This window comes from Megascapheus bottae, chromosome 6 (genome assembly GCF_031878675.1).
Source record: "Megascapheus bottae isolate mThoBot1 chromosome 6, mThoBot2.hap1, whole genome shotgun sequence".
NCBI lineage: Eukaryota > Metazoa > Chordata > Mammalia > Rodentia > Geomyidae > Megascapheus > Megascapheus bottae.
Genome location: NC_143514.1, coordinates 76,246,483 through 76,460,069, shown reverse-complemented (window position 1 = coordinate 76,460,069; position 213,587 = coordinate 76,246,483). Strand labels below are relative to the sequence as shown.

Sequence of the window (213,587 nt, the reverse complement as noted above, 5' to 3'; positions counted from 1 at the left end):
GGTGCTGTCCTTGTGTGTGGGGGGGGTCGAGGCCTGAACTCAGCCTGGGCGCTGTCCCTGTGTGTGTGGGGGGGGCGGGTCGAGGCCTGAACTCAGCCTGGGCGCTGTCCCTGTGTGTGTGGGGTGGGGGGGAGGGTCGAGGCCTGAACTCAGCCTGGGCGCTGTCCCCGTGTGTGTGTGTGGGGGGGGGGGGTCGAGGCCTGAACTCAGCCTGGGCGCTGTCCCCGTGTGTGTGTGTGGGGGGGGGGGGGTCGAGGCCTGAACTCAGCCTGGGCGCTGTCCCTGTGTGTGTGTGGGGGGGTCGAGGCCTGAACTCAGCCTGGGCGCTGTCCCTGTGTGTGTGTGGGGGGGGGGGGGGGTCGAGGCCTGAACTCAGCCTGGGCGCTGTCCCTGTGTGTGTGTGGGGGGGTCGAGGCCTGAACTCAGCCTGGGCGCTGTCCCTGTGTGTGTGTGGGGGGGTCGAGGCCTGAACTCAGCCTGGGCGCTGTCCCTGTGTGTTTGTGGGGGGGGGGGGGAGGGGTCGAGGCCTGAACTCAGCCTGGGTGCTGTCCCTGAGCGCCTCAGGTCGAGGCTGCCGCCCTGCCCTGGAGCCAAGCCGCACGGCCCGTTTTCCAGGGGTGGACGGCAGAGTCTCCCCGTGGCCAGCTGGGGCCTCGGGTCTCCCATCTCCGGGCCCCTCCACCGCCGAGGCTGGCGCGGCTTCCTCCCTCCCCTGCCCCGCCCTCCATGTGAACGAGCTCCTGGCCCTCCCCATCCACACTCGGAACGGCTGAGCGCTGGGGATTCTGCCGCATTCTCTGACTTCCGCTCGGACTGCGGCCTCGCGCCCCGCACAGCGGGACTGCGGCTCAACATGGCGGCGGTGCAGGAGGCTCACACAGAAGCTTCTAGAACAGGGCAGCCGTGACTTCAGCCTGAGGGCGGCGTGCACGGCGTCCTCCCTGACACCGAGGTGCACCTGCGGACCGCGGTCCGACTGGGGAGGTTGTGAGGGGGCCTCAGCTCTCCTGACCAGACCCCCCCCGGGCCCCAGGTCCCGACCTCAGCCAGCAGGAGGCGCCCCGCCCCTCAGGCTCGCTCTCCCCTGCACGAGGTTCCGGTCCCTGCTGCTGCCCTCCCCAGCCTCCTCTGCACACATGCCAACCTGAACCCACGCGAGCGCATGCGCGAGCGCTCGCCGGCGGCGGCGGGGCGGGCTGCGGAGCGCGCATGCGTGCATGCGCGCGCATGCGCAGGAGGGCAGCAGAGGCGGCGGCAGCTGGCGAGCCGCGCCTTCGTGGCCTACTTCTCCTCAGCGCTGTCGGAGGCGGGGCCTGAGGGAAGGAACCTTCTAGAATGAGAGGCGCGAACAAGGGGGTGTCGAGTAGGTAACACGCCCTCTTTGGACCCCAGCACCTCCGTCAGGATGGACAGGGTAAGGTCTCCTCAGGCGTCCCGGGAGTAGGTGGGAAGGGAGAGCGCTGAGGCCCCGGGCCCCGCCGAGGCATAAACAAGTAGCTGCGTGGTAACGATTCACACAGGATAAAGCAGGTGAAGGAGCCGGGTGCGGGCGGCCCGGCCTCGAAGCCCGCCCCAGCAGGGACTCCCCGCCTCCCCTTCACCGCCGGGAGGGCCGGAAGTGGGCCGTGGCTCGGGTGGTGGTGCGCCAGCCCGGAGCCAGGCGGCTCCGGGACAGGGCGGGGCCCCGCGGTCCAGCCCGAGGAACGGCTGGAGACGTGGAGAAAGGGCCACGCCAGGGCCTCGGGCAGAGCCGTGGAAAACGAGAACGGCTGGAACGCGGTGACTGTGCCTGGAATCTCAGCAAGCTGCTGCGGGACCCACAGCGACAGGAGAGAATCCTGTCAGGCCGGCCAGCCCGAGCTGGGCACGGTGGCTCGCACCTGTCACCCTCGCTGCTCAGGAGGCTGAGATCCGAGGATCGCGGTTCAAAGCCAGCCCAAGCACGAAAGTCCCTGAGACTCCACCTCCGGGAAGTGACGCTGTGGCTCCAGGGGTAAGGGTGGTAGCCTTGAGCAGAAGAGCTCAGGGACAACGCCCAGGCCCAGAGTTCAAGCTTCCTGCCAGAAATAAATACAATAACAAGCCAGCGTGCCTTTCTGTCTACAGCAAAAAGACCTGCAATATCGTCTGTGCATCACACATGAGCAGCTGAGTTCCAACCCCAGTCCAGCTAAATCTGTGAAAACGTTGGGTTAGGGGTGGGGAGCTTGGCCTAGTGGTAGAATGCTTGCTTAGCATGCACAGAGATCTGGGTGTGATTCCTTGCTACCACGCAGAAAAGCCGGAAGTGGTGCTGTGGCTCAAGTGGTGGAGCTCTAGCCTTGAGAAAGCCCAACAAGAGTGCTCAGGCCCTCAGTTCGAGCCCCAGGAATGGCAAGAAAAGAAAAAAAAGATTGATGGGGCCGGGAGTTTGGCCTAGTGGTAGAATGCTTGCCTAGCATGCACGAAAACCCGGGTTCAATTCCTTGGTACCACATACATAGAAAAAAGCTGGAAGTGGTGCTGAGGCTCAAGTGGTAGAGCTCTAGCCTTGAGAAAGTCCAAGGACAGTGCTCAGGCCCTGAGCCCAAGCCCAGGACTGGCAAAAAAAAGAAAAAAAAGATTGGATTCATAGACACATCAGAAGGACAGTGGCAGCAGGTTTTCAGGGGAAGAGTTAATTGGGGAGCTCTATATCCCAGAATTGCCAAAAAGGGAGCAGGCCCCCAAACATTTTTGTGCCTTTGGAAATCACAACCTTTAAGCTTTCAACCTGTTGCTTTCCTTTTCTTTTTCTTTCTTTTTTTTTTTGTGGGTCATGGGGCTTGTACTGGCCTGGGCACTGTCCCTGAGCTCTTCAGCTCAAGGCTACCACCCTACCCTTGAGCCAAGCCCCATTTCCTATTTTCTAGAAGTTAATTGGAGATAAGTGTCTTAGATATTTTTGTGCCTCGCTTTGAACCTTGATTCTTAGATCAGCCTCCTGAGTAGCTAAGATTATAGGCATAAACCACTGCCAGGGCTTGCCTCCCTTTTCTGAAGCACAGCCTCCATCCTCCTTTTCCTTCACTTTCCCCTTCAGCCCACCTGTACCAGCCAGGGCACCCACATGCTTTCATGCACCCTGATGGTTCAGGTTTTATTTTCAGTGCTAATACTTAAACTCAGAACCACAGGCTTCTATCAAGCACTCTAATACCACTTAAGCCCTGTATGTTTCACTTCAGCTTTTATCTATTTTTGTTTTTCAGATAGCAGCTGACTTTTTCTTCTGCAACATGGAGAGGTTCCGATTATGGTCCTCCCTTCTGCAGTCCTCCAGGTAACTTCACAAGTGATCACCTTGCACTCTTCCCAGTTGATTCACATAGGAGTTTTCCTTTCATTTGCCTGTGCTGGCCTTGATCTCATGTTCTTCTCATCTCTCCCCCCCCACCCCTTGGCTGGGACCCACCCCACTCACCCAGATGGTTCTTGACCTGTAAGTCCCAGGGCCTGTTGCGGAGACTGGTAGATTTCATCCCACCTAGTACCTGTGCCTTCCTGACCAGGTGGCTGTGTGAGGCAGGGCACAAGGGTGGGGAAGATGCAGGGACCTGGCTGTGGTCTAGGAGTAGAGACTATATGAAACAAACATGAATGACCTTAATTTATCCCAACCAGATTGAGGCTGGTGCTCTTCTTTTAAGCTACAGCTTCATTTCTGGCATATTGTTGGTTAATAATTATAAAAATCTCACAGCCTGGTGTCCGATAGCTCATGCCTATAATCCTAGCTGCTCAGGAGGCTGAAATCTGAGGATCATGATTCAAAACTAGCCCAGGCACAAAAGTCTGTGAAATTCTTATCTCCAATTAACCACCAAAAAAACCCCTTGGAAGTTGTGCTGTGGCTCAAAGAGGTAGAGCACTATCCCTAAGCTGAAGAGCTCAGGGACAATGCCCAGGCCCAGAATTCAAGCCCCATGACCAACAAAAAGAAAAAAGAAATATCAGACTTTTCTGCTTGGGCTGGCTTTGAATCGTGGCCCTCAGGTCTCAGCCTCCTGGGTAGCTACAATTACAGGTAGGAGCCCCCAGTTCCCAGCTAATGGTGGGAAGGTTTTCCCCTGAGAAAGTGGATGTGAACTGACAGGTTCTGCCATAGCTGTTGTAGTGGGTCCAGAGCTCGGTGACCCAGTGCCTGCTGGGGTCACCTGGATGGGTAAATGGAGCCTTCCTACATTGGTTCTTCATTCCTCAGCTGGTTCTTTATTTGGGAGGGGACAAGTTTGGGATTGCTAACTTTCAGGGTACAAGAAAGCCACTTCGTGGATGCTGTCCCAAGATCCTTTACCTCCAGGTTCATCAAGATGTACCATCAGGCCCCACCCACACTGGTGCAGCTGGCGGCCCGAAGCCTGCTAAGGAACCAGGCCTTGGCCATCTCTGCTCTGGAGGACCTGCCCGTGGAGCTCTTCCCTCCACTCTTCAAGGAGGCCTTTGCCAAGAGATGCACAGAGGCACTGAAGGCCCTGATCCAGGCCTGGCCCTTCCCCTGCCTCCCACTGGGAGCGCTGATGGAGGCATCAGACTTGGAGGCCTTACAGGTTGCCTTGGATGGGCTGGACAGGCTGCTTGCCCTAAAGGTTTGGTCCCGGTAAGTGGGAACCAGGTAGATGGGAAAAGAGAGCTCTACAGATAAGGGAAGAGACATCCTAGGTCAGGGAGATGAGTGGCCTAGAGTATTCTTTCCACACAACGCAGCAGGACAAAGGAGGTCTAGGCAATGGCTGAGCACACCCAGAAACATCTTTCAGGTGGGAGGACTCCTTAGAATGGAATCACGGAGGACAGAAGATCCTCCCTGCTTCTGGCCACAGGCCCTTGAGATGGACCAGCCTGGAGTCCAGGGGAGAGTCAGACAAGGGAGAAGATGCTGTCTGGGATGAGGGGGAAAAGTATGGATGGAGGCCAGGCCTGGAGGCTCATATCCTACAGTCCAGCACTTTGGAGGTTAAGGGAGGAGGATCTGAAACCCAGGGGCGGGGCGAGGGGGGAGGAGGGGAGGAGGGGGTGGAATCTGAGCCTGGTGGTGGCTCACCTGTAATCCTAGCTACATTGGAGGCTGAAATATGAGGATTACGGTACAAAGTCAGCCCAACGTTAAAATGTCTATGAGACTTATCTCCAATTAACTACCCGAAAACCAGAAGTGGTGCGGTGGCTCAAGGGCACTAGCCTTGAGCTGAAGAGCTCAGAGACAATGGCCAAGCCTAGAGTTCAAGTCCACACCAACAAAAAAAAATAGGAGGAGGGTCTTGAGTTGAAGGCCTGAGTGGACTGAATCTGATCTCCCTCTGCCTCTCTCTTTCTCTCTCTCTCTCTGTGTCTCTCTCTCCCCCGCTCTCTCCCCCCTCCCCTCTCTCTCTGTCTCTCTGTCACTAGTCCTGGGGCTTGAACTCAGACTCAGGGCCTGAGCCCTATCCTTGGGCTTTCTCAATGAGAGAGCCATACCACTTGAACCAGAGCACCACTTCCAACTGTTTCCTATGTATGTGGTACCAAGGAATAGAACCCAGGTCTTCATGCATGCTAGGCAAGCACTCTTCCACTAGGCCAAACTCCTGGTCCTGATTACTTTATCTTTGGGGAAAGAGCTAGGCACCCATGTGTGCATGTCTGACAGACTGCAAGGACTGAGGGAGTACTGAGGACTTGAACTGAGGGTCTGGGCACTGTCACTGAGTTTGGTCCTGCAAATTTAATCTTTCCTACTTTAGCCACTGCTCCCCTTCTGGCTTTTGATTCATACCTATAACCCAAGCTACACAGTAGGCTTACATCTGAGGATTGTGGTTTGAAGCCAGCCAAGAAAGAAAAGTTTTTGACACTCTTGTGTCCAGTTAACTATCAAAAAAGCTGGAAGTGGAGCTGTGACTCAAAGGGTAGAGCACTAGCTGTGAGCAAAAAAACACTCCGAAAAAATAGCCAGTCCCCAAGTTCAAGCCCCAAGACAAAGAACTGGGGCAGGGAGAATGCAGGCGGAAGGTGGGTTCTGCCTACATTCTGAGGCTCCTGTTTCCCCACAGACGGTGGAAACTGCAAGTACTGGATCTGAGGAACCTTCACCACAACTTCTGGAAGCTTTGGGCTGGAGACGAGCCCTATATCTGCCCCTCACAGGCCAAGACGAAGAGGCAGACGAGTCCAGCAGAGGAGAATGGGGCAGGGATGGAGGCAAAGCCACCCTTGAAGGTGCTTGTAGACCTGAGCCTCAGGCAGACAACCCTGGACCCATTCTTCTCCTACCTGCTCCTGTGGGTGGAGCAGAGAAAGGCCTTAGTGCAGCTGAGCTGTAAGAAGGTGAAGATCATCACCCCACACATCCACAGGGTCAAGAGCATCCTGGAAAAGCTGCAGCTGGGCTGTGTGGAGGAAGTGGAAGTGAACTGCAACTGGACCCTGTCCAGCCTGGCCACTTTTGCCACTTACCTGAGCAGGATGGGAAATCTCCGCAGCCTCCTCCTCTCCCACGTCCACCGGGCTTCCTCCATTGCCCCAGAGGAGCAGGAGCGGCTGGTCCTGCAGTTCACCTCTCAGTTTGCCCACCTGGCCTGCCTCCAGGAGCTGTCCATGGACTCTATGTGCTTCCTGGAGGGCCGCCTGCACCAGGTGCTCAGGTGAGGAGGACACGGGGCTTCCCTGCATGCTTGAGGGAGCCTTTACTGTCCCAAGAAGTGCAGTGAGCACCTACTGTGTGCCAGTCAGCCGAGCTGTCTCAGAGATCCAGACAACAGAACATCAGTGATGTCTACTTCTGTCCTGTAGCAAGGTCTCATCATACTACAAGGGTGAAGGCAGAGGTCACAGTGGGGGTGCATGCAAAGAAGTACAGAGGGCTAAACGAGGGTTCATGTGAGATAGAAAATTTTGCCCGAGTGCATGGCCTGGAAAGGACCACCATGCCAGGAAGCCAGTTGTGGAAGCTCAGATTCCCCAAGGGTTGCTGTGACTACAGCCAGGCTCCTCACCACACAGCGCGCTGGCTGTGGTCACAACAGCCTGCATCCTGTATACCAAATGGTCCTCTCCTTTGAGGCCGTCCCCACCCCACCAGCAGCCCCCAGAGCTCAGACCTAACCATTTGCTCTCTCCTAGGTGCCTGAGGACCCCCTTGCAGTCCCTCTCAATAACGGACTCTCGGCTTTCAGAATCAGACTTGGCATGTCTGTCCCAGAGCCCGAGCATCCGTCAGCTAAGTGACCTGAATCTGAGCGGTGTCAGAATGACCCGCTTCAGCCCCGAGCCCCTCCGCGTTCTGCTGGAGAGCGTGGCAGCCACCGTGAAGACCCTGGACCTGGAGGACTGCGGGATCCAGGACGCCCAGCTCACTGCCATCCTGCCTGCCCTGAGCCGCTGCTCCAGCCTCACCACCTTCAACTACCTGAGGAACCCGGTGTCTGTGACCACCCTGGAGGCCCTGCTGGTCCACACTGTGCACCTGAGCCACTTAAGCCTGGAGATGTATTCTACTCCTCTGGAGGTCTACGGCCCCCAGGGTGCCCAGGAGCAGTGGAGACTCAACCAGCTTCGTGATGAGCTGATGATGATGGTAGAGTCAGTTAGACAGTCCAGAACAATCTGGTTCAGTACCATTCCTTGTCCTCCCCCAGGCAACCAGCCCCAGTTTGAAGCCCAGGCTAATCTATGCTCTGGGTGTCAGACTGTCTAGTTAGGCACAGGCATTACCACCCTGCTTCTGGGCCATTAGAGGAGAACATAGGTGCATCCTAGAGGTTCCCAGAACCCATGGAGTCATGTGTGGGGAAAGGACAGAGCCAGCAGGAGGGCAGCCTTGGATGGGAGGTGTTGGCCTGGAGAGACATATGTTCTAAAATGGTTCAGAAAAGGAATTTTGAGTTTCTGGGTTAAAATTCATGTTTGGGGAGGGATTTGATGTTGTTACTTCTTTATAGATGGTTGTAAAGAAACAAATAAAGAAAATCGCAGTGCAAACCACCTCGTCTCCTCTAATCAGTTTCCTCCTTTACAGTTAAATCCACAAATTTCTAGAGTCATCTGACATACCACGGGGTTTCGGCCCCAAGAACCCCCTGCTTCCAGTGCAGTGGTGCCATTTTGATTATAACCTCCACTTCTCTACTTTGCTCTGGGTACTTCCTTCCATGCTCTGTGGCTGTTTGGTTTGTACTACACAGGTGGTTCACCTGGAATGTACAGCAGGTACCACCATCCAAACTCTAGGGTCACCTTGTAGGCAAATTGCTGTGAGACTAAGATGGTGCTTGTGTAGGAAGCACCTTATTGGAAGATCCTTGAGTATGTGCATAGGATCTTATAGCTGCAAATACAATTTGACTTCCGCTTTTAAAAAACTATTGTCGGTCATGGGGCTTGAACTCAGGGGCCTGGGCACTGTCCTTGAGCTCTCTCACTCTATCCTCGAGTCATAGCACCACTTCTTGCTTTTTCTGTGTTTGTGGTACCAAGGAATCAAACCCAGACCTGGGGCTTTGTGCATGCTAAGTAAGCACTCTACGGCTAAGCCCAACTTCTGCCTTATTTGTTCTATCTCTTTGATCTCCTTACCTTATTTCTGTGGTTAAGGAAACAGCACTATGGTGAATGAGTGAAAACTTTAAGGCTAGCTGGAGAGGAAAGGAAGCTTACCACATTATTCAAGCAGAAAAGAGTTAATTTTGGGGAGAGTAAACTGCAGGCCTACACACGATGGAGGTATGTGGAAACAGGGGAAGGAAAAAGGGAAAAAGGAAAAGGGAGAACTCATGTTGAGATGGTTTATACAGGGGAAAGCAGAAGGCAGGACCACAACGGATGTGAAGAAAGTGCTCTCAGCCTGGGGAACTGTCACTGTCCAAGGGAAGTGTGACCAGGGCAGTTTAGGAAGTGACCTCAGAGCCTGGGATCCTTTGCTGACTCACAGTCATGTGATTTCCAGGTGATTAATGGGACTAGGCAGATATAAAGGAAGGGGGAGGAAGGCTGTGCTCCAGGGAGAACCTAACAAAAATGAGTTATAAAACTTGGAAAACCTGAGTCATTTCTGTTAAAAACAAGTATTCTTTTCCATCTGTAACTTTCTGCAGGAGTTTCTAAAAATCCTTTCATTTTCATTCTGGATAAGGAATGTCTTTTTTTTGGGGGGGGTCAGTTGTGGGACTTGAACTCTGTGCCTGGACATTGTCCCTGAGCTCTCCAGCTCAAGGCTACCACCCTCCCCCTTGAGCTACAATACCACTTCTGGTTTTGGGTGGTTAATTGGAGATAAGAGTCTCATGGATTTTAGGACTTGGATACTCAGACTGGCTTTGAACCATGATCCCCAGATCTCAGCCTCCTGAACAGCTAGACATGTGCTACCAGTGCCCAGACATGAATGTCTTTTGGTTTATATGGTTTCTAAGAGTTCCATGTTTAGAGTGCTTTGGACCTTTTGTGTACATGTATGCCAGTCCTGAGACTTGAACTCAGGGCCTGGGCTCTCCTTGAGCCATGGCTTTTTTGATAGATAGTTAGAAATGAAAGTCATAAAGACTTTCCTGCCCGGGTTGTCTTCAAGCCACAACCCTCAGATTTTAGCATCCTGAGTAGCTAGTAGCTGGGATTATAGGTGTGAGCCACTGGCTCTGGGCTTCAAATTAGGTTTCTATCTAGCACCCTATGATTTTTATTTCTGGGTGCCAGTACTGGGTTCTGTCCCTGAGCTTTTGTGTTCAAGGATAGCTCTAATCTATGACTTGAGCTTTGGCTCCATTTCTGACTTTTTGGTCATAGAGTCGAGCTATCCTTGAACACAAAAGCATTTTTTTAAATTTACAACTACGGATAAGTAGCAATTAGCCAGGTCTCAGAGAATTCAGAGAACCTAAAAGACTAGGATTACAACATTTCTGATGAGTAGCATTCTGAGAAGGCCACAGAGGTCATTCAATGTCACAACATGGGTTCTTAGGCTTTTGTATTCCACCCACCTAAAGATTGGCTGCAGGCTTTATTCCAGGCTAGTTTAAAAGGAATTGTTTCAAAATAATAGATTTTAACCCACCTAGTCCAGTAAAATCCTGGCTCAGAGGTCAAATGTTAATGCAGCAAAACTCTGCAGCCCGCAGACAGCTACTGTCCCTCCGGCTACTCTTGCAGTGAGATTTAATGCTCTGATGCATACTCTCCTATCTTAGAATCCAGAAAAATCAGCACCACCTGCCAGATTCCCAAGGCGCTTATCCTAAGGCCCAACAAAACCAATCCAGACTAGGGACTTTGGAATTCTTGGACCACCTTCTGGGAAGGGACAGTTTCACTGTTCCATAACTTCCTATCCCCTGCGTCAAAATGGCAGAAAATGGATGAAGATGGGCTCAGGTGCTTTCTCCTTTAGGCATGTTTGTGCTAGGCCTTCTTGTTCTTTGCCATATTTCTTCCCTAATAAACTCACTCACCACTTTTCCTGTGTTTGAATCTTGCTTGAATTCCCTCTAGGTAGGATGAAAGACTCAAGGTTGATTAGCTGCACTAACTTTACAGTAAAACGACCCCATGACCAAATTCTACATTAAGTCTCTAGATCTTAAACTTATGGTAGGATGTTCCAAAGGGTTCCTGAACTCCTCAAGAAAATTATGAGAGAGAGAGAGAGAGAGAGAGGCACTAAGGGAATTAACTTCCCTTAGTATGATGGGCATTGCTGTCAATGGATGTTACCTGAGGCTGGTAGTACACACACATAATCTCAGCACTAAGGAAGAGCACTGGTGGCTCACCCCCATAATTCCACACACTCAGGAGATCGGAGATCTGCAGATTGAAATATGAAGCCAGCCTGAGCAGGAAAGTCCATGGGACTCTCATCTTCAGTTAACTAGCAAAAGAGCTGGAAGTAGAGCTATGATTCAAGTGGTTCAAGGATAACACCCAGACCTTATTTCAAAACCAACAATCTCCCCCTTCTCTCCCCCCCCCAAAAGGGTAGAAAAAAAAAAGAACTCCACTTAGAGGTCAACCTGTGCAGAACTAAAGAGTAGGCACAAGGTAAACAAATAGAGCAGTGGCCAAAGCATAGTATGGGCCAGAAATTGTAGTCCATGCATCTCCATCCCTCAGGAGGTAGCCATGACAACCACAGGGGCCCACAGGGATGGATTAAATGGAACCTCAAGGGGTAGAGCACAGGAAGGAGATACCTATGGCACCCACAAGCCCTTTGACAAGGGAGCTGAGGATGGGCACAGGGTCCCCCAGCCAAAGTCCTGGTGGCCCAGTCCAACAGGCCAGCCTCAGCTTCCTTGCAGGCAGTGAGAAATATAGCCCTTCTCAGCCTGACTTCAGATCTGCTCCCAAACCCAGATGTCATCTATTCCCCTAAACCCCTGAGCCAGCTGGAGAGCTTGCTGGGCCAGGTGCACAACTAAGACCAAAATGTCACCCCACATAAGACCCCCCCCCACCTCGCTATCCCTCCTTCCCCCGCTCCTTTTTTTTTTTTTTTGACAGTCCTGGGGCTGGAATGCAGGGCCTGAGCACTGCCCTTGGGTATTCTCAAGGCTAGAGCTCTACAATATAATCCACGGCAACACTTTCAGCTTTTACTATGTAAGTGGCACCAAGGAATCAAACCCGGGTCTTTGTGCATGGTGGGCAAGCACTCTACCACTAGGCCAAACTCCCAGCCCTCCTTCCAGAATTTTCTGACCCTGTTCATTCATGCATGCACACAGAAGCCTCTAGTTTTGTCTCCTTTTCTAGATTGGAAGTTAATCGGAGACCTAAGGTCTCCCTGTGATGTTTATTATGTGCTTTGAAAGTGGCAGAGCAAGTGTTACAGAGCCCTCACCCCCGCCCCCAAGTGTCTTAGTGTATCCCACAGAGTAAGGACAACCCAGATGAGGGCATGGCCCATCAAGGCCCATTGATGCACATTTAGGCTCTTGCCAGACATCTCTGTCACCTAGTCCATGCCTGAAGATCTGATACACAGCCAGTTTTTTTCTTTTCTTTTTTTGTGGCTTCCTCATTTTACTCCAGTGTTTCTGAACATTCAGGTTTATTTATTTATTTATTTGCCAGTCCTGGGCTTGAGCTCAGGGCCTGAGCACCGTCCTGGCGTTTTCTCAAGGCTAGAACACTCCACTTGAGCCACAGAACCACTTCTTTTTTTTTTTTCTATGTGTGTGGTACGGAGGACTCAAACCCTGGTCTTTGTGCATGCTAGGCAAGCACTTTAACACTAGACCAAACTCCCATCCCCTGATTATTCAGTTTATATTGCTCTGCTAGATCATTCTATCAGTTTAGGAACAAATGCTCCACAATCTTCACATTGAATTCTGCTCTCTTCCATATTAAAAACATTTTTTTTTGCGTGTGTGTGAATTTTGGGGCTTGAACTCAGCCTGGGTGCTATCACTGAACTCTACAGCTCAAGGCTAGCGCCCTACCTAGAGCCAAGCCCCACTTCCTGTTTTCTACAATGTAATTGGAGATAAGAGCCTTAAGTTCTTTTGTGCCCCACTGACTTGAACTTTGATCCTAAGATCTCAGCCTCCAGAGTAGCTAAGATTACAGGCATGAGACGTTGTAGCGCCCGCCGGCTTAAGAATGTTTTTAATGTGTTGCTGGGTGGTGGCTCAAGCTTGTAATCTTAGCTACACTGGAGGCTGAGATCTGAGGATCAATGTCCAAAGCCCGCCCATGCACAAAGGACCTGAGACTCTTATCTCCAATCTGCCTCTAGAAAACGGGAAGTGGGGCTTGGTTCTAGGGTTTAGTGGTAGCCTAGAGCTGAAGAGCTCAGGGACTACACCCAGGCCCAGAGGTAGGGCAGTAGCCTTGAGCTGAAGAACTCTGGGACAGGGCCCACAAAAAACAACAACAACAAAACATTCTTAAGTAGACAGGCACTGCTGGCTCATGTCGGTAATCCTTCCTACAAAGGAGGCTGAGATCTAAGAGCCATAGTTAGAAGCCAGCCTCGGGGGCGCTGGGAGTTTGGCCTAGCAATAAAGTGCTTGCCTTGCACGAACGAAGACCAGAGTTTTATTTCTCAGTACCACACATATAGAAAAAGCTGGAAGTGGTGCTGTGGTTCAATTGGTAGAGCACTAGCCTTGAGGAAGCCCAAGGATAGTGCTCAGGCCCCGAGTTCAAGCCCAATGACTGGCAAAACAAAACAAGAAAACAGCCTGGGCAGGAAAGTTTTTAAGATTCTATCTCCAGTTAACCACCAAAAAGCTGGAAGTAAGAGTCTCACAGACCCAGGCTGGCTTCTCCCCTGGATTGTCAGATCTCAGACTCCTGAGTAAAGGAACCAGTGTCCATAGTAACTGAATTTTTTGAAGTATTCTGGAGTTTGTGTCGGCAATCATTCCAGTGATGGGGTGGTTTGTACTGTTTCTTTTCAAACATTAAACCAAATTTGAATCCCAGTATAATTTTTTTTTGGGGGGGGGTGGTGTTGCCTATGAGGCTTGAACTCAGAGCCAGAGCACTATCTCTGAACTCTTTTGCTCAAGGCTAGCACTCTACTACTTTGAGCCACAGGTCCACTTCTGGTTTTCTGGGAGTTAATTGGAAATAAGAGTCTCCTGGACTTTGGTGCCTGGGCTGGCTTCAAACCAGCGTCCTCAGATCGCAGCCCCTGGAGGAACTAGGGTTAAAGGAGTGAGCCACTACTGCCCAACTTCCAAGGTAATTTCAGATCTCGAAACCATTCGTGCATTCCTGATGAATCCATCCAGCCCTGCAGCCAGTCAGGCTCCTCTTTGTATAGCAATTCTCTTGTCAGGAAAGAAGTGGGGCTGCCCTTAGCAGGATCCTGGACTCATCCTCCACTTAGAACAAAATGCAGACTTGAAAGGCGGAGGTTACTCAAAGGTGTAGGTTTGCCCAACAAGGGCAAGCTGGTGAGTTTGATATGCAGCATCACCAAGCATAGAAAGTGAAATTATAGCTGGGTGTCAGTGGCTCGAACCTGCGATTCTAGCTCCTGGGGAGGCTGAGATCTGAGGACTGTGGCTCCAAGTCATCCAATGCAGACAAATCTGAGAGACTCCAACAAGCAAAAAGCTAGAAGTGGAGCTATGGCTCAAGTGGTAGAGCACCAGCCTTGAGCAAAAGAGCTAAACTTGTATCTGCTGCCTAGAATCCTAGTAATCCCCGGGCTGTGGGTTCACATTAAACAAGAAAACCACAAAAAAAGAAAGAACAAAAGAAGGGAGGAAAGAAAGGAAGGAACGAGGCCCAGGAGTGTGGCCTAGTGGTGGAGTGCTCGCCTAGCATGCATGAAGCCCTGAGTTCAATTCCTCGGTTCCATGTACTCAGAAAAAGCCAGATGTGGTGTTGTGGCTTAAGTGGCAGAGCACTAGCCTTGAGCAAAACATGTCCAAGGACAGTGCCCAGGCCCTCAGTTCATGCCCAAGGACTGGCAAGAAAGAAAGAAAGAAAGAAAGAGAGAAAGGAAGAAAGAAAGAAAGAAAGAAAGAAAGAAAGAAAGAAAGAAAGGAAGGAAGGAAGGAAGGAAGGAAGGAAGGAAGAAAGAAAGAAAGAAAGAAAGAAAGAAAGAAAGAAAGAAGGGAAGATACGAAAGAAGGAAAAGAGAGTGGAAGGGAAGGAGGGAAGGAGGGGAAAGAAAGATGTGGAGGGATGTGGCACTGTGCTTCAGGGAATAGGGCAGTAGCCATGAGCTAAAGAGCTCAGGGACAATGCTTAGGCCCAGAGTTCAAGACCCAAAACTGAACAAAAGAAAGAAAAAAAGAAAGAGAGAGAGAGAGGGAGAGAGGGAGAGAGGGGGGGGAGGGAGAGAAATGGAGGAAAGAAGGGTGAGTAAGAGGGAGGGAGCAAAGAAAGAAGGAAAAGAAGGACAAAGCTAAAAAGTAGGTGTAAGAGGATTATTTGAGCCCAGGAGTTCTAGGCCACCTTAGGAAGGTACAGAACTGTCTCTCAAGAAATAATTAGGGCTGGGAGTGTAACATAGTGGTAGACTACTTGCCTAGCTGCATGAAGCCCTGGGTTCCATTCCTTGGTACCACATACCTGGAGAAGGCCAGCAGTGGTGCTGTGGGTCTTGTGGCAGGGCACTAACTTTGAGTAAAAAGTGTTCAAGGACAGTGCCCAGGCACTGATTTCAAGCTCCAGGACTAGCAGAAGGAAGAAAGTAAGGAAGGATTAGAGGGGCTGGGAATGTGGCTTAGTGGTAGAGTGCTTGCCTAACATGCATGAAGCTCACATAAACAGAAAAAGCCCGAAGTAGCCTCAAGTGGTAGAGTGTTATCCTGGAGTAAAGGAAGTTCAGGGACAGTGCCAAGGCACTGAATTTAAGCTCCTGGACTAGAAAATAAACAAGCATTTATTTTCTGCATGAAAATACTTCCCCATCCCTCAGGAGTTACAAAGGTAGAGCTATGGAAATGAGTGATTAGGTTATTTCAGACAACTTTGACTGGGACTACAGGGTTCAGGCTTTTTTTTTTTTTTTGTAGGTCCTGGGGTTTGAACTCTGGGCCTGGGTGTTGTCCTGAGCTCTTCGGCTCAAGGCTACCAGCCTATCCTGAGATTAATTGGAGATAAGGGTCTCAAATTCTTTTTTTTTTTTTTTCTGGGTCCTGGGGCTTGAGCTTGGCCTTGGTGATGTCCCTGAGCTCTTCAACTCAAGGCTACCACCTTAGCCTAGAGTCAAGCCCCACTTCCACATTTTCTGATGGTTAGATGAAGATAAGAGTCTCAGGTCTTTTTGTGCCTGGGCTGGCTTTGAACCTTGATCCTCAGATCTCAGCCTCCTGTGAGTAGCTAGGATTATAAGGCCTGAGACACTGCACCTGGCTTTTGAGAAAAGGAATATTTTTTTCTCCCCTTTGATCTTAGGGCCTGGGCACAGTATCTGAGCTCTTTTACTCAAGGCTAGCAATCTATCACTTTCAGCCACAAAGCCACTTCTGATTTTCTAGTGGTTAATTGGAGATAAGAGTCTCTCAGACTTTCTTGCTCAGGCTGACTTTGAACTACAATCCTCAGATCTTAGCCTCCTGAGTAGCTATGATTACTGAGAGATACCAGCCCCCGGTGTGGGGGGGGAGAAAACTAATCTAGTTGACATATTTAATAAGCCCACTGGGGGGACAGGAATGTGGCTTAGTGGTACAGTATTTGCCTAGCATGCACGAAGCCCTGGGTTCAGTTCTTTGGTGCCACATACATAGAAAAAGCCAGGAGTGGTAGTGCAGCTGAAGTAGTAGAGCACTAGCCTTAAGAAAAGCCCAAGGACTCTCCTAGCAGAGATTTACAATAGAACAAAATCTAGAGACATTAGGCCAAATAGTATGACACTAAATGTAAGGACCTCCAGGATAAGGAAACAAAAGCCATATAATGAGTGACTGATGTCCTTAATGTACTATGTTATCTCTCATCTCTTTTGCTGTCCCTTGGTTATCTCAAATTGTTACAGTATTTCACTTTGTTTTTTTTCATATATTTTTTATTGTAATTAATAGAAGGGTTACATGATATTTGCCAGATAGATGTTTGTTATCTGATATATTGGATATATGCATATTTGGTTATTTGAAATTGGATAGGGAAGGGGAGCAAACAAGATGAGGGGTGGGGGTGGGGGGGAGGGAAATGGGGACCAAGACATGAGAAAGGGTGTCAATGTATATGAAGTAATGTACCCTTCTATCTGGCGAAATCATGTAACCCTTCTATTAATTACAATAAAAAAATATATGAAAAAAAAGTCCAAGGACAGTATCTAGGCCCTGAGCACAAGCCCCAGGACTGGCAAAAGAAAGCCCATTTAAGCAAAACATTAAAAAGACACATAGGAGCTGGGCACGGTAGCTCACACCTGTAATCCTAGCTACTCAGGAGGCTGAGATCTGAGGATCAAGGTTCAAAACCAGCCCAGGCACAAAAGGACCAGAGACTCTTTTTTTACTTTTTTTTTATTGTAATTAGTAAAAGGGTTACATGATATTTGCCAGATAGAAGGTGCATTAATTCACATACATTGATTCCCTTTCACATGTCTTGGTACCCATTACCCTCCCCCCCACACCCCCCACCCGTCTTGGTTTTCCCCCCTTCCCTATCAAATTTCAAATAACCAAATACAAATAAATTCAATATATCAGATAACAAAGTGAGATACTATAACAATATGAGATAACCACGGGACAGCAAAGGAGATGAGAGACAACATAGTACATTAAGGGACTCTTATCTACAATTAACCACTAGAAAATGGGAAGTGGCTTGGCTCAAGGGTAGGGCAGTAGCCTAGAGCTGAAAAGCTCAGGGACAGCACCCAGGCTGAGTTTAAGCCCCATGACCTACTAAAAAAAAAAGGCAAGGAGTTTGTCCTGGTGGTAGAGTGCTTGCCAGCATGCGCAAAGACCAGGGTTTGATTCCTCAGCACCACATGCATGGAAAAGCCAGAAGTGGTGCTGTGGCTCAAGTGGCAGAGCACTAGCCCTCAAGAAAAAGCCTAAGGACAGTGCTCAGGCCCTGATTTCAAGCTCCAGAACTGGCAAAAAAAAGAAAAAAAAAAGCCAAGCTGAGCACTGGTGGCTAACTACATAGGTTGCTGAGATCTAAGGATCAAAGCCAGCCCAGCCAGGAAAGTCCCAGAGACTCTTATCTCAAATTAACCACCAGAAAACAAAGTAGCACTGTGGCTCAACATGGTAGAGTAGTAGCTTTGACCTGAAGAGCTCAGGGACAGTGCTGAGACTGAGTTCAAGCCCCACAACCGACCAAAAAAAAAGCCAGACGTGGATGTATGGCTCAAGTGGTAGAGGGCCAGCCTTGAGCAGAAGCAGCTCAGGGTCAGTGCCTAGGCCTTGAATTCCAATCCCAAGTAGCCCCTCCCTCCCCAAATCAATCAGAATCACATCTTCAGGCTGTCACAGGTCCAGATGAAACTCTTCTGTATCAAATCTTGAACATGAAGGAATAAAATCCCGTGGAGTATACAGAATTATTATTATGTTTTTTTTTTGCCAGTCCTGGTGTTTGAACACATGGCCTGGGCACTGTCCTTGGGCTTTCTCAAGGCTCTAGCTCTACCCTTCAGCCACAGCACCATGTCCAGCTTTTTCTGTGTATATGGTACCAAGGAATCAAGCCCAGGACTTTGCCCATGCTAGGAAAACACTCTACCACCAGGCCGGGCTCCTGGCCAGATAATGAATTTCTTCCTCTCCCTAACTTCTTCCCCTTTCTCTCAAGAGCTTCTCCAGCCATAAGGTAAGCCTCAAGAAAGCTTACAAAATATCGAATCAGGACGAAGGGGGTGGAGCTGGAGGACCTTAAGGAAATATTGCTTTCTAATTGGCTACCAGGAGTTAAAAGGGGAAGTGAAGTGGTAGAGATAAAACAAAAAAATCTCCTAGAAGTCCAAGAGGAACAGACTTGGAGTCACTGCTTGACCTTCCTGAATTCGGAGAGCCTCCACCACCTGGACCATATCTGGTAAGTTTGTTTCCTCCGAGTGAATTCTCTAGCATGCTTTCCAACTTCTTAGGTGACATTAAGAAGCCCAGATTACAGATTTAAAATTCTTGATTGGGACTCTGGTAAAATGAGGCACTTTTTTCTTTTTTAAAGCAAGCTTATTTATTTGAATTGATTCTTTTCAAATCCTTTCAGAACTGTAATTTTGATTATTTGGGTTTTATTTTGCAGTACTAGGATTTTCTGAACTCAAGATCTTACACTGAATAGATGAGCGTTTTTTACACTCAGTTGTTTGGGATTGAGGTTTCATGGTTAGGCCTGAGGTTAGCGCTCAGTACTGAGATCCTCCCTAGTACCTGGAAGGAACGAAAGGTTGGGCCACCGTACTTGGTTAGTATGTTGAGTTTGTTTTTGCCCTGGTGCTCCTCAACCTTCAGGGTTCTTCTGTCCTGGAGTAACTAAGATGGAGGATGTGACCAATGAGACCAGGCCTGTATTTTGGCAAGTCAAAATTTTCATTTATTACCTTCAGTGATAGTTGAGGAATTTGGGAGTCCTATAATCTTAAAAGTTCAACTTTCAAGATTCTGCTGTTGCTGCTGCTGTTAGGTTTTTTGAGATAATATTTCAAAAGTTCCACCCAGAACTGGTCTTGTCTTTCTGAGAGCTATAGTGATCACCATTCATTACCACACCCAGCCCTCAGCTTCCCATTAATGAGAGCTTAACAGCTGGGCTGGGAGAAATGGAGCCCACCTGTCCATCCACCTCTCTGGGCCAAGTGAGGGGCTCCAGGTCAGCCTAAACTGGACCACAGAAACAAAGCCAGAAATGGCACTGTGGCTCCAGTGTTAGCCTTGAGCACAAGAAACTCAGAGACAGTGCATATACCCGAAAGTCAAGCCCCAGTACTGACAAAAAACAAAAAAACCCAAACAAAAAAACCAATAATAGCCTGGTGCTAGTGGCTCACACCTGTAATCCTAGCTACTCTGAGTGTGTGTTGGGGGGGTGGAGTATACCTGTCCTAGAGCTTAAGCCTGGGGTATGGGTGCTGTCTACTTGAGCTGCGGTGCCACTTATGGCTTTTTTCTGTTTACAGAGAATTGAACCCAGTGCTTCACACATGCTAGGCAAGCACTCTACCACTAAGCCACATTCCCAGACTGAGTCCAAGAGACTTATTTCTAATAACCACCAAAAGTCAGAAATGGAACTGTGGCCTAAGTGGTAGAGTTCAAGGGTTCAGGCCTTGAGTTCAAGCCCCAGGACCAGCAAAACATTAAAAAGACACATAGGAGCTGGGCACGGTAGCTCACACCTGTAATCCTAGCTACTCAGGAGGCTGAGATCTGAGGATCAAGGTTGAAAGCCAGCCCAGGCACAAAAGGATCTGAGACTCTTATTTCCAATTAATCTCTAGAAAACCAGAATTGGGGCTTGGCTCAAGATGTAGGGCAGTAGCCTAGAGTTGAAGAGCTCAGGGACAGCACCCAGGCCTTGTTCAAGCCCCATGACTCCCCCCCCATAAAAAAAAAAGAAAGAAGAAAAGAGACACATAGGCATGCATTGCTTAGCACAATTCCTTTCCTGCAGTGCAAGACCAGTAGATGAACATATTCTGCACAATGTTTTGCTCAAGGTTATGTTGGGGTTTCTGGTTTCTACGGTAGTTTTGTTTGCTTGCTTGCTTGTTTGCAGTGCGGGCCTGTGCATGGTAATCTACCCTCTAGCATTGAGCTCTACCCTAAGGCCCTGTGCATATCTTGTAGGCGGAACCTCCCTCTGGCGTGAGGAAAATCCCTAAATGGAAGAGCTCCCCTGTGAGTCTCCATCTCAGAGTTTTCCAAATGTCACACTGGAAAATCAAAAGGCTCCATTACCTGTCCCAGTGCCATGGTTTTAGGCCACTCAAGTAAGGATCAGATGTTAGGGCAAAGTCATGGTGTGAGCTTTCTGACTTCTCAATTCTCATCACCATGCCTAGAACTCAGGAGGAAATGGAGTGAGTGCTGTTCAATTGACTGTTCCGGTGCCCAGAGCTGTGGCTTGGAAGTGACAGGATGCTGAAGGGAAATGGGGTAAACTGAGGACTCTTCAACCAAAGCCCGAGTGATGACTGCATCCTTGGGTGGGGTAGAAGGGGATTTCCTAGCCTTGTCCTAAAGAATACATCTTCCTAGATGATGTTCCGGGATCCTTTCCTTGCAGCTTCGTCAGGATGGGCGATCAGGCCTTGCCCACACTCGTGCAGCTCTCAATATGGAAATTGCTGGGGAACCAAGACATGACTATCTCTGCTCTGGAGGACCTGCCCCACCTTCTCTTCCCCAAGCTGTTCTTGGAGGCCTTCAAGAAGAAATGCATGAGGGTGCTGAAGGCCATGGTGCAGGCCTGGCCCTTCTCCTACCTCCCTCTTGGGGCCCTGATGAACATACAGAAAGATCGGGAGCTTCTAAAAATTGCCCTGGAGGGGCTCGATGTGCTGCTTGCTCAAGAGGATCGGCCCAGGTGAGTGGGGGCCAGCCAGAGAACTGGGGGGGGGATAAAAGGGGGAGCTGAGGGGCCAGAAGTTTGGCCTAGTGGTAGAGTGCTTGCCTAGCATGCATGAAGACTCAGGTTCAATTCCTCCATACCACATATATATAGGAAAAGCCAGAAATGGTGCTGTGGCTCAAGTGGTAGAGCTCTAGCCTTGAGAAAGCCCAAGGACAGTGCTCAGTCCCTGAGTTCAAGCCCTAGGACTGGTTAAAAAAAAGTGAGAGCTGAGAACATAGCCTAATAGTGCAGTACTTAGGCTCAATTCCTTGGTACCACATACACAGAAAAGGCTGGAAGTGGTGTTATGGCTCAAGTACAGTGCCTAGGCCTTGAGTTCAAGCCCCAGGACTAGCAAAAAAAATCAGGTGGGGTGGCTCACTCCTGTAATCCTGGCTACTCTGGAGGCTGAGATCTGAGGATCAAGGTTCAAAGCCAGCCCAGACACAAAAAGACCTGAGACTCTTATCTCCAAGTAACCTCTAGAAAAATGGGAAGTGGGACTTGGTTCAAGGGTTGGGCAGTAGCCTTGAGCTGAAGAGCTCATGCACAGCACCCAGGCTGAGTTCAAACCCCATGACACCCTCCCCCGCCAAAAAAAAATCCCAACCCACAAGGTGTTGGACCACTGATATGATTTTTTTCCACACGTGCTAGGTAAGCACTTGACCACTAAGCCACATTCCCAGCCCTCTACCATCATGACCTCTTACTTTCCTCCTCCCCATGGTTTCTCAATCATAGGAAGTACAAGCTGCAAGTGTTAGACTTGAGAAAAGAACACCAGAGCTTCTGGGATGTGTGGCCTCAAGCGGATAGCACAGATTGTGAGCCACCTCCACCAAAGAAAAGGAGGACTGAATTAACAGAATCAGTTCCCAAGCCAGGGGAGAAGCAGGTCTTTCAGGTAACAGTGAACCTGCGCTTGGAGCTCTGTGATATAGATGAAACTCAAACCCACTTGCTTGAGTGGGCTAAGAAGATGCAGGAGAAAGGCATGGTGCAGCTGTGCTGTAAGAAGCTGCAGATATGGGATTGGTGTGACTGTGCTGTCAGAGAATCGCACCCATACCATCTCCTGGACATGATGGAGCTGCAGCAATTGGAAGAGTTGGAGCTTTATTATAACTGGAGCCTGTCCAGCCTGGCCATATTTGCTTTTCAACTGGGTGAGATGAGAAATCTGCACAAGCTCTTTCTCTCTCACATTTACATCCCTGAGAAGATGACGCCAAGAGAACAGACACAACGGATCCGGGTGTTTACTACTCACCTGGGCAAACTGAACCGCCTCCAAACGCTGCACATGGAAGGCGTAGCTTTCCTTCAAGGAAACCTGCACAAGGTGCTCGGGTAAGGAAGGACAAACGCACCCAGTCAGGTCTGCAGCCCCAGCTGGGACAGGTGGGGTGAACTTGGAGGGAAAGGGAAGATAGTTGGTTTATGGTATTAGGAACCCAATGAAGGCTTAGTGCTTGCTAGGGTGGTAACTCTGCCACCTGGCCATGCCTATAGCCCATGGGCTGACTGACCTGCAACATCTTTGCTATCAGATGGGCAGAGCCATCTGGGATTGGGTGAGAAAGTTCATGATCTGTATGTATGTATGTTGAGATTCTTCCTCCTCCAGTCTACCATCCATTTGGCAGAACTGACCTCTTGGTTTCTCTCCTCAGGACTTTGAAGACCTCACTGGAGTCCCTGTTAATAATGGAGTGCCCGCTTTCAGACCCAGACTTTCAGTACCTGCCTGTATGCCCGAATATCGAGCAGCTGAAACACCTGGAGCTGAATGACGTAACCCTGTCCTGTCCTAATGCCCTCCAGAACCTTCTGGACAAAGTCTCCTCCACTCTGGAGATCCTGTATTTGGAATACTGCAGGATGTTAGACTCGATGATCTCTGTCATCCTGCCTGCCCTGAGCAAGTGCACACAGCTCACCAAGTTCTCTTTCTTTGGCAATCATTTCTCCATGCCTGTCCTGAAGAAACTCATACAGCACACTGCCCAGATGAGCCAGTTAAAAGAAGAGTTGTACCCAGTCCCTCTGGAGAGCTATGATGAACCAGATGCTGTCCGTGCAGAGTCAGGCTCCCAGTATTGCGCCGAGCTTATGACTTTGATAAGGAGGTTTAGGCAGCCCAGGATGGTATTGTTCGGTGTTGAAAATTGCCCTGAATGTGACCAATGCTGCTCCTATGACATGGATTGTCTTCTTGCCTGTCAGACTGACAGTGACAGTGACCAGGAATAGCACATGATTTCTTCTTGCTTGGACATTGGGTAATAAAAGCCAAAGTATGGGACTTCTGGTCAATTATACAGAACTTGACCTTCACACCATTGCCCAGTGGGAAGAGAAGCTCAAAGTGGGAGGGGAACAGAGACTGGGCTTTAGTCAGAAAAGGAGTTTGGTGCATTGTGTGATTTGAGAAGCCTGTATTATCTACCATCTATAGCTGAATTAAAAGACAACCATTATTACTGCTTGCCTTGGGTCTTGTTTTTTTTTTTTTTTTAAATGAGCTGTATGTGTGTGTGCACACGCGTGCGCATGCCTGCACCCACCGTGCCCCCCCCCCCCGCCGGCTTTGAGCCTTGATCTTCAAATCTCAGCCTCCTGAATTGGTAGGATTACAAGCATGAGCTCTTGTATGGGGTGTGGGTGTGTCTCCAATGAAACACCTGAAGATAACCTGGTGACCAGAAAGGGCGATATAGCCCACAGAATGAGTAGCTGGATGTCCCAACACTTGCTCACTTGGCTCTGGTGAGGGTATAAAGTCCATGGAAAGGAAATATAAGCCAGGAGACTGAGACTATAGGGTTCCCTCCAAATCCTTTCTAGGGCACCAGCACAATGAACTCAGGGCCTATTACTGGACCCCATTTCATCCTCCAGCAAGCTCTTGAGTAAGGAAACCATAAACTCTTGTACACAGCAGTTACCCTGGGAACTTCTAGAAATGTGTCCCTGAGAGTTCAGGGATGAAAAATGCCTGGCTTTTTGGTGAGGCCTTGAGTTCCCATGGCTAGCACAACAACAAAGTGACAAAGCCCGGTTCATGCCAGTAATCCTAGATACTCAGGAGTCCGAGATCTGAGGATCAAGGTTCAAAGCCAGCCCAAGCACAAAAGGACCTGAGATTCTTATCTCCAAATAACCTCTAAAAAACAAACGGGGTTTGGCTCAAGGGTAGAGTGGTAGCCTTGAGCCGAAGAGCTCTGGGACTGCACTCAGGTTGAGTTCAAGCCCCATGACCCACAAAAAAAAGACAGGTGCCTGGAGTGCCAGAAATCATTTCCCTAAGAGCTGACTGAAAAGGTCAAAGTTAGAAGAAAAACCCAGAGGAGATCATTAATTACCACTGAAGTAGAGGTGGGGGTGGGTATAGAAGAGAGAAGAGCTAAGAAGCTATTCTGTTGACAATTTTATTTTTTTGTGGGACTTGGGGCTTAAACTCACCCTATCTGGGTACTGTCCCTGAGCTCTTCAGCTCAAGGCCACCACCCTACCCTTGAGCCAAGCCCACTTCCCATTTTCTAGAGGTTAACTGGAGATAAGAGCCTAAGGCCTTTTGTGCTTGGGCTGGCTTTGAACCTTGATTCTCAGGTCTCAGCCTCCTGTATAGCTAGGATTACTGGCATGAGCCACTGCGTCCAGCTAATGTTTTATTTTATTTTATTTTTTTGCTGGTTCTGGGCTTTCAACTCAGGGCCTGGGAATTGTCCCTGAGCTTTTGCTCAAGGGTAGGACTTGAACCACATTTCCACTTCTGGCTCTTTCTGTATATGTGGTACCAAGAAATTGAACCCAGGGCTTTGCCTGCTAAGCAAGTACTCTACCACTAAGCCATATTCCTAGCCACTATTGACAATTTTCTGTTAGATCTCCCTGGGCACCAGTGACTGGCCTTTAGTCCTCTCAGGAGGCTGAGATCTGAAGATTGTCTTCTAAGCCAGCCTGGGCAGAAAAGTCCCCAGGAGATTCTTGCCTCCAATTAACCACTCAAAAATGGAAGGGGAGAGGCTGGGACTTGTGCCTAGTGGTAGAGTGCTTGCCTAACATCCACGAAGACCTGGGTTCAAGTCCTCAGTACCACACAAATAGGAAAAAGCCAGAAGTGGTGCTGTGGCTCAAGTGGTAGAGCTCTAACCTTGAGAAAACCCAAGAACAGTGCTCAGGCCCTGAGCCCAAGCCCAGGACTGGCCAAAAAAAAAAAAATGGAAGTGAAGTTTTGGCTAAAAGTGATAACCTTGAGAGCTAACCTTAAGCAAAAGAGCTTAAAGACAGTGCCCAAGCCCGGAATTCAAGCCCCAAGACTGACAAAACAAAGCAAACAAATCTTCATCTCCCAACTGACATGGAAGCCCTGGAAAACAACTTGCAAAGCGAATTTTTTTTCCTTTTTCTATTTTAACTTATTGAATTTGCTAGTTCTTCTGCTTGAACTCAGGGTCTGTGTTCTGTTATTTAGCTTCTTTGTTCAACGCTGGTACTCTACTACTTGAGCCATCCATCTCTTCCAGCTTTTTGCTGGTTAATTGAAGGTAAGTGTTTCATGGATTTTTTTGCTCAAGCTGGCTTTGAACCTTGATCCTTACATCTCAGCCTCCTGAATAGCACCAAAAACCAAGGTGGAAACATTGAAAATCCATAGTCTGCTGCTTGCTACACAAAGGCTGCACCTCTGTTTTCCTTTAGAAATATCTATGGTCTTCATGCAACTTCAGGCCAGGTGCAGTGGCTTACGTCTATAATCCTAGCAACTCAGGAGATTGAGATCTGAGGACTGAGGTTCAAAGCCGGCCTGGGCACTAAAGTCCGAGATACCCTTATCTCCAATTAACCACTAGAAAACGGGAAGTAGGGCTGTAGCCCAAGGGTAAGACAGTAGCCTTGAGCTGTATAGTTCAGGGGCAGCACCCAGGCCCAGAGTTAAAGCCCCATGACCACCAACAACAAAAAAAATCTACTAAAGCCTGGGTGCTGGGAGTTTGACCTAGTGGTAGAGTACTTGAACCACAGTGCCATTTCTGGTTTTCTGGTGGCTAACTGAAGTTAAGAGTCTCACAGACTTTTTAGTGCTTGGGCTGGCTTTGACCCGCAATCCTCAAATCTCAGTCTCCTGAGTAGCTGGGATTACAGGCGTGAGCCACCACGCCCAGCTTTGGATCTTGGATTCTTATCCTCAACTCAAATTAAGGGGACTGAGACAGCTCAAAACTCTAGGCTTGCAAGGCATGAAGAAAGTCCTGGATTCAATGCCCAGCACTGCAAACATCTAAAACCAGCACCAGTGGCTCATTCCTCAATTCAAGCAACTTAAGAGACTGAGATCTGATGATTGAAGGTTTAAAACCACCAGGGCAGAAAAAAAAATCGTTATCTCCAATTAACAACAATCTGGACTAGAGAAAGTTTGTTGCTGTTTGTTTTTGTTTTTCCAGTCATGGGACTTGAACTCAGGGCCTGAACTAATTGGAGCTAGAAGTCTTACAGAAAGGCTGGGAGTTTGGCCTAGTTGGTAGAGTGCTTTCCTAGCATGCACAAAGATCTGGGTTCACCACATACATAGAAAAAAAGCTGAAAGTGATTTTCAAGTGGTAGAGCTCTAGCCTTGAGAAAGCCCAAGGACAGTGCCAAGGCCCTGAGTTCAAGCCCCAGGATTGGCAAAAAAAAAAAAAAGTCTCATAGACTTTCCTGCTCAGGCTGGTTTCAAACAGTGATCCTCAGATATCTGCCTCCTGAGTAGCTAGAATAACAGGTGTGAGCCACTGGCACCTGGCTTTAGAGATGTAATTTAAGTGGTAGATTTCTAGGCATGCCAAAAAAACCCACAAAAAACTCAAGGGCCCTGATATATAGTCCCTGGGGCACACACACACAGACACACATTAAAATAAAGTTGTGGGCCAGGAGTTTGGCCTAGTGGTAGAGTGCTTGCCTAGCATGCAGGAAGACCTGGGTTCGATTCCTCAGTACCACATACATAGAAAAAAGCCAGAGTGGTGCTGCGGCTCAAGTGGTAGAGTTCTAACCTGGAGAAAGTCCAAGGACAGTGCTCAGGCCTTGAGTTCAAGCCCCGGGATAGGCAACAACAACAAGCCCCAACAACACTCAGCAATGTTTGAGAAATATTTTATAATGGGTTGGGGTGTGTCGCAAGTTGATAAAGCACCTTTCTGGCAAGCCCTAAATTCAAGACCCCAGGACCAGTAATACACAGGCCTTGTGCATCTGTCATCTCCCACTGAGCCGTATCTTTAGGGTATCAGCCACAGAGTGAACTTTCAGACTTGGAACATGAAGGTCCTAGAAGAGTAAAGAACAACCAACAGAGTGCAGAGAAGCCACAAATGAATCCTGGACTTTTCAGTTTTCCTAAGCCTTTCCCGATGCTCTAGGAGCCTCCGATTCAGTTCATCTAGAGGAGGATGGAGAGCCAATAAGGAATTGCTAGGTGGAGCAAAGGAGATCAATTCAGATGCTGCTGTCTGGACACTAGGAATGGAAAGGGGAAGGCTGCGTAGAAAGATGAAATAAGCTTCCAGAAAGCCAAAGGAGCTGGGACTCTGAGAGGCCTGAGACACCTCAGGTAAGTCTCACGCCTCTGGAAGAGACACCTATCCTTTCTTTGATCTCATGCCTGTCCTTCTGCAGATGAACAGGATTTGGTTCAGAACGCAGCCTCATGAATAGCTAGGATTACAGGCTTGCGCTACCAGGGTAGCTTGGACATGCTTTTTTTTTTTTTTTACCACTACTTCTGTTTATGTGAGACTGAGGCACGGAACTCAGGGCTTTAAGCATGCTAGGCAAGCACTCTACCACTAAGCCACATTCTCAGTCCAAGATAAAGATTTAAAACCAACCCAAGGAGACAAAACCGTGAAATTCTTATCTCCAGTTAACTAGAGAAAAGCCAGAACTGAAAGCACTGCTCAAGTGGTAGTGTACAGATCTTTTAATTTTTAAATTACTTCATTAATTAATTTTTGCCAGTCCTGGGGAATGAACTCCGAGCCTAGCATTTTCCTTTGACACTTTTTGCTCAAGGCTTGTACCCTGGCACTTGAGCCACAACACCACTTCCAGCCTTTTCTGTGTTTATGTTACCAAGGAATCAAACCCAGGGCTTTTGGCATGCTAGGCTAGCTCTCTACCACCAGGCCAAATTCCTGGCTCTTAATGTTTTTTTTTTTTTAATAGAGCTGAACTTATGGCAAAAGTGTAAGCAAGACTGGAAGTCCCTGATTTCAAGCCCCAGAAGCAGCTCAAATGTTAGAGAGGGGGAGAGGGAGAAGAAGAAGAAGAAGAAGAAGAAGAAGAAGAAGAAGAAGAAGAAGAAGAAGAAGAAGAAGAAGAAGAAGAAGAAGAGGAGGAGGAGGAGGAGGAGGAGGAGGAGGAGGAGGAGGAGGAGGAGGAGGAGGAACACCCACTGGGTGCTGGCTCTCTACATATGATTTCACAATCCTCCCCTACTCCCGTTTCTCCACAGGAAATGCAAGTTGCAAGTCTTAGACTTGCCTAAAGTACATCAAAGCTTCTGGAATGTGTGGTCTGGAGCCATAGATACTGACTGCTTACAACCACCACCAAAGAGAAGGAAGAATCAATTAATGGAGGTCCTTCCAGGGCCAGGGGAAAAGCTGCCCTTAAGGATGTCAGTAGACCTGTCCTTGAAGCGATGTGACCTAAATGAACCTCAAAACTACTTGTTTGAGTGGGCCAATCAGAAAAAATGTTTGGTCCAGCTGTACTGTAGGAAGCTGGAGCTCTGAGAACATTGTTACTGTAATGTCATTGACTTTCACCCATTCTCTTTCTTGGACCTGTGGGAGGAGGTAGAAGTGTATTGTCCTTTGAGCCTGACCACCCTGGCTATGTTTGCTCCTTACCTGGGCAGGATGAGAAATCTGCAGAAACTCTTCCTCTCACACATCCATGTGCCTGAATGTATGTCTTTGAAGAAAGAGTTGGAACGTGTCGCCATATTTATTTCTCAGTTCTGCAACTTTGCCTGTCTCCAGCAGCTCTATATGAATCGTGCCTCTTTTCTCCAAGGCAACCTGCACCAGATACTCTGGTAAGGAAGAATGGGCAGCTCTCAGCTGAGCAGAGCCCAGCTTTTTCCTTGTTACCTATACCATGGGTGGACACCTGCTGACTGCCAGCCAGGGTGATAGACATAGTATACATGGTGGATTTGTGTGTGTGTGTGTGTGTGTGTGTGTGTGTGTGTGTGTGTGTGTGTGTGTGTGCCAGTCCTGTGGCTTGAACTCAGGGGCCTGAGCACTGTCCTTGAGCTTTCTCAAGGCTAGAGCTCCACCACTTTTGCCACAGCATCACTTCCAGATTTTTCTATGTATGTGGTACTGAGGAATTGAACCTGAGTCTTCAAGCATGTTTGGCAATCATTCTACCACTAGGCCTAACACCTGGCCCACATGGTAGATTTTATTCTTCGTGTGTGTGTGTGTGTGTGTGTGTGTGTGTGTGTGTGTGTGTGTGTTGGGGGGGGTCGTGGGGCTTGAACTCAGCCTGGGCGCTGTCCCTGAGCTCTTCAGCTCAAGGCTACCACCTAGCTTGAGCCAAGCCCCACTTCTCGCTTTCTAGAGGTTAATTGGAGATAAGAGTCTCAGGTCCTTTTGTGCCAGCTGGCTTTGAACCTTGATCTTCAAATCTTAGCCTTCTGAGCAGCTAGGATTTCAGGCATAAGCCAACACAGATTTTTTTTTTTGCCAGTCCTGGGCTTGAGCTCAGGGCCTGAGCACTATCCTTGGACTTTCTCAAGGCTAGAGCTCTACCACTTGAGCCTCAGCACCACTTCCGGCTTTTTTTGTATGTATGTGGTACTAAGGAATCGAACCCGGGTCTTCGTGCATGCTAGGCAAGCACTTTAACCACTAGGCCAAACTCCCGGCCCTGCCAACACAGATTTTATACTTTTTTTTTTTGGTCAGTCCTGGGGCTTGAACTCAGGGTTTGGGTACTGTCCCCTGAGCTTCTTTTGCTCAAGGCCAGTACTCTACCACTTGAGCCACAGTGCCACCACCATATTTTATCTCAATCTATCCTGTTATGTGGTCTCTCAAAGCCTTTCTAAATCCAAAGACCAATCATAGTAAATGGCTTTGGAAAGTGTCACTATGCCTGCAAACCATCGGTGGGTCATCAGGTTGAGGTCTCAAGCTTTCAGGATGAGGCTGCAGGAAGGAACCTTACAGATGTTGCCAGACTTGGCCTGGATTTGTCCTTCCTGCATGTGGCCACTGGCCTTGTATGGTCAGCACTGAGGCATGGGCTTGACAGTGAAGAATGGGAGCTGCAGCGTTGAGTGACTGAGCTACTCAAAGTCCTCAACCTCCAGTGGGGTGAACACACTCTTTGCTCTTCTTCTTATCTTGGTGGCCTGGCACTTGCTAGGGAGGCACTATGCCATTTAATCATACTCAGATTGTCAGATCCACCTTGAGTTAGGTTAAAAAAAAAATGGTTCCAGTCTGCAATCCAGTTGTCAGAACTGCATCCCTGCTTTCTCCTCAGGTCTCTGAAGACCCCATGGGAGACCCTATCAATAACACACTGCAGGCTTGGAAGATCAGACTTGAAGTGTCTGCCCAGGTGCTTGAGTACTCACCAGCTAAAATATCTGAATCTAAAAGGTGTCAGCCTGATCCCTGTACTTCCTGGGATGCTCCAAGTTCTACTAGAGCAACTTGCAGCCAGCCTGGAGATCCTGAACTTGGAGGACTGTGGCATCGAGGACTCCCATCTCACTGCCATCCTGCCGGCCCTGAGCCACTGCTCCAAGCTCACCAAACTCTGTTTCTATGGGAACCACATCTCCTTGGCTGTCCTGAAAAACTTGCTGTGCCACACCGTTAGCCTGAACTACCTGGAGCTGTACCCTGTCCCTCTGGAGACCTACGATGGCCCGGATGCTGTCTGCACACAGAGGGGTTCCCTGTACTGTGCTGAGCTCATGGCCACCCTGAGGATAGTAAGGCAGCCCAATACAGTGTCCTTCAGTGTGGAACCCTGCCCGAAATGTGGACATCGCTGCTTCTGTCATATGGACTCCATTCTGTACTGTTCCAGGTATCCTGCCTAGCTGGGTGCTGATGTCACCAGCTTTTTTCATGGACACTGGGAAGTGAAAAATGTAAAGTCCTTGGTAGGCCGGGTATAGCCTCTACCCCTTGGTTGAGTCTCCACCCAGTACCTTCATTACCTAGTAACTGGCATATGTGAAGACAATCACCTTCCCCTTCTCTGAGCTCTTATCCTGGGGTCCCCATCCCCACAGTACCCATTGCTTAGACTGTAGGTGGGTTCCAGGCTCTGAAATCACATCCACATCTGGTGTGGCCACACCTCCCTCTCATCTGGCCACACCTTCCCCCCCCTCCTTCCATAGAGAAGCTGGAGCTAAGCAGCTCTGCACCCCTTGGGCCTTGCATCTGCACCTGCCCAATGCAGGTGTAGATGGGGAAAATAAACTTCCTGCCTGAATACCATCTGGTGTTTTCTGTATGGTTTACCTATTTTTTTATTTGTGGATTGTGAGACTTGAACTGGACCTGAACACTGTCCCTGAACTCTTCAGTTCAAGGTTAGCATTCTACCACTTGAGCCACAGTGCCATTTCCGCTTTTCTGGTAGTTAGTTGGAGGTAAGAGTCTTATTGACTTTCATGCCCAGGCTGGCTTTGAACTGCAATCCTCAGATCTCAGACTCCTGAATAGCTAGGATTACAGGTGTGAACCACCAGGGCCTGGCTTTACCTAACTTTAAACTTTACCAAAACCAAAGCAGAGGGCCAGGAGTGTGGCCTACTGGTGAGTGCTTGCCTAGCATGCACAAAACCCTGGCTTTGATTCCTTGGTACCACATAGAAAAAGCCGGAAGTGGTGTTGTGGCTCAAATGGTGGCATGCTAGCCTTGAGAAAGCTCAAGGACAGTGCCCAGGCCCTGAGCTTAAGTCCTAGAACTGGCACCCAAAAAACAAAAATAAACAAAAACCAGAGGGGTCTGGACAGGGAAAACACAAAGAGAAAGTTGAGCTGGGTTGAGAGTAGGAGCATGCAGGCTGGGGGAAGCAGTACAACCTTGACATGTGTGTCTTACACAATCTGGGAAGTGAACTGGGATATTGATCCTGCATGGCTGATCCATGGAATGATTAGTAACAGAGGGAACCCTGAAGTAAATGCTGCTGCATTCCAATGTAAACTTCAGCAAAGTTTTATGAATGTAGGGAAAGCAATGAAAGTGAGTCGTGGGAGCCAGGCTGAAGCCTATCTCTCCTCTCAAACAGGCTTTCCTTATTCTAATTGGATGAAGAGACACCCCACTATTGTTACTGTGTTGTCTGTTTCCTGTAACTAGTGAAACACTGATGGAAAGAAAAAGGGTGATCTAGCTCACAGAATAAGGGGCTGCAGCCCAAGATCAGGTGGTCCTGTCACTTTCTGGATTTGGGCTCTGGTGAGGGTGCTGGGGAAGGGGGGAGACGTAGCCAGAAGACCTACAGACTCCTCCTCCCCCTGACTTTTTAGGGTCGCACCCACAGTAAGTTCAAGACACCCTTTGTACATCAATATTTGTGTTGAGATTTATGTAAGTAGGCCTTTAAAGGACATTAGGAAAGGACATTCATTGAAGGCCCAGGTTAGGGACAGTCCTCATAGTGGGTCGCAGGCAACCAGGGGTAGAGACTCCCTGTGGAAATGGGAGCCTCCAGCAGCCCGCCCTGCGGGGGCTGCTCGGGTCTTCAGCTCAGCGGCCTTCTAGGCGGCGACTTCACGGTAGGACCTTGGGACCTGGGTAGGGCTCTTCTTCTCCCCAGAAGTCATCAGCCCTTGGAGTCTCCTGGAGCCAAACAGCCTGAGGTGGGTCGTGGGTGGAGCCTTCTTGCGCCTCTGCTGCCCCGAGGGGAAGGCGCTCCAGCACGCGGTAATAGCGGCATTCCCGGCCCTGGGTGGGGTCGTAGGGCGGAGCCAGGATGTCCAGGAAGGCAGCGGGGCCCCGAACTGCCAGGATCTGATGCAGGTTGTCCCGGCTGGGGCTGAGGACGCAGGGGGCGCTGGCCTCGGTGTACTCCGCCGTGGAGCGCAGGACGCCAGGCCGGGGCGGGGCCCCCTCGAGGTTCCCCGGCGCCCCCGGCCCCCACGCCCCGCCGGGCTCCAGCTTGTCCAGGCAGCAGACGCGCACGGTGCCGTAGAGCACCCGCAGCAGGCCGTGCATGCCCGGGTGGTCGTGCAGCGGGATGCGGGCGCCGGCCCGCAGCAGGAACACGCCCAGGCTGAAGCCCGGGGTCTCGCAGATGCGCATGTAGGTGACCGGCGGCCGGCGGGGCGCCAGCGGGGAGGCCCGGCGCGGGGCCAGGCGCAGGTCCCGGGCCCGCACCTGGCCCAGCAGGCTCTGCAGCCGGCCCAGGTTATCGTGGAAGCCAGAGGTCGCCTCAAGGTCGCCGGAGACCCCCGGGCTAGGAAAGGTGAGGCTGGCCTGGCTGGCGATCCTCTGGATCAGATGAGCCCCACCTTCGAGGGGCTTGCTTGGCTCTTCAGCTGAGCGCCACAGGCGCCTCCATCCCGACTTCCACCTCCTGAAACCCCATCCAGTCCACCCATTGTGGTCCCCAGCCGCTGCCATGAGTCCCCCGGAGTGGTCTAGGTGGCCTAGCAACTACCGTCCTGCGCACGCGCAAGGCCTCTCCACCTGCAGCATCCACGTGGGCTGCAACCGCCCAGTTCGCTCACCAGCTTGCTTGCTTGCTGCTTGCTTGCTTGCTTCCTTCCTTCCTCCTTTTCTTCTCCCCTCCCCCCTCCTCTCCCTCTCCCCTACTCAGCCACCTTCCCCTTCCTCTCTTCCTCCTCTTCCTTCTACTTTTGCTAGTCCTGGGGCTCGAACTGGGTGCCTGGGCAGTGCCCTTGAGCCAAAGGACCACTTTCAGTTTTTATCTTTTTTCTGTGCATGTGGTACTGAGGATGCAAAGCCAGGGCTGGCTGTGTGGCATGCTGGGCAAGCAATCTACCTACCATTAGGCCACACTACTGGCCCTTCTTTTTATTTTTTATTTTTTGTCAGTCATGGCAAAACTCAGGGCCTGAGCGCTGTCCCTGGGCTTTCCTCAAGGCTAGAGCTCTACCACTTGAGCCACAGCACCATTTCCAGCTTTTTCTATGTATGTGGTACCAAGGAATTGAACCCAGGTCTTTGTGAATGCTAGGCAAGCACTCTACCATTATTTATTTATTTATGATCTTGAGGCTTGGGTGTTATCCCTGAGCTTTTTCCACTCAAGGATAGTGCTCTTCAACTTTGAGCCACAGTGTCATTTCCAGTTTTCTGGTGGTTAATTGGAGGTAAAGAGTCTCACTGGCTTTCCTGCTCTAGTTAGCTTTGAACTGTGATCCTAAAATCTTAGCCTCCTGAGTGGGAATATAGGCCTGAGCCACCGGTGGTTGGCCTTCCTTTTCTTTCTACTCTCCAACTGAACACCTTTTCTCACTCACCCCTCCTCCTTTAATTGTCTCTCCCTCCTAGTAGAATTTGAACTCTGGGCCTGGCCACTATCCCTTAACTTTTGGAGATAAGAGTCTCATTCTTTAGTGTCTGGACTGGCTTTGAACCTCTATCCTCTGCCCTCAGCCCTCAGCCTCCTGAGTAGCTAGGATTAGAAGTGTGAGCCACCTCGCCCTGCTCCATTTATATTTTTGTGCTGATCTCTGGGCTTGAATTCAGGACCTGGTCACAATCACCTAGCCCAAGGGCAAATGGTCAACTGGGGCTCATTCAGATCAAGGGGGAGGCTAGAAGATATAATGCAGTCTTAGGCCTGTAACCCAGACTCTGGGAAGTTCCTCAGAGCTACCATGCTGCAGCTACAGCCTAACTCAAGGACATTGACCTAGCATCAGCAGTCTGCATCAGTGGACACACACTCTTGCATGAACCCCTATGACCTGTCCTGTTTCAGTACACCTGTGCACAGCTTCAGTATGGCTTCTTGCCTTAAAATGCTTCTCGGCCGTTGTGAGCACTTGTGTCTGCTACAGCTAACCATTTCCTCTTCTCCAGATAACCGTGACTTTGGACAGGCTGTCTCTGCATCACATTCCAGGTGTGTGTGTGAACCAAACCACAAAGAAGGAAGTAAGGTGCCCAGAGAGAAGAGAATGGAATCAAATGATGAAAATGGCAGCACTGCAGGCTGGGACTTCCTGAAGCCAAAACCATACTGAGACAACAGCATGGGTCCAATGCCACCATCAGTTCACTGGAGATGTGTGAATTTAAGTGGTAAACTGATCAAGGAGGAAGCCAGATGATTGACACTTTAAAAAAAAAGAGGTCCTCTTTATTTCCAACAATTTCTTTACAACTCTGTGTAAAGCAGTAATGTCCTCCAGTCTCCAACATCATCTAGAACTCAACACCCCTGGTGAATCTAGGACACATGTTCCTGAGGTTCTTCAAATCCCCAGATGAACATCTCCCATCTAAGGCTGCCCCCTGCCGGCCCTGTCCTTTCCCCCTCCCATGACTCCACAGGTTCTGAGAACCTCTAGGATGCACCTGTGTTCTCCTCTAATGGCCCAGAAGCAGGGTGGTAATGCCTGTGCCCAACTACAGAAGGTAACAGCCAGGGCACAGGTGAGCTTCTTCATCTAGCAGTACCTGATTGCCAGGGAGAGGACAGGGAATGGTACTGAACCAGACTGTTCTGGACTGTCTTAACGGCTCGGCCATCACCATCAGTTCATCACGAAGCTGGTTGAGTCTCCACTGGTGCAGGGCGCCCTGGGGGCCGTAGACCTCCAGAGGAGTAGAATACATCTCCAGGCTTAAGTGGCTCAGGTGCACAGTGTGGACCAGCAGGGCCTCCAGGGCGGTCACAGACACCGGGTTCCTCAGGTAGTTGAAGGTGGTGAGGCTGGAGCAGCGGCTCAGGGCAGGCAGGATGGCAGTGAGCTGGGCGTCCTGGATCCCGCAGTCCTCCAGGTCCAGGGTCTTCACGGTGGCTGCCACGCTCTCCAGCAGAACGCGGAGGGGCTCGGGGCTGAAGCGGGTCATTCTGACACCGCTCAGATTCAGGTCACTTAGCTGACGGATGCTCGGGCTCTGGGACAGACATGCCAAGTCTGATTCTGAAAGCCGAGAGTCCGTTATTGAGAGGGACTGCAAGGGGGTCCTCAGGCACCTAGGAGAGAGCAAATGGTTAGGTCTGAGCTCTGGGGGCTGCTGGTGGGGTGGGGACGGCCTCAAAGGAGAGGACCATTTGGTATACAGGATGCAGGCTGTTGTGACCACAGCCAGGGCGCTGTGTGGTGAGGAGCCTGGCTGTAGTCACAGCAACCCTTGGGGAATCTGAGCTTCCACAACTGGCTTCCTGGCATGGTGGTCCTTTCCAGGCCATGCACTCGGGCAAAATTTTCTATCTCACATGAACCCTCGTTTAGCCCTCTGTACTTCTTTGCGTGCACCCCCACTGTGACCTCTGCCTTTACCCTTGTGGTATGATGAGACCTTGCTACAGGACAGAAGTAGACATCACTGATGTTCTGTTGTCTGGATCTCTGAGACAGCTCGGCTGACTGGCACACAGTAGGTGCTCACTGCACTTCCTGGGACAGTAAAGGCTCCCTCAAGCATGCAGGGAAGCCCCGTGTCCTCCTCACCTGAGCACCTGGTGCAGGCGGCCCTCCAGGAAGCACATAGAGTCCATGGACAGCTCCTGGAGGCAGGCCAGGTGGGCAAACTGAGAGGTGAACTGCAGGACCAGCCGCTCCTGCTCCTCTGGGGCAATGGAGGAAGCCCGGTGGACGTGGGAGAGGAGGAGGCTGCGGAGATTTCCCATCCTGCTCAGGTAAGTGGCAAAAGTGGCCAGGCTGGACAGGGTCCAGTTGCAGTTCACTTCCACTTCCTCCACACAGCCCAGCTGCAGCTTTTCCAGGATGCTCTTGACCCTGTGGATGTGTGGGGTAATGATCTTCACCTTCTTACAGCTCAGCTGCACTAAGGCCTTTCTCTGCTCCACCCACAGGAGCAGGTAGGAGAAGAATGGGTCCAGGGTCGTCTGCCTGAGGCTCAGGTCTACAAGCACCTTCAAGGATGGCTTTGCCTCCATCCCTGCCCCATTCTCCTCTGCTGGACTCGTCTGCCTCTTCGTCTGGGCCTGTGCAGGGCAGATATAGGGCTCATTTCCAGCCCAAACCTTCCAGAAGTTGTGGTGAAGGTTCCTCAGATCCAGCACTTGCAGTTTCCACCGTCTGTGGGGATACAGGAGCCTCGGAATGTAGGCAAAACCCACCTTCTTCCACCTGAGATCCCCTCTTCCCTTTTTCTTTTGTGCTAGTCCTTGGGCTTGAACTCAAAACCTGGGCTGAAGCTATTTTGTTCAAAGCCAGCACTCTTCACTTAAGCTACAGCTCCAATCCCAGCTTTGGGGTGATTAATTAGAGACAGGAATCTCACAAACTTTCCAATCTGGACTGGCTTTGACTGGATTACTCAGATGTCATGAGCAGCTAGGATTACAGGCATGAGGTATCAGCGCTTAACCACTTCATTTTTCCTCTTTTAATACACACACACACACACACACACACACACACACACACACACACACACACTTATATAATTAAAAAACTCAGGGGAAAAAAAAGCTCAGACATAACCAGCTCAGTTTTTTTAAACACCATCATTCTGCCTAAGGTGCTTGGCTGTGTGATATGAGTCCCCAGGCCTGGCCTCCATCCATACTCTTCCCCTCATCTCAGACAGCATCTTCTCCCTTGTCTGACTTCCTGTCTTCTACTCTTCCCTGGACTCCAGGCTGGTCCCTACCTCAAGTGCCTGTGGCCAGAAGCAGGGAGGATCTTCTGCCCTCCCACCTGGAAGATGTTTCTGGATATGCTCAGGTCAGGCCTCTCTGGTCCTGCTGCATTGGGTCAGAAGAACAGCCTAGACCACTCATCTCCCTGACCTCATCTCCCTGACCGCCAAGCTCTTCCAGTCTACTTGGATTCCTCTCACCTTGAGCGAACTTTCTGGGCAAGAAGCATCTCCAGCCCTTCCAGGCAGATTTGTAAGTACTCTAGATCTGCCCTCCTCAGCAGCGCCCCCACGGGGAGGCAGCGGAAGGGCCAGGCCTGCACCAGCGCCTTCAGTGCCTCTGTGCATCTCTTGGCAAAGGCCTCCTTGAAGAGTGGAGGGAAGAGCTCCACAGGCAGGTCCTCCAGAGCAGAGATGGCCAAGGCCTGGTTCCGCAGCAGGCTCCGAGTTGCCTGCTGTACCAGTGTGGGTGGGGCCTGATCATACATCCTGACGACCTACAGGGAAAGGATCCTAGGACAGCATCCAGGAAAAGGTTTTATTTTGGTGCCATTACTGGGGTTTGAGCTCAGGGTCTGGGGACTGTCCCTGAGCCTCTTCTGTTTGAGGCTAGCATTCCATCACTTGAGCCACAGTTCCATTTCTGGCTTTCTGGTTGTTTATTGGAAATAAGAATCTCATTGGCTTTCCTCTGGGACCCCAATCCTGGGATCTGGGCCTCCTGAGCAGCTAGGATCACAGGCATGAGGTATGGGTACCTGGCCAACAGGCTTTTTTGTCCCATGTAAGCGAGCAACCCTGACTTGTCCCCTCATGAATTTCTAGACACTATATCAATGAATTCTGGACCCATTACTACAACAATGGCAGAACTCGTCAGCTCACACCAACCCTCTCCAGGGAAAATGTTCCCATCACCATTCAATAGCCCTAAACCAAGAGATCAGAAAGAAAGAAAAAAAAAAAAGGTGTGTGGTCTCAACATTTTCTATACCTGCAGTCTCCTCAGTTAACCTGGCTAGCAAAAATTAATGACACTAATTTCTTTTTAATTTTTGTTATTATTTGGGGCTTGAACGCAAGGGTCTGGGTGCTGTCCCAGCCTCTTTTTGCTCAAGGCTCGAGCTCTATCATTTGAACCACAGATTCACTTCTGTGTGTTTTTTGTTTTGTTTTGCTTTTTTGCCAGTCCTGGGGTTTGAACTCAGGGCTTGACCACTTGCGTCACAGCACCACTTCTGGCCTTTCTTCATGCATGCTAGGTAAGCATTCTACCACTAGGCCAAACTCCTGGCCCTCACTTCTGGTTTTTGAGTGAACTGGAGAGAAGAGTCTCATATAGTCTTTTCTGCTTGGGTTGGCTTCAAACTGTGGTCCTCAGATCTCAGCTTCCTAAGTGGCTAGGATTAAAGGTGGGAGTCACTGGTGCAAGGCAAGGACATTAATTTTTATTTGGAAACCTTGTGGAATACTGGTCTTTCTTCCTGCATCCCCAAGGTCAAGTACAGGGGGAGGTGTGTCTTCCTAGATCCTGGACCCTGCCTCTCAAAGCCACTTACTTGGTCGGGAAGACACAGACACTAAGCAGGGTAAAAATGTTCCAGTGCCAACCACGGGCTTTCATATTATCATAAATTAAGAACTATCTGAATTAACTAGCTGTGTATGCCTGTAGTCCTAGCTACTCAGGAGGCTGAGATCTGAAGAAACCAACAGTGCAGGAAAGTCTGTGATATTCTTATCTTCAATTAACTACCAAAAAGATGGAAGTGGTGCTGTGGCTCAAGTGGCAAAGCACTAGCCTTGAGAAAAAGAATATCAGGGACAATGCCCAAGCCCTGAGTTCAAGCCCCAGGAACTGTGTGCATGCATGTGCACATGTGTGTGACCTTGCACACACACACACAGGCTCACATCCGTACACCCATGCACACATGCATACAGCACAGGTTATACCACGAGTCTATAAACCAAGAATAGTGGATCATACCTGATTTCAATTATGAGGAAGGCTGATGCAGACAGGAGGACTGAAGTTTGAGGTTGTCTCTACCCTCAGATAAAAATAGGAGACCCTATGAAGGGTAAAATAAAAAATAACTGAATGAAATCAATTCAAATGGTAGAATGCTTTCCTAGAGTGTTTTCCTGAGTTCAAACAGTGGTACTATCAAGACAGAGGAGAGAGAAAGGAGAAGGGAAAGAGGGAAGGGAAAAGAGGGAGAGGGAGAAAGAGAGGGAGAGGGAAGAGAGGGAGAGAGCACACCATTAGAGTATATCAAAGTATGTGGAACTGGGAGAGAGGAAGGAAGGGATGACATTGCCCAAAAAGAAATGTACTCTTACCTGACTTGTGTAACTGTAACCTCACTTTACGTCACCTTTATATTATAATATATAATAAATAAAAATTTAAAAAGTATGTGGGTGGCAGAGGGGGAAGGTGGAGGACAAGAAGGGTGGAGCCTGTATTTTAGAAGAGGGAGGCAACAGGGCTGAAAGCTTAAAGGTTGCAATTTCTGGAGGCACAGGGGAATGTTTGGGGGTGAAGATGCAGGGGTAGGCTCTACCCCTTGGGAACTTTGGGGCACTGGAATTTTCCTGATCAATTCTTCCCCTGAAAACCTTCTGCCATTGTCCTGTGTGTCTGTGGGCAAATCTGTAGTTTCTTTAACTGGACTGGAGTTTGCACTCAGCTGCTCATGCATGCTGCTCTGGTGCAATTCCAGGTCTTGCTGTGGATGAGTTTCAGAACAGCACTTACGCAGTTGTTTGGACAGTTATTTGGGAGGAGGATTCTCCTATCTCAACCCCAGAGCTTCTTGCTGGGATTCCAGACACAGCCATGTCTTCCAACCTCTCTCCATTTTTTTTTTGTCAGTCTTGGGGCTTGAACTCTGGGCCTCGGCACTGTCCCACCAGAGCTCTTCAGCTCAAGGCTACTGCCCTACCCCTTGAGCCACAGCGCCACTTTGATTTTCTAGCAGTTAATTGAAGGTAAGCGTCTCAATAGACTTTCCACCCAGGCTGGCTTTGAACCCTGATCCTCAGAGCTCAGCCTCCTGAGTAGCTAGAATTACGGTCTGAGCCACTAGTGCCCACCTGTGCCAGGCTCTTTTTTTTTTTATTTTTTAAATGGTGCAGATACGATAGCTTGAATTCAGGGCCTTGTCCAGCTTTACCTACTCAAGACTGGTATTATTATTATTATTATTATTATTATTTGCCAATCCTGGGATTAAATGCAGGGCCTGAACTCTGTCCTTGGGCTTTCTCGAAGCTAGAGCTCTACCACTTGAGCCACAGCACCACTTCTGGCTATTTCTATGTATATGGTACAGAGGAATCGAACTTGGGTCTTTGTGCATGCTAGGCAAGCACTCTACCGCTAGGCCACACTCCCGGCTCCTCCAGACTGGTATTCTTAACACCTGGGCCACACCTCCTCTTGCAGCTTTCTGCTAAGTCTCGAGTACTTTCCTGGGCAGGCTGGCTTGGAACCCCAGGAACCAGGCTCCTCCTATCTCAGCCTCCCAGGTGGGAGCCAGCAGCCCCCAGGAGTGGGGGGTTGAAGAAGTTGGCATTATCTGTCCGGGACCACCATGCCCCCGCCCCTCCTTCTGGAAGGTTCCCTGGTGCCCCTCCCCCCTCCACGTGGCCTTTCCTGTCGCGGTTAACCGGGGGTCTCCGAGAGGCTCCGGAGCCCGAGCAGCTTGGGACGCAGGGCGGCCGATTTCCCAGGGCGTCCACGAGCCCGCGGCGGTCGGAGGGCTCGCCCCGTCCATCCCGGCGCGCGGAACTGAGGTCCGGCAGGGCGCATCCCTGCCCGACATGCCCACGTTCGCGCCCCTGGTTCTGGAAGGTTCCTTCCCATCCTCCTCGGTTCACACCCTCCCCGCTTCTCTCTCTGCACCTGTGGTCTCCGCTGCTCGAACCTATCTACCGCCCCCACCCCCTGTGCACCCCCTACCACGGTCGGCTCTGGGGCTCGGGAGAAGCCGCACAGGACCAAGACGACGACCAAACTCCGAAGCCGCCTCGTGTCCGCTGGGCCTGCGCCTGGCAGCCCTCGTGCGCACGCGCACGCCCCGCCCCGCCCCGCCACCAGGGGGCGCCGCACAAGGGCTGGGGCTGAGCTCGGGCAGGGGCGGGGTGGGGCGGGAACACGGAATGGGGGGGCGGTGAGAGCCAGCGGGGCGGCGGGGGGGGGGGCAGCAGGCTTCCCTCCCTGTGGCTGGCCCCGTTCTAGAAGCTTCTGCCTGGCCCTGAACGCCCCTCCCCCTCCGCCCGCCCCTCCCCCTGCCCTGCGCAGTGACATCATCCACACCGCCATCTTGAGCGAAACCCAGGTGCTGCGCAGGTGCGCGTGGCCGGCGGAGACGACGCGGCAGAGGGAGCCCGGGATCCGCCTGAGGCCCTGGGCCGCCGCCACGCGGCCCCGCCTGTACGCATGCGCGTGCACACCTGCCATGCGGCGGGAGGCTGGTGACACCGCGGCAGGACTGGGGGCCTGGCGCAGGTGAGCCCCGCGTCTCCTCCCGAGGGCGGGCAGGGCGGGAGGACACGTGGGGTGGCTCGGTGTGGCGCGCTGGCGGGGGATGCACGGGCCTGAGCCCTGGGAGGGAAAGGACGGGAAGGAAGTCACCAGACGGGGTAGAGGAGGCGGCGGCCGGGGTGGAAACCCGGAGAAGCGGTGGCCCGGGGCCCGAGGCCTGCCGTCCTGCCGTCCTGCCGTCCTGCCGTCCTGCCGTCCTGCCGTCCTGCCGTCCTGCCGTCCTCCCGCCCTCCCGTCCTCCCGTCCTGCCGTCCTCCCGTCCTGCCGTCCTCCCCTCCTGCCGTCCTCCCCTCCTGCCGTCCTCCCGTCCTCCCGTCCTGCCGTCCTCCCGTCCTGCCGTCCTGCCGTCCTGCCGTCCTCCCCTCCTGCCGTCCTCCCGTCCGGCTGGGCTGGGCCGGGCCGGGCCCGGGGTCTGCTCGCTCTTGCTTGGTTGATTTGCTCTTCTTCTGTTTTCCTTCCAGGACTGGGCCTTGTGCTCCTGGGGGTTGGTGGGCTTTTTTGTGTTGTGTTGACTCAGGGCTGTGGAGGCCTTTTGTGGGTTAATGGCGGTGGGTTGTGGGGGTTTCTTTGATTCCTTTTCTGTCTTGATCCTCAGATCTCATCCTCTTGAATAGCGAGGAGGATTTCAGATGTGAGCTACCTACCGTTGGTTGCTAGCTAGCTTTCTTGCTCTTGTGACACTGTTGCAGCCTGGCCTCCAACAAAGTGTTTTCCCCATTAATAGAGACAGAGTTCCCTGGAGTTTCCGCTTGGTTGGCCTGCAACTGTGGTACTCTTATGTCTCGAGCCCCTTGAGTTGTCGGGGTTCCATGTGGGTGCGGCAGGGTGCCACTTCATGAGGTGCCCTCCTGGGGATGGTGATTTCCCACGTGTGGACATGGATGCCAGGGACTCAGGCTTCTAGAAAGCCTGGCACTGACCAGGGCTCCACATTTGAGGAATCCTTCTAATCACATCCCCCCTTCTGAATTCCAAGCTTCTGATTCCAGGCAGTATGGTTTCCCTTCTAGATCTACAACCTGTCTCTGCTATACCATTCAATGTGGAACCAACCTGATAATAACCTGCCCTACGAAATATTCTGCTGTAAAGTGACCATAAAAAAAGCCAATCACTGCTTGAGTTCTGTAGACATTCCAGAAGCAGTGATGTATTGATGTCTCACTCTGAGGAGAGAGGCCTTGAAATATCCCTCAGTGTTTGGCACCACCTACTGCTGTACTGTAAGCAATTTTTTTTTGCCAGTCCTTGGATTTTTAACTCAGAATCAGGGTCTGGGTTATTGTCCCTGAGCTTCTTTTGCTTAAGGCTAGCACTCTACCACTTGAGCCACAGTGCCATGTCTAGCTCTTTTTTTTGCCAGTCCCAGGGCTTGAATTCAAGGTCTGAGCACTGTCCTTGGTCTTTCTCAAGGCTAGAGTTCTACCACTTGAGCCACAGCACCATTTCCGTCTTTTTCTGTGCATGTGGGACCGAGGACTCAAGCCTAGGTCTTCAAGCATGCTAGGCAAGCACTCTACCACTAGGTCAAACTCCCAGCCAGCTTTTTTGTTTATATGGTACTGAGGAATCCAACCCAGGGCTTCATGCATGCTAGGCAAGCACTTTACCACTAAGCCACATTCCCAGTCTGCTGTCAACAATTCTTTTCAAAATTTATACTTAACAGAGCACACTGCAACAGAATTCCTGTCCTCCTTAAATAAGGAGAGACAGAAGTGCCTGGAAGCTTACCCCTCACCCTGGACACCCCTCAAACCTTTTTGGAAAAGTGGGAGATGGAATATGGAGGAATATTCATTCTAGCTTGTGGGTCAGGCTAGATGTCAAAGCTCTCTCTCCCATCTCACAGAGCTGGAACCACCATTTACTACACTGCCTGCCCTTTTTTTTTTTTTTTTTTGTCAGTTGTGGGGCTTGAGCTCTGGGCCTGGGCATTGTCCCTGACCTCTTTGCACTCTACCACTTGTGCCACAGCACCACTTCTGGTGGTTAATTGGAGCCAAGAGTCTCAGGGACTTTTGTGCCTGGGCTGGCTTTGAACTATATTCCTCGGATCTCACCTCCTAAGTAGCTAGGATTATAGTAGTAAATCACTGTCGGCTGGCTTAACAATGCCTGCTTCTGTGGCAGGTTTTCTTTAAGTGAGGACAGCATGGTGCCTTCCTTCCTGTGATCTAAGCTCATAGCTCACACAACCCTGGAAACCTCCTGTCTAGAACTTCTTAAGCTCTTTTTCTGATGGAGAAGACATGTCTCAGCAAGACTGTAAAGTCTAAGTTAGTTCATCCTAAAAGGCACGAATGACACTGCCTTCACAAAACAAAATCATGAAAGTTAGACAGGGAGTGAAATCTGAGCATTGCAGTTCAAAGACATCTTTGTCGTGGGGGGGGGGGGACTGGAAATCCGTGGGGCTTTTAGCTCTAAATTCACCAGCAAAATTTGGAAGTAGACATGTAGCTTGAGTGGTAGAGTGCTATCCTGGAGCAAAAAAACAAAACAAAACAAAACTAACAGAAGCTGGGAGCATGGCTTAGTGGTAGAGTGCTTACCTAGCATGTGCAAAACCCTGGGTTCAATTCTTCAGTACCACATACACAGAAAAAGCTGGAAGTAGTGCTGTGGCTCATGTGGTAGAGCTCTAACCTTAAGAAAGCCCAGGCCCTGAGTTCAAGAGGTAGAACTGGGGGACAAAAAATCAGAAGGAAACCCGGTCTGGGATTCAAGTTTCAGTAGTGTGCTCATATGCATGTACACACACACCAAAACCACAGAGAATTAAGGAGACCCTGGAAGCCGTGAGTTAGCATCCTAGAGCACTGGGAGGGAAGAAGTGAAAACAGGAACTCTTCCCTTGCCAGCTGGTACCCTCACCAGAGCCCAAGTGATAAAGTATGGGACCATCACCACTTTAGCCCAGGTGTTTTCCTCAGTCACAGAAAACAGACAACACAGTAACCCTGGTGGAATGTCTTTTAGTCCAATTCTGGGCAAAAAAGGTGGTAGAGAAATTGTTGAAGCTCATGTCAGACACAACTCCAGAAACATCCTATCTAGAATTTCTTACTTTAAAACACATGTCTGAAAGTTCCATCATCCCCCTTTAGCCTTTAACCCCTACTCCCCCCATCACCTTCTTCTTCCTATTGGGCATTGCTCAGACCCTTCTGTTCCTACATGTGTTTCATTGACTCAGGATGCCTTAGCTTGCACTTGAGTGTCTAGGAGAATGTACTATCTGTGGTCTAGACAGGCGTGGGACTCGTGTTACAAATAGATAGTATTTTACAAAAATGACAGTAGTTATCACCAAATAAGACCTTCTTGGGTTGTCTTATGTCTTTGAGGGTGTCCATGAGTTCAGCAGAAAGCCGGGAAAATCTCTTTGGATGTATTGTTCCTGTGCTCTTTTCATAGCTTTCCAGAGGGATTGGGTACATCTCTTTACTTAACTTGCTCATTTGGGTGGTGTGCTCCATCAGGCTCTTCAGAACAGGCATGGAGATATGGTTCCCATAGAAACAGAACTTGGTGAGCTGGGTGCACTGGCTCAGGGAAGACAGGATAGCAGTGAGCAGGGAGTCTGAAATATCACAATTTTCCAAGTCTAGTTCCTGTACAGTAGATGTAATTCTCTTCAGAAGACGTTGGAGGAATGTAGGATGACAAGTACTTAGTTTAACACCTCCCAGACTCAGGTATTTCAGCTGGTGGACAACGGGGGAACTAGATAGACTCATGAAGTCTGCTTCTGTAAGCTGGCACTCAGTTATTGACAGGGACTTCAGTGGGGTCTTCAGAGACCTAAGGAGAGACCAAGAAGTCAGTTCTGCCAAATGGGTGGTAGACTGGAGAAGGATGAGGAAGAACCTCAGTTTCAGTCTCTGGGTCATGACCTTTCTTTTTTATTGCCAGTCCTGGGGCTTGAACTCAGGGCCTAGATACTGTCCCTTAGGTTCTTTTGCTCAAGGCTAGCACTCTGCCACTTGAGCTACAGTGCCACTTCTGGCTTTCAGTTCATGTGGTACTGAGGAATTGAACCCAGAGCTTCATGCATGCTAGATAAGCACTCTACTACTAAGCCACATTCCCAGCCCCACCTGGACAGAAAGGCTTGGCTCTGCACTGAAGTGAACCCTATCTCCTGCCTTACCTGATTATCTGGTGTAGGTGGTCTTGGAGAATGGTGACTCTGTTCAAGTAGACTTCTTGGAGAAAGTTCAAGTTGCCAAACTGACTTACGAATATTCTGGTGAGATACTCTTTCTTTACTTCACAATTCAGGCCCACAGATGTGAGAGAGAAGGAATTTCTGCAGATTTGTCATCTGGCCTAGAAAATGAGAAAAATGGGCCAGTGTGTTGAGGCTCCAGGGACAATTCACTTCCAACGTCTTTACATGCCTCAGCTCCAACATGCCCATAAACTTGTGGAGTTGCAGTTTATTATTGTCACAGTAACAGGGTTCCCAAATCTGCAGACTGTCACAGCACAGCTCTATCTTGCCTAACCTTGCTCTAGCCCACTCAGGCAAGTAATTCTGAGGATATTCCATGAGGCAGCCATCCAAGGAAATCTCTGCTATCACCATTAAAGGTCCCTTGGTCCTCAGATGGACCATCACAGATGGAATCTGTCTTCTATAGGGTGGAGGTGAGCAGTCAGCAGGGACAGCTCCAGATCCTACCTTCCAGAAACTATAGTGCTCTTTCTTCAACTCCAAAGTTTGCAGTCGCCATCTCCTATGGGATGAATAGTAGAGAGTGTGAGCTCATGGGTACAGACTCAGTAACTGTCCTTTGTGGGGCTTGAACTCTGGGCTTGGGTGCTGTCCCTGAGTTCTTCAGCTCAAGGCTACCACCCTACTAAGCCCTACAGCCACAAGGCCACATCCAGTTTTCTAGTGATTAATTGGAGATAAGACATTCTTTAGTGCCCATGCTAGCTTTGAACTGTGATCCTCAGATCCCAGCCTCCTCAGTAGCTAGGATTATAGGTGTGAGTCACTGTGCCCGGCCACTTCTGGCTGTGGTACTGAAAACGGAACACAGGGCTTCCTACATGCTAGGTGAGCCCTCTGCCACCAGACAAAACTCCTGGGCTTTCCATATATAACTTTAAGTAGTTGTACAAAGGGGTTTCAGTTCAACAAAAATTATTTAATAAGTACAATGCAACTTGATCAGTATCATTTCTTCCATTACTCTCTCCCATTCTCCCTTCTTTTCAAATTTCTTCCTGCCTTTTCTTCTCTGGAAATACTGTGGGATGTACCCAGCCTTCTTTTTCAGTAGTCTGTTTTCTCTCCATACCACTACATGAATGCAGCCTGGTGCCACGGGCAGAGCTTGGAGAAGGAGGCAGATACTCCTGCTTCAACAGCTTCAGCCATCCCTGCTTCCATGACTGTGCTCCACTCTCAGAAGATCTTTTCCACACAGAGCCAGGCAAAGGCCCAGGCCTCTCCAATCTGCCAGCATCGCCTGATGCTTGTCTCTCCATTCTCCTAGCTCTCAACTCAGTCTTTGCTGGGCTCCCCAGCTCTCACTTCCAGTTCTCTGGCTGGCCTCCTCTCACCTGGGCCTATCCTCCTGAGCAAGCAGCACATCGAGCCCCTCCAGGGCGATTTTTAGAAGCTCCTGGTCTTCCTGTCTGTTCATCAGGGCCCCAAGAGGGAGGTAGGGGAAGGGCCAGGCCTGCACCATGGCCTTCAGCACCCTCGTGCATTTCTTCTTGAAGGCCTCCTAGAACAGCAGAGGGAAGAGATTTCTGGGCAGGTCCTCCAGAGCAGAGCTGGCCAAGGCCTGGTTCTCCAGCAGCCTATGAGCAGCCAGCTGCAGGAGGCTGGGTAGGGTAGCTGTCATCTTGACGGACCTGCAGGGAGAAGAACATGCAACAGCATCCAGGAAGAGGCTCTGCTTCAGTCATGGCTCACAGGGACCCAGAGACCACGCTGAGGTCCCAGCCATTGCTGTGGCCGTGTAGAGGAGGCCTCAGTTTACTCCATGTCCACTCAGGACCTGATGCCGCCAAGCACAGCTCTGACACAGTGGGCACTGGGACAGTCATCTGGTCAGCACTCACTTGGGCATAAGTTCTCCATTTTCCTATCCGTTTCCTCCTCTGAGAATTGAAGAGCCTGAACCCTCACCCCAAGGTTTTGCTTGACCACCACTTAAGTGCTCTAAAAAGCACAGCCACAGAAATGCCACGTACCTCCTTCCATGTCTCTCTCTTAGATGGCCTTGCTGGGATGGGTGGAGGAGAGACACCAGGGCTCAAGTGCAATCCGGTTTCATTTCCAATCCCTTTACTAAGCAAAGCTACCAGTGTGGTGCAGCCTGTGGAAAGAAAGCAGGACCTGAGATGGAACTTCACCCAAGGCTGACTTCCAAGAGGGAGACTCACAGGGCTGCTCTTCCACCCAGGAAGAGCCACCCACTGCCAGGGAGCTGAGGGAAGAGACAGATCAGCCCACAGGAGTGTGTGCATGTACACACACACACACCTCCCAGTGACCTTGAATAGTATAGAATGTTAATCTGCCTGTCTGCACTACTGGAAAGGAATCTCCTGCTCTACCACTCAGTACACCTCCATGTCTTTTTGTTTCCTGTGCTGGGGATGGGGATGGGGGAGGGGAGGGCTGAACTCAATGCCTGATAACAGATTGGCTTTTTGCTCAAGGCTGGTTCTCTACCACTTGAGCCACAACTTCACACCTGGATTTTGGCTGGTTAATTGGAAATAAGAGTCTCACTGACTTTCCTTCTCTCATAGACTTTACCTCCTGGGCTGTCTTTGAACCCTGATCCTTAGATCTGTGCCTCCTGAGTAGCTGGGATTACAGACATGAGCGACTGGTGCCAGGCTTTGTTGTTGATTTTGCAGTGTCTGTGTCCATGCTGGCATAGAAGTGGAGATCCTCCTCCAGCAGCCTGCAGCAGTGTGATTTCAAGTGGCATCTACTCCCCAGCCCAAATGCTACCCAGCAGTTAAAGGGAAAGAGGAGTGCTATGTACTGTGAATGTCTATAATTCCACTCTATCCAGAGACAAGACATGTAAGGCAGGGGAATGCTTGAGTGGGAGATTTTTGAAGCAAAACCTATTTTAACTCTAAGTAGTGAAGCTTTGCTCTGTGATCCTAGCTGCTCAGGAGGCTGAGAACTGAGGGTCACAGTTTCCAGTCAGCCTGGGCAATAAAGTCTGTGAAACTCTTTGATCACCCACCAAAATAGAAGTGGCTTTGCTTCTCAAAATAGTAGCCAGGAGCATAAAAGCTTAGGTACAGTGACCAGGCCCTGAATTCAAGCCCTAAGACTGATGACAACAACAACAACAACAAGAACAAAAGTAGTGGCTCAAGTGGTGTAGTATTAGCCATATAGCCATAAGTGAAAAAACTTGAGAAAGTAGGGAAAGCTCAAGTTCAAGCCCCAGTATCATCACACACACACACACAAAATATTACATCACCAACTTTTCAAAGTATCCCCAGGAATAAAACTAAGTATTTCCCTTGTAGAAACAGAGACCTGTTTAGATATGTCAGACTTTTGATCACAGATATTCCAGATCAGAGATATGAAGAAATCAAGTTCAAGGGTAGTTCAACCATCCTGGTGAGGCAGTTCTAACCTTTAATTCAGGCAGAGACAGCTATCAAACCCATGTTGGACTCTAACCAAAAGAAGAGACTCACCGTTCCTTGCTAAAGATAACAAAGCAAATGTTCTGAGAGTGTGGCTCGGCAGGGAGAAAACACCAAGCCTAAAGCAAGGCCTAAAATTAAGAAAACTTGTGGTCCAAGTTCAGCGCCTAAGGTTCAATTGAAGCTATTAAAGAATAGCCCAGCCAGGTGGGGTGGTTCATGCTTGTAATCCTAGCTACTCAGGAGGCTGAGATCTGGGGATCAAGGTAGAAAGCCAGTTCAGGCACTGACGAAACTGAGACTCTTATCTCCAGTTGGCCTGTAGAATATGGGAAGTGTGGCTTGGCTCAAGAGTAGGGTGGTAGCCTTGAGCTGAAGAGCTCAGGGACAGTGCACAGGCTAAGTTCAAACCACAGGATGGGGACACACACGGGGACACACACACACACACACACACACACACACACACACACACACACACAAATACACAAATCAGAGCCAAGGGAGATGGCTCTTGCCTGTAATCCTAGCTACTCAGGGGGCTAAGAACTGAGGATCACGGTTCAGAGCCAGCCAGGGGTCTTTGGGGCTGGCTAAAATCCTTGAGACTGGTCTCTCCAATTAGCCACTAGAAAATGGGAATTTGGACAATGTCTTCAAGGCAGGGGATAGCCTTGAGCAGAGGAGCTCAAGAACAATACCCAGGCCCAGGGGTAGAGTGGTAGCCTTGAGCTGAAGAGCTCAGGGACAGGCCCAGGCCCAGATTTCAAGCCCCGGGACCCCCCAAAATAAATAAATAAAAAAAAAAAAACTAGGGCTGGATGTGGCTTAGTGGTAGCATTCTTTCCTAGCATGCATGAAGCCTTGGCTTCAGTTCCCCAGTACCACATAAACAGAGAAAGCCAGAAGTGGTGCTGTGGTATCGTGCTAGCCTTCAGCAAAAGAAGTTCAGGGACAATACCCTGGCCCTTAGTTCAAGACCCAGGAGTGCCAGAATATAAAAATCTGGACACATCTTGTTCAGATCTGTAATCTTAGCTAATCAGGAGGCTTGAGGTCTAGGACTGAGGTTTGAAGCCAGCTCTGGCCGGAAAGTTCTTGTGACTAATCTCTATGGAAGTGGAGCTGTAACTCCAGAATCAGCACAGAAAGGAAAAAGAACAAACAGTTTTAGGTATAAACAATTTTTCAATCAAATAATAAGTTTTATTTTATTTTAAGTATTTTCATAAATACTGAATTTAATATAAAGTGGGATGGCATTGACTAATGCCTATAATTAATTCTGGCTATGCCAGATTCTGGCTATGAGATCTGAGTGTTGTGGTTCAATCCCAGACAGGAAAGGCTATCTCTTTTATCTTCAATTAAGTCACAGAAAAAGCTGGATGTAGTGATGTGGATCAAGTGATAGAATGCTAGCCTTGAGCAAAAGAAGCTAATGGACAACTCCTGGACCTAGCCTGCAAACCTCAGGACTGGCAAAAAGGAAAAAAAATTAAAGTTTAAATTGAGAGAAATCTGAACACAAACCATAACAATTGGGATGAGGGCAAAGTTGCATTTAGAGTTAAAAACCAATGTGTTAGCCAGGTACCTGTAGCTTATGTCTGTAATCTTAGTGACTCAGGATGCTGATTATCTAAGGATCACAGTTTGAATCCAACCTGGCCAAGAAAGTCTGTGAGACTCTTATCTAAAAAAAAAAAAAAGAAAAAAACTACCTAGAAAAAGCTGACATTGGTGCTGTGGCTCAAGTAGTAGAACACTAACCCTGAGCATCAAGAAGCTCAGGGACAGTACCCAGGCCCAGAGTTCAAGCACCAGGACCAGCAAAAACAACAACAACAAAAAAGTATCTTCATCTAAAGAGGTAAGTTCTCTGTTGTATTCTGAACTACTTGTACTTCTAGCTGAGGTAGGATTAGGATCTGTTGAAGAAATTAGGGACTTACCAGAGCTAGATCAGGCAGACAAGTTCTCTAAATCCCAGCAGGCCAGGCAACAGACTCAACTCCAGGATTTAGACCCTGTCCTCTGTTCCCCTTTCTGCTCACCCCTCCCCTTTCATATCCTAGAGTTCAATCAGAAAGCAGCACTGATCAGATGTCTGAAGCTCCACCCAGTTAATCCTGGCTTTTCAGCATTCTCTGGATGTAATTGCATGAATGAAAAGTTTAGACAAGTAGTAAAACTCCAGGGCCCCATTCCTAGATCTCCTGCCCATCGATGGGGTTTTATTTTGCTCTGCTGGTCCCAGAACTAGTAGAGCAGTAGCTTTGAGGAAAGCCCAAGGATAGTGTTCATGCCCTGAGTTCAGCCTCCAGGAGTGGCAAAAAGAAAGAAAAAGAACTTTCTTTCAGCTTTTTCTGTTTAAGTGGTACTGAGGAATCGAATCTAAGGCTTCATGCACTCTACCACTAGCCTAATTCTTAGTCCCAGTTTATTTGTTCCTTGAGAGTAGGTTCTCTCTGTTGCCTAAGCCTAGAACTCCTGGACTCAAGTGATTCTACCCCAGACTCCATGTCCAAGTTTCTTTTGCTTTTTTGCCAGTCCTACGTTAAGAAAAAACCAGAAGTGGCACTGTGGCTCAAGAAGTAGAATTCTGTTAACCTTGAGTAAATGAAGTTCAGGGGCAGTGCCAAGGCCCTGTGTTCAAGCCCCAGGACTGGCAAAAATAAGAAAAAATAAATAAAATAAAGTAGGAAGGCTGGGACTTCGGCCTGGTGGTAAAGTGCTTGCTTAGCATGCATGAAGACCTGGATTTGATTCCTCAGTATCACATAATAAGTTAGGCATCCTTTATTGTTTTATTTATTTACTTTTTTGGCTAGGCTTGAGGCCTGGGTGCTATTACTGAACTCAAAGCTAGCATTCTATCACTTGAGCCACAGTGCTATTTCTAGTTTTTGCTGGTTTCTTTCTTTCTTTTTTCTTTTTCTTTTTTTGTTGTTGTTGTGGGGCTTGAACTCAGACCTGACCACTGTCTTTGGACCTTCCTCAAGGCTAGCACTCTACCATATAAGCCATAGTACCACTTCAGGCTGGTACCGAGGAACTGAAACTGGGTCTTTGTGCATGCTAGGCAAGCACCACTAGACCAAACTCCCATCCACAACTGTTATTTTTGTTGCTCCGAGGATCCAGCTTTGAAACCAGCCCTGGTAGGAAAGTCCATGAGACGCTTATCTCCAATGAACCCCCAAAATCTACAAGTAGACATGTGGCTGAACTGATAGGGAACCAGTCTTCAGAGAAAAAGCTGAAAGCATCCAGGGCATGAGTTTAAGCCCAAGTATTATTCTCTCTCACACACACACATGTAAGAAATGTTTAAAGAGGGTCCAAGTGCCATGGCTCACGCCTGTAATCCTAGCTACTCAGGTGGCTAAGATCCAAGGATCAAGGTTCAAAGCCAGCCTGGACACTAAAGAACATGACTCTTATCTCCAATTAATCACTAGAAAATGGGAAGTGGGGCTGAGGCTCAAGGGATAGGACAGTGCCCAGGCCTAGGGTTCAAGCTCCATGACGCCCCTCAAAAAAAGAAAAAAAAAAAGAAATGTTTTAAAAGGGGATAATGCATGACTGAAATAGCAAAGGAAATACTCAACAAATAAATCTGAGACACCCAATTCAGTCTAGTATGGCCCTCTATTACCAAAGAGTACTCTATATCTTGTTTTTAGGTGGGCATGGCTTAAAGGGAAGTATTCTTTGTGTGTGAGTGTGTGTGTGTGTGTGTGTGTACCAATATATGGGTTTGAACTCAGGGCCTGGGCTTACTTAGCTTTTTTTTCATTGATGCAGTAACACTTATACTACATCTCCATTGCAGGCTTTTTTATTGTGTAATTAGAGAAAAGTCTGTCGTGAGCAGGTGAAAGTAATTCAGCAACAGGCAGTTATGATGATGTCTGACTTTGAATTGTGATGCTAAATCTCAACTGTTTGTTTACTTGTTTGAAGTGTTAGATTCAGAAGGCTTGGAGTATAAAGAAATAGCTCAACACAAGCAAAGGTTTATTCAGAAAAAAAAAAACCAGGGGAGGAGAATCTGCAGCCAGAAACTGCTTCCAGGCCGTTCCCTGTGACGTAAGTAAGTCGTGTGCCGGGAGGGAGTAGGAGGTTCCCCTGGCTCTGAGCTTTTCACTGTGGCGGCACCTCCTTTCCATCCTTTGCTGTGGCCACATCTCCTCCCCACTCTTTCCTTATATAATCAATCCCTATCATTAATTCCCCCCCTCCATCTCTACCAGTACTCCTCCATCTCTAGCCAGGCCTGCAAGTTTGGATTTCCTAATAAACCATTCCGCCTGAACAACTATGTGGAGATGTACCTTCACGATCCTTACAACTGCATTTCTTTCTTTTTTGCCAGTCATGGGACTTGAACTCTGGGCCTAAGTGTTGTACCTGAGCTCTTTAGCTCGAGACTACCCCTTGAGCCAGCACCACTTCCTGCTTTCTGGTGGTTAATTGGAGATGGATTTTTTTTTTTTGCCAGTCCTGGGGCTTGAACTCACGGCCTGAGCACTGTCCTTGGGCTTTCTCAAGGCTAGAGCTCTACCACTTAAGCCATAGCACTACTTCTAGCTTTTTCTATGTATATGGTACCAAGAAATTACACCCACGTCTTCATGCATGCTAAGCAAGTGCTCCACCACTAGGCCAAACTTCCGGCCCTCATGGGCTTTTTTTTATTGCCCCACTGGCTTTGAACCTCGATCCTTAGATCTCAGCCTCCAAAGTAGCTAGGATTACAGTCTTGAGCCATGGGCACCTAGCTTTTTTTGTGGGGGGAGGGGTTTGGGTCCGTTCTGGGGCTGAAATTGTGGGCCTCAGTGCTGTCCCTGAGCTCTTTCTTTAGCTCAAGGGTAGTGCTCTAACACACCTCCACTTTGAGCCAGTGTCACTTCCAATTTTCTTGAGGTTAATTGGATATGAGTCTGAAGTTCAATAGAAAACCAGAAGTGGGATGTAGCTCAAGTGGTAGAGCTAACCTTGAACTGAAGAGCCCAGGAACAACTCCCAGACTCAGAGCTCAAGCCCCACAATCAATAACAACATCAATAAAGCGTCTCTGCCTTTAATCCTAGCTACTCTGGTGGCTGAGGTCTGAGGATCAATTTGAAAGCCAGCTGGCACAAAAGGACCTGAGACTCTTATCTCTAATTAACCTCTAGAAAATGGGAAGTGGGGCTTAGCTCTAGGGTAGGGTGATTGCCTTGAGCTGAAGAGCTCAGGGACAGCTCCCAGGCTGAGTTCAAGCCCCATGACCCACACACAAAAAAAGTGTTTCATGGACTTTCTTGCTGGGTTGGCTTTGAACCACTATCCTCAGATCTCAGCCTCTTGAATAGCTAGGATTACAGATGTGAGCGATTGGCACCCAGCTACAAGCACATTTCTTTATGGACAATGTCGCTCCTTCCCCTGCTCTCCCAGATTTTCCCTCTTGTTCCCACCCATAGGTTGTACAGTTGATTTTCAACAGTGTCCAGTGAGCACCACTGCTGCATTTGGTCACCCTTTGTCCCTCCATTTTTGAGCCTCCCCAAGCACAGATCTTGAATGGAAGATGAAGCAGCTCTTCAACCTCCTCCTCAGTGAGTGGAGTAGCAGATCAGAGATACAGAGAGGTAGCCTGGAATGTTGGCCAGGCCTGGGATCCAATCTACTCGGGAAGCAGAGAGCTGGAAGAGCTTGGTTCCAAGTCAGGTCTGACAAAACTGTAGCCAGACTGATATCTCAAGTAACAAATAAGACATTGTAGCTAAACATCGGTAGCTCAACACCTGTAATTCTAGATGCACAGTGTTAGCAGTATCTCTGGCCCCAGCTGCATCAGCAGAATGCCCTTCACCCAGACTTGAATTTGACCCTGCCTTTCGCAAACAAGTGGATAAATACTAGATGACAAAACAAAACAAAACAAAACACCTTTGGGACAGGGTTATCATAATCCTGAGTTCAAACTGAGTTCAAACCCCAGAACCAGCACACACACACACACACACACACACACACACACACACACACACACACACACACACACACACACACACACACACACACACACACACACTATTGTGGTTCCCAACTGAAGTTAATTTCCTGGAGGTTCAGATGGAAGAATAGAGGCTAGAAACTGCACTACAGAAAAAGATAGAACTGTAAATTACAGTGCTGGGAATGTGACTTAGTGGTTCCTGGGTTCCATTCCTCAGACCACATAAACAGAAAAAGCCGGCAGTGGTGCTATGGCTCAAGTGGCAGAGCACTAGCCTTGAGCAGAAGAAGTTCAAAGGCAATACTCAGGCCCTGAGTTCAAACCCCAGCACTGGTGGGGAAAAAAGTTATAAACTAAAGAGTTGAAAGCAAGCCAGGCATAGTGACCTACACCTGTAATCCTCGCTAATCAGGAGGCTGAGATCTGAGTATCAAAGTTCAAAGCCAGCCCAGGCACACAAGGACCTGAGACTCTAATCCCCAAATAACCTCTAGAGAATGAGAAGTAGGGCTTGGCTCAAGGGTGGGGTGGTAACCTTGAGCTGAAGAGCTCAGGGATAGCGCCCAGGCCCAGAGAGAAAGGGGAGGAAAGAAAGGGAAAGGGAAGGGATGCTAGGAGGCCAGGAGCAAAGCCAGGGGAAGAGCTGAAGATGGAGGCTGAGAGCTGGGAGCACAGCCTAGTGCTAGAGTGCTTACCTAGCATGCATAAAGCACTGGGTTCAATTCCCCAGTACCACATACATAGAAAAAAGCCAGAAGTGGTGCTGTGGCTCAAGTGGTAGAGCTCTAGTTTTCTAATTTTGAGAAAGCCCAAGGACAATGCCCAGGCTCTGAGTTCAAGCCCCATGACTGGCAAAAAAGCCGGGGTGGGGAGAAGAAAACTAGTTCTGAGACATACAAACAGATATTTTAGACTTCTAGGATGCATGGCAAGAGAACAAGGAAATGTCCATTTCTCCACACAGACCTAACACCCATGAAACATTCATAGAAAACTAGTCCTGTACCAATCCAGACCCATGGATGCCTTCCTGCTGAGCCAAGACTACAGGAAGCCTTGGACCTGTGGACTGAGGGGCTGTACGTGCAGTTACAGTGGAGTCCGCTGACCCACTTTGGGCCAGGCTGCTTCACCCTAGGCTCTGGGTGGCCTTGCACAACTTGCTGGAGCCCTGTGTGCCAGCTCACCACACTAGATGCGTTGAGGCTGATGTCAACCTCAGAATCACTGCATTCATTCCTTAACCTACTCAGACATCTTGTCTTTCCCCAAAGTGAAGACAGTCATCTTTCTTTTCCACAACCTGTTGAGTACAAGAGGGGCTGGAAGCCACCAGGATGGCGGGCAGTGTGGAGAGGTGGGGCATCAAGTTTTCACTAATGTTCTGAAGAGATTGAGAACGAGAGGGAGGAAAAAAGGAAAAAAGTTTGTATTTGGAAACATTGTTCAGTGTGGAGCTCCTTTTTTTTTTTTTGCCAGTCCTGGGCTTGAGCTCAGGGCCTGAGCGCTGTCCTTGGACTTTCTCAAGGCTAGCGCTCTACCACTTGAGCCACAGCACCACTTCCAGCTTTTTCTATGTATGTGGTACTGAGGAATGGAACCCGGTTCTTTGTGCATGCTAGGCACGCACTCTACCACTAGGTCAAAATCCTGGCCTCCACTTGCAGCTTTTTTGAGTAGTATGTTAGAAACAAGAGTCTCACAGAGTTTTCTGTGCAGGCTGGCTTCAAGTGGTGATCCTCAAATTTCACCCTCCAGAGTCTCTAGGATTACAGGCATGAGTCACTGGTGCCTGGCTGGCTGATTACTGTCATTTTAAACTTAGGAAACACATTTTTTTTCTAGCCTAGATCTTAAACTCAAGGCCTAGGCACTATGTCTTACTTTCCTTTGCTCAAATATAAGGCTGTACTTTGTTTTTAAATGTTTTATTTTTAAATTTATTTCGTAATTCTTAGGCGTGAACTTGGGGACTGGACACTGTCCTTGAGCTTTCACAAGGCTAGTGCTCTGCTACTTGAATCACAGCACCACTTCCTACTTTTTTGGTGTATGTTGTACCAAGCAATCAAACCCAGGGCTTTATGAATAGTAGATAAGCACTTTATCACTAGCCACACTCCCAGCCCTCATTCTATTTTTAATAAATATAAAAAGAGCCAAAAGGGGCTAGGAATGTGGCTTAGTGGTGAAGTGCTTGCCACCCATGCATGAAGTCCTAGGTTCCGTTCCTCAGTGTCAAATACACAGAAAAATCTGCAAGTGGCACTATGACTCAGGTGGTGTAAGTGCTAGCTTTGAGAAAGGCTAAGGACAATGCCCAGGCCCTGAGTTCAAGCCCCAGGACTGGCCAAAAAAAAAAAAGATCATTTATCTGAATTGAAGCAGTTTTGTAGTTGTTTTCTGGTTTTCAAGGTTTTTTTTTATTAGCTTTTGGGGGGGGGGCTTGAACTCAGAGCCTGGGAACTGTCCTGAGCTTTTTTTTCCCTTCTCACTTAAGGGCCTAAAGTCAGGGCTTGAGTGGTGTCCCTGAGCCTCTTTGTACTAAAGGCTAGTACGCTACCACTTGAGCCCAAAAGTGCACCACTGCTGTTTTTGTTTTTGTTTTCTGAGTACTTTATTGGCGGTAAGACTCAGACTTACCTGCCTGTGCTGGCTTCAAACCATAATCCTCAGATCTCAGCCTCTTGTGTATAACTAGGACTATAGTGTGAGCCACCTGCACCAGGCATAATTTTTTTTATTGTTTTGGTTGGTGTTGGGGCTTGAACTCTTGGCCTGGGCACTATCCCTGAGCTCTTCAGCTCAAGGTTAGCCTTCTACCGCTTAGAGCCACAGTTCCACTTCCAGTTCTGGAAGTTAATTGGAAATTAGAGTCTCATGCACTCTTGTGTCCAGGTTGGCTTTGAACTGTGATTCTCAGATCTCATCCTCCTGTTTAGCTAGGATTATAGACATGAGCCTCTGACACCCAGCTCTGGCTTAATTTTTAAATTTTTCTTTTTCCTTTTCCTTTTTTTTGTTGGTTATGGGGCTTGAACTCTGGGCCTGGGCACTGTCCCTGAGCACTTCAGCTCAAGGCTACCCCTTGAACCACAGCCCCACTTCCTGTTTTCTAGTGATTAATTGGAGATAAGAGTCTCATGTTCTTTAGTACCCTTTAGTGCCCGGGTAGGCTGTGAACCATGATCCACAGATCTCAGCCTGAGTGGCTAGGATTACAGGCATGAGCCACCTCGCCCGGCTCTTCTTTTTTTAATTAGTCATGATGCTTGATTCTTAAATCAAAACCTGGACACTATTTTTACCCTTGAGCTCTTTTTGCTCAAAACTTATGCTCTACCACTTTGAGCCACTGCACCACTTCCAGTTTTCTGGTGATTTATTGAAGATGAGAGTCTCACAGACTTTCTGCCCACGCTGGCTATGAAGCTTTGATCCTCAGATCCCACTCTTGAGTAATTAGGATTACAGGCATGAACCTTCAGCCCACTTAACCAGGCCTTTTAATACGGAATTAGCAAAACGAACCCCAACCTCAGTTGATTGGTAACTGATTGGAGAATTCAATTCTGTCAGTCTCTACTCTGGAGTAAAAGATTTCCGGTGTGAACCAGTAGGCCAATACTAAATTTTGACAAGTTATATACTTAGTTCAAAGCCAGATGCCAGCGGCTCATATTTGTAACCCTAGAAACTTGAGACGCTGAGACTGGAAGAATCAGTTAGAGGCTAGTCTGGGCAGAAACATTCTTCACCTTTTATCTCAAAAATAAATGGACTAAAATGGAGATGTGCCTTGGCATTGCCTAACATGGTGGAAAGTCCTGGTTCAATTCCTCAGTACCACATAAACAGAAAAAGGCAGAAGGGGTGCTGTGGCTCAAGTGGTAGAGCTACTCAAGCAAAAGAAGCTCAGGGACAGTACCCAGACCCTGAGTTTAAGCTCCAGGACTGGCAAAAAGTAAGCTTAAGTGGAGCTGTGCCTCAGGTGGTAGAGTACTAGCCTTGAGAATAAAATCTCAGGGCTGGGCACAGTAGCTCATGCCTGTAATCCTAATTACTCATGAGGCTGAGATCTAAGGACCAAGGTTTAAAGGCAGCCAAGGCACTAAAGTCTGTGAGACTCTTATCTCCAGTTAACCACCAGAAAGCCAGAAGTGGCAAAGTGGCTCCAGGAGTAGGGTGGTAACATTGAGCTGAAGAGCTCAGAGACAAGAGCTCAAGCCTCATGATCAACACAAAAAAAAGATCTCAGGGACAGCACCCAAGCCTTAAGGTTGATCCTCAGTACAGTGTGTGTATACATACTCTCTCTTTCTCTCTCTCTCTCTCAAAAGGAATCAGTAAAATCAGCCAGATACCAGTGGCTTATATCTGTAATCCTTACTCAAGGGCTCCAATCTGATCATTGTGGTTCAGAGCCAGCCCAGTCAGAGAAATATTCCACTTAATCAGCAAAATCTGAGACCTGGATGTGTGGCTCAAGTGATAGACTGCCAACCTTGAGTAGAAGAATTAACTAAACAAGAGACACTGAGTTCGAGCCTCATACTCAAGTGCCTGTGTGTGTTCCCATCTCTCCCCCCCGCCCCCACCATAGTATTTTTATTTCACAGGTTAGGGGAGTGGGTATGGGAGGAGTTCTTTGGATTTTGCAGATTCCTCTCTCTCTCTCTCTCCCTCCCTCTCCCCTCCCCCTCTCTCTCTCCCTCCTTCCCCCCTACTCTCGGGTTATGGGGCTTGAACTTAGACTGGGTGCTCTCCCAGAGCTCTTCAGCTCAAGGCTACCACCCTACCCTTGAGCCAAGCCCCACTTCCCATTTTCTAGAGGTTAATTGGAGATAAGAGTTAAGAGTTTCAGGTCCTTTTGTGCCAGGACTGGCTTTGAACCTTGATCTCAGCCTCCAGAGTAGATAGGATTGCAGGTGTGCTCAGATTCTCTTTCTTGGAGGTGACCCTGAGATGTAACCCAGGGCCTCCTGAAGGCTGGGCAAACCTCCACACAAGCTCCACCTCCATGCAGAGCAGTTCCTTAAAGGAGGATGGAGCCTTGTCCTGCTCTGTCTGCTCCCCCTGCTCCTCTGGCAGTGGCAAGGGCTCCCGAGTGGAAGGGCTGCCTGGGAGCCTCCCTCTCAGTCCTTCAGTGAGGCTCCATGTCAGAGGTGGTGCTGTGCACAGGACACCCCACACGGTGCCTGGCCTGGCTGCTGCTCAGCAAAAGCATAGACACGGAACGCTGTGGCTCCTATTGCCTGCGGTCTTCAGCAGTCCACGTGGAGGTGTCTGAGGAAGAGAAGAGCAGAAAGGCTGGGCGCATGACTCTCCTGTGGCCTTTGTTGTAGGGCTGAGAGTGCTGGCAGGGCTTAAGGCAAAAGCCTAGGCTGTGCCCAGTGCCTGTGGCTAACTCCTGTTACCCTAGCTACTCAGAAGGATGAGATCTGAGGGTCAGGGTTGGAAGTTAGCCCAGGCTCAACATGAAAAATGGAGCTGTGACTCTGGCAAAGGACTAGCTAGCCTTGAAGACTTGAGCTAAACTTTTGCTTTAGGTCAATAACAGTGCCCAGCCCCCAAGTTCATGTCCCAGGAGACATCCACACACCCGCACAATCGTGGCTGTAGTGGTGATGGTGACTTTGAGATGAGTTCTCTCCAAAAAGGGGCTTCTCAGCTTGTGCCCGTACAGATTTGTATTGCTGGCCGCTACCCCAGGATCTTTCTCCTGCAGGTTCACCCCATTGACCATCATGTGCCCACCCACACTGCGGCAGCTGGCAGTGGAGAGCCTGCTGAAGGACCAGGCCTTGGCCATTTCTGCTCTGGAGTTCCTTCCCTGGAATCTCTTCTCCACACTGTTCATAGAGGTTGTTGTCAAGAGACACATGGAGGTGCTGAAGGCCATGGTGCCGGCCTGGCCCTTTCCCTGCCTCCCCCTGGGGGCCCTGATGAGCAGAGCAGACCTGGCCACCTTGCAAGTCATCCTGGAGACACTTGACATGCTGCTGGAGCAGGAAGTGTGGCCCAGGTAAGGGAAACCCAGGTTGCCGGCAAGGGAGGATCCTGGAGTCCAGGATGGGACACACCAGAGTCAGGAAGAGTGGGGTAGATGCATGAAAGTCGTGAGGGGCTGGGGGATCACAGGGCTCTCTGCTGAGCTCTTGTGGAAGAGGGTTTTGGATGTGTGGAGGGTTGCTGGGGATGGCTGCAGGCATGGCTGTGGATCCCCACCTACCTCACCCCAAAGGCGATGCGAGTGGGAAAAGGCTTGAAAAAGCTGCAGGATACCAAGTAGCTCAGTCCTGTACTCCTAACTACTTAAAGGGCTGGGATACTGAGACTCTCTGTTCAAAGCCATTCTGGCAGGAAAGTGCTCAATGTTCTTATCTCCAGTTGGCTAAAAACCCAGAGTGGAGGTGTGGTTCAAGTGGTAGAGCAGCTAGTCTTGATTAGAATAACCTAAGAGACAGTGTGCAGGCCCTGCCTTCAGGCCCCATTACTAGTACACGATAAAAAGAAACCCAAAGAAGTAAAAGAAATGTGGGATGCTAGGTGAGCTAGATGGAATAAAAAAGCCCTGAGTGGAGCTCGTGCCATGTCTGTTCTGAGTCTGCCCTGTGTCCCCTAATAGATGCAAACTGCGGGTGATAGATCTACGGGATATGTCCCCAAACATCTGGACCTTGGGCTACATAGCCATGTCTCGAGTCTGCTCCGCAGTGAATCACTGTGCAGAGATGACAGAGGAGCCGCCCTTCAGCGTAGTCATAGATGTTGTCATCGATGATGGCCCTCAGGACAATGCTCTAGCCCACCTGCTCCAGTGGGCCGAGGCAAGAAAGGGCCAGGTTCAGCTATGCTCTAGGAAGATGAAGATTCTGTTAGGCTCCACCTCTAAAATACAAAGCATTCTGCGCGTGCTTCATCTGGACTCCATCCTGGAGCTGGTTGTGGATGACTTGTGGAATCAAAGAACAGTGGAAAACACGATTGCTTACCTGGGCCGGATGAAGAACCTTCGCATCCTTTCCCTCTCCAAGATGAATGCGGAGTATTGGAATTCTGGGCTGAATTCCTTCTTCATGCAACTGCTGCAGCAGAAAAGCCTCCAGCAGATATATATGCATCAGTTCTTTGTCTATGGGAAGCTGCACAAGGTCTTGAGGTGAGCCTGGGGCGCAGCACCAGCCTTGGATTCGGTGGATAGGAGCAGGCTTCACGTCTGTGTGGTGAGCATAATGGTGAGGTGACAGAGACGCAGGAAGAAGTGCATTCTCCATGTTAATGTCATTTTTCACCTGATTTCTCAATCACGTGAGAAAGCAGGATGCATGCTGGGAGTGTGCTATAGGGAGAAAACCCACTGTGGTCTATGTAGGGGTGAGTGGCTGTTAGTTACTCTGTAAGAAGCAAGTATAAGCTCATAGGATGGGAACTGGAAAGGTAATAGGACCCGAAAGCAAGGAAAGGATGATTTGCTGAAATGCTGAGATACAGGGGTGATGGGCCCTGCGGGCAGGAATCCAGATGTGAGGAGGGGGGCTGCATGGGAGTGGGTCATGAGCCAGGCTAGGGGGCACTGACAGGCCTCAGCCTGGGGTGGTGGAGTGACAGGTCTCAGTCGGCATTCTCTGTGGGTGGACTCCATCGGTGCATCAGGACCGCCTCTGAGGACCATGTCCTACCTGAGTCTGCTCTGCTCAGCACCATTCACCCAGTCTCTCTGCTCTCTCTTAGGATCCTGAAGCCCTTGACGACTCTGTCTTTGAGTTGTTGTGCACTAAAGGAAGCAGACTTGAGGCATCTGTCCCAGTGTCCCTGCACCAGTCAGCTCAAGCACCTGTATCTCAGGAATTTGTTCATGGGTCACTTCAGTCCAGAGCCCCTTCGAGCTCTGCTGGAGAAAGTAACCGACACCCTGGAGACCCTGGTCTTAGAGCACTGTGAGATCACTGAAGCCCAGCTCTCTGCCATCCTGCCCACCTTGAGCCAGTGCTCCCATCTCAAGTTGTTCAGTTTCTATGGAAACCCTATGTCCTTGGCCACCCTGCAGAATCTGCTGAGCCACACAGCCAGGCTGAGCCACTTAAGTGGAGGGCTGTATCCCGCTCCTCTGGAGAGCTATCGCCACCGATGTTTATGTCAACCCAAAGTCAACAAGGAGAGATTTGCCCAGGTCTGCCAGAGCTTGGTGCAGATTCTGAGGGACATAAAGCCATCCCATAAGGTCCAGATCTGTACCTACTCCTGTATTTGGTGTGAGAAATGCCAATTCTACAGCCTGGCACCCAGTGGCAACTGGGTAGTCACGGAGAAATATCCCTTTCCAAGTGAGTTTAGATACTATGGGGTTTGTGTACTTCACTAGATTGTGCTGTATACTTGGGGGACCTTGGAAATGAACATGAGTGCCCTCTTTGGGACACTACTACATCCTACATTCTGTAGTAACCCCATGCCATTTCTTAGTGACTTAAAAAAAAAAAGGAGAGGACAAGTTCCTCTGCTTTCCAGTTTTAGTGGCAGGAATGTGATGCGGGGCTTTCTGGGCACTGTGGGATCCTGTGTCCTGTGTTCTCAGCAAAGGAATCGGAGTGGAGTGGATTCAACATGGGAGAAATTGCTGTTTTCTTGAATGGTTCTATGGAATGGCCACATGCTGAAAAATCTCCTTACTCTGTTCATTTTACTTTATAACAATAAATTATTGTAAACCAGGTACCAATGGCTCATGCCTATAATTCTAACTACTCAGAAGGCTTAAACATTGGGATGGAGGTTCATTGCCAGCCCAGAGCATGAAAATCTGTGAGACTCTTATCTCCAGCTAAGCACCCCAAAAAGCCTGAAGTGGGGCTGTGGTTCAAGTGACAGAGTGTAAACCTTGAACAAAACTGCTTGGACAGCATTCAGTCTCTGATTTCAAGCCATAGGACTGGGACATGCACACACACACATACACTACTGTAAAACAAGTACGCAGAAACTGTCTATGTTTGTACATGTCTATAATCCTGGAGACACACATGGTTTAGGACCCCGTTGGCGTCATAATCAGACACCAAAAGGAATAAAAAATTAAAATGGGCTGGGAGTTTTTCCTGGTGGTAGGAGTGCTTGCTTAGCATGCACAAAGACCCTGGTTCAATTCCTCAGTACCACATACCAAGAAAAAGCCAGAAGTGGTGCTGTGGCTTAAGTGGTAGAGCTCTAGTCTTGAGAAATCCCAAGGACAGTGCTCAGGCCCTGAGTTCAAGGTCCAGGACTGGCAAAAAAATTAAAATGGGCACTGCTACCTTACACATAATCATAGCCACTCAGGAGGCTGAGATCTGAAGATCAAGGTTCAATGCCAACACCAGGCAGGAAATTCCATGAGACTATTATCTCAGTAAATTACTCAGAAAACCCAGAAATAGCCTTCTGGTTCAAGTAGGAGAAATCTATCCTTGGAATCTCAGTTACATTGCTCAGGTCACTCAGGCCCCAGGACTGCCACAAAAAGCAAGTGAGGCAGGGAGAGAGGACGAAAGCAGAAAAAAACAGCCTATGGTTCACAACTGTAATCCCAGCCACTCAGGTGGGTGAGACCTGGTGTGGCTTAAGGGATAGAGTGCCAGCACTGAGCAAACAAGGCAATCAAGACTGTCACTGCTAAACGTAACAAAAACCCAACTTGTGTTTGGTGGCAATTTAGTCTTGCTAGGTCTCCAAAGGGAGAGATAAAAACAGTTTAAGAGCATGCTGAGCTAGCATGTGCTCTTGGTTCTCACTTGTAATCCTAGCTAAGCAGGGAATATAAAAATTATGGAATTACAGTGTAGGTACCAATCAACCTGAGCTAGGAACTTGAGGTGCTTTTTGTGTGTGTGCATGTGTGTGGGGGGGGGTGGTCATGGAGCTTGAACTCTAGGCAGGGGTGTTGTCCTTGAGCTCTTCAGCTCAAGGGTACTGCCTTACCCCTTGAGCCAGAGTGCCACTTATGGTTTTCTGGTGGTTAACTGGAGCTAAGAGTTTCATGGACTTTTTAATGTCTGGGCTGGCTTTGAACCTCAATCGTTAGATCTCAGCCTCCTGAGTAGCTAGGATTACAGGCCTGAGCCACCATGCCTAGCTAAACTTGAAACTCTTATCTCCAATTATCCACCAGAAAACCTGAAGTGTCAGCAGAGTCAGTGATACAGTACTTGCTTTCAGTGAAAAGACTAAGGAATAGCACCTGAGTCCTGAGTTCAAACCTCAGTACTGGCACCAAAGAAAAAGATTTTATAAAGAGTTATATAAAGGGCTGGCAGCATAGCCTAGTGGTAAAGTGAGCACCTAGCATGTACAAAGCCCTAGGATGGATTCCTTGGTACCACATAGACAGAAAAGGCAGGACAGAGCACTGTAGCTCAAGTGGCAGAGCACTAGCATTGAGAAAAAAGTGATCAAGGATAGTGCCCAGGCCCTGAGTCAAGACCCAGGGTTAGGGAAAAAAAAAGTTGGATAAAAGGTTGGGAGTGTGGCCAGGTGGTAGAGTGCTAACCTAGCACGCCTGAAGCCGTGCGTTGGATTCCTTGTTACCACATACATAGAAAAATCCAGAAGTGGTAATGCGCGCTAGCCTTCCAAAAGCTCAAGGACAATGCTGAGGCCCTGAGTTCAAGCCCCAGGACTGGAAACAAAAGTTGGGTGAAAACCTAATTTTAAGGCTAGCACCAGTGTTTCATAATTACAGAGGAGGCTGAGTTCTGAGGGTCCCAGTTCAAAGCTAGCCAGGGCAGGAAAGTATAAGATTTTTATTTTACGATTATTTGCATTTTTTTTTGCCAGAAACAGGAAGTGAAGCTGTGGCTCCAAATGATAGTTTGCTAGACTTGAGCAAAAAAGCTCAGGAATAGTTCCAAAGTCCAATGTTCAAGCCCTAGGCTTAGAAAAAAAATTACTGGGGCTGTGAAGGTGGCTTAATGGTTGATTGCTTGTCTAGCATGCAGGAAGCCCTGGGTTCAATTCCTCAGTACCACATGAACAGAAAAAACCAGAAGTGGCTCTGTGGCTAGCCTTGAGGACAGGGAGGCTCAGAGATAGTGCACAGGCCCAGAGTTCAAGCCCTGGGACTGGCAAAAAAATGACTAATGAATCTAGGTACCAGTGACTAAACACCTGTAAACCCTAGCTACCAAGGAAAATGAGTTCTGAGTAGAGCAGTTCCAAGCCAGCTCAGGCAAGAAAATACTTAAGACTCACCTTTCATTATCTTTTGTTAGGACAGACGAAGCCCCAGACTTGGAGCTGTGTCATGTGGCAGAGTGCCAGCCAAGAGCAGAAAAAGCTAAGGCTCTAAGTTCAAGCCTCAGTACTTGCAAGAGGCAGACAGACTGATACTTGGACTTCCAGGATGCACGGAGAGAGAACAAGGAAATGTCCATTTCTCCACACAGACCTAACACCCATGAAACATTCATAGAAAACTAGTCCTGTACCAATCCAGAGGCAATGCCAGACCCATGGATGCCTTCCTGCTGAGCCAAGACTACAGGAAGCCCCGGACCTGTGGACTGAGGGGCTGTACGTGCAGTTACAATGGAGTCCACTGACCCACTTGGGGCCAGGCTGCTTCACCCTAGGCTCTGGGTGGCCTTGCACAACTTGCTGGAGCCCTGTGTGCCAGCTCACCACACTAGATGCGTTGAGGCTGATGTCAACCTCAGAATCACTGCATTCATTCCTTAACCTACTCAGACATCTTGTCTTTCCCCAAAGTGAAGACAGTCATCTTTCTTTTCCACAACCTGTTGAGTACAAGAGGGGCTGGAAGCCACCAGGATGGCGGGCAGTGTGGAGAGGTGGGGGCAGAGCTATGGCATAGTCCATCCAGCAGGGGGAAGGAGAGGCCGGCCAGTGCAGAGAAGCCTCTGGTCAGCAGACACAAAGCCTGAGACTCCTGACCCAACTATTGGTAGTGGCAGGGCCTTAGCATCTTGCCAGCAGGGATGGACCCAGGGAAGGAGGGCCTTTGCTCCAGTAACAGGAGGAGCTCATGGCCACCTAAAGTCTTCTTTTTCCTCCTCCTCCTTCTCCTTCTCCTCCTCCTCTTCTCCCTCCCCCCACCCCATCCTGGGGCTTGAATTCAGGGTCTAGGCCCTGCCCTTGAGCCTCTGTGCTCAAGACTAGTGCTCTACCACCTGAGCCACAGCACCACTTCCAGCTTTTTCTGAGTAGTTTATTAGAGATAAGAATCTCATAGGATTTCCCACCCCAGCAGGCTTTGAGCCATGATCCTCAGATCTCAGCCTCCTGAGTAGCTAGGATTATAGGCCTGAGCCATCACCACCCAGCTTTTAAATCCTAAAGTCTTCCAGACCTCACACCTTACTAGTTGGAGAGCAAACAGTCAACCAGAATTCCCTTCAGTCAGAGTGGAGGCAGGAAGATAAGATGCAGAGTCTTAGGCCTGTGCCCCAGGCTCTGGGGAGTTTCTCAGAGCCACCATGCTGCATCTAAGGCCCAGTAACCTAGCATCAGAGTTCTCCTCAAGTGACAGACACACAGTCCTGCATGAAGCAGGATCAGGATGCAGGCTGTTGTGACCACAGCCACGATGCTGACAGAAGTTACAGCAACTGCCTTGGGATCTGCATTTAGGCAGAAATGGCCTCAGAAGTACAAAGTGAACAAGACATCACTGATGTTCTAGTGAGGGAGATCGAATAGAAGAAACAAAGGTAAGGAGGAAGGGATGGATGAAGGGAGGGAGGAAGGGAGGCAGGCAGGCAGGCAGGCAGCAGGTAGACAAGTCTGTATAGTAGCTTAGCTTGGAGTTGCAGCACTGTGGAAATTGGGACAGGAGGTTCACTGGAGCCCAGGAATTCAGGCCTGCCTAGCTATCAAAGTGGATCTCATCTCAAAACACAAAACAGCAGTCATTCACAGGTTTTACTGTTGTAATCCCAGCTACTGAGGAGGCTGAGATCTGATGATTCTGGTTCAAAGCCAGCTTGGGAAGAATAGTCCCTGCAAGATTCTTATCTTCAGTTAACCACCAAAACACCTGAAGAGGAGCTGTGCCCCAAAGGTAGAGCCCTATCTATAAGCAAAAGAGGTAGGGACAGCCCTTATGCCCCACACCCCACAAAAACAAAGTAACAATACAGCAGGGCTGGGAATGTGGCTTAGTGGTAGAGTGTTCCCCTAGCTGCATGAAGCCCTGGGTTCAATTCCTCAGTACCATATAAACAGAAAAAGCCAGATGTGATGCTGTGGTTCAAGTCATGGAGTGCTAGACTTGAGCAAATGAAGCTCAGGGACAGTGCCTTGGCCCTGAGTTCAAGCCGCAAGACTGGCAAAACAAAGCAAAACAAAAACACAGCCAGTCACGTATGGCTCATTTTTGTAATCCTGTAATCCTAGCTATTCAGGAAACTGAGATCAGACAATTGAGTTTCAAAGCCAGCTTGAGCATGAAAGCTTGAGCATGGGTTCCTTATTTCCAATTAACTTCACAAAAGCCAGAAGTGGAGCTATGGCTCAAGTGGTAGAGTACAAACAATTAGCAAAAAGCCTTGTTGTATGGTAGCTTGTACAGGGATCCCAGTCGAAGATTTCAGTTCCAAGAGGGGAATTTGGGGTCCTTGTTCCGGGGAAGCCCAGAACTCCAGCAAGTGGTGGAATCTAGATGCAGACACAGACCAGGCATGGACAGCACAGACCTTGGCAAGACCAGAGGGGAGGCGAATGACCCTCCCACACCCCGGAGCAGCTCACAGCCAAACCCCAACGAGTCAGTAGCCCATGGGGTTCCCCCAAACCCATTGGGAAAGCAGAGCTGGAGACAAGCTACAGAACTTAACCCAGACCCCACTCAACCCCGCCCAAGAAAGACTGGCAAGGAATTCAGAATCCTGTCCTTTCTCCCAACAGCCCCCTCCCCCAGTCCATTGACAGGAGACTGACAGGTAGGCAGGTGGGCGCTAAGACCCAGCACCCAACAAAGGTGTCCCTGCTCCCACCTGCCCAACAGCCTCCTCTCTGAGGCCACTGAAACTGGAGACTGAGGGGTGCTAAGACCCTGCCTTCCAACAGCGGGTAGGGGTGTGGGGGTGCATGCACGTGTGTCGGCATCTGAGTGATCCAAAACTCAGTGGGGCGCCCTCCTGCTGGGAGTCTCTGGCAAGCCAGCACCAAGGGGCCTTCCAACCCAGGCACACAAAGACAGCCGCAAGCGGCCCAGTACTTCTAGCAGAAATCAGGGGTGCACTCTGCTCTAGTATGGAAAAACAGAAAGAGAAGGGATAAAAACCAAAACAACAGGAAACTGGAGGGCCGGCCAGCAAGGGCTGAGCTCCCTCTCTGAGAACCAGAAAGGCGTTGCTCCACCCTCAGAGCCCACGTCCTCAGCTGGGCCCTGCCCCTGGGAACAGGGCTGGCAAACCAGCAGTTGGGCTAGCTGAGACCTAGGTGTGCAGCTCCACACAGCCCTTGGGAACTTTGGGTCACTCCAATAAAAGCAGCAAGCTCAGACCCAGTCAGTAACAGAATTCTTCTGGCTAAGAACCACACATATATACAAATACCCAGAATCATCAGCCCGAAACCAAGTAAACACCACCGTCTATTGACCACAGAGCCAACCTACAACAGTCTCAACTTCCCCAAATGCAGCGGAAATCACAGGGACAAATCACGAAATACATAAATAATCCAAGTCCCACAGCAATCCCAAAAGGAAACAAGAGTCAAGGGATGAGAGAGAAGTCACCATCCAAAGAAATGACACCTGAAGAGACTCCAGACATGACTCTGTTCGAGACGATGATTGCAGCCATGACTAAAGAGATTAAAGCAGAACTCCAAGAACAATTCTAGGGGTATAAGCAGGAAATCACCAAGGAGGTCCTTGATTTCAAGAGAAATGGAGAAGACGAAAATAGACAAAGCTTATACTTCCCTAGATGGAAAGATGAATACTCTCAGAGCAGACACGATGGGCTCAATGTCCACAATGCAAACTGAAATGGAAGTGCTAAGCAACGGATTGACTGAAACGGAGAATAGGACATCAGGAAAAGATAAAACACAGAGCTGGAACAGAGTCATCAGTCTGGAGAAATCAGTCAGAATTCACCAGAAAAGTCCAAGAACTGGCAGATGCAGCCAAGAAATCTAATCTTCATATAATAGGAATTGATGAAGGGGAGGAGTTTCAAACAAAGGGATGCAATACTTATTCACCAAGATTATAGCAGAGAACTTCCCCAACCAAAAAAGGAAAAGTCTTACTCACATTACTGAAGCCTTCAGGGCCCCAAACAAGCAGGACCCCAGAAGGAACTCCTCCAGACACATCATAGTAAAAACATTAGACCTGAATACTAATGAGCTGATCTTATTTATTTATTTTTTTTGTGGGTCATGGGGCTTGTACTCAGCCTGGAAGCTGTCCCTGAGCTCCTCAACTCAAAGCTACTGCCCTACCCTTGAGCCAAGCCCAACCTTCCATTTTCTAGAGGTTAATTGGAGATAAGAGTCGCAGGTCCTTTTATGCCAGGGCTAGATTTGAATCTTGATCCTCAGATCTCATCCTTCTGAGTAGCTAGGATTATAGGTGTGAGTAAGTGCACCTGGCAGGAGCTGATCTTAAATGCGGCAAAAGCAAAGAAAGAGCTATACTACAATGGAAAAAAAATTAGAATCACTGCAGACCTCTCCATGCAAACTCTAAATGCAAGAAAAGCTTAGAAAAATATCATTTATGCCCTGAAGACCAACAACTGCCAACCCAGACTGATATATCCAGTGAAATTAGAATTTGCATTTGAGGGAGAAACAATAATATTTCATTCCAAAGAGAAGCTATGTGAATATAAGCACACTAAACCAGCATTACAAAAACAATTAAACAATCAAGAGCAAATTGCAAAACAACAAGAATTCCCATCAAGAAGCTATCACCTCTAAATCAATAAACACAAGGGGGAAAAAAGAGAGAGAGAAAGAAACACAGAAGGAAAAATAACTAATGACAAAAATATGACAAAAGATGCTAACCACTTCTCCATAATTTCCCTAAATGTGAATGGGCTGAACAACCCAATCAAAAGACACAGAATAGCAGATTGGATTAAGAAACAAGACCCATCAATAAGCTGTCTCCAAGAGACCCACCTCACTGACAAAAAAAGAAACAAACTCCAAGTGAAAGGACTGGAAGAATTTTCCACTTCAACGCACCATGCAAAAAAGCAGGAGTAGCAATCTTAATCTCTGACAAAATGAACTTCTCTTTAAAATCAGTACATAAAGATAAAGGTGGTCACTACATATTTGTAAAGGGGACAATTCATAACCAGAATATTACAGTTATCAAACATTTACTCCCCAACATGGGAGCACCTAAGTACATCAAGCAAACTCTCTTACAGTTACAGAACAAGATAGATTCAAGCACAGTCATAGTGGGATTCTTCAATAAACCACTCTCACCAAAAGACAGGTCAACTCAACAAAAAATAAGCAAAGATATCTTTGACTTAAAAGACACCATAGCTTAGGTAGGCTTAACAGATATACAAAGCGTCTTCCACCCAATCTAAACATGTTATACATTTTTCTTAGCAGCACATGGAACACACTCCAAAGTAGATCATATAGTTCATACAGAAAACTTAAGCAGATACAAGAGCACTGATATAATCCCCTGTATTCTATTTAATCACAGTGGAATCAGAATAGTTCTGAACAACATAGTAAGGGGTAAAAAACATTCAAACACTTGGAAGCTGAACAACACACTTCTGAATAAATCCTGGATTACAGAACAAATCAAAGAAGAAATTCAAAACTTTCTTGAATGTAATGACAATCAAGATACATCACAAAGCAACTTATGGGACACAGCAAAGGCAGTTCTAAGGGGAAATTTATCACACTAGGAGCCCATATTAAAAAGACAGAAGCACATGTAAATAATCTAAAGAAGAAATTGGAGCATGTAGAGGAGTAAGAAAAAGTTAATTCTAAAACAACTAGAAGGACAGAAGTAACAAAAATAAAATCGGAATATCAGAGATTGAAATAAGATCTACTATACATAAAATTAATAAATAAAAAAGTTGGTGCTCTGAAAGAGTCAACAAAACTGACAGTCCCATGGCAAGATTAATAAAAAAAAATAAAAGGAAAGGGGAGACTCAAGTTTAGAGGTCCTATGGGAACAATCACAACTGATATTCAAGAAATTGAAAATAAGGGAATGCAACCTTTATTCACCAAGATAATAGCAGAGAACTTCTTCAACCTCAAAAGGGAAAATACTCACGTGATTGAAGGCTTCAGAACTCCAAGCAGGCAAGATTCTAGAAGGAATTGTCTAGATACATCATAGTAAAAACATTAGACCCGAATACTAAGGAGCTGATCTTAAATACCACAAAAACAAAGAAAGAGCTATATTACAATGGAAAAAAATTAGAATACCTGCAGACCTCTCTATGCAAAACCTAAATGCACGAAACGCTTGGAAAAATATCATTCATGTCACGACGACCAACAACTGCCAACCCAGACTGATATAGCCAGTGAAACTAACATTTGCATTTGAGGGAGAAACAAGAATATTTCATTTCAAAGAGAAATTATATGACACACTAAACCAGCATTACAAAAACAAATAATCAAGAACAAGTTGCAGAAGAGCAAGAACTACCATCAAGAAGCTATCACCTATAAATCACTAAACACAAAGGGAGAAATGGATGATTTCTTAAATAAATATAGTCTATCCACATTGAACCAAGAAGAGATAAGCAAACTGAACAAACCAATCTCATACAATGAGATAGCAGAAGCAATCAGGGAAATGCCAACCAAAAAGAGCCCAGGACCACATGCTTTCACTGTGGAATTCTACAAGACTTTTAAAGATGAATGAATAACCATACTCTTGAAACTCTGTTGAGAAATAGAAACAGAAGGAGCCATACCAAGCTCATTTTATGAAGCTAATATTACACTCATCCCCAAACCAAGGAAAGACTCAACAAAAAAAGAGAACTACAAACCTATCTCTCTAATGAACACAAACACACCGCTCCTCAAAAAGTACTAGCCAACAGAATCCAGAAACAAATTTTAAAAATTATACACTACAATTAAGTAGGCTTAATCCTACAGATGCAAGGCTGGTTTAACATTCACAAATTAATTAATGTAATACATCATATCAATGGAGCTAAGGATAAGAATCATTTGATAATTTCTCTGGACACGGAGAAGGCACTTGACAAAATACACCACCCATTTGTGTTGAAAGCACTAGAGAAAATAGGAATAGTGAGTACATTCCTTAAAATAATTAAAGCCACATATGACAAATCTATAGCCAGTATTATACTAAAAGGAGAAATGCTGGAACCATTTACCTTAAAATCAGGAACTAGAGAGGGATGCCCACTCTCTCTGTTATGCCCAGCGGAGGAGTCCCCCATTGAAGACCACCGAGATTGAGGAATCCGAAATGCAACAGCAAGGGTTTATTGCAGGATACCAGCCTGGCTGGGAACTCACCCTCTAGCTCGGAGGAGGGAGAGTTCCCGGTTACATTTTGCAGTCCTTTTGAAGGCAAAACCCACAAACCGACTGCTAGGGCAAGCAGAAATGACACTTTTAGGTGCAAACCACAGGCATGTCTTGCACGTACAGTTCTTCCTTATTCTTATTCCATTTATAATTTTTTATGCAATTATTTAGCAAAAATCATTTAGCAAGCATTCTTACAGAATTGTTTAGCAAGCATCTTTTACAAGCCATTTTTATAACCTAACGAAAGGGCCTCATGAAATACAGAACTGAACACTTACTTGTTGAGAAGTTAATTTTCACTGAAGGGTTTTATTAAGAGTATCTGAGGGGGACTAAGGGGGATTTCTGGTCCCTCATCTCCACTTCTCTTCAATATAGTGCTGGAACCCTTAGCCAGAGCAATAAGGAAAGAGAAGGACATCAAAGGGATCCACATAGGGAAAGAAGAAATTAAACTATCCCTTTTCGCAGCTGACATGATCATCTACCTGAGTGACCCAATAAGCTCCACTCCCAAATTCCTAGAACTAATAAACCACTTTAGCAAAGTGGCAGGATATAAAATTAACCTGCAAAAATCAGTAGCCTTTCTATATGCCAACAATAGGCAAACAGGTTGAAGAGAGATCTGTCACAGGTCTACCCCACTCTCCCTGACTGTGGTGTGCCTCATCCTGGACTCCGGGTCCTCCCTTGCCTGCAACCTGGGTCCCTCTTACCTGGGCCACACTTTCTGCTCCAGCAGCATATCAAGCCCCTCCAGAGTGACTTGCAACATCTCCAGGTCTCCTTGGTTCATCAGGGCCCCCAGCGGGAGGCAGGCAAAGGGCCAGGCCTGCACCACAGCCTTCAGCACCTCCATGCGTCTCTTGACAATGGCCTCTCGGAGCAGTGCTGGGAAGAGGTTCCAGGGAAGGACCTCCAGAGCAGACATGGCCAGGGCCAGGTCCTCCAGCAGCCTCTCCACTCCCAGCTGTCCCAGTGTGGGAAAGCTCATGGTCGTCAGTGGGATGAACCTGCAGGGGAAAGAGCAAGTCAGACCCAAGGTGACAAGGCCCTTCTTCAAGAGACCTCATGTCACATCACTGTCACCACTGCAGCCATGGGGGGAGAAGTCAGTTGGTGCCCTTTCCACTCAGCCCAATGCCCACACAGGCACAGCACTGGACACCAGGCAGCAGGAAGACCCCAACACAGGCACACACAGCTCATCATGGTCACACCCAGTTCCAGGCAGGACTCTGATCTCAGAACCCGCTGGTCAGGAACAATGAGGAGACTGAAAGTCACCCCAACATTTTGGTCCCTGGAGCTTGCTAGCTTGCTTGCTTGCTTGCTTTCTCTCTCTCTCTCTCTCTCTCTCTCTCTCTCTCTCTCTCTCTCTCTCTCTCTCTCTCTCTCTCTCTCTCTCTCTTTCTTCCTTTTTTTTTTTTGGCCAGTCCCAGGCTTGGGACTGAGCACTGTCCTTGGACTTTCTCAAGGCTAGAACTCTATTACTTGAGTCTCAGCACCATTTCTGGCTTTTTTCTTTGTATGTGGAACCAAGGAATTGAACCGGGGACTTCGTTCATGGTAGGCAAGCTAGAAACTACCACTAGGTCAAACTCATGGCCACACTGGAGCTTTGTTCATGGCTAATGCTGGCATTCTAACACCTGGACCAAAGCTCACTCTTTTTGTGATTTTCATGTTTCATTGGACATCTAAGCATCACACTCTCCTGTCTGGGTTGGTTTGGAATCCTCAGATCTTGGCCTTCTGATTACCTAGGCTAACAGGAGTTAGTCAAGATGGTGATTCTCATCTCTAATCCCATATCAGAGACCTGGTGGTTCAAGCCTCTAATCCTAGCTACTCAGGAAGCTGAGAGGAGTTCAAGCTCAAGGCCAGGAGGAAAGGAAAATACACATTTAGTTTTATAAATTTGAAGGTACAGCAATCAAAACACAAATCCAGCTATTCTGCCTGAGGAAAAGATCCATTTGGAATCTAAACTAATGTCTTAAATCAATTTATCAATAGAGGACACATTCCTTCTGGATGCCAGTGGCTCACATGTGTAATCCTGGATGAAATCTAAGTTTCATGGTAGAAAGACAACCTGGACAGTCAACTCTGTGACCCTCATCTCCAATCAATCACCAGACAACCCAAAAGAGGAGCTGTGGCTCCAATGGTAGAGTACCAGCCTTGAGGAAACACAGCTCAGGGACAGCACACAGGTACTGAGTTTAAAAGCCCCAGCATGGGCACAAAGAAGAGCTCCAAATCACAGTCCTCTCAGTGGCATCCCTGGGAGGGGCTGAGAGGAATATTTGCTTTTCCCTAGGGAGGCTGGATACTTACCAGATGTGGAGCAGGTAGCCAGGTCTCTCTGAAGGCAAAAGGAGCAGGCAGTGATTCAACTTGTCTGAAGCTTTTATCCCTTGGCTACTGGCTTTACCATTGGCTAGGTACTAGTATCCAATCAGAAAGCAGCTCTGCTGGAGAACTGAAGGACTGCCTACTTGATCCTGCCCCCCCCCCTACTCTAGGGCCAATGCCCCATTTTCGGTTTTCTAGAGGCTAATTGGAGATAAGAGTCTTAGGTCCTTTTGTGTCCAGGTTGGCTTTGAACCTTGATCCTCGCATCTCAGCCTCCTGAGTAGCTAGGGTTACAGGCGGGAGCCCCCACCCAGCCCCTATCCTAGCTAAAGAAAATGAAGGTTTTAATACTCAGTTGTGGCTTCTGTGCATCCAGATGCTTGTGTTTCACACACTCTCCTGTGACTTTCAAGTTCATGTGTGTGATAGAAAGACTTGCTCTGCTCTTCAATATGTGTTGTAGATGTTCTACCTTGGAGGTAATAGGCCCAGTCACTGAAAAAGTTAATGAGAGAGGGAGAGAGAGGGGGGGGGGCGGGGCGGGGGGTGTTGAATTTAAATTAACATCCCCTTCTCCTCAGTTTTCCAGATCAAGGTATGAGCTCTACCACTTTGGGCACCCCTCCATTTCAGGCTTTTTGGTCATTAAAATAGGAGATTAACTCTCTCTTTCTTTCTTTGCTTCTGTCGTTCTCTCTGTTATGTTTTGGTGGGTAGTGGAGCTTGAACTCTAAGCTGGGCATTGTACCTGAGCTCTTCAGCTCAAGGCTATCACCCTACCACTTGAGCCAGATTGCCACTTCCTACTTTCTGGTGGTTAATTGTAAATAAGGGTCTCTCGGACTTTTGTGCCCAGACTGGCTTTGAACCGAGATCCATAGAAGTCAGCCTCCTGATTAGGCAGGATTATAGGTATGAGCCACTGCAACTGGTGCTTTATTATTTATTTATTACTTATTTTTTGTTTGGTGTGTCATGGGACTTGAACTCTGTACTTGGGCTCTGTCTCTGAGTTTATCAGCACAAGTCTACCACCTTACCCCTTGAGCTACCACCAAACTCCATGATTTCTAGTGGTTGATTGGAGATAAGAGTCTAATGTTCTTTAGTGCCCAGGCTGGCTTTGAATCTTGATCCTCAGTTCTCAGCCTTCTGAGTAGCTAGGATTACAGGTGTGAGCCACCACACCCAGCTTTATTTTTATCTTGGTGCTCAAATGTATTCTCTGTTGTTTCATGGAATATTGTACCCAGAAGTGTATAGTTATGTGGTTGCCCAGCACAGACTATTCTTTTATGCCAGTTCTGGGACTAGAACCCTGGGCCAGGGTGTTCTCCCTTAGGCTTTGTGCTCAAGGCTGGCATTCTATCACATGAGTCACAGGTCCACTTCCGAGGTTTTGGAGGTTAAGGTAGGAAAGAGAGAAAAGAATGTAAGATTACAGGCATGAACCACAGGCACCTGGCTTAGAATTTTCTTTTAGTTTTTTTTATTTTTGAGTCCTGGGGTTGGACTCTGTCCTGAGCGCTGTCCCTGTGCTCTTCAGCTCAAGGCTCTACCCTTGAACCACAAAGCCACTTTCTGTTTTATAGTGATTAATTGGAGATGAGAGTCTCTCGGACTTTAGCGCCCCGGCTGGCTTTGAACTGTGATCCTCAGATCGCAGCCTCTTGTGTACCTAGGATCACATGTGTGAGCCACCACGCCTGGCTGTTTTTTCTTTCTTGAGAATTGGTGCCAAAAATAAGGACACCAAAACGGCTTATGAGGTCCCCCTGAAGATCCTGGCCCACAGTAACTTCGTGGGGCGGCTCATTGGCAAGGAAGGGTGCAACCTCAAGAAGGTGGAACTGAATAAGGAGCTGAAAATCACCATCTCCTCCTTGTAGGACCTCACCCTCTACAATCCAGAAAGGACCATCACTGTGAAGGGGGCCATCTAGGACTGCTGTAGGGCTGAGCAGGAGATCATGAAGAAAGTTTGGGAGGCCTACAAGAACGATGTGGCTACCACGACCCTGCACTCTCACCTGATCCCTGCCCTCAACCTGGCTATTGTTGGTCTTTCCCCAGCCTCGTCCACCGTGGTGCCACCCCTCCCAGAAGCCTTACTGGGACTGCTCCCTACAGCTCCTTTATGGCTGCGGAGCAGGAGATGGTGCAGGTGTTCATTTCTGCCCTGGCAGTGGGTGCCATCATTGGCAAGGAGGGACAGCACATCAAGCAGCTTCTTGGTTTCCAGCGCCTCCATCAAGATTGCTCCACCTGAATCACCTGATTCCAAAGTTCGAATGGTTATCATCACTGGACCCCCAGAAGCCCAATTTAAGGCTCAGGGAAGAATCTATGGGCAACTCAAAGAAGAAAACTTCTTCGGTCCCAAGGAGGAAGTAAAACTGGAGACCCACATCCGGGTCCCAGCCTCGGCAGCTGGCTAGGTCATTGGCAAAGGTGGCAAAATGGTGAACGAACTGCAGAGCTTAACAGCTCCTGAAGTGGGAGTGCCAGGAGACCAGACCCCGGATGAGAATGACCAGGTCATTGTGAAGATCATTGGGCACTTCTACACCAGCCAGATGGCCAAGGGGAAGATTTGAGACTTTCTGGTTCAGGTTAAGCAGCAGCACCAGAAGGGACAGAGCAACCAGGCCCAGGCACGGAGGAAGTGACCAGCCCCTTCCCGTCCTATTGACTCCAGAACAATGGGCAGATTGGAGAACGTGCTCTCCCAGCAGGCCTGAGAATGAGTGGGAATCAGAGTCCCCCTGGCCCAGGCTGGAGATCAGGTTTGCCCACTGTCTTGAACTAGATGTCTCAGTGAGGAATTGTGATCTCCCAGCCACAAACACCAGGCCAATTAATTAACCGTACAGCCACCCCTCAGAACCTCCTCATTACATTGAATTCTAGCTCAGGGTGCTTTTAAACGTGGATTGTTTAAGGAAGCTGTCCACCCTCCACCTAGAGGGTGGGACAGACCCTAGTGGGGAAAAGAAATAAAATTTTCTTCAGATTTTTAAAAAAACCTCAAAGGATGGCTGTTTTGTAACCTTAAAAATGTCATCTTTCCTGTTCCCAGGGGTGGGGCCCAGCCTGGGGTCTGGGATTTGGGAATTTCTGGTAGCTCTCAGCTAAACCAGCCCGACTGGTTTCCGCCTTGTTCCCAGAGGCAGGGCCCAGCCTAGGACATGGGCTCCGAGGGCAGAGCCATGCCTTTCTGGCTCTCAGAGGGTGAGCTCGGCCCCTGCTAGTCTGTCCTTCAGTTCCCTGCTGTATTTCAGCTGCTTTGGCTGAGAGTCTTTCCGTGACTTGGTGGGGGCCCCTTGGTGCTGTTTTGGTGGAGACTCCCTGCAGGTGGGCTCCCCGCTTAGGTTTGGGTCAGTCAGATGCTGGCTTGAAGACTCCTGCACACCCCCACCCGCTGTTGGAAGGCAGGGTCTGAGTGCCCCTCAGTCTCCAGTTTCAGTGGTCTGGGAGAGGAGGCTGTTGGGCAGATGGGAGCAGGGACACCTCTGCCCCCTTTGGTGGGATGCTGGGTCTTAGCGCCTGCCCGCCTGTCAGTCTCCTGTCAATGGCCTGGGGGAGGGGGTAGTTGGGGAAAGGGACAGGATTCTGAATTCCTTGTCCCCCTGCACTTGCCAGTCTTTCTTGGGCATGGTGGGAGGGGTCTTGGTTAAGTTATGTAGCTCGCCACCAGCTCTGCTTTCCCGATGGGTCTCAGCTAGCCATCTGCTGGGCGAGCTGAGATTGAAGTACACAACTCCATCCTATGGCCCACTGTGGGGCCACTGGTTGGGCTGAGAGCTAGCTGTGCAGTGGCACACAGCCTCTGGGAACAGGCTGAACACCTGTAAAGCTGCAAACTCTGACCTAGTCACCGGTGGAACCAATTTAGCTGAGAAGCACAGGTATACACAGATTTCCAGAAGCACCAGTCCCAAGCCAAGTAAAGACTGGCACCAACTGACCACAGAGCAAACCTACAACAGTCCTTGATGCCTCGGAAAGTGCAATGACAAATTACGACATACATAAATTATCAAAGACCCACAAAAGCCCAAAAGGAAACAACAGTGAAGGGATACCATCCCAAGAAATGACACATGAAGAGACCTAAAATATGACTCTATTCAAGGAGATGATTGTGGACATGATTTAAGAGATTAAAGCAGAATTCTAAAAACAATTCCAGGAGTATAAGCAGGAAATTACCAAGGAGCTCCTCGAATTCAAAAGAGAAATGGAAGTAAAGATTAATACCCTCTCAGCAGACATGAGCAGCTGTTTCCACAATTCAAGCAAAAATAGATGCATTAAGCGACGGATTGACTGAGATGAAGAATAGGACAGCAGGAACGGAGGATAGAAAGCAAGAGCTGAAACAGAGAATCATCAGTTTGGAGAAAGCAGTTAGAATTCACCAAAGAGAACTCCAGGACCTGGCAGATGCAGCCAAGAAATCTAATAGTCGTATAACAGGGATCGATGAGGGGGCAGAGTACCAGGACAAAGGAATGAAACCCTTATCAACAAAATCATAGCAGAGAACTTCCCCAACCTCAAAAGGGAAAATACTCACATTATTGAAGGTTTCAGGACTCCAAATAGGCAAGATCCTAGAGAGAACTCGTCTAGACATATCATAGTGAAAAACACAAGAAGCGAATACCAAGAAGCTGATCTTAAATGCTGCAAAAACAAAGAAAGAGCTATACTACAACAGGAAAAAAAAATCGATTTACAGCAGATCTCTCCACCCAAATCCTAAATGCTAGAAAAGCTTGAAAAAACATCATTCATGTCCTGAAGACCAACAACTGCCAACCCAGACTGATATATTGAGCAAAATTAGCATTTACATTTGAGGGAGAAACAAGAATATTTCACTCCAAAGAGAAGCTTTATGAACACATGCACAATAAACCAGCATTACAAAAAATATTAATTAATCGAGAACAAATTGTAGAACATCAAGAACCCCCCCATCAAGAAGCAACTATCTATAATTCACTAAACACAAAAGGGGGAAAAAAGAGAGAGAAAGAAACTTAGAAGTAAAACTAAATAATGACTATGGACACTGACCACTTTTCCATAATTTCCCTAAAAGCGAATGGGCTGAACAATCCAATCAAAAGACACAGAGCAGCAGACTGTATTAAGAAAAAAGACACATCCATATGTTGCCTCTCACTGCCAAAGACAGAAACAAACTCCAATTGAAAGGATGGAAAAGAATTGTCCACTCCAATGCACCAGGCAAAAAAGCAGGAGTAGCAATCTTAATCTCCGACAAAATTAACTTCTCAGTAAAATCAGTACATAAAGAAAAAGATGGCCATTACCTATCAGTAAAGGGTACAATCCACACCCGCAATATTACAGTTATAAACATTTACTCCCCCACCATGGGAGCACCCAAATTCGCCAAGTAAACACTCTTAGAATTACAGAACAAGATAGACTCAAACACAAACATAGTGGGAGATTTTAATACACTACTCTCACCAAATGATAGGTCAACTCAACAAAAGTTAAGCAAAGACATGGTCGACTTAAACAACACCATAGCCCAGCTGGGCTTAACAGATATACACAGAATCTTCCATCCAATGGTGAAACTTTATACATTTTTCTCAGCAGCACTATGGGCATAGTAATGGAAATATAAACATAACTATATAGACATAAAATCCTATAACTCTATAGACATAATGTTTTATTTCATAAATTAATATGTTTCTATGACATACAAACCTTTAGCCTAATTTTGATTAAGTTCTAAATACTAAGTCCCAGTGATTGTAAATAGATATTCCCTCCTTGAACACTTGTTTGTTAAACTTGTCATTTAAAATATGATGTAAAAATCAACGTTAATAAATTCTTTAATAAAAAAAACTATAGACATAATGTTTTATTACATAGATTAATATGTATCTCTGATATACAAATCCTTCGCCTAATTTTGATTATGTTCTGAAAACTAAGTGCCAGTGATTGTATGTAGAGTTTCCCTTCTTGAATACTTGTTTGTTAAACAGGTCATTTGAAATATGATGTAAAAATCAATGTTAATAAATTCTTTAATAAAAAAGAAATAACAAATGTTGTCAGGGATGTGACCAGAAGGAAATGCTACTACACTGCCAGTGGAAATGCAAACTTGTTCAACCACTCTGTAATGCAGTGTGCAGATTCCTCAGAAGAATAAACATAGAACTCTCCTAGAGCAATCCCACTCCTGGGCATTTACCCAAATGACCACAAACAAGGCCATACTAAACCTACCAGCATTATTTAACATTTCAGCATTTATCCTTGCAGGATTATTTACCACAGCTAAGATGTGGAGCCAACCCAGATGCCCCTTAGTATATCAATGGCTCAAGAAGATGTGGCATATATATATATATGTATTATGTGTGTATACAGTAGTGCTCTATACCTCCATCAGAAAGTATAGCATTGCCTTATTAGTAAGAAAATGTAAAGACTTGGAAAAATTTGTATTAAGTGAAGCAAGCCAGGCTCCAAAAAAATGTAACTTATATATTTTCATTTATTTTAACAACTAGAATACATCTGTGATATTCTTAGCAAGGGATCACAATAACCCAATTGCTAAATATATATATATATATAATGGTATCAAAACGAACTGCAAGCATTGAGTTAAGAAAACAATAGTGCAATAGCTATGTGCATATGGCCACAAAGGATGAGGCTAAGCAAATGAACTCCAGGATATGGAAACAAGATATATATATATATATATATGTATATATATATATATATATGTATATATATATATGTGTGTGTGTGTGTGTGTATCTTAATGTACCATGTGAAGTTATTTCTTCTCTCTCTCCCTCTCTCTCTCTTTTCTCCTTATGGCTTATCTCATGTTGTTACTGTTATCTGACTTTTGTACCTGGTATATTGCATTTGTTTGCTTATTTGAAATAGGGACAGGAAGGAAAAAACAAAATGAATGGGAGGAATGGGGGAGGAGGGAAATTGGGAGAAAAACATGGGTAGGGAATGTTCAAAAAATGGGAATGTTCTGAGGTAACGTGCCCCCTACCTGACAAATGTAACTGTAACCCCATCATCCTGACAATGAAGTACAATTTTTAAAATAAAAATTAAAAAAAGGAGTAAACCTTTGGGCTGAGAATGGACCTCAGTGGTAGAGTGTTTGCCTAGAAGGTGTTTGGGGCCCTGGGTTCAATCCTCAGTACCTCATGCATATATATACACACACACCAAAAGAAAGAAGAAAGAAAGAAAGAAAGAAAGAAAGAAAGAAAGAAAGAAACAAAGAAAGAAACAAAGAAAGAAACAAAGAAAAGAAAAGAAAGAACTCTCCCCCCCTAAAAAAAAAAGAATTGGTGCCACAACAATTTGGAGAGAGGCTTCACAAATGGGACTACCTAAAAATAAAAAGCTTCTACATAGACAAGGCATAGCTAATAAAGTAGAAGGTCAGCCAACCAACTGGGAAAAATATATACCAATACTACATCAGGCAAATGCTTAATATCAAATATCTACAGGAAACTCAAGAAACAAATCCTCCTCGAAACCCAACAAACCAATCACTAAATGGGCAAGGGAAATAAAGAGAGACTTATCAAAGAAGAGGTAAAAATGGCAAAGGAAAAAAAATGAGAAAATGCTCATCATCCATGCTCATAAAGGAAATGCAATTAAAAACCACCCTAAGATACCAGCTAGGATGACAGGCACGAGAACTGACCCCTTGATTACAGACGTCCTTATTCATGAGAGAGCGACCGGATGTCCAAGAAAAATACACTCACTTGCTTCCGTATAGAACTCTAACCCTCTGCACATGACCCCGATAATAAAGCAAAAGAAGCCATAAAGCAAAACATCTCTTTATTGTTATGAAGTCAAATGAACAGAGTAAATGTGCCCATTCCATGGGGCCAGACAGGAAAACCACAATTCCCTCTCGTTCCTCCCAGGTAGAATCCACCCCACCAGCACACACAGCACACAGGGCCCACGGTGCCCACAACACCAACACCACATTTTTTACAGTTAAAGTGGAAGGGAGAGGAAATTGTCCTCTTCTTTCTTCTGCTCTTTTCCTATTTTATTTTTGTGTGTGTGTCATGGGGCTTGAATCCTCCTGGGCACTGCCCCTGAGCCCAATCGCTCCAGAGTACCACCCTACCCTTGAGCCCAGTTCCACTTCCTGTTTTTTAGAGGTTAATTGGAGATAAGAGTCTCAGGTCCTTTTGTCCCCAGGCTGGCTTTGATCCTTGGTCCTCAGGTCTCAGCCTCGTGAGTAGCTAGGATGACAGGCATTAGTCACGGCTCCTGACTCTCTTTTCTGTATCCTTCAGGAATGGTCTGGGATTTGTGACCACTTTAGGATGTAGCAGTGTCTTGAGTGGGTAACTCATCATTCTTTCGAAGAGAGGCCAAGAAAATAGCTTAAACTAGTGACGTGTACAAAAGATACACTCTGTAAATGTCCTTGGAAAGGAATATTTCTGTGCAACTACGCAGTTGCCACTTAGTGCCAAGCTGCAGAATTCGCGCTTTTTACACCTCGTACAGGAGGAAGTACAGATCTGGATCTGATGGGCTGGCTGAATGTCCCTCAGGACCTGCACCAAGCTCTCCCAGAGCTGGGAAAATCTCTCCTGGTTGACTTCACACCAGAGCAGACATTGGTGGTAACAACTCTCCAGAGGGGCTGGATACAGTCCATGGCTCAACTGGCCCAGCCTGGCTGTGTGCCTCAGCAGGTTCTGCAGGGTGGCCATGGAGATGGGGTTCCCATAGAAGCTGAACAAGCTGAGCTGGGAGCACTGGCTCAGGGTGGGCAGCATGGCAGAGAGCTGGGCATCATCGATCCCACAGTGTTCTAAGGCCAGGGTCTCCAGGGTGCCAGCCACTTTCTCCAGCAGAGCTCCAAGCGGCCCAGGGCTGAAGTGACCCAAATACATATTCGAGAGATACAGGTGTTTCAGCTGATTGGTGCAGGGACACTGGGACAGATGTGTCAAGTCTGCTGTCCAACATGATAGTGAACTCAAGGACAGAGTCGTCAAGGGCCTCAGGGAGCTGAAGAGAGCAGAGAGACTGGGTGAATGGTGGTGAGCAGAGCAGACTTGGGTACACGGTCCTCACAGGTTGTCCTCATGCATCAATGGAGACCAATCGCAGGAGAATGCTGGCTGAGCCCTGTGGCCCTCCATCGCCCAGGCTGCTTCCTGTCAGTGTCCCTGAGTCTGACCCATGCTGCCTATCTTCCAGCCCCCTCTCCTCACATCTGGCTTCCTGACCTTGGGCTCATTATCCCCCAAACCTCAGCAAAATCATCCTTTCCTATTCCCCTAACAGTACGGTCTTCTTGGCCTTCCACTTCCCATCCTGTGAGCTCAGACGCCCTTCCTACAGAGGAACTCACAGCCACACACCCTTACCGAGTCCACAGTGGGCTTTCTTGCCTGAGCATGCTCCCAGTATGCACCGTGAGGATTTGTGCCATGGAGAGGCCAGGTGAAATCTCAGCCCTATGCTCAGGAGAGCACAACTCTTCCTGTGTCCTCTCACCATCACCCCACACACCCGAGGCCGGCTCATATCCACTCAAGCCAAGGCCAGCTCAGCTCTGCATGCTGGCTGAGCTATTTTGCTCAATCAAGAATTCTACCAACCTGACGCCCTGGGTCACCTCCCCTTGGTGGGAAGAAATGCAGATGATTGTAGATGAAAGCTTCCCAGCCTTTCCTGCCCCAGCTACCTTTGAATTGGGATCCTCACCTGAAGACCTTGTCTAGCTTCTCGTAACGGATTCTGGATCCAGTAATGAGATCTTTCCGGTTTTCTGGATGCAGAAGTTGGAACAAGTATGCATGCAAATTGAGTGCACTCGAAGTACACCGTTCCATGGTCGTTTTGGAGAGAGAAAGGATGTGAGGATTCTTCATCTGGACCAGATAAGGAACAATATTTGCCATGATTTTATGATTCCATAAATCCTCCACAACCAGCTCCTGGATGGAGTCCAGATGAAGCACGTTCAGAATGCTTTGTACTTTAGAGGTCGAATCTGAGGTGGACTCTGAAAGAATCTGCAGCTTCTTACAGCACAGCTGAACCTGGCCTTTTCTTGTCTCAGCCCACTGGAGCAAGTGGGAGAGGCCACAATCCAGGGAGCCAATGCTGACAAACACATTGATGACTATGCGGAAGGGTGGTTGCTCTGCCATCTCTGGATGCTGATTGGCTGCTGGGTTGTCAGTCAGGGCCACTGCAGAGCAGGCTCGATGTAAGGCTAAGTCGCTGGCAGTCCAGTTGTTGGGGAACACATTCCGCAGGTCTATCACCCGCAGTCTGCATCTCCTGGGGGACACACAGGATATTCTCAGAGCAGACACCAGACCATCTCCATTCCCGGCTTTGATTTGACTTAGCTCCCCTAGCGTCCACATTTGCTCTTGCTCTTTTTTTCTGGGTTCTTAGTTTTTAATTGGGCAATAGTAATGGAACTTGAAGGCAGGACCTGGACGCCGCCCCTTAGGATTGTCCCCTCAAGACTGGTTGATGTGGCACTAGAGCCCCACTGCCACTCTGACTTTCTTTCTTGGTTGATTGGGGCAGAGAATCTCAGGGACTTTCTAATCCAGGTTGAAGAATCTTCCACGTAGCTGCCCTCCAAGAGGCTAAGCTGAAAGGAGTGAGCCACTGGTCTCCTGCAGTTTTGTCCACTTTTACACCACTCTTCTCACCTGTGGGATGAGGTAGGTGGGGATCCTGCTGCCATGCCTGCAGCTATCCCTGTGATCCTCCACGCCCAGAAGCCCTGTTCCACCACAGCTCAGCAGAGAGCCTGTGATCCTCTGGCTCTTTGCTGTCTCACGGGTCTACCCCACTCTCCCTGACTGTGGTGTGCCTCATCCTGGACTCCGGGTCCTCCCTTGCCTGCAACCTGGGTCCCTCTTACCTGGGCCACACTTTCTGCTCCAGCAGCATATCAAGCCCCTCCAGAGTGACTTGCAACATCTCCAGGTCTCCTTGGTTCATCAGGGCCCCCAGCGGGAGGCAGGCAAAGGGCCAGGCCTGCACCACAGCCTTCAGCACCTCCACACGTCTCTTGACAATGGCCTCTCGGAGCAGTGCTGGGAAGAGGTTCCAGGGAAGGACCTCCAGAGCAGACATGGCCAGGGCCGGGTCCTCCAGCAGCCTCTCCACTGCCAGCTGCCCCAGTGGGGGAAAGCTCTTGGTCGTCAGTGGGATGAACCTGCAGGGGAAAGAGCAAGTCAGACCCAAGCTGACAAGGCCCTTCTTGAAGAGACCTCATGTCACATCACTGTCACCACTGCAGCCATGGGGAGAGAAGTCAGTTGGTGCCCTTTCCACTCAGCCCGATGCCCACCCAGGCACAGCACTGGACACAAGGCAGCAGGAAGACCCCAACACAGCCACACTCAAGCCAATCATGATTGCACCCAGTTCCAGGCAGGACTCTGATCTCAGAATCCGTTGGTCTGGCACAATGAGACTGAAAGTTACTCCGATTTTTGGGGCATATCATGGGACTTGAAGTCAGGTCTGAGGAGCTTTCTTGATGGCTAACGTTGCCATTCTACCACCTGAACCAAAGCTCACTGTCCTTTTTGTGATTCTCATGTTTTATGGGACATCCAAGCATCACACTCTCCTGTCTGAGTTGGTTTTGAATCCTCAACCGTGGTCTCCCGAATAAGCTATAATAATGAGTTAGTCAAGATGGTGATTCTCATCTCTGATCCCATATCAGAAGCCTGGAGTTAGAAGGGACTGGTTGTTGAAGCCTCTAATCCTAGCTAATCAGGATGCTGACAGGAGTTCAAACTCAATACCAAGAGCAAAAGTAAGCACACCTTTGGTTTTATAAATTTGAAATGAGAATAATCAAAACACAAATCCAGCTATTCTGGCTGAGGAAAAGATCCATTTGGAATCCAAACTAATGTCTTAAATCAATTTATCCAAAGAGGACAAATTCCTACTAGATGCCGGTGGCTCACATCTGCAATCCCAGTTGCAACCTAAGGTTCAGGGTGCAAAGACCATCTGGACAGTCAACTCTGTGACCCTCATGCCCAACCAATCACCAAACAACTCAAAAGAAGAGCTGTGGCTCCAATGGTAGAGTACCAGCTTTGAGGAAACATAAGTCAGAGACATTATATAGATATGGAGTTTAAAAGCCCCAGGATTGGCACAAAGAAGAGCCCCAAATCACCATCTTCTCAGTGGGAGAAGGCTGAGAGGAATATTTGTGTATCCCTAGGGAGGCTGGGGACTTACCAGATGTGGGTCAGGTCGCCTGGTCTCCCAGGAGGCAGCAGCAGCAGGCAGTGATTCCACCTGGCTCTTCTGAAGCTTTTATTCCTTGGCTACTGGCTTTCCCATTGGCTAGGTAGTAGTGTCCAATCAGAAAGCAGCTCTGCTGGACACCTGAAGGACTACCTACTTGACCCTGGTTGCTTTCTTTGCCTTCTCCAAAGGGTTCTTGGGTGAGGGATAAGGTCAGGGAAGGTAAAGAGTTTCATTTTTTTCCCTAGTGGGTCAGGGGCCTGAACCCTGTGTGGGCACTGTCCCTGAGCTCTTCAGCTCCAGGTTACCACCCTAGCCCTGGGCTAGGGCGTTGTCCCAGTGCACTTCAGCTCAAGGTTACCACCCTACACTTGAGCCAAGCCCTGCCCTAACCATGGGCCTGGGCTCTGTCCCTGAGCTCTTGGCTCAAGGCTGCCCACCTACCACTAATCCAACACTACTTTTGGTTTTCTAGAGGTGAATTGCAGATAAGAATCTCAGGTCATTTTGGCCCAGGCTGGTCTGAACCTTGATCCTCCCATCTCAGCCTTCTCAGTACCTAGAATTACAGGTGGGAGCCACCCTGCCCAGCTAAGGAAACTGAAGGTTTTCATACTCAGTTGTGGCTTCTGTCCACCCAGATGCCTGTGTTTCACTCACTCTCCTGTGACTTTGAAGTTCCTGTGTGAGAGAAAGACTTGCTCTGCTCTTCAGTATGTGTTGTAGATGTTCTTCATTGGAGGTAATAGGCCCAGTCACTGAGTGTGTGTGTGTGGTGTGTGTGTGTGTGTGTGTGTGTGTGTGTGTGTGTGTGTGTGTGTGTGTTGGGTTATTTCTAGGAATGGAATTTAAATTAACATCCTCTTCTCTTCAGTTCTCCAGATCAAGGCATGAGCTCTTCCATGTTAGCCACACCTCCACTTCATGCTTTTGGGTCATTAAAATAGGAGATCTTTCTTTCTTTCTTTCTTTCTTTCTTTCTTTCTTTTTTTCTTTCTCACTCTCTCTTTCTCTCTCTCTTTCTCTTTCTTTCTTTCTTTCTCTCTCTCTCTTTCTTTCTTTCTCTCTCTCTTTCATTTTTTGTTCTTTCTCTCGCTCTTTTTCGCTGTCTTTCTTTCTTTCTTTCTCTCTCACTCTTTCTCTCTCTTTCTTTCTTTCTTTCTTTCTTTCTTTCTTTCTTTCTTTCTTTCTTTCTCTCTTTGCTTCTGTCTGTCTCTCTTTTGTGTTTTGGTGGGTAGTGGGGCTTGAACTCTAGGCCGGGCATTGTACCTGAGCTCTTCAACTCAATACTATCACCCTACCACTGGAGCCAGATTGCTACTTCTGACTCTCTGGAAGTTAATTGGAAATAAGAGTCTGTTGCACTCTTGTTACTAGACTGGGTTGAAGCGCGATGTATACAACAAGTCAGCCTACTGAGGAGGCAGGATTATAAGAATGAGCCACTGCCACTGCTGCCCTACTTTATTTATTATTTGCTTAGTTTTTCTTTGGTAAGTCAGGGGGCTTGCATTCTGGATCTGGGCTCTATCCCTGAGCTCTTCAGCTCAAGGCTACTGCCCTACCCCTGAGCCTGGGCATTGTCCTTGAGCTCATCATCTCAAGACCACCACCCCACTCCTTGAGCTACATCCCAGCTACCTGATTTCTAGGGGTTAACTGGAGATAAGAGTCTCATATTCTTTACTGCTGAGGCTGGCCATGAATCTCGATCCTCACAGCTCAGCCTCCTGAATAGGTAGGATTATGGTGTGAGCCACCGTGCCCAGCTTTATTTTTATCTTAGTGTCCAAATGTATTTTCTCTTGTTTCATGGAATGTAGTACACAAAAGTGTATAGTTATGTGGTTGACCAGAGCAGACTATTCTTTTAAGCCAGTCCTGGAACTCCAAATCCCTTAGGCTTTGTGCTCAAGGCTGGCATTCTTCCCGTGAGTCACAGGTCTGCTACTGAGGTTTTGGAGGTTAATGCAGGAAAGAGAGAAAAGTGTGTAAGATACAGGCATGGACCATAGACACCTGGCTTAGAATTTTCTTTTTCTTTCTTTTTCGGTGGTCAGAGGGGTTGAACTCTGGCCTGAAACCCTGTCTCTGTGCCTGCAGCTCAAGGCTACCACTTTAGTCCTTGAGCCACAAAGCCACTTTTTGGTTTTGGTGATTAATTGGAGAAAAGAGTCTCTTGCACTTTGGTGCCAGACTGGCTTTGAACTGTGATGTTCAGATCTCAGGCTCTTGAGTAGCTAGGATTATAGAGGTGAGCCAACAGGCCTGGTTGTTTTTCTGTTTGTTAAGAATTGGTGCCACAACAGATTGGAGAGAGTCTTAACAAATGGGACTGCGTGGACACAGGAAATCTACTAAAGTAGAAAGACAGCCAACCAACTGGGAGAAGATATTTACCAATAATACACAAGACAAATGCTTAATATCCAATTTACACAGGAAACTCAAGAAACAAATCCTCCTCCATATCCAACCAACCAATCACTAAATGGGCAAGTGAGCTAAAGAGAGACTTATTCAAAGAATGGTTCAAAAGGCATACAAACAAACAAACAAACAAACAAACAGAGAAACTGCTCATCATCCCTCCATGGTCATAAAGGAAATGTAAAAAAATGCAACCCTAAGATAGCACCTTACCACAATCAGAATGGCCAATAATCTGAACTCAGACAACGGCAAATGCTGGCAGGGATGTGGAGACAGAGGAACCCTACTGCATTGCCGATGGGAATGGAAACTAGTGCAGCCACTCTGGAAAGCAGTTTGGCGGCTTGTCAAAAATCTAGAAATAGGCCTTCCCTATGACCCAGCCATACCACTCCTGGCCATCTACCCTGAGCATCATAACCCAGGATATGATAAGGACACCTGCTCAGCCATGTTCATCTCTGCATGATTCACAATAACCGAGAGATGGAGGCAACTCAGATGCCCTACTGCAGAAGAATGGATACAGAACACGCGGTACATATGTACAATGTAATTCCACAGGGTCAACAGACAAGACAAAAGAAAGGCATTCACCGGGAAGTGGATACAACTAGGGCAAATCATGTTGAGTGAGATAAGTCAAGGACAAAGGAACAAAAGGCACATGGTCTCCTTGCTATGTGGATATTAGATCAAAACAGTACAGAAGCGATGACTCAATATTCGGGTACCCAATGTTATTGACACTGAGTTGGAGATATAAATTTAAGTACACAGACATAGAAATCTATGCTGGGATATGTACTCTATTGACGTACTATTATATTATATAGATTGGTATGTGTCTATGACGTACAAAGTCTCAGCTTCATTTTAATGATGTTCTAAAATGTATGTACCAGTGATTATATATATTCCCTTCGTGAATATTTGTTTCTTAAACGTGGCATTTGAAAAATGATGCAAAAAATCAGTGTTAATAAAATGTTTTGTTTTGTTTTTAAAGAATTGGTGCCAGAGCCCAGGAGTTAGCCCTAGTGGTAGATTGCTTCTAGCATGCACCAAGACCTGGGATTGATTCTTCAGTACCACATACATAGAAAAGCTGGAAGTGGTGCTGTGGCTCAAGTGGCAGAGCTCTATCCTTGAGGAAAGCCTAAGGACAGTGCTCAGGCCCTGAGGTCAAGCCCAGCATTTGAAAAGGAAAAGCAGGCCCAACAAACTTTATATCTTGGCATGGTGTCTCACGCCAGTTATCCTTCCTACTCTTGAGCCTGAGATGTAAGGACTGCAGGTCAAACCCAGGTAATAAAGAATGTGAGTCTCTTAACTCCAATTAACCAGGAGAAAACCAAAAATGGTGCTGTAGCTCAAGGGGGTGGGCTGGTAACCTTGAGCTGAAGAAAAGGCCCAGGCCCAGAGTTCAAATCCCACGATCATCAACAACAACAACAACAAAAATAAGTCTCATGTCCCTAGCTCAGGTTGATTTGTTAATGAAACTGTTAAAAAGTAAATAAATAAAAGGAATTGGTGCCAGATTGTCAAACAGCTCCTTCTTTTCCTCTGGTGTAGTTCTATATCTAGAGACCTCTGTTGGATGATAATGTTCAGTACAAATCGAGAGACCTCTGTTGGATGATATTGTTCAGTACTTTAAAGCCTTAACAACACCTAACACCATTCATTCCATCCTGAATTATGGCCTTCCTTTTCTCTCTTGTTTTGGGTGTAGTTGTTTTCCATCTCACCCATAGGGAAAACTAAAGTTCCTCTTATAACCACCTAAAGTCGATTGGATATTTCTATATTTGATCATTTTAAGTTAGGATTTTCAGATCATAATTACAGGACCCAGATTTTGAAATATTTTTCTTTTGCCAGGGCCTGAGCCATGTCCTGGAGCTTTCTCAAGGCTGGAGCTCACCAGCTGAGCTACAGCTCCACTTCTGGCCTTTTCTATTTATGTTTTTCCATATATGTTTTATTGTAATTAATAGAAGGTTCCATTATATTCACCGGATAGAAGGTGCATTACTTCACAAACATTGATACCCTTTCTCATGTCTTGGTCCCCATTTCCCTCCCCCTACCCCACCCCTCATCTTGTTTTCCCCCTTCCCAATCCGATTTCAAATAACCAAATAAGCATATATACAATATATCAGATGACAGGTGAAATACTGTAACAATGTGAGATAAGCAAGGGACAGCAAAAGAGATGAGAGATAACATAGTACATTAAGGACAGCAATCACTCATGATAGCTGGCCTTTTCTATTTTTGTGGTATGGAGGGATCAAACCAAGGTCTTGCTGCAGGCTATGCAAACACTCTCTCACTAAGGCAAATTCTCATCCATTGAAATCTATCTTTTTTTTCTTTTGTTTTTCTTTTTGGCCAGTCCTGGGGATTGAACTCAGCGCTTGGGCACTAACTTGAGCTTTCTCAAGGTTATACCACTTGAGCCGCAGCACCACATCCAGCTTCTTCTGTGTATGTGATACGAAGGAATTGAACCTAGGGCTTTGTGCATTCTAGGCAAGCACTCTACTGCTAGGTAGAACCCAGGGCTCTGTGCATGCTAGGCAAGCACTCTACGGCTAGGCCACAATCCAGGCCAGGTGCAGTCTTATTTTTCCCACCCACCAGCCAACATGTGATAATTTGCCATCAGTTCCTGGCAATTCTCTTTTCCTTTGAAGACAGAATCTGTGGTACTGAGGGCCTTTCTGCAGGCTAGGTAAGCACTCCACCAGTAGGCCAACTTCCAGCCCCTTTCTTTCCTTTATTGATGGGGGTACTGAGACATGAACTTAGGGCCTTGGCTTTGCCCCTTAGCCTTTTCCCCATTTGGCTGTCACGATGCCCCTTGACAAAGCTGAGACTCTGGCCTAATGAAAGTCTACTGGGAGATACGTTTTTGAAGGATTTTCTTGCCTGTTCTACTTTACAACTGCTGTCCTCAGAACTGTCTCCAGGGGAGCTAGGATAGCAGCTGTTTAGCCACTGGTGCCTAAGCTTCATTAGTCATTTTTTCTTTTCCTTTTGGAAGTACTAGGGATGAACTCAAGGCCTGGGCACTACCCCTGAGCTCTTATGCTTAAGAGTAGATTTGTACCAATTTAAACTACGGGTTCACTTCAGGTTTGGGGTAGGAAATTAAGATCACGGTAGACTTTTGTCTTACAGACTCTCTGGCCCCAGCTGGGATCCACAAAACTCAGCCTCCTGCGTAGCTAGGATGACAGGCACAGCACTGACCTCTTGATTACAGACATCTTTACTCAGGAGACAGCGACCGGATGTCCAAGAAGAAATACATTCAATTGCTTCCATATAGAACTCTAACCCTCTGCACATCACCCCAATAATAAAAGTAAATACAAAAGAAGCCATAAAGCAAAATATCTCCTTTATTTTTATGAGGTCAACTGAGCAGAGTAAATGTGTCCATTCCATGGGGCCAGCCAGGGAAACCACAATTTCCTCTTGTTCCTCCGAGGTAGAATCCATCCCACCAGCACATAGGACACAGAGACCACAGTGCCCACAACCCCGACACCACGTTTTTGAGAGTTAAACTGGAAGACAGAGGAAATTGTCCTCTCTTTCTTCTGTCCTTTTTTCCGTTTCTCTCTCTCTCTGTGTGTGTGTGTGTGTGTGTGTGTGTGTGTGTGTGTGTGTGTGTGTGTGTGTGTTGGGGATTGAACTCTGCCTGGGCACTGTCCCTGACCTCCATGGATCCAGGCTACCACTGATCCCTTGAGCCCAGCTCCACTTCCAATTTTCTTGAGGTTAATTGGAGAAAAGGTCCTTTTGTGTCCAGGCTGGTTTTGATCCTGGATCCTCAGATCTCAACCTTGTGAGAGGGTGACAGGCATGAGCCAATGCTGCTCTCTTTTCTTTATCCTTTGGGAATGGTCTGGGATTTGTGATCACTTTAGGATGTAGCAGTGTCCTGAATGGGTCACTCATGTTGCTTTCGAAGAAAGGCCAAGAAAATAGCTTAAACTAGTGATGTGTACAAAAGCTACACGCTGTAAATGTTCTTGGAAAGTGATATTCCTGGACGACAACGCAGTGGCCACTGGGTGCCAGGCTGCAGAATTGGCGCTTTTTACACCTCGTACAGGAGGAAATACAGATCTGGATCTGATGGGCTGGCTGAATGTCCCTCAGGACCTGCACCAAGCTCTCCCAGAGCTGGGAAAATCTCTCCTGGTTGACTTCACACCGGAGCAGACATTGGTGGTAACAACTCTCCAGAGGGGCTGGATACAGTCCATGGCTCAACTGGCCCAGCCTGGCTGTGTGCCTCAGCAGGTTCTGCAGGGTGGCCATGGAGATGGGGTTCCCATAGAAGCTGAACAAGCTGAGCTGGGAGCACTGGCTCAGGGTGGGCAGCATGGCAGAGAGCTGGGCATCATCGATCCCACAGTGTTCTAAGGCCAGGGTCTCCAGGGTGCCAGCCACTTTCTCCAGCAGAGCTCCAAGCGGCCCAGGATTGAAGTGATCCAAATACATATTCGAGAGATGCAGGTGTTTCAGCTGATTGGTGCAGGGACACTGGGACAGATGTGTCAAGTCTGCTGTCCAACATGATAGTGAACTCAAGGACAGAGTCTTCAAGGGCCTCAGGGAGCTGAAGAGAGCAGAGAGACTGGGTGAATGGTGGGGAGCAGAGCAGACTTGGGGACACGGTCCTCACAGGTTGTCCTCATGCATCAATGGAGACCAATCGCAGGAGAATGCTGGCTGAGCCCTGTGTCCCTCCATCGCCCAGGCTGCTTCCTTTCAGTGTCCCTGAGTCTGACCCATGCTGCCTATCTCTACAGCCCCCTCTCCTCACATCTGGCTTCCTGACCTTGGGCTCATTATCCCCCAAACCTCAGCAAAATCATCCTTTCCTATTCCCCTCACAGTACGGTCTTCTTGGCCTTCCACTTCCCATCCTGTGAGCTCAGACGCCCTTCCTACAGAGGAACTCACAGCCACACACCCTTACCGAGTCCACAGTGGGCTTTCTTGCCTGAGCATGCTCCCAGTATGCACCGTGAGGATTTGTGCCATGGAGAGGCCAGGTGAAATCTCAGCCCTATGCTCAGGAGAGCACAACTCTTCCTGTGTCCTCTCACCATCACCCCACACACTCGAGGCTGGCTCATATCCACTCAAGCCAAGGCCAGTTCTTCTCTGTGTGCTGGCTGATCTTTTTTGCTGAAGTCAAGAATTCTACCAACTTGATGCCCTGGGTCACCTCCCCTTGGTGGGAAGAAATGCAGATGATTGTAGATGAAAGCTTCCCAGCCTTTCCTGCCCCAGCTACCTTTGAATTGGGATCCTCACCTGAAGACCTTGTCTAGCTTCTCGTAACGGATTCTGGATCCAGTAATGAGATCTTTCCGGTTTTCTGGATGCAGAAGTTGGAACAAGTATGCATGCAAATTGAGTGCACTCGAAGTACACCGTTCCATGGTCGTTTTGGAGAGAGAAAGGATGTGAAGATTCTTCATCTGGACCAGATAAGGAACAATATTTGCCATGATTTTATGATTCCATAAATCCTCCACAACCAGCTCCTGGATGGAGTCCAGATGAAGCACGTTCAGAATGCTTTGTACTTTAGAGGTCGAATCTGAGGTGGACTCTGAAAGAATCTGCAGCTTCTTACAGCACAGCTGAACCTGGCCTTTTCTTGTCTCAGCCCACTGGAGCAAGTGGGAGAGGCCACAATCCAGGGAGCCAATGCTGACAAACACATTGATGACTATGCGGAAGGGTGGTTGCTCTGCCATCTCTGGATGCTGATTGGCTGCTGGGTTGTCAGTCAGGGCCACTGCAGAGCAGGCTCGATGTAAGGCTAAGTCGCTGGCAGTCCAGTTGTTGGGGAACACATTCCGCAGGTCTATCACCCGCAGTCTGCATCTCCTGGGGGACACACAGGATATTCTCAGAGCAGACACCAGACCATCTCCATTCCCGGCTTTGATTTGACTTAGCTCCCCTAGCGTCCACATTTGCTCTTGCTCTTTTTTTCTGGGTTCTTAGTTTTTAATTGGGCAATAGTAATGGAACTTGAAGGCAGGACCTGGACGCCGCCCCTTAGGATTGTCCCCTCAAGACTGGTTGATGTGGCACTAGAGCCCCACTGCCACTCTGACTTTCTTTCTTGGTTGATTGGGGCAGAGAATCTCAGGGACTTTCTAATCCAGGTTGAAGAATCTTCCACGTAGCTGCCCTCCAAGAGGCTAAGCTGAAAGGAGTGAGCCACTGGTCTCCTGCAGTTTTGTCCACTTTTACCCCACTCTTCTCACCTGTGGGATGAGGTAGGTGGGGATCCTGCTGCCATGCCTGCAGCCATCCCTGTGACCCTCCACACCCAGAAGCCCTGTTCCACCACAGCTCAGCAGAGAGCCTGTGATCCTCTGGCTCTTTGCTGTCTCACGGGTCTACCCCACTCTCCCTGACTGTGGTGTGCCTCATCCTGGACTCCGGGTCCTCCCTTGCCTGCAACCTGGCTCCCTCTTACCTGGGCCACACTTTCTGCTCCAGCAGCATATCAAGCCCCTCCAGGGTGACTTGCAACATCTCCAGGTCTCCTTGGTTCATCAGGGCCCCCAGCGGGAGGCAGGCAAAGGGCCAGGCCTGCACCACAGCCTTCAGCACCTCCATACGTCTCTTGACAATGGCCTCTCGGAGCAGTGCTGGAAAGAGGTTCCAGGGAAGGACCTCCAGAGCAGACATGGCCAGGGCCGGGTCCTCCAGCAGCCTCTCCACTGCCAGCTGCCCCAGTGTGGGAAAGCTCTTGGTCGTCAGTGGGATGAAACTGCAGGGGAAAAGCAAGTCAGACCCAAGGTGACAAGGCCCTTCTTGAAGAGACCTCATGTCACATCACTGTCACCACTGCAGCCATGGGGAGAGAAGTCAGTTGGTGCCCTTTCCAATCAGCCCGATGCCCACCCAGGCACAGCACCAGGCAGCAGGAAGACCCCAACAGAGACACACTCAAGCCAATCATGATCGCACCCAGTTCCAGGCAGGACTCTGATCTCAGAATCCGTTGGTCTGGCACAATGAGGAGACTGAAATTCACTCCGATTTTTGGGGCATATCATGGGACTTGAAGTCAGGTCTGAGGAGCTTTCTTGATGGCTAACGTTGCCATTCTACCACCTGAACCAAAGCTCACTGTCCTTTTTGTGATTCTCATGTTTTATTGGACTTCCAAACATCACACTCTCCTGTCTGAGTTGGTCGGAATCCTCAGATCTCGGCCTTCTGAATAGCTAGGAAAACTGGAATTAGTCAAGATGGTGGTTCTCATCTCTAATCCCATGTTAGAAGGCTGGCGTTAGAGGGGACTGGTTGTTCAAGCCTCTAATCCTAGCTACTCAGGATGCTGAGAGGAGATCAAACTTAATACCAAGAGGAAAAGAAAGCACACCTTTGGTTTTATAAATTTGAAGTGACAATAATCAAAACACAAATCCAATTATTCTGGTGAGGAAAAAATGCATTTAGACCGAAACTAACGTCTTAAATCGATTTATCAATAGAGGACAAATTCCTGCTAGATGCCAGTGGCTCATATCTGTAATCCCAGTTGCATCCTAAGGTTCATAGTGCAAAGACCATCTGGACAGTCAACTCTGTGACCCTCATGTCCAATCAATCACCAAACAACTCAAAAGAAGAGCTGTGGCTCCAATGGAAGAAGAAACATAGGTCAGAGACATCACATAGATACCAAGTTTAACAGCCCCAGGATTGGCACAAAAAAGAGCCCCAAATCACCATCTTCTCAGTGGCATCCCTGGGAGAGGCTGAGAGGAGTATTTCCTTGTCCCTAAGGAGGCTGGAGAGTTTCCAGATGTGGAGCAGGTCGCCAGGTCTCTCTGAAGGCAGCAGCAGCAGGCAGTGATTCCACCTGGCTCTTCTGAAGCTTTTATTCCCTGGCTACTGGCTTTCCCATTGGCTAGGTACTAGTGTCCAATCAGAAAGCAGCTCTGCTGGAGACCTGAAGGACTACCTACTTGACCCTGGTTGCTTTCTTTGCCTTCTCCAGAGGGTTCTTGGGTGAGGGATAAGGTTAGGGAAGGTAAAGAGTTTCATTTTTTTCCCTAGTGGGTCAGGGGCCTGAACCCTGTGTGGGCACTGTCCCTGAGCTCTTCAGCTCCAGGTTACCACCCTAGCCCTGGGCTAGGGCGTTGTCCCAGTGCACTTCAGCTCAAGGTTACCACCCTACACTTGAGCCAACCGTGCCCTAACCATGGGCCTGGGCTCTGTCCCTGAGCTCTTGGCTCAAGGCTGCCCACCTACCACTAATCCAACACTACTTTTGGTTTTCTAGAGGTGAATTGCAGATAAGAATCTCAGGTCACTTTGGCCCAGGCTGACTCTGAACCTTGATCCTCACTCTCAGTGTCCTCAGTACCTAGAATTACAGGTGGGAGCCACCCTGCCCAGCTAAGGAAACTGAAGGTTTTCATACTGAGTTGTGGCTTCTGTCCACCCAGATGCCTGTGTTTCACTCACTCTCCTGTGACTTTCAAGTTCCTGTGTGAGAGAAAGACTTGTTCTGCTCTCCAATATGTATTGTAGATGTTCTTTATTGGAGGTAATAGGCTGAGTCACCGAGTATGTGTGTGTGTGTGTGTGCGTTTGTGTGCATTTGCTCGTGTGTGTTTTCCGGGTAATTCTAGGGCTTGAGTTAAACTTCACATCCTCTTCTCTTCAGTTTTCCAGATCAAGGCATGAGCTCTACCACCTTGGCCACACCTCCTCTTCAGGCTTTTGGGTCATTAAAATAGGAGATCTTTCTTTCTTTTTTTCTTTCTTTTTCTTTCTGTCTTTTTCTTTCTGTCTTTCTCTCTTTTATGTTTTGGTGTGTAGTGTGGCTTGAACTCTAAGCTGGGCATTGTACCTGAGCTCTTCAGCTCAAGTCTATCACCCTACCTCTTGGGACAGATTGTCACTTCTGTCTCTCTGGAGGTTAATTGGAAATATGAGTCTCTCGGACTTTTGTTAATAGTCTGGGTTTGAAGCAGGATGTATACAAGTCAGCCTCCTGAGTCGGCAGGATTATAAGTACAAGCCACTGCCACTGGTGCTTTATTTTATTATTTACTTATTTTTTCTTTGGTAGGTCAGGGGGCTTGCATTCTGGATCTGGGCTCTATCCCTGACCTCTTCAGCTGAAGTCTACTGCTCTACTCCTGAGCTACAGAAAAGTTATCATTTGCATTAGGTTTTAATCAATTTTGATTTAAAAATAGAAGAAAAATTCTTAAATATTGTGGCGTACTATAGAGCACAGGCTAAGTGGGGTGGCATCTTCATTCCACTCCTAGCTTATATTTATATTTTTGTTTTTCATTTTTTGTTTTGTAGGTCATTTGGGTTGAACTCAACCTGGGAGCTGCCCATGAGCTCTTCAGCTCAAGGCCACTGCCCTACCCCTGGGCCTGGGCCCTGTCCCTGAGCTCTTCAGCTCAATGCTTCACCCTACCTTTAGCCCCACTTCCATTTTCTAGAGGTTACTTGGAGTTAATAGTCTCAGGTCCTTTCTTGGCAGGGATGGCTTTGAACCTGGATCCTCATATGTCAGTAGTTAGGATTACAAGTGTGGGCCATGGGGCCCAGCTTTAGCTCATATTTGAAAGAAAATTACTGACACAACTTTATCATAGGTTCTTTGGCTACAGCCCAGAGCCCCTTCCTCACAAGCTCTTACCCTGGACCTGAGGATGAGAGGAAAATCAGGGCCCTGCCCTTGGCCTCACTCAAAAGGAAGACCTAGGCCCCTCCAAGTTCTGAAAAGCCTCTGGAGGAGACAATTGAGCCACACAAGCCCCTGGCTTTTGTCTCCTTTCAAACCTAGGTGCAAGGCATGATGGGAGTGGGGCAGTGGTGCAGGAGCCCCTGCTAACTCTCCACACACCAGGAATAAGTGATGATGTTTCTAGACTTGTTGTGCCCGAATTCCTAGGACCCCGAAAGAACCACCAGAGGCCATAGTCAATGTTAAAAGCAAAGGTCGTTTATTATGAGTTCGAAGTTGGATAGAGTTGGAACTGGGACCTCCCCGTATCCGTAGCTGGCAATGCTAAGAGGTTCCGAACAATGGTTTTACACAGATTTTATACAAACAAGTTTTAAGGGAATTAGTTAAAATAACCTGATTGGTGTTTGGTAACTTCGAACCACTGGTCGCCTCAAGACTGATCAGAGCTCAGGTGTTTACTGAGCATTGAGCTGTTGCCACCTGGGGTTCAAGTCCGGACTAGTTAGTACATGGGCCCTGAGCAAGGGGGGTGGGGGGGGTGTCATTCTGACAAGTCTGTGGGGAGAACACAACGAGGCCTAGCAGGAGAAAGTCTCATTGCAGAAAACCAAGCAGACACACAGCTAAAACTCCTAAGGACTTTCTTGTCTGGCAGGGCTTCTCTCCCAGATAATCAGATCTCAGCCTGCTGAGTAGACAGGATTGCAGTTCTGAACCACAGATACCCGGCTAATAGGTTTTTTTTTTATTTGTTTGCCAGTCTTGAGACTTGAACTCAGGACCTAGGCAATGTCCTTGAGCTTCTTTTGCTCAAGGCTAGCACTCTACCACTTGAGCAGCAGCACTACTTCTGCCTTTTTTGTGTATGTAATCCTAAGCACTGAAGAGGGTGAGACTTTTTGTGACTTAAGATACAGAGTGCTAGCCAGGCATGGTGGCTCATATCTGTAATCCTAACTCCTCAGGAGGCTGATATCCGAAGATCATAGTTCAAAGCCAGTGTGGCCTCCAGAACTTGAGACTCTTCTCTTCAATTAATTACTGGAAAATGGGAAATGGGACCGTGGCTCCAGGGGTAGAGTCGGAGCCTTGAGCTGAAGAGCTCACACAAAACGCCCAAGCCAGGGGTAGGGCGGTAGCCTTAGGCTGAAGTTCTCAGAGACAGTGCTCAGGCTCATAGTTCAAGCCCCATGACCCACAAAAAATAATTTTAAAAAATGACACGGAGTGCTACTTCTGAACAAGCAAGGCAATCAAGATTGAGTTTATGGCCTCATAAGGCTAAGGCAAATCTGGCTCCTGTGGGCAAGGAGTGTGGCCTAATGGTAGAGTGCTTGCCTAGTGTGCACAGAGCACTGGGTTTCATTCCTTGGTACCACATACCCAGAAAAGGCTTGGGTAGTCATGTGACTCAAGTAGTAGAGCACTAATCTTAGGGAACCTCAAGGACAGTGCTCAGGCCCTGAGTTCCAGCCCTAGTACTGGACAAAGGAAAGAAAAAAGGAAAATCATCTGGCTTGTTTTTGTTTGTAATTCAGTATTTCCAGGTCTCAACATGAGAAGATAAATAATAGTTGAAGAGTATGCTGAACTAGCCCATACTGTAGAATGATGCCTGTATTCCTCTACTCAGAAAGCAGAGCTCCAAGGATTGAGGTTCAGGACTGGCTGAAGCAAGTTTAGTAGACTCGCAGCTACAGTTATCTGCACTTCTGTCCCAACCAGAAGTGGAACTGTGGCTCAAATGGCAAAACCCTAGATTTGAGCCAAATAAGCTCAGGACACTGCCTATGAGCTGATTTCCAGCCCCTGTACGATCCCCAAATAATTAACAAGCAACCTACCTGTATTTAGGAAGAACTTGCATGCTGGGCCCTGGTAACTCCCACCTGCAATCCTTCTCAGGAGGCTCAGTTATGAGAATCACAGGTAAAAGCCAGCCTGGCCAGGCAAGTCTGTGAGACTCTTATCTCCAATTATGTGTATTTCTTTCCCCATACCATGGCTGGGGCTGTGGCTCAAAGTGGTTGACGGTTAACCTTAAGTGAGAAAGGCTATGGACAGTGCCCAGGGCACAGCAGACCCCTCCCCTCTAACAGGAGAGAAACAATAGGCTGGAGCCTTATGAGCTTGAACAGGTCAAAGTTACTTTAAACAAGTGATTTTATTATTTTTATTTTTATGGTTCTTAGAGTTTAGATTCACACGTCTCCAGTGACTGATGGTGGTAAAGGGCCTGTGTTGTCTGTTGGATGAGGCTTGTGTTCCAGAACCTCCCAGCATGCAGTGGTGCCACTCTCATCATTCCCTCCCCTGTCTCTTGTCAGGCACACGTTACCCTTGCTTTCTGTTGTATGTGGGTTTCGTTCCCACTCCATGGCGGTTCATCAAGGTGAGCAGTGGAGACCACAGTCTTGGCAGTCTGAAGTAGCGGGAATTGAGACAGGAGACACTGTGGCTGGCAGGCACACACTAGTAGGAGAAGGGACACGCCCCAAGTGGCGCACATTGATACTTCTGGCTCTGCAGGAGGCTGAGATAGATCCAAGGATCACCATTCAAAACCAGCCCGGGCAGGAAGGTCTGTGAGATTTTGTGTGTGTGTGTGTGTGTGTGTGTGTGTGTGTGTGTGTGATGAGGCTCGAACTCTGGGCTGGGCCCTGGCCCTGAGCTCTTCAATTCTAGGCTACTGCCTTGCCCTGGAGCCACAGCCCCACTTCCTATTTTGTAGTGATTAGTTGGAGATAAGAGTCTCACAGCTTTAAAAAAAAAAAAAAAAAGAGTCTCACAGCTTTGTATTGCCGAGGATGGCTTTGAACCTTGATCCTCAGATCTCAGCCTCCTTAGTAGCTAGGATTACAGGTGTGAGCCACCACGCCCGGCTTGTGACACTCTTATTTTCAACTAACTACCAGAAAAATCTCAAAGCAGAACTGTGGCTTAAATGATAGCGTGTTACCCTTGGGCAAAGAAACTCAGGGACAATGTACAAAAACAATAAATCTCCATCAGAAACTAGAGTTGTCATCTGATCTTGCAGAAATCTGGAAAAAAGCACATCCCAATAGCATTTTTTTTAAATCTTTTGATTGTGGGACTTGACCTCAGGGCTTGGGTGTGGTCCCTGAGCCTGTCTGTGCTCAGGGCTAGCACTACTAATGGAGCTACGGTGCTACTTGGGGCTTGTTTGTTTATGTGCTATTGAGGAATGGAACCCAGAGCTTCATGCATGCTAGGCAAGCACTGTATCACTAAGCCACCTTCCCAGCCCTTGTTCCTGAGCTTTTTCTCTGGTGAAAACCTGAAGCCAGCTCAGTCTGGCTGTGAACTTCGATTCTCAAATCTCAGCTTGGTATTACAGGCATGAGCCACTGACACCTGGCCAATGGCAGTATTTTTTACATTCGCAGAAAATTAGGGCCAAGAATGTGGCCTATTGGTAGAGTGCTTGCCTAGCATGCATGAAGCCCTGGGTTCAATTTCCCAGAACCATATACACAGAAAAAGCTAGAAGTGGCACTGTGGCTCAACGCTAGCTTTGAGCAAAAAGTGTCCAAGGACAGTGCCTAGGCCCCTCGTTTCAGCCCCGGGATTGGCAAAAAAAAAAAAAAGAAAAAAAGAAAAAAAAAAAGAACAAGAAGAAGAAGTGCCAGATGCCCTGGCTCAGGCCTTTAATCCTAGCTACTCAAGAGGCTAACTTTCAACTACAGTGAAGCTAGGATTACAGGTAAGACCTACCAACTCCTGGCTCTTACCTGCTTTTAACCAACACAAGGACCTGAAAGTAGAGCTATGGCTTAAGTGGCAGAGCTCTAGCATTGAAAAAAAAAAGCTCAGGATCATTGCCTAGGACCTGAGTTCAAGCCCCAAGAGCAGCACCAATATTAATGACTATTTTTTCATTTGGTGCCAATATTGGGGCTTGAACTTGGCCTTACACTCACCTGACTTTTCACTTAAGATTGGAACTCTATCACTTGAGCCATACCTCTGCTTCTGGTTTTGGTTCGTTAATTGAAGAAAACTATCTCAGGCCTATTCTGCCCAGACTGACTTTGAACTGCACTTCTCAGATCTCAGGCTCCTGAATAGCTAGGGTTACAAGCTGGGCTTACCGCAATGTCTTTGTGAGTATCACAGGTCACAGAGTTCCAACTCTATCAAAATCTGTTCTTAGCTATTTTGTTGCCCAAACCCAGGAGAGTAGCAGTCCCCCTTCCCCACCAGTCCTGAAAACCACAGCAAGAACAAACCCACCTCCAACACTGTCAGGGGCTACTGCATTTGTGAAACTCAGTTTTTAACCTCTAGGCCCAAAGTTCAGGAGTCCTAGGTTAGGTCAGGGCACTCACTGCCATAAGCCATGGGAAGACAGAACCTGCAATCCTAGCTATTCAAAAGACTGAGATCTGAGGATTGCGGTTCAAAGCCAGCCCAGGCTTGAAAGACCCTGGGACTCTTATCTTTAATTATCCACCAGAAAACTGGGAATCTTCCAGTGATGTTTCCATATCGTTCTAGGTTTTCCCTTCCTATGTGTCTCCACCAGCCTTGACAAGCCTGAATGCATGGCAAGAAGGGAAAGGAAGGGAAGGGAAGGGAAAGAGCTGTCAAGATGATGGACCTAGCCAGTGACAAAGGGACAGCAAATGACCTCAGACTTGAATAAGCCTGATCTTTTAGGGGGTTGTTTTGGGGACTGTTCGGCTTTGTTGGGGGGATGCGGGCCTTGAGCTTACTCAGCCGGGGATTCTCCCTATTGGTGCCACTCAGCCGGAACACACTATTTCACAGCATGCCCCCGCCCCATCATACCTTGTCCTAAGGGAGGCAAAAGGCCTGGGATCATGGGGGCAAGGTTTTTCTCCCTATAGGCTTTTCTTCAAGGGCCTGAATTTTCCTTGAGAGCTCAGGTCTTGGGAGCTGGGGTTTAGGATAAGCATGAGTGTGTGTGTGTGGGGGGGAGTGGTACCTTCTTGGGATTGAGCTGAAGAACCTGTAGTCTCAGATTGTAGTTATAAGCCAGTCTCCAAGCAATTCTAGCCTTGACCTCCCAATTAGCTGAGTCTATAGTCAGGATCTGAAGAAGAGAAGAGAGAGTGCGATGCTCAGTTCAAGTCCCAGTATTGCCCCCCCCCCAAACACAGTCAGATTATCTTTGTCTGTGACTATGGTGGCCCTTCTACCTAGAAGGCAGAACACCTACCATACCCTGGCAAGATAAGAGCAAGCCTTTCTGCCTCACACACTTGGAACTTGAAGGTCCCAGAAGAGTGAGTAAAGCACTCACAGAAGAAAGAAAGTTTTAACGGGGTGTTAAAACTTTCAGTCTCCCTCACCCTTCCCCTTTCCTCAGGACTCTCTGGAGAAGGCAGAGAAACCAATCAGGATGAAGTGGGTGGAGTCTCAGGGGCCTTGAGCAGAGGCTGCTTTCTGATTGGGTACTAGTAGTTGGCCAAGGGAGGGGCAAGTAAACTAGGGGAATAAAGCTTCAGAGGAGCCAGGGGAGAAGAGAATCCTGGTAAGAGGAGTCACTTCCTGAGCCTGCTGCCTTCAGAGAGCCCCACTGACCTGGGCCACATCTGGTAAGTCCCCAGCCTCCCTAGGGAAAAGGCAGGAGTCCTCTCAGCCAGTCACAGCGGTGACAGCAGGTCCAGGATGCCATAGAGAATATTGTGATTTGGGCTGCTTCTTCTTTGTGCCTGTCCTGGGCCTTGAACTCAAGGCCTGTGTGCTGTTCCTGAGATGCTTTGGCTCAAGGCTGATGCTCTACCATTTGAGCCACAGCTCCACTTGTGGGATTTTGGTGGTTGATTAGAGATGAGGGTCACAGGTTTTTACCATCCAGGGTGACTTCAGGCCATGATCCTCAGATCTCAGGGTGAGTTACAGATGTGAGCCACTGACACCCAGCAGAAATTGGTCGTCTGTTGATGAACATATTTCAGACATTAGCTTTGATTCTAAATGCACCCTCACCGTCAGCCAAAATACTTTGATTTGTTCTGGTCACTGTCACTTTAAACTTATAAAACAAAATACTGTTTTTTAAATACATTTATTTGAATTGAAGTGGGTTTTTGCTGTTGTTGTTTAGTATGGGGGGGGGTCGTGTGTTTAGTTCCAGTACTGGGGCTTTAACTCAGCCTGCTGTTGTCCTCAAGATTTTTTTGCTCAACAATACTCCACCACTTGAATCATAGATCCATTGCAGGTTTTTGGTGGTTTACTGAGAAACATCCTTGAGCCAAAAGTGTCCAAAGACAGTGCCTAGGCCCTGAGTTCAAGCCCCAGGACTGGCAAAAAAAAATCTCAAACTTTCTTGCCAGAGATGGCTTTGACCTGTGATGCTCACTTCCTAGCCTCTTGAGTAGCAAGGATTATAAGTATGGGACACTGGGGCTTGGTTCAAAATTATTTTCAGTATATACATATTTTAAATTTTATTGTATTTTGTACCAGTACTGGGGCTTGCAATCAGAGTTTTGGCACTGTTCCTTAAATATTCTTTATATTTGTAGGCTAGGTGGGGCTTTGACTCTATCCCTGAGGGTGTGTACACTATCCCTAACTATTTACTCAAGGCTAGTTTTCCACCATTTTGAGGCACAGCTCCACTTCTTGTTTTCTGGAGGTTAAGTGGAGATAAGAGTTTCAAGGAATTTTCCCTATGGGCAGTCTATCCTCAAATCCCAGTCCCAAGCCCCTGAGGGGGAGGGTGGAGAGGAACAAACAAGTAAATAAATCTTTTCTTTTTTTGGTCAGTCAAGTGACTTGTACTCTGTACTTGGGCATTGTCTCTGAGCTCTGTCACTCAAGGCTACCACCCTACCCTTTAGTCACTGTGCCATTTCCCTTTTTCTGGTGGTTAATTGGAGGTAAGAGTCTTGCACATGGTGGGAGTTTGGCCTAGTGGTAGGGTGCTTTCCTAGCAGGCCTGGAGACATGGATTCGATTCCTCAGTACTACCTACATAGAAAAGCCTGAAGTGCTGCTGTGGCTCAAGTGGTAGATAGAGCTCTAGCCTCGAGGAAAGCCCAAGGACAATACTCACGGACTTCTTAGTGCCTAGGCTGGGTTTGAACTGAGATCCTCAGATCTCAGCCTTCTGAGTAGCTAGGATTACAGGAGTGAGCCACCCTGCCCAGCCTAAGTGAAACTGTAACTCAAGTTATCCTTGAGCACTGAGATACAAGGGCAGTGGTCAGGGCCTGAATTCAAGGCCCAGGACACACACACACACACACACGCACACGCACACGCACACGCACACACACACCCCATTGGGGTGACTTAGATCAGAGTCCTGGCTGGAATTGGTTGTGACCATGATGAGCTGTGTGTGTCTGTGTTGGGGTCTTCCTGCTGCCTGGTGTCCAGTGCTGTGCCTGTGTGGGCATTGGGCTGAGTGGAAAGGGCACCCACTGACTTCTCTCCCCATGGCTGCAGTGGTGACAGTGATGTGACATGAGGTCTCTTCAAGAAGGGCCTTGTCAGCTTGGGTCTGACTTGCTCTTTCCCCTGCAGGTTCATCCCACTGACGACCATGAGCTTTCCCCCACTGGGGCAGCTGGCAGTGGAGAGGCTGCTGGAGGACCCTGCTCTGGCCATGTCTGCTCTGGAGGTCCTGCCCTGCAACCTCTTTGTCCCATTTCTGGAGGAGGTGGTTGTCAAGAGCCTTTTGGAGGTGCAGAAAGGCACGGACGGGTGGAAAGGCATGAAGGAGGTGCTGAGGGCCACGGTGCAGGCCTGGCCCTTTCCCCGCCTCCCCCTGGGGGACCTGCTGTGCAGAACAGACCAAGATATCATGGCAGTCATCCTGGAGACACTTGACATGCTGCTGGAGCAGGAAGTGTGGCCCAGGTAAGGGAAACCCAGGTTGCCACCAAGGGAGGATCCTGGGGTCCAGGATGAGACACACCACAGTCAGGGAGAGTGGGGTAGATGCATGAAAATCGTGAGGGGCTGGGGGATCACAAGGCTCTCTGCTGAGCTCTTGTGGAAGAGGGCGTCTTCTGGGTGCGCAGGGTTCCCAGGGATGGCTGCAGGCATGGCTGCCGAGTAGATCAATAACCCTCTCCCCCAGGGTATAGAAGTAGAAAAGATTGGAAAAGGCAGCTGGGCAAGGTGGGTCATGCCTGCAATCCTAGCTACTCTGGAGGCTGAGATCCGAGGATTGGTTCAAAGACAGATCGGGCATGAAAGAGATTCTTGTCTCCAATTAACCTCGTGAAAATGGGAAGTGGTTTTGTGGCTCAAGGGGTAGGGTGGTAGCCTTGAGCTGAAGAGAAGAGCTCAGGGACAACGCCCAGGCCCAGAGTTCAAGTCCCACGACCACCACCACCAACAAAAAGATTGGAAAAAGCTACAGGATGCCACTGGCTTATTCCTATAATTCTAATGACTTAGAGGACTGAGATATTGAAGATCTCTCTTCAAAGCCAGCCCAGGAAGGCAAGTGCAAGACCTTTCTCGAATGAGCCAAAATGAAAGCCAGAAGTGGAGGTGTGGTTCAAGTGGTGAGCAATTAGCTTTGAGTGGAAAAAGCAGAGGGACAGGACACAGGCCCTGCCTTTAAGCCCCACTAATAGTATGCAAAGAGAGGAAGGAAGGCAGGCAGGCAGGCAAGCAGGCAGGCAAAAAGAAATGTAGTGGGTTCACTTGTCTAGATCAAGTATAAGTGGAAAATGGAAGTCATCATGTGTCTCTTCTGAGATTGTGCTCTGTCTCTCCCAGTAGATGCAAACTTCGGGTGATAGATCTGCAGAATACGTCTCTGAACATCTGGACCTTGGGCTGCATAGTCATGTCTCCAGTCTTCTTAGCAGTGGCCCTGCCTGACAGGCCAGCAGCAAATCACCATCCAGAGAGGACAGAAGAGCCGCCCTTCCGTATATTCACAGATGTTGTCATCAGTGACAGCTTCCAGGAATGGGTCCTACCCCACTTGCTGCAGTGGGCCGAGACCAGAAAAGGCCGGGTTCAGCTGTGCTGTGAGAGGCTGCAGATTGAGTCATCATACACCTCAATCTCCATCTCCAACATAGAAAGCATTCTGCGCATGCTTCATCTGGACTCCATCCAGGAGCTGGTTGTGGATGTTTTGTGGAATCAAGAAAACATGGAGAACATGGTTCCCTATCTGGTCCAGATGAAGAATCTTCGTATCTTGTCTCTCACCAGGATAAACCTAGACACTAGTAGTTACCAATTCAAGAAATTCTACAAATACATTGTCCAAGTGCTGAAGGAGAAAAACCTCGAAGAACTTCATATACGTCAAGTCTTATTCCTTTATGGAAAGCTGCACAAGGTGCTCAGGTGAGCCCGGGGCCTTGGGTTGGGTGGATAGGAATGGGCTGCAACTGTCTGTGGTTAGGGAGAGGCGCCCCCTTTGGTCCACTGCTCAATTCTCACTGGTTTCTCAATCTCGGGAGAAGGCAGGATGCATGCTGGGAGCATGCTCAGTCGGGAAGCCTGCCATGGTCTAGGTAGGGGTGAATGGCTGGGAGTTCCTCTACAGGAAATGAGTCTGGGCTCACAGAATAGAAACTGCAAGAACAAAAGATCCTGAAACCAGGGGAACAGGAAAGGACGATTTGCTGAGATCCAGAAATGAGGAGGCCCTAAGAGCAGGAAGTCAAGATGTGTGGCCAGAGATGAGGAGAGGGGGCTGCAGAGAGGGCGGCATGAGCCCGACTCAAGGGACACTGACAGGCCTCAGCCTGGGGCGGGGAGTGACAGGTCTCAGTCAGCATTCTCTGTGGGTGGACTCCATCGGTGCATCAGGACCGCCTCTAAGGACCATGTCCTCCCTGAGTCTGCTCTGCTCAGCACCATTCACCCAGTGTCTCTCCTCTCTTCAGGATCCTGAAGCCCTTGACGACTCTGTCTTTGAATGGTTGTTCACTAATGCAAGAAGACTTGAGGCTCCTGTCCCAGTGTCCCTGCACCAGTCAGCTCAAGCACCTGTATCTCAGGAATGTACATATGGGTCACTTCAGTGCAGAGCCCCTTCGAGCTCTGCTGGAGAGAGTAACTGACACCCTGGAGACCCTAGTTTTAGAGCACTGTGAGATCACTGATGCCCAGCTCTCTGCCATCCTGCCCACCCTGAGCCAGTGCTCAAAGCTCAGGTTGTTCAGTTTCTTTGGGAATCCCATCTCCACAGCCGCCTTGCAAAATTTGCTAAGGCACACAGCCAGGCTGAGCCAGCTAAGTGAAGGGCTGTATCCTGCCCCTCTGGAGAGCTATGACCACGCATGTTTTGGCCATCCTAGTAGTATCAAGAAGGAGAGATTGGCTCGGGTCTGTGAGAGCTTGCTGCCGTTCCTGAAGGACAGCCAGACCATGAGGTTCACATCAACACCAACTGATGTGCTTTGTGTGAGAAGTTCCGATTCCACAGCCTGGCACCCAGTGGCAACTGGGAAATGAGAGAAAAAATTCCATCTTCAGGGACTTATTGATAATTTGGGTTTCACTGGATTGTGCTGTTCTTGGGGTCCCTTGGAAATGAACATGAAAGTCCCCTTTAAGACACTGGTACATCTTAGACGGGACATCAGCTACCTGCTATGTGGTATTGGGGCTCCCCTGTCCTGTGTTCACAACATGGAAATATAGAGTCCCCCCCAGAACCACCCCCTTCAGTACAAAAGGAACTTCTGAAAACCTTAAAACTACTCTCTGACAGTTGCATGGGACCCAGCTGGCGTGAGAACTTTCCCTCAGTTTCCACCAGCCTGGGAAGCTCCTAAATCTTACCTCACTCGACCACCTGATGGGTGCCATTTTTGCCTTTAAAAAGGCTGTGTAAACCGTGATCATGGACTCCCCTCGGCCTCGCCGCCAAGTCCCTGTGTATGAGCTCCCTGCCTGGCTTGTATCCCACAATAAACCTTGCTTTTGCATTTCGGATGCCTCTGTCTCGGTGGTCTTCTTTGGGGGGACCCCTCCTCTGGGCACTACACTTGGGGGCTTGTCCGGGATCCCCCAGGAACCTCACCAGGACCCGAAAGGTTTGTTGCTTAGTAACCGGTAAGAGCACTCACTGTTGGTGTCTGTGTTGTTGCTGTTTTCACTTCCCCTTTGCAGCAGTCGGTTGGTCGCCGTTGTATCTGGCAGGCTCTCACTGGCATGGACGTGTCCGCACAGTGAACCTGAAGGGAATGAGTCTTCCTGATCCCCACTCTGGGCAAACGGTTCAATTTGGACCCCAAGCCATCTGGGGGCACCGGAAGGGTATCTGTCTGGGCAAAAGGTCTTTGGACTCCAAGCCGTCTCGGGGCACGAAAGAGGTGTCTGTCTGGTTTGACACACTGAGTGGAGTGTGTCTGGGCAGCTCCCGAGTTTGAGTAAGGGGGTGCTGTTTGGTCCCGGGAACTTTCTGTGAACTTTGTCTCTTTGAATTTGTTGGTTGTTACCTGTTGTGTGTTTGTCTTCAGTCTAAAACTCTTTCCCCCCTGAGAGCAGTTTTTGCAGGTAGGATGGCCTTGGCCAGCCAGCTGCCAGAGAATGGAAGTCTCCACAAGAGAGGCACCCCCGAGAGTTTTCAGGGCCCCAGGTGTCTAACTCACTCTGACTGCTGCCAGGCATGCCATCGAAATTTGAGGTTACTTAAAGGTCTCTGCTTCTCTTTTGTTAGGTGTAAACATTTGAAAAAGCTTCAGCCCCCTTGGGGTAGGTCTCCTGCCTGGTATGGCTTCTCCCACTCAGCTGCAATTGAGGCAAGTGAGGCAGCTACAAGCCTAGTCTAGCTTAACAACCTGGCTAAAGTAACCATCTGGAGACAATTGATAGCAGGACATAGGCATCAGTCTTGGTTTCCCAGGTTTAAATTTGGTCCTGTAAACTGTCATGTGAGATGGCCTAGTCAAAATTGGGAAACTGACTAGAGTCATGCTCAAAGTGGGCTAGATTTGGCATTGAAAATTACCTTGTAAAAAGTTTTGTCCTGAACCTGGTTCTCACCTGCAAGAGTAAAACTGGCAAAGCTCTCTTGATACAAACTTCTGGAAAATGTATACAACTTCTGGAAAATATACAGCTGATATTAATTTTGCACGCTTTAAGATCTTTGAGTATCTTTGAGTATGAATGTGTGTGTGAACGGGTGTGAGTGAATATGTTCATTACATTATTTTAAAGAGGAACTGGTTATTAGAATTTTTTCAGCCTGGTTAGCCCAGAAGCATTAGGGAATTTGGAATTTATTTCCTTGAGTTAAAGTTTTAGAAATTTATTTGTGAAATTGTTTATCAATGTCAGAAACTTTGCCTGTTGTAATCAAATGCTAAGGGAAAGGACAGGAAAAATTGGGGTAGTCCTGTGTAAGAGGTGGACTGGCAAAGGTGCTACTCTGGGTTCCCATGGTGCAAAAGGCCCTAAGGGAGGGTCCACGCATGGTGAAGGAAGATAAGCTGGCACAAAGACTGTTCATCTAAACCTGCTCAGATGGACTGAGTAGACCATCTTCGTCCTTTTTCCTTGCAGACTGACACTGGAAATCTGATGGTAAAATGTAGTTGATGTAATTAGTATTTCTTAAATTGCCCTCTAAAATGCATTACATTGGGTAAAGGGTTTTTAAGAGAAATGTTTAAAGGTTTATCTCATTATGATTTGGTTTTGTCCTACTGGGTTGCAATTGGATGTATTTTAGAAAAAAAGGGGTGGGGGAACTAAGTCTGGACTTCTGGTGCACTGTTGATGTTTGTAGTCCTTGCATTAAGGAAAAACTTATTTGAGTTTAAACTATTGTTGGAGTTCTAGGCAGTAACCTAAACTGCAGGGAAAAAAATGCCTCATCTAAAAGAAGGCTTGGAGGCAAAAGGGAATGCCTTGAGCCCTTAAGATTTTTTCAAATGCCAATAAAGGCTAACGTGTTAAATATTTGAGCAAATATAAATAAAAGTTTTAAAGAACATTAGAAATGGATTTCTGAACAAAATTTGAAAGTGAAGTTGTCCTAAATGCTTGTTTAAAATTAGAACTACCAAAATGATTGCTTAATTGCTATTTCAGCTTGCTCTTGTATAGCAATTTCCAGCTGGCCCATGGAACAGCAAATCCTCATTTAGATGTAATTTTGGCCCTTACCAAATTCCAGGTCAGATCGTGCTTAGAGACTATTTCTATGACTCATTGATCTGAAAGCTGCAGTTTTGAGCCAGCCTGAGCAAAGCAGAATCTCTGTGAGACTGTGGTGTCTAATTTGGCAGCAGAGTGCTCGTGAAAGTAACTAGGACCCTTGGTGGTGGGAGATTCTAAAAAATTAAGCAGGATCAGAAACTGATTGAAGAGAGTGAAAAAGTTAAAAATGAGAAAAGTTCTACTTGAAAGTTACAAGTCTTTAGAATTGAAAGTTAAACAGACTGCTCAGGAGCTACAGCAACTACTAATTATTTGAAAAATCTGGCAGCTAAAGTGGAAATATTGAATGAATGTCTCAAGAAAGTTGTTATAATGAGGGTAAAGGGAATATTTTGATTGCTGAAAGAAATGAAGTGCAATAGATTCTGGAAGTAAAGGAAAAGGGTTCACTAGTGTTAGGAAACAGAAGCTTCTCTGCAGCATCTTGTAGAATGGTTCCAGAGCATTCTAAAGATTTTTGATCTTTCTTTGGAAAAATCACTGACTTTTCAAGACAAAATTGATGATATTGATGACATCTTAGAAAATCTCTAACTGAACAGTTGAAGAAGATCTGTTTAGAGGAAAGGCTCATTGTCACACTACAATCCAAGTATAAGGACAGTGTTGAGTTTAAATGTCAGAATAGATAACCCAGTGTGGATCACTTGCTGTCCATTAAGAAGATGCTGAAAGGCTTCAAAGCTCAACTGAGAACATGGACTCTGGTGTTCTTCTTACTACCAGCCTGGAACGAGATCTTCTTGATGTTGAGCCCATGAAGATACTTAGTAGCAAGTACCCTGTGGTATGCTCTGAAGTCAATGGGAAGCCAGTTCTTTTAAAGGGCTATTCTGTGGATATTGATACAGAAGTTAAGGTGATTCAGAGAGAGCAGCCGCTTATCACAGAGCTTACAGAGAAACTAAAGAGGAGTCTGGGTTACTGCCATTGATATTCCTGATTTTGTGTAAGTCTGATCCAATGGCTTATGTGATGGTTCCTTATTATCCTAAAGCAAATTTGAGTGCAGTTCAAGCTAAAAGGCCTTTAACTTCAGAAGAAGCTTTAAACAATGTATTTGCTTTAAATCGTGAACAAGGACTTGATGGGGATTTTGACTTCACCAAATCAGTGTGTCAGCAAAACAAATGATGGAATCCCCAAAGTGGATCGGTTTCATTTGGATAATGTCAAATCCCTTCTCTAACTTTTAGAAGTTCGATGACTTCTGAACAAGTTTTGAATGCTGAATGCTTCTTGGTGCCCAAGGGGAAGTCAATTCCAAACCCAGAAAAAGAGGTGGAATAGAGATACTCAGAAGACTCATGTGGGTACCAGAATGAGACACTACTGGGACAAAAGTAATAAAGGATCCAGATGCAGTAAGCCACTGCTTGGATGGCAGAGATGGTGTCAGATCCTAGAGTCACTTGTGCTTGGCTACTCAAAATTAATCAAGAGCCAGGAGGTCATAGAATAGTTTGTAAGCATGCCTTACTAATGCCCATGTCTACTGGGTAGAAACTTGCAGTCATCTGTAATACAATCCTGAACCCCATGTTTGCTCAAAGCTGTAGCTGAGCGAAATTTGGAAATTCAAGAAAGTTTGTGGATCTGAGGCTGTGTCCCTCCCTATTGATCTGTTTAGGCCTACACTGACTCCTAAAATGTAATCCTGGCAACCCCTTGGCAAAATGGGCTAAGCTTTTAGGATCCCTAGCTAAGTATAGAGACAACGCCCCTGAGTCAGCCTGAAGAAGTTAGAGAAGATGAATCTTCGCCCATCAACCCCCTTAGATGAAGGGACCAGAATCATTTTTGGAAAGTGAGACAGGATAATCTCAACCCTTTACTGTCCTAAATGGGGTGCCAGCCTGCAAAAATGAATAACTTATTGGGAGACCTCACCACACTCAGGCCTTAGGGTAACCAGTCTGTGCACAAATTTGCAGGCAACCCAGCAAGAGATGTGACATTCCATTGGAGCTGTTGAGAGATGAGGCTGCTGCTACACATCCTGTCCTGCCTGATTCAACCACCACCCCCGTAAAACCCTTGGTGGTGGGACGTTCTATCTGTGCTAAGTTCAAAGTCCCCTAGGTTTTTGCAGCCATTGTGGTGACTCTGGATGGGTGAAGGTAATTTTCCATCCAGTGCCGAACAGCTTAGACATGAGGTGCTAAATGTGAATGAGGACTATAGCAAAGTAAAGAAGAGAGAAAAGGTTTAGTAAAGAAAACCTTTGGAAAGGAACTGAGAAAACAATAGTTTATGGATAAGGGAGGATCTGGAAAGAATTGTTTTACAAAAAAGGGAGAAAGACAAATCCTAGAGCTAGTTAATGGCAATCCACACCTCCCTTGGAACCAGATCAGGCAGGAGAACTTTGGAATCCTTGGGATAGGACCAGAGCTCACCGCTTCTATGTCTGAGCAGCCCACTCCTGATCCCCAAGCCAGACTGTGGTAGCTGGGGATGTGAGTCCACTGTGACATATGGTGGAGCTCTCCTGTCAAGGGAAATTTGATTAGTTCTAGGGCTGAAATAGTTATGCAAAACAGGAGAGGGCTAGATTTATAGCAGAAAGGCCTCTGTGCCACCCTTGGTGAGGAGTGCTGTTTTTACAACAGACAATGGCTAAGGTTAGGGAAGGTTTACAGAGGTGGAGACAGGAACTAGAGGACTAAAATGATTACATAGAGTTAATAGAAGAGGAGCCAGGGTTGCCTCCTATGGAACAAACAGCAGGGGGGAATGTAGAGACCCCCCTCCCCAGGCCCACCCGTTCAGTAACTTCTGAAAACCATAAAACCACTCTCTGACAGTTGCATGGGACCCAGCTGGCGTGAGAACTTTCTGTCAGTTTCCACCAGCCTGGGAAGCTCCATAAATCTTATCTCACTCGACCACCTAATGGGTGTAATTTTTGCCTTTAAAAGGTGTGTGAACCCTGATCAAGGACTCCTTCCAGGCTCTCTGCCGAGTGCCTGCGGATGAGTTCCCTGCCGGGCTTGTATCCTGCAATAAACCTTGCTTTTGCATTTCGGACACATCTATCTCGGTGGTCTTCTTTGGGGGGACTGCTCCTCTGGGCACAACACACCTTGTCCCAATTAGAATGTCCAATATTCTGAACTCAGACATTGAGAGATTCTGGCACAGCTGTGGAGAAACAGGAACACTATTGCACTGCTGGTGGGATTGTAAGCAAGTTCAGCCACTCTGGAAAGCAGTGTGGAAGTTTCTTAAAGAACTGAAAATAGACCTTCCTTACAATCCTACCATACCACTCCTGGGCATCTACCCTGAACATCATAATCCAAGATATGATAAGGACACCTGCTCAGTTATGTTCATCTCTGCACTATTCACAATAGCCAAGCAATGGAAACAATGCAGATGCCCTACTACAGACGAGTAGATACAAAAAATGTAGTATATATATATATATATATATATATATATATATATATATATACACAAACACAATGGAATTCTACATAGCCAACAGACAAGATAAAATAATGGCATTTACAGAGAAGTGGATGAAGCTAGAGCGAATCATGTTGAGTGAGACAAGTCAAGACCAAGGGAACAAAAGGCCCATGGTCTTTATATGTGGATAGTAGATCCAAACAGTACAAGAGCGATGAGTCAATATTGGGTACCCAAGGTTATGGACGTGGTCTTGGAGATATAAACACAACTACATAGACATAAAAATCTATGATGGGCTATATACTCTATAGATATTGTTTTATTACATAGATTAATATGTATCTATGACATACAAACTCTCAGCTTAACATTAATTATGTTCTAAAATCTAAGTGCCAGTGATTGTTTATAGAGAGTCCCTTCTTGAATACTTGTTTGTTAAACATGACATTTGATATATGATGTAAAATCAATGTTAATAAATTCTTTAAGAAAAAAAAGTTAATGTGTGATGGTTTCAATCTATGGTCTCAAGCTTCCTTAGCAGGCAAGCACTGCTCTCAGTTGCTCTTTGCACTCTTAAGTTGATATTTTGTTGGTTTAATTTTTTTTCTAAAGTAGCTTTGGGCATCCATTTTCTTATCTGAGCCTCCAGTTTGGGAACCATAATGTCTTTGTAGCTGTGTGTGTGTGTGTGTGTGTGTGTGTGTGTGTGTGTGTGTGTGTGTGTACAGGCTTCCCCACTTGAACCACAGAACTAGTTAAGGCCTTGGGGTGCTTTACTGGAGACAAGAGTCTCATAGGGAGAGAGAATGCACTGGAGACTCCCCCCACCCCACAGGCCTCAGGATTAGCGAGGACAACAGAGGGTGTGGGGTTGCTGAAGTGGGACTGACCCACCAGCAGGCTCTCATACTACAGAGAGGTCTATTGTGGCTGAGGATGAGGCAGCAGGTCTGGGGAACAAGCCTATCTGGAATGCTCACAGGACAGTAGAGTTCTGGTTACTGCTGAGGCAGGAGGTCTTTGGAGCAGGCCTATCCAACAGGACTCAGTCTGTCTCTCTGTCTCGCCCCCTCCCCCTCCTCCTTCCCCCTCCCCCCCCCCTCTCTCTCTCTCTCTCTCTGTCTCTCCCTCCCTCCCTCTCCCCCCCCCCGTAGGTTGTGAGACTTGAACTCTCCCAGATAAGACTCTCCCAGAGTCAGGTGCCAGCCTGAGTCAGCGCACACAGCTTATTCTCTAAACAAGGAGTAAAAAAACTGATTCTGGGCCTCATGTCTTTGAGACAGAAGTCAACATGCAGTCACTGGCTTTCTAATGAAGACTCTCAATTGGACCTCTCAGGATGGTGCCTGGGCTGGCTTTGAACCATGAACCTCAGATCTCAGCCTTATGAATAGCTAGGATTATATGCCTGGCTGGCTTTGAACTGTGATCCTTATGTTTGGTAGACAGTTGCTCTACCACCAAGTGATACTTGTATAGCTGTCATTCTTCTTTGTCTCTGTCTCTCTCCCCCTCTTTTGTTTTCTTTCTTTCTCTCTTTCCCTCCCTTCCTTCTTCCTACCTTCTGGCATTCCCATCATCCTTCTTTCTTTCTTTTTTTCTGTGCCGGTCCTAGGGCTTGAACTCAGAATCTGTCCTTGAGCTTTTGTGCTCAAGGCTAGCACACTACCAGGTGAGCAAAAGCTCTACTTCTGGCTTGAGCTTAGGGAAGACTCACAGACTTTCATGGCCAGACTGTCTTCAATTTGTGATCCTCAGATTTCACGTTTCTGAGAAGGTAGGATTGTAGATCAGAGTTAAGGCAACCCACTAGTACGGGATTCTTATTTTTTTTAAAAATTATTCTTTGATTTAAAAATCTACCATTTTTAATGACCTGCTAATCCTGATTCATTTTTCTAACCTAAGTGTTAACAGCCACTGATAAGTTATCATTTGCATTAGGTTGTTAACTAATTTTCCTTGGAAAAAAAGAAGGAAAAAAGCTTGAAATGTTTTGGCCGGGGATGGAGCGCAGGCAAGGTGGGGTGATGTATTCATTCCACTCCTAGTTTACATTTCAAAGGAAAATTACTGACACAACTTTATCATAGGTTCTTTGGCTACAGCCCAGAGAGCAGCACTGAGCCCCTTCCTCACAAGCTCTTACCCTGGACCTGAGGATGGGAGGAAAATCCGGGCCCTGCCTTGACCTCACTCAAAAGGAAGACCTAGGCCCCTCCAAGTTCTGAAAAGCCCCTGGAGGAGACAATTGAGCCACACAAGCCCCTGGCTTTTGTCTCCTTTCAAACCTAGGTGCAAGGCATGATGGGAGTGGGGCAGTGGTGCAGGAGCCCCTGCTAACTCTCCACACACCAGGAATAGGTGATGATGTTTCTAGACTCATCTGTGGTGAGAAGTCTGTGGGGAGAACACAACTAGGCCTAGCAGGAGAAAGTCTCATCCCAGAAAACCAAGCAGACACACAGATGAAAGTCTTAGGGACTTTCTTGCCTGGCAGGGCTTCTCTCCCAGATAATCAGATCTCAGCCTGCTGAGTAGACAGGATTGCAGTCCTGAACCACAGATACCCAGCTGATAGGTTTTTTTTTATTTGTTTGCCAGTCTTGAGACTTGAACTCAGGGCCTGGACAGTGTCCTTGAGCTTCTTTTGCTCAAGGCTACCACTCTACCACTTGAACCATAGCACTACTTCTGCCTTTTTTGGGTATGTAATCCTAGGCACTCAAGAGGGTGAGACCTTTTGTGACTTAAGATATAGAATGCTAGCCAGGCGCGTGGCTCACATCTGTAATCCTAACTACTGAGGAGGCTGAGATCTGAAGATCACGGTTCAAAGCCAGTGTGGCAACAAGATCTTGAGACTCTTCTTTCCAATAAATCACTAAAAAATGGGAAGTGGGGCTGTGGTTTCAGGGGTAGGGCGAGATCTTTGAGCTGTAGAGGTAGGGACAATGCGATGCCCAGGGATAGAGTCACACCCTTGGACTTAAGAGCTCAGGAACATGGCCCAGGCCCAGAGTTCAAGCCCCAGGACATAAAACACACACACACACACACACACACACACACACACACAGAGAGAGAGAGAGAGAGAGAGAGAGAGAGAGAGAGAGAGAGAGAGAGAGAGAGAGAGAGAGATACAGAGTGCTATTATTTAGCCAGCAAGGCAATCAAGATTGTGAGTTTATGGCCTCCTAAGGCTAACACAAATCTGGCTTGTGTGGGGTAGAAGTGTTGCATAATGGTAGAGTGCTTACCCAATGTGCACTGAGCCCTGAGTATGAATCCTTGGTACCACATACCCATAAAAGGCTGGGGTGATGCTGTGGCTCCGATGGTAGAGCACTAATCTTGGGAAAGCTCAAGGACAGTGCTCAGGCACTGAGTTCCAGCCCTAGTATTGGCCAAAGGAAGCAATAAAGGAAAGAAATCTGGCTTTTGTGTATTTGCAATTCAGTATTTCCAGGTCTCAACATGAGAAGATAAATAATAGTTGAAGAGTATGCGGAACAAGCACATACAGTAGAATGACTGTATTGCTAGCTACTCAGAAAGCAGAGCTCCAAGGATTGAGGTTCAGGACTGGCTGAGGCAAGAAAGTTTAGTAGACTCGCATCTACAGTTATCTGCACTTCTGTCCCAACCAGAAGTGGAGCTATGGCTCAAATGGCAAAACCCTAGATTTGAGCCAAATAAGCTCAGGACACTGCCTATGAGCTGATTTCCAGCCCCTGTACGATTCCCAAATAATTAACAAGCAACCTACCTGTATTTAGGAAGAACTTGCATGCTGGGCCCTGGTAACTCCCACCTGCAATCCTTCTCAGGAGGCTCAGTTATGAGAATCACAGGTAAAAGCCAGCCTAGCCAGGCAAGTCTGTGAGACTCTTATCTCCAATTATGTGTATTTCTTCCCCCATACCATGGCTGGGGCTGGGGCTCAAGGTGGTTGAGGGCTAACCTTAAGTGAGAAAGGCTATGGACAGTGCTCAGGGCACAGCAGACCCCTCCCCTCTAACAGGAGAGAAACAATAGGCTGGAGCCTTATGAGCTTGAACAGGTCAAAGTTACATTAAACATATGATTTTATTATTTTTATTTTTATGGTTATTATAAATGTGAGGTACACAGGAGTCACAGTTACATAAATCAGGTGCAAAGTATATTTTCTTTTTTAAAATGCTACCTTATTGCTTGGTCTTTTCCTGTATTTCCCTCCAATTCCCAACCATAAGTTGTACAGTTGGTTTTTCACCCTAGAGTCTAGTAAGGGTCATAGCTACACTTGATCTCCCTTTCTCCCTCCATTTCTTAGCCTCCCAAGCACAAATCCTAAGTGGAAGATGAAGCAGCTCTTCAATCTTCTCTTGGTACGCAAGAAACAGAAACACCATCTTGAGCGGTCCATTTGAGATTCTTTATTAGAAAGCCATTGACTGCCTGTTGATTACTTTCTCAAAGACCTGCAGCCTAGAATCAGCTTGCACTAAACTTTTTTTTAAAATTTTATTAACATTGATTTTTACACTATATTTCAAATGTCATGTTTAACAAACAAGTATTCTAGAAAAGATTCTCTATATACAACCACTGGCACATAGATTTTAGAATATAATTGCAATTAAGTTGAGGATTTGTATGTCATAGATAATGTCTATAGAGTGTATATCCAATCATACATTTCTATGTCTATGTAGTTACGTTTTTATCTCCAAGACCATGTCCATAATCGTGGGTACCCAAATATTGAGTCATCGCTCTTGTACTGTTTGGATCTAATATCCACATATTTAGGAGACCATGTGCCTTTTGCCCCTTTGGTTTTGACTTAGATCACTCAACATAATTTGCTCTAATTTCATCCACTTCCCAGCGAATGTCATTATTTTATCATGTCTGCTGGCTATGTAGAATTCCATTGTATATATACACCACACGTTTGTATCCATTCATCTGCAGTAGAGCATCTGGATTGTTTCCATGGCTTGGCTAGTGTGAATCTGCACTCAACTTTTAAAAGCAGAAACACATGTTTGGTCAGAGGGGGGTGGGAACAGTCAAGGACAGCATTCTCTGAAGCAAAACTTCCCTGGGAATATACAGCAGCACACCTGCAGTTTCTCTGCCCTAAAAGAATGGCTTGTCTCACAAGTAGGCTTACCAGATTTGAGTGAAAAACCCAAAAGCCCCCCTCCACCCAGCTAGGCACCCAGTTGGCTGTGAGTGCAGGACAATTACATAGACCCAGTCTTTGTAGTTCAGTCCCCACTGGTTTCATGTACTTGAAATCAAATCTTTGATTTCCTAGTGAGGGAGCAGCATTGGAGCCTTAGGCCCATGAGGTTAAACCAAGTTACTTTAAAGAAAGTACTAGACTTCTTTCATTAGCATACGCACAACAGGAAACCAGCAACGTTTTCCAAGTCCAATTGGTTTACAAATCCATGTACCACAGAATGTGTGCTGGAGAGGAGGAGTGGAAATGAAACACAAAAGTCTTAGTTTCAGCAATTCCAAAGTGGCCTGTGGTGGAGCCAGCCAGTGGTCTCATCTACTTTTACCACTGTGGTGTCGTCAGCATGAAAAGGTAGGGTCCCTTCCAGGTGGCTGTGGTTTGTTCTCAATGAACTTTTTACCAAATAGAAACTCCAGTTTAGAAGGTATGGACTCATCTGAGCCTAGGGCCTGCAAAAAGAGGCTGATTTGTTAGCAAGGCACATTAGCACATGAATGAACCTTTGAATCTCTAGAGGACAGGAACTAAACTTGCACTCATCCAGGTGGCCTTACAGGGTCTTTTCCCCAGTTTTAGACTAGAGCACTTTACATGCCAATTTGCAGTAGGGCCAACATTAACAAGGGGTCAGAAGAGTAGTATTTCAGACTTGTACTGCTTATTCACTTTTTCTTTTGTGGGTCATGTGGCTTAAACTCGGCCAGGACACTGTCCCTGATCTCTTCAGCTCAAGGTTATCACCCTATCCTTGAGCCTGCCGCACTTCCTGGTTTCTAGATGTTAATTGGAGATAAGAGTCTCAGGTTCTATTGTACTGCGCTGGCTTTGACCCTGGATATTTCTAACACATTGACACCACTTCTCATATTTTTGTCCCCATTTCCCTCCCCCTAACCCCTCCCAACCATCTTGACATGGAAATTTTAAGAGATTTAGGGGAAACACAGCACCTTGAACCCTGGCTCCATGCCAGGCCTACTGGGAGGTCTGAGTCCTAGCTATCCTTCTCCACTTCTAGGAAGCCAACCTCCACAAAGACTACATGCTACATGTCTTAAACCAGCCTCACATGGAAAACATGTCTTTTCCTGTCTTCCCAAGGACAAAAATCACAGGCTTGGATTTTGCCTAATGTGCAGCTACACCCTCCTCCTACTCTTTTTCACCTGGTACAGAATAATGGGAAGGGTGACTCTGATCAAGAAGCTCTGGGCACGACATTGGGTGGGTTAAACGAGAACCCCAGTTACAACCTCGTACATCTCAGAAGGTAAACCACAAATGCATGTCTACTTTTCCTCCATGCCCTGTCTTTCTGTGCTTGAGATGGATTTGGGGGACTCGCCCAAGGTACAAGAGATCCATACTGAGCAGTCATGTCTATAAGTCCATCCTCCCTCCCTCCCCTCCCCTTCTCTCCTCTCCCCTCCCCTTCTCTCCTCTCCCCTCCCCTCCCCTCTTTCCTTCCTTCCTTCCTTCCTTCCTTCCTTCCTTCCTTCCTTCCTTCCTCCCTTTCTTCCTGCCTCCCTTTCTTCCTGCCTTCCTTGCTTGCTTCCTTCCTTCCTGCTACCTTTCTGCTTTTGCTGCCTTCCTCCCTAACACCTCCCCTACTTCCCTGCACTTCTTTCCATTCTCTCTCTCACCAGAACAGCAGTGATTCCTTGTTCACTTTGTATGTCTGAAGCCATTTCTGCCCATTTTAGTGCAGATAACAGCTGGCAAGTTGTATGAGGGTATACAGAACCATTCTAGGAGGCATGTGCTTGAGGGCAGGTTCCAGGGCAGGCACTGTGACTTCTGTCTGCCTCCTCACCACACAGCATCCTGTTTGTGGTCACAACAGCCTGCATCCTGTATACCAAATGGTCCTCTCATTTGAGGCCGTCCCCACCCCACCAGCGGCCCCAGTCCTCAGACCTAACCATTTGCTCTCTCCTAGGTGCCTGAGGACCCCTCAGAGTCCCTCTCAACAACAGACTCCTGGCCTTCTGTTGGAGACTGCCTCTGGGTCTCTTAACTTGTTGCCTAGGACTTTTAATATGCTAGGCTTAGTAATAGCTTTAAGTTGCCTTGATCTGTGTTAAGAAACATCTGGACTGCTATCTTAACCGTTGATTTTAGACCATTCTGATTTACATTAAAGAAATGTTTGAAGTGTTATCTCCACAGGTCGACTTGCTCCATCTCCTGTCTTCCCAAACTCCCTTTCCTTCTTAGAATTAGATTCTCACAAACTCCCTTTTCCTACCTATCATGAATCTTGCAAAATTAAAAATTCCGCTGCACTAGCCCCTGCTTTAGAGCCCTATAGAAACCCCCTCTGACTTTCAATAAACAGACTTTGATCAGAACACTGTCTTGGTCTCATTTCTTTGTGTTTGTCTGTCCCACTCATTTAGGTACGGTTCCCTCTCGGGTCTCCGTTGACTGAACCCCGCGGTCCAGGGCAGCTTTCACAATCAGACTTGAGGTGTGGGTCCCAGAGCCTGAGCAGCTATCATCTAAGTGAGCTGAATCTGACTGTCCCCAGTCTGGAGCAGAGGCATGGCTGCTGGGTTGATGATGCTGTGGAGAAACACACGGACACAGTGGGGCAGGGAAAACATGCAAAGGAGAGAAGGCAGACTGAAGAAGGACCAGAGGCCACAGGGCTTCATGAAGGACTCTGTGTCATCACTTGAGGAGCCCCCTGATGCTTGGTCCCTATCCTAGTGCTGGCATTAGAAGCAGGATCATGGCTCAGAGTCTGGGTCCCAGCTCTTACTCAACCTCATGTCTGTTAGGAAAATGGAGAACAGAAAAGGAATAGGCCAGACTCAACCATCAAAAGGGAAGGGCCGTTCATTGAGGCACAGTGAAGGACACAGACCTTCTCTCTGAGTTTGAAGCTGTGGTGGGTTTGGATTTGCTGTAGGTTTATATAGGGCTTAATGGGGGAGTAAAAAATAGTGCAATGCTCTATTCAGGTGTGGACTATTGTCCCCTGTGGACCAAGATGGGGTGCATGCCCCATCCAGAAGGGAACCTGTCTGGGGGCAGGTGTGTGGTCAAGCCTGTGCCTGTGTACAGAACTGGAGATAGGACTCTGAGCGATGTTCTTGCCTGGGGTGGCTTTGATCTGTGATCCTTAGAACTGACTCCCCAGAGAAGGACTCCAAGTGTAAGCTACCAGAAACCAGCTAGAAATTTCTTCTAAATAAAATCAGGCTGCTTTTTAACACTTTGGGGGCTTGAAGTGATGCCTGGATACTGTCCCTGAGCTTTTGTCTCAAGCTCACAGATCTGCCACTTGTGCCCACATCCCCACTTCATTTGGGAAGAAATGCAGATTGTAGTTATGCGTTTATCAGACTTGCTTTCTCTGGCCAAAGTTGAACATCAATCTTCAGATCTCAGCCTCCTGAGTAGCTAGGATTATAGGCATAAGCTCAGCACGCTCTTAAACTCAAGTTTATCCTGGTAATACTATACTGTAACAGAACATAAACTGGACTTTTTTTTTTTACGGATAGCTTTTATACTCACAATCTTCAATTGTTTGCTCAATGCTGGCATTTGATTCCTTAAGCTCCACTGGGACTCACCATCTAGGAGACTAGATGTACAAATGAGCCACGGGCATTTCTTTTCTGTTAAATTGCCCTCTGCCATTCCTGGGACATGAATGTAGGGCTTGAGTATAATCCCTGAGATTCTTTTCTCAAAGGTAGGTCTCTACCACTTGAGCCAGAGTGGCCCCACTTGTGGCTTTTCAGAGTCAGGGACTGGAAGTAAGAGTCTTGTATCATGTCCTGCCTGATGCTGGCTTTGAACCCCAATCTTCAGAGCTCAGCATCCTGAGTAACTGGAAACCAGGCATAAGCCACTGGAGCCCTTCTTACCAGGACTGATTTATTGATATGAAGTAAAATGAATGTAATAAGTGGATCCGTCAAAATGGGGCCTTTTCCACGGAGCCATTCAGGAAAACAGGGATGTCCTCAACTTCCTCCCACGTTGAATCCACTCCATCCAGGTTCCATGTTGAGAACACAGGACAGAGGCCTTCACACTGCCTCCAATACCACAAATCAGGATCCTGACATCTCCTCTAGGATGGCTCCATGTCTTCAAGGGGACTTTCATGTTCATTTCCAAGGGACCCCAAGTACACAGCACAATCCAGTGAACCCCAAATTATCAATAAGTCCCTGAAAATGGAAATTTCTCTGTCTCTTCCCAGTTGCCACTGGGTCTCAGGCTGTGGAACTGGTACTTCTCACAAAAAGCACACGAGTTGGTGTTGATGTGAACCTCATGGACTGTCTGGCTGTCCCTCAGGATCGGCAGCAAGCTCTCACAGACCCGAGCCAATTTCTCCTTGTTAATTTTACGCTGGTCAAAACTTGGTTGATCATAGCTCTCCAGAGGGGCGGGATACAGCCCTTCACTTAGCTGGCTCAGCCTGGCTGTGTGCCTCAGCAGGTTCTGCAGGGCGGCCATGGAGATGGGATTGCCAAAGAAACTGAACAAACGGAGCTGGGAGCACTGGCTCAGGGTGGGTAGCATGGCAGAGAGTTGGGCATCATCAATTCCACAGTGTTCTATGGCCAGGGACTCCAGAGTTCCAGCCACTTTCTCCAGCAGAGCTCGAAGAGGCCCAGGGCTGAAGTGAACCACATACACATTCCTGAGGTGCAGGTGTTTCAGCTGATGGGTGCAGGGATTCTGGGAGAGATGCCTCCAGTCGCCTGTCCAAAATGGAAGTGAACTCAAGGACAGAGTGGTCAAGGGTTTCAGGGTCCTGAAGAGAGAGCAGAGAGACTGGGTGAATGGTGCTGAGTAGAACAGACTTGGGTAGACGGTCCTCACAGGTTGTCCTGATGCAGCAATGGAGACCAATCACAGGAGACGCTGGCTAAGACCTGTGTCCCTCCACGGCCCAGGCTGCTTCCTGTCAGTGTCCCCGAGCCTGACCCATGCTGCCTTCTCTCCTCCAGCCCCCTCTCCTCACATCTGGCTTCCTGCCCTTGGGCTCATTCTCCCTAAAACCTCAGCAAAATCATCCTTTCCTGTTTCCCTTGCTTCAGGACCCTCTTATCCTTCCAGTTTCCTTTCCATGTGGTAGCTCAGAATCCCTTTCTACAGAGCATCTCACAGCCACTCACCCTGCAAAGGACCCCACAGGGAGCTTCATCCCCACAGCATGCTCCCAGCATGCACCCTGCTTTCTCCTGTGATTGACACATCAGGGTAGAGCTAAGGATTAGACTGGACAATGTGTCCATTCTTGTGTCTTCCCAGAATCACCTCCCCAGCATGTTGACTGCACACTCGTGAGGCCCTTCCATTTCTCCCCAGCCCAAGGCAGGCTCTGTCCCCCATGTGTACCTGAGGGCCTTGTGCAGCTTTTCATAAAGGATCAAGCATTTAGCCAAATGTGGCACTTGGAGTTGCTCAGGGTGCAGCAGTGGGGTTAATTCACGGACACCTATCACACTAGGTTTTCTCTTCTTGGAGAGGGTAAGGCTTCGAAGGTTCTTCATCTGGACCAGATAAGGAACAATATTCTCCTCAGTTCTGTGATGCCAAAAATCCTCCACAAGCAGCTCCTGGATGGAGTCCAGATGAAGCCAAGGCAGAATGTCGTGTAGTTTAGAGGTGGAGGGTGCGTGTAACTGTGACAGAATCTGCAGCTTCTTACAGCACAGCTGAACCCGGCCAGTCCTCGCCTTGGCCCACTGCAGCAAGTGGGCTAGGCCACAATCCAGGGGCCCATCATCAATGACAACATGGAGGAAGATCCGGAAGGGCGGCTCCTCTGTCATCTCTGGATGGTGATTCGCTGCTGGCTTGTCAATCAGGGCCAGTGCTGAGCAGGCTCGGGACAACTCTATGTGCCCCAACCCCAAGATGATTGGGGACATTTCCCGCAGATCTATCACTCGCAGTTTGCTTCTACTGGGGGAGACACAGGACAGTCTCAGAACAGACATGGGCCAACCTCCAATCTTTGCTTTCATCTGATCTAGCCAACCTGGAGCCCACCACATTTCCTCTTTCACCAGCTTGCTCTTTCTGATTCCTTTTAGTTTTCTCCCTCCATCTCTTTCTGTTCCCTAGTAATGGGGCCTAAAAGCAGGGCCACAGTGCTGTCCCTGAGGCTTTCTTTCTTGGTCAATTTTGAGATAAGAACCTGAGGAGCTGGGTACTAGTGGCTCATGCCAATAATCCTAGGTACTAAGGAGGCTGAGAAGTGAGGATCATGGATCAATGCCAGGCTGGGCACCCAAAAATCCAGGAGACTCTTATCACCAATTAATCAGGAAGGTGGGCTGTGGCTGTAATGGTAGAGTGTTGGGCTTGTGCTGAAGAGCTCAGAGACAGTGCCCAGGCCAAGGTCAAGCACCACAAGGACCTCCTTCCCGACCTCCACCCCAAAACAGACTTAGGCACTTTCATGCCCCAGTTGACTTGTACTCAGTTCCCCACTAAGTAGCTAGGATTGCAGGAGTGAGCCACAGCTATCCTGAAGTCCTTCTTTCTTCCATGCTTTCATTTTTCTTTACTTTGTCTTTATTTATTTACATTTTTTGGTTTATCAGCCTTGAACTCTGTGCTGGACGACGTTCCTGAGCTGTTCAGCTCAAGGCTACACCCTACCTCTTGAGTCATAGGGCCCCTTCTCCATTTCTAGGGGTTAATTGGAAAGACGAATCTCACGGCCATTTTAGTGCCTGGGCTGACTTTGAACTGAGGTCCTCACACCTCACACCTCACACCTCAGCCTTCTGAGTATCGAGGATGACTGGTGTAATCCCCAGCTCCAGGCTCCTGAAGCTATTTCTGAGAGCTAATGGAGGAATGAGGAGGGGACCTCGCAGGCATCCCCAGCAACCCTCCACACCAGAAGCCCTCTTCCACCAGAGCTCAGCAGAGAGCCTGTGACCCTCTGGCCCCTAGAGTTGCCTAGGTGGCTAACCTACTCTCCCTGAGTCCTGTGTGTCCCATCCTGGACTCCTGGCTCTCCTTACCTGGGCCACATTTCCTGCTCCAGCAGCATATCAAGCCCCTCCAGGATGGCTTGCAGAGTCTTCAGGTTTTCTCTGCTCATCCGGGGCCCCACGGGGAGGTAGGCAAAGGGCCAGGCTGGCACCAGGGCCTTCAGCACTGCCATGTGTCCCCGAAAAAGGGTCATTATTAACAGTTTAGGGAAGAGATTCCGGGGAAGGACCTGCAGAGCAGAGATGGCCAAGTCCTGGTCCTTCAGCAGGCTCACCATTGCCAGCACCCAGAGTTTGGATGGAGACCGTGTCCCCATGATGAACCTGCAGAGGAAAGTTCAAGGGATGGCAGGTAAAGACGAATGTGTATGAGTTCACGTTGAGAAGCCCCTTCTCAGACACAACTCACTCAATGACAACATCACTACTCCAGCAAGGGGAGAGATGTTAGTTCATGTCCTTTCCACTTACTCCTCATGCCCACACAGACACTGGGTCAGAGTCCTCTCCACAACAGAGACAGAGCCAAGCTCCTCCAGCTTGATGTGTGCTCCTGTGCGTGTACTCAAGTGCAAGGGTGTGGATGTCTCCTGGGACCTGAACACAAGTCCCGGGACTCTGCCCTGGACCTTTAGTCCTCAAGGCTAGCTAGCCCTTTACTGCTTAAATCTCAGCTCCATTTCTCATGCTTACTTGGAGAATAAACTATCACAGACTCTTCTGCCTGCTGGAGCTTCCACTCTGACCCTCAGATCTCATCCTTCTGAGTAGCTAGGATAACGAGTTAGCCACAGGCACTGGGCACAGCCTAGGCTTTTGCCTTAAGCCCTGCCAGCACTCTCAGCCCTACAACAAAGGCCACAGGAGAGTCATGCGCCCAGCCTTTCTGCTCTTCTCTTCCTCAGACACCTCCACGTGGACTGCTGAAGACCGCAGGCAATAGGAGCCACAGCGCTCCATGTCTATGCTTTTGCTGAGCAGCAGCCAGGCCAGGCACCGTGTGGGGTGTCCTGTGCACAGTACCACCTCTGACATGGAGCCTCACTGAAGGACTGAGAGGGAGGCTCCCAGGCAGCTCTTCCACCCGGGAGCCCTTGCCACTGCCAGAGGAGCAGGGGGAGCAGACAGAGCAGGACAAGGCTCCATCCTCCTTTAAGGAACTGCTCTGCATGGAGGTGGAGCTTGTGTGGAGGTTTGCCCATGCCCATTCCCTACACCAATGTTTGAAAAAGAAATGTCAGAGGGCAGACAGGCAGACAGACACTTGAGCTCAGGCCTTTATGCATTCTAGGCAAGCAGTCTACCACTAGGCCAAACTCCCATACCAGATTTCTTTCTCTTTGTGATAGGAAGTCAAGAGCTCTTCTGCCCAGGCTGGCCTCTAACTTTGCTTTTTCCAGTGTCAGCCTCTCAAGTAGCTACCTGGCTTTGAACTAAACATAGAATTTGGAGCCATGCCCCTGTGCCTCACACCTGTAATCCTAGCTACTCAGGAGGCAGAGATCTGAGGATAGTGGTTCAAAGCCAACCAGGGCATCATATTTCAGGAGGCTCTTATCTCCAATTAACCACCGGAAAATAGGAAGTAATCCTGTGGTTCAAGTTGATAGAATGCTAGCGTTAATCTTAACAGCTAGGGGACAGCACCCAGGCCCTGAGTTCAAGCCTTATAATCCACAAATATGAACACAAAAATAGTCAAACCTTAGGCTTGACTTAGTGGATCCTAAATATTGAGAGCATGGAAATCCCTTCTAATCCTTTCTAACCAGTCAGCCTTGCTGTTTTTTCTTACCTCTAATCCCATAGTTGAGAACATTGCTTAATCTGGGGTTGTTTGCTCATGCCTAAAATCCTACCCTACCTCCTCAGGGTGCTGGCATGTGAGGCGCCAGGTTCAAAGCAAGCCTGAGCATGAAGGACTGTGAGACTCTTCAATTAACCACCAGAAAATTGGAAGTAGCACTGTGGATCCAAGTGCTGATTTTGAGCAAAAGCAGCTCTAAGACACTAATAAATTGACAGTTTTGGGCAAAGGAGCTCTAGCATCTGTGGTTGGATCTGAGTCTGAACCTCCAGGTAAAATATTGAGATCCAACTTAAAGTTGGAAGAGAAACTGTGGCTTAAGGAGTAATGTGCTAGCCCTGAATCAAAAAGTCAAGTGACAATGCACAGACCTGAAGTTGAAGACTTAGTAGTAGTGCAAAAAATAGAATTAAGGGAGCCTGGATTGTGGCCTGGTGGTAGAATGCTTGCCTCGCATACAAGAAGCCCCAGGATTGATTCCTCATTACCATATACACAGAACAAGCCAGATGTGGAGCTGTGGCTCAATGGCAAAGTGCTAACCTTGTACATATAGTGTCCAAGGTCAGTGCTCAAGTCCTGACTTCAAGTCCCAGGCCAGGCTAAATATATAAGTTAAGCCACGCACTGATGTGTCACACTTGCCATTCTACTTCCCCAGCGCCTAAGATCTGAAGAACACAGTTCAAAACCAGCTTGGGAGGGAAAGTCTGACACTCTTATCTCCAATAAACCATAAAAAATCTGAGACTCTTATCTCCAGTAGATCACCAAACTCTGGAAGTAAATCTGTGGATCATGTTGTACAGCCATAGTCTTAAAGAAAATTCTCTGGATAATACCCAGGCCCTGAGGTCAGAAAACACCATCACCACCAAAACCAATTTCAATTCAAATCAATGATTTTTGGTGAAAAACTACATTTTGAGCTAGTGCCTGGGCTTGTGTCTGTAATCTCTGCTACTCAGGAGGCTGAGATCTGTGAAGCCAGCCCTGGCAGAAAAGTGTCTGAAATTCTTATCTCTGATAAACTACTTAGGAAAAAGCCAGAACTAGCACTGTGGCTCATGAGATAGTGCTGCACCCTTGTGCTAAAATAGCAAAGGGACAGAACCTAGACCCAGAGATCAAGCCCCAGAGAAGAAAAAAGAAAAATCATTTTGTTTTCTGAATTTAAAATGACAGCAATCAAAACACAAATCAAGGTATTTTGGCCAAGGGAAAGCTGCCTTTAGAGTCAAGACGATTGCCTGAAGTCTGTTTCTCAAGAGAGGACAAGTTCCTGCAGGGTGTCAGTGGCTCACATCTGTAACTCACCCTGAGATCTGAGGATCATGGCCTGCAGTCCCCCTGGATGGTAAAACCTGTGACCCTCATCTCTAATCAACCACCAAAATCCCACAAGTGGAGCTGTGGCTCAAATCACAGAACACAGGCCTTGTCCAAGTGAAGCTAAGGGACAGCCCAGAGGTCCTGCCTTCAAGTCCCAGGATGGGTACCGAAAGGAAGAGGCCCCTATCACAATACTCTCCTGTGGCATCCTGGTTCTGCTACTGTCACCCTGGAACTGGCTGAGAGGACTCCTGCCTTTTCCCTAGGGAGGCTGGGGACTTACCAGATGTGGCCCAGGTCAGTGGGGCTCTCTGAAGGCAGCAGGCTCAGGCAGTGACTCCACTTACCAGCATTCCCTTCTCCCCTGGCTCCTCTGAAGCTTTATTCCCCTAGGCTACTTGCCCCTCCCTTGGCCAAATACAGGTGTGCCCAATCAGAAAGCAGCCTCTGCTCACAAGTCCTGAAGCTCCACCCACTTCATCCTGGTTGGTTTCTCTGCCTTCTCCAGAGGGTCCTGGAGGAAAGGGCAGGGTCCGGGGGACTGAAAGGTTTTTTGTTTGGTTTGGTTTACTCTTGTTTTGTTTTTCCATGCCTGGGTCTTGAACTCAGAGCCTGGGCCCTGTCCTTGTGCTGCTTTTGCTCAAGGCTAGCACTCTACCACTTGATTCACAGGGCCACTCCCAGCTTTTTGTGTTCATGTGGTACTGAAGACTTGAACTGGGGCTTCATGCATGCTAGCCCAATCTCCCCACCAGTAAGTCACATTACCAGCCCAGACTGGAAGTTTCATTGCCCAGTCCTGGCTTCTGTGTACTCCCATGCTTGTGTTCTGTGACCTTTACTTCCATATGTGTGTTTTTGTATAAATGAATGTTTTATTCAGGCCAACAATGTAGTCATAAACTTGTGTCACATCATCCTACAAACCTTCAGAAAATACTTATAAAGCTCAGCGCTGTGGCTCATACTTGTAATCTTAGCTAGTCAAGAGGCTGAGACCTGAGGATCATAGTTCAAAGCCAGCCCGGGCACTAAAATCTGGGAGACTGTTCTCCAATTAACCACCAGAGAAGTGGAATTGGCCCTGTGGCTCAAAGGGTAGAGTGGTAACCTTGATCGGAATAGCTCATGGAAAACATCAAGGCCCATTGTTCCAAAACCACCACTGACAAGAAAAAAACAAAAAAACAAAAACCATGTATATGAACACCAAAATAAAAATAAATAAAGCTAAACCGTGTCTGTGTGTGTGTGTGTGTGTGTGTGTGTGTGTGTGTGTACATGCTAGTACTGGGGCTTGAACTCCGGGCCTGGGAATTGTGCTTTAGGTTCTCTACTTGAGTTTGGCACCCTGCCCCTTGAGCCTCAAGTCCACTTCTGGCTTTTTGGAGGTTAGCTGTAAATCAGAGTCCCAGGGCCTTTCCATCCCAAGCTGGATTTGTTTGTTTGTTTGATTGGTTGATTGTGGGGCTTGAGCTCTGGGCCTGAGTGCTGTCCCCGCACTCTTCAGCTATAGGGCAGTGCTTTACCACTTGAGCCACAGCGCCACTTCTGGTTTTTTGGTGGTTAATTAGAAGTAAGAGTCTCGTGGACTTTTGTGTCTGGGCTGGGTTTGAACCATGATCCTCAGATCTCAGCCTCCTGAATAGCTAGGATTATCTAGCTATCCAGACTGGCTTTGAACTGCGATCCTCAAGCTCGCTAGGCAGGTGCTCTACCACCCAGTGTCACTTGTATTGCTGTCCTTCTCCTCTCTCTCCCTCTCTCTGTCTCTCCTTCCTTCTCCTTCTCCTTCTCTTTCCTTTTTTTTCCTTCTCTTCCTTACTGCCTCCTTCCTTCCTTCATTCCTGCCTTCTTCCCTCCCTCCTCCCTCCCTCCCTCCCTCCCTCCCTTCGTCCCTCCCTCGCTCCCTCCCTCCCTCCCTTCTTCCCTCCCTCCTTCCCTCCCTCCCTCCCTTCTTCCCTCCCTCCCTTCTTCCCTCCCTCCTTCCCTCCCTCCCTCCCTTCTTCCCTCCCTCCTTCCCTCCCTCCCTCCCTTCTTCCCTCCCTCTCTGTTCCCTCCCTCCTCCCCCCTCCCTCCCTCCCCCCTTTCTTTTCTTGCCTGCCCTCCTACCCTCCTTCCTTTCCTTTTTTCTTTCTTTTTTTGTGGGTCATGGGGCTTAAACTAGATCTTGATGCTGTTCCTGAACTCCTCAGCTCAAGGCTACCGCCACTCCCCTGGGCCTGGGTGCTGTCCCTCAACTCGTGGCTACTGCCCTACCCTTGAGCCAAGCTCCACTTCCCGTTTTCTAAATGTTAATAGTTTTGTAGAGGTAAATTGGAGCTAAGAGTCTCAGGTTCTTTTGTGCTTGAGCAGGCTTTGGACCTTGATCCTCAGATCTCAGCCTCCCGAGTAGTTAGGATTTCCAGGGCGACCATTGAGCCCAATCCTTTTTTCTTTCTGTTTTGTGCTGGACCTGGGGCTTGAATTCAAAGTCTGACCCTGAGCTTTTGTGTTAGCACTCTGCCCCTTGAGTAACAGCTCCACTTTTGGCTTGTTTTGCTATTTTAAGAGAGTCTCACAGACTTTCTTGCCCAGGCTGGGCAAGATCCTCAGATCTCTACTTTCTGATAATCCAGGATTATAGGTAAAAGCCAAGGCAACCCAATAGCAGGTGTTTCTTTCTTCTTTTTTAAAAATTATTCTTTATTTTAATAATCTGCTATTTTTAATGACCCGCTGATCCTGATTCATTTTGGACAATTTCTAACCTAAGTGTTAACAGCCACTGATAGGTTATCATTTGCATTAGGTTGTTAACCAATTTTCCTTAAAAAAAAAAAAAAAAGAAAGAAAAAATCTTGAAATGTTTTGGCCCGGGATGGAGTGCAGGCAAGGTGGGGTGATGTATTCATTCCACTCCTAGTTTACATTTCAAAGGAAAATTACTGACACAACTTTATCATAGGTTCTTTGGCTACAGCCCAGAGAGCAGCACTGAGCCCCTTCCTCACAAGCTCTTACCCTGGACCTGAGGATGGGAGGAAAATCCGGGCCCTGCCTTGACCTCAGCTCAAAAGGAAGACCTAGGCCCCTCCAAGTTCTGAAAAGACTCTGGAGGAGACAGTTGAGCCACACAAGCCCCTGGCTTTTGTCTCCTTTCAAACCTAGGTGCAAGGCATGATGGGAGTGGGGCAGTGGTGCAGGAGCCCCTGCTAACTCTCCACACACCAGGAATAGGTGATGATGTTTCTAGACTCATCTGTGGTGAGAAGTCTGTGGGGAGAACACAACTAGGCCTAGCAGGAGAAAGTCTCATCCCAGAAAACCAAGCAGACACACAGATGAAAGTCTTAGGGACTTTCTTGCCTGGCAGGGCTTCTCTCCCAGATAATCAGATCTCAGCCTGCTGAGTAGACTGGATTGCACTCCTGAACCACAGACACCCTGCTGATAGGTTTTTCTGTTTGCCAGTCTTGAGACTTGAACTCAGGGCCTGGGCAGTGTTCTTGAGCTTCTTTTGCTCAAGGCTACCACTCTACCACTTGAGCCACAGCACTACTTCTGCCTTTTTTGTGTATGTGGTACAAAGAAATTGGACCTAGGGCTTCATGTGTGCTAGGTGAGCGCTCTAACACTGAAGCCACATTCTCAGCCAGTAGCTTGTTTGTTTGACCTGAAAATAAGCAATCTTTTTTTGGTTTTGCATTTTAAATGCATCCAAATCACCTGTGGCAGTTTACTCCTACAGACTCAACTATTTGGGAGGTTGAAGAGAGAATTACTTGTGAGGCCAGAGGTGTGGCCTGATGGTAGAGTGCTTGCCCAGCCCGCACAAGGCCCTGGGTTTGATTCTTTCATACTATATACACAGAAAAAGCGAGAGGTGGTGCTGTGGCTCATGCATTAGAACGCTAGCATTGAGCAAAAATGTTCAATGACAGTACCCAGGCCCTGAGTTCAAGCTCAAGACTGGCCAAAAGAAACAAAACCAGAAAATTACTTGGAAACTGGCCTTTACTGCATTCTGAGATCCTGTTTTGATTAAAGAAGCCAACAAATTAAAAAAAAAAAGTTCTAAGTCCAGTGCAGAGGCTCACACCTATGACCCTAGCTACTCAGGAGGCTGAGATTTTAGGATTATGGTTCAAAGCTATTCGGGGAAATACAAAGCAGAGGAATCTTATCTCCAATTAATCTCTAGAAAATGGGGAAGTGGAGTTGTAGCTCAAGGGCAATGACCTGAAGAACACAGGGACAGCGCCCAAGCCAGAGTTCAGGCCCCATGATCCCCCCACCCCACCCCCAAAAAAAATCTAAGCCAGTTGCTTGTGTCTCATGCCTGTAATCTTACACTCTTTTCTCTTTTGTACATTAACCTCCAAAAACTCAGAAGTGGACCTGTGATTCATGTGGTAGAATGCTGGCCTTGAGCACAAAGCCTAAGGGAGAACACCCTTAGGTGGCATAAAACTAGTCTGTTCTGGACAACCACATAACTATACATTTCTGTGTACAAAAGTCTCATGAACCACCAGAAAATACATTTGGGCACAGACAAAAATCAAGCTGGGTGTGGTGGCAAACACCTGTAATCTTAGGTATGGAGGAGGCTAAGACTGAGGTTCAAGATTCAAAGCCAGCCTGTGCACTAAAGAACGGGAGACTCTTATCTCCAATTAACCACTAGAAATCAGGCAGTTGAGCTGTAGTTGAGGTAGGGTGGTAGCCTGGAGCTGATGAGCTCAGGGAAAACTCCCAGGCCAAAGGGTAGGGTAGGGATTGGCTCAAGGGTAGGGTGGTACCCTGAGTGAATTGCATGGGGACAGCGCCTTAGGCCAGGGGTAGGGTGATAGCCTTGAGATGGAGAGGTCAGGGTGAGGACCCAGGCAGGGTTCAAGCCACTGACCCACTATGGAGAAAAAAAACCTCTTCAGCTTCCCTAACCCTATCCCTTTTCTTTAGAACTCTCTGGAGAAGGGAGCAAAAGCAATCAGGATAAAGTAGGTAGTCCTTCAGCTCTCTGAGCAGAGCTGATTTCTGACTGGACACTAGAACATTTACAGAGTGTGGCTTGTGTACAGGTCACTAGTTTAAGCTATTTTCTTGGCCTCTCTTCGAAAGAATGATGAGGTACCCACTCAGGACACTGCTATATCCTAAAGTGGTCACAAATCCCAGACCATTCCTGAAGGATACAGAAAAGAGAGTCAGGAGCACTAGCTCATGCCCTGTCATCCTAGCTACTCACGAGGCTGAGACCTGAGGACCAAGGATCAAAGCCAGCCCGGGCACAAAAAGACCTAAGACTCTTATCTCCAATTAACTTCTGGAAAACAGGAAGTGGAGCTGGGCTCAAGGGTAGGGTGGTACTCTGGAGCGATAGAGCTCAGCAACAGTGCCCAGGCAGAGTTCAAGCCCCAAGACACACACACAGAAACGGAAAAAAGGACAGAAGAAAGAGGACAATTTCCTCTGTCTTCCAGTTTAACTCTCAAAAACGTGGTGTCGGGGTTGTGGGCACTGTGGTCTCTGTGTCCTATGTGCTGAATGGGGTGGATTCTACCTGGGAGGAACAAGAGGAAATTGTGGTTTCCCTGGCTGGCCCCATGGAATGGACACATTTACTCTGCTCAGTTGACCTCATAAAAATAAAGGAGATATTTTGCTTTATGGCTTCTTTTGTATTTACTTTTATTATTGGGGTGATGTGCAGAGGGTTAGAGTTCTATACGGAAGCAAGTGAGTGTATTTTTCTTGGACATCTGGTCGCTCTCTCCTGAGTAAGGACGTCTGTAATCAAGAGGTCAGTGCTGTGCCTGTCATCCTAGCTACGCAGGAGGCTGAGTTTTGTGGATCCCAGCTGGGGCCAGAGAGTCTGTAAGACAAAAGTCTACCGTGATCTTAATTTCTTACCCCAAACCTGAAGTGAACCCGTAGTTTAAATTGGTACAAATCTACTCTTAAGCATAAGAGCTCAGGGGTAGTGCCCAGGCCTTGAGTTCATCCCTCGTACTTCCAAAAGGAAAAGAAAAAATGACTAATGAAGCTTAGGCACCAGTGGCTAAACAGCTGCTATCCTAGCTCCCCAGGTGACTGAGTTCTGAGGACAGCAGATGCAAAGAAGTCCAGGCAAGCAAATCCTTCAGTCACATATCTCCCATTAGGCTTTCATTAGGCCAGAGCCCCAGCGGTGTCAGGTGGCAGAGTGACAGCTAAATGGGGAAAATGCCAAGGGACAGAGCCAAGCTGTAAGTTCAATTCTCAGTACCCCCATCAATAAAGGAAAGGAAGGGGCCAGAAGTTGGCCTATAGGTAAGAGTGTTTACCTAGCATGCACAAAAACCCAGGCTTGATTCCCTAGTACCACAGATTCTGTCTTCACAGGAAAAGAGAATTGGCAGGAGTTGATGGCAAATTATCACATGTTGGCAGCTGGATGGGTAAAATAAAACTCCACTTGGCCTGGATTGTGGCCTAGCAGTAGAGTACTTGCCTAGCATGCACAGAGCCCTGGGTTCAATTCCTTGGTACCACATATACAGAAAAGGCTAGAAGTGGTGCAGTGGCTCAAATGGTATAGCTTTGAGAAAGCTCAAGAATAGTGCCCAAGCCCTGAGTTCAAGGCCCAGGACTGGCCAAAAAGAAAAGAAAGAAAAAAAAGAGGATAGATTCAAGGGCCAAGATTTTGGCATAATGGTAGAGTATTTTCATAGCATGCACAAAGACTTGAGTTTGATTTCTCGGTAGCACATAGCCATAAAAGACCAAAAGCGGTGCTATAGCCTTGAGAAAGGTCCAGGAAAGTGCTCAGGCCATGGCCAAAGGGAACGATTTCAAAACCTGGATCCCATAATTACAATCCGAAAAACCTAATTTAAAATTTTCCTTGCCGGAAGTTTGGCCTAGTTTTAGAGTGCTTGCCTAGCATGAAAGAAGACCCAGGTTCGATTCATCCGTACCACATCTATATACAAACAGTCAGAAATGGTGCTATGGCTCAAGTAGTAGAGCTCTAGCCTTGAGAAAGCCTGAGAACAGTATTCAGACACTGAGTTCAAGCAATGGGACTGGCAAAAATAAATCTATATCTATCTATTTATCAGTACATAAATAGATATGGATATATATCCAATACTCTGAAGAGGACTATGAGTAGAACTTTTGTTCACCCTATGGTTTAGATGGAAAACAACAGTACCCAAAACTAGAGAGGAAAATAAGGCTGTAATTCAGGATAGTATGAATGGTCTTAAGGCCTTAAAGTACTGAACAATATCATTAAACAGATGTCTCTCAGATATAGAAGTACACCATAGGAAAATAAGGACCTGTTTTACAATCTGGCAGCAATTTTTTTTAACAGTGCCATTACCAAGTCAACCTGACCTACGAACTTGAAACTTTTTTTAAACATTTTTGTCTGTCGTGGAACTTGAATGCTGGACCTGGGCTCTGTCCCTGAACTCTTCAGCTCAAGGCCATTGTTCTACCCCTGGGACTGGGCATTGTCTTGAGCTCTTCAGTTCAAGACTACCACCTTACCCGCCTGAGCCACAGCACCACTTTCAGTTTTGTCTAGTTAACTGGAGATAAGAATCTCACATTCTTTAGTGCTTAGACTGGGTTTGAACTGCAATCCTTATATCTCAGCCTCCTGAGTAGCAAGGATAACTGGCGTGAGCCACCATGCCAGGATATAAAGTTTGTTGGGCTGCTTTTCTATTCCAAATGCTGGGCTTGACTTCAGGGCCTGAGCACTGTCCTTAGGCTTTCCTCAAGTATAGGGCTCTGCCACTTGAGCCATAGCACCAATTCTAGCTTTTCTATGTATGTGGTACTGAGGAATCAATCCCAGGTCTTGATGCATGCTAGGCAAGGAATCTACCACTAGGCCCAACTCCTGGACTCTGGCACCAATTCTTTTTTATTGTGGTTGTTTTAAAGATTTTATTAATACTGAGTTTTTGCATCATATGCCATGTTTAAGAAACAACTATTCAGGAAGGGAATATATACAATCACTGGTACATACATTTTAGAACATCATTAAAATGAAGCTGAGAAATTGCATGTCATAGATACATATCTATATAATATAATATTACATCAATAGAGTATATATCCCAGCATAGATTTCTATGTCTGTGTACTTAAATTTATATCTCCAAGCCAGTGTCAATAACATTGGGTACCCAAATATTGAGTCATGGCTTCTGTACTGTTTTGATCTAATATCCACATAGCAAGGAGACCATGTGCCTTTTGTTACTTTGTCCTTGACTTATCTCACTCAACATGATTTGCCCTAGTTGTATCCACTTCCCGGTGAATGCCTTTCTTTTGTCTTGTCTGTTGACCCTGTGGAATTACATTGTACATATGTACCGCGTGTTCTGTATCCATTCTTCTGCAGTAGGGCATCTGAGTTGCCTCCATCTCTCGGTTATTGTGAATCTGCAGAGATGAACATGGCTGAACAGGTGTCCTTATCATATCCTGGGTTATGATGCTCAGGGTAGATGGCCAGGAGTGGTATGGCTGGGTCATAGGGAAGGCCTATTTCTAGATTTTTGACAAGCCGCCAAACTGCTTTCCAGAGTGGCTGCACTAGTTTCCATTCCCACCGGCAATGCAGTATGGTTCCTCTGTCTCCACATCCCTGCCAGCATTTGCCGTTGTCTGAGTTCAGATTATTGGCCATTCTGATTGCGGTAAGGTGTTATCTTAGGGTTGCGTTTTTTTGCATTTCCTTTATGACCATGGAGGGATGATGAGCAGTTTCTCTGTTTGTTTGTTTGTTTGTATGCCTTTTGAACCATTCTTTGAATAAGTTTCTCTTTAGCTCACTTGCCCATTTAGTGATTGGTTGGTTGGATATGGAGGAGGATTGTTTCTTGAGTTTCCTGTGTAAATTGGATATTAAGCATTTGTCTTGTGTATTATTGGTAAATATCTTTTCCCAGTTGGTTGGCTGTCTTTCTACTTTAGTAGATTTCCTGTGTCATGCAGAAGGTTTTTACTTCCACGCAGTCCCATTTGTTAAGACTCTCTCCAATCTGTTGTGGCACCAATTCTTAAGAAACAGAAAAACAACCAGGCCTGTTGGCTCACCTCTATAATCCTAGCTACTCAAGAGCCTGAGATCTGAACATCACAGTTCAAAGCCAGTCTGGCACCAAAGTGCGAGAGACTCTTTTCTCCAATTAATCACCAAAACTGAAAAGTGGCTTTGTGGCTCAAGGACTAAAGTGGTAGCCTTGAGCTGCAGACACAGAGACAGGGTTTCAGGCCAGAGTTCAACCCCTCTGACCACCGAAAAAGAAAGAAAAAGAAAATTCTAAGCCAGGTGCCTATGGTCCATGCCTGTATCTTACACACTTTTCTCTCTTTCCTGCATTAACCTCCAAAACCTCAGTAGCAGACCTGTGACTCACGGGAAGAATGCCAGCCTTGAGCACAAAGCCTAAGGGATTTGGAGTCCCAGGACTGGCTTAAAAGAATAGTCTGCTCTGGCCAACCACATAACTATTCACTTTTGCGTACTACATTCCATGAAACAAGAGAAAATACATTTGGACACTAAGATAAAAATAAAGCTGGGCATGGTGGCTCACACCATAATCCTACCTATTCAGGAGGCTGAGCTGTGAGGATCGAGATTCATGCCCAGCCTCAGCAGTAAAGAATATGAGACTCTTATCTCCAGTTAACCCCTAGAAATCAGGCAGCTGGGATGTAGCTCAAGGAGTGGGGTGGTGGTCTTGAGATGATGAACTCAAGGACAATGCCCAGGCTCAGGGGTAGGGCAGTAGCCTTGAGCTTAAGAGCTCAGGGATAGAGCCTAGATCCAGAATGCAAGCCCCCTGACCTATCAAAGAAAAAATAAGCAAATAAAAAATAAAGTAGGGCAGCAGTGGCAGTGGCTCATCCTTATAATCCTGCCTCCTCAGTAGGCTGACTTGTTGTATATATGGCGCTTCAAACCCAGTCTAGTAACAAGAGTGCAACAGACTCTTATTTCCAATTAACCTCCAGAGAGTCAGAAGTAGCAATCTGGCTACTGGTAGGGTGATAGTATTGAGTTGAAGAGCTCAGGTACAATGCCCAGCCTAGAGTTCAAGCCCCACTACCCACCAAAACACAAAAGAGAGACAGACATAAGCAAAGAGAGAAAGAGAGAAAGAAAGAAAGAAAGAAAGAAAGAAAGAAAGAAAGAAAGAGAGAGAGAGAAAGAAAGAGAGAAAGAGAGAGAGAGAAAGAGAGAGAGAGAAAGAAAAAAAGAAAGAATGAAAGAAAGAAAGAAAGAAAGAAAGAAAGGGAGAGAGAAAGAAAGACAGAAAGAAAGACAGAAAGAAAGAGCGAAAAAGAACAAGAGAAAGAACAAAGAAAGAGAGAAAGAGAGAGAAAGAAAGAAAGAAAGAGAAAGAGAGAGAAAGAAAGAAAGAGAGAGAGAAGGAAAGAAAGAAAGAAAGAAAGAAAGACAGACAGACAGACAGACAGAAAGAAAGAAAGAAAGAAAGAAAGAAAGAAAGAAAGAAAGAAAGACAGATCTCCTATTTTAATGACCCAAAAGCATGAAGTGGAGGTGTGGCTAACATGGAAGAGCTCATGCCTTGATCTGGAAAACTGAAGAGAAGAGGATGTTAATTTAAATTCCATTCCTAGAAATAACACACAACACACACACACACACACACACACACACACACACACACACACTCAGTGACTGGGCCTATTACCTCCAATGAAGAACATCTACAACACATACTGAAGAGCAGAGCAAGTCTTTCTCTCACACAGGAACTTCAAAGTCACAGGAGAGTGAGTGAAACACAGGCATCTGGGTGGACAGAAGCCACAACTCAGTATGAAAACCTTCAGTTTCCTTAGCTGGGAAGGGTGGCTCCCACCTGTAATTCTAGGTACTGAGGACACTGAGAGTGAGGATCAAGGTTCAGACCAGCCTGGGCCAAAGTGACCTGAGATTCTTATCTGCAATTCACCTCTAGAAAACCAAAAGTAGTGCTGGATTAGTGGTAGGTGGGCAGCCTTGAGCCAAGAGCTCAGGGACAGAGCCCAGGCCCGTGGTTAGGGCAGGGCTTGGATCAAGTGTAGGGTGGTAACCTGGAGCTGAATTGCACTGGGACAACGCCCTAGCCCAGGGCTAGGGTGGTAACCTGGAGCTGAAGAGCTCAGGGACAGTGCCCACACAGGGTTCAGGCCCCTGACCCACTAGGGAAAAAAATGAAACTCTTTACCTGCCCTGACCTTATCCCTCACCCAAGAACCCTCTGGAGAAGGCAAAGGAAGCAACCAGGGTCAAGTAGGTAGTCCTTCAGGTCTCCAGCAGAGCTGCTTTCTGATTGGACACTAGTGCCTAGCCAATGGGAAAGCCAGTAGCCAGGGAATAAAAGCTTCAGAAGAGCCAGGTGGAATCACTGCCTGCTGCTGCTGCCTCCTGGGAGACCAGGCGACCTGACCCACATCTGGTAAGTCCCCAGCCTCCCTAGGGATACACAAATATTCCTCTCAGCCTTCTCCCACTGAGAAGATGGTGATTTGGGGCTCTTCTTTGTGCCAATCCTGGGGCTTTTAAACTGGATATCTATATAATGTCTCTGACCTATGTTTCCTCAAAGCTGGTACTCTACCATTGGAGCCGCAGCTCTTCTTTTGAGTTGTTTGGTGATTGGTTGGGCATGAGGGTCACAGAGTTGACTGTCCAGATGGTCTTTGCACCATGAACCTTAGGTTGCAACTGGGATTGCAGATGTGAGCCACTGGCATCTAGTAGGAATTTGTCCTCTTTGGATAAATTGATTTAAGACATTAGTTTGGATTCCAAATGGATCTTTTCCTCAGCCAGAATAGCTGGATTTGTGTTTTGATTATTCTCATTTCAAATTTATAAAACCAAAGGTGTGCTTTCTTTTGCTCTTGGTATTGAGTTTGAACTCCTGTCAGCATCCTGAGTAGCTAGGATTAGAGGCTTAAACAACCAGTCCCTTCTAACTCCAGGCTTCTGATATGGGATCAGAGATGAGAATCACCATCTTGACTAACTCATTATTATAGCTTATTCGGGAGACCACGGTTGAGGATTCAAAACCAACTCAGACAGGAGAGTGTGATGCTTGGATGTCCAATAAAACATGAGAATCACAAAAAGGACAGTGAGCTTTGGTTCAGGTGGTAGAATGGCAACATTAGCCATCAAGAAAGCTCCTCAGACTTGACTTCAAGTCCCATGATATGCCCCAAAAATCGGAGTAACTTTCAGTCTTATTGTGCCAGACCAACGGATTCTGAGATCAGAGTCCTGCCTGGAACTGGGTGCGATCATGATTGGCTTGAGTGTGGCTGTGTTGGGGTCTTCCTGCTGCCTTGTGTCCAGTGCTGTGCCTGGGTGGGCATTGGGCTGAGTGGAAAGGGCACCAACTGACTTCTCTCCCCATGGCTGCAGTGGTGACAGTGATGTGACATGAGGTCTCTTGAAGAAGGGCCTTGTCACCTTGGGTCTGACTTGCTCTTTCCCCTGCAGGTTCATCCCACTGACGACCATGAGCTTTCCCACACTGGGACAGCTGGGAGTGGAGAGGCTGCTGGAGGACCTGGCCCTGGCCATGTCTGCTCTGGAGGTCCTTCCCTGGAACCTCTTCCCAGCACTGCTCCGAGAGGCCATTGTCAAGAGACGCATGGAGGTGCTGAAGGCTGTGGTGCAGGCCTGGCCCTTTGCCTGCCTCCCGCTGGGAGCCCTGATGAACCAAGGAGACCTGGAGATGTTGCAAGTCACTCTGGAGGGGCTTGATATGCTGCTGGAGCAGAAAGTGTGGCCCAGGTAAGAGGGACCCAGGTTGCAGGCAAGGGAGGACCCCAGAGTCCAGGATGAGGCACACCAGTCAGGGAGAGTGGGGTAGACCCGTGAGACAGCACAGAGCCAGAGGATCACAGGCTCTCTGCTGAGCTGTGGTGGAACAGGGCTTCTGGGCGTGGAGGGTCACAGGGATGGCTGCAGGCATGGCAGCAGGATCCCCACCTACCTCATCCCACAGGTGAGAAGAGTGGGGTAAAAGTGGACAAAACTGCAGGAGACCAGTGGCTCACTCCTTTCAGCTTAGCCTCTTGGAGGGCAGCTACGTGGAAGATTCTTCAACCTGGATTAGAAAGTCCCTGAGATTCTCTGCCCCAATCAACCAAGAAAGAAAGTCAGAGTGGCAGTGGGGCTCTAGTGCCACATCAACCAGTCTTGAGGGGACAATCCTAAGGGGCGGCGTCCAGGTCCTGCCTTCAAGTTCCATTACTATTGCCCAATTAAAAACTAAGAACCCAGAAAAAAAGAGCAAGAGCAAATGTGGACGCTAGGGGAGCTAAGTCAAATCAAAGCCGGGAATGGAGATGGTCTGGTGTCTGCTCTGAGAATATCCTGTGTGTCCCCCAGGAGATGCAGACTGCGGGTGATAGACCTGCGGAATGTGTTCCCCAACAACTGGACTGCCAGCGACTTAGCCTTACATCGAGCCTGCTCTGCAGTGGCCCTGACTGACAACCCAGCAGCCAATCAGCATCCAGAGATGGCAGAGCAACCACCCTTCCGGGTAGTCATCAATGTGTTTGTCAGCATTGGCTCCCTGGATTGTGGCCTCTCCCACTTGCTCCAGTGGGCTGAGACAAGAAAAGGCCAGGTTCAGCTGTGCTGTAAGAAGCTGCAGATTCTTTCAGAGTCCACCTCAGATTCGACCTCTAAAGTACAAAGCATTCTGAACGTGCTTCATCTGGACTCCATCCAGGAGCTGGTTGTGGAGGATTTATGGAATCATAAAATCATGGCAAATATTGTTCCTTATCTGGTCCAGATGAAGAATCTTCACATCCTTTCTCTCTCCAAAACGACCATGGAACGGTGTACTTCGAGTGCACTCAATTTGCATGCATACTTGTTCCAACTTCTGCATCCAGAAAACCGGAAAGATCTCATTACTGGATCCAGAATCCGTTACGAGAAACTAGACAAGGTCTTCAGGTGAGGATCCCAATTCAAAGGTAGCTGGGGCAGGAAAGGCTGGGAAGCTTTCATCTACAATCATCTGCATTTCTTCCCACCAAGGGGAGGTGACCCAGGGCATCAAGTTGGTAGAATTCTTGACTTCAGCAAAAAAGATCAGCCAGCACACAGAGAAGAACTGGCCTTGGCTTGAGTGGATATGAGCCAGCCTCGAGTGTGTGGGGTGATGTTGAGAGGACACAGGAAGAGTTGTGCTCTCCTGCGCATAGGGCTGAGATTTCACCTGGCCTCTCCATGGCACAAATCCTCAGGGTGCATACTGGGAGCATGCTCAGGCAAGAAAGCCCACTGTGGACTCGGTAAGGGTGTGTGGCTGTGAGTTCCTCTGTAGGAAGGGCGTCTGAGCTCACAGGATGGGAAGTGGAAGGCCAAGAAGACCGTACTGTTAGGGGAATAGGAAAGGATGATTTTGCTGAGGTTTGGGGGATAATGAGCCCAAGGTCAGGAAGCCAGATGTGAGGAGAGGGGGCTGGAAGATAGGCAGCATGGGTCAGACTCAAGGACACTGAAAGGAAGCAGCCTGGGCGATGGAGGGACACAGGGCTCAGGCAGCATTCTCCTGCAATTGGTCTCCATTGATGCATGAGGACAACCTGTGAGGACCGTGTCCCCAAGTCTGCTCTGCTCACCACCATTCACCCAGTCTCTCTGCTCTCTTCAGCTCCCTGAGGCCCTTGACGACTCTGTCCTTGAGTTCACTATCATGTTGGACAGCAGACTTGACACATCTGTCCCAGTGTCCCTGCACCAATCAGCTGAAACACCTGTATCTCTCGAATATGTATTTGGGTCACTTCAGTCCTGGGCCGCTTGGAGCTCTGCTGGAGAAAGTGGCTGGCACCCTGGAGACCCTGGCCTTAGAACACTGTGGGATCGATGATGCCCAGCTCTCTGCCATGCTGCCCACCCTGAGCCAGTGCTCCCATCTCAGCTTGTTCAGCTTCTATGGGAACCCCATCTCCCTGGCCACCCTGCAGAACCTGCTGAGGCACACAGCCAGGCTGGGCCAGTTGAGCCATGGACTGTATCCAGCCCCTCTGGAGAGTTGTTACCACCAATGTCTGCTCTGGTGTGAAGTCAACCAGGAGAGATTTTCCCTGCTCTGGGAGAGCTTGGTGCAGGTCCTGAGGGACATTCAGCCAGCCCATCAGATCCAGATCTGTACTTCCTCCTGTACGAGGTGTAAAAAGCGCGAATTCTGCAGCTTGGCACTAAGTGGCAACTGCGTAGTTGCACAGAAGTATTCCTTTCCAAGGACATTTACAGAGTGTATCTTTTGTACATGTCACTAGTTTAAGCTATTTTCTTGGCCTCTCTTCGAAAGAATGATGAGTTACCCACTCAAGACACTGCTACATCCTAAAGTGGTCACAAATCCCAGACCATTCCTGAAGGATACAGAAAAGAGAGTCAGGAGCCGTGACTAATGCCTGTCATCCTAGCTACTCACGAGGCTGAGACCTGAGGACCAAGGATCAAAGCCAGCCTGGGGACAAAAGGACCTGAGACTCTTATCTCCAATTAACCTCTAAAAAACAGGAAGTGGAACTGGGCTCAAGGGTAGGGTGGTACTCTGGAGCGATTGAGCTCAGGGGCAGTGCCCAGGAGGATTCAAGCCCCATGACACACACACAAAAATAAAATAGGAAAAGAGCAGAAGAAAGAAGAGGACAATTTCCTCTCCCTTCCACTTTAACTGTCAAAAATGTGGTGTTGGTGTTGTGGGCACCTTGGGCCCTGTGTCCTGTGTGTGCTGGTGGGGTGGATTCTACCTGGGAGGAACGAGAGGGAATTGTGGTTTTCCTGTCTGGCCCCATGGAATGGGCACATTTACTCTGTTCATTTGACTTCATAACAATAAAGAGATATTTTGCTTTATGGCTTCTTTTGTATTTACTTTTATTATCGGGGTCATGTGTTATTATCGGGTTAGAGTTCTATACGGAAGCAAGTGAGTGTATTTTTCTTGGACATCCGGTCGCTCTCTCATGAATAAGGACGTCTGTAATCAAGGGGTCAGTGCTCGTGCCTGTCATCCTAGCTGGTATCTTAGGGTGGTTTTTAATTGCATTTCCTTTATGAGCATGGATGATGACCATTTTCTCATTGTTTTTCCTTTGCCATTTTTACCTCTTCTTTGATAAGTCTCTCTTTATTTCCCTTGCCCATTTAGTGATTGGTTTGTTGGGTTTGGAGGAGGATTTGTTTCTTGAGTTTCCTGTAGATACTTGATATTAACCATTTGCCTGATGGATTATTGGTATATATTTTTCCCAGTTGGTTGGCTGACCTTCTACTTTATTAGCTATGCCTTGTCTATGTAGAAGCTTTTTATTTTTAGGTAGTCCCATTTGTGAAGCCTCTCTCCAAATTTTTGTGGCACCAATTCTTTTTTTTTTAGGGGGGAAGTTCTTTCTTTCTTTCTTTCTTTCTTTCTTTCTTTCTTTCTTTCTTTCTTTCATCCTCTTTTGTTGTGTGTGTATATATATGCATGTGGTACTAAGGATTGAACCCAGGGCCCCAAACACCTGCTAAGCAAACACTCTATCACTGAGGTCCATTCTCAGCCCAAAGGTTTACTCCTTTTCAACTTGGATTAATATATATTTTAATCATCTTTCTCCCCATTTTTCTCCCTTCTTCACTTCTTGCTATTCATATTTCTAGGGAGGCACTGAAATTATCCTTTTGATGAGGATATCTGTCTTGTCCACATTCTACTATATGCAAAGAAATGCCTTGGTACCCCTTTGGGTTTTTTTTCTTCTCTAACAGTACTGACAAAACAGCATGAAATAGGATGATATGTGGCTCAGCGTACTGAGAATGGAAGAACTTTCATCAATTAAGCCAAGAAGAGTGATGACAGTGGGAAAGATGATATTTTTAAAAAATTATTATTCTTTTATTTTTTATTTTTAGTTCAATAATTGTTCTTTATTGTCAGGGTGATGGGGTTACAGTTACATTTGTCAGGTAGGGGGCACGTTACCTCAGAACATTCCCATTTTTTGAACATTCCCTACCCATGTTTTCTCCCAATTTCCCTCCCCCCGACTCCTCCCATTCATTTTGTTTTTTCCTTCCCTCCCCTATTTCAAATAAGCAAATAAATACAATATACCACGTACCAAAGTCAGATACAATAACAACATGAGATAAACCATAAGGAGAAAAGAGAGAAGGAGGGGGAGAGAGAAGAAATAACTTCATATAGTACATTAATATATATTTATATCTTCTCTCTCTCTCTCTCTCTCTCTCTCTCTCTCTCTATATATATATATATATATATATATATATATATATATATATCTTGTTTCCATATCCTGGATTTCATTTCGTTTAGCCTCATCCTTTATGGCCATATGCACATAGTCATTGCACTATTGATTTTTTAAAATCAATTCTTGCAGGTCATTTTGATTCCCTTCATTATTTATATGTACTTAGCAATTGGGTTATTGTGATCCCTTGCTAAGAATATCAGAGACATATTCTAGTCATTAAAAATGACGGAAAATATATAAGCTATATTTTTTGGAGCCTGGCTTCCTTCACTTAATACAAATTTTTCCAAGTCTCTACATTTTCTTACTAATAAGGCAATGCTATACTTTCTGATGGAGGTATAGAGCAATACTGTATACACACATAATACATATATATATATATATATATATGCCTCATCTTCTTGATCCATTGATATACTAAGGGCATCTGGGTTGGCTCCACATCTTAGATGTGGTAAATAATCCTGCAAGGATAAATGCTGAAATGTTAAATAATGCTGGTAGGTTTAGTATGGCCTTGTTTGTGTTTATTTGGGTAAATGCCCAGGAATGGGATTGCTCTAGGAGAGTTCTATGTTTATTCTTCTGAGGAATCTGCACACTGCATTACAGAGTGGTTGAACAAGTTTGCACTTCCACTGGCAGTGTAGTAGCATTTCCTTCTGGCCACATCCCTGACAACATTTGTTGTTATTTCCTTTTTTATTAAAGAATTTATTAACATTGATTTTTACATCATATTTCAAATGACCCGTTTAACAAACATGTATTCAAGAAGGGAAACTCTACATACAATCACTGGCACTTAGTTTTTAGAACATAATCAAAATTAGGCTAAGGATTTGTATATCAGAGATACATATTAATCTATGTAATAAACATTATATCTATGTAGTTGTGTTTATATTTCTAATGCCATATGCATAGCATTGGGTATGCAAATATTGAGTCCTTGCTCTTGTACTGTTTGGATCTAATAGCCACATATTAAGGATATCATGCGCCTTTTGTTCCTTTGGTCTTGACTTGTCTCACTCAACATGATTCGCTCTAGATTCATCCACTTCCCTGCAAGTGCCATTATTTTATCTTGTCTGTTGGCTATGTTGAATTCCATATATATATATATATATATCACATTTTTTGTATCCATTCATCTGCAGTAGGGCATCTGGATTGTTTCCATTGCCTGGCTATTGTGAATAGTGCAGAGATAAACATAGCTGAGCAGGTGTCCTTATCATATCTTGGGTTATGATGTTCAGGGTAGATGCCCAGAAGTGGTATGGCGGGATCGTAGGGAAGGTCAATTTTCAGTTCTTTAAGAAACCTCCACACTGCTTTCCAGAGTGGCTGAACTAGTTTACATTCCCACCAGCAGTGTAGTAGGGTTCCTTTTTCTCCACAACCCCACCAGAATCTCTCATTGTCTGAGTTCAAAATCTTGGCCATTCTTGTTGGGGTAAGGTGGGTCTGTCTATTTGTTGACTGATTCAAAAACCAACTTTTTATTGATTGGTTTTGTGTATAGTAGATCTTATTTCAGTCTCTGATATTTCTGATTTTATTTTTGCTATTTCTGTCCTTCTACTTGTTTTTGAATTAACTTTTTCTTGCTCCTCTAGGTGTTTCAATTTCTTTTTTAGGTTATTTACATGCTCTTCTTCTGTCTTTTTAATATGTGTTCCTAGTGTGATAAATTTGCCCCTTAGAACTGCCTTTGCTGTGTCCCATAAGTTCTTTTGTGATGTCTCTTGATTGTCATTATATTCAAGGAAGTTTTGAATTTCTTCTCTGATCTGATCTGCAACCCAGGAATTTTTCAGAAGTGTGTTGTTCAGCTTCCAAGTGATTGAATGTATTTTGACTTCTACTGCATTTTTCAGAACTAGTCTGACTCCACTGTGATCAGATAGAATGCATGGGATTATATCAGTCCTCTTGTATCTGCTTAAGTTTTCTGTATGAACTATTATATGATCTATTTTGGAGTGTGTTCCATGTGGTGCTGAGAAAAATGTATGAAGTTTCACCATTGGATGGAAGATTCTGTGTATATCTGTTAAGTCCAGCTGGGCTATGGTGTCATTTATGTCTATGGTGTCTTTGCTTAACTTTTGTTGAGTTGACCTGTCATTTGGTGAGAGTAGTGTATTAAAATCTCCCACTATGATTGTGACTGAGTCTATCTTGTTCTGTAATTCTAAGAGAGTTTACTTGGCGAATTTGGGTGCTCCCATGTTGGAGGAGTAAATGTTTATAACTGTAATATTGTGAGTTTGGATTGTAGCCTTTACTAATAGGTAATGGCCATCTTTTTCTTTATGTACTGATTTTACTGAGAAGTTAATTTTGTCGGAGATTAAGATTGCTACTCCTGCTTTTTTGCCTGGTGCATTGGAGTGGAAAATTCTTTTCCATCCTTTTCCTTGGAATTTTTTTCTGTCTTTGGCAGTGAGGTGGGTCTTTTGGAGGCAACATATGGATGTATCTTGTTTCTTAATCCAGTCTGCTGCTCTGTGTCTTTTGATTGGATTGTTCAGCCCGTTCACATTTAGGGAAATTATGGAGAAATGGTCAGTGTCCATTGTCATTATTTAGTTTTACTTCTAAGTTTCTTCCTCTCTCTTTTTTCCCCTTTTGTGTTTAGTGATTTACAGGTAATTGCTTCTTGATGGGGGTTCTTGATGTTCTGCAATTTGTTCTTGATTATTTAATATTTTTGTAATGGTAGTTTAGTGTGCACGTATTCATATACCTTCTGTTGGGAGTGAAATATTCTTGTTTCTCCCTCAAATGTAAACGCTAGTTTTGCTGGATATATCAGTCTAGGTTGGCAGTTGTTGGTCTTCAGGACATGAGTGATGTTTTTCCAAGCTTTTCTTGCATTTAGGATTTGGGTGGAGAGGTCTGCAGTTATTTGAATTTTTTTCCCGTTGTAGTATAGCTCTTTCTTTGTTTTTGCAGCATTTAAGATCAGCTTCTTGGTATTCAGGTCCTGTGTTTTTACTATGATATGTCTAGGTGAGTTCTTTCTAAGATCTTGCCTATCTGGAGTCCTGAAACCTTCAATAATGTGAGTATTTTCCCTTTTAAGGTTGAGGAAGTTCTCTTCTATGATTTTGGTGAATAAGGGTTTCATTCCTTTGTCCTGGTACTCTGCCCCCTCATTGATCCCTATTAAATTAGATTTCTTGGCTGCGTCTGCGACGTCCTGGAGTGCTGGGAACCAAACAGCTGTGGCTATGACATCCAGAAACTATACGTTTCTGTAAGCTGAAAGAATTTAGAAATTGTAAGACTCTGTCTGTAAATTGAAACAATCACTTATTGTTTCTACTACCCCTTCCATGACAACCCAACTGCAATATTCTGTTAAGCAAATAAAATTTGATTCATGTATCCTGTTTGGCAGAACAGTTTGACCACCTCCTGACCCCCTCCCCAGGTTTGTTCCAGGTACATGTTGTGTAGAGATAGTTACTAAACAATGTCACAAGGCAACCTGCCTGTGTCAATCACCTTTCTGCTAAACATATATATTCTGCTGTGCAAAAATAAAGATTGAGACCTTGATCAGAATACTGTCTTGGCCTCCTTTCTTGTGTCTGGTTTGTCTCCCATTCAGGTCTACTCCTCTTCGAGCTCTAGTTGCAGGCTGTGGCAAGTGGCGCCCAACATGGGGCTCGAGACATGGAAACCTGAGCTGAACGTCTCTAGGAAAGCTGGCTGTTTTCTTCAGGTCCCCACCTTGGGTAAAAGAGGACCCACATAACGGCCACCACAGAGGGACTTGTTTGCGACACAGGCCCAGAAAGGTGAGAGAAGATCCGTATAAGGACCACCACAGAAACCATCTGTGACACAGGCCCAAGAATGAGGACCACCACAGAGAAACCCATCTGTGGCACAGGCCCAAGAAAGGTAAGGAGAGCGACGATTATGGGACAAACACTTAGTAAGCATGAGTTGTTTATTCAAGGGCTTACAACCTCACTCAAGGCACGAGTAACAAGGGTTAAAAAAAAGATTTGGTAGATTTCTTTATGTTTCTGGAGGATCTTTGTCCTTGGTTCCCACAAGAGGGAACTATAGATGAAAACAGGTGGCAGCGTGTAGGTGATTGTCTTAAAGACTTTTACCGCACTTTCGTCCCCGAAAAGGTGCCTGTTTAAGCCTTCTCCTATTGGAATCTCATAAATGAGGTGCTGCAGGTCCGCCATTATCAAGCAGATGTCTCTGAGGTAGTAAAAAAAAAAAAATGGAGAAACCTTCCTAAAGGAAAAATGTAAGGGAAGCCAGGCTTCTCTTCAAAAAGCATCTTCCAAAGCTTCCCATCCCCCTCCTGCCGCTTCTCCCTGTCCCTCCTCTCCATCCCTATGCCCACAGATAGCAGTGGTGCTCAGCCCGATAAGCCAAAATCCATTTATCCTGCTCTTTCGGGTATAGACTTTGGTGATATTGGTGATGATGTCCTCTCCCCAGGAGAAGAGACCTCACTAGAGGAAGAGGCAGCCAAATATCATAACTCTGATCAGCCTCCAACAGCCTCCCTTTCAACCAAGCCTCCATCTTATAAAATGGCCCCTCTCTTCTGTGCTCCTGCGCTTGCCTCTGCGCCTGTAGATGATTTGACAGAAGTTACCCGACAAGCCATTGTAAGAGTTGCCAGAGAAGCCCAGTCCTTAAAAACTCTTGTTCAGATTAAAAAGGAAAAGTCTGACTTGCTTAAACAGCTTCGAGAACTAGATATAGAAATAAGTTCCTCATCCAATACCTCACTGAAAGCTAAGACAAAGATAGATGAACTCTTCATGCCTTTCCCGTAACTAGATCTCAGGTAAAATCAGCCAAGAGCCCCCCTAATAAAACAGAAAACCAAGGAGATAGTGAAGGGATAGAAGAGGAGGAAGAGGATAGGGAAGAAAGGGAGGCAGATAGTAAAGAATCAGAAACCTCCTGAGAAGAGGAAGAAAATAATCCCCTAATTATTAAAGCCCCCAAAATACCATCCCTTAAAATTCAACTTAAAAGCGCTGTCTCCATGTATGGCCCCATTGCCCCCTTTACACTCTCTCTTTTAGAATCCATGAGTGAAGACCGGCTTACAGTAAATGACTGGGGAATGCTAGCTAAAGCTGCACTTAGCAGAGGCCAATATCTTTCATGGAAGGCTGATTATGCTGAAAGATGTCAGGATATTACACGTCGCAATATGATTGCTACAGGTCCGTCTAAGACATGGACCCTAACTATATTATTAAGACAAAGTCCCTATGACAACAATGACAAACAAGGCAAATTCCCCCTAGAGCTACTTGTTCAAATTCAGCATGCAGCCCTTCAGGCTTGGAAGAGCCTCCCTCCTCAAGGGTCAGCTGTTTCTTCCATAGCAAAAATTCGTCTGGGATCCCAGGAGCCATTCAGTGAATTTGTGGGGCACCTTTCTGAGGCTGTGGAGTGATTTATAGGGCGCGAAGAGACAGATAATGAACTCATTAGACATCTTGCCTTTGAGAATGCCAATTCTGCCTGTCAGGCTGCAATACATCCTCATTGCCGTGGCAAAACTCTTTCTGATTATATCAGACTTTGTGCTGATGTTGATCCAGCCTCACGTAATATTGGATTGGCTATTGGAGCTGCCTTAAAAGATTTTACCCAGGGACCCAAGGCCAAGACATCCTTTCACTGCAAACAGCCTGGTCACTTTTTGAGAGAGTGCCCGGCCCCTAAGGCAGAGCAGCCTCCCCCTTCATCAATTTGTCCCCGATGCAAACGAGGAAAATATTGGGCCTCAGAGTGTAAGTCCAAAACTGATATCCAGGGAAATCCATTGCCCCCGAAGCGGGGTAACTTGATGAGGTGCCCACCCCAGGGCCCCAAGCCAACACTGGGATTGAACCCTGGGGCTGTCAGGTTCGTCCCCCAATCTCCAGCTCATCTAATGTCATCTCCCTCATGCGAGCAACGCCAGGACTGGACCTCTGTGCCACCTCCCAGTCAATACTGACTCCTGATTCCGGGACTCAGATCCTTTCCACTGGAATTTTTGGCCCTTTGCCCCAAAACACATTTGGCTTAATTTTGAGACATGGAAGCTCCACCATCCAGGGTCTTAATGTTTCACCAGGCATTATTGATAACGATTATACTGGGGAAATCAAAATAGTGGCAACTGCTTCTCAAGGACCTATAACTATTTTCCCTGGCTAGAGGATTGCTCAATTGGCATTGCTTCCTCTCATTACTAATACCCCCGGTCATGAACGCCGGAGAGGCACTCATAATTTTGGCTCCTCAGATACCTATTGGGTACAGGAAATTACACACAAAAACCTTTATTAAAATTAAAATTAGATGGAAAGATTTTTGAGGGCATTGTTGATACAGGAGCAGATGCTACTATTATTTCCAGTAGGGATTGGCCTTCAGCCTGGCCCCTTTAACCCTGCTATGACTCACTTAAAAGGAATAGGACAGACTTCTAACCCTCTTCAAAAGTCTAAAAGTATTTTGTGGGAAGACAAGGAAGGAAACTGAGGCATGGTGCAGCCTTACGGAGTCACTAGCACCCCGGTTAACTTATGGGGCAGAGACATTCTTTCTCAAATGGGACTCATTATGTGCAGCCCCAATGAATTAATTACTCAACAGTTGCTTAATCAAGGATATCGCCCAGGCCAAGGGCTGGGAAAGAATTCTCAGGGACTTACGTCGCCCATCCAGGTCGATGCTAAGGCTGACTGTGCTGGCATAGGCTATAAAATTTTTCCTTAGTGGCCATTGACATGCCTGTACTCCATGCAGACAAAATTTCTTGGAAAAAGACAGAGAGCCTGTGTGGGTTGAAAAGTTGGCTGCAGCCACAGCATTAGTACAGGAACAGCTTGCTGCAGGCCACATTGAATCTACCACTTCCCTTCGAACACACCCATTTTTGTAATAAAAAAGAAATCAGGAAAGTGGAGATGTCTTCAAGATCTTAGGGAAATTAATAAGGCCATGATTCCCATGGGTGCCCTTCAACCTGGCCTTCCTACTCCAGTTGCCATTCCCAAGGGATATTATAAAATTGTTATTGATTTAAAGGATTGCCTTTTCACCATCCCTCTCCATCCGGAGGATCACCAATACTTTGCATTTAATTTACCAGTAGTGAATTTTAAAGGCCCTATGCCTAGGTTTCAGTGGAAAGTTTTGCCCCAGGGGATGGCCAACAGCCCTACATTATGTCAAAAATTTGTTGCTCAAATTATAGATCCATTTAGATGAAAGGATCCCTCTCCCTATGTAATTCATTAAATGGATGATATTCTTCTTGCTGGACCAGATGCTGATTGCCTTCTCCATTTTTCTCAGCAACTCTCAAATGCTCTTACCAGTGCAGGTCTTCAAATTGCACGAGATAAGATTCAGTTAAAACCTCTGTATCTATTTTTAGGCTTTGAGCTTTTTTCCAATAAAATATTATCCCAAAAAATTCAATTTAGGACTAATCATCTTAAAACCTTAAATGATTTCCAAAACTCTTAGGTGACATCAACTGGCTCCGCCCCCATCTTAAACTGACCACGGGAGAGCTTAAACCCTTGGTTGATATTCTTAGAGGGGATTCCGACCCCCTTTCTAAACGCTCTTTAAATGCTCCTGCTTGAGAAGCCCTCTCCAAAGTAGAGGCAGCCATTTCTAACCGACAAATTACCTTGTTAATTATGACCTACCCTTACAGTTTGTCATTTGTGCCTCTAGTTTCACACCCACTGGAGTCTTTTGGCAGAAAGGACCCCTTTATTGGGTACACCTGCCTGCTGTACCAACTAAGGTCCTTACCCCCTACACTAGGTGGGTGATGGAGCTAATTAAAATAGGAAGGGAACAAAGCAGAAAAATATTTGGCAAAGACCCAGATAAAATAATTTTACCATATACTCCCATCCAGATTCAATGGTTAATTCAAAATGATGATGATTGAGCTGTTTTGTGCATTTCCTTTTTAGGCACCTTTGATAATCATTATCCTGTTGATAAACTTCTTCAGTTTTTGCGATATCAACCCATTACCTTCCCTGTGCAGACCTTCCAAAAGCCCCTTCCTAATGCCTCCATTGTGTTCACACATGGCTCCTCCAATGGGCAAGCTGCCTTTTCTATTTTTTCCATATATTTTTTAATTGTAATTAATAGAAGGGTTACATTATATTTGCCAGATAGAAGGTGCATTAATTCACATACATTGATAACCTTTCTCATGTCTTGGTCCCTGCCTTTTCTATTAATGGCAAAATTACTTCCTTAAAGTCCCCCTATTGTTCTGCCCAGTTGGTTGAGTTGTTTGCAGTTTTACAAGTTTTTGCTCAGTTACCTACGTCCTCTTTTAATCTGTACACTGATAGCGCCTATATTGCTCATTCTATATCATTTCTTGAAACAGTGCCTTTTATTAAGCCTACTACAAATGCTGCTCCCCTATTTTTCTTAATTCAACGATATATTCAAGCTAGAAGTTGCCTCTTCTTTATAGGCCACATCCGTACCCACTCTGGCCTCCCTGGACCTTTACAAAAGGTAATGAAATAATAGACCACGCTACCCAATTGGCACTTTTGACTGAAAATGACCTGATAGCCCAGGCCAGAGAGTTTCATTCGCTACATCACCTTAATGCCCAGACCCTTCGTCTTCTTTTTAAAATCGCCAGAGAGCAGGCATGGCAAATTGTCAAACAGTGCCGAAATTGTGTTACCCTGTTGCCAATACCCCGTTTGGGTGTTAATCCCTGAGTGTTGATTCCTAATGAATTGTGGCAAATGGATGTTACTCAGGTTCCTTTCTTTGGTACTCTTAAATATCTTCATGTTACTGTTGATACCTTTAGTGGATTTATTTTTGCTACACCACATTCTGGTGAGGCCTCCAAGAATGTTATCACCCATGTGCTTAATTGCATGGCAGTTATGGGAAAGCCTAAGACTATTAAGACTGATAATGGCCCTGGATATACTGGCAAAAATTTTCAACATTTCTGCCGCCAGATGCAAATAAAACACATCACTAGTATTCCCTATAATCCTCAAGGTCAAGGAATTGTCCAATGAGCTCATCAAACCCTTAAAAATACTTTTCAAAAGTTAAGAACACAAACCTTTTATCCCACAAAAGGAACTCCAAAAAATATTCTTCATCATGCCCTATTTTTTATTAATTTTTAACTCTGGATATTAATGAAAGCTCTGCAGCTGATGGCCTTTGGCACCCCCAAAACATTAACAATTATGCCACTGTCATGTGGAAGGATCCTCTGACCTCCCAATGGAAGGGCCCTGACCCAGTGTTGATCTGGGGAAGAGGATCAGCCTGTATATTTGATAATAAAGAAGGCGCTGCTCGTTGGCTCCCAGAATGACTCGTAAAGCCTATTGATGACTCACCTTCCAGGGGAAGCTAGCTCCCTGAGAGCAAAAACCCTTTCTTCTATTTTAGAAAATCATCAAAGATGCTGTGGACCCTACAAGTGTCAGTCTTGCTGCTGCTGCCGTCATCAGTCATTGGAGGATTCAGACCTCTGCTAAATAAAGAAGCCCTCCTACAATCCCTTTATGGCAACCCGTGTGATTGCCATGGGGGATGGATTAGTAGTATTCCCACCAAATATATTCAACATGTAGACTGTGGTACTTTTGATGCTTATTTGCCGCTCATAAGCAGTAGTGTGGGAGGATTTCAGCAACCAGTATGGCAGTGTGCTGATAAGCCTAAGACCATTCCCCCCTGCGGCGCCCGGCACCCCTGACCAGCAGGGAAGAACGGACACCACCCGAGGATCCTTCTCGTATCACGCTTTATTGAAGAGCAACTTGATTGAAGGGAGAGCTGAAGCAGAGGGGCCCGGGGCAGGGAAATGCAGCTGCTTATATACAATCAAGGAACACGGGGCTTTTGCCATTGGCTGCTCTGTTGCCAGGGCCATTTTAAAACTCGGGATTGGTCAGGCCTCTGACGTCATACGCGCAGACTCAGTGGAACGAGCAAAGGCTCCGCACTCACATACCAAATAAGGAGAACTAAGAAGTTGTTTACAAGGAGCGAGGCAGGGAACAGGCGCCATCTTGTAATGGCGGGCGCTCCGGCTCCCCACACCCCCCTATAAAGGCAAACCAGGATCATGTCCTCCTTCATGTACCTCTGCAACCCAGATGCATTCCTCCTGCTATGATGAATTATGGGAATGTGTTTCTAATAATAATTATTAATTCATTGCTGTTTTAAAACAAACCAAAACCGCTGTAGTGGGTGGCAATTGGAGTAATAACCCTCAAGTGTTGGGTTCCACTAATAAATATACCCAGGCCTCCTATTCTGGAGTTGTAGAACAATATGGATGTTGGCCCAAGCATGCACCAATTCACATTTCAAATGGAGGAGGCCCAAATGGTGTTATCAGAGAAGCTAAAGTTCATAAAAGGTTAATAGAATTAAAAAGAAAATTATATCCTAAAATTAATTACCATCCATTAGCCCTCCCCAAGCCTAAACAGACAGGTCTGGATGCACATACTGCTAATATTTTAGAAGCCACTCATAGCATGCTTAATTATTCCAATCCTTCATTAGGGGAAGATTGTTGGTTATGCATGTCAATGGGCACACCAATGCCAATTGCCATTCGGAGCAATAACTCCCTTAGCCCTATTAATTCTACCTTAAATTGCAGCCTTAGCCTTTTCTTTAAAATTCAACCTGTTGGCTTTAATGCTTCTTTGTGCTTTTTTGGTCAATTTCAGAATAATACCTTTTATAAAGATGTGGGAGTAGTTTCTTTTAGCAATTCTTTAGCAGTTATTAATTATTCTTCTCCTACTATTTCCCTTTGCCCACCTGTAGGAAAAGTATTTATCTCTGGAGGCAACCTGGCCTTTACCCAACTTCCTATAAATTGGACCCGAGTTTGTGTACTTGCTTCATTGCTCCCCGATATAGACATTATTCCTGGAGGTGAATCTCTGCCAATTCCCAGCCTAGAAATGATAGGAGGAAGACATAAATGGGCTGTTTTTATTCCCCTCCTGGCAGGATTGGGAATCACTGCAGCCCTAGGTACAGGAACAGCAGGATTGGGAGTGTCACTACACTCTTACACCAAATTGTCCAGTCAGTTAATAGAGGATGTTCAGACATTGTCCAGCACTATTAGTGACCTTCAAGATCAGACCGACTCCCTGGCTGAGGTAGTTCTTCAGAATAGAAGAGGGCTAGATTTACTCACCGCAGAACAGGGAGGAATTTGTTTGACTTTACAGGAGCCGTGCTGCTTTTATGCAAACAAGTCCGGGATTGTTCCAGACAAGATTAAGAACCTCCAGGAAGACCTGATCAAATGACGCCAAGAATTGTTCCATAACCCCTTTTGGACTGGATTAAATGGAATGTTGCCTTACCTCCTTCCCCTCCTAGGTCCTTTGTTTGGAATTTTGATTATTGTATCCATAGGACCATGCATATTCAATAGAATCATGAACTTTTAAAACAGCAAATTGACTCCCTGGCACCTAAACCCCTTCAAATTCATTATCATAGGGTAGATTTAGCGGCTCAAGAGGCGGGTGAAGGCACAGGGGCCACCATCTCCTACTATTCAAGCAGATCAACAAAGAACAGCAGTTCTACCAAGGCGGCCTGAACCTGAACTGGCTAGATGCAGACCATGGGCATCTATGGAAGGGTAGAACCGAGCGGTATCTCCCGACGAGGGCTTAATGCAAAAATTCCATTCGGGCTCGTGGAAGCATACCCATCTGCATAGAGGTTGGATCCGGTTAAAAATCCTCTCCCCTCACAAAGGATCCTATAAAGCACTTCAGGGGGATGGGTCCCTAATTCCTTCCATGGGTTAATGCCAATCTTGCTTAGAAAAATGTTTTCTCTATAATATGGCTCTGCCTCAACCTGCTTCACCTGTATTATAACAATATTGGCCTTTTAATAATTTAAATAAAAAGGGAGGAGATGCTGTGAACCAAACAGCTGTTACTATGACATCCAGAAACTATAAGTTTCTTTAAGCTGAAAGAACTTAGCAATTGTAAAACTCTGTCTGTAAATTGAAAGAATCACTTATTGTTTCTACTACCCCTTCCATGATAACACAACTGCAATATTCTGTTAAGCAAAAAGAACTTGATTTATGTATCCTGTTTGGCAGAACAGTTTGACCACCTCCTGACCCCTCCTCCAGGATTCAGGTTTGTTTCAGGTGCATGTTGTATATAGTTACTAAGCAATATCACTAAGCTACCTGCTTGCGTCAGTTGCCTTTCTGCTAAACATATATATTCTGCTGTGCAAAAATAAAGATTGAGACCTTGATCAGAATACTGTCTTTGTCTCCTTTCTTGTGTCTGGTTTGTCTCCCATTCAGGTCTACTCCTCCTCGAGCTCTAGTTGACTACCCTGCAGGCCGAGGCATGGCTGTGAGTTCCTCTGTAGGAAGGGCGTCTGAGCTCACAGGATGGAAAGTGGAAGGCCAAGAGGACCGTGATGTTAGGGGAATAGGAAAGGATGATTTTTGCTGGGGTTTTGGGGATAATGAGCCCAAGGTCAGGAAGCCAGATGTGAGGAGAGGGGGCTGGAGGGAAGACAGCATGGGTCAGACTCAGGGACACTGAGGAAGCAGCCTGGGCGATGGAGGGACACAGGGCTCAGCCAGCATTCTCCTGCGATTGGTCTCCATTGATGCATGAGGACAACCTGTGAGGACCGTCTACCCAAGTCTGCTCTGCTCACCACCATTCACCCAGTCTCTCTGCTCTCTTCAGCTCCCTGAGGCCCTTGACGACTCTGTCCTTGAGTTCACTATCATGTTGGACAGCAGACTTGACACATCTGTCCCAGTGTCCCTGCACCAATCAGCTGAAACACCTGCATCTCTCGAATATGTATTTGGGTCACTTCAGTCCTGGGCCGCTTGGAGCTCTGCTGGAGAAAGTGGCTGGCACCCTGGAGACCCTGGCCTTAGAACACTGTGGGATCGATGAAGCCCAGCTCTCTGCCATGCTGTCCACCCTGAGCCAGTGCTCCCATCTCAGCTTCTTCAGCTGATGGGAACCCCATCTCCCTGGCCACCCTGCAGAACCTGCTGAGGCACACAGCCAGGCTGGGCCAGTTGAGCCATGGACTGTATCCAGCCCCTCTGGAGAGTTGTTACCACCAATGTCTGCTCTGGTGTGAAGTCAACCAGGAGAGATTTTCCCAGCTCTGGGAGAGTTTGGTGCAGGTCCTGAGGGACATTCAGCCAGCCCATCAGATCCAGATCTGTACTTCCTCCTGTACGAGGTGTAAAAAGCGCGAATTCTGCAGCTTGGCACCAAGTGGCAACTTCATAGTTTCGCAGGAATATCCCTTTCCAAGGACATTTACAGAGTGTGGCTTTTGTACAGGTCACTAGTTTAAGCTCTTTTCTGGGCCTGTCTTCGAAAGCAACATGAGTGACCCATTCAGGACACTGCTACATCCTAAAGTGGTCACAAATCCCAGACATTCCCCAAGGATAAAAGAGAACTGGGAGCACTGGCTCATGCCCTGTCATCCTCGCTACTCATGAAGCTGAGACCTGAGGATCAAGGATCAAAGCCAGCCTGGGGACAAAAGGACCTGAGACTTTTATCTCCAATTAACCTCTAGAAAACAGGAAGTGGAGCTGGGCTCAAGGATAGGGTGGTACTCTGGAGCAGTGGAGCTCAGGGACAGTGCCCAGGCAGAGTTCAAGCCCCAAGACACACACACACAAAAAGGAAAAAAGAAAAGAAGAAAGAAGAGGACATGGGCCGGGAGTTTGGCCTAATGGTAGAGTGCTTGCCTAGCATGCACCAAGACCCGGGTTTGATTTCTCGGTACCCCACATAAATAGCAAAAAGCCAGAAGTGGTGCTGAGGCTCAAGTGGTAGAGTGCTAGCCTTGAGAAAGTCCAAGAACAGTGCTCAAGCCCTGAGCTCAAGCCCAGGACTGGCACAAAAAAAAAAAGAAAAGAAAAGAAAGAAGAGGACAATTTATTCTGCCTTCCAGTTTAACTGTCAGAAACGTGGTGTTGGTGTTGTGGGCACTGTGGTCTCTGTGTCCTGTGTGCTGATGGGGTGATTCTACCTGGGAGGAACAAGAGGGAATTGTGGTTTCCCTGGCTGGCCCTGTGTAATGGGCACATTTACTCTGTTCCGTTGACTTCATAACAATAAAGGAGATATTTTGCTTTACGGCTTTTTAGTATTTACTTTTATTATCGGGGTGATGTGCAGAGGGTTCAAGTTCTATACAGAAACAAGTGAGTCTATATTTTTCTGATTATACAAAATAATATTTACTGAAATTAATTCCAGATGAAAATTAGATGTCTCTGGTAGTTTAAGGGGAAGCACAGAAATGGGGGAGCAAAGGGTGAACAAATGTAGCAGTAGTGCTCATTGGACACTGTGTTGAAAATGATACAACTTGTGGGTGGGATGGAAGGGAAAAAACTGGCAGAGAGGGAGGGAAGAATGAGATGTTCAGAAAGAAATAGATTCTTATGTAATGGTAACTTCTCTATATCGTCTTTTTTAAAACAATAAAAATTTTAAGGCCAGGCATCCTAGCCTCTCAGGAGGTTGCCTAGCTAGGTTTGAAGTCATTCCAGGCACGAATGTCTGTGAGATTCTTACCGATCATCAACCACCAAGAAGCTGGAAGTAGAAAGATGGCTCAGGAGTGCAATCCTGTCTACTCAGCAGGCTGAGATCTGATTATCTGGGAGAGAAGCCCTGCCAGACAAGAAAATCCTTAGGACTTTCATCTGGGTGTCTGCTTGGTTTTCTGGGATGAGACTGTCTCCTGCTAGGCCTAGTTGTGTTCTCCCCACAGACTTCTCACCACAGATGAGTCTAGAAACATCATCACCTATTCCTGGTGTGTGGAGAGTTAGCAGGGGCTCCTGCACCACTGCCCCACTCCCATCATGCCTTGCACCTAGGTTTGAAAGGAGACAAAAGCCAGGGACTTGTGTGGCTCAATTGTGTCCTCCAGAGTCTTTTTTAAATTTTTTTTGCCAGTCCTGGGCTTGAGCTCAGGGCCTGAGCACTGTCCTTGGACTTTCTCAAGGCTAGAGCTCTACCACTTGAGCCTCAGCACCACTTCCAGCTTTTTGCTATGTATGTGGGGTACCAAGGAATCAAACTCAGGTCTTCGTGCATGCTAGGCAAGCACTCTACCACTAGGCCAAATTCCCGGCCCCTCCTCCAGAGTCTTTTCAGAACTTGGAGGGCCTAGGTCTTCCTTTTGAGCTGAGGTCAAGGCAGGGCCCCAATTTTCCTCCCATCCTCAGGTCCAGGGTAAGAGCTTGTGAGGAAGGGGCTCAGTGCTGCTCTCTGGGCTGTAGCCAAAGAACCTATGATAAAATTGTGTCAGTAATTTTCTTTGAAATATGAGCTAAAGCTGGGCCCCATGGCCCACACTTGTAATCCTAACTACTGACATGTGAGGATCCAGGTTCAAAGCCATCCCTGGCAAAAAAGGACCTGAGACCTAACTCCAAGTAACCTTTAGAAAATGGAAGTGGGGCTAAAGGTAGGGTGTAGGGTTGAGCTGAAGAGCTCAGGGACAGGGCCCAGGCCCAGGGGTAGGGCAGTAGCCTTAAGCTGAAGAGCTCAGGGAAAGTGCCCAGGTTGAGTTCAACCCCAGTGACCCACAAAACAAAAAATGAAAAACAAAAGTATAAATATTCTCCCGTCCCGCGGGTTCAGTTATTCGTCAGGCTCGAGGAGGCACCTCCTAAGAGAAGAAAACCAATGGGGGAAAGAGAGGAAGGAGACCGGGCGCATAAAGAAAGACAGAGACAATCTGAGTCGCGTCAAGGTCTCATTTATTAAAAGTAAAGCAGGGTTTATATACCCTGAGTGTAAGGAAGGGAGTATAGAGGGGGGGGACGGAGAGTTTTTGCGATAACAAGAACGGGAAATCTCAAGGTTAGGGGTGGGTCAGGCTATTCTTTTGGCCATTGTGCTAACCCAAGCGACACAACCTGCGGTTATTCCGAGAAGTATTTTGTGCAGATGACTCAACCAGGTGCGGTTTGCTCAAGGCTAGAGGGTCTTTGCTTTGTTCGGTTTAACTCCTTGGTCTCTGACAATTCCCCCTTTCCTTTAAAGAACAAGGTCTCTATAGGTGGAGAGAACACCCTGTCTTAGGCTATATGGAGGGACCCTTACTCCTGGCAACATGCCTTGTTGAGCCGGCCTCGACGGCCTCTGTATGTTGTGCCACCCAGGGTAAGCTCCATAATAATCCCATCATTGGATGCTCTCTAGCCGCTTGGGGTTTATCAGCCAAGAAGTGTATGAAACTGGAGCCCTCTTTCGGGAGTGCTTGTTTCGGACCCTACAGGGTCATCCTGAGCCTCTAAGCGATGATAATGCACCGAGATTAAGTTTTTGGAAAAGGCAAAATCAATTTGATTTTTTATAAATCGCGTAAGGCGCTGAAAAGCCCAAGGGCCAAAAGAAATTAGGAGGAGAAGTCCCACAAGGGGGCCCAAGAGGGAGGGTAAAAGAGTTGATAGCCAGGGAGATGTGGAGAACCAATTTTGATACCAAGATTCTTGTTTTTCCCTTTCTCTTTTTCGCTTTTCTAGGCTAGCTGTAATTTTTTCTAAGCTATCCTTAACAAGTCCTGTTCTACCTACATATACGCAGCATTTTTCCTTTAAAGCCGCGCATAAGCCTCCTTGCTGTAGAAAAAGCAAGTCTAATCCTCGTCGATTTTGGAGGACAACTTCTGCCAGAGAGCATCACCGTCAATAGCATCATGCAGAGTGATGACGGGGAAGGCCTCATCATCATGGTTGTTGACCTGTAAAAGAAAAATATTTTTGTTCTCAGGCGCCACCCTGGAATTAATTATATGGCTTTATTGTTTATTATATGTTTTATTAATCTTTCAGGCAACCATCTAGCTCCCCCTTCTTTAGAATTATAAATGCAAGCTGATCCTTTTCCCCAGATAATGACTGGGTCAGGGCCATTCCATATTCCCGTCAGTGGGTCTTTCCATAGGGCCTGGGCGTAGTCTGTTTGTGTGGTGGGATGCCAAAGGCGTTCTGCGGCAGATTTGCCATTAGCGTCAAGGGTTAAAAAGTTTAAAACAAAGAGAGCATGTAATAGTAAAGTCTTATAGTTTCCTTTAAGGGAATATAATGTCTCTTGTGACGCAAGTTTAATGAGGATGTTTTTTAAAGTCTGATGAGCCCTTTCCACTATTCCTTGTCCTTGGGGGTTGTAGGGGATTCCAGTAATATGTTTTATGTTCATTTGGGAGCAAAATTGTTTGAACTTTTGACTGGTATATCCGGGCCCATTGTCCGTCTTTATAGCTTGGGGTTGTCCCATGACAGAAAAAACATATAGGAGATGGTTTATAACATCTTTTGTGGCCTCCCCTAAATGAGCAGAGGCACAAATAAATTCACTAAAGGTATCAATGGTAACATGTACATATTTTAATCTTCCAAAGGAGGGGATATGAGTAACATCCATTTGCCAAAGTTGTCCAGGTATGAGCCCTCTAGGGTTTACACCTACATGGGGTTCAGGGAGCAGGGTTAGGCAATTTCTGCAGTTTTTAACAATTTGTCTTGCCTGTTCTCTAGTAATTTTAAATTTTAAGTGCAGGGTATGAGCATTAAGGTGGTGAACAGCATGGGCCTCTTGTGCAAGGGTCACCGGATTAACTGTTTGAGATAAGGTAACTATTTGGGTTGCCAAGTCAGCTAATTCATTGCCCCGGGTTAGTGGCCCAGGTAGGCCAGAATGAGTACGAATATGTCCTACAAAGAAAGGGTACGAATGTTGTCTAATAAGTTTTTGCAATTCAAAAAATAATTGAAAAGTAGGTGTAGTAGGCTGAATAACCGGAACCATTTCTAAAACTTGTAAAGCTCTGACAACATAATGGCTATCCGAAAACAGATTAAAAGGGTGGGTCTTTAATAACTGAAAAACACAAAGTGCAGCAAATAATTCTATTAACTGAGCAGATTTAAAGGAAGTATTTACAAAGTGGGAAACATTATTAATAACATATGAAGCTTTTCCATTTTTCGAACCATCAATAAAGATGCTCAAAGTATTGGGGATGGGCTTTATCAAGGTATTTTTTTAGAAAAACGAAAGGAATAATATTAAGGAATTGAATAAGTCTGTCACTGGGCATGTGAGTATCAAAGGTACCCTGGAACCCAGTGCATAAAACAGCCCAATCATCTTGTCTTTGTTGTAACCAATTAATTGTTCCTTAGAGTAAGGGGTGATTATGATATCAGGATCCTTGCCAAAATATCTGACAGAAGTCTTGAGCCCCAGAAAAATAAGTTGGGAGACCAAAAAGGGGTAGGAGGGGAGTACCTTGGACTGAGAGGCGGAGGCATGAATCCATAACAGGGGCACGTTTTTTTGCCACAATAAACCGGTGGGTGTAAATTCTGTGGCAAAAATGATTAAATAAAGGGTCAAGGAGGGGTTGAAGTAACCTATATTTTGTTGTGTAATGGCCTCCTCTAACTTTATTAGGGCTTTTTCAGCTTCGGGCGTAAGTTTTCTGGGGGAGGAAGGGTCAGAATCTCCCTGTAGAATATTAAACAGGGGTTTGAGTTCTCCTGTTGTTAATTTAAGGTGAGGACGTAGCCAATTAATGTCTCCAAGGAGTTTTTGAAAATCATTTAGACAATTTAGCTTATTCCTTTTGATTTGAATTTTTTGAGCATATATTAAAGAGGGTTCTAATTGAAAACCCAGGAAGAAGAAGGGATAGCAAGTTTGAATTTTTTCTGGGGAGATAAAAAGTCCTCTGTCTTGTAAAGCAATAACTATTTTTTGAGTCACTTGATGTGCCTCCAGTTCTAGTTTGGCAGCAATTAATAGGTCATCCATATAATGTATAATATATATATGAGGGTATTGAACACGAATTGGGTCTATGGATTGAGCCACAAATTTTTGACAAAGAGTGGGAGAATTAGCCATACCCTGTGGCAACACTCGCCATTGAAAGCGGGGATTAGGGCCCTTATGGTTTATCACGGGTATGGAAAAGGCAAATCTTTTACAATCTCCAGGATCGAGGGGAATGGAGAAAAAACAGTCTTTTATATCTATTACAATTTTAAAAAATCCTTTAGGGATAGCTGTGGGAGAGGGCAGTCCAGGTTGTAGGGCTCCCATGGGTGCCATGGTTTTATTAATTTCCCTTAGATCCTGCAGTAACCTCCAACTCCCATTTTTCTTTTTTATAACAAATATGGGCGTATTCCAGGGAGAGGTAGAAGGTTCAAGATGTCCCTGCTCTAATTGTTCCTGCACCAACTGAAGAGCAGCCTGAACCTTTTCTTGAGGCATGGACCACTGGTCTATCCAAACTGGATTGTCAGATTTCCAAGTTATTTTATTGGCTTGGAGTGCAGGGGGAGCAGTGGTCTTTAGGAAAAAAGGTCGGTCCCAAGACCTTTTCTATCCCATTTAGGGGTGGGTATAATTGGGTGACTAATTCCTTGCTCATGCTTTCCCAGCCCTTTTCCTGGCAAATATCCAGACTTGAGCATCATGTTAGTCACAGTCTCATTAGGACTGAACATGATAACTCCCATTTGGATCATTATATCTCTCCCCCATAGATTTACAGGGAGTCCGTCCACCACAAAAGGTTTAACTGTCCCAATGTTTCCCTCTGGTCTGTCCATGTTAATATTTTAGAACTCTGGAGTGTATTTTGAGTCTGCCCAATACCTTTTAAATGGGTAGCGGTGGGTTCCAGAGGCCAAGAGATAGGCCAATGTTGTTTTGCAATGACAGTAGCATCGGCCCCTGTCTCTAAAAGACCCAGGAATTGTTTTCCTTCCAAAAAAAAGTTTTAAAGTTGGTCGAGATTCTGTCAATTGATGTACCCAAAATATATCTGTTGATCCTGGGGTAGAATTGCCACGCTGGGGATGCTTCTATGGGAACTGTCCTGTTACGGGCAGAGGGAGGGCTTGTGCAATGCGTTGGCCTGCCGATATGGCAAGAGGGCCTTGAGAGGCATGAACTAAAATTTTTAATTCGCCTGAATAATTGGTGTCAACCACCGAGGGAATGACAGAGAGTCCTTGCAGTGAGCTTGAAGCTCGGCCTATAATAAGAAAAAACATTCCTGGCGGGGGAGGCCCGAACCTTCCAGAGTTTATAACAACTGTTCCTTCCTCTGGAGTTATAATTCTGGTGGTGGAGGAACAGAGGTCCAGTCCTGCGTTGCCTGCAGTGGCTCGGAACAAGTCTGAGTCAGCGATGTTTGCATCAGAGGCAGATTTTGGGCGGGAGGGGTCATTGGTTGTCGTGGTGGGTAGGTAGGGCCCCCTACTGGGGCCTGAAGCCCGTTTCCCGAGATCGCAGATTGGGGTTCAAAGCCAGTATCAGGCAGGACATGATACAAGACTCTTATTTCCAGTCCCCGACTCTGAAAAAGCCACAAGTGGGGCCACTCTGGCTCAAGTGGTAGAGACCTACCTTTGAGAAAAGAATCTCAGGGATTATACTCAAGCCCTACATTCATGTCCCAGGAATGACAGAGGGCAATTTAACAGACAAAAAATGCCCGTGGCTCATTTGTACATCTAGTCTCCTAGATGGTGAGTCCCAGTGGAGCTTAAGGAATCAAATGCCAGCATTGAGCAAACAATTGAAGATTGTGAGTATAAAAGCTATCCGTTAAAAAAAAAAATCCAGTTTGTTTTCCTTATTTTTTTTGCCAGTCCTGGGCCTGAGCAAGGCTACAGTCTACCCCTTGAGCCTCAGCACAATTACCAGGTTTTTTCTATGTATGTGGTACGGAGGTATCAAACCTGGGTCTTCGGGCATGCTAGGCAAGCACTCTACCACTAGGCCAAACTCCCAGCACTCTAGTTATACTACAGTATTGCCAGGTTTTTACAGGAGGAGATAACTTGAGTTTAAGAGCGTGCTGAGCTTATGCCTATAATCCGAGCTACTCAGGAGGCTGAGATCTGAGGACTGATGTTCAACTTTGGCCAGAGAAAGCAAGTCTAATAAACTCATAACTACAATCTGCATTTCTTCCCAAATGAAGTGGGGATGTGGGCACAAGTGGCAGATCTGTGAGCTTGAGACAAAAGCTCAGGGACAGTATCCAGGCATCACTTCAAGCCCCCAAAGTGTTAAAAAGCAGCCTATTTTATTTAGAGGAAATTTCTAGCTGGTTTCTGGTAGCTTACACTTGGAGTCCTTCTCTGGGGAGTCAGTTCTAAGGATCACAGATCAAAGCCACCCCAGGCAAGAACATCGCTCAGAGTCCTATCTCCAGTTCTGTACACAGCCACAGGCTTGACCACACACCTGCCCCCAGACAGGTTCCCTTCTGGATGGGGCAAGCACCCCATCTTGGCCCACAAGGGACAATAGTCCACACCTGAATAGAGCATTGCACTATTTTTTACTCCCCCATTAAGCCCTATATAAACCTACAGCAAATTCAAACCCACCACAGCTTAAAACTCGGAGAGAAGGTCTGTGTCCCTCACTGTGCCTCAATAAACGGCCCTTCCCTATTGATGGTTGAGTCTGGCCTATTCCTTTTCTGTTCTCCATTTTCCTAACAGACATGAGGTTGAGTCAGACCTGGGACCCAGACTCTGAGCCATGATCCTGCTTCTAATTCCAGCACAAGGATAGGGACCAAGCATCAGGGGGCTCCTCAAGTGACGACACAGAGTCCTTCATGAAGCCCTATGGCCTCTGGTCCTGCTTCAGTCTGCCTTCTCTCCTTTGCATGTTTTCCCTGCGCCACTGTGTCCATGTGTTTCTCCATAGCATCATCAACCCAGCAGCCATGCCTCTGCTCCAGACTGGGGACAGTCAGATTCAGCTCACATAGCTGATAGCTGCTCAGGCTCTGGGACCCACACCTCAAGTCTAATTCTGAAAGCTGGCAGTCTGTTTTTGAGAGAGACTCTGAGAGGTCCTCGGGCACCTGAGGAGAGAGTAAATGGTTAGGTCTGAGGACTGAGGACAGGTGGTGGGGTGGGGACGGCCTCAAAGGAGAGGACCATTTGGTATACAGGATGCAGGCTGTTGTGACCACAGCCAGGACGCTGTGTGGTGAGGAGGCAGACAGAAGTCACAGTGCCTGCCCTGGAACCTGCCCTCAAGCACATGCGTCCTAGAATGGTGCTGTATACCCTCATACAACTTGCCAGCTGTTATCTGCATTAAAATGGGCAGAAATGGCTTCAGACATACAAAGTGAACAAGGAATCACTGCTGTTCTGGTGAGAGAGAGAATGGAAAGAAGTGCAGGGAAGTAGGGAAGGTGTTAGGGAGGAAGGCAGCAAAAGCAGAAAGGTAGCAGGAAGGAAGCAAGCAAGCAAGGAAGGCAGGAAGAAAGGGAGGCAGGAAGGAAGGAAGGAAGGAAGGAAGGAAGGAAGGAAGGAAGGAAGGAAGGAAGGAAGGAAGGAAGGAAAGAGGGGAGGGGAGGGGAGGGAGGGAGGGAGGATGGACTTATAGACATGACTGCTCAGTATGGATCTCTTGTACCTTGGGCGAGTCCCCCAAGTCCGTCTCAAGCACAGAAAGACAGGGCATGGAGGAAAAGTAGACATGCATTTGTGGTTTACCTTCTGAGATGTACGAGGTTGTAACTGGGGTTCTCGTTTAACCCACCCAATGTCGTGCCCAGAGCTTCTTGATCAGAGTCACCCTTCCCATTATTCTGTACCAAGTGAGAAAGAGTAGGAGGAGGGTGTAGCTGCACATTAGGCAAAATCAAAGCCTGTGATTTTTGTCCTTGGGAAGACAGGAAAAGACATGTTTTCCATGTGAGGCTGGTTTAAGACATGTAGCATGTGGTCTTTGTGGAGGTTGGCTTCCTAGAAGTGGAGAAGGATAGCTAGGACTCAGACCTCCCAGTAGGCCTGGCACAGAGCCAGGGTTCAAGGTGCTGTGTTTCCCCTAAATCTCTTAAAATTTCCATGTCAAGATGGTTGGGAGGGGGTAGGGGGAGGGCAATGGGGACAAAAATATGAGAAGTGGTGTCAATGTGTTAGAAATATCCAGGGTCAAAGCCAGCACAGTACAATAGAACCTGAGACTCTTATCTACAATTAACATCTAGAAACCAGGAAATGGGGCTTGGCCTGGTAGCCTTGAGCTGAAGATCTCAGGGACAGCGCCCTGGCCACGTTCAAGCCACATGATCCATAAAAGAAAAAAAAAAAGAAGAAGCAGTACAAGTCTGAAATACTACTCTTCTGACCCCTTGTTAATGTTGGCCCTACTGCAAATTGGCATGTAAAGTGCTCTAGTCTAAAACTGGGGAAAAGACTCTGTAAGGCCACCTGGATGAGTGCAAATTTAGCTCCTGTCCTCTAGAGATTCAAAGGTTCATTCATGTGCTAATGTGCCTTGCTAACAAATCAGCCTCTTTTTGCAGGCCCTAGGCTCAGATGAGTCCATACCTTCTAAAATGGAGTTTCTATTTGGTAAAAAAGTTCATTGAGAACAAACCACAGCCACCTGGAAGGGACCCTACCTTTTCATGCTGACTACACCACAGTGGTAAAAGTAGATGAGACCACTGGCTGGCTCCACCACAGGCCACTTTGGAAATGCTGAAACTAAGACTTTTGTGTTTCATTTCCACTCCTCCTCTCCAGCACACATTGTGTGGTACATGGATTTGTAAACCAGTTGGACTTGGAAAACGTTGCTGGTTTCCTGTTGTGCATATGCTAATGAAACAAGTCTAGTACTTTCTTTAAAGTAACTTGGTTTAACCTCATGGGCCTAAGGCTCCAATGCTGCTCCCTCACTAGGAAATCAAAGATTTGATTTCAAGTACATGAAACCAGTGGGGACTGAACTACAAAGACTGGGTCTATGTAATTGTCCTGCACTCACAGCCAACTGGGTGCCTAGCTGGGTGGAGGGGGGCTTTTGAGTTTTTCACTCAAATCTGGTAAGCCTACTTGTGAGACAAGCCATTCTTTTAGGGCAGAGAAGATGCAGGTGTGCTGCTGTGTATTCCCAGGGAAGTTTTGCTTCAGAGAATGCTCTCCTTGATTGTTCCCCCCCCACCCCCCGACCAAACATGTGTTTCTGCTTTTAAAAGTTGAGTGCAGATTCACACTAGCCAAGCCATGGAAACAATCCAGATGCTCTACTGCAGATGAATGGATACAAACGTGTGGTGTATATATACAATGGAATTCTACATAGCCAGCAGACATGATAAAATAATGACATTCGCTGGGAAGTGGATGAAATTAGAGCAAATCATGTTGAGTGATCGAAGTCAAAACCAAAGGGGCAAAAGGCACATGGTCTCCTAAATATGTGGATATTAGATCCAAACAGTACAAGAGCGATGACTCAATATTTGGGAACCCAAGATTATGGACATGGTCTTGGAGATATAAATGTAACTACATAGACATAAAAATCTATGATTGGATATATACTCTATAGACATTATCTATGACATACAAATCCTCAGCTTAATTTCAATTATGTTCTAAAATCTATGTGCCAATGGTTGTATATAGAGAATGTCTTCTAGAAAACTTATTTGTTACACATGACATTTGAAATCTAATGGAAAAATCAATATTAATAAAATCCTCAAATAAAGTTTAGTGCAAGCTAATTCTAGACTGCAGTTCTTTGAGAAAGGAAATAGGCAGTCAATGTCTTTCTAATAAGGAATCTCAAATGGACCTCTCAAGATAGTGTTTCTGTTTCTTGTAGACTGAATTCCCATGTAACACAACCATACCCTGAGAGAGTGGAAGAGCTGTATCATTTTCCACTTAGGATTTGTGCTTAGAGAGGCTGAGAAATGGAGGGAGAAAGGGAGATCATGTGTAGCTATGGCCCTTACTGGACTCTAAGGTGAAAAACCACTGTACAACTTCTGGTTGGGAATTGGAGGAAAATACAGAAAAAGACCAATAGGTAAGTTAGCATTGTCCAAAATGAAATGTATTTTGTACCTGATTTATGTAACTCCGACCCCTGTGTACTTCACCTTTATAATAATCATAAAAATAAAAATAATAAAATCATTTGTTTAACATAACTTTGACCTGTTCAACCTCAGCTGAGTGGGAGAAGCCATACCAGGCCCAAGGCCTACTCCAGGGGGGCTGAAGCTTTTTCAAATGTTTACACCTAACAAAAGAGAAGCAGAGACCTTTAAGTAACCTCAAATTTTGATGGCATGCCTGGCAGCAGTCAGAGTGAGGTAGACACCTGGGGCCCTGAAAACTCTCGGGGGTGCCTCTCTTGTGGAGACTTCTTTTCTCTGGCAGCTGGCTAGCCAAGGCCATCCTACCTGCAAAAACTGCTCTCAGGGGGAAAAGAGTTTTAGACTGAAGACAAACACACAACAGGTAACAACCAACAAATTCAAAGAGACAAAGTTCACAGAAAGTTCCCGGGACCAAACAGCACCCCCTTACTCAAACTCGGGAGCTGCCCAGACACACTCCACTCAGTGTGTCAAACCAGACAGACACCTCTTTCATGCCCCGAGACAGCTTGGAGTCCAAAGACCCTTTGCCCAGACAGACACCCTTCCGGTGCCCCCAGATGGCTTGGGGTCCAAATTGAACCGTTTGCCCAGAGTGGGGATTGGGAAGACTCCCATTTCCTTCAGGTTCACTGTGCAGACACATCCATGCCAGTGAGAGCCTGCCAGATACAATGGCACTGACCAACTTCTGCAAAGGGGAAGTGAAAACAGCAACAACACAGACACCAACAGTAAGTGCTCTTACCGGTTACTAAGCAACAAACCTTTCAGTCCTGGTGGGGTTCCTGAGGGATCCCGGACGAGCCCCCAAATGTAGTGCCCAGAGGAGGGGTCCCCCCCCAAAGAAGACCACCAAGACAGAGGCATCCGAAATGCAAAAGCAAGGTTTATTGTGGAATACAAGCCAGGCAGGGAGCTCATCCACAGGGACTTGGCTGGGAGGCTGGGAGGAGTCCTTGATCCTGGTTTACACAGCCTTTTTAAAGGCAAAAATGACACCCATCAGGTGGTCGAGTGAGATAAGACTTAGGAGCTTCCCAGGCTGGTGGAAACTGAGGGAAAGTTCTCACGCCAGCTGGGTCCCATGCAACTGTCAAAGAGTAGTTTTAAGGTTTTTATAAGTTCCTGTTTGTACTGAAGGGGGTGGGACTGGGGGGTCTCTACATTTCCATGTTGTGAACACAAGACAGGGGAGCCCCAATACCACATAGCAGGTCCCTGACGTCCCGTCTAAGATGTACCAGTGTCTTAAAGGGGACTTTCATGTTCATTTCCAAGGGACCCCAAGAACAGCACAATCCAGTGAACCCCAAATTATCAATAAGTCCCTGAAAATGGAATTTTTTCTCTCATTTCCCAGTTGCCACTGGGTGCCAGGCTGTGGAATTGGTACTTCTCACACAAAGCACAGGAGTTGGTGTTGATGTGAACCTCATGGTTTGCCTGGCTGTCCCTCAGGATCGGCAGCAAGCTTTCACAGACCCGAGCCAATCTCTCCTTCTTGATATTAAGATGGCCAAAACATGCGTGGTCATAGCTCTCCAGAGGGGCAGGATACAGCCCTTCACTTAGCTGGCTCAGCCTGGCTGTGTGCCTTAGCAAGTTCTGCAGGGCGGCCGTGGAGATGGGATTCCCAAAGAAACTGAACAACCTGAGCTGCGAGCACTGGCTCAGGGTGGGCAGGATGGCAGAGAGCTGGGCATCAGTGATCTCACAGTGCTCTATGGCCAGGGTCTCCACAGTGCCAGCCACTCTCTCCACCAGAGCTCGAAGGGGCTCTGCACTGAAGTGACCCATATGTACATTCCTGAGATGCAGGTGCTTGAGCTGACTGGTACAGGGATACTGGGACAGATGCCTCAAGTCTGCTTCCATTAGTGAACAATTACTCAAAGACAGAGTCGTCAAGGGCTTCAGGATCCTGAAGAGAGAGCAGAGACACTGGGTGAATGGTGCTGAGCAGAGCAGACTCAGGGAGGACATGGTCCTTAGAGGCGGTCCTGATGCACCGATGGAGTCCACCCACAGAGAATGCTAACTGAGACCTCTCACTCCCCGCCCCAGGCTGAGGCCTGTCAGTGCCCCTTGAGTCGGGCTCATGCTGCCCTCTCTGCAGCCCCCTCTCCTCATCTCTGGCCACACATCTTGACTTCCTGCTCTTAGGGCCTCATTTCTGGATCTCAGCAAATCATCCTTTCCTGTTCCCCTGGTTTCAGGATCTTTTGTTCTTCCAGGTTCTAACCTGTGAGCCCAGACTCATTTCCAATAGAGAAACTCCCAGCAATTCACCCCTACCTAGACCATGGCAGGCTTCCCAACTGAGCATGCTCCCAGCATGCATCCTGCCTTCTCCCGAGATTGAGAAACGAGTGAGAATTGAGCAGTGGACCAAAGGGGGCGCCTCTCCCTGTGTCTCCTCATGCTCACCCTGCTAGCGTGGATAACCACAGACAGTTGCAGCCCATTCCTATCCACCCAACCCAAGGCCCCGGGCTCACCTGAGCACCTTGTGCAGCTTTCCATAAAGGAATAAGACTTGACGTATATGAAGTTCTTGGAGGTTTTTCTCCTTCAGCACTTGGACAATGTATTTGTAGAATTTCTTGAATTGGTAACTACTAGTGTCTAGGTTTATCCTGGTGAGAGACAAGATACGAAGATTCTTCATCTGGACCAGATAGGGAACCATGTTCTCCATGTTTTCTTGATTCCACAAAACATCCACAACCAGCTCCTGGATGGAGTCCAGATGAAGCATGCGCAGAATGCTTTCTATTTTGGAGATGGAGATTGAGGTGTATGATGACTCAATCTGAAGCCTCTCACAGCACAGCTGAACCCGGCCTTTTCTGGTCTCAGCCCACTGCAGCAAGTGGGGTAGGACACATTCCTGGAAGCTGTCACTGATGACAACATCGGTGAATATCCGGAAGGGCGGCTCTTCTGTCCTCTCTGGATGGTGATTTGCTGCTGGCCTGTCAGGCAGGGCCACTGCTGAGAAGACTGGAGACATGACTATGTAGCCCAAGGTCCAGATGTTCAGAGACGTATTCTGCAGATCTATCACCCGAAGTTTGCGTCTACTAGGGGAGACAGGGTACAATCTCAGAAGAGACACATGATGACTTCCATTTTCCACTTATACTTGATCTAGACAAGCGAACCCACTACATTTCTTTTTGCCTGCCTGCTTGCCTGCCTGCCTGCCTTCCTTCCTCTCTTTGCATACTATTAGTGGGGCTTAAAGGCAGGGCCTGTGTCCTGTCCCTCTGCTTTTTCCACTCAAAGCTAATTGCTCACCACTTGAACCACACCTCCACTTCTGGCTTTCATTTTGGCTCATTCGAGAAAGGTCTTGCACTTGCCTTCCTGGGCTGGCTTTGAAGAGAGATCTTCAATATCTCAGTCCTCTAAGTCATTAGAATTATAGGAATAAGCCAGTGGCATCCTGTAGCTTTTTCCAATCTTTTTGTTGGTGGTGGTGGTCGTGGGACTTGAACTCTGGGCCTGGGCGTTGTCCCTGAGCTCTTCTCTTCAGCTCAAGGCTACCACCCTACCCCTTGAGCCACAACACCACTTCCCGTTTTCACGAGGTTAATTGGAGACAAGAGTCTCTTTCATGCCCGATCTGTCTTTGAACCAATCCTCGGATCTCAGCCTCCAGAGTAGCTAGGATTGCAGGCATCACCCACCTTGCCCGGCTGCTTTTTCCACTCTTTTCTACTTCTATACCCTGGGGGAGAAGGTTAATGATGTACTCGGCAGCCATGCCTGCAGCCGTGCCCGGGAACCCTGCACACCCAGAAGACGCCCTCTTCCACAAGAGCTCAGCAGAGAGCCTTGTGATCCCCCAGCCCCTCACGACTTTCATGCATCTACCCCACTCTCCCTGACTCTGGTGTGTCTCATCCTGGACCCCAGGATCCTCCCTTGCTGGCAACCTGGATTTCCCTTACCTGGGCCACACTTCCTGCTCCAGCAGCATGTCAAGTGTCTCCAGGATGACTGCCATGATATCTCGGTCTGTTCTGCACAGCAGGTCCCCCAGGGGGAGGCAGGGAAAGGGCCAGGCCTGCACCGTGGCCCTCAGCACCTCCTTCATGCCTTTCCACCCGTCCGTGCCTTTCTGCACCTCCAAAAGGCTCTTGACAACCACCTCTTCCAGAAATGGGACAAAGAGGTTGCAGGGCAGGACCTCCAGAGCAGACATGGCCAGGGCCGGGTCCTCCAGCAGCCTCTCCACTCCCAGCTGCCGTAGTGTGGGAAAGCTCATGGTCGTCAGTGGGATGAACCTGCAGGGGAAAGAGCAAGTCAGACCTAAGCTGACAAGGCCCTTATTGAAAAGACCTCATGTCACATCACTGTCACCACTGCTGCTCTGGGGTGAGACGTCAGTTGGTGCCCTTTCCACTCAGCCCTGATGCCCACCCAGGCACAGCACTGGACACCAGGCAGCAGGAAGACCCCAACACAGGCACACACAGCTCATCATGGTAACACCCAATTCCAGCCAGGACTCTGATCTCAGAACCCACTGATCACGGATAATGAGGAGCCTGAAAGTCACCCCAATAATGTGTGTGTGTGTGTGTGTGTGTGTGTGTGTGTGTGTCCTGTGCCTTCAATTCAGGTCCTGACCACTGCCCTTGTATCTTAGTGCTCAAGGATAACTTGAGTTACAGTTCCACTTAGGCTGGGCAGGGTGGCTCACTCCTGTAATCCTAGCTACTCACAAGGCTGAGATCTGAGGATCTCAGTTCAAACCCAGCCTAGGCACTAAGAAGTCCGTGAGTATTGTCCTTGGGCTTTCCTGGAGGCTAGAGCTCTATCTATCACTTGAGCCACAGCAGCACTTCTGGCTTTTCTATGTAGGTAGTACTGAGGAATCGAACCCGGGTCTCCGTACCTGCGAGGCAAGCACCCTACCATTAGGCCAAATTCCCACCATGTGCAAGACTCTTACCTCCAATTAACCACCAGAAAAAGGGAAATGGCACAGTGACTAAAGGATAGGGTGGTAGCCTTGAGTGACAGAGCTCAGAGACAATGCCCAAGTACAGAGTACAAGTCACTTGACTGACCAAAAAAAGAAAAGATTTATTTACTTGTTTGTTCCTCTCCACCCTCCCCCTAAGGGGCTTGGGACTGGGATTTGAGGATAGACTGCCCATTGGGAAAATTCCTTGAAACTCTTATCTCCACTTAACCTCCAGAAAACAAGAAGTGGAGCTGTGCCTCAAAATGGTGGAAAACTAGCCTTGAGTAAATAGTTAGGGATAGTGTACACACCCTAAGGGATAGAGTCAAAGCCCCACCTAGCCTACAAATATAAAGAATATTTAAGGAACAGTGCCAAAACTCTGATTGCAAGCCCCAGTACTGGTACAAAATACAATAAAATTTAAAATATGTATATATTGAAAATAATTTTGAACCAAGCCCCAGTGTCCCATACTTATAATCCTTCCTACTCAAGAGGTTAGGAAGTGAGCATCACAGGTCAAAGCCATCTCTGGCAAGAAAGTTTGAGATTTTTTTTTGCCAGTCCTGGGGCTTGAACTCAGGGCCTAGGCACTATCTTTGGACACTTTTGGCTCAAGGATGTTTCTCAGTAAACCACCAAAAACCTGCAATGGATCTATGATTCAAGTGGTGGAGTATTGTTGTTGAGCAAAAAAATCTTGAGGACAACAGCAGGCTGAGTTAAAGCCCCAGTACTGGAACTAAACACACGACCCCCCCCCCCCATACTAAACAACAACAGCAAAAACCCACTTCAATTCAAATAAATGTATTTAAAAAACAGTATTTTGTTTTATAAGTTTAAAGTGACAGTGACCAGAACAAATCAAAGTATTTTGGCTGACGGTGAGGGTGCATTTAGAATCAAAGCTAATGTCTCAAATATGTTCATCAATAGACCACCAATTCCTGCTGGGTGTCAGTGGCTCACATCTGTAACTCACCCTGAGATCTGAGGATCATGGCCTGAAGTCACCCTGGATGGTAAAAACCTGTGACCCTCATCTCTAATCAACCACCAAAAAACCCACAAGTGGAGCTGTGGCTCAAATGGTAGAGCATCAGCCTTGAGCCAAAGCATCTCAGGAACAGCACACAGGCCTTGAGTTCAAGGCCCAGGACAGGCACAAAGAAGAAGCAGCCCAAATCACAATATCCTCTATGGCATCCTGGACCTGCTGTCACCGCTGTGACTGGCTGAGAGGACTCTTGCCTTTTCCCTAGGGAGGCTGGGGACTTACCAGATGTGGCCCAGGTCAGTGGGGCTCTCTGAAGGCAGCAGGCTCAGGAAGTGACTCCACTTACCAGGATTCTCTTCTCCCCTGGCTCCTCTGAAGCTTTATTCCCCTAGTTTACTTGCCCCTCCCTTGGCCAACTACTAGTACCCAATCAGAAAGCAGCCTCTGCTCAAGGCCCCTGAGACTCCACCCACTTCATCCTGATTGGTTTCTCTGCCTTCTCCAGGGAGTCCTGAGGAAAGGGGAAGGGTGAGGGAGACTGAAAGTTTTAACACCCCGTTAAAACTTTCTTTCTTCTGTGAGTGCTTTACTCACTCTTCTGGGACCTTCAAGTTCCAAGTGTGTGAGGCAGAAAGGCTTGCTCTTATCTTGCCAGGGTATGGTAGGTGTTCTGCCTTCTAGGTAGAAGGGCCACCATATTCACAGACAAAGATAATCTGACTGTGTTTGGGGGGGGGCAATACTGGGACTTGAACTGAGCATCCCACTCTTCTCTTCTTCAGATCCTGACTATAGACTCAGCTAATTGGGAGGTCAAGGGAAGAATTGCTTGGAGACTGGCTTATAACTACAATCTGAGACTATAGATTCTTCAACTCAATCCCAAGAAGGTACCACTCCCCCCCCCACACACACACACTCATGCTTATCCTAAACCCCAGCTCCCAAGGAAGATTCAGGCCCTTTGCAGAAAAGCCTCTAGAGAGGAAAACCCAGCCCCCATGATCCCAGGCCTTTTGTCTCCCTTAGAAAAAGGTATGATTGGGCAGGGGTAGGGCGGCAATGAGGAGTATTTAAACCACACTAACTCTCCACACTCCAGAAATGGGTGTGACTGTTTATCCACTCATCTCTTTTGAGAATTCTGTGAGGCGAAGGAAAAGGCGAACCAGAATTCAACATACAGGTTCTTTGGGGGTGCATCTGTTTCTCTTTCAGTATTAATAAATTAATACTAAGCCAGGCACCTATGTTCACATTGGTAATCCTGGCTGTTCAGGAAGCTGAGATATGAGGATCATGGTTGGAAGCCACCTCTGGAAGGAAGTCTGCGAGACTCTTTAATGAACCAGCAAACAGCCAGAAATATAAGGTTGGTTAGAGCCCCAGGCTTGAGCAAAGCCTTGGGTTCAAGCCCCAGCACCAAACCATTTAATCATCAAGGTTTAACTTTGTAAGGTCCTGACAAACAACTGCTGCAAGCATCTCTGTCTGTTTTGCTCTGCCCCTCTCTGATAGTGCTGCGGTTTTGCAATCAGGCCCTCTTAACTGCAGCCCATGCTTTGTTCATGTTTCTGCCCATGTTTTGAGGTAGCATATGGTGCTTTTTGCCACATTGATACCCAACCAGGAAGGAATGTCCAGATCTCTGCCTCCTCGGTAGCTGGGATGAAAAGCACGTCAACTGAGCCCAGTATAACATTTTAATTCTATTTGAAATGGATTGCACAAAGTAAGTAAGCAGACCTTTGGGTTTCACAGGGAAGAATTGCTGTGTTCTTCCTTACAGCCTTGGGGATGCGGCAAAGAAGCCACAGGAGGCCTGGCCAGCAATGCCCCACCCCACAGCGGTGATATTTACATACTGGGACCACACTTTTGTTTGAACATCCACAAAACTACAAATATACATCCTTACAACTGTTAATACTCTCATTTTAAAAAATAGAATAAGAGCACAAGGCTGGAGAATAAGGAGTTTGTGACCCTTTAATTTTTAGCAAAGTCACCTACAAGAATCTTCTCTTGTTCATCTGTCAGGCCTCTCTCTCCTCAGACAACAAATCACTTTGAAATCATCCGTCTCTTCATGTTTCTTATTCTTCTAGTTTTTTTTAAAGAATTTATTAACGTTGATTTTTACATCATATTTCAAATGACAAGTTTAAGAAACAAGTGTTCAAGAAGGGAATCTCTACATACAATCACTAGGACTTAGTTTTTAGAACTTAATCCAAATTAGGCTAAGGGTTTGTATGTCATAGAAACATGTTAATTTATGAAATAAAACATTATGTCTATAGAGTCATAGGTTTTTCTGTCTATACAGTTATGTTCATATTTCCATTACCATGTCCATAGTATTGGGTATGCAGATATTGAGTCCTTGCTCTTGTACTCTTTGGATTTAATAGCCACATATTAAGGATACCATGTGCCTTTTGTTCCTTAGGTCTTGATTTGTCTCACTCAACATGATTCACTCTAGATTCATCCACTTCCCTGCAAATGCCATTATTTTATCTTGTCTGTTGGCTATGTAGAATTCCATTGTGTATATATATCACATTTTCTGTATCCATTCATCTGCAGTAGGGCATCTGGATTGTTTCCATCGCCTGGCTATTATGAATAGTGCAGAGATAAACATAGCTGAGCAGGTGTCCTTATCATATCTTGGGTTATGATGTTCAGGGTAGATGCCCAGAAGTGGTATGGCGGGATCGTAGGAAAGGTCAATTTTCAGTTCTTTAAGAAACCTCCACACTGCTTTCCAGAGTGGCTGAACTAGTCTGCATTCCCACCAGCAGTGTAGTAGGGTTCCTTTTTCTCCACAAGCCCAACAGCAACTGTCATTGTCTGAGTTCAAAATCTTGGCCATTCTTGTTGGGGTAAGGTGGTATCTTAGGGTTGTTTTTATTTGCATTTCCTTTATGACCATAGATGATGAACATTTTCTCATATGCTTTTCTGCCATTTTAATCTCTTCTTCTGATAAATCTCTCTTTAGTTCCCTTGCCCATTTAGTGAGTGGTTTATTGGGGTTTTGGGGGATTAGTTTCTTGAGTTCCCTGTAGATACTGGATATTAAGCATTTATCAGATGTATTGTTGGTGAATATCTTTTCCCAGTTGGTTGGCTGTCTCTCTACTTTTGCGACTATGTTTTTATCTGTACAGAAACTTTTTATTTTTAAGTAGTCCCATTTATCGAGTCTCTCTCCAATCTGTTATGACCCTGCGATTCTGTTCAGGAATCTTTTGCCAGTGTCTATGAGTTTCATTGTCTCTCCTACTTTATCATGTAGCAATTTCACGGTGTCCGGTCTGATATTGAGGTCTTTGAGTTAATGCTTGTGAATGGTGAAAGGCTAGGGTCAATTTTTAGTTTTCTGCATGTGGCTGCCCAGTTTTGCCAGCACCAATAATGGAATAGACTGTGTTTGGCTCCTTTGTCAAATACAAGTTGCCTATAGGTATGTGGTTCTATTTCTGGGTCTTCTATTCTGTTCCACTGATCTTCTGGTCTGTTTTTGTGCCAATACCGTGTTGTTTTTGTTATTATGGCTCCATAGTAGAGTTTGAAGTGTAGTATTGTAATACCACCAGCATTGCTCTTTTTGCCTAGAATTGTTTTGACTCTTCTAGGTCTTTTCTTGTTCCATATGAATCTCTGGATTATATCTTCTATTTCAGTAAAGAATGTCTTTGGTATTTTGATAGGGATTGCATTGAATTTGTATATCAATTTTGGCAGTATAGCCATTTTCACTATGTTGGTTCTCCCTAGCCATGAGCATAGATGTCTTTTCATTTCTTAGTGTCCTCTTTAATTTCTTTTGTAGGCTTTTATAGTTTTCATTGAATAATTCCTTTACATCTTTGGTTAAGTTTATTCCTAAGTATTTCATTGTTTTGGGGGCTATTGCGAATGGGATCATTTTCTTGATTTGGCCTTCTGTTTGTGTGTTGTTGGTGTACAAGAAGGCTACTGACTTCTGAAGATTGATTTTGTATCCTGCCACTTTGCTAAAATGGTTTATTAATTCTAGGAATTTGGGAGTAGAGCATATTGGGTCACTCAGGTAGAGAATCATGTCATCTGCGAATAGGGATAGTTTAATTTCTTCTTTCCCTATGTGGATCCCTTTGATGTCCTTTTCTTGCCTTATTGCTCTGGCTAAGGATTCCAGCACTATATTGAAGAGAAGTGGAGATAGGGGCATCCCTGTCTAGTTCCTGATTATAAGGTAAATGGTTTCAGTCTTTCACCATTTAGTATAATACTGGCTGTAGGTTTTTCATATATGGCTTTAACTGTTTTGAGGACTGTACCTCTTATTCCTATTTTTTCTAGTGCTTTCAACATGAATGGATGTTGTATTTTGTCAAATACCTTCTCTGCATCCAGAGAAATTATCATATGATTCTTATCCTTAGCTCTATTGATGTGATGTACTACATTGATTGATTTGCAAATATTAAACCAGCCTTGCATCTGTGGAATGAAGCCTACTTGATCGTAGTGTATGATTTTTTAAATTTGTTTCTGGATTCTATTGGCTAATATTTTATTGAGGAGTTTTGCGTCTGTGTGCATAAGAGAGATAGGTCTGAAGTTTTCTTTCTTTGTTGTGTCTTTCCCTGGTGTGGAGATGAGAGTAATATTAGCTTCATAAAATGAGTTTGGTGTTGCTCTTTCTGTTTCTATTTCTCAGAAGAGTTTCAAGAGTATAGGTGTTATTTCATCTTTAAACGTCTTGTAGAATTCTGCAGTGAAACCATCTGGACCTGGGCTCTTTTTGGTTGGCATTTCCCTGATTGCTTCCACAATTTCATTGTAAGAGATTGGTTTGTTTAATTTGTTTACCTTTTCATTGTTCAGTATGGGTAGCCTATATTTATTTAAGAAATCATCCATTTCTACTAGATTTTCTTATTTCTGGTAGTACTTATTTATTATGGACTGAATTTCTTGGACATCAGTTGTGATTGTTCCCGTGGGGTCTCTAATCTTGTTTATTTGAGTCTCCCCTCTCCTTTTTTTTTTTTATTAATCTTGTCAGGGTCTGTCTATTTTCTTGACTCTTTCAAAGAGCCAACTTTTTGATTTATCAATTTTGGGTATAGTAGATCTTATTTCAATCTCTGATATTTCTGATTTTATTTTTGTTATTTCTGTCCTTCTAGTTGTTTTAGAATTAACTTTTTCTTGCTCCTCTAGGTGTTTCAGTTTTTCTTTTTCTTTTTTTTATCTTTTTTTTATTGTAATTAGTAAAAGGGTTACATGATATTTGCCAGATAGAAGGTGCATTAATTCACATACATTGATACCCTTTCACATGTCTTGGTACCCATTTCTCTCCCCCCCTCAGTTTTTCTTTTAGGTTATTTTTAAGCTCTTCTTCTGTCTTTTTAATATGCACTCCTAGTGCGATAAATTTGCCACTTAGAACTGCCTTTGCTGTGTTCCATAAGTTCCTTGTGATGTCTCTTGATTGTCAGAAGTGTGTTGTTTAGCTTCCAAGTGATTGAATGTTTTTTGACTTTTACTGCATTGTTCAGAATTAGTCTAACTCCACTATGGTCTGATAGAATGCATGGGATTATATCAGTCCTCTTGTATCTGCTTAAGTTTTCTGTATGAACTATTATATGATCTATTTTGGAGTGTGTTCCTTGTGCTGCTGAGAAAACTGTATAACGTTTCACCATTGGATGGAAGATTCTGTGTATATCTGTTAAGCCCAGCTGGGCTATGGTGTCGTTTAAGTCGACCGTGTCTTTGCTTAACTTTTGTTGAGTTGACCTGTCATTTGGTGAGAGTAGTGTATTAAAATCTCCCACTATGATTGTGATTGAGTCTATCTTATTCTGTAATTCTAAGAGAGTTTATTTGGCGAATTTCCTTGCTCCCGTGCTGGGGGAGTAAATGTTTATAACTGTAATATTGTGGGTGTGGATTGTACCCTTTACTAATATGTAGTGGCCATCTCTATCTTTTTTTATATTTTTTATTGTAATTAATAAAAGGGTTACATGATATTTGCCAGATAGAAAATGCATTAATTCACATACATTGATACCCTTTCACATGTCTTGGTACCTACTACCCTCCCCCCCCCCCCCGCCATCTCTATCTTTATGTACTGATTTTATTGAGAAGTTAATTTTGTGGAAGATTAAGATTGCTACTCCTGCTTTTTTGCATGGTGCATTGGAGTGGAAAATTCGTTTCCATCCTTTCACTTGGAATTTGTTTCTGTCTTTGGCAGTGAGGTGGGTCTCTTGGAGGTAACAAATGGATGGGTGGTGTTTCTTAATCCAGTCTGCTGCTCTGTGTCTTTTGATTGGATTGTTCAGCCCGTTCATATTTAGGGAAATTATGGAGAAGTGGTCAGTGTCCATTGTCATTATTTATTTTTACTTCTAAGCTTCTTTCTCTCTTTTTTTCCTCCCTTTTGTGTTTAGTGAATTTTAGATATTTGCTTCTTGATGGTGGTTCTTGATGTTCTCAGTTAATTAATATTTTTTGTAATGCTGGTTTAGGGTGCATGTGTTCATAAAGCTTCTCTTTGGAGTGAAATATTCTTGTTTCTCCCTCAAATGTAAATGCTAGTTTTGCTCGATATATCAGTCTACGTTGGCAGTTGTTAGTCTTCAGGACATGAATGATGTTTTTCCAAGCTTTTCTTGCATTTAGGGTTTGCGTGGAGAGATTTGCTGTAATTCTATTTTTTTCCCTATGTAGTATAGCTCTTTTTTTGTTTTTGCAGCATTTAAGATCAATTCCTTGGTATTCGGGTCTAGTCTTTACTATGATATGTCTAGATGAGTTCCTTCTAGGATCTTGCCTGTTTAGAGTCCTAAAACCTTCTATAATGTGAGTATTTTCCCTTTTGAGGTTGGGGAAGTTCTCTGCTATGATTTTGGTGAATAAGGGTTGCATTCCTTTGTCCTGGAATTCAGCCCCCTCATCAATCTGTATTATACGAAGATTAGATTTCTTGGCTGCATCTGCCAGGTCCTGGAGTTCTCTCTGGTGGATTCTGACTAATCTTTCCAGGCTAATGATTCTCTGTTCTAGCTCTTGTGTTTTATCTTCCGTTCCTGATGCTCTATTCTCCATCTCAGTCAATCTGTTCTTCTAGTTTTAAGAAGAGCAGTGTGTGTGTGTGGATGGATGTGTGCACGTGTGCGTGCATGTGCACACACCAATGTGGGTGCCTGTGCATGCATGGCCCCAGTTCTGGCGCTCACACGCAGGGCTGGAACAGTATCCTTTAGCATTTTTTAAGGTTGTTGCTCTACCATTTGACCCACAGCTCTGCATCTGCCTTCTGGGGAGTTAATTGGAAATAAAGGCCTCATGGATTTTCCTGACTGGACTGGCTTTGAACCTCTGATCTCAGCCTTCCAAGTAGCTAGGATTACAGCTTCCAGTGGCTATTGTTTTGAATTTTGAGCTGTGGTCCACTTTATTATTTAGGAAGGCCTGAATTCCTGGAGTCCAGTGAACCTCCTGTCCCAACCTCCACAGTGCTGAGACTAAGGAGCTGTGCGGCCTTCTCAGCCTGATGACTACCTTCTATTCCTTCCTTCCTTCCTTCCTTCCTTCCTTCCTCCTCCCTCCCCGTCTCCCTCTACCTCTTTCTCCCTCTTTCCCTCCCTCCCTCCACTGTTTCTGTCATTCTGAAACTGAACTTTAGGATTCCCAGAAACAGAATCCAAGAATCCCATATATTAAGGCCAGCATCTGGTTCCAGTACACCAAATCAAGAGGCATGTTGCCAGATGTGAGAGCTAACCTAGTCGTAGCATGCTCACCTAACATGCATAAAACCCTGGGTTCGATTACCCAGAACCATATACAGAAAAAGCTGGAAGTGGTGCTGTGGCTCAAGTGGCAGAGTACTAGCCTTGAGCAAAATGTGTCCAGGGACAGTGCTCAAGCCCTGAGTTCAAGCTCCAGGACTGGCCAAAAAAAAATGGAGGAATGGTGAGATTGATTACCTTGCATCCAAGGGAAGACAGTGCTTCTTCAGCACATCTTCAGCCTTCTAAGCTGGCTCCAGCTGGCTCCAGAGCTACAGGGCCTAAGGTGAAATGGGGGGACTGGGAACAGAAGCTGGGAAAATAATGCAACATTAGACCATAGCAAGTCACAGGCCCAGTTCTTTGTTTCTGGAGGGGATCCTTGGAGTGGACTATCACTGAGTGGATCAGGAGGTTGTGGTGTGGCTGGGGGGCCTGAGTTTAAACTGTTCCCTTATATTCAGAGCAGTTTCAGAGCCAGGGGCAATGCCTCAAGCCTGTAATCCTAGCTACTGAGGATGCTGAGATCTGAGGATGGCAGTTCAAAGCCAGCCTGGGCACTAAAGTCCATGAGACTCTTATCTCCAATTAACCACCAGAAAACGGGAAGTGGTGCTATGGCTGTAGGGAAAGAGTGATAGTTTTAAGCTGAAGAACTCAGTGACAGCCCCCAGGACCAGAGTTCGAGACCCACGATATATATATATTAAAATAAAAAGGTGGGGAGGGAAATGGAGACAAAAACATGAGAAGGGGTAGCAATGATTGTAAAGAAATATACCTTCTAACTGGTGATATAATGTAACCCTTCTATTAATTACAATAAAAAACAGTTTTTTAAACAGCACTTTCACCATTTGTTCTAAGAAGTTAAGGCCAGCACTCATAGTTCACACTTGCAATCCTACTTTAGGAGGTTGAGATCTAAGGATCATAGTTCAAAACCAGCTCAGGCAGAAAAATCCTTAAGATTTTATTTTTATTTCTTTATTTTTTGGGTGTGGGGCTTAGACTCTGGGCCTGGGCACTGTCCCTGAGCTCTTCAGCTCAAGGCTACTGCCCTATTCCTTGAGCCACAGCACTACTTCCGATTTTCTGTCAGTTAACTGGAGAAAAGAGTCTCAAAGTCTTTAGTGCCCGGGCTGGCTTTGAACCTTGATCCTCAGATCTCAGCTTCCTGAGTAGCTAAGACTCTTATTCTGTCTGTTTGGGGGCTTGAACTCAACACCTGGGTGCTATCCTGAGCTTTTTTTTTTTTTTCCTGAAGGAGCCACAGCTCCACTCCCAATTGGAGATAAATATGTCAAGGTCTTTCATGCCTATTGGCTTCAATCTGCAGTCCTCAGATCTCAGCATCTTAACTAGCTAAGATTACAGGCTCGAGCCACTTGCACAGGGCTCGGGAGACCCTGATCTCCAGTTAATGACCAAACAAGCCTGAGGATGTGACTCAAGGGGTAGAATGCTAAGTCTTGAGAAAAACAACAACAAAAGCTAAGGGACAGGTCTCAGGTCTTGAGTTCAAGCCCCACCCAAAATAAGCACCAAAGCAAAACAAACACAACAAAGAAAAACAGCACTCTATGTAAATTACCACACAAAATGTTAGTGCCCTGAATTTCCATGCGGGGTGCAGAGCATCCAGCAGAGGGCACATAAACCCTATCTCTTGAAGTTTTATGAGGGCATTGGTGTTGTCTGGATTATCTTCATGTAGTGCTTTGGCTATGAGACTCAGGGGCTCCCTTTTACTATGTAGGCATTTTCCCAGTTCAGCTCTTGGTCCCTGACCTTTTCCTACTGTTTCCCCTTGCCTCCCACCCAGTTCTCCCAACAATGGTGTATCCGGAGGGTCTGTTTTAAAATTTTCTTCCCTTAATGTCCCCCACAAGCTCACTTCTCCCATGTATGTAGCATCCATGAGAACCCATCTCGGAGTCTTCACCTCCTTTCCCAGGGCTTCCACAGTCTCTCTGTCATGTTCACATTTTTGTTTTCTGAAACAGTGTCTTGCTATGAAGCATGGGCTGCCTTAGAACTCACAATTCTCCTGTCTTGGATCGGGCTCCTATACAGACACTTCCAGTCTAATTGTTGCACTGAGTTATCGCCAGGGCTTCCAAGGGGATCCTCGAGACCTGAGGAGAGAGCAGGCTGTATAAATGGATAGTAGAGTGGAAGGACCCCAATGAGGGCCTTTTATACACAACCCAGCTTGGACCTGACCATTCGGGTCTGATCCATGCCAAGCATGCTGTAAGATAAACAGTGTGTTCATAATGGGGGGAGGGTGGAAGGGAAATGGGGGCCATGTCATGAGAAAGGGTATCAATGTTTGTGAAGTTATGCACCTTCTATCTGGTGAATATAATGTATCCCTTCTATTAATCACAATAAAAAATTATTTTTAAAAAAAAGAGTGTGTTCATGGCTGAGTGGCACCAATGGGGAGGATCCTGGGCTGAGCAAGCTCGAGGCCCTACATCCCCCCAACAGAGCCGAACAGTCCCCAAACCAACCCCCTAAAAGATCAGGCTTATTCAAGTCTGAGGTCATTTGCTGTCCCTTTGTCACTGGCTTGGTCCATCATCTTGACAGCTCCTTCCCCTCCCCTCCCCTCCCCTCCCCTCCCCTTCCCTTCCCTTCCCTTCTTGCCATGCATTCAGGCTTGTCAAGGCTGGTGGAGACACACAGGAAGGGAAAACCTAGAAAGATATGGAGACATCACTGGAAGATTCCCACTTTTCTGGTGGATAATTAAAGATAAGAGTCTCAGGGACTTTCAAGCCTGGGCTGGCTTTGAACCGCAATCCTCAGATCTCAGTCTTTTGAATAGCTAGGATTGCAGGTTCTGTCTTCCCATGGCTTCTGGCAGTGAGTGCCCTGACCTAACCTAGGACTCCTGAACTTTGGGCCTAGAGGTTAAAAACTGAGTTTCACAAATGCAGTAGCCCCTGACAGTGTTGGAGGTGGGTTTGTTCTTACTGTGGTTTTCAGGACTGGTGGGGAAGGGGGACTGCTACTCTCCTGGGTTTGGGCAACAAAATAGCTAAGAACAGATTTTGATAGAGTTGGAACTCTGTGACCTGTGATACTCACAAAGACATTGCGGTAAGCCCAGCTTGTAACCCTAGCTATTCAGGAGGCTGAGATCTGAGAAGTGCAGTTCAAAGTCAGTCTGAGCAAAAAAGGCCTTAACATAGTTTAACAACCCAAAATCCAGAAGCAGAGGAATGGCTCAAGTGATATTGTTCCAATCTTAAATGAAAAGTCAGGTGAGTGTAAGGCCAAGTTCAAGCCCCAATATTCCCACCAAATGAAAAAAAAAAAAAGTCATTCATTTTGGTGCTACTCTTGGGGCTTGAACTGAGGGCCTAGACAGTTTTTTCAATGCTAGAGCTCTGCCACCTAAGCCACAGCTCTACTTGCAGGTCCTTGTGGCAGTTAAAAGCAGGTAAGGGCCAGGTGCTGGTGGCTCTCACCTGTAATCCTAGCTTCACTGCAGTTCAAAGCTAGCCTCCTGGGTAGCTAGGATTACAGGCCTGAGCCAGGGCATCTGGCACTAATTTTTTTTTATTGTAATTAGTAAAAGGGTTACATGATATTTGCCAGATAATCTGGCACTAATTTTATCTCCTTTTTTTTTTGCCAGTCCTGGGGCTGAAACTCAGGGCCTAGGCATTGTCTGTCCTTGGACACGTTTTGTTCAAAGCTAGCGGTGAGCCACAGTGCCACTTCCAGCTTTTTCTGTGTATTATGGTTCTGGGGAATTGACCCCAGGGCTTCATGCATACTAGGAAAGCACTCTACCACTAGGCCACATTCTTGGCCCTAATTTTCTGCGAATGTAAAAAATACTGCCATTGGCCAGGCGTCAGTGACTCATGCCTGTAATACTAGGCTTAGATTTGAGAATCGAAGTTCAAAGCCAGGCTGAGATGGCTTCAGGTTTTCACCAGAAAACCTGAAGTGGTGCTGTGGCTCCAATTGGTAGAGTACTAGCCTTGAGCAGAGAAAAAGCTCAGGAACAAGGGCTGGGAATGTGGCTTAGTGATACAGTGGTTGCCTAGCATGCATGAAGCTCTGGGTTCCATTCCTCAATAGCACATAAACAAACAAGCCCCAAGTAGCACTGTGGCTCCATTAGTAGTGCTAGCCCTGAGCACAGACAGGCTCAGGGACCACACCCAAGCCCTGAGGTCAAGTCCACAGATAAAAAACAAAAACGCTATTGGGATGTGCTTTTTTTCCAGATTTCTCCAAGATCAGATGACAACTCTAGTTTCTGATGGACATTTATTGTTTTTTTTCATTGGCCCTGAGTCTTAAACACAGGGCCTGTGCATTGTCCTCGAGCTTTTGTGCCCAAGGCTAACACTCTACCATTTAAGCCACAGTTCTGCTTTCAAGTTTTCTGGTAGTTAGTTGAAAATAAAGAGAGTCACAAGCCGGGCGTGGTGGCTCACACCTGTAATCCTAGCTACTAAGGAGGCTGAGATTTAAGGATCAAGGTTCAAAGCCATCTTGGGCAATGTAAAGCTGAGAGACTCATCTCCAATTAATCACTCCAAAACAGGAAGTGGGGCTGTGGCTGCAGGGCAAGGCGGTAACCTAGAGCTGAAGAGCTCAGGGGCAGCACCCAGGCCCAGGTGGAGGGCAGTAGACCTGAGCTGAGGAGCTCAGGGACAGTGCCCAGGCCAGAGTTCGAGCCCCATGACTCAAAAAAAAAAAAAAAAGCCTCACAGACCTTCCTGCCCGGGCTGGTTTTGAATGGTGATCCTTGGATCTATCTCAGCCTCCTGCAGAGCCAGAAGTATCAATGTGCGCCACTTGGGGCGTGTCCCCTCTCCTACTAGTGTGTGCCTGCCAGCCACAGCATGTGTGTCTCACGCTGCAATTCCCTCTACTCCAGACTGCCAAGACTGTGCTCTCCACTGCTCACCTAGATGAACCGCCATGGAGTGGGAACAAAACCCACATACAACAGAAAGCAAGGGTAACGTGTGCCTGACAAGAGACAGGGGAGGGAATGATGAGAGTGGCACCACTGCATGCTGGGAGGTTCTGGAACACAAGCCCCATCCAACAGGCAACGCAGGTCCTTTACCACCATCAGTCACTGGAGACGTGTGAATCTAAACTCTAAGAACGCAATCACATAGAATACATGAGCTGGCTTTCTTTGAGATGCTGTTTATTTCTATTTTTTTTTACAATCATCTTTATAGAAGTAACAATCTAAAACCATGAAATATGAACCTAGAAATGCTCTGGGGATGCAATCTGAGCATGCTCAGGATTGTAACCCTGTCTACTCAGCAGGCTGAGATCTGATTATCTGGGAAAGAAGCCCTGCCAGACAAGAAAGTCCCTAAGACTTTCATCTGTGTGTCTGCTTGGTTTTCTGGGATGAGACTTTCTCCTGCTAGGCCTAGTTGTGTTCTCCCCACAGACTTCTCACCACAGATGAGTCTAGAAACATCATCACCTATTCCTGGTGTGTGGAGAGTTAGCAGGGGCTCCTGCACCACTGCCCCACTCCCATCATGCCTTGCACCTAGGTTTGAAAGGAGACAAAAGCCAGGGGCTTGTGTGGCTCAACTGTCTCCTCCAGAGTCTTTTCAGAACTTGGAGGGGCCTAGGTCTTCCTTTTGAGCTGAGGTCAAGGCAGGGCCCGGATTTTCCTCCCATCCTCAGGTCCAGGGTAAGAGCTTGTGAGGAAGGGGCTCAGTGCTGCTCTCTGGGCTGTAGCCAAAGAACCTATGATAAAGTTGTGTCAGTAATTTTCCTTTGAAATGTAAACTAGGAGTGGAATGAATACATCACCCCACCTTGCCTGCGCTCCATCCCCAGCCAAAACATTTCAACCTTTTTTCCTTCTTTTTTTTCAAGAAAAATTAGTTAACAACCTAATGCAAATGATAACTTATCAGTAGCTGTTAAGACTTAGGTTAGAAATTGTCCAAAATGAATCAGAGTCAGCAGGTCATTAAAAATGGCAGATTATTAAATCAAAAAACAATTAAAAAAAGAAGAAATCCATACCAGTGGTTTGTCTTGACTCTCTTCCACAATCCTAGCTTCTCAGAAAGCTGAGATCTGAGGATTACAAATTGAAGCCAGTCTGGCCATTAAAGTCTGTGAGACTCAAGCCAGAAGTAGAGATGTTGCTCACCTGGTAGTGTGCTAGCCCTGAGCACAAAAGCTCAAGGACAGATTCTGAGTTCAAGCCCTAAGACCAGCACAAAAAGAAAGAAAGATAGAAAAAAAGAAAGAAAGAAAGATGATAGGAATGCCAGAAGGAATGAAGAAGGAATTGAAGGAAGAGAGAAAGAAAGACAAGAAGGGGGGGTATGGGAATTAATGCACCATCTATCTAGCCAATATCATGTAACCCTTCTATTAATTACAATAAAAAATATATGAAAAAAAAGAAAACAAGGGGAGGAGAGAGACTGAGACACAGAGAGACAGAGACAGAGAGACAGAGACAGAGAAAGAGAAGAATGACAGCTATATATGTGTCACTTGGTGGTAGCTATAGAAGTGTCACTTGGTGGTAGAGCAACTGCCTACCAAGCATAAGGATCATAGTTCAAAGCAAGCCTGTATCCAGTCATGTAATCCTAGCTATTCATAAGGCTGACATATAAGCATCATGGTTCAAAGCCAGCCCAGGCACCATCCTGAGAGGTCCAATTAAGAGTCTTCATTAGAAAGCCATTGACTGCATGTTGACTTCTGTCTCAAAGACATGAGGCCCAGAATCAGTCACTCCTTGTTTAGAGAATAAGCTGTGTGCGCTGGCTCAGGCTGGTAATCCTAGCTACCCAGGAGGCTGGCACCTGACTCTGGGAGAGTCTTATCTGGTAGAGTTCAAGTCTCACAACCTACAGAGAGAGACAGAGAAAGAGAGAGAGAGAGAGAGAGAGAGAGAGAGAGAGAGAGAGAGAGAGAGAGAGAGAGAGAGAGAGACACAGAGACACAGAGACACAGAGAGACAGAGACAGACAGACAGAGACAGACAGACAGAGAGACAGATAGAGAGAGAGAATAGAATGAGTCAAGACCAAGATGGAAACACAAAAACTGAGTCTTACTGGATAGGCCTGCTCCAAAGACCTCCTGCCTCAGCAGTAACCAGAACTCTACTGTCCTGTGAGCATTCCAGATAGGCTTGTTCCCCAGACCTGCTGCCTCATCCTCAGCACAATAGACCTCTCTGTAGTATGAGAGCCTGCTGGTGGGTCAGTCCCACTTCAGCAACCCCACACCCTCTGTTGTCCTCGCTAATCCTGAGGCCTGTGGGGTGGGGGGAGTCTCCAGTGCATTCTCTCTCCCTATGAGACTCTTGTCTCCAGTAAAGCACCCCAAGGCCTTAACTAGTCCTGTGGTTCAAGTGGGGAAGCCTGTACACACACACACACACACACACACACACACACACACACACACACACACACACACTCAGCTACAAAGACATTATGGTTCCCAAAATGGAGGCTCAGATAAGAAAATGGACGCCCAAAGCTACTTTAGAAAAAAAATTAAACCAACAAAATATTAACTTAAGAGTGCAAAGAGCAACTGAGAGCAGTGCTTGCCTGCTAAGGAAGCTTGAGACCATAGATTGAAACCATCACACATTAACTTTTTTTTCTTAAAGAATTTATTAACATTGATTTTACATCATATATCAAATGTCATGTTTAACAAACAAGTATTCAAGAAGGGACTCTCTATAAACAATCACTGGCACTTAGATTTTAGAACATAATTAATGTTAAGCTGAGAGTTTGTATGTCATAGATACATATTAATCTATGTAATAAAACAATATCTATAGAGTATATAGCCCATCATAGATTTTTATGTCTATGTAGTTGTGTTTATATCTCCAAGACCACGTCCATAACCTTGGGTACCCAATATTGACTCATCGCTCTTGTACTGTTTGGATCTACTATCCACATATAAAGACCATGGGCCTTTTGTTCCCTTGGTCTTGACTTGTCTCACTCAACATGATTCGCTCTAGCTTCATCCACTTCTCTGTAAATGCCATTATTTTATCTTGTCTGTTGGCTATGTAGAATTCCATTGTGTGTGTGTGTATATATATATATATATACATACTACATTTTTTGTATCTACTCGTCTGTAGTAGGGCATCTGCATTGTTTCCATTGCTTGGCTATTGTGAATAGTGCAGAGATGAACATAGCTGAGCAGGTGTCCTTATCATATCTTGGGTTATGATGTTCAGGGTAGATGCCCAGGAGTGGTATGGTAGGATTGTAAGGAAGGTCTACTTTCAGTTCTTTAAGAAACCTCCACACTGCTTTCCAGAGGGCCTGAACTTGCTTACAATCCCACCAGCAGTGCAATAGTGTTCCTCTTTCTCCACAGCCACGCCAGCATCTCTCATTATCTGAGTTCAGAATATTGGCCATTCTAATTGGGATAAGGTGGGATCCTGGGGTTGTTTTTATTCGCATTTCCTTTATGACCATGGATGATTAATATTTTCTCATATTTTTTTTGCCATTTTAACCTCTTATTTGGATGTCTCTCTTTAGTTCCCTTGCCCATTTTGTGAATAGTTTCTTGAGTTCCCTGTAGATACTGGATATTAAGCATTTGTCTGTTGTGTTCTTGGTAAATATCTTTTCCCTGTTGGTGGGCTGTCTTTCTATTTTTGCAGCTATGCTTTTATCTGTGCAGAAACTTTATTTTTAGGTAGTCCAATTTGTCCAGTCTCTCTCCAATCTGTTGTGACCCAGGGACTCTGTTCAGGAAGTTTTTGCCTGTGCCTAGGAGCTCCAGTGGCTCTCCAACTCTATCATGTAGCAGTTTCAAGGTTTCTGGTCTGACATTGAGGTCTTTCATCCATTTTGAGTTAATGCCTGTGCATGGCAAAAGGCTAGGGTCAATTTTTAGTTTTCTGCATGTGGCTGCACAGTTTTGTCAGCACCAATAATTGAATAGGCTGTGTTTGTTCCACTGTGTATTTTTGGCTCCTTTGTCAAATACAAGTTGACTATAAGTATGTGGTGCTATTTCTGGGTCTTCTATTCTGTTCCACTGATCTTCTGGCCTATTTTTGTGCCAGTACCATGCTGTTTTTGTTAGTATGCCTCTATAGTAGAGTTTGAAGTCTGGTATTCTAAAACCACCTGCATTGCTCTTTTTGCCTAGCACTGTTTTGGCTATTCTAGCCTTTTGTTGTTCCATATAAACCTTTGAATTACACCTTATATTTCAGTAAAGAATATCTTTGGGTTTTTGATGGGGATTGCACTGAATTTGTATATCAATTTTGGCAGTATGGCCATTTTCACTATATTGGTTTTCCTTACCTATGAGCATGGGATGTCTTCCATTTCTTGGTATCCTCTTTAATTTTTTAGTAGGCATTTACAGTTTTCATTAAATAATTTTTTCACATCTTTGGTTAAGTTAATTCGTATTTTATTCTTTTGGGGGCTATTGCAAATGGGATCATTTTCTCCATTTCTCCTTCTGTTCATGTATTGTTGGCATACAGAAAGGCTACTGATTTTTGCAGGTTGATTTTGTATCCTGCCACTTTGCTAAAGTGGTTTATTAATTCTAGAAGTTTGAGAGTGGAGCTTATTGGGTCACTCAAGTAGAGGATCATGCCATCTGCGAATAGGGATAGTTTAATTTCTTCTTTCCCTATGTGGATCCCTTTGATGTGCTCTTGCCTTACTGATCTGGCTAAGGATTCCAGCACTATATTGATGAGAAGTGGAGAGAGAGGGCATCCCAGTCTAGTTCCTAATTTTAAGGTAAATGGTTCCAGTATTTCTCCTTTTAGTATAACACTGGGTGTAGGTTTGTCATATACTGCTTTAATTATTTTAAGGAGTGTACCTAATATTCCTATTTTTTCTAGTGCCTTCAACATGAATTGGTGTTGTATTTTGTCAAATGCCTTCCCAACATCAGAGAAATTATCATGATTCTTAGCTCTATTGATAAGATGTATTACATTAATTGATTTGCAAATGTTAAACCAGCCTTGCACATGTGGGAGGAAGCCTGTGGAGATTTTTTGCTCTTGGCTGGTACTCTGCCAATGGACACAGCTCCAAGTCTGCGGTTTTGTCTGTCCTGATAAAAGGCTAATTGTAGAGAAGAGTCTCAAGGGGGGCTAGGAATGTGGTTTAGTAGTAGTGCTTGACTAAGATGCATGAGTCCACAGGAGCACATGCACAGAAAAGGACAGAAGTGACACTGTGCTTGACTACTACAGCACTATCCTTGAGCAAAAGAAGCATGGGGACAGAATCTAGACCGAGTTCAAGCCCCAGGACACACACACACACACACACACACACACACACACACACACACACACACACACACAATCACTACGGTTTTTGAACCGGCCAGAACTCAGTATCCTGGGGCACCATAATCCCAGATGTTAAAGCACTGGTGTCTAGGTTTATTCGCAAGTATTTTTTTTATAATTTCATTTTATATTTTTATAAAGATGATGTACAGAGAGATTACAGTAAAATAGGTAATGAATACTTTTGTCAAATATCGTTACCCCACTCCCTAGTCTTTCTCCCACTTTCACACACTGCCCACTACTCTCCCACCACATCAATTGTAAAGTTCATTGCCAACAGAGTTTTGTGAGGTTCATTGTTGCATTGCTTCACACTTTCTTTGCTTTACCATTTTATTATTCCCTTTCTATTCCACATTGGCAATTTTTTTGTGGTTGTTCTTGGTCTTGACCTCAGGGCCCTGACACTGTACTTGAGGTTTTTAGTTCAAAGCTCGTGCTGTAGAATTTTGAGCTACAGCACCACTTCCAGTTTTGTAGAATTTAATTGGAAATAAGCCCCATGGATTTCATTCCTTGGCTGGCTGGCTTAAACATTGAACCTCAGATCTCTCTCTACCTCCTGAATACCTAATATTACATGTATGAAGGACACCAGATGGATTTTACACACACATACACACACACACACACACACACACACACAGACACAAATGTTGGGATGGGGGGGTGTCAGTTGTGGGGCTTGAACTCTGGGCCTGGGTGCTGGTCCTGAACTGCCTGTGCAACTTTAGACTGCAATCCTCAGAACTCAGCCTCCTGAATACTTAGAACTAGAGGTATTAAAGAACCATGCTCAGCTACACTGTGCTATGTTAGTTAACATAGCAGTCTGATGCCATTTTTTGCCAAGAGTAATCTGGATGCAAGCTTATCCAGCTGTCTGCTTCAAAAATAGATTGGATTCCAGGACTGGTCAAGATTCCAAGCTATCTCACTGTTTCTCTGAGCTGCTAGTACACTCACTGAGGAAGAGGTTGAAGAGATGCTGCATCTTCCATTCAAGCTCGGTGCTTGGGGAGGCTCAGAAATGGAGGGACAAAGGGTGACCAAATGCAGCAGTGGTGCTCATTGGACACTGTTGAAAATCAATGGAGTAGCTCGGTCATAGGCATAAGCTCAGCATGCTCTGAAACTCAACTTATTACCCCTGTGAAACCCTGGAAAGACTAAAGCGCAACCAAACACAAACTGGATTTCTCTTACCCATAGGAGGGTTTAAACTCACAATCGACTTCTTTGCTCCATGCTGCACTCTAATTCTTAAACTGCACTGGGTCTCCCTCTCCTAAGAGCCTCGGTTTATAGCTGAGCTATAGCCATTTATTTTTTGTTATTGTAATTAATAAAAGGGTTACATGATATTTTCCAGATAGAAGGTGCATTAATTCACATACATTGATACCCTTTCACATGTCTTGGTACCCATTACCCTTTCCCCCCCACCCCCCTAGCCATTTCTTTCTAGATTTTTCCTCTGCCATTCCTGGGACTTGAACTCAAGGCCTAGGAATAGTCACAGATTCTTTTTCTCTACCACTTGAGACACAGAAGCCCCACTTGCGGCTTTTTCTGAGTCAGTGATTGGAAATCAGAGTCTTGCCTCATGTCCTGCCTGGTGCTGGCTTTGAAGCCCAATCTTCAGATCTCAGTATCGTGAGTAGCTGGGAAGCAGGCATAAGCCATGGAGCCCTGCTTACCATGACTGATTTATTGACTGGAAGTTAAATGAACGTAATGAGTGGATCCATGAACATGTGGCCTTTTCCTCAGAGCCATTCAGGAAAACAGGGATGTCCTCTTGTTCCTCCCATGTTGAATCCACTCCATCCAGATTCCAAGTTGAGAACACAGGACAGAGGAGCCCCAATACCACATGGCAGGTCCCTGATGTCCCCTCTAAGATGGACTACTGTCATGTTCATTTCAAAGGGACATCAAAAACACGGCAAAATCCAGCAAACGCCAAAATATCAATAAGTCCGTGAAAATGGAATTTTTTCCCTCACTTCCCAGTTGCCACTGGGTGCCAGGCTGTGGAAATGGTATATCTCACAAAAATCACAGGAGTAGGTGCTGATGTGAACCTCATGGGCTGGCTGTATGTCCCTCAGGATTGGCAGCAAACTCTCACAGACCTGAGCCAATCTCCCCTTGTTGATTTTACGATGGCCAGAACTTAGTTGATCATAGCTCTCCAGAGGGGCAGGATACAGCCCTTCACTTAGCTGGCTCAGCCTGGCTGTGTGCCTCAGCAGGTTCTGCAGGGCGGCCATGGAGATGGGATTGCCAAAGAAACTGAACAAGCTGAGCTGGGAGCACTGGCTCAGGGTGGGTAGCATGGCAGAGAGCTGGGCATCATGGATCTCACAGTGCTCTATGGCCAGGGACTCCAGGGTTCCAGCCACTTTCTCCAGCAGAGCTCGAAGAGGCCCAGGGCTGAAGTGAACCACATACACATTCCTGAGGTGCAGGTGTTTCAGCTGATGGATGCAGGGATTCTGGCACAGTTGTTTCCAGTCTCCTGCCCAACATGGAAATGAATGCAAGGACAGAGCTGTCAAGGGCCTCAGGGTCCTGATGAGAGAGCAGAGGGACTGGGTGAATGGTGCTGAACAGAGCAGACTTGGGTAGACGGTCCTCACAGGTTGTGCTGATGCAGCAATGGAGACCAATCACAGGAGATGCTGGCTGAGCCCTGTGTCCCTCCACCACCCAGGCTGCTTCCTGTCAGTGTCCCCACGCCTGACCCATGCTGCCTTCTCTCCTCCAGCCCCCTCTCCTCACATCTGGCTTCCTGCCCTTGGGCTCATTCTCTCTAAAACCTCAGCAAAATCATCCTTTCCTGTTCCCCTTGCTTCAGGACCCTCTTATCCTTCCAGTTTCCTTTTCATCTGGTAGCTCAGAATCCCTTCCTACAGAGCATCTCACAGCCACTCACCCTGCAAAGCTCCCACAGGGAGCTTCATCCCCACAGCATGCTCCCAGCATGCACCCTGCTTTCTCCTGTGATTGACACATCAGGGTAGAGCTAAGGATTACACTGGACAATGTGTCCATTCTTGTGTCTTCCCAGAATCACCTCCCCAGCATGTTGACTGCACACTCGTGAGGCCAAAGCAGGCTCTGTCCCCCATGTGTACCTGAGGGCCTCGTGCAGCTTCTCATAAAGGATCACGTCTTCATCCATCTGAGACACTTGGTGATGTTCAAGGTGCAGCAATGGGGTCACTTCATAGACAAGGATCTCACAAGGTTTTCTCTTCTGGGAGAGGGTAAGGCTGCGAAGGTTCTTCATCTGGACCAGATAAGGAACAATATTCTCCTCAGTTCTGTGATGCCAAAAATCCTCCACAAGCAGCTCCTGGATGGAGTCCAGATGAAGCCAAGGCAGAATGTCGTGTAGTTTAGAGGTGGAGGGTGCGTGTAACGGTGACAGAATCTGCAGCTTCTTACAGCACAGCTGAACCCGGCCAGTCCTCGCCTTGGCCCACTGCAGCAAGTGGGCTAGGCCACAATCCAGGGGCCCATCATCAATGACAACATGGAGGAAGATCCGGAAGGGCGGCTCCTCTGTCATCTCTGGATGGTGATTCGCTGCTGGCTTGTCAATCAGGGCCAGTGCTGAGCAGGCTCGGGACAACTCTATGTACCCCAACCCCAAGATACTCGGGCACCTTTCCCGCAGATGTATCACTCTCAGTTTGCATCTACTGGGGTAGACACGAAACAGACATAGGTCAACCTCCAATCTTTGCTTTCATCTGATCTAGCCCACCTGGAGCCCACCACATTTCCTCTTTCACCAGCTTGCTCTGTTTGTTTCCTTTTAGCTTTCTCCCTCCATCTCTTTCTGTTCCCTAGTAATGGGGCCTGAAAGCAAGGCCACTGTGCTGTCCCTGAGGCTTCTCCACTCAAGGCTAGTTGCACTACCACTTGAATAATACCCCCCTGTCTGGCTTTCTCTCTTGCTCAATCTGAGATAAGAAACTGAGGAGCTGGGACTAGTGGCTCATGCCAATAATCCTCCCAGGCATTCCCAGCAACCCTCCACACCAGAAGCCCCCTTCCACCAGAGCTCTGGCCCCCAAGTTGCCTAGGTGTCTTACCTACTCTCCCTGAGTCCCCAGTCCCGTGTTTCCCATCCTGCACTCAGGGTCCTCGCTTGCCAGACTCCTGCCGGTCCTCACCTGGGCCACATGTCCTGCTCCAGCAGCATATCAAGCCCCTCCAGGATGGCTCGCAGGGCCTTCATATTTTCTATGTCCCACCGGGACCCCATGGGGAGATAGGGAAAGGGCCAGGCTGACACCAGGGCCTTCAGCACTGCCATATGTCCCCCGACAACGGTCACTATTAACAGTTTAGGGAAGAGATTCCAGGGAAGGACCTGCAGAGCAGAGATGGCCAAGCCCTGGTCCTTCAGCAGGCTCCTCATTGCCAGCACCCAGAGTTTGGATGGAGATCGTGTCCCCATGATGACCCTGCAGAGGAAAGTTCAAGGGATGGCAGGTAAAGACGAATGTGTATGAGTTCACGTTGAGAAGCCCCTTCTCAGACACAACTCACTCAATGACAACATCACTACTCCAGCAAGGGGAGAGATGTCAGTTCATGTCCTTTCCACTTACTCCTCATGCCCACACAGACACTGGGTCAGAGTCCTCTCCACAACAGAGACAGAGCCAAGCTCCTCCAGCTTGGATGTGTGCTCCTGTGCGTGTACTCAAGTGCAAGGGTGTGGATGTCTCCTGGGACCTGAACACAAGTCCCGGACTCTGCCCTGGACCTTTAGTCCTCAAGGCTAGCTAGCCCTTTACTGCTTAAATCTCAGCTCCATTTCTCATGCTTACTTGGAGATTAAACTATCACAGACTCTTCTGCCTGCTGGAGCTTCCACCCTGACCCTCAGATCTCATCCTTCTGAGTAGCTAGGGTAACAGGAGTTAGCCACAGGCACTGGGCACAGCCTAGGCTTTTGCCTTAAGCCCTGCCAGCACTCTCAGCCCTACAACAAAGGCCACAGGAGAGTCATGAGCCCAGCCTTTCTGCTCTTCTCTTCCTCAGACACCTCCACGTGGACTGCTGAAGACCGCAGGCAATAGGAGCCACAGCGCTCCGTGTCTATGCTTTTGCTGAGCAGCAGCCAGGCCAGGCACCGTGTGGGGTGTCCTGTGCACAGCACCACCTCTGACATGGAGCCTCACTGAAGGACTGAGAGGGAGGCTCCCAGGCAGCCCTTCCACCCGGGAGCCCTTGCCACTGCCAGAGGAGCAGGGGGAGCAGACAGAGCAGGACAAGGCTCCATCCTCCTTTAAGGAACTGCTCTGCATGGAGGTGGAGCTTGTGTGGAGGTTTGCCCAGCCTTCAGGAGGCCCTGGGTTACATCTCAGGGCCACCTCCAAGAAAGAGAATCTGCAACACCCAAGGACTCTGCCCATGCCCATTCCCTACACCAATGCTTGAAAAAGAAATGTCAGACAGCAGTGAGAGACAGACAGGCAGACAGACAGAGAATGGGGCTTGAATTCAATGTCTTTTGTTTACCTTCAGGTGAAGAAAGGCAGCAGTCTACCACTTGAGACACACAAAGCCCAAGACTGGAAAAGAAGGAACTCAAGGATTAGTATGCATGGACTGACTGGATCTCAGCCTCCTGAATAGCTAGCATTATAACTATTAATGTAGGCCATCAGTATGTGGCCTGTTTCATTTATTGATTTATTTTTATTTAATCTCCACATAATGCTTATTTACTCATTTTTAGCTGTTATAATAATAATAATAATAATAATATTATTATTATTATTACTATTGCCAGTTCAGCAGCTTGAATTCAAGGTCTGCGTGCTGTTCTCAGGCTTTCTCAAGGCTACAGCTCTACCACTTGAGCAAAGACACCATATCCATCTTTTCCTTTGTATGTACATGGTAATAAAGAATTGAGCCCATATCTTCCTGAATGCTAGACAAGCACTTTACCCTTAGGCCACACTCCCATCCCAGGTTTATTTCTTTTTGTGATAGGAAGTCAAGAGCTCCTCTGCCCAGGCTGGCCTCTAACTTTGCTTTTTCCAGTGTCAGCCTCTCAAGTAGCTACCTGGCTTTGAACTAAACATAGAATTTGGAGCCATGCCCCTGTGCCTCACACCTGTAATCCTAGCTACTCAGGAGGCAGAGATCTGAAGAGAGTGGTTCAAAGCCAAGAAGGACACCAAAGTCCAGGGGACTCTTATCTCCAAGTAACCACTGCAAAACAGGAAGTAATCCTGTGGTTCAAGTTGATAGAATGCTGGCCTTTTCCTGAACAGTTAGGGGACAACACCCAGGCCCTGAGTTCAAGCCCTACAATCCACAAATTTGAACACATAAATAAATAGTCAAGCCTCAGTCTTGACTAAGTGGATCCTAAAGACTGAGAGCATGGAAATCCCTTCTAATCCTTTCTAACCAGCCAGCCTGGGTGTAGTTTCTTATCTCTAATCCCATGGTTGAAGACATTGCTTAATCTGGGGTTGGTTGCTCACGCCTATGATCCTTCCCTACCTCTTCAGGGAGCTGGGAGGTGAGGATCCAGGTTCAAAGCAAGCCTGGTCATGAAGGGCTGTGAGACTCTTCAATTAACCACCACCAAATTGGAAGTAGCACTGTGGCTCAAAGTAAGCAACGTGCTGATTTTGAGCAAAAGCAATTTCAATTCAAATAAGTGATAGTGTGCCGAAAAACTACATTTTGAGCTAGTGCCTGGGCTTGTGTCTGTAATCTCTGCTACTCGGGAGGCTGAGATCTGTGAAGCCAGCCCTGGCAGGAAGGTGTCTGAAATTCTTATCTCTGATAACTACTTAGGAAAAAGCCAGAACTAGCACTGTGGCTCATGAGATAGCGCTGTACCCTTGTGCTAAAATAGCGAAGGGACAGAACCTAGACCCAGAGATCAAGCCCCAGAGAAGAAAAAAGAAAAATCATTTTGCTTTCTGAATTTAAAATGACAGCAATCAAAACACAAATCAAGGTATTTTGGCCAAGGGAAAGCTGCCTTTAGAGTAAGGACGATTGCCTGAAGTCTGTTTCTCAAGAGAGGACAAGTTCCTGCAGGGTGTCAGTGGCTCACATCTGCAACTCACCCTGAGATCTGAGGATCATGGCCTGCAGTCACCCTGGATGGTAAAACCTGTGACCCTCATCTCTAATCAACCACCAAAATCCCACAAGTGGAGCTGTGGCTCAAATCACAGAACACAGGCCTTGTCCAAGTGAAGCTAAGGGACAGCCCAGAGGTCCTGCCTTCAAGTCCCAGGATGGGTACCGAAAGGAAGAGGCCCCTATCACAATACTCTCCTGTGGCATCCTGGTTCTGCTGTCACCCTGGAACTGGCTGAGAGGACTCCTGCCTTTTCCCTAGGGAGGCTGGGGACTTACCAGATGTGGCCCAGGTCAGTGGGGCTCTCTGAAGGCAGCAGGCTCAGGCAGTGACTCCACTTACCAGCATTCCCTTCTCCCCTGGCTCCTCTGAAGCTTTATTCCCCTAGGCTACTTGCCCCTCCCTTGGCCAAATACAGGTGTGCCCAATCAGAAAGCAGCCTCTGCTCACAAGTCCTGAAGCTCCACCCACTTCATCCTGGTTGGTTTCTCTGCCTTCTCCAGAGGGTCCTGGAGGAAAGGGCAGGGTCCGGGGGACTGAAAGGTTTTTTGTTTGGTTTGGTTTACTCTTGTTTTGTTTTTCCACGCCTGGGTCTTGAACTCAGAGCCTGGGCCCTGTCCTTGTGCTGCTTTTGCTCAAGGCTAGCACTCTACCACTTGATTCACAGGGCCATTCCCAGCTTTTTGTGATCATGTGGTACTGAAGACTTGAACTGGGGCTTCATGCATGCTAGCCCAAGCTCCCTACCAGTAAGTCACATTGCCAGCCCAGATTGGAAGTTTCATTGCCCACTCCTGGCTTCTGTGTACTGTCATGCCTGTGTTCTGTGACCTTTACTTCCAAATGTGTGTGATGGCATTAATGAATGTTTTATTCAGGCCAACAATGTAGTCACACACTTGTGTTCACACCATTCTATGAACCTACAAAAAAGTATCCCAGGAGCACTTCCAAGTTTCTGATGATAATTTAGAGATAAATTCTTGTAGACTCTCTTGTCTGGCTAGATTTGCGCCTGATCCTCAACCCTCCCAGTATCTAGCGCTACAGTTGTAACTTAACCAGGCAGATGTTTTTTGACCGTCTTGGGGCTGAAAGTCAAGACCTTGGCACTGTTTCTGAGCTTCTTTTTGGTCAAGGCTAATACTCTACCATTTGACCCAGAGTGCTACTTCTGGGTTTCTTCATTTTTGTGGTATGAAGGAATCAAACTCAGGATTCATATATGCCAGAAAAGTACTCTGTTACTCAGCCACAGTCTCTGCCTCAGATTCTTTTCCCTTCCTGGGGCTTTCTCAAGGCTAGCACTGTATGATTTGAGCCACAGCACCACTTCCTGCTGTATCTGCAGATGTGGTCAGGAGGAATGGAATCTGGTTCTTCGTGCATTCTAGGCAAGCACTCTATTACTAGGCCAAACTCTTGGACCCAAGAGTTAAAAAAAAAAATAATGTCATATGATTTCAGTATTAGGATCCAAGCTTCCTTAGCAGACAATAAACCAGAAAGCCATTACTCTCAACTGTTCTTTCTGCCTTTTATTTCTTTTTGTTAGTTTAATTTTTTTCTATAGTAGTTTTGAGCACCCATTTTTGTCTCTGAACTTCCTATTTAGGACCCATAATGTCTTTGTAGCTGTGTGTGTGTGTGTGTGTGTGTGTGTGAGTGTGTGTGTGTGTACAGGCTTCCCCACTTGAACCACAGGGCTAGTTAAGGCCTTGGGGTGCTTTACTGGAGACAAAAGTCTCATAGGGAGAGAGAATGCACTGGAGACTCCCCCCACTCCACAGGCCTCAGGATTAGCGAGGACAACAGAGGGTGTGGGGTTGCTGAAGTGGGACTGACCCACCAGCAGGCTCTCATACTACAGAGAGGTCTATTGTGGCTGAGGATGAGGCAGCAGGTCTGGGGAACAAGCCTATCTGGAATGCTCACAGGACAGAAGAGTTCTGGTTACTGCTGAGGCAGGAGGTCTTTGGAGAAGGCCTATCCAGTAAGACTCAGTTTTTGTGTTTCCATCTTGGTCTTGACTCATTCTGTTTCTGTTTCTCGGTATGTCTGTCTTGGTCTTGACTCATTCTCATTCTACTTCTGTGTGTGTGTGTGTGTGTGTGTGTGTGTGTGTGTGTGTGTGTGTGTGTGTTCGTGTGTGTGTTCTGTCTGTCTGTGTGTCTGTCTCTCTTTTTCCCTCCCTCCCTTTCTCCCTCCCTCCTTCTCCCTGTCTCTGTCTCTTTTCTGTAGGTTGTGAGACTTGAACTCTGGGCCTGGGTGCTGTCTCTGAACTCTTCAACTCAAAGTTACCATCCGACCCTTGGAGCCACAGTGCCACTTCTGGGTTTCTGGAGACTAATTGGAGATAACACTCTCCCAGACTTTTTAGTGCCTGGTCTGGCTTTGAACCGCAATCCTCAGATCTCAGTCTCCTGAGTGGCTAATATTACTGGCCTGAGCCACTGCACCCAGCTTCTCATTCTATTCTTTTAAGGAGTAGAAAATGTTCCCTCTTTGTAGATGACATGATTCTGTATTTGAAGAACCCTATAGACTGCATTCCCAATTTACTTGAGCTGATTTGAAACTTTGGAAAGGTAACAGGGTATAAAATGAATCCTCAGACATCAACTGCTTTCCTGTATGTCATCAATGAGACCAAGGCAGCAATCAGGAAAGCAACTCCTTTTGCAATAGCCTCAATGAAAATAAAGTACTAAGGATGTAACTTAACTAAGAATGTATGTCCCGTCCGGCGGGACGTCAACTAGGGCCAAGAACCTAGAGGGAGGAATAAAAGGGACAGGAGACACGAAGAAGGCAGGAAGACAAGCATTCTGATCAAGCTGTGAATTTTATTTTTCACACAGGGGTTTATATGCCTCTTCTGGAGAGGCAGGAGGGGGTTGGGGTACTGCTCAGGGTAGGTCAGGTGGTAGGATGTTTACATATCAATACAAGCAGGCAAGGGTTGCTTAGTGACCTTAGGGCAAGGAACTATGCAGGTACATTCTTATGCTAAGAATTCAGGGAAGGGGAGAATGTCTCCGACATATCCTCCCTAAACCTTAAAATAAGTGAGGGGCGAGGATTTAGGCAATATCATGGTAGGCATTAATCTGAGAGGGGAGACAGAGGCCCTGATCCCTAGAAAGGAGGCCATGTTGAGCAGGAAGCAAGACACACTGGCTGATGTGTCTTTCTGCTGAGGCCAAGCATCTTTTTGCAGGGGAAGGGTTTTAATAGATGCCAACTTCCATGGTATCGGGCGTGTCCTGCAGGAGACCCCGAAACTGATGGCCATTTTAGGCTGTCTCCTTGCAGTCTTAGCTGCACCTCACACAGATGCCTACACCCGTCAACTGCAGGTGCATATCCCTCGGGTGGGGATTAGGGTTCCTCTGGGGGCCCCATAGTCCTCATACCCATTTAGCATCTCCCACGTCTAGGCTGTTCAGCACTGGATGGAAAATTCACCCATCCAGAGTCACCATAATGGCTGCAACCACCTAGGGGACTTTGAGTTTAGCACAGAATGTCCCATCACCAAGAGTGTTTAGTTCCAGTCCTCTCAGGAAACAGCTGTGCGGTGGTGGTGGAATCAGGCAGGGCAGAATATGTGGCAGCAGCTTCATTTCTCAGGAACTCCAATGGAATGTCACACCTCCTGCTGGGTTGCCTGCAAATTCTGCGCAAACTGGTTAAAGCAGCTTAACCTAAGGCCTGACTTCAGTGAATTCTCCCAATGATTCCCTGGTCCCTTTATCTAAAGGGGATTGATGGGTGGAGATTCATCTTCTATAACTTTTCAAGCTGACTCAGGGGCGTTGTCTCTGTACTTGACCAGGGACCTTAAAAAGCTTAGCCTATTTTACCAAGGGGTTGCCAGGATTAACAACTGCACAAACCTTCTTTGGCTACAACATGTGAATGTTCCTGCCCAGTTGAAAGGCATGGGCATTAGTAAGGCATGCTTAAAACTATTCTATGACCTCCCGGCTCTGATTAATATTGAATGGCCAAACACAAATCCCATTGGCATTTCACTTTGTTGGTTGTTGGACTTGAACTCGGGGCCTGGGCACTGTCCCTCAACTCTCCAGCTCAAGGCTAGCACTCTGCCACTTTGAGCTCCAAAGCAACTCTGCCTCAATAGCACTCTGCTGCCAGATTAGACACCACAATCTCACAGGGACTTTGCTTTGCTCGGGCTGGCTTGAAACTGCAGCTTTCAGGTCAATGAGTCCTACAAAAGGCCATATTACTCCAATTAAAGCAACAAGGTGGTCAACACAGAAATAGTCTCTGAGCATGAGCATACCTAGAACCTGGTAAAAGCCAAAGTTACATCTGAATAAGGATTGCTGTCCTTCTCCATGGGACAGCTGGAAGTTGCTATAAGGTAACTTACAAGAGCAGGCTAAATAGCAATTAAGCAATCATTTTGGTAGTCCTAATTTTCCTTTTTTCTCTTTCTTGAAACATACATTTAGGACAACTTCACTTTCAAATTTTGTTCAGAAACCCATTTCCAATGTTCTTTAAAACTTTTACTGATATATTTGCTTAAACAATTAACACTTTAGGCTTTTTTTTTTCAGTTTAAATTACTGTCTAGAACTCCAACAACAGTTTAAACTCAAATAAGTTTTTCCTTAATGAAAGAACTACAGACATCAGTGCACCAAAAGTCTAAGTCTGGACTTAGTTTCCTTCCTTTTTTAAAATACACCCAATTGCATGGAGATAAACCTTTGACCATTCCTTTAAAATACTAATCACATTATCCACATTTTACCATCAGATTTCTAGTGTCAGTTTGCAAGAAAAGACAGACAGGCAAAGTTTCTGACGTTAATAAACAAATTTACATTTAAATCTCTAATACATGTTTCCAAACTTTAACTTAAAGTAATAAATTCCAAATTCCCTAATACCTCTGTGCTAAACAGGATACAATGTTTACAATGTAAACAGCTGTATGTATTGCAATACCAGATTTTTAAAATGCAGATTTCAGGATCTTTAGAAAAATACTTTTTACCAGTTTTTCTTTAAAACAATGCAATAATCCTTTGAGACATAGGAAACATTCAAACCTACTAATTTTCTTGAAGTTTAGACTTAGATTTACCCAATTGGTTTTGTGTTTCAAATGAGCTCAACCATTGCTTTATACAGCATGCTGACAATTTAACCTTGAACATGTTCACTCACACCCATTCGTACACACATTCATACTCAAAGATCTTGAAGCACGCAAAATTAATATTGGCCGTTCATTTTCCAGAAATTTTAGTATCATGAGGTGTTTTTTTGTTGTTGTTTTTTGTGGTTGCTGTTGTTGTTGTTTTTGCAAAGCTTATTCTTGGAGGTGACAACCAGGTTTTGTTGTTGTTGTTGTTGTTTTTAAACAAAGTTTTCTAACAAGGCAACTTAGCTGAAATTTATTCTTCCAGAGCTTGTTTCTGATAGACATATTACTTTTTGCAGATGAAAGTTGGGTGGGAGTCTTAAACTTAGGAGAACTAAGACTGAAGTTGTGTCCTGCCACGAACTGTCTCCAGACTGTCACTTCAGCAGGTTGTAGGAAAAAGGAAACTAGACGAAGCCTGCAGCTGCTTTGTCTGGCCTCTGCTCACCTCAATGGCAGCCAATTGGTAGGGGCCATACCAGGCCTGAGTGGGGCCAAAACTTTTACTTCCCAGAAATATCCAAATAGATAACAAGGATGTGTGCTTGAGTACACACAGAAAAACCATAAGAATCCATATTTAGAACTGGTACCAATTTTAAAGACAAAACTGGACAAGGAAAAATATGTAACACGAGCAAGGCAGAGAAGAGACTTTTAAGAGACTCCTAAACTTTTGATGGCATGCCTGGCCTTAAACTACCAGCTGGCAGACGGAGGCTATCCTAACATACCTACAAAAGGCTCTGAAACAAAATCAGACATTGACATATACTCAATCAGATATACTTAACACAAAAACATGAGCTCAGATGAATGTTTTCACCAAACAGCTATTTTTAGATTTAGACATGTCTTGCTGGTTGGACTCTCAGGCATGCCCTGTTATCCACAAGAAACTCAGAAGGGGGGTCAAGGCGTCCCTTGACCACCCAGGCCTCTGTTTTAGGCCCACAGTGCACTTTTTATTTATAAATATATTTATTTATAATATAAACATATATTTATATATAAATATAAATAAATATATATTTATAATTTAAATATATTATATATTTATTTTTTATAAAAAATAAAACAAAACAGACAGGAGGTCGGCCGATATTTACCTCCGGAGGCCTTTGCTTTTCACCTGGGCATCTTTTACAGAAAAGG

General features: G+C 46.7%; 13 protein-coding genes and 2 pseudogenes across 14 annotated transcripts; 8 read left to right on the top strand and 7 right to left on the bottom strand.

The window, feature by feature from the left end:
- Positions 1–1,242: 1,242 nt before the first annotated feature.
- On the top strand, positions 1,243–7,965 carry LOC150062480 (PRAME family member 12-like). Its single transcript, XM_090333912.1, has 5 exons — positions 1,243–1,414; positions 3,231–3,301; positions 4,322–4,618; positions 6,051–6,641; positions 7,120–7,965. Exons 1-5 carry the CDS (start codon positions 1,406–1,408, stop codon positions 7,691–7,693), a joined length of 1,542 nt encoding a protein of 513 aa, XP_090190038.1. The 5' UTR covers positions 1,243–1,405; the 3' UTR covers positions 7,694–7,965.
- Positions 7,966–20,674: 12,709 nt separating this feature from the next.
- On the top strand, positions 20,675–23,247 carry LOC150062479 (PRAME family member 8-like). Its single transcript, XM_090334025.1, has 4 exons — positions 20,675–20,964; positions 21,736–22,344; positions 22,545–22,568; positions 22,668–23,247. Exons 1-4 carry the CDS (start codon positions 20,675–20,677, stop codon positions 23,245–23,247), a joined length of 1,503 nt encoding a protein of 500 aa, XP_090190151.1.
- Positions 23,248–27,300: 4,053 nt separating this feature from the next.
- Positions 27,301–31,511, top strand: LOC150062478 (PRAME family member 12-like). Its single transcript, XM_090334023.1, has 5 exons — positions 27,301–27,317; positions 28,496–28,622; positions 28,842–29,083; positions 30,544–31,098; positions 31,418–31,511. The coding sequence occupies exons 1-5, from the start codon at positions 27,301–27,303 to the stop codon at positions 31,509–31,511; spliced, it is 1,035 nt and encodes a 344-aa protein (XP_090190149.1).
- Positions 31,512–32,604: 1,093 nt separating this feature from the next.
- On the bottom strand, positions 32,605–33,692 carry LOC150062477 (2-aminoethanethiol dioxygenase-like). Its single transcript, XM_090333911.1, has one exon. It carries the CDS (start codon positions 33,652–33,654, stop codon positions 32,803–32,805), a length of 852 nt encoding a protein of 283 aa, XP_090190037.1. The 5' UTR covers positions 33,655–33,692; the 3' UTR covers positions 32,605–32,802.
- A 1,671-nt stretch (positions 33,693–35,363) lies between these two features.
- On the bottom strand, positions 35,364–41,869 carry LOC150062476 (PRAME family member 12-like). Its single transcript, XM_090333910.1, has 5 exons — positions 41,810–41,869; positions 39,830–39,914; positions 38,041–38,336; positions 36,684–37,274; positions 35,364–36,205 (listed from the first exon to the last, which is right to left on the bottom strand). Exons 3-5 carry the CDS (start codon positions 38,325–38,327, stop codon positions 35,632–35,634), a joined length of 1,452 nt encoding a protein of 483 aa, XP_090190036.1. The 5' UTR covers positions 38,328–38,336; positions 39,830–39,914; positions 41,810–41,869; the 3' UTR covers positions 35,364–35,631.
- A 9,528-nt stretch (positions 41,870–51,397) lies between these two features.
- Positions 51,398–64,695, top strand: LOC150062475 (PRAME family member 8-like). Of its 2 annotated transcripts, XM_090333908.1 has the most exons (5): positions 51,398–51,923; positions 54,020–54,145; positions 61,792–62,088; positions 62,692–63,225; positions 63,798–64,695. In XM_090333908.1, exons 3-5 carry the CDS (start codon positions 61,811–61,813, stop codon positions 64,426–64,428), a joined length of 1,443 nt encoding a protein of 480 aa, XP_090190034.1. In that variant the 5' UTR covers positions 51,398–51,923; positions 54,020–54,145; positions 61,792–61,810; the 3' UTR covers positions 64,429–64,695. The 2 variants fall into 2 exon arrangements, with proteins under 2 accessions (XP_090190034.1, XP_090190035.1); XM_090333909.1 differs by lacking the exon at positions 51,398–51,923 and having other exon boundaries at positions 54,015–54,145.
- Positions 64,696–78,673: 13,978 nt separating this feature from the next.
- LOC150062474 (insulin-like growth factor 2 mRNA-binding protein 1 pseudogene) lies at positions 78,674–79,654 on the top strand (annotated as a pseudogene).
- A 5,805-nt stretch (positions 79,655–85,459) lies between these two features.
- On the bottom strand, positions 85,460–88,472 carry LOC150062473 (PRAME family member 12-like). Its single transcript, XM_090334022.1, has 4 exons — positions 88,408–88,472; positions 87,976–88,272; positions 86,793–87,374; positions 85,460–86,090 (listed from the first exon to the last, which is right to left on the bottom strand). Exons 1-4 carry the CDS (start codon positions 88,470–88,472, stop codon positions 85,460–85,462), a joined length of 1,575 nt encoding a protein of 524 aa, XP_090190148.1.
- A 7,330-nt stretch (positions 88,473–95,802) lies between these two features.
- On the bottom strand, positions 95,803–103,934 carry LOC150062472 (PRAME family member 12-like). The gene is made up of 5 exons (XM_090334021.1): positions 103,930–103,934; positions 98,302–98,598; positions 97,119–97,700; positions 95,955–96,414; positions 95,803–95,871 (listed from the first exon to the last, which is right to left on the bottom strand). The coding sequence occupies exons 1-5, from the start codon at positions 103,932–103,934 to the stop codon at positions 95,803–95,805; spliced, it is 1,413 nt and encodes a 470-aa protein (XP_090190147.1).
- Positions 103,933–112,716, top strand: LOC150062471 (PRAME family member 8-like). Its single transcript, XM_090334020.1, has 6 exons — positions 103,933–103,948; positions 107,114–107,141; positions 109,084–109,419; positions 110,296–110,877; positions 111,423–111,942; positions 112,654–112,716. The coding sequence occupies exons 1-6, from the start codon at positions 103,933–103,935 to the stop codon at positions 112,714–112,716; spliced, it is 1,545 nt and encodes a 514-aa protein (XP_090190146.1).
- Positions 112,717–115,408: 2,692 nt separating this feature from the next.
- Positions 115,409–116,001, top strand: LOC150062470 (serine/threonine-protein kinase 31 pseudogene; annotated as a pseudogene).
- An 11,554-nt stretch (positions 116,002–127,555) lies between these two features.
- On the bottom strand, positions 127,556–130,676 carry LOC150062469 (PRAME family member 8-like). The gene is made up of 3 exons (XM_090334019.1): positions 130,390–130,676; positions 128,747–129,316; positions 127,556–128,045 (listed from the first exon to the last, which is right to left on the bottom strand). The coding sequence occupies exons 1-3, from the start codon at positions 130,674–130,676 to the stop codon at positions 127,556–127,558; spliced, it is 1,347 nt and encodes a 448-aa protein (XP_090190145.1).
- Positions 130,677–146,037: 15,361 nt separating this feature from the next.
- LOC150062468 (PRAME family member 12-like) lies at positions 146,038–172,774 on the top strand. The gene is made up of 5 exons (XM_090334017.1): positions 146,038–146,318; positions 146,919–147,500; positions 148,204–148,715; positions 163,921–164,167; positions 172,711–172,774. Exons 1-5 carry the CDS (start codon positions 146,041–146,043, stop codon positions 172,772–172,774), a joined length of 1,683 nt encoding a protein of 560 aa, XP_090190143.1. The 5' UTR covers positions 146,038–146,040.
- Positions 172,775–177,244: 4,470 nt separating this feature from the next.
- Positions 177,245–179,696, bottom strand: LOC150062467 (PRAME family member 12-like). The gene is made up of 3 exons (XM_090334016.1): positions 179,620–179,696; positions 178,426–179,010; positions 177,245–177,848 (listed from the first exon to the last, which is right to left on the bottom strand). Exons 1-3 carry the CDS (start codon positions 179,694–179,696, stop codon positions 177,245–177,247), a joined length of 1,266 nt encoding a protein of 421 aa, XP_090190142.1.
- Positions 179,697–179,879: 183 nt separating this feature from the next.
- On the bottom strand, positions 179,880–204,583 carry LOC150062466 (PRAME family member 8-like). The gene is made up of 5 exons (XM_090334015.1): positions 204,297–204,583; positions 203,250–203,816; positions 202,116–202,569; positions 182,382–182,419; positions 179,880–180,219 (listed from the first exon to the last, which is right to left on the bottom strand). Exons 1-5 carry the CDS (start codon positions 204,581–204,583, stop codon positions 179,880–179,882), a joined length of 1,686 nt encoding a protein of 561 aa, XP_090190141.1.
- Positions 204,584–213,587: the final 9,004 nt, after the last annotated feature.

What these genes read in the sequence shown, in the direction of transcription:
- LOC150062480 (XM_090333912.1), top strand. An exon ending in TCCCTTCTGCAGTCCTCCAG is followed by an intron (nt 3,302 to 4,321) that starts GTAACTTCACAA and finishes CTTTACCTCCAG; the next exon opens with GTTCATCAAGATGTACCATC. An exon ending in CGCCTGCACCAGGTGCTCAG is followed by an intron (nt 6,642 to 7,119) that starts GTGAGGAGGACA and finishes GCTCTCTCCTAG; the next exon opens with GTGCCTGAGGACCCCCTTGC.
- LOC150062479 (XM_090334025.1), top strand. Translation starts at nt 20,675, where the DNA reads ATGGGCGATCAGGCCTTGCCCACACTCGTGCAGCTCTCAATATGGAAA. An exon ending in GCTCAAGAGGATCGGCCCAG is followed by an intron (nt 20,965 to 21,735) that starts GTGAGTGGGGGC and finishes TCTCAATCATAG; the next exon opens with GAAGTACAAGCTGCAAGTGT. An exon ending in GCAGAGCCATCTGGGATTGG is followed by an intron (nt 22,569 to 22,667) that starts GTGAGAAAGTTC and finishes TTCTCTCCTCAG; the next exon opens with GACTTTGAAGACCTCACTGG.
- LOC150062478 (XM_090334023.1), top strand. An exon ending in GGAAGAATCAATTAATGGAG is followed by an intron (nt 28,623 to 28,841) that starts GTCCTTCCAGGG and finishes CTGTGGGAGGAG; the next exon opens with GTAGAAGTGTATTGTCCTTT. An exon ending in AACCTGCACCAGATACTCTG is followed by an intron (nt 29,084 to 30,543) that starts GTAAGGAAGAAT and finishes CTTTCTCCTCAG; the next exon opens with GTCTCTGAAGACCCCATGGG.
- LOC150062477 (XM_090333911.1), bottom strand. Translation starts at nt 33,654, where the DNA reads ATGGCAGCGGCTGGGGACCACAATGGGTGGACTGGATGGGGTTTCAGG.
- LOC150062476 (XM_090333910.1), bottom strand. Translation starts at nt 38,327, where the DNA reads ATGTATGATCAGGCCCCACCCACACTGGTACAGCAGGCAACTCGGAGC. An exon ending in GCCCAGAAAGTTCGCTCAAG is followed by an intron (nt 37,275 to 38,040) that starts GTGAGAGGAATC and finishes GTATCCCCACAG; the next exon opens with ACGGTGGAAACTGCAAGTGC. An exon ending in CGCCTGCACCAGGTGCTCAG is followed by an intron (nt 36,206 to 36,683) that starts GTGAGGAGGACA and finishes GCTCTCTCCTAG; the next exon opens with GTGCCTGAGGACCCCCTTGC.
- LOC150062475 (XM_090333908.1), top strand. Translation starts at nt 61,811, where the DNA reads ATGTGCCCACCCACACTGCGGCAGCTGGCAGTGGAGAGCCTGCTGAAG. An exon ending in GAGCAGGAAGTGTGGCCCAG is followed by an intron (nt 62,089 to 62,691) that starts GTAAGGGAAACC and finishes GTCCCCTAATAG; the next exon opens with ATGCAAACTGCGGGTGATAG. An exon ending in AAGCTGCACAAGGTCTTGAG is followed by an intron (nt 63,226 to 63,797) that starts GTGAGCCTGGGG and finishes GCTCTCTCTTAG; the next exon opens with GATCCTGAAGCCCTTGACGA.
- LOC150062473 (XM_090334022.1), bottom strand. Translation starts at nt 88,472, where the DNA reads ATGATTGGCTTGAGTGTGGCTGTGTTGGGGTCTTCCTGCTGCCTTGTG. An exon ending in GAGCAGAAAGTGTGGCCCAG is followed by an intron (nt 87,375 to 87,975) that starts GTAAGAGGGACC and finishes TGTGTCCCCCAG; the next exon opens with GAGATGCAGACTGCGGGTGA. An exon ending in AAGCTAGACAAGGTCTTCAG is followed by an intron (nt 86,091 to 86,792) that starts GTGAGGATCCCA and finishes TGCTCTCTTCAG; the next exon opens with CTCCCTGAGGCCCTTGACGA.
- LOC150062471 (XM_090334020.1), top strand. An exon ending in GAGCAGGAAGTGTGGCCCAG is followed by an intron (nt 109,420 to 110,295) that starts GTAAGGGAAACC and finishes CTCTCCCAGTAG; the next exon opens with ATGCAAACTTCGGGTGATAG. An exon ending in AAGCTGCACAAGGTGCTCAG is followed by an intron (nt 110,878 to 111,422) that starts GTGAGCCCGGGG and finishes TCCTCTCTTCAG; the next exon opens with GATCCTGAAGCCCTTGACGA.
- LOC150062472 (XM_090334021.1), bottom strand. An exon ending in AAGCTAGACAAGGTCTTCAG is followed by an intron (nt 96,415 to 97,118) that starts GTGAGGATCCCA and finishes TGCTCTCTTCAG; the next exon opens with CTCCCTGAGGCCCTTGAAGA. An exon ending in TCTGGGAGAGCTTGGTGCAG is followed by an intron (nt 95,872 to 95,954) that starts GTCCTGAGGGAC and finishes CCAATTCTGCAG; the next exon opens with CCTGGCACCCAGTGGCCACT.
- LOC150062469 (XM_090334019.1), bottom strand. Translation starts at nt 130,676, where the DNA reads ATGGGGACACGGTCTCCATCCAAACTCTGGGTGCTGGCAATGGTGAGC. An exon ending in GAGCAGGAAATGTGGCCCAG is followed by an intron (nt 129,317 to 130,389) that starts GTAAGGAGAGCC and finishes TGTCTCCCCCAG; the next exon opens with TAGAAGCAAACTGCGAGTGA. An exon ending in AAGCTGCACAAGGCCCTCAG is followed by an intron (nt 128,046 to 128,746) that starts GTACACATGGGG and finishes CCTGCACCTCAG; the next exon opens with GAATGTGTATGTGGTTCACT.
- LOC150062468 (XM_090334017.1), top strand. Translation starts at nt 146,041, where the DNA reads ATGAGCTTTCCCACACTGGGACAGCTGGGAGTGGAGAGGCTGCTGGAG. An exon ending in GAGCAGAAAGTGTGGCCCAG is followed by an intron (nt 146,319 to 146,918) that starts GTAAGAGGGACC and finishes TGTGTCCCCCAG; the next exon opens with GAGATGCAGACTGCGGGTGA. An exon ending in TGTACTTCCTCCTGTACGAG is followed by an intron (nt 164,168 to 172,710) that starts GTGTAAAAAGCG and finishes GTTTCTCCATAG; the next exon opens with CATCATCAACCCAGCAGCCA.
- LOC150062467 (XM_090334016.1), bottom strand. Translation starts at nt 179,696, where the DNA reads ATGGCTGCCGAGTACATCATTAACCTTCTCCCCCAGGGTATAGAAGTA. An exon ending in GGAAAAAGCAGCCGGGCAAG is followed by an intron (nt 179,011 to 179,619) that starts GTGGGTGATGCC and finishes TGTCTCCCCTAG; the next exon opens with TAGACGCAAACTTCGGGTGA. An exon ending in AAGCTGCACAAGGTGCTCAG is followed by an intron (nt 177,849 to 178,425) that starts GTGAGCCCGGGG and finishes CTCTCTCTTCAG; the next exon opens with GATCCTGAAGCCCTTGACGA.
- LOC150062466 (XM_090334015.1), bottom strand. Translation starts at nt 204,583, where the DNA reads ATGGGGACACGATCTCCATCCAAACTCTGGGTGCTGGCAATGAGGAGC. An exon ending in AAGCTGCACGAGGCCCTCAG is followed by an intron (nt 202,570 to 203,249) that starts GTACACATGGGG and finishes CCTGCACCTCAG; the next exon opens with GAATGTGTATGTGGTTCACT. An exon ending in GAGAAACCAATCAGGATGAA is followed by an intron (nt 180,220 to 182,381) that starts GTGGGTGGAGTC and finishes TTTCCCCTGCAG; the next exon opens with GTTCATCCCACTGACGACCA.